At 47.5% G+C, this 218,571-nt stretch overlaps 1 protein-coding gene and 1 pseudogene across 3 annotated transcripts; both read left to right on the top strand.

Moving 5' to 3' along the window:
* Nucleotides 1-14,829: 14,829 nt before the first annotated feature.
* On the top strand, nt 14,830-166,877 carry LOC119955589 (tubulin beta chain-like). Of its 3 annotated transcripts, XM_038781938.1 has the most exons (5): nt 14,830-14,945; nt 117,158-117,260; nt 129,831-129,836; nt 137,789-137,899; nt 165,700-166,877. In XM_038781938.1, exons 1-5 carry the CDS (start codon nt 14,889-14,891, stop codon nt 166,755-166,757), a joined length of 1,335 nt encoding a protein of 444 aa, XP_038637866.1. In that variant the 5' UTR covers nt 14,830-14,888; the 3' UTR covers nt 166,758-166,877. The 3 variants fall into 3 exon arrangements, with proteins under 3 accessions (XP_038637866.1, XP_038637864.1, XP_038637865.1); XM_038781936.1 differs by lacking the exons at nt 117,158-117,260; nt 129,831-129,836; XM_038781937.1 differs by lacking the exons at nt 14,830-14,945; nt 117,158-117,260; nt 129,831-129,836 and adding an exon at nt 50,535-50,741.
* An 18,054-nt stretch (nt 166,878-184,931) lies between these two features.
* Nucleotides 184,932-200,869, top strand: LOC119955657 (annotated as a pseudogene).
* Nucleotides 200,870-218,571: the final 17,702 nt, after the last annotated feature.

Here is a 218,571-nt window from a genome sequence, read left to right as displayed (position 1 = left end):
ATGAAAATCGCTTATTGTCACGAGTAGGCTTCAAATGAAGTTACTGTGAAAAGCCCCTAGTCGCCACATTCCGGCGCCTGTTCGGGGAGGCTGTTACGGGAATCGAACCGTGCTGCTGGCCTGCTTGGTCTGCTTTCAAAGCCAGCGATTTAGCCCTGTGCTAAACAGTAGCCGAGGATAAGATAATAGATCTAGGACGCGATCGAATGACACACCGCCCAAACAGCAGCCTGCCTCAGTGCAGCGTAGCTGTTAGAACCCAAGAGACCCCGCCCTCAGGATCTACCCGGCTTGCAACGCCTCGCAGGATGTTGTGGGCGGGATCACTTTTTTCTCAAATCTGCATACTGTACTAGAACGAGACACCAATCTTTTAAAAAAAAATTTAGAACAAAAGAAAACAAAGAAAATGACAGCACAGGAACAGGCCCTTCGGCCCTCCCAGCCTGCGCCGATTCAGATCCTTTATCTGAACCTCTTGCCTATTTTCCAAGGATCTACTTCCCTCTGTTCCCCGCCCGTTCATATATCTGTCTAGATGCATCTTAAATGATGCTATCGTAGATTACCATAGAATTTACAGTGCAGAAGGAGGCCATTCGGCCCATCGAGTCTGCACCGGCCCTTGGAAAGAGCACCCTACCCAAGGTCAACACCTCCACCCTATCCCCATAACCCAGTAACCCCACCCAACACTAAGGGCAATTTTGGACACTAACGACATCTTTGGACTGTGGGAGGAAACCGGAACACCCGGAGGAAACCCACGCACACACGAGGAGGATGTGCAGACTCCGCACAGACAGGGACCCAAGCTGGGAATCGAACCTGGGACTCTGGAGCTGTGAAGCAATTGTGCTATCCACAATGCTGCCATGCTGCCCACAATCGTGGGCTATCGTGCCCGCCTCTACCACCTCCGCTGGCAAAGGGTTCCAGGCACCCACCACCCTCTGCATAAAAAAACTTTCCACACACATCTCCCTTAAACTTTCCCCCTCTCATCTTGAAATCGTGACCCCTTGTAATTGACACCCCCACTCTTGGAAAAAGCTTGTTGCTATCCACCCTGTCCATACCTCTCATAACTTTGTAGACCTCAATCAGGTCCCCCCTCAACCTCCGTCTTTCCAAAGAAAACAATCCTAATCTACTCAACCTTTCTTCATAGCTAGCACCCTCCATACCAGGCAACATCCTGGTGAACCTCCTCTGCACCCTCTCTAAAGCATCCATGTGCTTCTGGTAATGTGGCGACCAAAACTGCACGCAGTATTCCAAATGTGGCCTAACTAAAGTCCTATACAATTGTAAAATGACCTGCCGACTCTTGTACTCAATACCCCGTCTGATGAAGGCAAGCATGCTGTATGCCTTCTTGCCCACTCTATCGACCTGTGTTGCCACCTTCAGGGTACAATGGACCTGAACGCCCAGATCTCTCTGTGCATCAATTTTCCCCAGGACTCTTCGATTGACCGTATAGTCCGCTCTTAAATTGGATCTTCCAAAATGTATCACTTCGCATTTGCCTGGATTGAACTCCATCTGCCATTTCTCTGCCCAACTCTCCAATCTATCTATATTTTGCTGTATTCTCTGACAGTCCCCCTCGCTATCTGCAAAATCCACCAATCTTAGTATCATCTGCAAACTTGCTAATCAGACCACCTATACCCTTGTCCAGATCATTTATGTATATCACAAACAACAGTGGTCCGAGCACGGATCCCTGTGGAACACCATTAGTCACCTTTTGAGACACTTCCTTCCACCACTTCTCTCTGTCTCCTGTTGCCCAGCCAGTTCTTTATCCATCTAGCTAGTACACCCTGAACCCCATGCGACTTCACTTTTTCCATCAACCTGCCATGGGAAACTTTATCAAACGCCCTACTGAAGTCTACAGACCTTCCCTCATCTTGTCACTTCCTCAAAGAATTCTATTAGCTTTGTAAGACACGACCTTCCCTGCACAAAACCATGCTGCCTATCACTGATAAGTCTATTTTCTTCCAAATGTTAATAGATCCTATCCCTCAGTATCTTCTCCAACAGTTTGCCTACCACTGACGTCAATCTCACAGGTCTATAATTCCCTGGATTATCCCTGCTACCCTTCTTAAACAAAGGGACAATATTAGCAATTCTCCAGTCCTCCGGGACCTCACCCATGCTCAAGGATGCTGTAAAGATATCTGTTAAGGCCCGAGCTATTTCGTCCCTCGCTTCCATCAGTAACCTGGGATAGATCCCATCCGGACCTGGGGACTTATCCACTTTAATGCCTTTTAGAATACCCAAAACTTCCCCCTTCCTTATGCCGACATGACCGAGAGTACATAGAACATAGAACAGTACAGCACAGAACAGGCCCTTCGGCCCTCGATGCTGTGCCGAGCAATGATCACCCTACTTAAACCCACGTAACCCGTATACCCGTAACCCAACAATCCCCCCATTAACCTTACACTACGGGCAATTTAGCATGGCCAATCCACCTAACCCGCACATCTTTGGACTGTGTGAGGAAACCGGAGCACCCGGAGGAAACCCACGCACACACGGGGAGGACGTGCAGACTCCACACAGACAGTGACCCAGCCGGGAATCGAACCTGGGACCCTGGAGCTGTGAAGCATTGATGCTAACCACCATGCTACCGTGAGGTAGCCTTAACCTCCTTAACCATCCTTAACCTCAACATCCGTCATGTCCCTCTCCTTGGTGTATACCGATGCAAAGTACTCATTAAGAATCTCACCCATTTCCTCGGACTCCACGCATAAATTCCCTCTTTTGTCTTTGAGTGGGCCAATCCTTTCTCTAGTTACCCTCTTGCTCCTTATATATGAGTAAGAGGCTTTGGGATTTTCCTTAACCCTGTTAGCCAAATATATTTCATGACCCCTTTTAGCCCTCTTTATGCGTGTTTGAGATTTGTCCTATTTTCCCGATATTCCTCCAAAGCTTCATCAGTTTTAAGTCGCCTAGATCTTGTGTGTGCTTCCTTTTTCATCTTAGCTAGTCTCACAATTCCACCCATCATCCATGGTTCCCTAATCTTGCCATTTCTAGCCTTCATTTTACAGGGACATGTCTGTCCTGCATTCTAATCAACCTTTCGTTAAAAGACTCCCACATTTCAAATGTGGATTTACCCTTAAACAGCTGCTCCCAATCCACATTCCCTAGCTCCTGCCGAATTTTTGTTATACTTGGCCTTTCCCCAATTTAGCATTCTTCCTTTAGCACCACTCTCGTCTTTGTCCAGGAGTATTCTAAAACTTACGGAATTGTGATTGCTATTCCCAAAGTAATCACCGACTGAAACTTCAAACCCCTGGCCGGGATCATTCCCCAATACCAGGTCCAGTATGGCCCCTTCCCAAGTTGGACTATTTACATACTGCGCTAAAAAACTCTCCTGGATGCTCATTACAAATTCTGCTCCATCTACGCCTCCAACACTACATGAGTCCCATTCAATGTTGGAGAAGTTAAAATCTCCCACCACGACCACCCTATTGCTCCTACATTTTTCTATAATCTGTCTACATAGTTATACCTCTACTTCACGCTCGCTTTTGGGAGGCCTGTAGTAAAGTCCCAACAATGTTACTGCACCCTCCCTATTTCTTAGCTCTACCCATATTGCGTCAGTGCTCGAATCCTCCATAGTGCCCTCCTTAATCACAGCTGTGATATCATCTCTGACCAGTAATGCAACTCCTCCATCCCCTTTCTCCCCATCTCCATCCTCCTATCCCTCCTGAAGCATCTACACCCTGGGATATTTAGTTGCCAATCTTGCCCTTCCCTCAACCAAGTCTCGGTAATACCGATAACATCATATTCCCAGGTACTAATCCAAGCCCTAAGTTCATCTGCCTTACCTGCTACACTTCTCGCATTAAAACAAATGCACCTCAGACCACCTGTCCCTTTGCATTCATCATCTCTTCCCTGTCTACTCTTCCCCTTAGTCACAATGAGTTTACTGTCTAGTACCTTACTGGCTTTAGTTGCTGCCTCTTTACTGACCTCTAACTTCCTAATCTTGTTCCCATCCCCCCCCACATTAGTTTAAAACCTCCCCAACAGTGTTAGCATATGCACCCCCGAGGACATTGGTTCCAGTCCTGTCCAGGTGTAGACCATCCGATTTGTAATGGTCCCACCGCCCCCAGAACCGGTTCCAATGTCCCAAAAATCTGAACCCCTCCCTCCTGCACCATCTCTCAAGCCACGTATTCATTCTGACTATTCTTGAATTTCTACTCTGACTGTCTCGTGGCACTGGTAGCAATCCTGAGATTACTACCTTTGAGGTTCTACTTTTTAAATGTATCTCCTAACTCCCCGAATTCTGATTGTAGGACCTCATCCCATTATTTACCTATATCGTTGGTGCCTGTACGCACCACGACAACTAACTGTTCACCCTCCCCCTTCAGTATGTCCTGCAGCCGGCCTGAGACATCCCTGACCCGTGCACCCGGGAGGCAACATACCATTCAGGCGTCTCGTTTCCGACCACAGAAACGCCTGTCTACTCCCCTTATGATTGAATCCCCTCTGACTATAGCCCGACCAGTCTTTTTCCCGCCCTTCTATGCAGCAGAGCCAGCCACGGTGCCATGAGCCTGGCTACTACTGCCTTCCCCTGATGAGTAATCTCCCCCAACAGTATCCAAAACGGTATACCTGTTTTGGAGGGAGATGACCGCAGGGGACACCTGCACTGCCTTCCTGCTCTTTCTCTGCCTTTTGGTCACCCATTCCCTTTCTCCCTCAGCAATCCTAATCTGCGGTGTGACCAACTCACTGAACGTGCTATCCACGACCTCAGCATCGCGGATGCTCCAAAGTGAGTCCATCCGCAGCTCCAGAGCCGTCATGCGGTCTAACAGGAGCTGCAGCTAGAGTACCCAATTCTTTTTTTTCCCCAGTCAAGGAGCAATTTAGCATCGCTAATTCAGCTACCCTGCACAGGTTTTTGGATCTGGGGGTGAGATCCACGTAGGCACGGGGAAAATGTGCAAATGTAACTGGTCTGATTAGTAAGTTTGCGGACGACACAAAGGTTGGTGGAATTGCGGATAGCGATGAGGACTGTCAGAGGATACAGCAGGATTTAGATCGTTTGGAGACTTGGGCGGCGAGATGGCAGATGAAATTTAATCCGGGCAAATGTGAGGTAATGCATTTTGGAAAGTCTAATACAGGCAAGGAATATACAGTGAATGGTAGAACCTCAAGAGTATTGACAGTCAGAGAGATCTTGGTGTACAGGTCCACAGGTCACTGAAAGGGGCAACACAGGTGGAGAAGGTAGTCAAGAAGGCAGATGGCATGCTTGCGTTCATTGGCCGGTGCATTGAGTATAAAAATTGGCAAGTCATGTTGTAGCTGTATAGAACCTTAGTTAGGCCACACATGAGTATAGTGTTCAATTCTGGTCGCCAAACTACCAGGATGTGGAGGCTTTAGAGATTTACCAAGATGTTACCTGTATGGAGGGCATTAGCCATGAGGAGCGGTTGAATAAACTTGGTTTGTTCTCACTGGAACGAAGGAGGCTGAGGGGCGACCTGATAGAGGTCTACAAAATTATGAGGGGCATAGACAGGGTGGAAAGTCACGATAGTCATTTTTCCCAGGGTAGAGGGGCCAATTACTAGGGGGCATAGGTTTAAGGTGCGAGGGGCAAGGTTTAGAGGAGATGTACGAGGTATGTTTTTTACGCAGAGGGTAGTGGGTGCCTGGAACATGCTGCCGGAGGAAGTGGTGGAAGCAGGGACGATAGTGACGTTTAAGAGGCATCTTGACAAATACATGAATAGGATGGGAATAGAGGGATATGAACTCCGGAAGTGTAGAAGATCTTAGTTTAGATGGGCAGCATGGTCGACACGGGCTTGGAGGGCCGAAGGGCCTGTTACTGTGCTGTACTTTTCTTTGTTCTACATGGACAGTGACCTAGGGCTGGGATCACACCCAGGTCCTCGGCACAGTGAGGCAGCAGTGCTAACCACTGCACCACCCTGCTGAGACAGCTCGTTTCAATGTAATATGCAGTTTTCAAAGGTGTTGGGATCTATTCCCTTCGCCTCGGAGACCCCGGCAGGCGCACCGATTGGTATTGATCTCCACAAACAGGGACTAGATAGAACAATCCGAGGGGATCGGAGGCCCCAGGTGCTTGCCCTCTGGGCAGGGTGACACCCTGGCAGTGCCAGCCTGGTACCAGGGCAGTGCCACCTGGGTACCAGCCTGAAACTGTCTATGTGCCCAGGTGGCACTGTTGGCTGGCAGGGGTACTTCCAGGACACCAGGTTGGCACTGCCATGGTGCCAAGCTGGCATTTTCGCGCGGCGGCGATCGGGCCGGGGGCCCTGCACAGGTGTTGGGGGTGTGCATGAGACCCAAGGACTCCCCTTGTAATGATTGGGGGGTGGGGGGTCACGTCAAGGGCTCCAGAGATTGAGATGCCATTTAAAAATGGTGTCCTGATCTCTCGCTACACTGAGGAGTTCCGGCGTGCGGAGCCCCTCAGTACAGAAACGGGGCTTTGTGCAGCCTCGGCCGTGTGTTCCCCGCTGAGACCCCCTATCTAACCCGAGTTTGATAGTGTTGTGTTTCTTGGCGCCGTCGACGCCGGGAAACACGTGGCTAAAGGCGCTTGCTATGGGACTTTGTTCCCATTTAGTTAACTCGTGCCCATAACATATTGGGATTTTCAAAAGGACTTTAATAAGGCACTGCTAGACTCATGACTAAGGTCAGAGATTGGAGACAGGTAGCAGAATGAATAGAAGCTAGCACATACACTCTCCCTGTGTAGTGGAAGTTGTCTGTGGTTCTCGGATGATATTCCTAAGAGGCAAGAACATAGAACATAGAACACTACAGCGCAGTACGGGCCCTTCGGCCCTCGATGTTGCGCCGACCTGTGAAACCATCTGAAGCCTATCTGACCTACACTATTCCATTTTCATCCATATGTCTATCCAGTGACCACTTAAATGCCCTTAGAGTTGGCGAGTCTACTACTGTTGCAGGCAGGGCGTTCCACACCCCTACTACTCTCTGAGTAAAGAAACTGCCTCTGACATCTGTCCTATATCTCTCACCCCTCAATTTAAAGCTATGTCCCCTCGTGTTGGTCATCACCATCCGAGGAAAAAGACTCTCACTGTCCACCCTATCTAACCCTCTGACTATCTTATATGTCTCTATTAAGTCACCTCTCAGCCTTCTCCTCTCTAACGAAAACAACCTCAATTCCCTGAGCCTTTCCTCGTAAGACCTTCCCTCCATACCAGGCAACATCCTAGTAAATCTCCTCTGAACCCTTTCCAAAGCTTCCACATCCTTCCTATAATGTGGTGACCAGAACTGCACGCAGTACTCCAGATGTGGCCGCACCAGAGTTATGTACAGCTGCAGCATGACCCTGTGGTTCCAAAACTCAATCCCCCTGCTTATAAAGGCTAGCACACCATATGCCTTCTTAACAGCCCTATTAACCTGGGTGGCAACTTTCAAGGATTTATGTACCTGGATGCTGAGATCTCTCTGTTCATCTACACTACCAAGAATCTTGCCATTAGCCCAGTACTCTGCATTCCTGTTACTCCTTCCAAAGTGAACCACCTCACACTTTTCCGCATTAAACTCCATCTGCCACCTCTCAGCCCAGCTCTGCAGCTTATCTATGTCCCTCTGTATCCTATAACATCCTTCAGCACTATCCACAACTCCACCGACCTTCGTGTCATCTGCAAATTTACTAACCCATCCTTCTACACCCTCTTCCAGGTCATTTATAAAAATGACAAACAGCAGTGGCCCCAAAACAGATCCTTGCGGTACACCACTAGTAACTGAACTCCAGGATGAACATTTGCCATCAACCACCACCCTCTGTCTTCTTTCAGCTAGCCAATTACTGATCCAAACCGCTAAATCACCTTCAATTCCATACTTCCTTATTTTCTGCAATAGCCTACCGTGGGGAACCTTATCAAACGCTTTACTGAAATCCATATACACCACATCAACAGCTTTACCCTGATCCACCTGTTTGGTCACCTTCTCAAAAAACTCAATAAGGTTTGTGAGACATGACCTACCCTTCACAAAACCGTGTTGAGTATCGCTAATCAACTTGTTCTTTTCAAGATGATTATAAACCCTATCTCTTATAACCTTTTCCAACATTTTACCCACAACCGAAGTAAGGCTCACAGGTCTATAATTACCAGGGTTGTCTCTACTCCCCTTCTTGAACAAGGGGACAACATTTGCTATCCTCCAGTCTTCCGGCACTATTCCTGTCGACAAAGACGACATAAAGATCAAGGACAAAGGCTCAGCAATCTCCTCCCTGGCTTCCCAGAGAATCCTAGGATAAATCCCATCTGGCCCAGGGGACTTATCTATTTTGACATTTTCTAAAATTGCTAACACCTCCTCCTTTTGAACCTCAATTCCATCTAGCCTGGTCGACTGAACCTGAGTGTTCTCCTCGACAACATTGTCTTTCTCCAGTGTAAACACTGACGAAAAATATCCATTTAATGCTTCCCCTATCTCCTCTGATTCCACACACAACTTTCCACTACTATCCTTGATTGGCTCTAATCTTACTCGAGTCATTCTTTTGTTCCTGATATACCTATAGAAAGCCTTAGGGTTTTCCTTGATCCTATCCACCAACGACTTTTCGTGTCCTCTCCTCGCTCTTCTTAACTCTCCCTTTAGGTCCTTCCTGGCTAACTTGTAACTCTCAAGTGCCCTAACTGAGCCTTCATGTCTCATCCTAACATAAGCCTTCTTCTTCCTCTTGACAAGTGCTTCAACTTCCTTAGTAAACCACGGCTCCCTTGCTCGACAACTTCCTCCCTGCCTGACAGGTACATACTTATCAAGGACACGCAGTAGCTGTTCCTTGAAAAAGCTCCACATTTCGATTGTACCCATCCCCTGCAGTTTCCTTCCCCATCCTATACCTCCTAAATCTTGCCGAATAGCATCATAATTGCCTTTCCCCCAGCTATAATTCTTGCCTTGCAGTATATACCTATCCCTGCCCATTGCTAAAGTAAACATAACCGAGTTGTGATCACTATCACCAAAGTGCTCACCTACATCTAAATCTAACACCTGGCCGGGTTCATTACCCAGTACCAAATCCAATGTGGCCTCGCCCCTTGTTGGTCTGTCTACATACTGTGTCAGAAAACCCTCCTGCACACACTGCACAAAAACTGACCCATCTATAGTACTCGAACTATAGTATTTCCAGTCAATATTTGGAAAGTTAAAGTCCCCCATAACAACTACCCTGTTACTCTCGCTCCTGTCAAGAATCATCTTTGCAATCCTTTCCTCGACATCTCTGGGACTATTCGGAGGTCTATAGACAACTCCCAACAGGGTGACCTCTCCTCTACTGTTCCTAACCTCGGCCCATACTGCCTCAGTAGACGAGTCCTCAAGCGTCCTTTCTACCGCCGTAATACTTTCCTTGATTAACAATGCCACACCCCCCCCTCTTTTACCATCTTCTCTGTTCTTACAGAAACATCTAAATCCTGGAACCTGCAACAACCATTCCTGTCCCTGCTCTACCCATGTCTCCGAAATCGCCACAACATCGAGATCCCAGGTACCAACCTATGCTGCAAGCTCACCCACCTTATTCCGGATGCTCCTGGCGTTGAAGTAGACACACTTCAAACCAGCGTCCTGCTTGCCGGTGCCCTCTTTCGAACTTTTAACCCTATCCCTGACCTCACTACTCTCAACATCCTGTACACTGGGACTACAATTTAGGTTCCCATCCCCCTGCTGAATTAGTTTAAAGCCCCCCGAAGAGCACTAGCAAATCTCCCCCCCAGGATATTGGTACCCCTCTGGTTCAGGTGAAGACCATCCTGTTTGTAGAGGTCCCACCTACCCCAGAATGAGCCCCAATTATCCAGGAAACCAAAACCCTCCCTCCTGCACCATCCCTGTAGCCACGTGTTCAACTCCTCTCTCTCCTTATTTCTCACTTCGCTAGCACGTGGCACGGGTAACAACCCAGAGATAACAACTCTGTTTGTTCTAGCTCTCAGCTTCCACCCTAGCTCCCTGAATTTCTGTCTCAAATCCCCATCTCTCTTCCTACCTATGTCGTTGGTACCTATGTGGAACACGACTTGGGGCTGCTCCCCCTCCCCCTTAAGGATCCCAAAAACACGATCAGAGACATCACGAACCCTGGCACCTGGGAGGCAACATACCAACCGTGAGTCTCTTTCGTTCCCACAGAACCTCCTGTCTGTTCCTCTAACTATGGAGTCCCCAATGACAAGTGCTCTGTTCCTCTTCTCCCTTCCCGTCTGAGCAACAGGGACAGACTCTGTGCCAGAGACCTGCGCCCTATTGCTTACCCCTGGTAAGTCGTCCCCCGCAACAGTATCCAAAACGGTATACTTGTTATAGAGGGGAACGACCACAGGGGATCCCTGCACTGCCTGCCGGTTCCCTCTCCCTCCCCTGACGGTAACCCATCTACTTTCTTCTTTTACCTGAGGTGTGACTACCTCCCTATAACTCCTCTCAATAACCTCCTCCGCCTCCCGAATGATCCGAAGTTCATCCAGCTCCAGCTCCAGGTCCCTAATGCGGCTCTCGAGGAGCTGGAGTTGGGTGCACTTCCCGCAGATGTAGTCAGAAGGGATACTAGAGGTGACCCTTTCCTCCCACATTCTGCAGGAGGAACATTCAACTGCCCTAGCCTCCATTCCCACTGGACTATGGACTGGCAAGGAGAGGAAGCAAGTCCCAAGAAATAACTGAACCAATCAGGTAGATTGAACGCACACTATTGGCCTTAATCTACATCATACTCTCACCAGCTAAACAACCTCCATCAAGCTCACTATAAAAGAGCACAGTAAGAACACCAGGTTAAAGTTCAACAGGTTTGTTTCAAATCACTAGCTTTCGTAGCACTGCTCCTTCCTCAGGTGAATCCCTCCCAACAGTCAATCAAACCCCCAACAGTCAATCAAATCTCCCCCAACAGCCAATCAAACTATTGATTGGGCAGCACGGTAGCACAAGTGGATAGCACTGTGGTGTCACAGCGCCAGGGTCCCAGGTTCGATTCCCCGCTGGGTCACTGTCTGTGCAGAGTTTGCACGTTCTCCCTATGTCTGTCTGGGTTTCCTGCAGGTGCTCCGGTTTCCTCCCACAGTCCAAAGACATGCAGGTTAGGTGGATTGGCCATGATTAAAATTGCCCTTAGTGCCCAAAAAGGTTAGGAGGGGTCATTGGGTTACGGGGATAGGTTGGAAGTGATGGCTTAAGTGGGTCCGTGCAGACTTGATGGGCCGAATGGCCTCTTTCTGCACTGTATGTTCTTACTGTGCTCACCCCAGTCTAACGCTGGCATCGCCACATCATGACTATAAAAGAGAAAAGAGAGAGCAGGGGTCAAGGATAAAAATGGGTAAAAAAAATGGGACATGGTTTGACAGGGATTGGTGCTGGCACCAATGTTATTCGCTATTTACATAAATCACTTGGAGCCAGGAATTAGAAGTACAATTTCAAAATTGGTGGATGACAACAAACTGGGGGGAGGAGGGAGCACGGTAGCATTGTGGATAGCACAATCGCTTCACAGCTCCAGGGTCCCAGGTTCGATTCCGGCTTGGGTCACTGTGTGCGGAGTCTGCACATCCTCCCCGTGTGTGCATGGGTTTCCTCCGGGTGCTCCGGTTTCCTCCCACAGTCTAAAGATGTGTAAGTTAGGTGGATTGGACATGATAAATTGCCCTTAGTGTCCAAAATTGCCCTTAGTGTTGGGTGGGGTTACTGGGTTATGGGGATAGGGTCGCGGTGTTAACCTTGGGTAGGGTGCTCTTTCCAGGAGCCAGTGCAGACTCGATGGCCGAATGGCCTCCTTCTGCACTGTAAATTCTATCTATCTATTCTATGAAAGAGTGGTGCAATTAATTCTGAGAAAGCATGGCTGAGTCAATATAGTCAACATCTTTTCCCAAAGATAGAGGAGTCTAGAACTAGAGGGCATAGGTTTAAGGTGAGAGGAGAGATACAAAAGAGGCCAGAGGAGAAATGTTTTCACACAGAGGGTGGTGAGCATCTGGAATGAGCTGCCAGAGAGGCCGGTGTAGAGGCGGGTACAATTTTATCCTTTAAAAAAAAGTTAGACAGTTACATGGTCTGGGTGGGTATAGAGGGATATGGGCCAAATGCCCATACTAGCTTAGTGATAGAAACTGGGCAGCATGGACAAGCCGGGCCAAAGGGCCTGTTTCCATGCTGTAAACATCTATGACTCTGAGTAATTGGTAAATAAATTTCAATAGGTAAATGTGAGCAAAATCATTTTGGTAGGAAGAATAAGGAGGCCACATATCACTTGGAAATAAGTGAGTGAGAGGAACAGCAGGTTCTCGGGGTATAAATGCACAAATCATTAAAATTAGCGACACACGTTATTAAAGTCATAAAAAGGAAACAAAGCATTGGTGTTCATTTCTAAAACAGAACTAAAAAATAGTGAAGTTATGTTAAATTTGTCCAGAACCCAGTTAGTCCACACTTTAAGAGTACTATGCACAAGCCTGGTCTCCAAATTGTAGAGCGAATATAGAAGGTGCAAGAAATATTTACATGGATGATACGAGATGAACTCAGACTTATTCTTGGTTCTCTTCAATCTTTTGAAATTGACATTTTATCCTCCACTGCATTTTGATATTCAGGTGCATCTTCAGCCTAGGCAAGCAGGTTATGGATACAAGAGAATGTTCTTAAATGTTCTCAGTGACTTTCCCCTGTACTAGACAGTACCTTTTGGTACACATATTGCAGTTCTTCTGTTACCACGAAGCCTTACATTCCCTGGTCTAAAACAAACTACCTTTATAATAATCTTTATTGTCACAAGTAGGCATGCATTAACACTGCAATGAAGTTACTGTGAAAAGCCCCTAGTTGCCACATTCCAGTGCCTGTTCGGGTACTTGGAGGGAGAATTCAGAATGTCCAAATTACCTAACAGCACGTCTTTCGGGACTTGTGGGAGGAAACTGGAGCACCTGGATGAAACCCACGCAGGCACGGAGATTCCACACAGACAGTGACCCAAGCCGGAATCGACTTGGGACCCTGGAGATGTGAAACAACAGTGCTACCCACTGTGCTACTGTGCTGCCCATTATCCTGTTTTGCCTCTTGCAACTTGTTAATGAAGGTAGAAGCATGACCTTTTAAGAAGAGTTAGACCATAAGATATAGAAGCAGAATTAGGCCATTCAGCCCATTGAGTCTGCTCTGGCATTCAATCATAGTTGATGTGTTTCTCATCCACATTTGCCTACCTTCACTCCATAACTCCTGATTCCCTCATTAATCAAGAACTTATCTATCTCTCTCTTAAAGGCACTCACTGATTTGGCCTACACAGCCTTCTGCAGCAATGACTTCCACAGATTCACCACCCTGTGGCTAAATAAATTCTACCAAATCTCAGTTTTAAAGGATCGTCCCTTCAGTCTGAGGCTATGCCACCAGGTTCTAGCTTCTCCTGCAAGTGGAACCATCCTCTCGATGTCCGCTCAATCTAGGCCTCTCCGTATTCTGTTAGTTTCAATAAGATTCCCCCTTATCCTTCTTGAGTACGGACCCAGAGTCCTCAATGCTTCCCATATGACTAGTCCCTCATTCAGGGATCATTCTTGTGCCCTTCCTTTGAACCCTCTCCAAGGCCAGCACATCTTACTTTAGATCCGGGGCCCACAACTGCTCACAATATTCCAAATGGGGTCCGATCAGAGTTGCATGAATTCCAAACACCTGCTAGCTCTCACAGCTTTAAAGTGTTGTTTCTGTAAAGAGGACGTGAACTGCTGGGTAGGCAAGATAGTAATTCATATGGTCTAGTCTGCCAGGGTATGAGGCTGGAAGGCAACAACACATATTTCTGATCTCAGGCAGGCATCCAGTTGCCTTGACAACTATGCACTAAACTCTGTGCACCTGAGGAATGGAACTGTCAGTGGAGATGTACTGCATACACCGGACAGTACATTATTTGTGCACAGGTGCCACAGGAATGTGTCCCAGCCACAGAAAATGCTGGAAAATCTCAGCAGGTCTGACAGCGCCTGTGGAGATGGAGCGGAGCTAACGTTTCGAGTCTGGATCACTCTTTGTCAAGTCCTGTAAAACAAAATAAGATGGAAAACATGAAAATAAAATGTTTGATGCAAAGTGGCATGTGTGATCATTGACTCTACCAAGAAATAAACATTGCATCTCCCTTGATCACGTTTTAATGAGTAGCCCTGATTTCATCATCTTCTTGCTCAGTATATTCTCATTTTATGTTTCATCACTGCAGGTAGCCTCTTCACTGCTGACAAGCAGAGAAACGCCAGTGGACCTGGCTGCACCACCACCAAACACATCACATCCGAAACAGTTCCCAGGGTTGTAAACCAAGCAAACTCATGGTCATTTTTAAAAGTATTATTTTGTTTTGAGAATTTGAACACTGGGGCAGTTAAGTTGCAATATGAGATGCTGATGGGGGTATTGTGAAATCACAGCAGTTATTGTGACTGACTGGAGAACTTCTGTTGCCAGGCAACAGCCACTCAAAACTAAGCAATACCGGCAAGGCTCCGCCTCCGTGGAACCTAGCCAATGGGAAGGCGCGGTCATTGATAGACGGCGGTGATTGTCCAATAGGTGATGGCTGCGATGACGTCAGATTATATAAAGAAGGCAGCGGGCGTTGGCGGCTCATTTGAGCGAGCAGTTATCCCGGTTAGAGTAGTTAAGGCGGAGCTTTCGGTATGCGAGAGATCGTGCATCTTCAGGCTGGCCAGTGTGGCAACCAGATCGGGGCCAAGGTCTGTATTGTTAGCCGTATTAGGAGTTTTTTTGAGGGGGGTGCAGGGCATTTGGGGGAGGAGGAATTCGGAGGGGAACCACTCCGAAAGGCCAAGGTCGTGGCGACCTCCAGAGCTGCTCCGGTTGAAGCCTGGTCTGTGGAGGCCCCCGGGCCTCGCTGACCGTTGAGCGCCGTCTCCCGGCCGTTTGAACTGCACGTGCCCGCTGATCACGCATGCGCCATCTCGGCGCGGGAGACGTGTGGCGCATGGGCAGTGCCTCCAGGTGCAAGATTGTCATCCGCTGGTTGAGATTTAATCCCTTGATTTCACACTCCAGAGCCCCGTCCTTCAAGGAGCTCCCTGTCCTTGATCTGACTTGTCAGCTGAAGCATTCTTACATTGAAGGTTCAAAGCTTCTATCTCAAACGTCAGGGTGCAGGGCCGAGGGGGCGCTGCACTTGGAGGGTGCAGGGCCGAGGGGACGCTGCTCTTGGAGGGTGCAGGGCCGAGGGGACGCTGCTCTTGGAGGGTGCAGGGCCGAGGGGGCGCTGCACTTGGAGGGTGCAGGGCCGAGGGGGCGCTGCACTTGGAGGGTGCAGGGCCGAGGGGGCGCTGCACTTGGAGGGTGCAGGGCCGAGGGGGCGCTGCACTTGGAGGGTGCAGGGCCGAGGGGGCGCTGCACTTGGAGGGTGCTGGGCCGAGGGGGCGCTGCACTTGGAGGGTGCAGGGCCGAGGGGGCGCTGCACTTGACGGGTGCTGGGCCGACGGGGCGCTGCACTTGGAGGGTGCTGGGCCGAGGGGGCGCTGCACTTGGAGGGTGCAGGGCCGAGGGGGCGCTGCACTTGACGGGTGCTGGGCCGACGGGGCGCTGCACTTGGCGGGTGCTGGGCCGACGGGGCGCTGCACTTGGAGGGTGCTGGGCCGACGGGGCGCTGCACTTGGAGGATATAGGGCTGAGGTGGCGCTGCCCTGTTGGAGGGTGTAGGGCTGAGGGGGCGTTGCCCTGTTGGAGGGTGTAGGGCTGAGGTGGCGTTGCCCTGTTGGAGGGTGTAGGGCTGAGGTGGCACTGCCCTGTTGGAGGGTGTAGGGCTGAGGTGGCACTGCCCTGTTTGGAGGGTGTAGGGCTGAGGTGGCACTGTCCTGTTTGGAGGGTGGGGGAGCTGCACTGTCGGAGTGCGCAAGGCTGAGGGAGTGTTACCCTGTCGGAGGGTGCAAGGCTGAGGAGGCGCTGCTCTGTCGGAGGGTGCAGAGCTGAGGAGGCGCTGCGCTGTCGGAGGGTGCAGAGCTGTGGAGGTGCTGCTTTGACGGAGGGTGCAGGGCTGAGGAGGTGCTGCTTTGTCGGAGAGTGCAGGGTTGGGGGTGCTGACCTGTCTGGGTGTACAGGTGGGGGGGGGGGAGCTGCACTGTCGGAGTGCGCAAGGCTGAGGGAGTGTTACCCTGTCGGAGGGTTCAGGACTGAGGAGGTGCTGCTTTGTCGGAGGGTGCAGGACTGAGGAGGTGCTGCTCTGTCGGAGGGTGCAAGGCTGAGGAGGTGCTGCTCTGTCGGAGGGTGCAGGACTGAGGAGGTGCTGCTCTGTCGGAGGGTGCAGAGCGGAGGAGGTGCTGCTTTGTCGGAGGGTGCAGGACTGAGGAGGTGCTGCTTTGTTGGAGGGTGCAGGACTGAGGAGGTGCTGCTTTGTCGGAGGGTGCAGGACTGAGGAGGTGCTGCTCTGTCGGAGGATGCAGGACTGAGGAGATGCTGCTCTGTCGGAGGGTGTAAGGCTGAGGAGGTGCTGCTCTGTCGGAGGATGCAGGACTGAGGAGATGCTGCTCTGTCGGAGGGTGTAAGGCTGAGGAGGTGCTGCTCTGTCGGAGGGTGCAGGAGCTGAGGAGGCGCTGCTTTGTCGGAGGGTGCAGAGCTGAGGAGGTGCTGCTTTGACGGAGGGTGCAGGGCTGAGGAGGTGCTGCTTTGTCGGAGAATGCAGGGTTGGGGGTGCTGACCTGTCTGAGTGTACAGGTGTGTTGGGGGGGGGCACTGCTTTGTTGGAGGATGCAGGGCTGAGGGGAGCACTGCCACCCGGAGGGTGGTAGGCCTGAGATGGGGGGTTGTTGCCCTGTCGGAGGGGGCGCTTCCCTTCTGGAGAGTGCAGGGCTGAGGAGAGCATGGCACTTGGAGGGTGCTGTGCTGAGGGGAGTATACAAATTAGGGACAGGAATAGGCCACACTGTTCCTTGAGCCGTCTGCACTATTCAATAACATCATGGTTAGTCTGAATGGAAATCCAACTCCACGTTCCATCCTGCTCTCATAACCTTTCACCCCTTCTTATCAAGAATCAATGTGCTTTCTGACTTCAGAATATTCAAAGCCTCTGCTCCACTGCTTTTTGAGGAGAGGGTTCCAAAGAATAGATGTAAAGTAGAGTTAACCAGAGCGAATCAGTTGATGTGATTTATTTAGACTTTCAGAAAACTTTTGACATGGTCTCACATAACAGATAACTAAGTAAAGTTAAAGCGCATGGGATTACGAGTAGTTTCCTGAGATGGCAGAAAGCTGGTTAGCAGACAGGAAGCAAAATGTTGGAATAAATGGGTCTTTTTCCAATAGGCAGGCAGTGACTAATGGTTTACCACAGGGATCTGTGCTGGGACCCCAACTGTTCACGTATATTTGGATAAGGGAACTAAATATATTATTTCCAAATTTGCATATGTTACAAAATTGGGTGGGAGGCTGAGCTATGAGGAGGGTGAAGGGATGCTTCAGCAGGATTTGGACAGTCTAAGTATGGGCATATGCATGTCAGATGCAATACAATGTGGTAACAAAAATAGGAAGGTAGATTATTACTTGAACGGGTGTAAATAAAGAGACGTGGATACCCAGTGGGACCATGGTGTCTTTGTACATCAGTCGCTGAAAGTAAGTCTGCAGGTACAATCAGGCAGTAAAGAAAGCAACTGGTATGTTGGCCTTCATAGCGATCAGTATTATTATTAATTGAGTATGGGAATAGGGATGTTTTACTGAAATTATATAGGGCATTGGTGAGGCCACACCTGGAGTATTGTGTGCAATTTCAGTGTCCTTATCTGAGGAAAGGTGTTCTTGCTGTGGAGGGAGCGCAGCAAGGGTTTACCAGGCTGATTCCTGGGATGGCGGGACTATCATGTGGAGAGAATAAGGTTGGTTAGGTTATATTCATTGGAGTTTAGAAGGGGATCTCATAGAAACTCATGTAATTCTACAGGATTAGCCAGGGTAGATTCAGAAAGAATGTTCCCGATGGTGGAGGAGTCCAGAGCTAGGGGTCATTAGTTTCAGGATAAACCTTTTAGGACCAAGGTGAGGAGAATTTTTTTCACCCAGAGAGTGATGAATCTAGAATTCACCAGTGTAATTTCAAGAAGGTAGATATAGCTCTTGGGCTAAATGGATCAAGGGATAAAATCCCTACAGTGCAGAAGGAGGCCATTCAGCCCATCGAGTTTGCACCGACCCTCTGAAAGAGCACCTTTCCACAGCCCACTCCGCTATCTCCGTAACCCCAACCTTTGGACGCTTAAGGGGCAATATAGCACGGCTAATCCACCTAATCGGCACATCTTTGGACTGTGGGAAGTGACTGGAGCATCCAGAGTAAACCCACGCGGGGAAAATGTGCAAACTCCACAGAGTCAGCCAAAGCTGGAATTGAACCTGGATCCCTGACGCTGTGAAGCAGCAGTGCTAATCACTGTACCACCATGCTGCCCTGAGGGGAAGGCGGGATCAGGGTATTAAACTTGATGATCAGCCATAATCATAGAATTTACAGTACAGAAGGAGGCGATTCGGCCCATCGAGTCTGCACCGTCCCTTACAAAGAGCACCCTACTGAAGCCCACATATCTACCCTATCCCTGTAACCCAGTAACCCCACTTAACATTTTTTGGACGCTATATTATAATGAATGGTCATAGAATCATAGAGTTTACAGTGCCTAAGGAGGCCATTCAGCCCATCGAGTCTGCACTGGCCCTTGGAAAAAGCACCCTACTTGAGCTCCATGCTTCCACCCTATCCCCGTAACCCCACCAAACCTTTTTGGACACTATAAGGGCAATTTAGAATGGCCAATCCACCTAACCTGCACATCTTGGGCTGTGGGAGGAAACCGGCGCTCCCGGAGGAATCCCATGCAGACATGGGGAGAACGTGTGGACTTCGCACAGACAGTGACCCAAGCTGGGAATCAAACCTGGGATCCTGGAACTGTGCTAACCACTTTGCTACCGTGCTGCCCTGGTGTAGCAGGCTCGAGTGCCGAATGGCCTCCTATTTTCTATGTATGTATAATTCTCTTCTGAACTGCTTCCAATGCATCCCACCTTAAATAAGGAGATCAATATTGCACGCAGTACTCCAGGTCTGGTCCCACCAATGCCCTGTATAACTGAAGCATAATTTCCTTACTCTTGTATTCAGTACCTCTGACAATGAATGACACCATTCTGTTAGCTTTGCTGTACCATACCTGCAAATTAACCTTTTGCAATTTGTGCAGAGAAGCATCTGCTTCTCTTAGCTCTGCAACCTTTCACCATTTAGATAATATGGTGCTTTTTTTTATTCTTCCTGCTAAAGTGAACAATTTGACATTTCCCATATTACACTCCAGTGGCCATATACTTGCCAACCTAAGCTATCCATATCTTTTTGTAGCCATCTTGTGTCCTCTTTGTGCCATCTACAAACTTAGCAACCGTACCACATTTCATCCAAATTATGAATATAAATTGTAAAGAGTTCATGATTCAGCACTGATAACTGGACTATTGGAGAGTCAGTCTTGAAAGAACGCTGCAATGACTGAGGGACAGTACACTTTTTAGGGTCAGTAATGAGGGAGTGGTACACTTCCTGTGTGCCTGTGTTGAGGGAGTGCCTCACTGTCATTGGGGCAGTAACAAGGAAGCACTGTACCATTGGAGGTTAATTACTGAAGGAGTGCTGCACTGTCGGTGGGTCTGTACTGAGCGAGTGCTTCACTGCCCAGGGTTAAGAATGCTGGAAGCACTGTTGGTGGGATGGTAACCCCGGAGTTCCGCACTGTTGGTGGGACCTTGAGAGGGCTGCACTGTCGATGGCTCCGTACCATGGGAGTGCTATACTGTCATACTATACTAGTACTATACTATACTATGGTGACAGTACCTTGGAAGCGGAGCACTGTGGGATGGGCGGTACCGTGGGAGCACAACACTACTGGCGGGACAGTACCATACGAGCGCAGAATTATCGGCAGGGCCCGCTGTAGTGTCGGAAGGTCTCCTGAGTGCTGTGCCCCACTGATGGGCAGTTAGTCTTGAAGATTGCCACAGTTTCGGGGTGCTAACAAAGTGCCTCAATGTCAATACTGTGTGTCAGTACTGGGGGAGTGCTGCACTTTATGGGCTAATAGTGTGGGAGCACCGCGCTTTAGGTCGGGCAATACCCTGGGAGTATGGCATTGGCACGGTAGCTCATTGGTTAGCACTATTGCTTCACAGCGTCAGGGTCCCATGTTTGATTCCTGCTTTGGGTCACTGTCTGTGTGGAGCTGCACATTCTCCCTGTGCGTGGGTTTCCTCCGGGTGCTCCGGTTTCCTCCAAGTCCTCAAAGAAAGTGCTGTTCGGTAATTTGGACATTCTAAATTCTCCCTCCATATACCCGAACAGGTGCCGGAATGTGGTGACTAGGGGCTTTTCACAGTAACTTCATTGCAGTGTTAATGTAAGCTTACTTGTGACAATAAAAATTATTATTATTGTAGGTGATACAGTACTGATGGAGCACTACATTATGTTTTTAAAAAATTCATTTACGGGATGTGAAGGTCGCTGGTTCGGCCAGCACTTGGTGCGCCTCCCTAGTTTCCCTTCAGAGGGTGGTGTTAAGTTGCCTTCTTGAAATCTGCAGTCCATGAGCTATAGGTACACAATGGTGTTCCACGATTATTGACCCAGCGGCAGTGAAGGAATGGTGATATATTTCCAAGTTCGAGTGGTGAGTGAGTTGGAGAGGAACTTCCAGGTGATGGTATTCCCAGGTATCTGCTCCTCTTTTCCCTCTCGATGGTGATGGTCTTGGATTTGGAAGGTGCTGCCGAAGGAACCGTAGCAAGTTCCTGCAGTGCATCTTGTAGAATGGATAACAAGGCTGCCGCTGATCGTTGGTGGTGGAGGAATAGAATGTGGAGAGGTAGCAATCAAGCGGGGTGCTTTGTCTTGTATGTTGTCGAATGTTGTTGGTGCTGCATTCATCCAGGCAGGTGGAGAGTATTCCATAACACTCCTGACTTGTGTCTTGTAGGTTGTGGACAGGCTTTGTGAGGGTCGGGAGATGAGTTACTCGCCGTAGAACTCCAAACCTTTGACCTGCTCTGGTAACCGCAATATTAATGGGGCTAGTCCAGTTCAGTTTCTGATCAATGGTAATCTCCAGGATATTGATTTTGGGGATTCAGCGATGGTAATGCCGATGAATGTCAAGGAGCGGCAAGATTGAGGGAGTGGCCGCACTCTGCGTGGTAGGGTACTGTGGGAGTGACTCGCTGTGGGTGGGACAGTACTGTGGGAGTGATGCACTGTGGTGAGGACAGTATTGTGGAAGCACCACATTGTGGTCGGCTCAGTAATGAGGGATCACAACACTGCTGTGGGAGCGCTACACTGTCAGCGGGTCAGCACTGTCAGATCGCCGCATGTCGGCGGGTCAGCACTATGGGAGCACCGCACAGTCGGCGGGTCAGGACTGTGGGAGCACCGCACAGTCGGTGGGTCAGGACTGTGGGAGCACCGCACAGTCGGCGGGTCAGGACTGTGGGAGCACCGCACTGTCGGCGGGTCAGGACTGTGGGAGCACCGCACAGTCGGCGGGTCAGGACTGTGGGAGCACCGCACAGTCGGCGGGTCAGGACTGTGGGAGCACCGCACAGTCGGCGGGTCAGGACTGTGGGAGCACCGCACAGTCGGCGGGTCAGGACTGTGGGAGCACCGCACAGTCGGCGGGTCAGGACTGTGGGAGCACCGCACAGTCGGCGGGTCAGGACTGTGGGAGCACCGCACAGTCGGCGGGTCAGGACTGTGGGAGCACCGCACAGTCGGCGGGTCAGGACTGTGGGAGCACCGCACAGTCGGCGGGTCAGGACTGTGGGAGCACCGCACAGTCGGCGGGTCAGGACTGTGGGAGCACCGCACAGTCGGCGGGTCAGGACTGTGGGAGCACTGCATTGTGGGCGGGACAGTAATGAGATCACTGAGTACTGTGGGAGCGCAGCACCTTTGAGGAGTGTCTACTGTGGGAGTGCCACACTGTTGGAGGGTCCTTACCATGGGAGCTTTGTATTATCTGTGCCCAAGTACCATGGGAGTGGCTCAATGTGTGTCAGTATCATGGGAGCGCGCTGCACTGTATGTGGGGCAATAGTATGGTGGCAGTGCACTATAGCTGGCTCATTACTGAGGGAGTACCACGCTGCAGAGGGCGCGCTGCACTGTCGGTGGGACAGCGTAGAGGGTGCGCGCACTGTCGGTGGGGCGCTGAAGTGGGCGTGCCGCACTGTCGGTGGGACTGTGCAGAGGGCGTGCCGCACTGTCGGTGGGGTGGTGCAGAGGGCGTGCCACACTGTGGGTGGGGTGGTGCAGGCCTCTGCACTGAGGTGAGGCCTGCGCCACGTTTCGTTAAAATTGCACAATGTTTTGGCGTCAGCTACTTTCTGCAGGAGTGAATTCCACAGATTCACCACTCCAGACGAAGAAATGTCTCCTCACCTTCGTCCTAAAAGGTTTACTCCTTATCCTCAAACTATGACCCTTAGTTCTGGACACCCCCACCATCAGGAACATTCTTTCTGAATCTACACTGTCTAATCCTGTTAGAATTTCATAAATCTTAACTGTCTTCCTCAGATATGGGCACTAAAACTGCACATAATATTCTAGGAGTGGCCTCACCAATGCCCTATTCAATTGCAGTAAAATATCTCTTTCTATACTCAAATCCTCTTGCTATGAAAGCCTACATACCTTTTGCATTCATTACTGCCTGCCATACCTGCGTGCTTACTTTCAGCGACTGCTGCATGAGGACACCAAGGTCTCGCTGAATATCCATCTCTCTCAATTTACACCCATTCAAATAATAATTTGTCTTCCTATTTTTGCTATCGAAGTGGGTAACCTCACAATAATAATCTTTATTGTCACAAGTAGGCTTACATTAACACTGCAATGAAGTTACTGTGAAAATCCCCTAGCCACCACATTCCAGTGCCTGTTCGTGTACACAGAGGGAGAGTTCGGAATGCCCAAATCACCTAACAGCACGTCTTTCTGGACTTGTGGGAGGAAACTGGAGCACCCGGAGGAAACCCATGCAGACACAGTGAGAGCGTGCAGACTCCGCACAGACAGTGACCCAGCTGGGAATTGAACCTGGGACCCTGGCGCTGTGAAGCCACAGTGCTTCCGTAATACTAATTTCCTTCAGCTCCTCGCTAAAACTTGTGGTTCTCAGAATTTCCGGTACGTTATTCATGTCTTCCTTTGTGAAGACAGAAGCAAAGTAAGAATTTAGTTCCTCAGCCATTTCTTTGTTACATAGATACATAGAAGATAGGAGCAGGAGGTGGCCTTTTGGCCCTTCGAGCCTGCTCCGCCATTCATCACGATCATGGCTGATCATCCAACTCAATAGCCTAATCCTGCTTTCTCCCCATAGCCTTTGATACCATTCTCCCCAAGTGCTACATCCAGCCACTTCTTGAATATATTCAAAGTTTTAGCATCAACTACCTCCTGTGGTAATGAATTCCACAGGCTCACCACTCTTTGTGTGAAGAAATGTCTCCTTTATCTCTGTCCGAAATGGTTTACCCTGAATCCTCAGACTGTGACCCCCTGGTTCTGGACGCACCCATGATTGGTTACATATTCCCTACATCTACCCTGTCTAGTCCTGTAAGAATTTTATAAGTCTCTATGCGATCCCCCCCTCATTCTTCTGAACTCCAGTGAGAATAATCCTAACCTAGTCAATCTCTCCTCATATGACAGTCCCGCCATCCCTGGAATCAGTCTGGTAAACCTTCACTGCACTCCCTCGAGAGGTAGAACATATTTCCTCAGAGAAGGAGACCAAAACTGCACACAATACTCCCAAGTGTGGCCTCACCAAGGCCCTGTACAATTGCAGCAACACATCCCTGCTTTTATACTCGAAACCTCTCGCAATGAAGGGCAACATACCATTAGCCTTCTTTACTACCTGCTGCACCTGCATACTTACTTTCAGCGAATGATGCACAAGGACACCTAGGTCCTGCTGCACACCCCTCTCCCAATTTACAACCATTCAGGTAGTAATCTGCCTTCCTGTTTTTGCTTCCAAAGTGAATAACCTCACACTTATCCAAATTATACTGCATATGCCATAGATTTGCCCACTCGTCCAACCTGTCCAGATCTTGCTGTAGGATCCTTGCATCCTCGTCACAATTCACCCTCCCACCTAACTTGGTATCATCTGCAAACTTTGAGATGTTACGTTTTGTTCCCTCATCCAAATCATTAATATATATTGTGAATAGCTGGGGTCCCAGCACCGATCCCTGTGATACCCCACTGGTTACTGACTGCCAATTTGAAAAGGACCCATTAATCCCTACTCTTTGTTTCCTCTCTGCCAATCAGTTTTCTATCCACCTCAATACATTTCCCCCAATCCCATGCACTTTAATTTTGCACAATAATCTCTTTTGCGGGACTTTGTCAAACGCCTTCTGAAAGTCCAAATATACCACATCGACTGGCTCTCCCTTGTCAACTGTACTGGTTACCTCTTCAAAGAATTCCAACAGATTTGTCAAGCATGATTTTCCCTTCATAAATCCATGCTGACTCTGACTGATCCTGCCACTGCTTTCTAAATGTTCCGCTATAAAGTCCTTGATAATGGATTCAAACATTTTCCCCACTACCGAGTTATGAATTCCCCTGTTTCTGACTGTAAGGAGCCTATATTAGTTTTTAATCATTCTTTTTCTCTTTATATACTTTAAGAAACTTTTACAGTCAGTTTTTATGATCCCCGCTAACTTTCTTTCAAATTGTATAATCCCCTTCTTAATCCCTTGGTCTGCCTTTGCTGAATTTTATACTGTTCCCAATCCTCAGGTCTATTGCTTTTTCTTACTAAGTTGTATGCCTCATTTTTTGAATCTAATACTAAATCTAATTTCCCATGTAAACCATGGTTTAGCCACATTTTCCTTTCTACTGTTGCGCCAAATAGGAATAAACAACTTTTGGAGTTCACCTATTTGATCCTTGAATGTCCACTGTCCTTCCTTTCAGTAATGTTTCCCAGTCTGTCAGAGCCAGCTCATGCCTCATTCCAGTATAGTTACCTTTATTGAGGTTCAGGACCCTGGTCTCAGAATCAATGAACTCAGTATCCACCTTGATCAATAATTCTTCATATTATGGTCACTTATCCCCAAGGGTGTTCTCACAACTAGATTGCCAACTAATCCTTTCTCATTGCACAACACCCAATCCAAGATGGCCTGTTCCCTTGTTGTTTTCTCAACGTATTGTTCCAGAAATATAAATAGATTGGAGAGTTGGGCGGAGAAATGGCAAATGGAGTTCAATCCGGGCAAATGCGAGGTGATGCATTTTGGAAGATCCAATTCAAGAGTGAACTATATAGTAAATGTAAAAGCCCTGTGGAAAATTGATGTACAGAGAGATCTGGGTGTTCAGGTCCATTGTACCCTGAAGGTGGCTGCGCAGGTCGATAGAGTGGTCAAGAAGGCATACGGCATGAGTTCCTTCATCGGAAGGGGTATTGAGTACAAGAGTTGGCAGGTTATGTTACAGTTGTATAAGACTTTGGTTCGGCTACATTTGGAATACTGCGTACAGTTCTGGTTGCCACATTGCCAAAAGGATGTGGATGCTTTGGAGAGGGTGCAGAGGAGGTTCACCAGGATGTTGCCTGGTATGGAGGGTACTAGCTATGAAGAGAGGTTGAGTAGATTAGGATTATTTTCATTAGAAAGACTGAGATTGAGGGGGGACCTCATTGAGGTCTACAAAATCATGAGAGGTATAGACAGGGTGGATAGCAAGAAGCTTTTCCCAGAGTGCGGGGCTCATTACTAGGGGTCACGAGTTCAAGATGAGAGGGGAAAAGTTTAAGGGAGGTATGCGTGCAAAGTTCTTTCCACGTGGTGGGTGCCTGGAACGCATTGCTGACAGGTGGTAGAGGAGGGCACGATAGCGTCATTTAAGATGTATCTAGACAGATACATGAATAGGCAGGGAGCAGAGGGATACAGATACTTAGAAAATAGGTGACAGTTTTAGATAGAGGATGTGGATCGGTGCAGGCTTGGAGAGTCGAAGGGCCTGTTCCTGTAATTTTTCCTTGTTCTTCTAAATCAATCCCGTATACATTCCAGAGATTCCTCCTCTTTTGTACTGTGACTAATTTGACTCATCGCACTAAATTGTGGGAGCACCACATTGTTGACGAGTCAGTACTATGGGAGGACAGAACAGGCGGTGGGTCAGTACTGTGGGAGCACAGATATGTCAGTGGGAGCGCAACACCTTGTGTGGGCCAGTTCTGAGGGAGCGATGCTCTGTTGACGTGTCAGTACTGTGGGAGCGACGCACTTTATAAAAAAGTTTTTATTGGCGTTTTTCAATTTTACAGAATGATACTTTTAACGGATGGTGTATCTGGTACTTGCATGTTGTACAGTTTCTTATTTACATACATGTTTCTTAACATACATTCTCCCCGATTTCTCCCCCCCTCCCTTACCCCTCCATGTCCCCTTGTTGGCAGCCCCCTCTTCCGCCCTGCGTGACCAACTGCTGAGCTCCTCTCCTCTTTTCTGTGGCTTTTATTGTTGATCTTGTGGATTCGGAGGGGGGATTTCCTGCCCCCCCCCCCCCCCCACCATTTCCCTCATGTTTCTCTCTGTGGCTCCCTTGGGTTCCCTCCTCATCACCGTCCCACTTCCCACTTTGTTCCTCCTCGTTGTAAGCGTTATTGTCTGCTCTCCCCCGTCTCCCCTTCCTTCCCGAGTCGCTGTTGACCTCGAACAGGTCTTAAAACAGGCCGATAAATGGTCCCCACGCTTTGTGGAAGCCCTTGTTCAACCCTCGGATGGTGAACTTAACCTCTAGGTACAGAAATTCTGCCAGCCAGTCTGCAGCTGATTCTCCGGCGTGAGATTAAGGTAGCAAAAGTAAGGGCATTGGCCCCCTTACCCATGTGTAGCTCTGGTTGTACTAATACCCCGAAGACTGCCACTCTCGGGCATGGCTTCACTCTCACCCCCATAACCTTGGACATCACTTGTCCAGAACCCTACAAGTCTGGGGCAAGCCCAGAACTTGTGGGCGTGGTTGGCTGGGATCTCCCTGGCACCGTTCACATTTATCCTCCACCTCTGGGAAGAACCCGTTCATTTGGGTTCTGGTTAGGTGCACTCTGTTCACCACTTCAAACTGCGTGAGGCTCAGCCTTGCGCCGAAGGAAGTGGAGCTGACCCTTTCTGCTCAGTGCTTTGCTCCAGAGTCCCCAACCCACTTCCGTCCGCAGTTCATCCTCCCATTTTCATCTGGCTTCGTCCAGTGGTAGTCTTGCCCTATCCAGTAACTGTCCATAGACATTCTCACAGTTAAACCCCCCCCCCCCCCCCCCACCGCCCCCTTACTGTCCGTGTTTATCAGTTCCTGTAATAGTGTGTCCCGGGTTCTGGGGTATTGATAATACAACATTTTTCAGTCTGGAGGTAATCAGCAGTCGAACACCAGATAACTTAAAGAACCTTTTATTTACCGCGGGGTTGCAGCACAGCTGTCACTCAGAGTTACAGAAAGTGAAAAGCAAATTTTTCTTAGTCACAGTTGACTATATATTCTTACAAATCCCCTCAAGCCTTTCAATCATTAGAACATAGAACATAGAACGATACAGCGCAGTACAGGCCCTTCGGCCCACGATGTTGCACCGACATGGGAAGTCAAAAACTAAAGGCCATCTAACCTACACTATACCATTATCATCCATATGCTTATCCAATAAACTTTTAAATGCCCTCAATGTTGGCGAGTTCACTACTGTTGCAGGTAGGGCATTCCACGGCCTCACCACTCTTTGCGTAAAAAACCTACCTCTGATGTCTGTCCTATATCTATTACCCCTCAATTTAAGGCTATGTCCCCTCGTGCTAGCCACCTCCATCCGCGGGAGAAGGCTCTCACTGTCCACCCTATCTAACCCTCTGATCATTTTGTATGCCTCTATTAAGTCACCTCTTAACCTTCTTCTCTCTAACGAAAACAACCTCAAGTCCATCAGCCATAAGATTTTCCCTCCATACCAGGCAACATCCTGGTAAATCTCCTCTGCACCCGTTCCAAAGCTTCCACGTCCTTCCTATAATGAGGCGACCAGAACTGTACGCAATACTCCAAATGCGGCCGTACCAGAGTTTTGTACAGCTGCAACATGACCTCATGGCTCCGGAACTCAATCCCTCTACCAATAAAGGCCAAACACACCATAGGCCTTCTTCACAACCCTATCAACCTGGGTGGCAACTTTCAGGGATCTATGTACATGGACACCGATATCCCTCTGCTCATCCACACTGCTAAGAATTTTACCATTAGACAAATATTCCGCATTCCTGTTATTCTTTCCAAAGTGAATCACCTCACACTTCTCTACATTAAACTCCATTTGCCACCTCTCAGCCCAGCTCTGCAGCTTATCTATGTCCCTCTGTAACCTGCAACATCCTTCCACACTGTCTACAACTCCACCGACTTTAGCGTCGTCTGCAAATTTACTCACCCAACCTTCTATGCCCTCCTCTAGGTCATTTATAAAAATGACAAGCAGCAATGGCCCCAGAACAGATCCTTGTGGTACTCCACTCGTAACTGAACTCCATTCTGAACATTGCCATCAACACCACCCTCTGTCTTCTTTCAACTAGCCAATTCTGATCCACATCTCTAAATCACCCTCAATCCCCAGCCTCCGTATTTTCTGCAATAGACGACCGTGGGGAACCTTATCAAACGCTTTACTGAAATCCATATACACCACATCAACTGCTCTACCCTCGTCTACCTGTTCAGTCACCTTCTCAAAGAACTCGATAAGGTTTGTGAGGCATGACCTACCCTTCACAAAACCATGCTGACTATCCCTAATCATATTATTCCTATCTAGATGATTATAAATCGTATCTCTTATAATCCTCTCCAAGACTTTACCCACAACAGACGTGAGGCTCACCGGCCTATAGTTACCGGGGTTATCTCTACTCCCCTTCTTGAACAAAGGGACCACGTTTGCTATCCTCCAGTCCTCTGGCACTATTCCTGTAGCCAATGATGACATAAAAATCAAAGCCAAAGGCTCAGCAATCTCTGCAACAGTAGTGAACTCGCCAACATTGAGGGCATTTAAAAGTTTATTGGATAAGCATATGGATGATAAGGGCATAGTGTAGGTTAGATGGCCTTTAGTTTTTTCCATGTCGGTGCAACATTGAGGGCCGAAGGGCCTGTACTGCGTTGTATCGTTCTATGTTCTATGTTCTTCCCTGGCTTCCCAGAGAATCCTAGGATAAATCCCATCAGGCCCCGGGGACTTATCTATTTTCACCTTGTCCAGAATTGCCAACACTTCTTCCCTACGCACCTCAATGCCATCTATTCTAATAGCCTGGGTCTCAGCATTCTCCTCCACAACATTATCTTTTTCCTGAGTGAATACTGACGAAAAGTATTCATTTAGTATCCCGCGTATCTCCTCAGCCTCCACACACAACTTCCCACCACTGTCCTTGACTGGCCCTACTCTTACCCTAGTCATTCTTTTATTCCTGACATACCTATAGAAAGCTTTTGGGTTTTCCTTGATCCTACCTGCCAAAGACTTCTCATGTCCCCTCCTTGCTCGTCTTAGCTCTCTCTTTAGATCCTTCCTCGCTTCCTTGTAACTATCAAGCGCCCCAACTGAAACTTCACGCCTCATCTTCACATAGGCCTCCTCCTTCCTCTTAACAAGAGATTCCACTTCTTTGGTAAACCACGGTTCCCTCGCTCGACCCCTTCCTCCCTGCCTGACTGGTACGTACTTATCAAGAACATGCAATAGCTGTTCCTTGAACAAGCTCCACATATCCAGTGTGCCCAACCCTTGCAGCCTACTTCTCCAACCTACACATCCTAAGTCATGTCTAATGGCATCATAATTGCCCTTCCCCCAGCTATAACTCTTGCCCTGCGGGGTATACTTCTCCCTTTCCATCACTAACGTAAAGGTCACCGAATTGTGGTCACTGTTTCCAAAGTGCTCACCTACCTCCAGATCTAATACCTGGCCTGGTTCATTATCCAAAACCAAATCCAATGTGGCCTCGCCTCTTGTTGGCCTGTCAACATATTGTGTCAGGAAACCCTCCTGCACACATTGTACAAAGAACGACCCATCTAATGTACTCGAACTATATCTTTTCCAGTCAATAATTGGAAAGTTATTTGCAGGGCAAGAGTTAAAGCTGTCAATTGACAACAGCCCCTCCACAAACCACCTTCAAATTAGGCTGACCGCACTGCACGTATGCAAATTTCCCCAGAACAGCTGATCAGTAGCTCTGCTCTGCTGCCCTCTACTGGATGCTTGCCTTCACTCAAACTCCTTGGGTCTCCTTCGCAGGTACACCTTCAAATTAGGTTTACCGCACTGCACGTATGCAAATTTCCCCAGAACAGCTGATCAGTAGCTCTGCTCTGCTGCCCTCTGCTGGATTAGTCATACAATTAGCTCATTACGCCCCTCTTTCATGTAATTATTTCTTCCCATCATTAGTAATAGTTAGTTCACAGGTTTCATAGTATAGCAAGTCTTTATCGACAGTCCTGAGGAGTGTAGTTCTCACAAACAGTTAGACTCCCACGGATAGTTCACAGACTTTCCAGACAGCCAAGGCCGTGATAACGCCTTCAGAACAGAAGCGATTCATTTTAAAATGCACGTACACATTTTGCACAAACTTGACATTCCATTTCCCATCAAGCTCTGATTCTAACTTGAGCCAAACTCTCATTATCTTGCCATACCCATGTGGAGAAAGTGTTTGATTTAGAGCTGTCTGAGTTCCTGTTCTGTCGGTAGTTCTAGGTCTTCTATCAGTTCGCCTGAGGTCGCTGGTCTATCCCCTATGTAGAAGACCCTGACTGTTAGCGTCCCCCCATCCTGGCTCCATTTTTTTAAAGGTGTGGGAGGTGGGAATTTGTGGTTTCCGCAGATTGGGGACAACTCGGATAGATCGAAATGGTGCCTCATCTGGTTCCATGTCTTTAGTGTGGCTACCACCACTGGGCAGGATGTGTATTTCGTCACACACACACACACAGCTACGATAATTTTGTCTGTTATGGAAGAAGGCCTTTGGGGCGAAGATCAGTATGGATCTGAACAGGAAGAGGAACCTTGACAGTATGTTCATTTTGATTGTCTGCATCCTCCACGCCAGGGAAAGCGAAAGTGCATCCTATCTCTGTAGTCCTTTACAACTTCCTCCGCCAGGCTAGCCAGATTCCACTTGTGGATTCGTGTCCAGTCGTGGGCTATCTGTATCCCCAGGTAACGGAATTTGTTTTGGGCTAGTTTGAATGGACGTCCCTCCAGATCCGCTCACCTCTGGGAATAGGGTTCACCTGGAAACCGTTGCTCTTGCCCAGGTTGGGTTCATAGCCGGAGAAGGCTCCAAACTCGTCCAGAAGCTACATGATTGCTCTCAGACCGTTATGTGACGTAGAGGAGCAGATCATCCGCATAGAGTGAAACTCTGTGCTCCCTGCCTCCACTTTGGATGTCCTTCCATCTTTTTGCATCTTGCAGAGCGATTGCCAGGGGTTCAATTGTTAGGGCGAACAGGATAGGGGACAGTGGGCATCCCTGCAGTGTGCCCTTGGACAGCTGGAAGTATTCAGAGCTGGTGGTGCTGGTCCGAACGCTCGCCTTGGGGGTGTTGTACAGAAGTTTTACCCATGAGGTGTGAACCATGCCCCTAGCCCAAACCTGCTCCAGTACGCCAAAGAGGTAATTCCACTTGATTCTGTCGAAGGCCTTTTCTGCATCCAGGCGATGATAACCTCTGGTGTTCTCTCCCGGGGTAGGGGGTGGTTTTATTATTACATTCAGCAGTTAGTGTGGCTCATTTGACTCATCGCAGAAACATGAGGGAAAAGGTGGGGGGGAGCAGGAAATCCCCCCCCCCCACCGAATCCACAAGATCAACAATAAAAGCCACAGAAAAGAGGAGAGGAGCTCAGCAGTTGATCATGCAGGGCAGAAGAGGGGGCTACCAACAAGGGGACAGGGAGGGGTAAGGGGGGGGAGGGGGGGGAGAAATCGGGGAGAATGTATGTTAAGTTAGCTGAATGTTCAGATGTTCTCCGTTAGCTGCCTTCCCTGGACAAAGCCCGTCTGGTCCTCTGCGACTATCTCTGGTATGCAGTTCTCCAGTCGCTTGGCCAAGACCTTCGCAAGTATCTTCGCATCAACGTTGAGCAGTGAAATGTGTCTGATCAGCATTATGTCGGGTCTTTGTCATTTTTGGGTATCAGGGAGATCGTGGCCTGTGTTAGCGTAGAAGGCAGGGTGCCTATCGCTAGCGAGTCTGCGAACATGTCCCTTGGGTGTGGGGCCAGAGCTGACGCACATTTTTTACAGAGGTCCGCTGGAAACTCGTCAGGTCCCAGCCTTCCCTGCCTGCATGGAGCAGATGGTCTCCATGATCTCTCCCAGACCTATGGTGCTTCCACTTCCCCCTGCCTATTGTCCCCCACGACTGGCATGTCCAGTCCATCGAGGAACCATTTCTTCCTCGTGCCCCTGTCGGGAGGTGGGGAGGGGGAACTCGGAGATGTACAGCCCAGGGTAGAAGATCTCAAACACCTGGTTGACCTCCATTGGCTTCGTCACCAGTCTGCCTCTGCTATTCTCCCTCGTGGCTGCCTGCTTTCTCAGCTGGTGAGCCAGTAGGCAGCCAGCCTTTGCTCTGTGCTCGTAGAAGGTCCCCCGTGTCTGGCAGAGTTGGTGCACTGCTTTCCTGGTGGATAGCAGGTGAAAGTCCATTTGCAGCTTTTCCTCTCCGCCAGAAGCTCGACGGTCGGTTTCTCAAGAGTACTTTCTGTCGACCTCCAGGTCTCTTATAGGCTAGAATTTCTCCCCTAATAACAGCCTTCAGTGCCTCCCAGAACGTGGAAGGTGCGATGAATTCTGTGTCCTTCCCATGTACTCGCTGTAGTTTCTCTTGTCCATTGCAGGATCCTCTCCCGGTCATGATATCGGTGCAGCTTTGTGGTGATCGCTTTCGGCTGCTCCCCCGCCTTGGGCTTCCGTCTGAGTGACCGGTGTGCCCTGTGGAGTTCTTGGGGGTTGGGGAAGCTGTCTCTCTTGACAGGTTGCCCAGCATTTGGGCGATGTAGCCTGTCGGGTCTCTACTCTCTGTATTCTGGGAGGCCCACAATCCAAACATTGTCATCGGGGCCAGTTCTCCTAGTCCTCGACCGTCCTCTTTTTAGCTCCTTTGGGCCATTACCAACCCTTTGACTTCTGCTTCCAGAGCAACAATCCTGTCGCTCTGGTCCTTGGGACTCTCTCCAGGTTGTGAATCATCCCCTCCACTTTCTTCCCCAACCCTTCGATTATTTTTGGAAGGTGACCATTGCCTCCGTCCACACCACCATTTTAAAAATTCTTTATTTAGATTACCCAATTATTTTTTCCAATTAAGGGGCAATTTAGCATGGCCAATCCACCTACTCTGCACATTTTTTGAGTTGTGGGGGCGAAACCCACGCAGACACGGGGAGAATGTGCAAACTCCACACGGACAGTGACCCAGAGCCGGGATTCGAGCCTGGGACCTCAGCGCCGTGAGGCAGCTGTGCTAACCACATGGCCACCGTGCTGCCCTGTCCCCACCACCATGACCACCACCTGAATTTCAATTTTGATTGCCTCTTTTATGGCGGCCAGCTACTTCTTGTGGAAGGTCTTCCATCCATCTCCAGGTGGCGATGGGGGAGGCTGATGCTCGGGTAGATGGTCTCCCTCTCTCTTGGGCGGCCCGGGGCTCCTCACATTGTGGATATGCCGGTTCCTCCTCTTGATGTTCATGGCTCTTTCCGCCACTTCTGTTGTCCCTTCGGCACATCGAACTCCCATTTCCTGGCATTTCTTTTGCGGTAGTTTTCTTTCCTCTATTGAGGTTACTTTGCGGTCCATTTTCTGGCTAAATTCACTTAAAAGTGCCTAGTTGATTCTGGAGGGTAGGAGAGCCACCTGATGTGCGTCTGCTCAACACCAACGTCACCGGACGTCAGAGTGTCAGTTCTGAGAGAGTGCTGCACTGTGGCTAAGACAGTACTGAAGTAGCGCCGCACTGTGTCTGGGGCAGTACTGATGGAGCGCTGTACTGTGGGCGGGACAGTACTGATGGAGCGCCGTACTGTGGGAGGTACAGAACTGAGGGACCGCCGCACTGTGGGTGGGACAGTACTGAGGGAGCGTCGCACTGTGGGTGGGTGATATACCTTCAATTCACAGAGGCAGAGAGAGCGAGTGAACATTAGGCTTTATTAATCATGAACTTGCCTAGCTAGAGTCTGTTGTACAGATGAATGCCGCCCACAGGTAGCTGGTCTATATATGGCCCCTGTGAGGGCGAAGCCAGAGGCGGAGCCCACTGGGGTTACAGTACAGTACCTGGAAGCAGCTCATATCACCACTTCCATGTCATAAGTTACAGTATCATACATGCATTATGTGAATACATTCACCACATTCAACCCCTGTTAAAAAAATCAAGTCCAGCGGGGGTGACGTGGGGTCATTACATATTCAGTCTATCTGGAGGCTGGATCGTTCTCTTTGACATTCTCAGCTCTGGCGGTGCGGCGGGCACGGTTGTTGCAGGTGGTGACTCCAGGGGCGTTGTGTCTGGAGCTTGAGCCTCAGTCCGGCGTGTCAGAGACGGTTGGGGTGTGGGGGTGGCGGCAGTGTCGGCGGGGGACAATACAGGAGACCCAGGGGCGCGTATGGGGTGGTGGCGGGCAGTGGCGAGGGAGGTGCGTTGACAGGGGAATCAGCTGGCTCCAGACTGTATCTTGCCATCTGTCCTGGTGCGCGATATAGGCGTACTGGGGGTTGGCGTGGAGCAGCTGGACCCTCTCGACCAGGGGGTCGGTCTTATGGCGTCTCATGTGCCTCCGGAGAAGTACTGGCCCCGGAGTTGTCAGCCAAGATGGAAGCGAGACCCCGGAGATGGACTTCCTGGGGAAGATAAATAAACGATCGTGAGGGGTCTCGTTGCGTGGTGAGAGTTTGGCATGTCAAGTTAAAATCAGAGCTTGATGGGAAATGGCATGTCAAGTTAAAATCAGAGCTTGATGAGAAATGGAATGTCAAGTTTGTGTAATATGTGAACGTGCCTTGTGAGATTAATTGCTTCTGTGTTCGGCCTTATAACGATCCTGTGAACTGTCTGTGGGAACCTGTGAACTGTTTGTGGGAACGAAACGCAACCGTGGGATGGGATACTCCTTCCTTGATAAAGAATTGCTATGCGATGCAACTAATGAGCTAACTGTGGCTAATGATTGAAAGAAATAATTACATGAAGGAGGGGTCTGAGGGGTTTTTACAAGTACATAGTTAACTGTAACTAAAAGAAAAGTGCCTTCACTTGCTGTAACTGTGAAGTTACACTTGGGTAGCCCCGCGGTAAATAAAAGATTTTTAAGTTATCTGCTGTTCAACTGATAATTGCATCCGGACTGAAGATTTAGAATTCTCAGTGGCTGTGCAGAGGAGCGATCTGATGGAGTGGAGGGCGTCGGGGAGGACCTCCTGCCAGCGGGGGGGTCGGGAGACTTCTAGACATGAGGGCCAGAAGAATGGCCTTCCATACCGCTGTTCTCCCTCTCCACCTGCGGGTGATAGCTCGTAGTCCTGCTCGAGGTGATGCCTTTGCTGAGCAGGTACTGACGTAACTCATCGCTCATGAACGATGTGCCCTGGTCGCTGTGGACGTAGGCAGGGAAAACGAACAGTGTGAAGATGCTGTGCAGTGCCTTTATTACAGTGGCCGAGGTCATGTAGGGGCAGGGGACAGCGAAGGGGAAGCGAGAGTACTCATCGATGACGGTGAGGAAGTATATATTACAGTTGGTGGAGGAGAGGGGCCCTTGAAGTCAATGCTTAAGCGCTCAAAGGACCATAAGGCCTTTACCAGGCGGGTGTATCTGGCCGGTAGAAGTGCGGTTTGCACTCCACGCAGACTTGGCAGTCCTGGTCATTCCTTGACCTCCTCGGTGGAGAAGGGCAGATTGCGGGCCTTAATGAAGTGGGTAAACCGGGTGACAGAGGTCATTGTGGACAGCCAAAAGTCGGTCATCTTGCGCGCTGGCACAGGTGCCGCGGGACAGGGCATCTGGGGGCTCGTTGAGCTTCCCAGGACAATACTTGATATCGTAATTGTAGTTGGAGAGTTCAATCCTCCACCTCAAGATTTTGTAATTTTTTTTATTTTGCCCCGTTGTGCGTTGTCAAACACGAAGGCGACCGAACGCTGGTCGGTGACTAGGGTGAAACTCCTACCGGCTAGGTAGTGCCTCCAGTGCCGCACGGCTTCCACTATGGCTTGTGCTTCCTTCACGACCGAGGGGGTTGAATTTCGGACCGTGGAGGATCTGAGAGAAGAATGCTACTGTCCTGCCCGCCTGGTTGAGTGTGGCGGCCAGTGTGACGTCTGACGCATCGCTCTCTACCTGAAAGGGGATGGACTCGTCCATTGCGTGCATTGCGGCCTTGGTAATGTCGGCCTTGGTGCGGCCGCGCTCGGGCCTCATCCGTCAGGAGCAAAGTGGTGGTTTGAATAAGTGGGCGGGCTGTGGGGAGGGGGGAGTTCTGTGAGGGGGCGCATACGGTTGGGGTCAGGCCCTAGGACTCAGTTCTCCACGACGTAGCCGAGGATGGCTAGTCGGGTAGTATGGAAGACTCGCATTTCTTTGTTGTATGTGAGATTGAGGGATTGGGCGGCCTGGAGGAACCTCTGGAGGTTGGCGTCATGGTCCTGCTGATCATGGTCACAGATGGTCACATTGTCCAAGTACGGGTATGTAGCCAGCAAACCGTACTGGTCCACCATTCGGTCCATCATTCTCTCAAAGACCGAGATCCCATTAGTGACGCCGAAGGGGACTCTGAGGAAGTGGAAGAGTCGGCCGGCTGCTTCAAAGGCAGTGGCCCTCTTCCGGGCGGATTGGGAGCTGGTGGTAGGCAGACTTCAGATCGACCGTTGAGAGCACACGGTACTGTGCGATCTGGTTGACCATCTCCGCTATGCGGGGGAGGGGGTACGCATCCAGTTGCGTGAACCGGTTAATTGTCTGGCTGTAGTCCACAACCATCCGATTCTTTTCCCCGGTCCGGATGACCACCACTTGGCGTCATGGTCCTGCTCTCCAGGGGCTGTTGCTGGCCTTGATGATCCCTTCACTCAACAGTCGCTGGACCTCCGATTTGGTAAACGTCATGTCTAGCGAACTGTACCGCCTGCTCCTGGTGGCGATGAGCTTACAGTCGGGACTAAGGTTTGCAAAGAATGAAAGGGGGGGAGCCTTGAGGGTTGCGAGGCTGCACACCGTGGGGGGGGGGGGGGGGGGGGCGCAAGTGTCCGCTGAACTGTAAGGTCAGGCTTCGGTGGTTACATTGAAAGTCCAATCTGAGCAGAAGGGGGGCGCAGAGGTGGGGGAGGACGTAGAGCTTAAAATGAGCGTACTCTGTGCCCTGCATGATGGAGATGATGGAGATTGTTTGGGAGGCTGGATAGGTGTTGAGGGAGCAGCGCCTTACCGTGTTGGGGTGGACAAAGTTCTCCGTGCTCCCGGAGTCGAAAAGTTTGTGGGTCTCGTGCCTGTTGACCCGGACGGCCGTCATGGAGCTCTTCAGCTGTTTCGGCTGCGACTGGTTGAGAGTGACTGCGCCCAGCTGCGGGTAGCCTGTGTGGTCGGTGGAATCACAAGATGGCAGCCCCCATGAGTCGCACGTGTCAGGTTGGGGCGAAGATGGTGACCAAGATGGCTGCCCCCCATCGGTCGCAAGTGTTGGTCGGTGCTGGAGCCGGCGGCCAAGATGTCTGCCCCCATGAGTCGCACGATGCTGATGATGCATCTGACGGGGGCGTTCCGGGCAGGCACACAGCCACATTGCATGGTCTGTGGGGCTGCGAGTCCATGGGTTGGGCCTGGTGCGGTTTCGATTTCTGAGCCTTGGGTTGGCCCAGTCAGACTCTAGCAAAGTGCCCCTTTTCCCCACAGTCGCTGCACGTCGCCGTGCGGGCTGGGCAACGCTGCAGGGGGCATTGGCCCTGGCCACAGAGGTAGCAGTGCGGTTCCCCGTGCTGGCCTGTCAGACGCGCGGCGCAGGTCTGCGACATAGTCGGGTCCGATGGGGGCCGTGCCGAGGGTGTCCATGAGGGGTTTGCCAGGCCCGCGGGGAACGCACTGAGGTTCTGGTAGGCCGTGTACCGCAGATCAGATGTCCCGTTTTCCAACAGGAGCTGCTGATGTAGTTCGAGCGGACCCCCGCCACATAGGTGTCCCGATCTGTGAGTTCATGTGTTCCTCCGCCGTCACATCTCGAAAGCTGTAGTTCCTCGCGAGTAGAGTCAGGGTTTACAGATACTCGTCCAGCGATTCACCGGCGCGTTGACGGCGAGTAGTGAGAAGGTGTCTGGCGAACACCTCGATTACGGGCTTCACGAAGTGTGCCTTGAGGGTTGCGACTGCCGCCTCGTACGTGGCCGCTTTCTCGATCATTACTGAGATTCAATGGCTCATCCGAGCGTGGAGGAGTCGCAACTTGAGGGTCTCCGTGGGAGGCATTGTGGAGGAGTCGAGGTAGGTCTCTAAGCATCGAAGCCATTGTTTGAATATTTCCTTGGCTTCGGATGCGCAGGCGTCGGGTTCGAGCCTGTCTGGCTTTAGAGCGGCTTCCATACTGCTGTCTATGATGAATAAATTGATATACCTTCAATTCACCGAAAGGCAGAGAGAGCGAGTGATGGAGCGCCGTACTGTGGGAGGTACAGAACTGAGGGACCGCCGCACTATGGGTGGGACAGTACTGAGAGAGCGTCTCACTGTGGGTGGGCGATATACCTTCAATTCACAGAGGCAGAGAGAGCGAGTGAACATTAGGCTTTATTAATCATGAACTTGCCTAGCCAGAGTCGGTTGTACAGATGAATGCCGCCCACAGGTGGCCGGTCTATATATGGCCCCGGTGAGGGCGGAGCCAGAGGCGGAGCCCACCGGGTTACAGGTACAGTACCTGGAAACAGATCGTATCACCACTTCCAGGTTATAGGTTACAGTATCATACATACATTAGGTGAATACATTCACCACAGTGGGACAGTACTGATGGAGCGCCGCACGGTGTGTGGGACTACTGAGGGTGGGACTGTACTGAGGGAGCGCTGCACTGTGGGTGGGACAGGACTGGGAGTGTCACACTGGGTGGGACAATACTGATGGAACTCCACACTGTGTGTGGGACAGTACTGAGGGAGTGCTGCACTGTGGGTGGGACAGTACTGAGGGAGTGCTGCACTGTGGGTAGAACAGTACTGAGGGAGTGCTGCACTGTGGGTGGGACAGTACTGGGGAGCGCCGAACGGTGGGTGGGACAGTACTGAGGGAGCATCACACTGGGTGGGACTGTATTGATGAAGCACCATCCTGTGGGTGGTACAGTATTGAGGGAGAACTACACTTTGGGTGGGAGAGTGCTGAGAAAGCACTGCACTGCACTATGGGAGCACCCCACTGTTGGTGGGACAGTACTGAGGGTGCACCCCACTGTTGGTGGGACAGTACTGAGGGAGCGCCACCCTGTGGGTGGGATAGTACTGAGGGAGCGCCGCACTGTTGGTGGAACAGTTCTGTAGAAGCACCGCGCTGTGGGTGGGACAGTACTGAGGGTGCACCGCACTGTGGGTGGGACAGTACTGAGGGTGCACCGCACTGTGGGTGGACAGTACTGAGGGAGCGCCGCACTGTGGGTGGAACAGTTCTGTAGAAGCACCGTGCTGTGGGAGGGACAGTACTGAGGGTGCACCGCACTGTGGGTGGACAGTACTGAGGGGGTGCTGCATTGTGGTGGGATAGTACTGAGGGAGCACCACACTGGCGGGTCAGTACTGTGGGTGTGCTGTACTGTTAAGTGAGTCAGTAGAGTGGGAGAACCGCACTTTTGGTATGTCAGCACTGTGGGAATGCCGCATTGTCGGTCGATCAGTACGACACCCTGCGCTACTACACGGTAAGTTTAAGCCCACTTGATCTCGAGTCAGAGTATAAGTGAATTAACCAATTATTCTGAGAAAAATACCGAAAGTCTTTAGCCCTTGTCTGCCCAATAATTGCAATCATCAGGTTTGAGATCATATTATCCTTTATGGGAATGTGTACAATTTTTATATTGAACTGCTGGAATAATATACTCCAACGGAATAACCTTGCATTCTGGGTTTTAAACCTCTCTATAAATGCAAGTGGCTTATGGTCTGTATAACAAAGCTTTATTTATTATAATGTCGGACACTATGATCTATGTACTTCAAAATACTGAAGGGCTGATAGTGAGGCTAAGGTTTCCTTTTCAATGGTGAAATACTTTCTTTGGTTCGGACTTGGTTTTTTTCTAAAAATATCCAATTGGCCTCTCTATTCCTGCACCACCGTCTTCACGTGGCAGTACCCCTAGCCCCAGGTCACTAGCATCTGTGACCATTTTAATGGTCTGAAAAGTCCGAGGCAGCCAGTACCAGTTCACCCACTAACATGGCCTTCAGTCTCTCCAACTCTACTCGCTGTTCTGTGAACCACAGTGTTTTTGCTTGTTTCTGCAACATATATAACATGCACTGTATTTCAGTCCCTCACTGAGCAGCACGGTAGCACAATGGTTAGCACACTTGCTTCGCAGCTCCAGGATCCCAGATTGATTTCCAGCTTGGGTCACTGTCTATGTGGAGTCTGCACGTTCTCCCTATGTCTGAATGGGTTCCCTCCGGGTGCTCCGGTTTCCTCCCACAATTCAAATATGTGCAGGTTAGGTGGAATGACCATGATAAATTGCCCTTGGTGTCCAAAAAGGTTAGATGGGCTATGGGGATAGGGTGGAGGTGTAGGCTCAAGTGGGGTGCTCTTTCCAAGGGCCAGTGCAGACTCGATGGGTCGAATGGCCTCCTTTTGCACTGTAAATTCTATGATTCTAGGAGCCAGTCTCCATTGTTTCAGTCGAGATGGATGTGGCTTTATTGGTTCAGAACGGAGTGCCTCCTAGTGTTTCCAGCCAAGTCTGTACCCTTTCAGCTTCATTATTGTATCTTCTCTTCTTCTGTTGATAGGTTTGCATCTTTGTTTCAGAACTCTAAACAGTGTCCTCGTTTTCACTCTCTTCAAATCAACGACAGTGTGCTTCCCTTTGACAGGTTCTTGACTGTCCAAATTAGAGAGGACCCCCTGAATGAGTTTTTTGCATCTCCCATGTAATGCAGCTAGTCTTTTCTAATTGTCCAATGAATGTTTATCCAAATTGCGAGGATCTTCTGCAGCCAATCTACAAGCAATATCGTCAGCTGAAGAGAATATCTGGTTCATTTTTAATCTGCAAACACTCTTCAATCCCTCCAGCTTTACATTCTCTCTTTTCCTTCACAGGGTTACTTTCAGTGACAAGTAAAGCTGAGGGCTCAATCTCCGCAGAGTAGGTTGACTTTATATGCACCATTCTTTGTTTTACAGCTACTACCTCGTCATCGGAGTCTTTGTAATCACAGCCCTTACGTCCATTTATTAATACCGACTGAAATAATTTGCACTTTCCAGATTTGAACTGTTCTTCTTTACTTTCAGAATCGCAGGATGGCACGTTATTGGCTCCATTATCTTTCTGATTTTTGTTAAAAGATGCAGTGGCAGAATCACGTCATGGTTCTCCATCCACTTATCTCTTAATTTTCAAAAGGGATTGATTATTGATTATTTAATTTAATTTAATTTAATTTGCTATTTGCTTCCTTTACCTTTGAATATGCCATGTGGACCTTTAAAAGGATGCGGGTTAAATAGCTGTATGCTTGGTGTCACTTTACAGTCCTTACTGTCTTTGTCCTGAATAACTGATGCTATGCTATCATGTATATTTTCCTTCAAAACAGGCTTGCCCTGGGAAATATTTGCACATGAAGTGAATGGCAATGGGTTTACTGCAAGAGGCTGTAATAAATTACCTTTAGAAAAGTCAAATTCACTTCTGTGGATTTGCTGTCTTATTTCCTAGCTTTGGAAGAATTGCTTGCCATTTGTTCAAGATACATTAGTGAGAGGTTTATTCGATAGCTGTTGTTTATCGTTACTTCATAATTGGAGCCAAAATCCGATTCAGAACTCTTGCCTGACTCATCGTTACTGTTAGATTCATGCTCCTCTTATGGTCACCTTCAGTCTTGGAGTTCTCGGAATCTGGTTCTTAAGACTTTACCTTTGACAAATCTCTGTCAGGAATCTGTTCAGTAGAAATAATTTCATCAGTATCAGCAGAATCCTATTCACTACCATTGTCATTTGATGAAGGTCTTTCAACATTTCTTTCTTTGAGTCATTTAATGCCCAATCAGTTTTCTTAATACCCACATGCCCTACCATTGGCATCTCATGTGCTATCTGCAGTACTTCCCTCGGACTCTCTGTAATCATGGCTGAAGCTGCAACCATTACCCATGCCAAATCATCCCCAAAAATAAGTCTGCATCATCTGCTGGTAACTTCTCAACCACCCTGACCACCACTGGAACTGACACCAAATTACACTCTAATTCTACTTTATACAATGGAACTGGGATATAATAACTTATCGCATTCACCAATACCGTAGCTTTTTTTGCGCTCTCTGGAGGGAAACCGAATCCTTCTCCAGTAAGACATTTGAGTAGCCCCGTGTCCCTTAAGATAGTTGTGGGTTTGGCTGCATCAGTTGATGAAAATGGGGTGAGCTTCCCCTTCGAGAAAAACCCTGCATATCTCTCCTCTACCTCATTCCTCACACCTGCTCTTATAGTGTTTACCTCAGGCCTCCTAAGTCCAGTTAAAGCTACAGTCTGCCCTGTAGTGTTCTCCACTTTTTTGTTTCCTTTTCCAAATCCTCCTTATGAATTGTCATGGTGATGGATTAGCTCATAATCTGCAGCCATTATTGCTGCCTGCCTAGCAGTCTTCACCCTCTGGTCGTCAACATGGGTTCTTATCATAGAAGGGAGGGAATTTTTTAATTTGTCTAAGATAATGACCTCTCTCAGAGCCTCATAGGTAGTTGCAGCTCCCAATGCTCATACCCATCTATCAAAATTGTTCTCAGTTGTTTAAGAAGGGAGGGAGGCAGAAGACGGGAAATTATAGGCCGGTTAGTCAGACTTCGATCACCTTGGTAAGATTTTAGAGTCCATTATTAAAGATGTGATCACGGAGTACTTGGAAGTGCATGATAAAATAGGACTGAGTCAGCACGGCTTTATCAAAGGTAGGTCATGAATGACAAATCTGTTAGAGTTCTTTGAGGAGGTAACAAAGATGTTTGACAAAGGAAAACCAGTGGACGTGATTTATTTAGATTTCCAGAAGGCCTTTGACAAGGTGCTGCATAGGAGACTGTTAAATAAGTTAAGAGCCCATGGTGTTAAGGGTACGATCCTGGCATGGATAAAGGATTGGCTGACTGGCAGAAGGCAGAGTGTGGAGATAAAGGGGTCTTTTTCAGGATGACAGCCGGTGACTAGTGGTGTGTCGCAGGGGTCTGTGCTGGGACCACCATTTTTCACACTATACATTAATGATCTGGAAGAAGGAACTGAAGGCACTGTTGCAATGTTTGCAGATGATACACAGACCTGGAGAGGGACAGGTAGTATTGAGGAAGCAAGGGGCTGCAGAAGGATTTGGACAGGCTAGGAGAATGGGCAAATAAGTGGCAAATCCACTTTGGAAGAAGGAATGTAGGCATAGACTATTTTCTAAATGGGGAAATGCTTAGGAAATCAGAAGCACAAAGGGACTTGGGAGTCCTTGTTCACGATTCTCTTGAGGTTAACATGCACGGCGGCACGTGGCGCAGTTGTTAACACTGAGACTGCGACGCTGAGGACCCGGGTTCGAATCCCGGCCCTGGGTCACTGTCCCTGTGGAGTTTGCACATTCACCCCGTGTCTGCGTGGGTTTCACCTCCACAACCCAAAAATGTGCCGGTTAAGTGGATTGGCCACGCTAAATTGCCTCTTAATTGGAAGGAATAAAAATTGGGTACTCTAAATTTATTTTTAAAAAAGGTTAACGTGAAGGTTCAGTCAGCAGTTAGGAAAGCAAGTGCAATGTTAGCATTCATATCAAGAGGGCTACAAGAGCAGGGATGTACAGCTGAGGCAGGCCCCGTTTGGAGTATTGTGAGCATTTTTGGGCCCTGTATCTAAGGAAGGATGTTCTGGCCTTGGAAAGGGTGCAGAGGAGGTTCACAAGAATGGTCCCTGGAATGAAGAACTTGTCGTATGAGGAACGGTTGAGAACTCGGGGTCTGTACTCGTTGGAGTTTAGAAGGATTTAGAGATCTTATTGAAACTTACACGATAGTGTGAGGCCTGGATAGAGTGGACGTAGAGAAGATGTTTCCACTTGTAGGAAAAAGTAGAAGCTGAGGGCACAATCTCAGACGAAAGGGACGATCCTTTAAAACAGAGATGAGGAGGAATGTCTTCAGCCAGAGGGTGGTGAATCAGTGGAACTCTTTGCCGCAGAAGGCAGTGGAGGCCAAATCACTGAGTGTCTTTAAGACAGAGATAGATAGGTTCTTGATTAATAAGGGGATCAGGGGTTATGGGGAGAAGGCAGCAGAATGGGGATGAGAAAAATATCGGCCATGATTGAATGGCGGAGCAGACTCGATGGGCCGACTGGCCTAATTCTTCTCCTATGTCTTATGGTCTTAACTGTTCCAAAGTCAACATGCGCCTGTCCCGGCTGTCTCCTTAAATTCTGCAACTTTTACCTGTATGCTTCAGGAACCAATCCATATGCACCCAGAATAGCCTTTTCTCTTGATCACTTCATTTGAGTTACTATTTTCTCAAAAGTCCCCAAAAGATTTCTACCTCCTCTTTGAATTTTGGGTGGGCCTGTATAAATTTAAACATTTTGCTTCTGGGTTCTGTTCTGAGATTAAGCCCCTCTAATTTCTGGCAGTTCCCCATAAATTTCCAGTGTCTTAAGCTGTTGTCTCTCTCTCCTGCTTTTTCCTCTCATTTGATTTTTTCCCTCTGTATTTTTCTTTTTCTCTGTCTTTTTCTTTTTTCTCTCTCTTGCTTTTTTTCTCTAATTCCAACCTCCTCATTCCACCTCCATTTCTTTTACCTTCTCTTTATGCTTTATCATTGTTTCTATTTGCTGTCTCTCCACTTCTTTTTACTGCATCTCCCTTTCATGCTCGAACTGCAACCAGAAAATATCCGTGATGCTACATTACTTGTGGGACTCCTGAGCTTTTAGCATCTATTTCAAACTTAAAAGCTGAGCAATCGCATCAGTTATCTCCATCTTCCTAGCTCTAGCTGGTACCTCTATTTTTAATTCCCCTGCCAATTCGACTAGCTTGTCTGTTCAAAGCTCTTTTAAATAAAGTAGAAGAGAAGTTATCTACCCGGAGAAAACCCTTAGCATCTTCCAGAGCCATCGTGTTAAATCACAAAAACCTGGTGTCTGTTTAATTTTTACTGTAACCCAAACTTTGCCGTCTACCATTCCAATGATCCCGGACCTGAGCCCCCAAATTATGTTACGACACCTTGGGCTAGTGTGCGGTCATTCCAGCCGTACTTGACAGGAGTCAAAACACAATTGAAATTAACAAATTAATTCTATAGAGTCCTTGCTCCAACACCTCACTCCTTTTCAAACTGTGCTTTCACTTCAAGGTTTTCCGCACAAATTCATTCAGACCTCTGTGATTTCAAAAATACAGAACTTACAGCCCTTCCTGGAGAGAGAGGGAAAGACCTGTCTTTTTTGCAGACTGCTATGGTTTTCCTGTCGATTCATTCATTAGGTTCTCTGCAGTTTCAGAAATACAACCTTTGTGCTGGCAAGAGTCAAACTGAAACTCCTCTGAAAATCATTCCACTGGGCTAGGATCCAATCACCACACATTACCGGGCAGAGTACAGGCTCTTGGGCCAATTCATTGGCCACCAGCCAATCAATCAAGCCGAGTCCCACCCCATCACTCTTCTCTGGTGCTGACAAGTTTGCAGATCCTGTTCCAAACCAGCAGAGACTAGTAGAGTGCTCTCCTGTAACTTCTGAATGCTGCTGCATTCCATTAATGCATGTCCATTAATCATCCATGATCAAAAATAATAATGGCAAAATAGAAGAAAGGGGAACTAAGGGATAAACAGGAAATACCCTTGTAGGTGGGAGTGCCGCACTGTTGGTTGGTCAGTTCTGTGGGTGTGCTGCACTGTGGGTGGGTCCTTACTGTGAAGGCACTGCTCTGTGGATGGGTCCTTACTATGGAGACACTGCACTGTGGATGGGTCCTTACTGTGGTGGCGCTGCACTGTTGATGGGTTCTTACTGTGGGAGGGTCGCATGGTAAATCCTTACCGAGAGAGCGCTGCATTGTGTATGGGACAGTATTGAGGGAGTGCAGCACATTGGGTGGGTCAGTACTGAAGGACCATTGTGGGTGGGACATTATTGAGGAAGTACTGCACTGGTGAAGGGTCAGTACTGATGGAGCGCCGCACTATCGGACGGTCAGTACTGATAGAGTGGATCAATATTGAGGGAGTGTCACATTGTTGGAGGATCCGTACTGACTTATGACCAGACTGTTCTGAGGAAATGCGGAAAATTATTGGATCAGTAATGAGGTAGTGTCTCACTGTCCGTACAAAGGTAGGGCCATACTGCCGGAGGATCAGTACTGTGGCAGTGCGCACTCTTGATGGGTCAATACTATGGGAGCCGCACTGTCGTAGAGTCAGTACTGATGGAGTGCCGCACTTTGGAATAGTTACGGGAGGGAGGGCCTTACTGTTGGAGGGTCTGTACTGAGGTAGGGCCACACTGTTGGTCTGTATTGACGAATGATGGGACTGCCTCACAGTCAATGGGTCAGCGCTGTGGGTGTGCTGCATAGTTGGTGGGTCCTTACTGTGGGAGCGATGCAAGGTCAGTGGGTCTTCCCGTGAGAGTGCTGCATTGTAGATGAGACAACTGAGGGAGTGCCGCAATTTGGGTGGAACAGTACTGAGGGACTATTGTGGGTGGGACATTATTGAGGGAGCATCGCACTGTCGGAAGGTCCGTACTGATGGAGCGGCGCGCCATCGAAGGGTCAATATTGAGGGAGCACCGCATTGTCGGAGGGTGTATACTGACGTACGGCTAGACTGTCCTGAAGGAACGCGGAAACTCATTGGGTCAGTACTGAGATCGTGTCTCACCTTTGGTGTGTCCGTACAGAGGTAGGGCGGTACTGCCGGAGGGTCCGTACTGAGGTAGGGCTGCACTGTTGGTGGGTCTGTATTCATGTATGGCTGCACTTGTCCTGAGGGAGCGTGTGATGTTGAAGGGTCAGTACTGAGGTCGTGTCTCACTGTCGGAAGGTCCATACAGAGGTAGGGCAGTAGTGTTGGAGGATCAGTACAGTGGGAGCGCTGCACTGTTGGTGAGTCAGTACTGTGGGAATGCCGCACTGTAGGTTTGTCATTACTGTGGTAGCACTGCAGTGTTGAAGGGTCGGTACTGAGGGAGCGACGTACTGTTGGATGATCAGTACTGAGGGAGTGCCATACTGTTGGACGGTCAGTGCCGTAGGAGTACAGCACTGGTGATTGGACTGAGGGTATGCCTCACTCTTCGAGAGTCAGTATTGAGGGAGTGCCAATTGTCGGCGGGTCCATATTGACAAGAGTGCCGCACTTCCTTAGTGTCCGGCCTGTTGGGGAGGGTGGTATTTAGGAAAAGTCGCACCTCTGGGAGGGAAGTGACGTGCTGTCATGGGGACAGCTTTCCTCAGGCGTTGCACCATCCTCCTGGTGGGGTCATGCTTGAGACATTGCGGAAATGTGTCCCCAGATGCTGAGCGCTTGCATTGTTGGAGGGTCAGTACTGGTTGGGCTATACCGTTGGTGAGTCCTTACCGTGGGGAGCTGAACTTATGTGGGGTAACAGTGTGGGAGCGCCACACTGTGGGTGGGACAGTACTGAGGGGTTGCCACAGAGTCATGAGTTCAGTACTGTGGCGAGGGCGCAGCATTGTGGCTAGAAGAGTACTCAAATAGCGCTGAACTGTGGGTAAGACAGAACTGTTGGAGTGCAACACTGTCAGTGAGACAGAACTGTGGGAGCGCAGCAATGTGGGTGGGCTGCGCCATGCTGTCAGAGGGTCTCTCCTGAGGGCATGCCTCACTTGACGCATAGTCAGTCCTGTGGGAGTGCCATGAAGCAGCTGCACTGTCGAAGTGCCACAATGTCTGTGTGGCAGTACTGAGAGAGTGTACTCTTGAAGGGTCAATACTGCGACACTGTTGGAGGGTCAGTTCTGAGGTATGGCATCACTGTCGGAAGGTCAGTACTGAGGTAAAGCCGCACTGTTGGAGGGACTGTAGTGAGGTACAGCCACACTGTTGGAAGATCAGTAATTTGTGAGTGCTGCACTGTAGGTTAGTTAGCACTGTGGGAGTACCACGGTGTTGGTGGGTCAGTACTGAGGGAACACCCCTGGAGGGGTCATACTTGAGGCATTGCGGAAACTGTGGCCCAGGTGCTGAGCGCCACACTGTTGGAGGTTCCGTACTGAGGGAGGGCTGCGCTGTCGGCAGGTTCTTACCATGGGGACGCTGCACTGTATGTAAGGCAATAGTGAGGGAGCACCGCACTGCGCGTGGGACAGTACTGGGGCGTGCTGCATCACACTGGGTGGGACAGTACTGGGGGGTGCTGCATCACACTGGGTGGGTCAGCACTATGGGTGGGTCAATACTGAGGGAGCACCGCACTGTTCTGTGGAAGAAGTGCACTGTAGGCGGGTCAGGACTGTGGAAGCGGGCACTGTCAGTGGGTCAGTACTGTTGGTGCGCTGTACTGTCGGTAGTTAGTACTGTGGGAGTGTCGCACAGTTGGGTCAGTCCCATGGGAGCATTGCATTGTTGGTAGGTCAGTATTGTGGAAGTGCCGCAATGTCGGTGGATCAGTACAGGGGCAGTGCCACACTGTCGGTGGGTCAATACTGTGGGACCACCGCATGGTCAGTACCGTGGAGCGCCACACTGTTGCCCAGGCAGAACTGAGGGAGTGCAGCACCGTCAGCGGGGAGCATGTGCTATTGGAGGGTCTCTCGAGAGGGAATGTGTCACTGATGAACAGTCTGTCTTGAGGGAGCGCTGCAGCTCTGGGGCATCTCCACTATCTGAGCTCCTCAATGCCCATGTGCCAGTACTGTGGGATCACCGCACTATATCATGGGGAAATAGTGTGGAAGTGCCACACTTTAGGTCGAACAATACTGAGAGTGCTACATTGTGGATGTGACAGTACTGAGGGAGCACCGCACTGCGGGTATGACTGTACCATAGAATTCTTACAATGCAGAAGGAAGCCATTCCGTCCATCAAATCTGCACCGTCCTTCTGAAACAGTACCTCACCTCGGCCCACTCCTCTGCCTATCCCCGTAGCCAAGCCTAACGTTTTGGGAACTAAGGGGAAATTTAGAATGACCAACCTGCACATTTTTGTAACTGTGGGAGGAAACCGGAGCACCCGGAAGAAATCCACACGGACACTGGGAAAAAGTGCAAACTCCACAGTCACCCAAGGCCGGAACCGAACCCGGGTCCTTGGTGCTGTGAGACAGCCGTGCTAACCACTGTGCCACCCTGCTGCTCCTGAGTACTGAGGAAGCATTGCACTGTACTATGAGAGTGCCGCATTGTGGGTGGGGACAGTACTGAGGCAGGTCAGTCAGTGGGTCAGCACCCCATAGTACTGACCTACTAACTGACCTGCCTCAGTACTGTGGGGTGCTGCACTGTGCGTGGGTGTAAGGGTCCTTTCAGTGTATTCCCTTATTTCCCCTTTTATTTTTTGCTATTACATTTTTGATCCATGGATGATTAATGGACATGTGTCTTTAAGGCCAACAGCCTATATCTTTAATTCAAGCACAGGAATCCAGAAGAATTACAGGAGAGATCACTTTGCTAGTCTGTGCTGGTTTAAACAGGAGTTGCAGACTTGTCGGCATCAGAGAGAGAGAGAGATGGGGTAGCGACTATGTTTAATTAATTGGCTGGTGGTCAATGAATTGGAATAACAGGCCAACTCTACCCGGTAACAGGTGGTGATTGGATCCTATCCAAGTGGAATGCTTTTCAGAGTCCCAAGGACTATCGGTTTGATCCTGGCAGCACAGAGATAGGTCCTGCTCTTCTCTGCCCTCCATTTTTTTCTCCAGAAAATCAATGAGTGTTGTAAGTCTGGAACTACAGAGGCCTCAATACAAACTGCAAACTGAAAGCAAAGTTTGAAGAGGAGAAAGGCAACAGAGTGCTATTTCTTCCTGCAGGAAAACTGTGAGTACCACAAAATTCAAACTACTAATAATTAACCAGTTGTATTTGCTGCATATTTCATTATATTTCATGTTATAAATTAACAGTAGTTGTGCTTACATTTACAAACCTGGTGACTAATTACTGAGCAGCTAAGGGCCAAAGACTTCAGGTATGTTTCTCTGAATTATAGTTTAATTCACATGTGTTGTGATTTTGGGGCACGTTGGGCTGGAATTGACTGCGTACTAGCCCAGGGTGTCGTAACATAATTTGGGGGCTCGGGTCCGGGATCTTTGGAGTGGTAGATGGCGAAGTTTGGGTTACAGTATAAATTAAAAAGAGACACCAGGTTTGTAGTGATATAACTGGATGGATCTGGAAACTGCTAAGGATTTCCTTCAGCTGGACTACTTGCCTTCTGGTTTATTTAAAAGAGCTTTGAAAAGACAAGCCTGTTGAATTGGGAGGGGAATTCAAAATAGAAGTACCAGCTAGAGCTAGGAAGGCAGAGATACTGACGCAATTGCTCAGCTTTTAAATTTGAAAGAACATAGAACATTAAAGCGCGGTACGGGCCCTTTAGCCCTCGATGTTGCGCCGACCTGTGAAACCATCTGAAGTCTATCTGACCTACACTATTCCATTTTCATCCATATGTCTATCTGTCCTATATCTACCACCCCTCAATTTAAAGCTATGTCCCCTCGTGTTGGTCATCACCATCCGAGGAAAGAGACTCTCACTGTCCACCCTATCTAACCCTCTGACTATCTTATATGTCTCTATTAAGTCACCTCTCAGCCTTCTCCTCTCTAATGAAAACAACCTCAATTCCCTGAGCCTTTCCTCGTAAGACCTTCCCTCCATACCAGGCAACATCCTAGTAAATCTCCTCTGAACCCTTTCCAAAGCTTCCACATCCTTCCTATAATGTGGTGACCAGAACTGCACGCAGTACTCCAGGAGCGGCCGCACCAGAGTTATGTGCAGCTGCAGCATAACCTTGTGGCTCCGAAACTCAATCCCCCTACTGATAAAGGCTAGCACACCATATGCCTTCTTAACAGCCCTATTAACCTGGGTGGCAACTTTCAGGGATTTATGTATCTGGATGCCGTCTTTCCATTAGCCCAGTACTCTGCATTCCTGTTACTCCTTCCAAAGTGAACCACCTCACACTTTTCCACATTAAACTCCATCTGACACCTCTCAGCCCAGCTCTGCAGCTTATCTATGTCCCTCTGTATCCTATAACATCCTTCAGCACTATGCACAACTCCACCGACCTTCGTGTCATCTGCAAATTTACTAACCCATCCTTCTACACCCTCTTCCAGGTCATTTATAAAAATGACAAGCAGCAGTGGCCCCAAAACAGATCCTTGCGGTACACCACTAGTAACTGAACTCCAGGATGAACATTTGCCATCAACCACCACCCTCGGTCTTCTTTCAGCTAGCCAATTACTGATCCAAACCGCTAAATCACCTTCAATCCCATACTTCCTTATTTTCTGCAATAGCCTACCGTGGGGAACCTTATCAAACACCTTACTGAAATCCATATACACCACATCAACCGCTTTACCCTCATCCACCTGTTTGGTCACCTTCTCAAAAAACTCAATAAGGTTTGTGAGGCATGACCTACCCTTCACAAAACCGTGTTGACTATCGCTAATCAACTTGTTCTTTTCAAGATGATTATAAACCCTATCTCTTATAACCTTTTCCAACATTTTACCCACAACCGAAGTAAGGCTCACAGGTCTATAATTACCAGGGTTGTCTCTACTCCACTTCTTGAACAAGTGGACAACATTTGGTATCCTCCAGTCTTCCGGCACTATTCCTGTCGACAAAGACGACATAAAGATCAAGGACAAAGGCTCTGCAATCTCCTCCCTGGCTTCCCAGAGAATCCTAGGATAAATCCCATCTGGCCCAGGGGACTTATCTATTTTTACACTTTCCAAAATTGCTAACACCTCCTCCTTGTGAACCTCAATTCCATCTAGCCTGGTCGACTGAACCTGAGTATTCTCCTTGACAACATTGTCTTTCTCCAGTGTAAACACTGACGAAAAATATCCATTTAACGTTTCCCCTATCTCCTCTGATTCCACACACAACTTTCCACTACTATCCTTGATTGGCCCTAATCTTACTCTAGTCATTCTTTTGTTCCTGATATACCTATAGAAAGTCTTAGGGTTTTCCTTGATCCCATCCGCCAACGACTTTTCGTGTCCTCTCCTCGCTCTTCTTAACTCTCCCTTTAGGTCCTTCCTGGCTAACTTGTAACTCTCAAGTCCCCTAACTGAGCCTTCATGTCTCATCCTAACATAAGCTGTCTTCTTCCTCTTGACAAGTGCTTCAACTTCCTTAGTAAACCACGGTTCCCTTGCTCAACAACTTCCTCCCTGCCTGACAGGTACATACTTATCAAGGACACGCAGTAGCTGTTCCTTGAAAAAGCTCCACATTTCGATTGTACCCATCCCCTGCAGTATCCTTCCCCATCCTATACATCCTAAATCTTGCCGAATAGCATCATAATTGCCTTTCCCCCAGCTATAATTCTTGCCTTGCGGTATATACGTATCCCTGCCCATTGCTAAAGTAAACATAACCGAGTTGTGATCACTATCACCAAAGTGCTCATCTACATCTAAATCTAACACCTGGCCGGGTTCATTACCCAGTACCAAATCCAATGTGGCCTCGCCCCTTGTTGGCCTGTCTACATACTGTGTCAGAAAACCCTCCTGCACACACTGCACAAAAACTGACCCATCTATAGTACTCGAACTATAGTATTTCCAGTCAATATTTGGAAAGTTAAAGTCCCCCATAACAGCTGCCCTGTTACTCTCGCTCCTGTCGAGAATCATCTTTGCAATCCTTTCCTCTACATCTCTGGAACTATTCGGAGGTCTATAGACAACTCCCAACAGGGTGACCTCTCCTCTCCTGTTCCTAACCTCGGCCCATACTACCTCAGTAGACGAGTCCTCAAACGTCCTTTCTACCGCTGTAATACTTTCCTTGATTAACAATGCCACACCCCCCCCTCTTTTACCATCTTCTCTGTTCATAGATTATCATAGAATTTACAGTGCAGAAGGAGGCCATTCGGCCCATCGAGTCTGCACCGGCTCTTGGAAAGAGCACCCTACCCAAGGTCAACACCTCCACCCTATCCCCATAACCCAGTAACCCCACCCAACACTAAGGGTAATTTTGGACACTAAGGGCAATTTATCATGGCCAATCCACCTAACCTGCACATCTTTGGACTGTGGGAGGAAACCGGAGCACCCGGAGGAAACCCACGCACCCACGGGGAGAATGTGCAGACTCCGCACAGACAGTGACCCAAGCCGGGAATCGAACCTGGGACCCTGGAGCTGGGAAGCGATTGTGCTATCCACAATGCTACCGCGCTACCATTTCTTACAGAAACATATAAATCCTGGAACCTGCAAAAACCATTCCTGTCCCTGCTCTACCCATGTCTCCGAAATCGCCACAAGATCGAGATCCCAGGTACCAACCCATGCTGCAAGCTCATCCACCTTATTCCGGATGCTCCTGGCGTTGAAGTAGACACACTTCAAACCAGCGTCCTGCTTGCCGGTGCCCTCTTTCGAACTTTTAACCCTTTCCCTGACCTCACTACTCTCAACATCCTGTACACTGGGATTACAATTTAGGTTCCCATCCCCCTGCTGAATTAGTTTAAAACCCCCCCCCCCCCCCGAAGAGCACTAGCAAATCTCCCCCCCAGGATATTGGTACCCCTCTGGTTCAGGTGAAGACCATCCTGTTTGTAGAGGTCCCACCTACCCCAGAATGAGCCCCAATTATCCAGGAAACCAAAACCCTCCCTCCTGTACCATCCCTGTAGCCACGTGTTCAACTCCTCTCTCTCCTTATTTCTCACTTTGCTAGCACGTAGCACGGGTAACAACCCAGAGATAACAACTCTGTTTGTTCTAGCTCTCAGCTTCCACCCTAGCTCCCTGGATTTCTGTCTCAAATCCCCATCTCTCTTCCTACCTATGTCGTTGGTACCTATGTGGGCCACGACTTGGGCTGCTCCCCCTCCCCCTTAAGGATCCCAAAAACACGATCAGAGACATCACGAACCCTGGCACCTGGGAGGCAACACACCAACAGTGAGTCTCTTTCGTTCCCACAGAACCTCCTGTCTGTTCCTCTAACTATGGTGTTCCCAATGACAAGTGCTCTGTTCCTCTTCTCCCTTCCCTTCTGAGCAACAGGGACAGACTCTGTGCCAGTGACCTGTGCCCCATTGCTTACCCCGGTAAGTCGTTGTCTTCCCCCCCCCCCCCCCAAACAGTATCCAAAACGGTATACTAGAGGGGAACGACCACAGGGGATCCCTGCACTGCCTGCCGGTTCCCTCTCCCTCCCCTGACGGTAACCCATCTACCTTCTTTTACCTGAGGTGTGACTACCTCCCTATAACTCCTCTCAATAACCCCCTCGCCTCCCGAATGATCCGAAGTTCATCCAGCTCCAGGTCCCTTACGCCGTTCTCGAGGAGCTGGAGTTGGGTGCACTTCCCGCAGATGTAGTCAGCAGGGACACTCGAGGTGACCCTTTCCTCTCACATTCTGCAGGAGGAACATTCAACTGCCCTAGCCTCCATTCCCACTGAACTAACTTCCCAACTACTGAAAACTAAAAAAAAAACTTGTCAGTTTAGCAATCCGACTTACAGAACTTTTTTTTGGTTAGAGGAGGAGGATGGGTGGGAGACACTACGTAAGTAGTGTTTCGGGTAAAGCTGTCACTCGAGAACAGCCCCTTCACAAACCACCTTCAACTTACGCTGACCGCACTGCACGTATGCAAATCTCCCCGGAACAGCCAATCAGAAGCTCTGCTCTGCTGCCCTCTGCTGGATGCTTGCCTTCCCTCAAACTCCTCGGGTCACTTGCGCAGGTACACCTTCAATTTACGCTGACCGCACTGCACGTATGCAAATCTCCCTGGAACAGCCAATCAGAAGCTCTGCTCTGCTGCCCTCTGCTGGATGCTTGCCTTCCCTCGAACTCCTCGGGTCACTTGCGCAGGTACACCTTCAACTTACGCTGACCGCACTGCACGCATGCAAATCTCCCCGGAACAGCCAATCAGAAGCTCTGCTGCCCTCTGCTAGATGCTTGCCTTCCCTCGAACTTCTCGGGTCACTTACGCAGGTACACCTTCAACTTACGCTGACCGCACTGCACGTATGCAAATCTCCCCGGACAGAGATACTGGAAACACAGGAGAGCCCACAAAAGTAGTGTAGCATCAACAACATTTTCTGGTACGGAAACTGAGCAGGAAAGAAAGTGGTTGCAGTTCAAACATGAAATTGAAATGTGGCAAACAGAAATTGAGATGCAGCAAGCAGAGAAAGAAATGGATGTGGAACTGAGAAGGTTGGAAAAAGAGAAAGGAAAAAGCAAAAGCGAGGGACTTCCAGCATAAGGTACTGGAAATTAGAGGGGAGCTGCCAGAAACTAAAGGGAAGCTTAACATTAGAATGGAACCCAGTGGCAATATAACCTTAGAACGGAACCTATATGATATGTTTAAATTTATACAGGCCCTCCCAAAAATTGACGAGAAGGGGGTAGAAATGTTTTCCAGGGCCTTTGAGAAGATAGAAACTCGAATGGAGTGGCAAAGAGAAAAGTAGGCTTTACCCATGCAGAGTAAATTGACGGGGTGGGAACAGGAAGTTTAGGCTTCCTTGTCAGAGCGGGTGTCTAAGGATTATGATGAGGTAAAAAAGGCTATTGTAAGTGCATTTGAATTGGTTCCCGAAGAATATTGGCAAAAGTTTTGGAATTTAATGAGACAAACAGGACAGACGTATGCCGAATTCGAAAGGCTTAAGCAGAATAATTTTTGATAGATGTGTACCAGCATTGGGAGTTTCGACTATCGATGAGGCTCTGAGAGAGGTCCTTCTCTTAGATGAATTTAAAAATTCCCTACCTTCTATGATAACCCATGCTGAAGACCAGAGAGTGAAGACTGCTAGGCAGGTAGCAATTATGGCTGATGATGATGAGATAATCCATAAATTTAAACATTTGTTCCCTCGCCCCCATAATTTTGAAAAAGATAGGAAATGGGAAAGTGATTGGAAGGTGGGTGACCAAGAATGGATAGCTGGGAATGGTGGTAGTTCACAAGAAGGATTCTGGAAAAGGAAACAAAGGTGGATAAAACTACAGGACAGACTGCAGCTTTAACTGGACTTGGGAGACCTGAACTAAATGCTGCTGTTGGAGCAGGTGTGAGGAATGAGGTAGAGGAGAAATATGCAGGATTTTTGTATGGGTTAAGATCGCCACATTTTCATCAACTGATGTAGCCAAACCCCAAACTATCTTATGGGACACAGGTGTTACTAAAGCTCTCTTACTGGAGATAGATTTGGCAACCCTCCAGAGAGCTTAATGAAAGCTCGTATTTGTGAATGGGATAAATGGAGATTATATCTCAATTCCAATGTATAAAGTACAATTGAAGTGTGGTTTAGTGCCAGGTCCAGTCGTTGTCAGAATGGTTAGGCAATTCCCAATGGACGCGGTAGACTTACTTTTGGGGACTGATTTGGCAAAGGGAAGGTTATAGCTTCCCCCATGATTATAGAGGGCTGAAGGGAAGCACTACAGATAGCACTTGACATACCAACTGTGGGGGGTGTTGCAATTATGAAAACCCATTCAGCATTAAATGTCTCCCAAGAAAGAAATTGATCACATCAAAAGACAATAGGTAGTGAATCTGATTCTACTGATACTGATGAAATGAAATTAAATGAAAATCGCTTATTGTCACAAGTAGGCTTCAAATGAAGTTACTGCGAAAAGCCCCTAGTCGCCACATTCCGGCGCCTGTTCGGGGAGGCTGGTACGGGAATTGAACCGTGCTGCTGGCCTGCCTTGGTCTGCTTTCAAAGCCAGCGATTTAGCCCTGTGCTAAACAGCAATTGTATCTACGAGAATGATTCCTCACAGAAACTTGTCAACGATAAAATCTAATAGAGAACCAGATTCTGAGAACTCCAAAGACCGAAGGTGACTATAAGAATGAAGGGCCCAAATTTAATGGTAAAGACCGTAACGATGAGTCAGACGAGTGTTCTGAATTCGATTTTGGTTCTGATTGTGAGTTAATGATAAACAACTGTTACCTAATAGACCTGTCACTAACTAATCTTGAATAAATGGCAAGTTATTCTTCCAAAGCCAGGGAAGAAGACAGCAAATTGGAAGAAGAAAATTACTTGCGACTTTTCTAAAATAACTTGTTACAGCCTCTTGCAGCAAACCCATTGCCATTCACTTCAGGTGCAAATATTTCCCCGCACATGCCTGCTTTGAAGGACAAGGACAATATACATAATAGAATGGCATCAGTTATTCAGAACGAGGACAACAAGGATTGTGAAGTGACCCACAGTGTCTCTTCAAGGTAATGGAAGCAAATAGCAAAGGAGTTGAAATAATCAGTAATTCAAATCCTTTTAAAAAAATTAAGGGGAAGGTGGGTGGCGAACATATAGTGATTCCGCCACTGCAACTGTTATCAAAAACCAGAACGTTCACAGAGCCAATAATGTGTTGTCCCGTGATTCTGAAAGTAAAGAAGAAAAGTTGAAATCTGGAAAGCACAAATTGTGTAAGTCTGTATTACTCAATGGTTGTGAGGGCTGTGATTATGAAAACTCCGATGATGAGGTAAAAGCTGTAAAACAAAGAATGGCGCATATAAAGTCAATCAACTCAGAGGATTGAGCCCTCAGTTGTACTTGTCATTGAAAGTAACCATGTTCAGGAAAAGAGCGAATATAAAGCTGGAGGGGTTGATTAAAAATGAAATATTTCCCTCAGCATTGACAATACTACTTGTCGTTTGGTTGGAGGAGATATTCAAAAACTAGATAAACATTTACTGGACAATCAGAAAAGACTGACTGCATTGCACAATAGTCAGAAAGAGACAAATGTAATAAAGATAGTGAAAGAGTACAGACAGAGTTGCAGGGAAACACCAGGGGACATTCCTAGCTAATCGTGATATGGACATAAGAAACTCTGAAGCAGTACAGCCGTAACTGTCTTGAATAAAACCACAGAGACTGGCTCAGTTAGAGACTGAAATACAGGGCATGTTGGACACGTTGCAGGAACTGACAAAACCGCTGTGGTCCAGAGAACGCCAAGTAGAGTTTGAGAGATTGACGGCCATGTTAGTGGGTGAACTGGTACTGACTGCCCCAGACTTTTCCCGACCGTTTAAAATGAGCACTGATGCCTGTGACCTGGGAGTAGGGGCAATGTTACTACAAGGTGACAATGCAAGAATAGAGAGGCAGTGGGGTACTTTTTGAAAAAAAATGAAGTCCATGCCAAAGAAAGTTTCCCACCATTGAAGAGGAAGCCTTGCTATTATCCCTGTGACACTTTGAAGTATATAACCAACATGCCAATCAACAAAACTTACTTTACACAGATCATTATCCACTTGCATTTATAGAGAAGTTTAAAACCCGGAACGCAAGATTATTTTGTTGAAGTTTTTTATTACAGCAATCCAATGTTAAAATTGTACACATTCCTGGAAAGGGTAATGTGATTGTGGATGTTTTGTCATGCGTTTAAGGGCTGATTAGTTATCAATGTAGGGACTAGAAGGGAACTTGTATCATGGGGATGGATTGTGATTTATGTCTTGCATACATCATAATGAAATGTCCATGCCCTGAAGCTTCATCCTTTTAGGGAGGGAGATATGTAAGGGACCTTCATGTATGTTCCTGTTTCTTCTCTTATTTCCCCTTTCTTTTATTTTTTGCCGTTAAATTTTTGATCCATTGATGAATTGTTTCGGGAGTCTTATGTCGGACAATGTAGGCCACCCATCCCACTGATCAAGCGTGACCAATGCCTCAATGCTGGCATCGTCCATGTACTGCAGTTTGATGACGGACTCCAAGGTCCGCAATGACAAGCGGTCACTTGGAGGGCAGAAGACATGCTACATCGACATTCCTAAAGCCTCCCTAAGGAAATGCGACACCCCACTGACGTGGTAATCGCTTGCCCTAGATCGCCGAAACTGAAGAAATGACTGCGAAGGCGCCAACCACCTCGAGCGTCACAGGGTGGAGCAGGCGGATGCCAAGTATAAACAGCAGAAGACTTCCGGTGGCTGTGATGGATCAGTAAGCCACACATTTGGAAGCTCCCGTTTTAAAGAGATTTTTCGGCTCTTTTGAGAGCCCAAAACGGAAATTTTTCGACGTCTCCCGGTGGGGGAAGGTGTGCTGAACGACTTTCCCTGCAGTCCATGACTCGAACTCGGAGTGGAAAGGGGGAAAAAAACAGCAGCAGCTCCTCAGAAAAAACGGGGGAAGGGATCCAAGATGGCCGCCGGAGGAGCCCCAGAGGATTGGAGGCTGTGGGCCCAGGAGCAACAAACTGATCTCCTGCGCTGCTTTAAAGAATTCAAGGATGAAGTACTGAGCTCTCTGCAGGAAACGAACAGAAGGCTGTCAGAGATTCAGTCCACCCAGGGTGCTGCCATCAAGAAGTTGCAGACGCAGGCCATTGAACGAGAGGAGGAGGCCGTGGTCCTCGTGAGTAAGGTGGAGGGGCACGAAGCACTCCACAAGAAGTGGCAGGAACGCTTTGAGGAGCTGGATCACCGCATGAGGCGGAAAAAACCTGCGGATCTTGGGCCTTGCAGAGGGGCTGGAGGGATCGGACCTGACAGCCTATGTGGCTGTAATGCTGAATTCGCTAGTGGGGGCCGGATCTCTCCATCTGCCCTTGGAGCTGGAGGGAGCGCACAGGGTGCTGGCCAGGAGGCCCAAGGAAGATGAACCCCCGCGTGCGGTGCTGGTGAGGTTCCACCGGTTCAGTGATCGGGAGTGCGTGCTGCGCTGGGCCAAGAAGGTGAAGAGCAGCAATTGGGAGAATGGGGTAGTGCGGATCTACCAGGACTGGAGTGCGGAGGTGGCTAAGCGGCGGTCCGGATTTAATCGGACGAAAGAGGTGCTTTATAGAAAAAAGATAAAGTTCGGAATGTTGCCGCCCGCGCGCCTGTGGGTAACTTATTCAGACCGGCATTATTATTTCGATTCCCCGGAGGAGGCGTGGGCCTTCGTGCGGACGGAGAAACTGGACTTGAACTAGGGGTTGGGGGTTGCGAGGTCGGCTGTAAGATATTAGTGCTGGATTCTGCTGTTGCTGTGTTCTCTTTTCTTCTGTTGTTTTCTTCTTGTTTTAGTACTTTTGCAATTTTGATATGGTTATTTACGGAGGGGTTGTTCTGCTATGTTTTTGTTTTTGTGCTGTGGGACATTGTCTGGGCTGTGTATCTTGAGGGGAGGGTCGGGGGGTATGTTGTATTCTATGCCGGAGTGGGGGTATGGAGTGGGGCTGGTATTTGGGAGCTGCGTCAGAAGGGTGTGGTGGGGCAGTGCGAAAGCGCGGGCTTTCCTCTGGTTTCCCGTGCTGCGGGGCTGGGGGGTGGAGATGGTGACGGGGGAGGCGGGGCCTTAACTGGTTCTTCCCCGCGCTGGAGCGGTGCCAGGAGGAGGGATAGATTGGGGGATGATCCCACTTCGGGAGGGGTCGGGCTATTGGCGGGAGTTTCCGGGGTCAGCAGAAGTTAGCTGACCCACGGAAGTACAATGGAGGACGGTTCGCGGCTGGGAGGGTTCCTAGCCTGGGGGGGAAGGGAGGGGGGGAAAGGGGAATACCGGGTTGCTGCTGGTAGGGTCAAGAAGGAGCTGGTGGGGGCTGGGGGGACAGAGGTGAGGGGTTGTCGCTATGGGGACGGGGTCGAGCAGGGGGTGCTGGCCTGGGGCGGGCAGTCGATGGGCTATGGCTAGTCGACGGGGGAGGGGGGCGGGACGCCCTCTGATCCGGTTGGTCACCTGGAATGTGAGAGGGTTGAATGGGCCGGTGAAGCGGTCGAGGGTACTGGCTCACCTGAAGGGGCTAAAGGCGGATGTGGCAATGCTTCAGGAGACCCACCTGAGGGTGGCGGACCAGGTCCGCCTGAGGAAGGGATGGGTGGGGCAGGTTTTCCACTCGGGGTTGGATGTGAGGAACCGGGGAGTGGCGATTCTGGTGGGGAAAAATGTGTTGTTTGAGGCATCGGAGGTGGTGGCGGATAAGGGGGGTAGGTATGTGATGGTTAGGGGCAGGCTACAAGGAGAGCAGGTGGTACTGGCTAGTGTGTATGCCCCAAATTGGGACGATGCGGGCTTTATGAGGCGTATGTTGGGACGGATCCCGGATCTGGAGGCGGGAGGTCTGATCATAGGGGGGGACTTTAATACGGTGTTGGATCCTTCACTGGATCGGTCCAGCTCTAGGACGGGTAGGAGGCCGGCGGCAGCCAAGGTACTGAGAGGGTTTATGGATCAGATGGGTGGAGTGGATCCGTGGAGGTTTGTGAGGCCGAGGGCACGCGAGTACTCTTTCTTCTCCCACGTACATAGGGTCTACTCTCGGATAGATTTCTTCGTGGTGAGTAGGGGACTGATTCCGAGAGTGGAGGAGGCCGAGTATTCGGCCATTGCAATCTCCGACCACGCTCCGCATTGGATAGAGTTGGAGATGGGAGAGGTGCGAGAGCAACGTCCGTTGTGGCGGTTGGATGTGGGGTTGTTGGCGGAGGAGGAGGTGTGTAGGAGGGTCCGGGCAAGTATTGAGGGGTACCTTGAGGTGAATGATACGGGGGAGGTTCAGGTGGGGATGGTCTGGGAAGCCCTGAAGGCAGTAATTCGTGGGGAGCTGATATCCATCCGGGCACACAGGGAGAGGAGCGAGAGGAGTGAGAGGGATAGACTGGTGAGAAAGATGCTGGAGGTGGACAGGAGGTATGCAGAGGCACCAGAGGAGGGACTGTTGGGGGAGAGGCGCAGCCTGCAGGCTAAATTTGATTTGCTGACCACTAGAAAGGCGGAGGCACAGTGGAGGAAGGCACAAGGGGCAGTGTACAAACATGGTGAAAAGGCGAGTAGGATGCTGGCTCATCAGCTGCGTAAGCGGGATGCGGCTAAGGAGATTGCTGGAGTGAGAGACAAGAGTGGGAATGTGGTGCGGAAGGGGGTAGAGGTGAATGAGGTCTTCAAGGACTTTTACGGGGAACTGTACCGGTCGGAGCCAACGGGGGAGAGGAGGGGAATGGAGAGGTTTCTGGACGGGCTTTCTTTCCCGAAGGTGCAGGAGGAGAAGGTGGAGGGGTTGGGTGCGCCGATTGAGCTGGAGGAGCTAGTTAAGGGGATCGGGCAGATGCAGTCAGGGAAGGCACCGGGGCCGGATGGGTTCCCGGTGGAATTTTATAAAAAGTTTGTGGATCTAGTGGGCCCCTTGCTGGTGCGAACACTCAATGAAGCGTGGGAGGGGGGGACTTTGCCCCCGACGATGTCACGGGCGCTGATCTCGTTAATTTTAAAGAAGGACAAGGACCCCCAGCAGTGTGGTTCATACAGGCCCATATCTCTCCTCAACGTGGACGCTAAGGTGCTGGCAAAAATCCTGGCCACCAGGATAGAGGACTGTGTGCCAGGGGTTGTGCACGAGGACCAGACAGGTTTTGTGAAGGGAAGACAGCTGAACACGAATGTGCGGAGATTGCTGAATGTCATTATGATGCCGGCGATTGAGGGGGAGGCAGAGATAGTGGTGGCACTGGATGCGGAGAAGGCCTTCGATAGAGTGGAGTGGGGGTACCTATGGGAGGTGTTGGGGAGGTTTGGATTTGGTGAAGGGTTTATTAGATGGGTGAGGCTGCTATATGAGGCCCCGATGGCGTGCGTGGCCACGAATAGGAGGAGGTCGGAGTACTTCCGGCTTTACCGAGGGACCATGCAGGGTTGCCCCCTGTCCCCCTTGTTGTTTGCACTGGCAATCGAGCCGCTGGCGATGGCATTGAGAGATTCAGAGAGGTGGAGAGGCTTGGTGCGAGGTGGAGAGGAACATAGGGTGTCGTTGTATGCCGACGACCTGTTACTGTATGTGGCGGACCCGGTGGGAGGGATGCCGGGAGTGATGGAGTTACTAGCCGAGTTTGGGACCCTCTCAGGTTATAAATTAAACTTAGGCAAGAGCGAGGTGTTTGTGGTGCACCCTGGAGACCAGGAGGAAGGAATTGGTAGGCTCCCGCTTAGGCGGGCAGGGGAGAGCTTTAGGTACCTGGGGGTGCAAGTGGCCAGGGACTGGGGGACTCTCCACAAGCATAACTTTACCAGGCTGGTAGATCAGATGGAGGAGGAGTTCAGGAGGTGGGACATGCTGCCATTGTCGTTGGCGGGGAGGGTGCAGTCCGTCAAAATGACAGTGCTTCCGAGGTTCTTGTTCCTTTTTCAGTGCCTGCCCATATTTATCCCCAGGGCCTTCTTTAGGAGAGTGACTAGCAGTATTCTGAGTTTTGTGTGGGCACATGGGACTCCGAGAGTGAGGAGGGTGTTCCTGGAGCGAGGAAGGGATGGAGGTGGGCTGGCACTGCCCAACCTTCTGGGGTACTATTGGGCAGCCAATGTGTCAATGGTGCGTAAATGGGTGATGGAGGGGGGAGGGGCGGCGTGGAAAAGAATGGAGATGGCGTCATGTAGAGGTACGAGCCTGGGTGCCATGGTAATGGCACCGTTGCCGCTCTCCCCTAAGAGGTTTACCACGAGCCCGGTGGTGGCGGCGACCCTAAGAATCTGGGAACAATGGAGACGGCATCGGGGGGAAACAGGGGGCTCGATGGAGGCTCCACTGGGTGGCAACCATCGGTTCATCCCGGGGAACACGGATGGGGGATTCAGGGGGTGGCAAAGGGCGGGCATCAGCAAATTGAGGGACCTGTTTATTGGCGGGAGGTTTGCGGGCCTGGGGGAACTGGAAGATAAATTTGGCCTTCCCCAGGGGAACATGTTCAGATACCTGCAGGTAAAGGCGTTTGCTAGGCGACAGGTAGAGGGATTCCCTTTGCTGCCCTCGCAGGGGACGATGGACAGAGTGCTTTCGGGGGTGTGGGTAGGAGAGGGGAAGGTGTCTGACATCTATAAGGTAATGCAGGAGGTGGAGGAATCGTCAGTGGAGGAGCTGAAGGCTAAATGGGAGGAGGAACACGGGGAGCAGATAGAGGACGGGACTTGGGCGGATGCCTTGGAGAGAGTCAACTCTTCCTCCTCATGTGCGAGGCTTAGTCTCATCCAATTTAAGGTGCTGCACCGGGCCCACATGTCCGGGACTAGGATAAGTAGGTTCTTCGGGGGTGCGGACAGGTGCACCAGATGTTCGGGGAGTCCTGCGAACCACGCCCATATGTTCTGGGCATGCCCAGCACTGGAAGAATTCTGGAAGGGGGTGGCGGAGACGGTGTCGAGGGTGTTGGATCCAGGGTCAAACCAGGGTGGGGACTCGCGATTTTTGGAGTTGCGGTAGAGCCGGGAGTGCAGGAGACGAAAGAGGCCGGTGTCCTGGCCTTTGCGTCCCTAGTAGCCCGTCGAAGGATTCTGTTACAATGGAAGGATGCAAGGCCCCAAAGTGTGGAGACCTGGATCAGTGACATGGCGGGATTTATAAAATTGGAAAAGGTCAAATTTGCCCTGAGAGGATCAATACAAGGGTTCTATAAACGATGGCAGCCTTTTCTGGACTTCCTGGCTCTGAGATAGGTAACTGGGTCAATAGCAGCAGCAACCCGGGGGGGGGGGGGGGCATTATTGTAGTGTTTATTCTGTAACTTTATAGTGTTAATTTGCGTTGTTGTTAAAATGCTGGGTTGTTCATGGGGATGGGGCGAATGTATATGATTGTTAATATTATTGTTATTTTCGGTATTTTACTAAGGTGCGTCAATGTTGTATAAAAGCAAAATTTCTCAATAAAAATTATTTTTAAAAAAAAAGTATAAACAGCAGAAAGACTGCAGAATCCAGAGTTTCCAACTCGCCTCATGCCAAAACTGTAGAAGAGTCTCAGACCCAGATTGGACTATTCGGCCACTGCAGAACCCACCTCCGTCCTGGTGTGGAAGTAAGTATTCCACGATGTGATGAACGGTATTAATAACTGCCGTAAACTGTACCTGTCCTTTAATACCTTGCCCCTTTAAGAGGCTTGGAACCCTGGGGGACTCTTCCTCTGGCTACGCCCCCAGGAAACGGTATGATAAGGCTCCATGTGTCGAGCACACTTCTCTCGAATGCTGTCCTGTTCTCTGTAGATTAAAGCCTTTGATTACCGACTTCGCTCTCGCGTCGTAATTGAGGGTGCCTCAATTTAATCTACAGACACATCAAGATGGACAGCGCTCTAAAACCGGAGAAACTCAACCTGGTCGCCGGAAGCCCCTGAAATTTTTTAATATTGGCTCCGGTGTTTCGAGGACTATCTGGACTCCTCAACGACTGAGGTTGACAGCACTCGCAAGCTGCGCTTACTACATGGCCGGGTGGGCCACTGACTCTCCACCGTGATCGAAAACGCTACGACCTATGATGCGGCGGTCGAAATACTGAAGAAACGTTTCATAAAACCTACTAACGAGGTACACGCCAGACATTTGCTCTCAACCTGCAGCCAGCGTTCCGGGGAAACGCTGGACGAGTTCGTGGAAAGACTCAATGCGCTCGCGAGGAACTGCGACCACAAAGCAGTGACGGCAGAAGACCACAGGAACTTACATATTCGCGACGCCCTTGTGTCCGGTATCAGGTCCTCGTACATCCGGCAGCGGCTCCTAGAAGACGGGGCAAAGGATCTCCAGGGCACGGTAACGCTCGCCTCTTCTCTCGAAACGGCCCACCGTAACCTCCGTACGTACTTCGCGGACCTTGCGAACCCCTCTCGATCCCCTCCAGACTCGGCCACGCTACAGGCCTGTGCCGCGCGGCGATCCGCTCACTCCGGGGGTTCCCCATGCTATTTCTGTGGGCAAGGCCAGCACTCACCTCAGCGTTGCCCAGGCCACTCCGCGATCTGCAACGACTGCGGGAAGAAAGGGCACTTCGCTAAAGTCTGCCTGGCTGGGCCCAAAGGCCACAAACGAAACCCTCACCAGGCCCAGAAATCAAGCTCCCGGTCTCACAGACCACGCAATGCGGCCGGGCACGCCCACGTCCGACACATCATCGACCTCGTGCGAGTCATGGGAGCGGCCATCTTGGCGGTGGCCATCTTTGAAACCCTACACGTTCGACCGGCGGTGGCGGCCATCTTGTGACTCCGGGCGGCCATTTTGTGAGTTCGACTCTGACGGCCCGCAACTAGGAGCGATCACACTCGATCAATCGCAGCCGAAACACCTGCGAAACTCAATGATGCGGGTTCAAGTCAATGGCCACGACACTCCAGGATATACCACCATCGGAACCGACCACATCCACGGCACCACCACCGGTGCAGCGGAAGTCGGCACGGACGATCAGACCACCACAAAGACTGAACTTATAATTTAAGTGATGAACGGTATTAATAACTGCCGTAAACGGTACCTGACCTTTAATACCTTGCCCCTTTAAGAGTCTTGGAACCCTGGGGGACTCCGCCTCTGGCTACGCCCCCAGGAAACGGTATATAGGATAAGGCTCCATGTGGCGAGCACACTTCTCTCGAATGCTGTCCTGTTCTCTGTAGATTAAAGCCTTTTGATTACCGACTTCGCTCTCGCGTCGTAATTGAGGGTGCCTCACACGACCCTGAGGCAATGCCCAAGAACTGTGGGAGCACTGTGGGTCAGTGTGTCAGTACTGTGGGAACGCTCGACTGTCGGTAGGTCAGTACTGTGGAAATGCCCCACTCAGTGGTTCAGTACTGTGGGAATGCTGCACTGCCGGAGGGATAGTACTGATGGAGCATTGCATTGTTGAAGGGTCAATACTGAGGGTGACCCGCACTGTTGAAGCGCCAGTACTGAGGTACGGCATCACCGTCGGACGGCCAGTACTGAGGTTGCGCCACACTGTCGGAAGGTCAGTGCTGATGGAGCACGAAGGGTCAATATTGAGGGTACTGTGCACTATTGGAGTGTCGGTACTGAGGGTGGACTGCACTATCGGAGGGTCTGAATTTGCTTATGGCTGGACTGTTGGAGGCTTTGTCTCGAGGGAACGCAGAACGTTGATAGGTCAAGTTTCACTGTCTGAGGGTCTGTCCAGGGCTGCACTGTTGAAGGGTCAATATTGTGGGAGTGCTACACTGTTAGTGGATAAGTAATGTGGGAGCGCTGCCATTTGGTTGGTAAGTACTGTGGGAGCATTGGAGTGTTACAGGGTCAGTAGTGTTGGCGCGTCACACTGTTTATGAGCCAGTTCTGTGGGAGCGCTGCCCTGTCGAACAGTCAGTACTGAGGGTGCGGTGTATGTTTGGAGGATCAGTACTGAGCGTTGCACTGTCAGAGAGTCAGTACTGATGGAAGACAGCACTGTCTGAGGATCTAGGAGGTGCCATGCTGTCGGCGGGTCAGGTCAGAGGGAGCGCTACACTATTCGAGGGTCAGTACTGAGAGAGCACCAAGTGTCAGTAGGTCAGTATTGTGGGAGCACCTCACTGTCGGTAGGTCAGTATTGTGGGAGCAACTCACTGTCGGTGGGTCAGTACTATGGGAGCACCACACTATCGGTAGGTCAGTACTGTGGGAACGCCCCATTGTCGGTGGATCAGTACTATGGGACCGCCACAGTGGGTGGATCAGTACTGTGGGAACGCCCCACTGTCGGTGGATCAGTACTGTGGGAACGAACGCCACTGTCGGTGGATCAGTACCTTGGGGACGCTACTGTCGGTGGATCAGTACTGTGGGAACGCCACTGTCGGTGTTTCAGTACTGTGGGAACGCCACTGTCGGTGGGTCAGTACTGTGGGAATGCCACTGTCGGTGGGTCAGTACTGTGGGAACACCACTGTCAGTGGGTGGGTACTGTGGGAACGCCACTGTTGGTGGGTCAGTACTGTGGGAACGCCACTGTCGGTGGGTCAGTACTGTGGGAACGCCACTGTCGGTGGGTCAGTACTGTGGGAACGCCACTGTCGGTGGGTCAGTACTGTGGGAACGCCACTGTCGGTGGGTCAGTACTGTGGGAACGCCACTGTCGGTGGGTCAGTACTGACATGGCTGCTCTGTTGGAGGGTTTGTCTTGAGGGATCGCAGAATGTCGATCGGGTTTCACTGTTGGAGGGTCAGTACAGCGGTAGGGTTGCACTGTTGAAGGGTCAGTGCTATGGGAGCGCCGGCATATTGGTTAGTCAGTACTATGGGAGCATCACAGTGTTAGTGGGTCAGTAGTGTTGGAACGTTGCACTGTCGATGAACCAGTTCTGTGGGAGCGCTGCCCTGTTGAACAGTCAATAATGAGGGCACGCTGTATTTGTGGAGGTCAGTTCTGATGGTGCACCGTATTTTTGAAGAGTCAGTACTGAGGGCATACCATATTTCTGGAGGGTCAATACCAAGGGAGCGCTGCACAGAGGGTCAGTACTGAGGGAAACACTGTCGGAGGATCAGGAACTAGGGGCACCAAGCTGTCGGTGGGTCAGGAGAAAGGGAGTGCTGCACTGTTCGAGGGTCAGTACTGAGGGAGTGTCAAGTGTCGGTCGGTCCGTATTTACAGAGAGCCGGACTTTGTTAGGGTCTGGACTGTTGGGGAGAGTGGTACTGAGGAAAAACCACACCATATGGGAGGGAGTAATGCCCTGTCATGGGGACCGAGGGAGCACCATCCTGGAGGAGTCATACTTGAGGCATTGAGGAAACTGTGGCTCCAGTTCTGAGCGCTGCACTGTTGGAAGGTCAGCAGTGAGGTTGGGCTGCACCTACTGTTGGTGGCTCCATACCGTACGATTGTGGGATTGCCGCAATTGGGTGGGACAAATTTGAGGGATTGTCGCATTGTGGGTGGGATAGCACTGACGGAGCACTGCATTGTGGGTGGGTCAGCACTGAGGAAGCACCCCACTGTGGGTGGGACAGCACTGACGGAGCACCGCACTGTGGGTGGGACAGCACTGACGGAGCACCGCACTACGGGTGGGACAGTACTAAGGGAGCACCGTACTTTAGGGCAGCTCTGACGGAGCACCGCACTGTGATTGGGACAATATTGTGGGAGCACCGCACTGTACTGTGCGAGCACTGTTCTGTGGCTGGTATGGTACTGTCGGAACTCTGCGCTATGGGTGGGACAGACCTGAGGGAGTTTTGCACTGTTATGTCACCCGAGGCTAGTGCGGTCAATTCCCTCACCAAGTGCCCGGAATCACAACACAAGTGAATCAATAATTCTTCGAAGAAAAGCCAAGGTCTTTGGCCCTTGGCTGTCCAATAATTACAGTTACCAGGTTTATTGTAAACATAATTAGTATTTATTTATAACAAGAACTATAATGGAATATGCAGCAAAAGCAACTGGTTGATGATTATCTAACTCCTAATTTCCCTTTTCACTCGCCCCCATCCTCTCTATACGTATAGATTATATATATATTTTTTAAAATTTAGAGTACCCAATTCATTTTTTCCAATTGAGGGCCAATTTAGCGTGGCCAATCCACCTAGCTTGCACATTTTTTGGGTTGTGGGGGCAAAACCCACGCAAACACGGGGAGAATGCGCAAACTCCACACGGACAGTGACCCAGAGCCGGGATCGAACCTGGGACCTCGGCTTATCCAAATTTTCAATATTTTAACATTTTTACAAAGAATAAACATAAACCCAATACAAACCCTACCCTTGATGGCAACCAGAAGTGTAAGATAAACCCCATCTTATGTGGAACCCCTCTTCTGCCCCCCCTCAGAGCAAATATTACCTCTCCAGGTACAGGAACACCATTAGATCCCCCAGCCACACACACAGGCACAGGGGAGAAGCTGCTCTCCATCCCAACAGGACCCACCTGCGAACGATCAAGGAGGCGAAGGCTAAGACATCTGCCCCTGTCTGCAACTCCGGCAGGTTTGACATCCCGATTATGGCTTTCAGGAGACCAGGCTCCAAGTCTATGTGCCAGACCTCTGACATGGTGCGAAAAATGACCCCCAAAATGTCTCCTACTTTGGACAGAACCAAAACATTTGAACATGAGTAGCTGGGCCCCTCCCTTACCATCCGCAGCTATCCTCGCCCCTGAAGCAGGCCTTTGTTAAGTGCGCCTTGTGCACCACTTTTAATTGAATCAAACCCAGTCTCGTGCAGGAGGTTATTAACCCTCCACAGCACCTCACATCATAATCCCTCCTCCAACGCCTCCTCTCCCCACTTGGCCTTAATCCCTTTCGTAGACACTTTTTATCCTCCTCCAAGATCCTAACTTAAATTGCCGCAATAAACCCACCCTCCAGCCCCAAGGGTGATAGCACCTCCTCCAGCAACAAAGGACGATGCGACTGGAAAGTTCGGGAAGACCTTTCTCGCGAAGTTCCGCACCTGCATGCACCTGAAGCCCCCCTCGCGCTGGAGCCCAAACTTCATCCCCAATCCTCCAAACTTGTGAATCGCCCCTCCAAAAATAAATCCTTCATCTCCTTCACCCCTCTCTCCTCCCATCTCTGGAATCTCGCATCCATCTTCCCTGGCTCTAACTCATGGTTCTCATCGGCATCACTCTCGAGCCTGCCCTAAACTTAAAGTGCTACTGGAATTTCCTCCAAATCTTCTACCACCACAGGACTCCCCAAATACTTCCCTGGGGCAGACAGTAGCGGTGCAGTTGCCAGCCTCCGCAACCCCGACCCCTTGCAGGAACCTGCCTCCATCCGCATCCATAAGACCTCCATCTCCCTACTCCAACCCCGCACCTTCTCTGTATTCGCCGCCCGGTAATAGTATAGCATGTTTGGAAGGGCTGAGTCTCCTGGTTGCCTCCCCACTTTGAAGCACTGCTTTACTTATCCTAGCCACCTTCTCTGTCCACTTAAAAAAATGAGCTTGCAAAATTAAGCTTCCGAAGCTGTGCGCAATCCCACGCCACCTGCTCCCCCAGATACCTAAAATGAACTATCGCCACCTGCCCCTGGAGAAACCACAAAATACTCGATTTTCCCTAAATTCAATTTGTACTCCGAATGCGCCCAGAATCTCCTTAGCAACCCCATTATAACCCATCACCGAAGATAATAATAAACGCTTATGGAACAGCACAGAACAGGCCCTTCGGCCCTCGATGTTGTGCCGAGCAATGATCACCCCACTCAAACCCACGTATCCACCCCACACCCTTAACCCAACAACCCCCCCATTAACCTTACTTTTTAGGACACTACGGGCAATTTAGCATGGCCAATCCACCTAACCCGCACATCTTTGGACTGTGGGAGGAAACCGGAGCACCCGGAGGAAACCCACGCACACACGGGGAGGATGTGCAGACTCTGCACAGACAGTGACCCAGCCGGGAATCGAACCTGGGACCCTGGAGCTGTGAAGCATTTATGCTAACCACTATGCTACCGTGCTGCCCCAGTATGTCACAAGTAGGTTTCAATGAAGTTCCTGTGAAAAGCCCCTAGTTGCCACATTCCGGTGCCTGTTCGGGGAGGCCGCTACGGGAATTCAACCCGCGCTGCTGGCCTTGTTCTGCATTACAAGCTAGCTGTTTAGCCCACTGTGCTAAACCAGCCCCTGATCTAGGATTCGAGATGTACAAAAGCAGATTGTCTGCGTGCAGAGACACCCTATGCTATTTCCACTGCCCCCCCCCCCCCCCACCCTCACTATCCTCTTCCATAACACAAACCTCTTTGTGCAATGGCTATGGACTTTATCGCCAGCACAAACAGAAGGGGGTCATAGGGCCAGCACGGTGGCACAGTTAGCATTGCTGCTTCACGACACCGAGGTCCCAGCTTTGATCCCAGCTCTGGGTCACTGTTTGTGTGGAGTTTGCACATTCTCCAGAACTCAAAGATGTGCAGGGTAGGTTGATTGGCCATGCTAAATTTCCCCTTAATTGGAAAAAATGAGTTGGGTACTCTAATTTATATTTTTTTTTAAAAGAAGGGAAACATGGGGCAACCCATCCTCCTTTCCTGAAATAGTGGAAAGCACCCAAATTCATAATATTCATTCGTACACACATCGGATCCTTCTACAGCAATTCCGCCCATGCCGCAAACTTAGGCTCAATCCCAAATTTCTCCAACACCGCCGATTGCTCCACTCCATCCTGTCAAACGTCTTCTCCACATTTAATGCCACCACCACCTCCCAACTCCCTTCCTTTTGCCGGAGAAATGAAAGCATCTCATTCAACAGCCGCCGCACTTTCAACAACAGCTGCCTGCCCTTAATGAACCCCGTCTAATCCTCCCTGGAGTCACAACACAAGTGAACCAATAATTCTTAGAAAAATACCCAACATCTTTGGCTCTTGGCTACCCAATAATTACAGTCGCCAGGTTTTTAAATGTAAACACAATTGGTGTTTATTTATAACAAGAACTATAATTAATTGTGCTGCAAATACAACTGGCTAATTATTATCTAACTCCTAACTCCCCACTATCACTCGCCCCCACCCTTGCACACACACGACAAACACACACCCATGACAAACACAGAAGTGGGGAACGATGTAAAAATCATAAGTAAAAGGAAAATGAGTCTTTGTTTCAAAAGATAGTGCAGCACGGTAGCATAGTGGTTAGCACAGCATGGTAGCATAGTGGTTAGCACAGTTGCCTCATAGCTCCAGGGTACCAGGTTCGATTCCTGGCTTGGGTCACTGTGCAGGGTCTGCACGTTCTCTCCGTGTCTGCGTGGGTTTCCTCCGGTTTCCTCCCACAGTCCAAAGATGTGCGGTTTAGGTGGATTGGCCATGCTAAATTGCCCTTAGTGTCCAAAAAGGTTAAGTGGTGGGTTACGGGGATAGGGTAGATACGTGGGCTTGAGTAGGGTGCTCTTTGTAAGGGCCGAATAGCCTCCCTCTGCACTGTAAATTCTATGATTCTATGCCCTTCAGAGCAAGCTTGCAGGTTGAAGTCTGTTTGAAGCCTGCAATGGTCACAGCAGGCTTTCTGGAGAGAGAGATATAGTACTCATTGATGCCCTTCTGGAGGGAGAGATAAAACCCACAGCAGACCTTCGCAAGGGAGGGCTAAGTTAGTCTTTGCTTCTATGCTGCCAGAGTCAAAACTGAAACTCCGCGGGACTCTGAAAAGCATTCCACTGGGATAGAATAATAACCACCTGTTACTGAGCAAAGTACAGCCTTTTGGGTCAATTCATTGGCTACCAGCCAATCAATAAAACTGAGTCCTCCTTCATCTCTCTCTTTGGGACAAGTCTGCAGATTCTGTTTGAACAAGCAGAGTCTAGCTAAATGATCTCTCCTGTAACTTCTGGATTCTTCTGCTTGCCTTAAAGAAACATGTTCATTAATCCCGCTTGACTTAAAGATACAGGTCCATTAATCATCCATGGGTTAAAATAATATCAACAAAATAAAAGAAAGGGGAAATAAGGGAATAAACAGGAAGGACCCTTGCGTACCTCCTCCCTAAAATAATTAAACTTCAGAGGAAGTTTCATTGTGAGGTATGCAAGGCAAAAAAACAATTACAACACATGTCCATCCAATCTATCCCCATTATACAAGGTCCTTTCCTCGTCTCTACATTGATAACTAGTCAGCCCGTAAACCAGTGTCAAAACATCTACAATCACGTTACCTTTACAGGTGGGAAAATACTGGAAAATCGCAGCAGGTCTGGCAGCATCTGCAGGGAGAGAAAAGAGTGAACATTTCAAGTCCAGATGACCCTTTGATGCTGCCAGACCTGCTGAGAATTTCCAGCATTTTTTGTTTTGGTTTCAGATTCCAGCATCCGCAGTAATTTGCTTTAACCTTTTCAAAAAATGTGTACAATTTTAACATCAAATTGTTGTAATAACGGAGTTTGCATTCCGGGTTTTAAACTTCTCCATAAACGCAAATGGATTCTGGTCTGTTAAAACTAAGCTTTGCTGATTGTCATGTCGGACATCTAATTCAAAGTGCTGAAGGATTAGTAGCCAGGCTTATTTTTCAATGGTAGCACAGATTTAGCTTTTGAAAAATACTCCACTGACCTCTCCATTCCTGGATCGTCGTCTTGGAGTAACACTGTTCCTGCCCTCAGGTCACTGGTATCTGTGACCATTTTAAATGGTCGGGAAAAATACAGGACAGCCAGCACCTATTCGTTCACTAACATGGCCTTCAGTTTCTAAAACTCTACTTGCCGTTTGGTGGACCACAGAGTATTTGCCTGTTTACGCAACATGCCCAACATGCACTGTATTTTAGTCTCTAACTGAGTCTGTCTCCGTGGTTTTAGTCAAGATGGATGTGGCTTTCGTGGTTCAGAGTTTCCTAAGTTAACATCATGATTAGCTAATGGTGTGCCCGCTGGTGTTTCCCTACAACTCTGTCTATAATCTTTCAGTATCTTTATTATATCTGTCTCTCGTGTAATGCAGTCAGTCTTTTCTGATTGTCCAATGAATGTTGATCCAATTTTTGAGGAACTCCTGCATCCAAACTACAAGTAGTATTGTCAATGCTGAAACAGGGACAGAAACAAAAGGAAGTAAGGGGAAAAGTGCAAGGCAGAGAAGACATAGTCAGAAATCCATAAGGGCGACAGTACAAGGTACAGTGACTGAGGGGAGCACAGTGAATAGGCCCAGTAATAACAAAAGGAATAAAACTGGAGATGTTAAGATTCAAAACAGAGGTAAAAAAAACCAACATAAGTGTACTTTACCTGAATGCTCGTAGTATTCGGAATAAAGTAAATGAGTTGGTGGCACAAATCATCGTAAATGACTATGATTTAGTGGCCATTACTGAAACATGGTTAAAGGATGGTCACGACTGGGAGTTAAATATCCGAGGGTATCAAACTATTCGGAAGGACAGAGTGGATGGTAAGGGAGGTGGTGTTGCTCTGTTATTTAAGGATGACATCCGGGCAATAGTAAGGGATGACATCGGTGCTATGGAGGATAAGGTTGAATCCATTTGGGTGGAAATCAGGAATAGTAAGGCGAAAAAGTCACTGATAGGAGTAGTCTATCGGCCACCAAATAGTAACGAGATGGTGGGGCAGGCAATAAACAAAGAAATAACTGATGCATGTAGAAATGGTACAGCAGTTATCATGGGGGATTTTAATCTACATGTCGATTGGTTTAACCAGGTCGGTCAAGGCAACCGTGAGGAGGAGTTTATAGAATGTATCCGCGATAGTTTCCTAGAACAGTATGTAATGGAACCTACGAGGGAACAAGCGGTCCTAGATCTTGTCCTGTGTAATGAGACAGCATTGATTCATGATCTCATAGTTAGGGATCCTCTCGGAAGGAGCGATCACAATATGGTGGAATTTAAAATACAGATGGAGGGTGAGAAAGTAAAATCAAATACTAGTGTTTTGTGTTTAAACAAAGGAGATTACAAGGGGATGAGAGAAGAACTAGCTAAGGTAGACTGGGAGCTAAGACTTTATGGTGGAACAGTTGAGGAACAGTGGAGAACCTTCCAAGCGATTTTTCACAGTGCTCAGCAAAGGTTTATACCAACAAAAAGGAAGGACGGAAGAAAGAGGGAAAATCGACCGTGGATATCTAAGAAAATAAGGGACTGAAGGAAAAAGCATATAAAGTGGCAAAGATTGCTGGGAGATTAGAGGACTGGGAAATCTTTAGGGGGCAACAGAAAGCTACTAAAAAAGCTATAAAGAAGAGTAAGATAGAGTATGAGAGCAAACTTGCTCAGAATATAAAAACAGACAGTAAAAGTTTTTACAAATATATAAGACAAAAAAGAGTGGCTAAGGTAAATATTGGTCCTTTAGAGGATGAGAAGGGAGTTTTAATAATGGGAAATGAGGAAATGGCTGAGGAACTGAACAGGTTTTTTGGGTCGGTCTTCACAGTGGAAGACACAAATAACATGCCAGCAACTGATAGAAATGAGGCTATGACAGGTGAGGACCTTGAGAGGATTGTTATCACTAAGGAGGGAGTGATGGGCAAGCTAATGGGGCTAAAGGTAGACAAGTCTCCTGGCCCTGATGGAATGCATCCCAGAGTGCTAAAAGAGATGGCTAGGGAAATTGCAGATGCACTAGTGATAATTTACCGAAATTCACTAGACTCTGGGGTGGTCCCGGTGGATTGGAAATTAGCAAACGTGACGCCACTGTTTAAAAAAAGGAGGTAGGCAGAAAGCAGGAAATTATAGGCCAGTGAGTTTAACTTCGGTAATAGGGAAGATGCTGGAATCTATCATCAAGGAAGAAATTGCGAGGCATCTGGATAGAAATTGTCCCATTGGGCAGACGCAGCATGGGTTCGTAAAAGGCAGGTCGTGCCTAACTAATTTAGTGGAATTTTTTGAGGACATTACCAGTGCAGTAGATAACGGGGAGACGATGGATGTGGTATATCTGGATTTCCAGAAAGCCTTTGACAAGGTGCCACACAAAAGGTTGCAGCATAAGATAAAGATGCATGGCATTAAGGTAAAGTAGTAGCATGGATAGAGGATTGGTTAATTAATAGAAAGCAAAGAGTTGGGATAAATGGGTGTTTCTCTGGTTGGCAATCAATAGCTAGTGGTGTCCCTCAGGGATCCGTGTTGGGCCCACAATTGTTCACAATTTACATTGATGATTTGGAGTTGGGGACCAAGGGCAATGTGTCCAAGTTTGCAGATGACACTAAGATGAGTGGTAAAGCGAAAAGTGCAGAGGATACTGGAAGTCTGCAGAGGGATTTGGATAGGTTAAGTGAATGGGCTCGGGTCTGGCAGATGGAATACAATGTTGACAAATGTGAGGTTATCCATTTTGGTAGGAATAACAGCAAACGGGATTATTATTTAAACGATAAAATATTAAAGCATGCCGCTGTTCAGAGAGACTTGGGTGTGCTAGTGCATGAGTCACAGAAAGTTGGTTTACAAGTGCAACAGGTGATTAAGAAGGCAAATGGAATTTTGTCCTTCATTGCTAGAGGGATGGAGTTTAAGACTAGGGAGGTTATGTTGCAATTGTATAAGGTGTTAGTGCGGCCACACCTGGAGTATTGTGTTCAGTTTTGGTCTCCTTACTTGAGAAAGGACGTACTGGTGCTGGAGGGTGTGCAGAGGAGATTCACTAGGTTAATCCCAGAGCTGAAGGGGTTGGATTATGAGGAGAGGTTGAGTAGACTGGGACTGTACTCGTTGGAATTTAGAAGGATGAGGGGGGATCTTATAGAAACATTTAAAATTATGAAGGGAATAGATAGGATAGATGCGGGCAGGTTGTTTCCACTGGCGGGTGACAGCAGAACTAGGGGGCATAGCCTCAAAATAAGGGGAAGTAGATTTAGGACTGAGTTTAGGAGGAACTTCTTCACCCAAAGGGTTGTGAATCTATGGAATTCCTTGCCCAGTGAAGCAGTTGAGGCTCCTTCATTACATGTTTTTAAGGTAAAGATAGATAGTTTTTTGAAGAATAAAGGGATTAAGGGTTATGGTGTTCGGGCCGGAAAGTGGAGCTGAGTCCACAAAAGATCAGCCATGATCTCATTGAATGGCGGAGCAGGCTCGAGGGGCCAGATGGCCTACTCCTGCTCCTAGTTCTTATGTTCTTATGTTTATATTTATAACCATTAAACACTCTTCAACCCCTCAAACTTTACATTCTCTCTTTTCCTGCACATGGTTTCTTTCAGCGACAAGTACCACTCTTTATTTTACAGCTCCTATCTCCTCATCAGAGCCTTCGTAATCACAGCCTTTGACTCCATTTAGTAATAAGGACTTACACAATTTTTTCTTTCCATATTTCAACTTTTCTTCTTTACTTTCGGAATCAGATATAACACAATATTTGCTCCATGAGCTTTCTGTTTGTTAACTCTTGCAGTGGCAGCACTACTTAGTTCTCCCCTTTTTAAAAAGGAAATGGTTACTGATTATTGAATCTCCTTTGCCATTTGCTTCCTTTACCTTGAAGAGGCACTTTTGACTTTTAAACGGATGTGGGTTTGTTAGCTGTTCGCCTGGTGTCACTTCACAATCCTTGTCCTGCCCTCGTCCTGAATATTGTGTATATTGTAAGGGTGTTTCCTGTTTATTCCCTTATTTCCCCATTCTTTTATTTTGCTGTTACATTTTTGATCCATTACATTTTGCCGTATGATTATTGTACATGTCATTTTAAAGCAAAATGCCTGTATCTTTAATTAAATCCGGAAGGCTGTGCAAGCTTAGACTGGTGATTCCGGATTGGCCGCTATCAGTGAGGACTCTGTTTTATTGATTTGCTAGTGTCCAATGAATTGACCCAAAAGGTCATGCTTTGCCCGGTAACGTGGTGATTTTTCAGAGTCTCAGGGCTTGAGTTTGGTTTCAGTTTTTATTCCGATCTTATTCTGGCATTCCGATGAACAGATCTAACTAACTCTCTCAAAAAGGATCCAGCTAATTCTCTCCAGAAGGCCACTGTGAGGGCTGACTCTTGTTACGTTCTGGTGCTTGGCCGGTAGGAATCATGCACAAGAGAACGCCTAGTTCTTCACTTGTTAAATGTTGATTATTAAATAAATACATGGGTTAGATAATTATGAGAAATATATCAAAAAACTAACTATAATAAATTATCCAAGAGCTACTACAAATATGACTATCCGCTATGACGACTATCTCCAGTCTCCTCGAAGTAACAGTCACGTGGCTGTTCTCTACTGCCACCTGTTTGTTGGAGGTTGTATTCAAGGTTGGAGGCTATTTACATTATTGCTTATGCATATTATCACATCCCCTTTCCTTTGGAAATGTAAACTATTTACATACATTATTTCAGTTTGCTATACAATACACATGATATGCATAATGCTTTTGATTATTCACATGTTTACAGTCCATCACAAATCCGATCTCCGGCTTTCTTCTATGTCTTGTCGACCTTCTAAGCATTGGTTGAACTTATGAATTTGCTTGATTTTCATTTGTTGTTGAAGGTGATTCTTTTGTGCTTTTTTTGGGTTTTGGGCATTTTCACCTTGTTCCAGCTCTGTTGCTGAGGTATTTCCTGCTCAACTGTCCTTTGATTACTTACAATATCATCTTGTGGTTCCATAACACAGGGTTGTTGAATCTTCAGCAAAGCTCTCCTGTTTCTCCTTCGAACCGTCCCGCCATCGGTTATGACGATAGATGACCAAGGACCTGACTGTTGCAGTACCTTAGCACACTAACTATCCATTTCCATCAGGATCTTCCACCCTGACTGTGCAATCTTTTAGTAATGGTTGTAGCCTTCTTATGGATTTGTCATAATACCTCCTCTGCTCCTTTTTTAAAAAATGTCAGTTTCCTCACAAGTTTTTGATTATCTGGTTCCTTTTGAATGTATGGCAAGGTTGTTCTGAGGTGGCAATTCATCAACAACTGTGACAGTGAAAGTCCATTAATTAATGGTGCTGCTCTATAATTAAGTAATCCAAAATATGGAACTTCCCGGCTATCCATAGATTTTCTAAGTAGCTGCTTTACATTGTGACCATCTTTTTCAACCTTCCTGTTGGATTGCGGATACAGGGGAGCACGGTAGCATGGTGGTTAGCATAAATGCTTCACAGCTCCAGGGTCCCAGGTTCAATTCCCGGCTGGGTCACTGTCTGTGTGGAGTCTGCACGTCCTCCCCCTGTGTGCGTGGGTTTCCTCCGGGTGCTCCGGTTTCCTCCCACAGTCCAAAGATGTGCGGGTTAGGTGGATTGGCCATGCTAAATTGCCCGTAGTGTCCTAAAAAGTAAGGTTAAGGGGGGGGGGGGGGGTTGTTGGGTTACGGGTATAGAGTGGATACGTGGGTTTGAGTAGGGTGATCATGGCTCGGCACAACATCGAGGGTTGAAGGGCCTGTTCTGTGCTGTACGGTTCTATGTTCTACAGTGGATTGAAGTAATATGTTGGTAATCATACGAACTCCGTCCATTCATGACTGCTAAAACATGGGCCATTGTCACTCATGACAATTTGAGGTATTCAATGGCAAGCATAAATATCCTTGGTATTTTTGATTACACACCTAGCAGATGAGTTTGCTAGTTGTACCATTTCTGGAAAGTTGGAGAAATAGTCGATCACTAACGGGTATTCCTTTCCTGCCAGGTAGAGCAGATCCATTCCCACTTTCTGCCATGGAGTCGTAATTATTTTGCCCATTTGCATTGGTTATTTCCATTGTACTGAAACAAGTTGCACAGTTTTCAATCATGACTTGAATGTCTTTTTTGATGCCTGGCCAATATACTGTTTCCTAGGCTCTTCGCTTACACTTTTCTATGCCTAAGGGTACTTCATGAATCTTTTTTAGAATCATTGACCGTAAAGATTGCGGTATTACAATCCTATTTTGCCTAAACAAATAATCCATTGGCATCACTTAATCCCTACTTTATTTTTATTTTTTATTTTTTTATAAATTTAGTGTACCCAATTCATTTTTCCAATTAAGGGGCAATTTAGCATGGCCAATCCACCTAGCTTGCACATTTTGGGTTGTGGGGGCGAAACCTACGCAAACACGGGGAGAATGTGCAAACTCCACACGGACAGTGACCCAGAGCCGGGATCGAACCTGGAACCTCGGCGACGTGAGGCCGCAGTGCTAATCCACTGCGCCACCGTGCTGCCCCTTAATCCCTACTTTAATGTTATAATATTTGGAACAGAATCCTTTTGGTCATCCCTCGTTGTGATATTTTATTATCTTCTATAAGATTTCATCTCAGATTAGTTTTGACTCGTCATCAGATACTGGAAGGGATTCTTTTACAAGATTCACGTGGACATGCACATCTTCATCCATCTGGTGTACTTTCATGTCTGCAGCATGAGACAGTGTATCACCTACTACAATGGAAAACTTCACTGTATGAACCTTGTTCTTTATGCTGACTTCTAGCTTGTATACTCCCAGAGTATTAACTCTTTTGCTGATGTAATCCTTCAGCAATACTGTTTTATTTAAAACGTGTGGTTGAATTTCATTCCTTTCAGATCTGACAAACTGATAAGATTGGCCTTCGCTCCTGTGTTGAGTTTGACGTTAATTAATGTGTTATTAATTATCAGAGGAAGTGCCCAGTTATCTCTTTGAACACTTGCATTCGCATCACTGTTATTGCAAATTTGCTTTAAAGCTTTGTCTGCTTACATGCCGTGATTATTCTTATCTGTACCAGAAATCATGTGCTGGATTCTCCGTTCCTGAGGCTAAGTGCTGGTGCCAGTGGAGGATCCGTGGTGTTTCATGATGGGAGAATTGGTGCAGAACCCATACCGATTCCAGTACCAGTGAGGGGCTAGCACCCATGCCGCATGAAACAGCTGCGGGTCGCATGGAGAATGGCCAGAGAATTGCCGGGTCCCAGGCCGCGCATGCAGAGGGCTGACGAGCTGCAGGCATGCATGCCTGCCCCCCCCCCCCCCCCCCCCCCCCCCACATCAACCGGTCGGGCCGTAAAACATGGTGCTGGACCGCAAACACGCCCACCCCTACCACAAAACCTACTTCCCCTAGCCCTAGTCTTCCGGTCAGTGACACGAATCCTGGCTGAGTGTGGCAGCGCTGGACACTGTCCACATGCCGACAGGCCAGGCTCACGACCGCTGCGACCACACATGGCCCGCGCTGCGGGAACTCAGCCTATCGGAGGTGCAGTATCGCGGGTGGGTCGGCTGATGACGCGGCAATGATGTTGCGACTGCATGCAGCGCACATCCCGATGTTGCCAATTTGGCATGGGCGAAGCATCCCGAACTGGAGTCAGAAGCAGAAGCCATTCTCAACCCGATCACCATTCCAGATTTCAACGTCAGGCTACGGAGAATTCTGCCCCATATCTATGAAAATTTGTCTTCGAGATTTATCCCATCAACCATGTTGATTGGTTTTGGTAGTTCCGATTTTTTTTTTATTGGTGAAGCAGTGTTTAGCAACGCAATTTTTGCCTTTGCATTTAGAGCAGATTTTTCCAAATGCTGGATATTGCATTTGCAAATGCTTGTTGCCACATCGTTTGCATAAAATGGTGGTTTCGCTCGGTCGCTTAAAATGGCCACCGCTGCTGGGACCACGTTTTGCCTTAATGTGCGTCATAACACTAATGGCGTCGGCTGCCTCTCTGATCTTCGCACCAAAATGCTTTAGGTTTAGAGTGCTAATCTGCTGCGCAGCTAGCGCGCTGGCATGGCAATCATTCTCCCTCAATAATCTCTCCCGAACCTTAACGTTACAAATCCCGAACATGATTTGATTTGATCGCGGATCATCGCACTTTGCGACATCAAGGTCATAGAACGATACAGCGCAGTACAGGCCCTTCGGCCCACGATGTTGCACCGACATGGGAAGTCAAAAACTAAAGGCCATCTAACCTATACTATGCCATTATTATCCATATGCTTATCCAATAAACTTTTAAATGCCCTCAATGTTGGCGAGGTCACTACTGTTGCAGGTAGGGCATTCCATGGCCTCACCACTCTTTGCGTAAAAAAACCTACCTCTGACGTCTGTCCTATATCTATTACCCCTCAATTTAAGGCTATGTCCCCTCGTGCTAGCCACCTCCATCCGCGGGGGAAGGCTCTCACTGTCCACCCTATCTAACCCTCTGATCATTTTGTATGCCTCTATTAAGTCACCTCTTAACCTTCTTCTCTCTAACGAGAACAACCTCAAGTCCATCAGCCTTTCCTCATAAGATTTTCCCTCCATACCAGGCAACATCCTGGTAAATCTCCTCTGCACCCGTTCCAAAGCTTCCACGTCCTTCCTATAATGAGGCGACCAGAACTGTACGCAATACTCCAGATGCGGCCGTACCAGAGTTTTGTACAGCTGCAACATGACCTCATGGCTCCGGAACTCAATCCCTCTACCAATAAAGGCCAACACACCATAGGCCTTCTTCACAACCCTATCAACCTGGGTGGCAACTTTCAGGGATCTATGTACATGGACACCGAGATCCCTCTGCTCATCCACACTGCCAAGAATTTTACCATTAGCCAAATATTCCGCATTCCTGTTTTTCTTTCCAAAGTGATTCACCTCACACTTCTCTACATTAAACTCCATTTCCCACCTCTCAGCCCAGCTCTGCAGCTCTGTTCATAAAATTACATATCTGAGTCTTCAATAGCAAGTTGGTTAAGAAACTGTTGAACCATTCACCTGCCTGCTGTGTACGTGTCAAAAAATGTAGCACTCGATCGTTTCATTTTTTTTTTCGGTGTGCACTGCCGATTCAATTGCTTCACGACTTCATCAAAATTGTTTTTATGTGCTTCATTATCGAAAATGAAGGTGTTGAAGACTTCTATTGCCTGTGGACCTACTGCAATGAGCAGCAATGCTATTCTTTGTTCATCAGGCTGTGACTGCAGACCTAGAGCTGCTACGTAGAGTGAATTGCTGTTTAAAAACGCATCAATTCGCATCTACATTACCAGTGATTAAAACTGGTGTGGTGCCTTCAGACCTTTCATCCTGGACTTCGATGCCTAGTAGTGCGTTGAGTGAGATTTGCTAGTACTTTTATGTGGTTAATAGAAATTTTTATTTTTCTTCTCGGTTATCTGTCTTTTTGGATCTTCACAACCAATCCTGGTATCTTGTTAGATCTTCAATCCTGGTACCACATTACGTTTTGGTGCTTCGCCGGTAGGAATCATGCACAAGAGAACGTCTAGTTCTTGACTAGTTAAATGTTTATTATTAAATAAGTGTGTGGGTTAGATAACTACGAGAAATATATCAAAAAACTACTAACTATAATAAATTATCCAAAAACTACTACAGATATGACTATCCTCTCTGACGACTATCTCCAGACTCCTCACGTGGCTGTGCTCTACTGCCACCTGCTGATTGGAGGTCATATACATTATTAGTTACATGATCGCTAATGCATATCACCACAACTTTCTCCAGCAAGTCTGTGTGCCAGTCTCTTGATACTGCAGAGGCCTGAAGTCACACTATGAGCTGAAAGCAAGGTTTGATGTGAAATAAAGTGTCTCTACAGAAAGATAGAGTGCAGGTTAGGTGGATTAGCCATGATAAATTGCCCTTCGTGTCCAAAAACAAAAGGTTAGGTGGGGATAGGGTGGAGGTATGGGCTTACACTTTCCAAGGACCAGTGCAGACTCGATTGGCCGAAGGACCTCCTTCTGCACTGTAGATTCTATGATTCTATGAATGTGAACCTTGAGCTGAAGACCTAGTTTGATGAGAATTAAAGGACGGGATACTGCGCCGGCGGGATGCTTCGCTTTGCCGGCGCTCGGAGTTTCCCGATGGCATGGGGCTGCCCCACAATGGGAAACCCCATTGACCGGCCGGCGTAACGGAGAATCCCGCCAGCGTGGTGAGGCAGAAATGCGGCGGGGCGGAGAATCTCGCCCAAAGTCTCTCCAGAAAGCCTGCTGCCTGTGAGTACTACACTTTCTCAACTACAAGGATGCTGAATGAATGAAGACCATTACTGGCTGCAAAGCAAACGCTTTGATCAGCAAGCGTGCTGCGAAGGAAGTGTGCTAAAGATCCACCATCTGAAGCAAAGACTTATCTTTTGCTTTTCATCCTTGTTATTTTTTACCCCATTTCACCTCTGTGCTTGTCTGTTTTGTGTGTGTGTGGGTACATGTGCAACAGTTAAAGTGGATAGTAGGTATTAGCTTGGCATTCACCATTTGTATTTACTGCATATTTCATGATAGTCATTGTTATAACAGTAATTGTGTATACACTTACAAACCTGGTGACGGTATTTATTGGACAGCCAAGAACCAAAGAATTATTGGTTAATTCACTTGTGTTGTGACTCTGGGGCACGTGGGGTTGAATTGATCATGCAGTGTCCTAGGATGCCGTAACAATCTTTCCCTTCAAAGCAGGCATGCTCTGGGAAGCATTTGCACCTGGCGTAAATGGCAGTGGCTTTACTGCAAGAGGCTGTGACAAATTACTTCTGGAAAAATCCACGTCACTTTCCTCTTCAGATTTTTTTTGTCTTCTTTCCTAGCTTTGGAAGAATTACTTGCCATTTGTTCAAGATCAGTTAGTGACAGGTCTATTTGGTAACAGCTTTTTATTCATTACCTCATCATCAGAACCAAAACTGGATTCAGAATTCTCATCTTGACTTCATCACTGGCATTACTATTTAGATTTGGAATCCTCTTTCTTATGGTCGCCTTCGGTCTTGGGAGTTTTCAGAATCTGGTTCTCTACTAGATTCTATCTTTGACAACTTTCTCTAAGAAATCATTCTCATAGAGATAATTTCAGCAGAATCAGATTCACTATCATTGTCATTTGATATGTGATCAACGTTTGTCAATATTTCTTTTTAGTCATTTGATACCCAAATGAGTTTTTCTAACTCTCCCATGCCCTACCATTGGCATTTCATGTGCTACCTGCAGTACTTCCCTCGGACTCTCTGTAATCGTGGATGAAGCTACAACCTTCACTCTTCCAAATCAGTCCATAGAAGTCTACTCCATCCACTGTGAATTTTTAAATCACTCCCAACAACTACTGGACCTGACACTAAATCACAATCCAATTGTACTTTATGCAGTGGAATTGGGATATAATCTCTACTTGTCCCATTCACTACTTCCTCAGTTTTCATTGAACTCGCTGAATGGAAAACCAAATGCTTCTCCAGTAAGAAGAGTTTAAATAGCCCCTGTGTCCCTTAAAATAGTTATAAGTTTGGCTCATCAGTCGAGGAAAATGGGGTGATATTCCCTGTAGACAAAAACCCTGCATATATTTCCTCTACCTCATTCCTCACACCTCTCACTGCAGTGTTTACCTCAGGTCTCATATCCAGATAAAGCCACAGTCTGCCCACTAGTACTCTCCACTTGTTCCCTTTTCAGAATCCTCCTCATGAAGCCCCACAAATTCGATCGGCTTTCCTTGAAACTTCCAACATGCTAAACGAACGTATCCCAACTTGTTACAATGGTAACACCTCGGCTTCCGAGTCTCTTTTCACCCTCCGTACCTTCCTTCCTGGTCTGAGGAGATCTTTGATCATTTCCAGATATCTATTCTTTACATTAACTACCTGACTTCCTTTCACTCTCCCACTTCCTATCCTTTTCAAAATTATGGGGGTGATGGAACAAAGGTTTAAATTTATGGCTTCACACATAATCGGCAGCCATAATTGGTGCTTGCCAAGAAGTCTTCAACCTCAGGTCTTCAACTTGGCTTCTCATTAAACAAGATAGCAAATTCTTAAATTCCTCATGAGAATTACCCCTCTCAGAGCCTCATAGGCAGTTGCAGCTCCCAATGCTCGTACCCACCTATTAAAATTGTTCTTAACTCTTTTGAATTCGGCATAAGTCTGTGCTGGCTTAAATTCCTAAACTTTTGCCTATATGCTTCAGGAACCAATTCATTTGCACCCAGAAAAGCCCTTTTCACCTCGTCATAATTCTTGGACACCCGCTCTGACAGGAAAGTCGAAACTTCCACCCCGTCAATTTACTCTGCATTGGCAAGGCCCACATTTCTCTTGGCCACTCAATTTGATTTGCTGTTTTCTCAAAAGGTTTCTACCTGCTTCTCTTTGCATTTTGGAAGTGCTTGTATAAATTTACAGTGCAGATGGAGGCAAACATATCGTCACTGGGTTCTGTTCTAAGGTTAGGCTCCCCTCTAATTTCTAGCAGTTCCCTTCTAATTTCCAGTGCCTTAGGCTGAAAGTCTCTCTCTTTTGCTTTTTCCTCTCTCTCTCTTTTGCTATTTCTTTTCTCTAATTCCACCCTCCTCGTTTCCATCTCCAGTTCTTTTAGATTCATCCCGATTTCTCTTTTCTACATCTCCCTTTGATGTTTGAACTGTAGCCGCAATCTCTCCAGCTTAATTTCCCCACCAGAAAATATCCTTGATGCTACACTACTTTATGGGCTCTCCTCTGCTTCTAGCATCTCTTTACAACTTAAATGCTGAACAATCTTGTCAAATTCTCTACCAGCTCTAGCTGGTACCTCTATTTCTAATTCCACTGCCAATGTGCCTAGCTTGTCTTTTCAAAGCTCCTGTAAATAATCCAGAGACAAGTTACCCACCTGAAGCAACCCCCTATCATTCACCATAGCCATCCTGTTACATCATTACAAAGCTGGTGTATCTTTTTAGTTTATACTGTCACCCAAACCTGGCAGTCTACACTTCCAAAGATCCTGGCCGAGCCCCCAAATTATGTTATGACACCCTGGGCTAGTGTGTGGTAAAGGTCCAGCCCCACCTGCCCTGGGCAATTTAACATGGCCAATTCACCTAACCTGCTCATCTTTGGGTTGGGGGAAGAAACCAGAGCACCTGGAGGAAACCCACACAGACACAGGGAGAAAGGGCAAACCCCACACAGACAGTTACCCAATGCCCTAGTTTAACCCGGGTCCCTGGCACTGTGAGGCAGGAGTGCAAACCACTATGTCACCATGCTTGCCGTAAAGAAACATATCCTTTAATCCTGATTAACTTAAAGATACAGGTCCATTAATCATCCATGGATCAAAATATTAACGGCAAAATAAAAGTATGGGGTTATAAGGGAATTAAGGGGAAGAACCCTCGCACTGTGGGCAGGCCAGTACCGAAGGAGCTCTGTACTGTGAGAGTGCTGCACTGAGGATGGGAGATTATTGAGGGAGCACCGCACTGGGTGGGACAGTACTGATGGAAGCGCCGCATTGTCGGTGGGTCAGTACTGTGGAAGCACTGCACTGTCAGTGGTTCAGTACTGTGGGCGCTCCCCACTGTCGACAGGCAGTGTGTGGGAGCTCTGCACTGGCAGAGGGTCAGTACAGTGGGAGCGCCTCGCTGTCAGTGGTTCAGTACTGTGGGTCAGTATTGTGGGAGCACAACAGTTTTTTAAAAATATATTTTTATTCTCCTTTTTCACAATTTTTCTCCTGAATTTACACCCAACAACAATCAATAACCAACAACAAATATCTCAAACCCCATAACAGTAACAACAATCCCATCCTCCCACCATGCCCAGACATCAGCCCGCATGTTAACATAAATGACAAAGAAAAAAAAAGGAATCGGGGATTACCCATAGCCATCTTCAACATACACAGCCCCCCCCCCCCACCCCCAACTAATGTTTGATGTTATCCAGTTCTTGAAAGTGCGTAATAAATAGTGCCCATGACTTATAGAACCCCTCCGAGTTTTCCCTCAGTTCGAACTTAACCTTCTCAAGGGTCAAGTATTCCAACAGGTCCCCTCGCACTCCAGGGCACAGGGTGGAGAGGCCGCTCTCCATCCCAGCAGGATCCGCCTTCGGGCGATCAACGAGGCGAAGGCTATGATATCTGCCTCCGCACCCGTTTCCAACCCTGGCTGATCCGACACCCCGAATATGGCCTCCCTGGGACCCGGGTCCAGCACCACCTTGGAAATTACCCTAAACACCTCCTTCCAGTATTCCCCAAGCTTTGGACAGGACCAAAACATATGAACGTGATTAGCGGGGCCCCCCCGCAACGTTCACACACATCTTCTACCCCTTCAAAGAATCGTCTCATCCTTGCCCACGTGAGGGTGTGCCCTGTACACCACCTTCAGCTGTATCAGCCCCAACCTCTCACACGAGGTGGAGGCATTCACTCTCCGGAGCACCTCACACCAGACCCCCTCCTCTATAACCTCTCCCAATTCTTCCTCCCACTTCGCTTTGATCCCCTCCAGTGGTGCCTTATCCTTTTCCAACATAGCTCCGTATACCGCTGACACTGTCCCCTTCTCCAGTCCACTTGCCGGCAGCACCTCCTCCAACAACGTGGAGGGCGGTTCCTCCGAGAAACTCTGTATCTCCTTCCGGGCAAAGTCCCGAACCTGCATATACCTAAACACTTCTCCCTGCTCCAGCCCATACTTCGCTTCCAGCTCCCTTAATCCTGCAAATCGACCCCGAGGAAACAAATCTTTTAGAGTCTTAATCCCCTTCTCTTCCCATTTCCGAAAGCTTCCGTCCCACCTCCCTGGCTCAAATCTGTGGTTCTCCCGGATCGGCATTTCCCTCGACCTTGCCCCCAACCTGAAGTGTTGGCGAAACTGCCCCAGATTTGTGGGAGCCCAACACTGTCACTGTGGGTGCTCCCCACTGTCGACGGGCAGTAGCGTGGGAGCTCCGCACTGTCAGTGGTTCAGTACTGTGAGAGTGCTGCCCTGTCGCCGAACAGTACTGCAGGAATGCCACACTGGTGGGAGAGTCAGAATCGTGGGTGCACCTGACTGCCAGTGGTTCAGTATTGTGGGAGTGCTGCACTGTCAATGGAAAGTACTGTGAGAGCTCTGCACTGTCGCTGTACAGTACCGTGGGAGCATCCCACTTCCATTATTGTGGGAGTGCCGCATTGTCGGTTGATCACTATCATGTGAGCGCAGCTTTGCCGGTGGGTCAGTTCGGTGGGCCCACTGCATTGTCGGTGGGTCACTATTGTGCAAGTGCCGCCGCGCTGTCGGTGGGTCAGTACTGTGGGAATGCCAGTGGGTCAGTACTGAAGGTGCACTGCACCGCTGGTAGGTCAGTACCGTGAGAGCGCTGCACTGCCGGTGGGTCAGTACCGTGAGGATGCCGCACTACCGGTGGGTCAGTACTGTGGGAGTGCCGCACCGTCGGTTGGTCAGTATTGTAGGAGCGCCACATTGTCGGTGGGTTAGTACTGCGAGAACGCCACACTGTCGGTGGGTCACTATTGTGGGAGCACCTCACTGTCAGTGGGTCAGTACTGAGGGAGTGCCGCACAGTCCGTGGGTCAATACTGAGGGAGTGCTGCACTGTCAGAGGGTCAGTGTTGTGGGAATGCTGCACTGTTGGTGGGTCAGTACTGTGGGAGTGCCGCACTGTCAGCGGGTCAATACTGAGGGAGCGCTGCACTTTGGTGGGTCAGTACTGTGGGGGAGCCGAACTGTCAGTGGGTCTGTAGTGTGGGTGCGCAGCACTATCAGGTCAGTACTGGGGGAGTACCACACTCCGTGGTTCAGTAATATGGTAGCGCTGCACTGTCGGTGGTTCAGTACTGTGGGAGCGCCGTACTGCTAATAGGGCAGTACATTTTGAAAAAAAGATCCACATTGTCAGATCAGTACTGTGGGAGTGCCGCATTGATGGTTGATCATTATTGTGTGGGCGCAGCTTTGTCAGTGGGTCAGTACTGTGAGAGCACCGCACTGTTGGTGGGTCAGTACTGTGGGAGTGCCACACAGTCGGCAGGTCAATACGGTGGGGGCATCGGATTATTGGTGGGTCAATACTGTGGGAGCGTCGTTCTGCTCGTGGGGCAGTACTTTTTTTTATAAAATATTTTTATTGGTTTTTGCAATTCGTTGTGACAACATTGCAAAAAACAGAAGAATAAAAAATACAGGAAAATAAAACGATGAAAGGGAAAACAAAGTAATCAGCTATGAATACACAGGAAACCTATATACACTGCCACAGGGCATATTAACATTGGGTCCCCAGTAATCGGTTACCACAACTGCATTGTTTGACTATTTACATGTGGCCCCACGGTGTTACAAACTACCAGGGGCGCGTTTGTAGCCACCAAGGCATACTCTGTTGTAGCCACACCCATGGGCTCTCCTTCGGTGCCCTTTGGTTCCTCTGCCCTGCTTCCCCTGTACCCTGGGTGTGTCTTCCTTTCTCCTAACCCCCTCCCCACCTCGCCCTTCTCTTCCTTTGTTTGTTTTGGTCCTCCCTCCTTGCTTCCATTTGCCCCCACTTCCTCCCTTATTGGTTGCTGTTGAGGAACAGGTGATCAGTGAGGGAAAGGTTAGGGGGTCTGCCCCTCTCCCTATGAAGAACTCTGGCTGTTCCGATACCCTGAAGACTGCTACTATTGGGCATGGCTCCATCCTCACTTCCACAACGTTAGACATGGCCTCGAAAAAGGCAATCCAGCGCCTGACAAGTCTGAGACAGGCCCAGAATATGAGGGGATGGTTGATGAGACCCCCCTGGTACCATTCACAATTGTCCTCCACCTCCGGGAAGAACCCACTCATGCATGTTCTGGTCAAGTGTGCCCTGTACACTACCTTTAGCTGTGTTAGGCTCTGCTCTGCGCATGAGTAGGTGGAATTTGCCCTCATGAATGTTTTGATCTAGATCTTTCCCCATATCTCCATATCTAGCTCTTTCTCCCACCTTTTCTGTATCTTGTCTAGCAGTGCCCTTACTTGCTCTAGCAGTTGTCCGTACATGTCGGCACAGCTACCGCCCCTAGTTCATCCGATGTTAGAAATCTGTCTAATAGGGTGTGTCTGGGTCGCTGTGGGGAATGTTGCTCTCTCCTTGTGGAGGAGATTCTTTAGTTGTATGTAGCAGAGCTCGTTCCATTTCGGGAGCTTGTCTGTTAGTTTCCCCCAGAGTCGCCACTCTGCTGTCTACATATAGGTCCCCTACTGTCAGTACCCTTCGCCCTGTCTGAAATCTTTTAAAGGAGGTGGTTATTGTTGCAGGGTTGAATTTATGGATTTTGCAGATGGTGGCCATAGTAAACATTGCACCCAGATGGAAATAGTGCCTGAGTTGATTCCACATCCTCCAAGTGGCCACCACTAGCTTCTTGAGTACTTGTCTAGGGGAAATGGGGATGGGGCTGTGGCAAGTGCTCGGAGGGATGTCCCTGTGCAGGATGTTTTATATATAATTTTTTTTATAACAGTACAGCACAGAACAGGCCCTTCGGCCCTCGATGTTGTGCCGAGCAATGATCACCCTACTTAAACCCACGTAACCCGTATACCCGGTAAACCAACAATCCCCCCATTAACCTTACATTACGGGCAATTTATCATGGCCAATCCACCTAACCCGCACATCTTTGGACTGTGGGAGGAAACCGGAGCACCCGGAGGAAACCCACGCACAAACGGGGAGGACGTGCAGACTCCACACAGACAGTGACCCAGCCGGGAATCGAACCTGGGACCACTGGAGCTGTGAAGCATTGATGCTAACCACCATGCTACCGTGAGGCCCCGAGGATGTCTCCTCGTTCTCACCCATTGTGCCTCCAACTTTATATCCATCCCTGTATCCTTTCTGAGTTGGCCACCCAATGGTAGAATAGGAGGTTCAGAAGGGCCAAGCCCTCCCATATTTGCCCTTCTTTAAAGGACACTTTTACATAAATCAGGGCTCTCTCTCTCTCTCTCTCTCTCTCTCTCTCTCTCTCTCTCTCTCTCTCTCCCCCTCCCCCACACACACACACACATGATTAGTTTGTCTACTTTGATGAAGAAGGCCTTGGGGATGAAGATTGGGAGTGCTCTGAACAGGAATAGAAATCTTGACAACACGTTCATTTTGATTGTCTGCACTCTCCCGGCCAGGGAGAGTGGAAGTGGGTCCCACCTCTGCAAGTCCCTCTTAACTTCTTCCACTAGATTCGATAGGTTCCACTTGTGGATCCATGTCCAGTCGTGGGCTATCTGGACCCCCTAGTATCAGAATTTCGCCAGTTTGAACGGCAGCTTTCCCAATCCCCGCCCTGCAGGTTCAACAGGGAAGATTTCGCTCTTGCTCAAGTTGAGTTTGTAACCTGAGAAGGCTCCAAACTCTCTTCGAGTTCCATTATCTCTTCCATGCTAGCTGAGCTGTTTGTGATGTAGTGGAGCAGGTCAGCTGCATGTAGTCAGACTCTGCTTCCTGAATACGCTCTGGATGCCTCTCCACCCTTTTTCTGCTCAAAGGGCAATAGCCAGTGGCTTGACTTCCAGGGAAATAGCAGCGGGGATAATGGGCATCCTTGCCTCATGCCTCTGTGCAGCCAAAGTTATTCAGAACTGGTAGCGTTTGTCCGTAGGCTCGCCATGAGAACGCTGTACAGTAATTTCATCCATGAGGTGAACCCTGGCCCAAACCCAAACCTTCCAGTACCTCCATGCAGTACCTCCATTAGCATCTGTCAAAAGGCCTTCTCTGCGTCTAGGGAGATGATCAATACTGGAGCGCCATGCTGTCGGACATGCTGCAGTGTTGGAGGGTCTGGACTGTTGGGGAAGGTGGTACTGAGGACAAGCCTCACCATCTAGGAGCGATTGATGTGCTGTTGTGTGGCTAGCAGTATCGAGGGAGCACCATCCTGCTGGACGGTTCATCTTTGAGGCTTGTGGAATCCGTGACTCCTGGTTTTTATGAAGCACTACGTGCAGAAAAACAGGGAAGTTTAATATTTATTCCCCAGCACCATCACTGAAGTATCTGTTTCACATTTGTCTGTAGAATTAAGAGAAATGAGCAGCAATTTCCTTAAAATATGCAGATTTTGTTAGGATGCCAGACCAGAGGTCAAACAATTTACAATTTGTTAATCTGTTGAGGAAAGAATACTTCATTTCAGGAGTGATGACTCTGACCAATAGGTCTCTTTTATGATAAAACCAATTTTAATTTAAACACAGAATTAACTACATTAATGTCAAAGAAATAGCTTTAGAATTAACCGTTAAAAAGGAAAGAACTTTACCTCTATCTACAACTAACATTATATATTTCCCAACAAAGCAACCCAATTCAGTTCAAAATAGACTCAGAAATAAAGTTAGCAATCAGGGTTACTTCCTGTTCTCCGTACAGACCTTTGAAGAGAGACCCTTGAATATCCATCTGTCTCAAATTATCTGCACCCCAGTGAACTTTGTTTCTATAAACAATATTCCATTAGCCATCTACGGTCAGAATCAATGATTATCATTCGTTTTATGACCCCTTAATCACAGCTTTAGCAGACATTCTGCCTGTATGTATTTTAACTCTTGGTGGGGGAGGGGGGGGGGGGGGGGTTTAATAACATTCCTGCAACAAATATAGAACAAATATACCAATTTCTACATTCATCACTATTTAATAAGGGTCTTAATGGTCAGCTGCTGGGCTTTCCCTGGCTGGAGAGTCCAGAACTAGAGGGTAACAGCCCAATGATGGTTTGGCCAGTTAGGATTGAGTTGTGCAGACATATATTCACGCAAAGGTTTGTGGATGTTGTACAATTTTCTTGCCCGGTAAACTCAAGACTGAGGTTATAGATTTTGGACATATGCCATTTGGGGATAGTTTGGGAAGGTGGGTCAAATGGTTGAGCAGGCTTGAATGCTGCCTCCCTTCTGTACTTTTTAATTTTCTTACGTTGTTTGAAGGACTTTGCTGTGCACAATTTGACTACCACATTTCCTATATAACAACACGTTTTTCAATTGGTCATGTATGTCTTGAAGTCCCTATGGATCTTTAATTTTAATATTCTTTAGACAGCAACTTCCAAACCCACAGCCGCTACCATCTAGGAGGACAAGGGCAGCAGATACACGGGAATACTACCACCCGAAAGTTCCCCTCCATGTCACTCCCCATCCTGAAGTGGAAATACATCGCTGTTCCTTCACTGTTACTAGGTCAAATTCCTACAACTCCCTAACGGCACTGTGGATATATCAGCACCAAATGGACAGCAGCAGTACATGAAAATACCTCATCACGGGCAATTAGGAGTGGGCAATCAATGCTGGCCCCGTCAGCAAAGCCCACATCCCATGAATAAATAAAAATAACCCACCAGGTTGTCCATCCCTGCTACAGCACCACATGGCTGTTATCGATGTCCTATGTGAATGTGAGAAAGGTAAACTATCCTCATTCTTTTTCACCTGTCTGCAACTTTCAACAGAGTTAACACCATCTTCTAACACCTCTCTACTGTCATTCCGCAAAGTGAGACTGTACTTGCGTCTTTCCATTCTTATATAGCCAGAGAATTGTCTGCAATGTCTTTTTTCCCACTCTGTTCTGTTATCTCTGGTGTCTCTCAACTTCTCCACTGTGTCTAAATTGTCAAACTGCTTGCCTGGCATCTAGTGCTGGGTGAGCAGAAATTTAGCCCAATTAAATATTGGGAAGACTGAAACCATTCTCTGCAGTCCCTGCCGCAATCAATTTATTTAGTCACTAGGGGTGGCATGGTAGCACATTGGTTAGCACTGTTGCTTCACAACTCCAGGGTCCCAGGTTCGATTCCCGGCTTGGGTGACTGTGCGGAGTCTGCACATTCTCCCAGTGACTGCGTGAGTTTCCTCTGGGTGATCCGGTTTACTCCCACAGTATCAAAAGGGGCCGATTAGGTGGACTGGCCATGCTAAATTGCCCTTAAGTGTCCAAAAAGGTTAGATTTACTGGGTTGCGGGGATGGGGTGAAAGTGTGGGGTTAAATAGGGTGCTCTTTCCAAGGACCGGTGCAGACCCGATGGGCCGAATGGGCTTCTGCACTGTAAATTCTAGGATTCTATGACTCCATCTGCCACACTGACTAAACCTGGCTGTTCACAATCTTGTAGCCGTACTTTGCCCTGACATGAGCTTCTAACCGTGTCTCCACTATCAATAAGACCATCTATTTCCACTTTGAAACATAGCAAACAGGTGCACGAGTAGACCATTCAGCTCTTTGAGCCTGCTCTGCCGTTCAGTATGGTCATGGCTGATCAATCAATCAGTAACCTCTTGCCATTTTCTTCCCAAATTCTTTGATATCTTTCATCTCACGAGCTATTTCTTTTTTTAAATTTTTCCAATTAAGGGGCATGGTCAATCCACTTATCCTGCACGTCTTTAGGTTGTGGGTGTGACACCCACGCAGATACGGGGAGAATGTGCAAACTCCACACGATAGTGACCCGGGGCCAGGTTGAACCCAGGTCCTCGGTGGCGTGAGGCAGCAGGGCTAACCACTGCACTACCTTGCCACCCTCCAAGAGCTATTCCTAACTCCTTGAAAACATACGGTGTGTGATTCTCCGTTGCCCAACCCTGCAACTCGGGAACAGCGATCGAGCGGAGAATAGTTCCCAACGCCGAAATCTCAGCAGGCGCCGGTTTGACACCGAATCGTGATGCTCGGCCCCCTCCAAATCGACGTTATTACGACTGTGTTTACATCTCATTATCGCGTCCTCCCATAATGCTGCGCCTCCGATGGCGAGGTCCCAACGGCGAGGGCCATGTGTGGTCTTAATGGTCATGAGCCTGGCGTAGTGGCCGCGGGGAAATAGTGAGGACATACAGACAGTATCCAGCATCGCCATACGTCGCCGACAGTCATGCCACTGACCGGGCTGCTTCTGGCAGGCGAGGGGAGTAGTAGGGGGTGGTTGGGAGGTGGGCTGTGGGGTCAGGGTGGACGGGTATACGGTCCAGCACAACCGGCGCCATCTGTTTGATTGGTGCGTGTGTGGGGAGTGTAGGTGTCAGCCCTGCGTGTTTCCAGCACGTACCCGGCGTTTCTCCCACTGTTTTTTGCGTGATCCATGGGTGTTTCACATGGCTCCGGTGCTAGCCCCTAACTGATACAGGAATCGGTGCGAGTGTGGTGCTGATTTTTCCATCGTGGAACTCCGCGGATCTTCCATTGGTGTCAGCACTTAGCCACAGGAACAGAGAATCCAGCCCACAATGTTTTGGCCTCAACTGTTTTCTGTGATAGTGAATTCCACAGGTCACCACTCTCTCTAGGTGAAAGGATTTATCCTCATCTCAGTCCTAAATGGTCTACCCCATACCCTTAGACTGTGACCCCTGGTTCTGGACTTCCCTGTCATCAGGCACATCCTTCCTGCATCTACCCTGTCTAGTCCTGTTAGAATTTTAGAGGTTTCTATAAAATCACCCCCCCCTCATTCTTTTAAACTCCAATGCTAACCGACTTAATCTCTCCATGTACATCAGTCCCACCATCCCAGAAAACAGTCGGGTAAACTTTCACTGCACTCCTTCTATAGCAGGAACATTTTTCCTCAGATAAGAAGACCAAAATTTCACATACTATTCCAGGTGTGGCCTCACCAAGGCCCTGTATAATTGCAGCCAGACATTCCTGTTGCTGTATTCAAATCATGTCTTCTGAAGCTTTATCTGACTGCACCTGTCTCAGTTCACTTGCAGAAAGCTTCATCCATATCTTACGAACATATGAATTAGGAGCAGGAGGAGGCCATTCGGCCCCGTGAGCCTGCTCCCCCTTCAATTAAATCATGGCTGATTCGATTGTAACCCCAAACCCACATTCCTGCCTCAATAATCTTTCACCCCCTTGTTGATCAAGAATCAATCAGGCTCTGTCTTAAAAATAGTTAAAGACTCTGTTTCCACTGCGTTTTGAGGAAGAGAGTTCCAGAGAATCACCACCCTCTGGGAGAAAAATATTCTCATCTTTGTCTTAAATAAGTTAATTTATTTTTTAAAGCATGAGCCCCCCCTCCCCCACACCAGTTCTAGATTCTCTGACAAGAGGAAATGTCCTCTCCACATCCTCCCTGTCAATACCCCTCAGGATCTTAAAGGTTTTGATCACGTTGCCTCTGACTCTTCTAAACTCTAGTGGAAATAAACCTAACCTCCAACCTTTCCTCATAAGACATCCCAGCCATTCCTGGTATTAGTCCAAGAGACCTCTGAATTGCTTCTAACATATTTACATTGTTCCTTAAATAAGGAGATCAATACATATAGAATGCTCCAGATGTGGTCTCACCAATGCCCTGTACAATTGAAACATAACCTCTCTACTTTTGTAATCAATTCCTCTCAAAATAAATTATAACATTCTATTATTAGCTTTCCTAATTGCTTGCTGTATTTGTACAATAGCCTTTTGTGATTCATACACAAGGACACCCTCTGCACCTCCGAGCTCTGTAATCAATATTTAGATAATAAGCTTTTTAATTCTTCCTGCTAAATTGGACAATTTCAAATTTGCCCACATTATAATACATTTACCAGATTTTTGCGCACTCACTTAACCTATCTATGTCTCTTTGTAGCCTCCTTATGTCTTCACAAATTACTTTCCTACCTATCTTTGTGTCATCAGCAAATTTAGGAACCATTCACGCAAGTAATTTATATAAATTGTAAAAAGTTGAGGCCCCAGCATTGATCCCTGTGGCACACCACTCCTCACATTCTGTCAACCAGAAAAAGTGCCACTTATGCCAACTCTGTTTCCTGTTCCCATGCCAATATGTTATGCCAACATATATAACATGAGCTTTTATTTTCTGCAATAACCTTTGATATGACACCTTACCAAATGTCTTCTAGAAATCTAAGTATGGTACATCCACCGGTTTCCCTTTATCCACAACACGTGTGACTCTTTCAAATAACTCCAATAAATTGGGCAGCATGGTAGCACAGTGGTTAGCACTGTTGCTTCACAGTGCCAGAGTCCCAGGTTCAATTCCCGGCTTGGGTCACTGTCTGCGGAGTCTGCACATTCCCCCTGCATCTGTGTGGGTTTTCTCCGTGTGCTCCGGTTTCCTCCCACAAGTCCCGAAAGACGTGCTTGTTAGGTGAATTGGACATTCTGAATCTTCCCTCGTGTACCCGAACACGTGCCGGAATGTGGCGACTAGAGGATTTTCGCAGTAACTTCACTGCAGTGTTAATGTAAACCCACTTGTGACATTAATAAAGATTATTATTATAAACCTGATTTACCTTGCACAAAACCATATTAACTCTGATTGCTTTGAATTTTTCTAAGTGCCCTGATATAACATCTTTTAATGGCTTCTAACAATTTCCCTGTGACAGATATTAGGCCAACTAACCTGTAATTACCTGCTTTCCTCTCCCTCCCTTTTTGAATAAAAGAGTTTAATTTGCTATCTTCCAATCTAATGGAACCTTCCCAAAATCTTGGGAAATTTGGAAAATTAAAACCACTACATCAACTATCTCATGGACTACGTCTTTCAACCCTGATTTGCAGCTATTTCTGTGATGTTACTTGCATCCTGAATAGTGAAGACTGATGCAAAATACCTGTTTAATTCATCCACCATAGTCCTACTTTCCATTATCAATTCCCCAGATGCTTTCTCTTGGAGCATCGCTCACTTTGTTAACTCTTATTTAATTATTGAGGACCCGACTCACATACGCCCCTTAGACATATGTTCGTAAATATAGAAACTCTTACTATCTTTGAGACCTCTAAGCTTGACCATTCCAAAACTCTCCTTGTGAGCATCCCACGTTCTACTCAGTAAACTTCAGGCCATCGAAACCTTTGCTACCTATATCCTTACTTTCACCCAGTCCTATTCACCATCAGTCCTGTGATTTGCCTTGTTTTCAAATCCTTCCATAGTCGTCCCCGTTTTCCCCCCCCCCATCCTATATATCTGTGATCTCTTGCAGCCCCACAATCCTGTGGTCATCCAATTCTGACTATTGAAAATTCCTGGTTTTAATCACTCCACCACTGGTAAACTGTGACTTCCAAGGCCCTAATCTCTGGAATTCCCTCTCTCAATCTCACTGTATCTCTTCTCTTGCTACTAAGATTCTCCTTAAAACCTGCCTCTTTCATTCGAGGCAATTCAGAGAAGGGTTCGCTAGGCTGATTCCAGGGATAACTGGGTTGTCTTGTGGGAAAAGATTGAGTAGATTGGGCCTGCACCCATCGGAGGTTAGAAGAATGAGAGGTGAGTGGTGTGCAGGGAAGATGCTGAGTGGACTTTTCCCCAGATATGGAATTTTGGGTCATAGTTTCAGGAAAAAGACTGCCCATTTAATGCGAAATGATAGAGGAATTTCTCTCAGGAAATCATTTAAAAAAAAAATGTATTTTATTCCAAACCGGTGTATAAAAACAGCAACATATACAAAAACACCCCCACAATCTTAGATAGCGTCCCAAACACCGCTTCCCAGTATCTCCACCCTCTCGCAACCCCAGAACATGTGCACATGATTCGCCGGCCCCCATTCACACTCCTCGCATTCATCGGCCACCCCCTGGAAGAACCCACTCATTCTTCCCGGGTCATACTTTTAGAAGATCGTTAATCTTTGTAATTCTCTACTGCAGTGAGTTACGGAGGCTGCGATTTTGTTTATTAATGGGTGTCATAGTTTCTAGGGAACTGGCAGGAAAGTGGAGCTGAGGCCAGGTGGGGTTGTATGGTCTACATCTGCTCCTATTTTTCCCAGTGCTTTTGTTTATGTTCCCATTGAACAAGCTTTTGGTCGTATGCCCTAAAGCCTCCTTATGTGGTTCAGTGTCAGATTATGCTTCATGATGTTTCTCTAAAGTGCCTTTGGATATTTTATTATGTTAAATTTGCTGTATAAATACGTCTTCAGATTTGAATTGGTTATCAGGGAGGTGCAGTTGTACTGTTTTTCTGCCTGAGGTTTTACTGTCATTGGTCCAGAAATTTGTGAAATAGCAGAACAACATCCAGAATCCTATAACACAGGAGACCATTGTTCCTGTGCTATCTGTTTGAAGGGCCTATTCAATTTGGCCCCACTCACCTTTACACCATACTGCTGCAATGTTTTTATTTTTCAACTGTATGAACTACCCAGTATCTCGTTGAAATTTCCTATTCCTAATCTTCTATTGCTTATACCAGCAGTGTGTTCCAGATCACAATTTGCTGCATTTAAAACAAAAAATAAATCTTATCTTCCCTCTGGCTTTTTGCCCATTATGTGTCTACTATTTACTGATTTTTATGCCATTGCAAACCATTCTCCCTACCTACTCTATCAAAATACCACTTCAGTCTCCTTTTCAAGTGCACCAAAGAGAACAATCCCAGCTTCACATCTTACCACACAATTGTGCGTTCGGATGAACCTGTACCTGAGATCACCGTTGCAGACGTCAGAGCAGCGTTCTCGAAGGTCAACCCATGGAAAGCCACTGGCCCGGATTGGGTACCCGGACGGGTTCTCAGGTCTTGCGCGGATCAGCTGGCGGGGGTATTCGCAGACACCTTCAACCTCTCTTTACAACAATCTGAGGTCCCTATCTGCTTCTAGAAGACGACCATCATCCCTGCACCAAAAAAAGCCAAGCAGCGTGCCTTAATGACTACCATCCAGTGGCTCTGACATCCGTCATCATGAAATGCTTCGAAAGGTTAGTCGTGGCACGAATCAATCCAGCCTCCCAGACTGCCTTGATCCACTACAGTTTGCCCACCGCTGCAACAGGCCCACAGCAGACGCCATCTCCATGGTCCTGCACTCTACCCTGGAACACCAAGATAACAAAGACACCAATGTCAGATTCCTATTTATCGAGTACAGCTCAGCCTTCAGCACCACCATTCCTACGAAACTCATTTCCAAACTCCGTGGCCTCGGCCTCGGCTCCTCCCTCTGCGACTGGATCGTGAACTTTCTAACCCACAGGCCACAGTCAGTAACGATAGGCAACAACGCCTCCTCCACGATCATCCTCAACAAGGCTGTGTCCTCGTCCCCCTACTATACTCCTTATGCACCAATGACTGTGCGGCCAAATTCACTCCAACACGATTTTCAAATTTGCTGATGACACCACCGTATCGTGGGTCGGATTTCAAACAATGACGAGACAGAGTATAGGAATGAGATAGCGAATCCGGTGATAAGGTTCCCCATGGTAGGCTTATGCAGAAAGTAAGGAGGCATGGGATAGTGGGAAATTTGGCCAGTTGGATAACAAACTGGCTAACCGATAGAAGACAGAGAGTTGTGGTGGATGGCAAATATTCAGCCTGGAGCCCAGTTATCAATGGCGTACCGCAGGGATCAGTTCTGGGTCCTCTGCTGTTTGTGATTTTCATTAACGACTTGGATGAGGGAGTTGAAGGGTGGGTCAGTAAATTTGCAGATGATACGAAGATTGGTGGAGTTGTGGATAGTGAGGAGGGCTGTTGTCGGCTTCAAAGAGACAGATAGAATGCAGAGCTGGGCTGAGAAGTGGCAGATGGAGTTTAACCCTGACAAGTGTGAGGTTGTCCATTTTGGAAGGACAAATCTGAATGCGGAATACAGGGTTAATGGTAGGGTTCTTGGCAATGTGGAGGAGCAGAGAGATCTTGGGGTCTATGTTCATTGTTCTTTGAAAGTTGCCACTCAAGTGGATAGAGCTGTGAAGAAGGCCTATGGTGTGCTAGCGTTCATTAGCAGAGGGATTGAATTTAAGAGCCGTGAGGTGATGATGCAGCTGTACAAAACCTTGGTCAGGCCACATTTGGAGTACTGTGTGCAGTTCTGGTCACCTCATTTTAGGAAGGATGTGGAAGCTTTGGAAAAGGGTGCAAAGGAGATTTACCAGGATGTTGCCTGGAATGGAGAGTAGGTCATACGAGGAAAGATTGAGGGTGCTAGGCCTTTTCTCATTAGAACGGAGAAGGATGAGGGGCGACTTGATAGAGGTTTATAAGATGATCAGGGGAATAGATAGAGTAGACAGTCAGAGACTTTTTCCCCGGGTGGAACACACCATTACAAGGGGACATAAATTTAAGATAAATGGTGGAAGATATAGAGGGGATGTCAGAGGTAGGTTCTTTACCCAGAGAGTAGTGGGGGCATGGAATGCACTGCCTGTGGTAGTAGTTGAGTCGGAAAATTTATGGACCTTCAAGCGGCTATTGGATAGGTACTTGGATTAGGGTAGAATAAGGGAATGTAGGTTAACTTCTTAAGGGCAGCACGGTAGCATTGTGGATAGCACAATTGCTTCACAGCTCCAGGGTCCCAAGTTCGATTTCGACTTGGGTCACTGTCTGTGTGGAGTCTGCACATCCTCCCCGTGACTGCGTGGGTTTCCTCCGGGTACTCCGGTTTCCTCCCACAGTCCAAAGATGTGCAGGTTGGGTGGATTGGCCATGACAAATTGTCCATAATTCTATGATTAACCTAGGACAAAAGTTCGGCGCAACATCGTGGGCCGAAGGGCCTGTTCTGTGCTGTATTTCTCTATCTCTATCTATCTCTAACTGGTGCAACAACAATAATCTCTCCCTCAATGTCAACAAAACGAAGGAGATTGTCATCGACTTCAGGAAGCGTGGTGGAGAACTCTGCCCCTGTCTACATCAATGGGAACGAAGTAGAAAGGGACGAGAACGTCAAGTTTTTAGGTGTACTGATCAACAATAACCTGTCCTGGTCCCCCCATGCCGACACTATAGTTAAGAAAGCCCACTAACGACTCTTACTTTCTCAGACAACTAAGGAAATTTGGCATGTCAGCTACGACTCTCACAAAGAACAAAGAAAAGTACAGCTCAGGAACAGGCCCTTCGGCCCTTCAAGCCTGCGCCGACCATTCTTCCCGCCCAAACTAAAATCTTCTACACTTCCGGGGTCCGTATCCCTCTATTCCCATCCTATCTATGTATTTGTCAAGATGCCCCTTAAACATCATTATCGTCCCTGCGTCCACCACCTCCTCCGGCAGCATGTTCCAGGCACCCACTACCCTCTGTGTAAAAAAACATACCTCGTACATCTCCTCTAAACCTTGCCCCTCTCTCCTTAAACCTATGCCCCCGAGTAATTGACCCCTCTACCCTGGGAAAAAGTCTCTGACTATCCACTCTGTCTATGCCCCTCTATCAGGTCGCCCCTCAACCTCCATCGTTCCAGTGAGACTTCTACACATGCACCATAGAAAGCATTCTTTCTGGTTGTATCACAGCTTGGTATGGAGCCTGCTCTGCCCAAGACCGCAGGAAACTACAAAAAGTCGTGAATGTAGCTCAATCCATCACGCAAACCAGCCTCCCATCCATTGACTCTATCTACGATTCCCGTTGCCTCGGAAAGGCAGCCAGCATAATTCAGGACTCCATGCACCCCGGACATACACTCTTCCACCTTCTTCTGTCAGGAAAAAGATACCAAAGTTTGAGGTCACGTACCAACCGACTAAAGAACAGCTTCTTCCCGGCTGCCACCAGACTTTTGAATGGACCTACCTCATATTACGTTAATCTTTTCTCTACACCTTGCTATAACTATAACATTATGTACTGCAGTCTCTCCTTCCTTTCTTATGTTTGGTATGCGTTGTTTGTACAGCATGCAAGAAACAATACTTTTGACTGTATACTAAAAGATGTGACAATAAATCAAATCAAAAATCAAATCAAAACAATTGAGATCCCCTGTCTTTTATATTGATCTAACAACAATAAAAAGACAACATCTCAAAGCATCTCACTCGTGGGGAGGCGGTGGCGTCATCTCAATCTCTCAGTCTGTCAGCATTGAGGATAATTTGCTTCCACTCCGGGGAGGTGGGTTCTGCTGTGGCTGGAAATTCTAATCCTGGACTCTCACAGGTTTGGCAGGTGATGCTAAATGAGCTGGATGGGTGGGACCCTCTAGATCAGGGGTGGGCAAACTACGGCCCGCGGGCCGAAGGTCTTTATGCGGCCCACCAAGATCAAGTCATTAAAAAAAAAAAAAAAAATTATTTTTATTTTTTTAATTTTTTTAAAAATTAAGGTTAATGGGGGGGCTGTTGGGTTACTGGTATAGGGTGGATACGTTGACTTGAGTAGGGTGATCATTGCTCGGCACAACATGTGTTTCCTGTGAAGTTTCTACTTTAAAATATTAATTAATAAAAATTAATTGCTTTTTTTTCTTTAAACTGAGTTACTTTGTTTTTCAAATAAATCAAATCAAATGTTTTTCAAATAAAGGGCAGCAGGGTAGCATGGTGGTTAGCATAAATGCTTCACAGCTCCAGGGTCCCAGGTTCGATTCCGGCTGGGTCACTGTCTGTGTGGAGTCTGCACGTCCTCCCCCTGTGTGCATGGGTTTCCTCCGGGTGCTCCGGTTTCCTCCCACAGTCCAAAGATTGTGCGGGTTAGGTGGATTGGCCATGCTAAATTGCCCGTAGTGTCCTAATAAAAGTAAGGTTAAGGGGGGGGGGGGGTTGTTGGGTATAGGGTGGATACGTGGGTTTGAGTAGGGTGATCATGGCTCGGCACAACATTGAGGGCCGAAGGACCTGTTCTGTGCTGTACTGTTCTATGTTCTAAATAAATGTGTTTCATGTAAAGTTTCTACTTTAAAATATTAATTATAAAAATTAATTGCTTTTTTTTCTTTAAAAACCTTTTATTTTGGCTATTTTAAATATTAATTATTTTACTTAATATACTATTTAAAATTGTGAATTTCTGAATGTGGCCCTTGCACAGAAAAGTTTGCCCACCCCTGCTCTAGATTCTGTGCTCTCATTCCGCTGTTTACACATGGCCTCCAGTTGGTTCACTCTATGACACTCGAGGTGATTGGCACCTTTGTGGATGCTTTTTCTCCAGCCTGTGCGTTCTAAGGCAAGCAATTCCCACGTGTCGGTGGGATGTTGCATTTGTTTAGGTAGGCTTTCAGAGTGTCCTTGTAGCGTCTCCTCTGGCCTCCTAGTGATCATGTGCCATTGCGGAGTTCGGAGTAGAGCATTTGTTTTGGGAGTCTTGTGTCAGGCATGCGGGCAATATAAGAACATAAGAACTAGGAGCAGGAGTAGGCTATCTGGCCCCTCGAGCCTGCTCCGCCATTCAATTAGATCATGGCTGATCTTTTGTGGACTCAGCTCCACTTTCCGGCCCGAACACCATAACCCTTAATCCCTTTATTCTTCAAAAAAACTATCTATCTTTACCTTAACAACATGTAATGAAGGAGCCTCAACTGCTTCACTGGGCAAGGAATTCCATAGATTCACAACCCTTTGGGTGAAGAAGTTCCTCCTAAACTCAGTCCTAAATCTACTTCCCCTTATTTTGAGGCTATGTCCCCTAGTTCTGCTGTCACCCGCCAGTGGAAACAACCTGCCCGCATCTATCCTATCTATTCCCTTCATAATTTTAAATGTTTCTATAAGATCCCCCCTCATCCTTCTAAATTCCAACGAGTACAGTCCCAGTCTACTCAACCTCTCCTCATAATACAACCCCTTCAGCTCTGGGATTAACCTAGTGAATCTCCTCTGCACACCCTCCAGCGCCAGTATGTCCTTTCTCAAGTAAGGAGACCAAAACTGAACACAATACTCCAGGTGTGGCCTCACTAACACCTTATACAATTGCAACATAACCTCCCTAGTCTTAAACTCCATCCCTCTAGCAATGAAGGACAAAATTCCATTTGCCTTCTTAATCACCTGTTGCACTTGTAAACCAATATGGCCCACCTAACACAGCTGATCAAGTGTGACCAATGCCTCGATACTGGGGATATTGGACTGGGAAAGGACAGACAGTGACCCAGCCAGGAATCGAACCTGGGACCCTGGAGCTGTGAAGCAATAGTCCTACCGCGCTGCTCATGGTATCCCAGTATCATGAGCTTTAATTTTGCTCACTATTTGGGAAGCACGGTAGCACAAGTGGACAGCACTGTGGCTTCACAGTGGCAGGGTCCCAGGTTTGATTCCCCGCTGGGTCACTATGCGGAGTTTGCACGTTCTCTCCGTGTGTGCGTGGGTTTCCTCCGGTGCTCCGGTTTCCTCCCACAGTTCAAAGACGTGCAGGTTAGGTGGATTGGCCATGATAAATTGCCCTTGGTGACCAAGAAGGTTGGGAGGGATTCTTGGGTTGTGGGGATGGGGTGGAAGTTGGGACTTAAGTGGGTCGGTGCAGACTCAATGGGCCGATAGGCCTCCTTCTGCACTGAATGTTCAATGTTCTATTCATAAGTGGGTGGAACCATCCATTGGTTCACCCTTTTTAAAAAAAATGTATTTTATTACAAAAATGTATCAAAACAGGTTACAGCAAATAAACACTCCAGGAAAAATAATTCACAGCAATCAACTATACAGTCTGTATAAATTTCTTCCCTTTTTCACCCCCTCCCGCGACTAAAAGCTTCTCAAACACAGTCACAAACATCCCGCCCAACTTTTCTCAAACCCCCCTGCGGAGCCCTTTTTTAGTTCACTGGGCTAAATCGCTGGCTTTTAAAGCAGGCCAGCAGCACGGTTCAATTCCCGTATCAGCCTCCCTGGACAGGTGCCGGAATGTGGCGACTAGGGGCTTTTTACAGTAACTTCATTGAAGCCTACTCGTGACAATAAAGCGATTTTCATTTTCATACATTAACGTATCCAAACGCAGGATATCGTACAGGAAACCCGACCAAGCCGCAACCCCCGGTGGCGATGCCGACCCCCATTCCAGTAAAAGTCGCTTCTGTGCAATCAGACAGGCAAATGCGCCACAAAATCGGCCTTCCTCCTTTCCATGAGCTCCGGCTTCTCTGAAACCCCAAATATCGCCACCATCTCCACTATCCTGGCTAAGACCGCGAACACCCCCGCCCAGAATCTTCCCAATTTTTCACAACCCCAAAACATATGCGTGTGATTTGCTGGCCTCCGTCCACACCTCTCGCTCTCATCTGCTATCTCCTGAAAGAACCCACTCATTCTCGCCCGAGTCATATGCAACCTGTGCACCACCTTAAACTGTATCAGGCTCATCCTTGCACAAGAGGGGGTCCCGTTTTCACCCTACGCAGTGCCTCACTCCATACTCCCCAGTTGATCTCCGCTCCCCATTTCTCCTTGATCTTCACCACCCGCTCGCTTCCCTGCACTGGTTCACCCTTGTCCACTCTACTGGTCACATCCTTAAAAAATTTCAGATTTGTCAAGCTTGATTTCCCTTTAGTGAATCCACACTGACTTGGACCGATCTTGTCCCTGCTTTCTAAATGCTCAGTTATTTCGATCTTAATAATTGACTCCGGCATTTTCTCACCACTGATGTCAGGCTAACCAGTCTATAATTTCCCGTTTTCTCTCTCTCCTTTTTTAAAAAGTAGGGTTACATTAGCTACCCTTCAATCCGTTGGAACTCTTCCAGAGTCTATAGAATGCCGGAAAATTATCACTAATGCGTCCATTAAAGGGTGAGCAGCGGGCAGCACTACTACCTCATGACGGCGAGGTCCCAGGTTTGATCCCGTCTCTGGGTCACTGTCCGTATGGAGTTTGCACATTCTCCCCGTGTTTGCGTGGGTTTTGTCCCCACAACCCAAAGATATGCTGGTTAGGTGGATTGGTCACACTAAAATTGCCCCTTAATTGGAAAAAATGAATTGGATACTCTAAATTTATTTTTAAAAAACTAATGCGTCCATTATTTCTAGTGCCACTTCCTTAAGTACTCTGGGATGCAGAGAGCAGGCCCTGGGGATTTATCGGGTTTTAATCCTATCAATTTTCCCAATATAATATCCTGACTAATAAGGATTTCCTTCAGTTCCTCCTTCATGCTAGAGACCCTCTGTCCCCAAGTATTTGTCTCCTCCTTGGTGAAGACAGATCCAAACTATTTGTTCAACTGGTCTGACACCTCCTTGTTGCTCATTATGAATTCACCTGATTCTAACTGTAAGTGACCTACATTTGTCTTCAACAGTCTTTTTCGCTTCACATATGTATAGATGCTTTTGCAGTCAGTTTTTATGTTTTCTGCAAGCTTACTTTCGAAAGTACAGCAGGCAGTAAAGAAGGCAAATGATACGTTGGCCTTCATAGCGAGAGGATTTGACTACAGGGATGTTTTACTATAATTGTGTAGGGCATTGGGGAGGCCGCATCTGGAGTATTGTGTGCAGTTTTGGGGTCCTTATCTGAGGAAGGATGTTCTTGCTGTGGAGGGAGTGCAGCAAAGATTTACCAGGCTGATTCCTGGGATCCAGGACTGTCATATGAGGAGAGACTATATAGACTAAATCGGTTATATAGAAACTTATGAAATTCTAACAGGATTAGACAGTGTAGATTTATGAAATAACAGGATTAGACAGTGTAGATTCAGAAAGAATGTTCCTGTTGGTGAGGGTGTCCAGAACTCGGGATCATTGTGTGAAGATAAGGAGTAAACTTTTATGACTGAGGTGAGGAGAAATTTCTTCACCCAGTGAGTGGTGAATCTGGAATTCGCTACCACAGAAAGTAGTTGAGGTGAAAATGTGTAATGTGAAGAAGGGATTAGATGTAGCTCTTGGGGCTAAAGGGATATAGGGCAAGGCACGAGATCAGGGTACTGAACTTGATGATCAGCCATGAACAGAACGAAAGGCAGAGAAGGCTCCAAGGGTAGAATGGCTTCCTCCTGCTTCTATTTTCTATGTATGTTTATATGTAAACCGGTGTGACTTCCACCTGAGAGGGGTGGAGCATCCCGGAGGCCTGGAACACAGTCAGTCAAATGTGCTAATCATATTTAAACGCATGTAAATGCTGGTTTTGCATGCTGCAGCCGACAGGGGCACAAATCTAATTTGCGGCATTGCGAGATATAGAATTTTGCCCATTGACTTGATCTTCTTACCAAAATTAATCACTTCACATTTCTCTGAATTAAATTTGATATGCCATGTGTTGGTTCATTCATTCCACCAACCTGTTCATGTGTCTTGGAATCTCTCAGTATCTTCCAGTTCACAATGCTTCCAAATTCTGTCACCTGCGAATTTTGTTGTGCCTGCACACATTAATATATATCAAGAAAAAGCAGCCCTACTGTATACCTCCCTCTTGAGTGGAAAACAACCGTTCATCACCACTCTTGTTTCCTGTCACTCAGACAACTTTGTATCCATGCTACCATTGCTGTTTATATTCCAGGGCTTCCACTTTGCTAGTACCTTATCAAACACTTTTCAGAAATTCCACATATTAACAAAGCTTTGTAAAATTTGTTGAAATAAAATTTCCTTTAACAAGTCTATGCTGGCTTTCCTCAGTTAATCCACATTTGACTAAATTGCTGGTTCATTTTGTCCCAGATTATTGTTTCCAAAAATCTTCCCATAACCAAATGATCTACTTGCTGGGCTTATCCTCACCCTTTTTGAACAAAGATGTAACATTTGCAATTTTCCAGTGCTCTGGCACCACTACCCCTGTATCTAAGGAGGATTGAAAGATTTCCCCCTGAATCCTGTGATTCATCCCGCCTAATCCTGGCATCTTCTCAGCTTTTAAGTACTTCAAAGAACAAAGAAAAGTACAGCACAGGAACAGGTCCTTCGGCCCTCCAAGCCTGTGCCGATAACGCTGCCCGTCTAAACTAAAATCTTCTACACTTCCTGTGTCCGTATCCCTCTAAAGATCCCTCTTCAACCCTTTCAAATACTGCCTCTTTATCAATTTTAACCCATGCATACCTTCTCTCACTGATATTGATGGGAAAGGGAGATTGCTTCCATCTCTGACCCCCTTTTCAGATTAGGGGCCCCTCCAAAGGTTTTCTCCACCTCACGTGCTCCCTCCCTGCCTGGCCTTGCCATCACAACCTCCACCCACCCCACTCTCACTCCCTGGCCTGCCAACTTTTTCGGGTGTTGTGATGGGAATCCTCGCTATCTGAAAATCCTGCCCTATGTATTTTGTCAAATTGGCTTACTTAAGTTTTTATACTAAATATTGATCTAGCTTGCTTATATCTGTTCATTAAATTAAATGTTTACCGATTAGATTACCCCCACTATGTGACTGTGATGTCGTTGTGATTTTTTTTTCTCCCCGATGGGCTAACTGACTCTCAGCCTGTCTTTCTCTGATTGTATTGCTCATTAGGAACATTGAGTAGGAGTTGGCTATCTAGTTGCTCAAACCTGCCCCATCGTCATTCAACTAAGTCATGGCTGATCCTCTACCTCAATACCATCTTCCTGTACTATCCCCCATATCCTTTGATATCTTTAATATCTAGAAATCTATCAATCTCTGTCTTGAACATGCTCAATTACAGCCTCCACAGCTCTCTGGGGTAGAGAACCTCAAAGATTCATCACCCTCGTGATATTATTCCACCTCTCTCTTTCTCTGACCTCTCTGTCCTTACTGATCATTCCTTGTATTGTTCCGTTTTGTTCTCTCTGACTGCTCTGTTCCCAGACGCTTCCTTATATTGCTGCATCTGGCTCTCTCTAACTACTCTACTCATGGTCACACCCCTTATACATCCCTGCCTTCCTCTCTCATTGCTCTGCTCCAGGGTCTTCACTCTTCGTAGCTTTAATGAGAAATTATGCCATGAGATGTAACTAGTAACAGACCAATTATGTTATTTGGAAATTTCAACTCGTCAGATATTTACTGGGACAACCTTGCCTCCATTGGTCAGACAGAAAAGTATTTCTAGAGTTAATAAAAGATGTTTTATGACCCTGTTAATAAAAGGCCAACAAGGGAAGAAAATGTTATGGATTTGATTGAGGAATGGAGATGATCAAACCGCTAATATGAATGAGGTTTTAAGTATCCAGGATTATAATGAGTCACAGTGTCTCGTTAAGGTTAGCAGGTCTCTGACGGCACATTCTCGCTTTGGGAGAGGAGTTTGTCAGGGCTGCCCCTTGTCTGTTCAGCTGTATTCTATCTGCATGGAGCCTTTTCTGTGCCTCTTGCTGAGGAGGTAGTTGGGATTGGTTCTGCGAGAGCTAGGCATCAGGGTGGTCCTTTCGGCCTACGCTGATGACGTGCTCCTCATGTTTACAGACCCCGCTGATCTGCGGAGGATGTGCCAGGCTGTGTATCCTGCCACATCCTCTGCCAGGATCAACTGGGTAAATGTTTCTGACTGCTGGTTGGTCTGTGGCGGATAGACCCCCTCCAAGAGGAGCTTAGGCCCTTTAACCTGGAGCATGACCTCCCTCCTGTACTGGGGAGTCCATTTTGCCCAGCTGAGGAATCCTGGTGAATTGGCAGGAGCTGGAGGCCAATGTCACCACTCAGCTGCTCCGCGTGCTGTCTTACAGGCACCGCGTGCTGTCTTACAGGCACCGAGTTCTGGTCATAAGTCAGCTGTGGTACTGGCTGGTCACTTTGACCCTTCCCCTGACTTAGTCACAAAATCCAGAGAATAATCATACAGTTCTTATGGGGAAAAAGACTGCACTGGATCGCTTCTTAGGTTCGGAGTCTCCCACTTAGGGAGGATAGTCAGACGCTGGTGTGCCTTGACACCTAGGTAGTGACCTTCCACCTTCAGACCCAACAGGATTGTTTCAAACAACGTTAACCGTGTAATACAAGATTGGCTTTTGGAGCGCTTCTCCTTCCTTCCAATGGTATAGGTAGACCTCAGCAGCGCTCCAAAAGGTAGTGTTTGAAACAATCCTGTTTGAATTTAACCTGGTGTTGTAAGACTTCTTACTGCGCTCACCCCAGTCCAATGCCGACATCTCTACATCATGACCTTCAGACCCTACAGCGATACCGCTATGTCAATCTCCCTCCCAGATGGTGTTCCCTGGCGATGTATTTCTTCCGGCAGATGCGCGGCCTAAACACCCTTTGGGAGCTTGAGCCCCACAGCCTGAGCCATCTCGTGGGAATGCCCTTTGTGCCCTTTCACACTGCACGGAGGGGTTTCCTGCATGGGCTGCTGCTGCTGCACACCCTTCACTTCCTTGCCCTCGCTCATCGCCCGGACACATCTTGGCATGTCTTGTTGCCATCCAGTGGTTGAGGTCCTTGACGGAGGAATCCTCCCCCTTAACATTGGGGATCTGCGGTGGGGAGGGTGTTACATGCAGCTGTCCCGTAAAACCATCGGATGCATTGGTCAGGAACTCGAAGACGCCTGCCCTTTTTGTGGCCTTGTGGATCATGCTTATCTAGATTCTTTTAAACTGCACCCCCTTTTCAGTTATTTAAAAAACCTTTGTTATGGTTTTGTTTGCACATCAGCCCCATACTCCTGTCGTCTGGTGTGAAGAGTGGCGGGGAAGGAGGAGGACCTCCTCATGAATCTGCTCCTGGGCTTTGCCAGACATGCCATCAACAGGTTCAGGCAGCGAGCAATCGATAGGGTTGTCCGACCCGACTGTCTTCCCCTCTACCGCACGGCTACATTCGCGGCCAGATGTCCCTGGAGAGGGAGCATGCCGTATCCATAGGCACCCTCGGAGCGTTCCGTGCCCGTTGGGCATTGCAGTGGCTGGAGTGCCTTATTGATCCTTTTATTCACATTTTGGTTTGATGTTTTACGTTTCATTTGTGATTTGTTTTTTGTTTAAGGCAGTTTCTCCCTTTAAAGAACTGTCCCTTTAATTTGTTCCTCAGTTTATTTGATTTAATTTACTTAGTTATTTGTGTTAATCAAAATAATAATCTTTATTATTGTCACAAGTAGGCTCACATTAACACTGCAATGGAGTTACTGTGAAAATCCCCTAGTCGCCACATTCTGGCGCCTGTTTGGGTACACTGAGGGAGAATTCCAATTCACCTAACTGGGTCTCTCAGAGGAACCCCACGCAGACACGGGGAGAACACGGAGATCAAAGCCAGGAATTGAACCCGGGTCCTTGGTGCTAACCTCTGTCGTGCTGCCCATCGCATTGTGCACAGGTCATCCAGACAGGATACTGAAGTGTGATACAATTTAGTGACAAGATAGTGCTGAGATCAAAAAAGGATTTCGGTAACTGCTTTTCAGGTTTTGAAATAAAGTTAAGACATTTGAACTGTCTAGGCAGCAAAAATATTTATTGCACTATCTCGCAGACCTTTCACAGGTGTTGCTGTAACTTATCAAAAATATTTTTAAATCCACACACTTAAGAAAAGTATCTTGAATTAAAGGTAACAAACTAAAAGAAAATGCTGAGCAGATTTATGGTCCATGGACTCTCAAGGCTAATAATGGCTCGTCAATAACGTTAACCGTGTAATACAGGATGTAAAAACAGAATATTGTGAAGCAGCTATGACTGATGAATGGATGAGAGAACCAGCAAATCACTGTTCTCGGGTAATGCCTGAATTGCTTTAGGTTTTTAAAGATTAACTTCAAGATTCCTACACAACTGAAAACTACCACAAAAATTATGAGCTCCTTTTGCTGTTATTTTGTACATATTTTAAAGGTAGTTAGAAGGGTTATTAAAATCGAAACAAGATTGAAACCCAGAGATTGTTTCAGAGGTAAGTTGTGATGCTATTCACATTATTACCAGCATGATTTTTAATAACTACAAATTTAAGCTGGATAAAATCTTGAGCTGGATAAAATCCATTTTTGGATCATTAAGGAGGTGAGGGAAATTGCAGAAACTCTGGTACAAATATTCCAGAAATTATTGAATATTGGCAAGTTACCTGGCACTGGGCAAAAATAGTAAAGTGTCTTGGGAAAGTACAAGACCAAAAAGTTTGATGTCCATTGTGCGTAAAATTAAGATATGAAAACACTTATTAAAAATAAAATCATAGAGCATCTGAATAGAAATAAAACCATAAAAGATGTGTTCATGAGGGCTGGCCTTGTCAATCATTATTTTTAAGGGTGTCACAAAGGAGGGTAAGGCTGTGGACACATCTGGTTTTCACTGAGAGCTTCAATACAGTATCTTTGGAAGGAGTGGCATTGAAAATAAAGAACGCAGAAATCAGTGGAAATATTTTGTAATTAATATATAATTTGTTGGCTAATAGAATCCAGATGGTAGTGCTACAGCAATTATCCTGACTCTTGGAAACTCTTACGAGTGGAGTCCCACTGGGACCTGTTCTTGGACCAATTTTACTTACTATCTTATATATGCTCTGGAGCTCAAAGACACAAACACAATGGCTAAATTTGTAAATGATGCAAAGCTAATGAAGGTGATGGACTAGAAAGCTGAACTGGATCAGCTGCGAAAGGTGAAATTTAATGTAAATGAAAGTGTTTCACATAGGGACAAAATTGCTGAAGTCCTGATTGACAAATTGAAGTTACCACAACAGTGAAGGTAAATAAAACAAATCAGATCTTGAGATATATTAAAAGTTCTGTTTTGTGGTGGAGACATTTGTTCTCGGAGGGTAGTGAGTCTTTGACACTCTCTTCCCCAGAGAGCAGTGGAGGCAGGGTCAAGTTGTATTTTTAAGGCAGAGGTAGATAGATTCTTGACTAACAAGGAAGTCAAAGGTTATTGAAGGGTAGGTGGAATGTGGAGTTGAGGCCACAATCAGATCAGCCATCATATTGAATGGCGGAGTAGACTCAAGGGGTCAAATGGCGTACTCCTGTTCCTAATTCATATGTTTGTATGTAATAGTGAGAAAATATTGCACCTAAGATACTTTGTAAAGTCCTTCAGTCGCTGCAGCATCAACAGTATATTGCAGTAATTGAAAGGGACAGAAGAGAACAAGTATAATTCTTGAGGGGGTGAAGGGATTGGATACAAGGAGCAATTATGTAAATTATGCATGATCTCATTGGAAGAGGTTGAAAGGATTGCTGTTTCTCTGATTCTAAAGTGAGATAATGGAGAGCATGACGAGATATTCGCCTTGTAGAGAGCTAGAGGTAAAAACGGAAAGAGCTAGACGGAAAGAGTTATGGAGACAGAAACAGAGTTAAACTTGAGTCTAATTTGATTTCTTTGGAGCAAAGTAGATCCAGAGGACATGGCTCAAATACAAGCCACTCAGTTGTATCAAACTACTAGAAAGAATAACAAGCATTTACTGCTCACCCCTCATTGCCTTTGAGAAGGTGATAAGCTGCCGCCTTGTACTATTGCAATGATATAGGTAGACCCACGGTGCTGTTAGTGAGGGAAACATTCTTGAGTGTTGTAGCTGTACTCACACAGGTCGGTGGAGATATTTACAACATACCTAACTTGTACCTTGTAGGTTGTGGATCAGTTTTGCGGAATCAGAAGCTGAGGCACTCACGCAGAATACCAAGCCTTTGACCTGCTACGTGGCTCGACCAGTTGGGTTTCTGGTTAAAAGTACTAGTCCCCAGGATGTCGATGATGGGGATAGAAATCTCATGGAGAGATAACTTAGACTCTCTTGTTGGAGATGGTTTTTGCCTGGTGCAAATATTACTTTGCCACTTAGCATTCCAAGCTTGGACATTTGCTCAGGTCATGCTGCATGTAGAAACAGACTGCCTTAGTATCTGAGCAATTGCATTTGGGAATGAACACTGTGCAATCATAATTTCTGACCCTGATGATGGTCATTAATGAGCATCTGAAGATAGTGGACCAAGGATGCTGCCCTCAGGAACTCGTGCAGTGATGCCCTGGAGCTGAAATGATCGGCCTTCAACAAACCACAGCTATCTTTCATAATGGTAAATATGACTGCAGCCACTGGAGGATGCTCCACAGTCCTCTTAAATTCGGCTCTTCTGTCCATGGTTATAATGAGGTCTAGAGCTGAGGAGTGGTCCAGATAAACAGTAAACTGAACATCAGCAAGCATGTTATTGTTGAGTAAGTGAGACTATCCAATGTGTGTTGTTATCCAAATATGAAGAATTTTTATTTAATTAGTTCAAGAGGGTGTGAAAAGTTAACCACATTAAAGGAGCCAAAGTGCTCCAGGGATCTGAGATGAGTGTATCCACAAATAATGATAGGTTGGTGCATACTCAATAGAGCTAGTCCTCTTAAATATGCTTAACTGATTTACATATGTTATATTGACTTTATACTCTTTTTAGTTCTGGGAAGTTATCAGTGATGAGCATGGCATCGATCCTACCGGAACCTACCATGGAGACAGTGATCTCCAGCTGGAAGAGAATTATGTCTATATAACTGATGGCTACAGGTATTAATTGCATATTTTACATATTTTAGGTTGAATAATATGGATAAGAATTAGTGATTTATCCCAACATGCCATCCTGTTATCAATACCCCTTTTAAAAATGTCAGCATTTTAGGGAATGTCTATGTAAATTCTGTTGCAACGAGCAAAAAATGCTACTCAAATTGTGTCCAATGGAAACAGGATGGTTGGTGTTGGCTGGAGGGCTGTACAGTACTGAACTGTATCAGCTGAAGTTTAGCGCACAGATGCTGCAGAATAGTACTCCAGGTGCACTGCAAGTTTAAGTGCTTTGAAAGGAGGTTGACGGGTGTTACCTCTTTCCTTATAACCACTCAAACCAAAGAGCTGTTTGAAAGTAGTGTAAACAAGGAATTACTGGTTTGATTTTTGCCTAAGAAGAGGTCTGCTGTATGTCTGAGGCCTCCATTACAAGATTAGTTTGCTCTTAGCCTTTGCCTTCTGCGCCAGTAAATCCAGATCGTGGGACCACCTGCTACCAAAAAGATGTATTTCTGAAATTGACTTACATGAATGTGGAGCTAGGAGGAACAGGAGTGTACTTCCTAAATCCGCATTTAAGGAACCTGGGCTTCTACTCCCTTAGCCCAATTCTCCTTCTTGGCTACTGTTTCCTCTCGCTGGCCGCAGATCTCGTGACTCGAGCGTTATTAACCCAAGTCCTAATTTTTGCTGCCTGGCTGTTTGCACCACATTAGCTTGATGTGAATGAAGCACAAGCCTCCCTATATGGGACACTTTGGTTTTCCTTGTTCAGGAATAAGGATTTACTTTGCACACACCCATTCCCTGCAATCCAAATATGCAAAACCGTGACCCTTTGTTTGACCAGTAGCTCTACTTCTATTTCATGCATGAGTTTCTTCAGATGAGGCTCAGGCTACCTTTAAACTCCAACCCTCTGCAGGGATATACATTCCACAATACAGGCATCCAATTGATACATGTTTGCTAACCAGAGATTTGGGAACTTTAGATATCCTGCGATTTATCCTTCCTTTCACTCCTCTGACAGACATTTGAACATATTTTGTGAACCGATTGCTTTGTATGCTGCATTAAAAAATCTGAATATTCCAATTGGACAAAAACGAAACCAGAAGTGGGTTGTATCATGTGATTACCAGGGTAGTGGGAATTGAACAAGAAGGGTCTTGGTCTGGTGATTCCTATGATCACCGTCTGTGGAGACTCAATATCATAAGCACAGTGCTTTGCAAAGTACCAGTTGTCAGAAACATCTCCAATTGGGAATCTATGTCAGTCGGACTTGAGCTTAAAATGACATACACCAATAATGTTTTTACTAAAGTAAGGCTCTAGCAGGAGGACAGGGAATCGCCAAGTTTGCAAAGTTAGCATTACAAGAGCAGGAGCAGAAAATGAGAGAGGAGGGCGATCCATTTCACACACAGCTGCAGGAAGAACTACCCTAGCTGAGCTAGCCAGTGCAGTGAGTGGCAACTTAATTACCTAGTGCAAAAGCAAGCTCTTCAGAAAGGTGTTTAATTACCTCTCCTTGACTTGGATAAAGGACTGGCTAACCGGCAGAAGGGAGAGAGTCGGGATAAATGGCCTTTTCTGGTTGGCAAGATGAATGTAGTGGCGTGCCACAGGTTCAGTCCTCGGGGCCCAACTATTTACAATCTATATTAATTACTTGGATGTAGGGATAGAAGGTTGGAAGGGCACCCTCCTGGCAATTGCTGGGTCTTTAAAATCTCTAAGTCCCATCTCTTCAAACAAGGAATCTTCTGCTTGGTGGTTAACGCAAAATAGTGTCCCTATTTGCTTCGTACAACAGAAGCTGTTTTTCAGTCTTCCCCTCAACTCTGTCTAACCTGACTGAGAGTCTGCATCCAGCTGCCCTTTTATGTCAAGGAGTGAAAACTGGCACTTGTGTTTTTATGAACTATGCGCAACACGGTGGCACAGTGGTTAGCACTGCTGCCTCACGGCGGCAAGGTCCCAGGTTCGATCCCGGCCCTGGGTCACTGTCCGTGTGGAGTTTGCACATTCTCCTCGTGTTTGCGTAGATTTCGCCCCCCACAACCCAAAGATGTGCAGGCTAGGTGGATTGGCCACGCTAAATTGCCCCTTAATTGGAAAAAATGAATTGGGTCCTCTAAATTTATTTTAAAATACAAAAAGTGTTTTGATGAACTTCAACCTGAGCCTCTGTCTCCATGACAACCATACCACATGGACTTTTCTCTGGGAAGATTTTGGCATGATTGCCATCCCCCATTCCAGACCATTCTGATTTACCTAAAATTAAAAGAGACAGTTTAAAACAGAACCATCTTATAAAGTCTCACATTCATAATAATTCATCATAATATTAAGAAACAATCAAAGACACGAGAATACATCGGAGGCTATGGACCTGAGAGCAATTTTGACTGTAGTACCGAAGACTTGTGTCCCTGGAACTCGCCATGTTCTTGGCCAAGCTGTTCCAGTACAACTACAACATCTGTGGAAAATTGACCAGTTATATCCTGTCTACACAAAACAGGACAAATCCATACTCTCGATCACAAAGTGATGGAAGGTGTCATTGACAGTGTTATCAAGTGGCATTTACTTGAAAAACAACTTGCTCACTGACGCTCAGTTTGGATTCCTTCTGCAGGACCACTCAGACCCTGACCTCATTGGGCCAAAAATAGACAGAAGAGCAAAATTCCAGTGGTGAGGTGGAACGCAACATTTGACTGAGGGTGGCATCACATGGTCCTAGAAAAATTGTCAATGCGAATCAGGAAAAAGCTCTGCTGGTGGAGTCATACACAGTACAAAGGAAGGTGGCTGTGGATGTAGGAGGCTAATCACTTCAACCCCAAGACACTGCTGAAGGAGTTCTTCTCAAGGTAGTGCCCTAGGCCCAGCCATATTTAGTTCGTTCATCAACGACACTCCCTCCATCATAAGGTCAGAAGTGTGGATATTCACAGTGTTCAGTTCTATTCAGATAATGGAGAAGGCCATGTCCACGTGAAGCAAAGCTGAACAAACATTCACTGATAAGTGGCAAGTAATATTCGTGCCACACAAGGGGCAAGAAATGACCATCTCCATCCAAGAAGAGAGAATCTAACCATATCCTCTTGACATTGAATGGCATAACCATCACTGGATCCCCCACTATCATCATCCAAGGGTTACCATTAACCAGAAACGTAACTGGGCCAACCATATAAATACTGTGGCTACTAAAACAGGTCAGAGACTAGGATTACTGTGGTGAGCAACTTGCCTCCTGGCTCCCCAAATCCTGTCCACCATCTTCTTTCTTCGTGTTTCATAGGATGTAGGTGTCTCTGGCAGGTCAGCATTTGTTGTCCATCCCTAATTGCCCTTGGCATGCTTGGCCATTTCAGAGGGTGGTTAGACCCTGAAGTCACATAGAGGCTAGACCACGTAAGGAGGGCAGATTTCTTTCCCTTCAGCGGCATTAGTGAATCAGATGGGGTTTTACGACAATCAATGATAGTTTCATTGTCCCCATTATTAGGATTAACTTTCAATTCCAGAGTTATTAATTTGGTTTAAATTCCACCAGCGTCCATGGTGGAATTTGAACCCGTATCATCAGAGCATCAGCCCGGACCCTCTGGGTCACTGGTACACGCGACATTACCGCTACACCACCATCTCATCCATGAGGCCCAATGCAGGGCTGTAATGGAATATTCTCCACTTACAGGTTCTAACAACACTCAAAAATCTTAACATCATCCAGGACAAAACAGCCTCACTTGATTGTGTTACCCCAGGTGAGGTTCTCCAAATTGTTTACCCAGATGTGATGCTCCAGGTGAGGGGGAATGAACTAGCTCCCTTTCTTTAATACCCTTCTGTTGGTCTCACAGATTGATCTAAAAAAATCCCTTCCTTTGCAGATGCCTTTCCAGTCCCCCATATTTATGTTTTAAAAGATGCCAATTTAATCAGGCTTCTTGAGTTAAAGAGTGAGTTTGTTAACGATCAAACGCAAGAAAATGATAAAGCACATGCATAGCCATTCAACAAAGAATAGAAGTGAAAATTGAGTCCAAAGTAAGTCAATTTTTAAAAAAGTATACAAAATGGTCCTTGACTCGTGAGGACAGATGATTGAGTGTTACGCTGTGACATCTCCAGCACTATAGTTCACACACACCAACACAATCCAGAAACCTGTCTGGGACATTACACAGGACATATCTTGTTGAGAGGATATTCATCTCCCATTGTCTCCACCGGAGATGGCAAATAGTTTTTGTAAGTTTTTGAAGTATCCTTGACTGGAAATGGGTAGAGTTCCATACTATCTGAGTAGCACTCAGCCAGAGACTGACTTTACATTTTCCACAAATCTTTGGCTTGTATGTCCATGGAAATTCCCGTACCAGCCTCCCCGGACAGGCGCCAGAATGTGGCGACTAGGGGCTTTTCACAGTAACTTCATTGAAGCCTACTCGTGACAATAAGCGATTTCATTTCAAAGAAACTCTCAGGTCTTATTTACAGTTTAATGTTCCTGGACGTAATTTGATGTTTTTTCTCCATGATTTAAGACAGTTAGCACTCATCCACCACCTTAAACATTCACTCTCACCGCCACAGCTGTACAGTGGCAGTACAATCTACAACAGGATTTTTCAAAGTGCAGATCGCACCCATTCGGCAGGTGTCAGAAGGTTGCGGAGTGGTGTTCCCATCAGCTGCAAAGACAATTCCCATTGGTAGCATTTTGAAGCCTGCAGGGGAAATCCTGCCTACAATGTCAATTTAGTATATATCTGACACTGGGAGTACACTGCATTTGAATGACATATTTGCACGTTATGAGACAAGCTGAGAGCTGCAGATCTGTCTGCTTTTCCACATGCAGTTAAGAGGAGTTTTCAGAACCCTCCCAGACACTTATTGTGTGATCCTCTGCTGATGTGGGATCTGAGAGGCTGCAGACCCGCAGTGTTCGCAAGGTGGACAGCTTTGGACAGAGCTGTTGTGGAGGAAAAGGATGAGAGCAAGTTAAGAGCTTGCCTTCATCAAAATGTTACTTAGGAATAAATAAAAAGGAGTTGGAAATCGGAAAGAAACGATAGGTGAGTAATATGCTGCTTCCCATAGTATCTGAAAGTATCCTGTGTGCGCGTCTGGAGAACTAAACATTGGGAGAGGCAGTGTGTGTTATTTTTCCAGTTTGTCCACCCATCTTGAGCAAATCTAAGACCTGAGTCAGCAATTCGATTGATATTTTAAAATGCAGTGTTAGTCCGGTAACTTTTTTTCTTGCTTTCACACGAGTACAACTTCGAGCAAAAGTTAGCAGCTGATGTATAAATGCAAGTTGCTGAGTATTATGAATGGGGGAGCTCCTGCAAACATTCACCCTCCCCCAGCATGTGAGAGACATTGGGGGAATTATGATTGGAGAGAATTTGCAGGACAATCAGTGCGGAGTAACCAAACTAACTGGCATGGGAATTAACAGATGCAGAAATGAAATTGGCATGTAAATATCATTGAGATCTCCACTGAGTCTGCCCCCAGATTATTCGAACCATCTTAATTTTAATTCTGCGGCTGCGATGGGGCGGGCGGTCGACTTGCCCGTTATAGGGTTGGGGGCTGATTATGAATCATAGAATTTACAGTCCAGAAGGACGCTATTCGGCCCATCGAGTCTGCACTGGCCCTTGGAAAGAGCACCTACTAAGAACCTCGCCTCCACCCTATCCCCGTAACCCACCTAACCTTTTGGACACTAAGGGGCAATTTATCATGGCCAATCCACCTAACCTGCACACTCTTGGATTGTGGAGAAGAAACTAGAGCACCCGGAGGAAACCCACGCACACATAGGGAGAAAGTGCAAACTCCACACAGACTGTCACCCGAGACGGGAATTGAACCCGCTCCCTGGAGCTGTGATGCAGCAGTGCTAACCACTGTGCCATAGTGCTGCCTCATTATCGGCAGCAGGTATCGAGACCAATCAGGCAGGAGTTGGAGAGCAGCTGTTCAGAAATACAGGGCTTTGGTGCTCTGGCCTGAAGCAGTTCAGATGTTGGTAGGAAATCATGAAGTGACTGCAATGGCTTGCCTTCTAGTTGGGGAAACATGAGCACGTCACGATGCCACAATGGAATATTTGGGAAAATAATTAATATCTGAGAAAACTTTGTTCATGTCTATTCTGTTTGATTAATGACAACCGGAATAGTAAGTGGCCGGTGGCTGTGGGGCAGTTTTAGTGCTGTCAGCATTCATCAATATAAGAACTAGGAGCAGGAATAGGCCATCTGGCCCCTCGAGCCTGCTCCGCCATTCAATTAGATCATGGCTGATCTTTTGTGGACTCAGCTCCACTTTCCGGCCCGAACACCATGACCCTTAATCCCTTTATTCTTCAAAAAACTATCTATCTTTACCTTAAAAACATGTAATGAAGGAGCCTCAACTGCTTCACTGGGCAAGAAATTCCATAGATTCACAACCCTTTGGGTGAAGAAGTTCCTCCTAAACTCAGTCCTAAATCTACTTCCGCTTATTTTGAGGCTATGTCCCCTAGTTCTGCTGTCACCCCGCCAGTGGAAACAACCTGCCCGCATCTATCCTATCTATTCCCTTCATAATTTTAAATGTTTCTATAAGATCCCCCTCATCCTTCTAAATTCCAACGAGTACAGTCCCAGTCTACTCAACCTCTCCTCATAATCCAACCCCTTCAGCTCTGGGATTAATATTGATGAACTTGCTTCTAATAGTGTACTTTGAAGTTGAATAAACTTGAAACAAGTAATTGAAATGCATTTAAGTCAACTATAAATCAAGATTTTAATGTCACTATCTTCAGATTTATGGGCTGTGATATTTACAAGAACCACATATGGCTCTCTCCCAGCGATATCTGTTCTTCGTTCTTGTCTCGTCAGGCTTCTTCCTTCGCTTCTTTGTTTCTTCAAAAGTGTCCAATGGTGATTGCAGTATCACAATTGTTGGCAGCCCTCCAGTAACTCTCACAAATAACTCTTCTTAATGGGAGTCCCTGGACAGTGAATTGTCATAGAAAGGATGCATATCTGATCCTGTCCTCATTCAATGCTGGCAAAAATTAAATTCCTACTGGCTAGTGATTAAGAACGGGAATATTAGATAATTGTTCTTTCCCTCCCCTGCTTGGGGCAAGAAAAATTTAGTATCCCAAACACTGCCTTGACTCAAAATAGACAGGGTAAGTGAACGTGACTTGGGTCCTGAAGGTTGGCAGGTGTGGGTCCCGAAGGTTGGACAGTTGGGAAAAAAGTTTAATAAACACTGATCTACAAGATGCACTGTAACAGCACATCAAGGTAGCAGGGTAGCATGGTGGTTAGCATAAATGCTTCACAGCTCCAGGGTCCCAGGTTCGATTCCCGGCTGGGTCACTGTCTGTGTGGAGTCTGCACGTCCTCCCCCTGTGTGCGTGGGTTTCCTCCGGGTGCTCCGGTTTCCTCCCACAGTCCAAAGATGTGCGGGTTAGGTGGATGGCCATGATAAATTGCCCGTAGTGTCCTAATAAAAGTAAGGTTAAGGGGGGGTTGTTGGGTTACGGGTATAGGGTGGATACGTGGGTTTGAGTAGGGTGATCATGGCTCGGCACAACATTGAGGGCCGAAGGGCCTGTTCTGTGCTGTACTGTTCTATGTTCTAAGGTTCCTTCAAAAGCATCTTGCAAATCTGTGTCCTCTACCCTAGAAGGACAAGGATGGCAGAGACATGGGAACCACCACCAACTGCAAATTCCCCTCCCAAGTCTTCACCATCCTGACTAGGAAATATATCACCGTTCCTTCACTAGGTGAGTCAAAATACTGGAACCTGCTCCCTAACAACACTGTGGGTATACGTACAGCACATGGACTGCAGTGGTTTAAGACATCTAACAGCCCAGCTGATACCATCAAAAGCAGATGGACCATTCCAGTGATGTTAAAAAATACGCTGGTAAAGTGCAAACTTGACACAGGATGAAGAAACCTCCTCAGTTGGGTGATCTGCACGGTTTGTGGGTGACGCCGAAAGTCGTAGCCCGACCAAGGACACTGGTCGACGACAGTGGGGGAATGTGTCCTAGAAGATTGGGTGCACAATAAAAGACATAGCATGCCGTTCTCCATCGTGAGTCCATCATAGGAGCAGATGTGTGTGAGGCACTGACCTTAGTTGAGCGACTGTGTGTCCCAGAAGGTCCCAGAAGACGGGTGACCATCTGAGTTCTACAAATCCCGACAATATATCAGAGTGTGCACGGTTGATAAAGATTCATAAGAAATCCAGGTGGAGGACGATAAATAAGACAAAGAGATGGAACAGCCAGCGAACATTCTGCAATTCTGGTTAAAAGTCTTCAAGAGCGTGCATGTGTTCAGTGGCATGTGTTATGGGAGCGACAGTTTCAGAACCCCAAAATGTATCATGGAGTTCAACCAACTTCTCCCTTTAATGCATTGTTGCTTTTGAAGCACAATAAAAGACATAGCATGCCATTCTCCATCGTGAGTCCATCATAGGAGCAGATGTGTATGAGGCACTGAACTTAGTTGAGCGACTGTGTGTCCCAGAAGATGGGTCTCCAGGTGTGATATTACAATTATGGACACATGGGTTTTTAAACACAAAACAATGTTTATTCCATGAATTCAACTTAACCTTTTTAAATAAACATTGGATCACTTACCACCCCTTACTTGAAAGATAACCCCCAAAATAATACAACACTAAATAATCCCTCAAAATGATCCTTCAAAGCTCCAAAAGACTTAACACCTTTAAACAGAAACACATCAGGTTAAAGACATTACTATTATGAGTTTAAATCACCCAAATAATTCAGAGATAGTCTTTCCTGCCAGAGATCACCGCAGAATCCAGCACTCTGCAAACACAGACACACCCAAGCTCTTTTTCTTCATGCAGCTCACAGCAAACCAGCCAGGCACTTTTCAGCTGCTCTCTCTCAAACTGAAACTAAAAGCAGAAGTGAGCTCAACTCAGCTACCCCCACCCTCTGACATCACTTCAGTAATATGAGCTGCTCCATTTCTTAAAGGTGCATTGCTTAAACATCCATTTCTTAAAGGTACTCTCACACGACACATGATACGGGAGCATGATTAAAGTATTAAAGCATCTACAAGATGTGAATGTTAAACGGTCAGAGCACGAGAAGTTGAGGAGCTTCATTCTGGAGTTTAAGTTTGAGCCCAATGAGTATTTCACAAACGAGGTGATCACGTAAGTATGTCAGATGGATTTGAGGCTGCTTGAATCATTCTTTGATGAACCAGAAATCATGGGATGCAATGGCTGTAAGATCGAGGGAGGGCAAAAATATCACATTGAAGACAATTAAAACTAAACCGAAACGCAAAGGTCGAAGCACCCGCAGATCAGTTATGAAAACTACCAAATGAATCGTTCTTTAATTTCTTCAGTCCTCCTGAAGTTGCACAGCATGGAATGTTTAGCAAAGGTTCGGCAGCCAAACTCCATGCTGACTTCGAATTTGGCAGCCTCCTGTGTGAACACGTAATTCCGTGTGCAATGTTGTATTTTACAGGAGAAATCATTTGAGACTATGCTGAATCCGATGTGCTGATGAGTACCACAAATATATATATATGATGACTTTGAAGATGATGCGGAAAGTAATGGCATGGAAGGTGAGACAGATGAACGCCAGTATGAACTGCTCATAGATTTTTTTGCAAGAGCAAGGACGGGCTTAATGACAAGGCCAAAGAAGCACTACTCTGGTGGTTTGGAAGGAATCACAAGGTGGTCACGGGGGAGGCCCAGTTCGTGCTGGATATGGAGAAGGCCGGGAGCTCTGAGATGGCGCACTCCAAATTAAATGGAGATCGCAGTTGCTCATACCTCGGAGGACCAGCCACTGAACCAGCTAGAAACAGACAACATCGTGCCAATCTTAGAGACGCTTGCTCCAGAGGTACTTGGTGAATCTTTTCAGGTCTGTTTCTAGCTGGTTCAGTGGCTAGTCGACTTCCTGATCCTCGACACTGAGGATGAATAGGAAGACATTGATGATGCATACAATGATAGAAACTCTGATGTTGAAGTGATTGACGACTCCGAGGGTGAAACAGCGGAGGAGCTGATGAAAATCACGCTATGCAGCTCAATGGATCACTCATATTCTCGATAAAGACCATGGATAGTCACAACCAGAGAGTGTCAGCATAATTATTTCCAGCCTTGAGCAATGATCCAGTGAGCCAAGAAGGGGCAACACCTGTTGCCGTAGATCTAACGTCCACCCAGGCACCAGAACGCTAGGTGCTCCAACATTCAATTCAGGCCACAGGACGTGGGTGTGGTCACACAACCCTGTAATGACATGTCGGCGCCTCAGGATCCACCTGAGAATCAGCAGACTCCGAGCACAGGGTGCAGACCAGCATCGAACCAGAGGCAGCCCAGCCTCATCATAACACGAAAGAATTCGTAAACCAATTGTCAGAACAAGAAGGAGGAAGAGTAGAAGACTGGGAGCTAGCGCATCCCACTGACAAAAGTAAAAAAAGGTGAAGTCATGACTGACAACCAGAGATAAAAATAAAAGCAAACACTTTTTTGAAGCAGCAAACAGCGTTGTGGCAAGAAGCGAAAAAGAAGCTGGTGATGCACGTGTAGCAATCACGGATGCAAGGTACAGAGTAAAGAGGAGACGAAGCAAGAGGCTGGCATGTAAACCAGTCTTCGAAAAGGCTGGCAATAGCCCAAGTGACAATATGTGTATTGTAAGAATAATCATAGAATCAACAGTGCAGAAGGAGGCCATTCGGCCCATCGAGTCTGCACCGGCCCATGGAAAGAGCATCCCACCTAAGCCCACACCACCCCATCCCAGTAACCAAGTAACCCCACCTAACCCCCTTGGACACTAAGGGAAATTTAGCATGGCCAATACACGTAACCTGCACATCTTTGGACTGTGGGAGGAAACCGGAGCACCTGGAGGAAACCCACGCAGACACGGGGAGAACATGCAGACTCCACACAGACAGTGACCCAAGCCAGAAATCTAACCTGGGACCCTGGAGCTGTAGAGCAACTGTACTAACCACTGTGCTCCCCCCTCCCCAATAATGAGGGGTTAACAATTTACTGTAACTATATCCAACCACTAGATGGCGATCAAGGGCATTCACGTGGATCATGTGATACTCTTGATTCTGGGGTAGGTTGTTAGGGGAAATGGTGAATAGTCGTGTTATCAGGAGCTCTGTAGTTAGAATTATAGTTTTAGTTAATCTGTATTTTTTATACCTTAGCAAGCAAGTTGAATCTATTTAGTTGTAGTGTAAATAAATTAGCTTTGTTCAAAACATAGCTTGATGTTCTTGGTGAGACACTACACTTCAAAGCCATCCTCATTCAGAAATCAAAGAACATCACAGACGGCACAATGACCTGTGAGAAAGGGACGGACACTGACCAGGCATATCATGTTTATGGACAGCCTAGTTAAACCTATTCACATTGGTTAAACATATCACAAATGTATAAAGTTAAAATAGTAATAATGCTTGTAAACAAACATTAATGTTTTCTGAGGAAGGGGGATGTGGTGATATGCCTGTAAGCAATATTGCAGATAGTTGGTGTTGCGACCTCCAACCAGCAAGTGGCATTACAGATCCACCATGTAATCTCGAGACAGTGGCCATGTGACAAGGCACTAAGATATAAGTGCGGGGACATCTAGTGATCCCAAGATGGTTATAAGACATACATGAGGACAGTCGTGCATAGAGGTAGTTCCAGGGGAGTATAAAGAAACTCCATGATAACTTGCTCTGAATCAAATCACTATCTTATCACGTGTGATTTAATAAAGAACCTGGTTTTGACATGTCACAAGTAGTTTGGTAGATTCCTTGCTAAACAACTAACACCGAACACAACATCCCTCTCTGACTCCCTGAGGAAGAACCCATTATATATAGCCGTTGCAACCCTTCACAATCATTCACATTAAATTTTTTCCCAAGGACCACCTCAGAGATGTGCATTTTGGCAGCTTCACAAATGGAAAGTGAACCAAAGGGGAGAATATGTTGATGTATATAGGAAGAAAGGAACTATAGTGGCTTTGGAGAATGAAATGTTGTTGATCAGAAATTGCGTACTCCCTTGGCAGCTATAGGAACATAACAGATGAAGGCCATTTAGCGGCTCCAACCTTATTTTGACACTCAATGAGATCATGGCTGATCTTTGACATAACTCCACGGGCCTTTAATATCTTTGGGTTAACAATCTCAGTTTTAAGTTCAATAATTGCTCTAGCATCACTTGCAGAAGAGTGTTCCAAACATCTGCTATCTTCTTTATATAGAAGTGTTTCCTAATTTTAGTAATCATCTAATTCTTAAATTTTACCCCTTGCTTTAAACTCCCCAACCAAAAGAAATAGTTTCTATCTAGCCTATTTGTTTTTCTTAAACACTGACTAAATTACCTCAGAATGTGCTCCCTCCCAGCCAATGGTTCGATTTAATGCACAAAAATCAGAGTCCCCATTTTGAATGTGTATAGCGAGGCTGTTTCTGGTGGGACTGTTGGTTTTTCTGTCCACGTTTGGGAATTCCCCACTGAGACCTCACTATCTGCAGGATGAAATCGGAGTGCCATTTTTAAATGCTGCCCTGATCTCTCAGCGCTCCTTGGAATTCCCATCACATGCTAATTTACCTCTTAGGGGATCCTCGATCCCCCACCAAGCTCACCCCACCTCTTAAGGGCAGGGCACCCCGGGCCTGATCCCTGGCATGGGCAGCCTGGCAGTGCCACCTGAGCACCCATTGCCAAGGTGCCAGGCTAGCAGTGCCCAGAGCCCCCCCCCCCCCCCCCCCCCCCGGGCCTCCAAAAGCCTCGGAGACCCCACCCCCCCAGGGCACATTTATGCAGCCCAGTGCTAAACGGCGTCCTGACAATGTCTTGCAGGTGTTCATTCCTGGGCCTCGGGAGAATCAGGTGTAGATATATTTAAATGAGCCTATATCCAGATCATGATGTCTCGCGATATCTTGTTAGATCTTGCGATGTCGTCCTTGAGCCACTAATCTCACGCTTCTTGCGAGAGTTAACAGCCTCAATGCATCGAGATGAGCGCGACAAGGCCGTGGTGCTTGCAGTAACTCCAGGTGCGGTTTAACCAGGGCTTTGAACAGTTAAAGTATGACTTCTATCCCCTTGTATTCCAATCTTCTGGATGTAAAGGCTAGCATTCCATTAGCCTTTATAATTATTTTGTTTACCTATTCAGGATATTTTAATGGTCTATGCACCTGGACTCCTTAACCTCTTTGAACCTTCACTCTTTCAAGATTTCTCACTATGGGTGGCACGGTGGCGCAGTGGTCAGCACTACTGCCTCACAGCTCCAGGGACTCGTGTTCAATTCCGGTCTGGGGTGACAGTGTGGAGCTTCGACTTCCTCCCCGGGTCTGCATGGGTTTCCACCGGGTGCACCGGTTTCCTCCCACAGTACAAAGATGTGCAGATCAGGTGGATTGCCCATGTTAAATTGCCCATTAGTGCCCAAAAGGCTAGGTGGGGTTACGGGGATAGGGTGGAGGCGTGGGCTTAAGTAGGGTGCTCTTTCCAAGGGCCGGTGCAGACTCGATGGGCCAAATAGCCTCCTACACTGTAAATTTTATGATTCTAAACTCTTGTATCATCAAGTTTATGACCTCACATTTGCTCACAGATCTATTTATCAGTTTTGTCCATTCACTTAATCCATCAATATTTCTTCATAACTTCACATTCCATTTACATTGCTTACAGTACTGCTTATTTTTATGTCAGTGGCACATTTGGATATGTGGCTTTCTATTTTGTTATCTGAGCTTAAAGCACAGTGGTTAGCACTGTTGCTTCACAGCACCAGGGACCCGGGTTAGATTCCCGGCTTGGATCACTGTCTGTTTGGAGTCTGCATGTTCTCCCTGTGTCTGCGTGGGGTTTCCTCCGGTGCTCCGGTTTCCCCCCCACAAGTCCCGAAAGATGTGCTTGTTAGCTGAATTGGACATTCTGAATTCTCCCTCAGTGTACCCGAATAGGCAAGTAGGGGATTTTCACAGTAACTTCATGTAAGCCTACTTGTGACACTAATCAAAATTATTATTATTACTTGAGGTCCCAACACAGGTCTTTGAGGGACACCAACATTGGTTGCTACTCAGATACCCGCTTGTAACTGTCAGGCAGTTCCTGTTAATTAACTTGGTTTCTTTTACAATTTTTAAAGTTCTAATTCAGATGTTAAACTAAATTTCAGTTTGAGATATATATTCAGCAATTATGACCATAAGACATAGGACAGAATTAGGCCATTTGGCCTATCAAGACAGCTCCGCCACTCAATCATGGCTGATATTTTTCTCACCCCCATTCTCCTGCTTTTTCCCCATAGCCCCTGATCCCCTTATTAATCAAGAACCTATCTATCTCTGTTCTTAAAGACACTCAGTGATTTGGCCTCCACAGCCTTCTGCGGCAAAGAGTTCCACAGATTCACCACCCTCTGGCTGAAGAAATTCTTCTTCATCTCAGTTTTAAAGGATCTTCCCTGAAGTCTGAGGCTATGCGCTCTGGTTCTCGTTTTTCCTACTAGTGGAAACATCCTCTCCACATCCACTCTATCTAGGACTCTTAGTATCCTGTAAGTTTCAATAAGATCCCCCCTCGTCCTTCTAAACTCCATGAGTATCGACCCAGAGTCCTCAACCGCTCCTCACATGGCAAGTTCCTCATTCCAGGGATCATTCTTATGAACCTCCTCTGGACCCTTTCCAAGGCCAGCACATCCTTCCTTAAGATACGGGACCCAAAACTGCTCATACTACTCCAAATGGGGTCTGACCTGAGCCTTATACAGCCTCAGAAGTACATCCCTGCTCTTGTATTCTAGCTCTCTCGACATGAATGCTAACATTGCATTTGCCTTCTGTTATAACCTGCTCACTGGCTGAGAACTAATGGCAATCTTACAATTCTCAGGGAATATGAGCTTCCCGTATGAGGGGGGTGGAGAAATCATTAGCAGACTCCCTGCATAAATAGAGCTGGCCAATATGGAACCAGCTAGAGAGGGGTGAGCAGCAAGGGAGTACTGCTGCTGTTGTATATACGAAATTGTAAATAAAGTTATTTCTTTCTATTCTACAAACTCGTGCTGGATTCTTCGTGGCCCTCACAAAACTATCTACGCTGCTGAAGCCTCCTCCCTGGATTTTTGTTGGATGCAGGTTGGAAGTTTTTTTTCTGTTACATCAGGCCTCTTTATGGAAGTTTGGATGTTTTTGATGCTGCGCTGGAAAGTTGGAACGAGTACGCACAACGGATGCGTTACTATTTCCGGGCAAGCAACATCACCGAAAACGAGCGCCCGGTGGTCATTTTGCTCACCGCCTGTGTCCCGCATACGTTTGGGGTGATTAGGAGCCTTATGTACCCAGCTGCGCCGGACACCGAGACGTTTGATGAACTTGTGACCTTAGTGGGCCACCATTTTAACCCAACCCCGTCCACGGTAGTGCAGCATTACCGGTTTAATACCGCTGAGAGGACCCCAGGAGAATCCCTTGCAGAGTTTCTGTCCAGGCTACGCAGGATTGCGGACTACTGTGACTATGGTGAGACTTTGTTACAAATGTTACACGACAGTTTGGTTTGCAGTATTAACAACGCGGCCACCCAGAGAAAGTTGTTAACCGAGCCAACATTGACTTTTCAACAGGCCATTCAGATAATATTGTCCCGAAAGAGCGCAGAACGGGGAGTGCAGGAACTACACGGTATGGAGGTGCACACCTTCTGTCCAAAAGCGTCTCCCCGCACCCCCGCCATACCTTGGGCGGGGCGGTATCCAGATTGACGCCAGTGCCCGCCGGACGTTCCTCCCTGAAGGGAGCCTTGTCCAGAACTGATGGATGAAGAGCCATGTCAGTGTCAGACTTGTGGATACCGGCCCTGGGGGTGTCGTTCCGACAGAAACTGGGGCCAGCCCAGGGGTCATACCTTCCATTTGGATGAACCTGTGGGGACTACCCCCGAGGACGTGAAGATGGAAGGCGACTGCCTGTGGCTGCATTGTGTGGCAGCACCCTGTGTGGCCCCCATTAAGATGATTAAGATGACAGTATGGGTCAATGGTCACTAAATTAGATATGAGTCACACCTAACTACAGTTGGAGCTGGACCCTGCCTCCTGGCCATATGTATCTTTTTGTTTTGTTTTTTTAAAATAAATTTAGTGTACCCAATTCACTTTTTTTCCAATTAAGGGGCAATTTAGCATTTTCAATCCACCTACCTTGCACATCTTTGGGTTGTGGGGGCGAAACCCACGCAAACACCGTGAGAACGTGTAAACTCCACACAGACAGTGACCCAGAGCCGGGATCGCACCTGAGACCTCGGCGCCGTGAGACCTGTGCCACCTTGCTGCCCTGTATGTAACTCTTAATACACACAGGGGCTGTATAAATATACATTGTTGCCTTTTGGGGTATCCTCTACCTGTGCTATCTTTCAGCACGTCATGGAGGGCATCTTGAGAGGTTTACCACGTGTTGCTGTCTACTTAGACGACGTTTTGATTACGGGGATGTCGGAGCAGGAACATTTTGAAAATTTGGAGGCTGTCCTTAGATGCTTCTCAGAGGCTGGAGTCCATTTACAGCATACAAAGTGCATCTTTCAGGCGAAGGAAGTGGTCTACCTGGGTTATCGGGTGGACCGCGAAGGTTTGCACCCTGTCGCAGAGAAGATGCGCGCAATTCAACAAGGCCCTGCCCCGACTGAACTTTGCACCTTCATTCGTTTCTCAGCCTTGTAAACTATTACAGAAGTTCCTCCCCAATCTGGCAACTACCCTGGCCCCGTTGCACCTTCTGCTGAAGAAAAATGACACCTGGGTTTCGTGGTTAGCCGCAAGAAACCGCTTTCCGGCAGGGTAAAACAGCAATTGTCGTTGTCTGGGTTACTAATCCACTATGATCCTGGAAAACCTTTGCTCATCACGTGTGATGCGTCCCCATATGGTATTTAGGCCGTCCTGTCTGAGAAGATGGAGAATGGAGCCGAGCGGCCGATAGCTTTCGCCTCCCGCACATTGACAGCAGCAGAAAGAAGAACGTGCAGATCGAGAAGGAGAGCCTGCCAGTGGTCTTTGAGGTGAAACACTTTCACCAGTATGTGTATGGCCGCCACTTCACTATCGTGACTGATCATGCCTCTGCTGGGACTTTTCCGAGAGGATAAGCCAATACTGCCCATTGCTTCTGCAAGGATCCAGCGCTGGGCTTTGTTGCTCGCTGCCTACGAGTATTCTCTGGAGCATAAACCAGGGACCCAGATAATGCGAGGGATAAGAACCCATATTTGACATGTTAATGACAAAGGAAAGCATAATGGACAGAAACATAAACACATTATCTGATTTCTAATTAAAATTGTGCTTGCTCTAGTTTTGTGTACAAAGGTACTATCCTTGTACAAATTTGGAAGCTACTTTCATCTGATGCCATAAACAGGAGTTGTATAGGTTGTTGCACAAAGAAAATGGTCTGAATTTGATGGCCACTTTGGTACAGCTGGGGAAGATATAAACAGAACTATTAATCCAGTGACCAGGATTTGGAAGTCAAGAGTCTTCTGTCTGACAGTTCGATTGGCACATTTGCATTAAGGTGTCTTCCACATCCTCCTCAGGTTCTCCTCTTGCCGTTCGCGTTACAGAGCATTTTTCCTCCACCGTCTCAATGATAAGGCCTATTTATACGGTTATTTACAGGGATGTGTAGAGTGTAGCCTCCAGCCACCATCCTTGACACCCTTTCCAGATGTACTGTAGGTTGTTCAAGATTAAACCAGGCACCTGAATCATGACTTCACCATGTCAGTGGTGTGCTCAACTAATACTCTAATGCAGTACTGGACTTTGTTATCTCAGAAATTAGCTCATGCACTGGATACGAGGCAGGTATCAAGAGCCATGAACACAAAGATAACCCTGATCTCTGCCACATTGAGGATTATCTTCAAAACTATAAACTGCTTGCATAGTACATTCCCTTAAAATGAAAACATCATTGCTGCTTCAGGGAAGAGTGAGGATTAACTTGCAGAACAGTGAAATCCTTTCCTACGGTAGGCAAGACCATAGACAAGGGAGAACATTGGTTCACATGTATGCAAACAATGACTGCTTGGACTGTTGTTTATCTTGAAATTCTAAAATTGCAGTACCTTGTTGCTGACTGTCAATGGGAAAGCAGGTGAGATTGCTTGCTGGATTTTGTAGTTCATCCATGATTTGTTTAATGCACTTTTGCACGGCCAATTGGCTAACGTTAGTGGTCTCCTCAACAACAACCTGGAATGACTTTGTGAATAAAGGTTATGAGTGGATGGGACCTGGTAATGAGGTACTTGTGGAGGTGAGCTGTAGTAGCACTACAGCAATAGCTTTTCTTAGTAAATTGAAACCCTTTCAAGACAATGAACTGGATTTTCAAATGATTTGGGGCCAAGATTTCAAGTGGGCCATTTTGAACTGCCTGCCTCCATGCTGGTTCTGTGTTGCATCCAGACACTGAGACATTTTTAATGAGAGAGGCTTGGGACGGGACCAGTGGGCAGCCAATTCTGGCCAACTGATGTTAATTACAGGTCCCATTCCCATGGCGAGTGAAAGTTTTACTTGGCAATGTGGGTGGCCCTTGTTGGCCTGGACCAATCTCACCTTTTCCATTGATAATCAGCAACAAGGTGAGAGTTTTAGTCCTGTAATTTTAGTTACAGGATAACCAACAGTCCAAGCAGTTATAGTTTGCATGCACATGAATCAATGTCTTTCTAGCCTTACCTACCACAACAGGAAAGGATTCCATTCTTATGTCCAAGCCAGCATGGTGGTCTCGTGGTGGGAGGCGGTGACGTAATGGTATTGTCACTGGACTAGTAATCCAGAGACCCAGGGTAATGATCTAGGGACCCGGGTTTGAATCCCACCACGGCAGACAGTGGAATTTAAACTCAATAAAATTTCTGGAATCAAAAGTCGAATGATGACTGTGAAACCATTGTTGATTGTCGGAAAAATCCATCTGGTTCACTTTAGGGAAGGAAATCTGTCATCCTTACCTGGCCTATATGACTGTCATCCTTACCTGGCCTTACCAGACCCACAGAAATGTGGTTGACTCTTAAATGCCCTCTGAAATGGCCTAGCAAGCCACTCAGTTGTATTCAACCGCTATAAAAACACAATAAAGAAATGAAACCGGACTACCCGACATCCTACCAGGCACCGGAAACGACAACGGCAAACCCTGTTGACCCTGCAAAGTTCTTCTTACTAACATCTGGGCACTTGTGCCAAAGTTGGGAGAACTGTCTCACGGACTAGTTAAGCAACAGCCTGACATAGTCATACTCATAGAATCGTTCCTTATAGACAATATCCCAGACACCTCCATCATCATCCCTGGGTATGCCCTGTTTCACCGGCAGGACAGACCAAGCAGAGGGCAGCACGGTAGCATGGTGGTTAGCATAAATGCTTCACAGCTCCAGGGTCCCAGGTTCGATTCCCGGCTGGGTCACTGTCTGTGTGGAATCTGCACGTCCTCCCCGTGTGTGCGTGGGTTTCCTCCGGGCGTTCCGGTGTCCTCCCACAGTCCAAAGATGTGTGGGTTAGGTGGATTGGCCGTGCTAAATTGCCCGTAGTGTCCTAAAAAGTAAGGTTAAGGGGGGGTTGTTGGGTTACGGGTATAGGGTGGATACGTGGGTTTGAGTAGGGTGAGCATTGCTCGGCACAACATCGAGGGCCGAAGGGCCTGTTCTGTGCTGTACTGTTCTATGTTCTAGGTGGTGGCACAGTGATGTACAGTCGGGAGGGAGTTGCCCTGGGAGTTCACAACATCAACTCTGGATCCCATGAAGTCTCATGGCTTCAGGTTAAACATGGGAAAGGAAACATCCTGCTGATTACCATGTACTGGACACCAGCAGCTGATTAAAACTCCTGGGTCCGCCTCATAAATCTTTGTTTCAAAATTTCGACGTTCTAGGGATTTTGAAATATCTGTTTGTAGTCAGCAAAACCCTTAGAAAATTTCTGTCAAATATACCTAAACTCCCATAAAGTTGTAGCATGATCTGCATGCCATGTTCTAGTTCCATCTGATGCGGTTTAATACTCAGACTGACGCAGTATTATGTCATGACCGACACGGTACGAAGCCATGACCAACAAGTTTCAATGCTCAGACTAATGTGGCTTGATACTTTGACTTATACATCAGGCTGATGCTATGACAGATGTGGTATGATGCTGAGATTAATATGATACTAATGGACATTAATGGTATGAGTGACATGGTATACAAGGTTTGACAAGTTACTTACGTTTAGCCTTTTGATCTAGGTGGCAAGTATGTGCCTCGTGCTGTCCTCATGGATTTGGAGCCTGGTACTATGGATTCGGTTCGCTCTGGCCCCTTTGGGCAGATTTTCAGACCAGATAACTTTGTGTTTGGTAAGTAAAGTTGATAAGTTACAAAAGAGCTTGCACTTACATGTGCTTCTCAGCCACTGAAGTATTGTTCAGGAAAACTCTGCTGTCAAAAACAATACAATCTGTTTTATTGTTCAACCAATATCATTAACACAAGAACACAACATAAGAAATGGGCCACTCGACCCTTCAAGTTGCTCTGCCAGTCTATAAGACTATGGCTGATCTGTTGTGGCCTTAATTCCATTTTTGCTGCTAAGGAAACCACTACCGGCTGTAAATCAGCCAGTATGCTGTGAGGAAAGAGTGCTATAGAACCACCATTTGAAGCAAAGACTCTTAACTTCTAACCCTCATCCTTATTGTTTTTAACTTTATGCCCCCCCCCCGTGTTTGTCTGCCTTATGTGTGTGGGTACAGGGTGAAAAAAGAACAAAGAAAATTACAGCACAGGAACAGGCCCTTCGGCCCTCCCAGCCTGCGCCGATCCAGATCCTTTATCTAAACCTGTTGCCTATTTTCCAAGGTCTACTTCTCTCTGTTCCCCACCCATTCATATATCTGTCCAGATACATCTTAAATGATGCTATCGTGCCCGTCTCTACCACCTCCGCTGGCAAAGCATTCCAGGCACCCACCACCCTCTGCGTAAAAAACTTTCCACACACATCTCCCTTAAACTTTTCCCCTCTCACCTTGAAATCGTGACCCCTTGTAATTGACACCCCCACTCTTGGAAAAAGCCTGTTGCTATCCACCCTGTCCATACCTCTCATAATTTTGTAGACCTCAATCAGGTCTCCCCTCAACCTCCGTCTTTCCAATGAAAACAATCCTAATCTACTCAACCTTTCTTCATAGCTAGCACCCTCCATACTAGGCAACATCCTGGTGAACCTCCTTTGCACCCTCTCTAAAGCATCCACATCCTTCTGGTAATGTGGCGACCAGAACTGCACGCAGTATTCCAAATGTGGCCTAACCAAAGTCCAATACAACTGTAACATGACCTGCCGACTCTTGTACTCAATACCCCGTCCGATGAAGGCAAGCATGCTGTATGCCTTCTTGACCACTCTATCGATCTGCATTGCCACCTTCAGGGTATAATGGACCTGAACTCCCAGATCTCTCTGTACATCAATTTTCCCCAGGACTCTTCCATTGACCATATAGTCTGCTCTTGAGTTAGATCTTCCAAAATGCATCACCTCGCATTTGCCTGGATTGAACTCCATCTGCCATTTCTCTGCCCAACTCTCCAATCTATCTATATTTTGCTGTATTCTCTGACAGTCCGCCTCCCTATCTGCAACTCCACCAATCTTAGTATCATCTGCAAACTTGCTCATCAGACCACTTATACCTTTGTCCAGATCATTTATGTATATCACAAACAACAGTGGTCCGAGCACGGATCCCTGTGGAACACCACTCGTCGCCTTTCTCCATTTTGAGACACTCCCTTCAACCACTACTCTCTGTCTCCTGTTGCCCAGCCAGTTCTTTATCCATCTAGCTAGTACAGCCTGAACCCCATACGACTTCACTTATTCCATCAACCTGCCATGGGAAACTTTATCAAATGCTTTACTGAAGTCCATGTATATGACATCTACAGCCCTTTCCTCATCAATTAACTTTGTCACTTCCTCAAAGAATTCTATTAGGTTTGTAAGACATGACCTTCCCTGCACAAAACCATGCTGCCTATCACTGATAAGTCTATTTTCTTCCAAATGTGAATAGATCCTATCCCTCAGTATCTTCTCCAACAGTTTGCCTACCACTGACCACAAGCTCACAGGCCTATAATTCCCTGGATTATCTCTGCTACCCTTCTTAAACAAAGGGACAACATTAGCAATTCTCCAGTCCTCCGGGACCTCAACCGTGGTCAAGGATGCTGCAAAGATATCTGTTAAGGCCCCAGCCATTTCGTCCCTCACTTCCCTCAGTAACCTGGGATAGTGGGACAGTTAAAGGGGGTAGTAAGTATTAACTTGTGTTATCCAGTTGTATTTACTGCATATTTCATGATGATTCATGGCATAAACAGTAATTGCATTTCAATTTACAAACTTGGTGACTGTAATTATTGGGCAGCCAAGGGCCAGCAGAAATTAACATAGAACGATACAGCGCAGTACAGGCCCTTCGGCCCTCGATGTTGCACCGACATGGCAAAAAACTAAAGGCCATCTAACCTACACTATGCCCTTATCATCCATATGCTTATCCAATAAACTTTTAAATGCCCTCAATGTTGGCGAGTTCACTACTGTTGCAGGTAGGGCATTCCACGGCCTCGCCACTCTTTGCGTAAAAAACCCACCTCTGACCTCTGTCCTATATCTATTACCCCTCAATTTAAGGCTATGTCCCCTCGTGCTAGCCACCTCCATCCGCGGGAGAAGGCTCTCGCTGTCCACCCTATCTAACCCTCTGATCATTTTGTATGCCTCTATTAAGTCACCTCGTAACCTTCTCTCTAACGAAAACAACCTCAAGTCCATCAGCCTTTCCTCATAAGATTTTCCCTCCATACCAGGCAACATCCTGGTAAATCTCCTCTGCACCCGTTCCAAGGCTTCCACGTCCTTCCTATAATGAGGCGACCAGAACTGTACGCAATACCAAATGCGGCCGTACTAGAGTTTTGTACAACTGCAACATGACCTCATGGCTCCGGAACTCAATCCCCCTACCAATAAAGGCCAACACACCATAGGCCTTCTTCACAACCCTATCAACCTGGGTGGCAACTTTCAGGGATCTATGTACATGGACACCGAGATCCCTCTGCTCATCCACACTACCAAGAATTTTACCATTAGCCAAATATTCCGCATTCCTGTTATTCTTTCCAAAGTGAATCACCTCACACTTCTCCACATTAAACTCCATTTGCCACCTCTCAGCCCAGCTCTGCAGCTTATCTATGTCCCTCTGTAACCTGCAACATCCTTCCGCACTGTCTACAACTCCACCGACTTTAGTGTCGTCTGCAAGTTTACTCACCCATCCTTCTGCGCCCTCCTCTAGGTCATTTATAAAAATGACAAACAGCAACGGCCCCAGAACAGATCCTTGTGGTACGCCACTCGTAACTGAACTCCATTCTGAACATTTCCCATCAACTACCACTCTGTCTTCTTTCAACTAGCCAATTTCTGATCCACATCTCTAAATCACCCTCAATCCCCAGCCTCCGTATTTTCTGCAATAGCCGACCGTGGGGAACCTTATCAAACGCTTTACTGAAATCCATATACACCACATCAACTGCTCTACCCTCGTCTACCTGTTCAGTCACCTTCTCAAAGAACTCGATAAGGTTTGTGAGGCATGACCTACCCTTCACAAAACCATGCTGACTATCCCTAATCATATTATTCCTATCTAGATGATTATAAATCGTATCTTTTATAATCCTCTCCAAGACTTTACCCACCACAGACGTTAGGCTCACCGGCCTATAGTTACCGGGGTTATCTCTACTCCCCTTCTTGAACAAAGGGACCACATTTGCTATCCTCCAGTCCTCTGGCACTATTCCTGTAGCCAATGATGACCTAAAAATCAAAGCCAAAGGCTCAGCAATCTCTTCCCTGGCTTCCCAGAGAATCCTAGGATAAATCCCATCAGGCCCCGGGGACTTATCTATTTTCACCTTGTCCAGAATTGCCAACACTTCTTCCCTACGCACCTCAATGCCATCTATTCTAATAGCCTGAGTCTCAGCATTCTCCTCCACAATATTATCTTTTTCTTGATACTGACGAAAAGTATTCATTTAGTATCTCGCTTATCTCCTCAGCCTCCACACACAACTTCCCACCACTGTCCTTGACTGGCCCTACTCTTACCCTAGTCATTCTTTTATTCCTGACATACCTATAGAAAGCTTTTGGGTTTTCCTTGATCCTACCTGCCAAAGACTTCTCATGTCCCCTCCTTGCTCGTCTCAGCTCTCTTTAGATCCTTCCTCGCTTCCTTGTAACTATCAAGCGCCCCAACTGAAACTTCACGCCTCATCTTCACATAGGCCTCCTTCTTCCTCTTAACAAGAGATTCCACTTCTTTGGTAAACCACGGTTCCCTCGCTCGACCCCTTCCTCCCTGCCTGACTGGTACGTACTTATCAAGAACATGCAATAGCTGTTCCTTGAACAAGCTCCACATATCCAGTGTGCCCAACCCTTGCAGCCTACTTCTCCAACCTACACACCCTAAGTCATGTCTAATGGCATCATAATTGCCCTTCCCCCAGCTATAACTCTTGCCCTGCGGGGTATACTTCTCCCTTTCCATCACTAATGTAAAGGTCACCGAATTGTGGTCACTGTTTCCAAAGTGCTCACCTACCTCCAGATCTAACACCTGGCCTGGTTCATTACCCAAAACCAAATCCAATGTGGCCTCGCCTCTTGTTGGCCTGTCAACATATTGTGTCAGGAAACCCTCCTGCACACATTGTACAAAGAACGACCCATCTAATGTACTCGAACTATATATTTTCCAGTCAATATTTGGAAAGTTAAAGTCTCCCATAACAACTACCCTGTTACTTTCGCTCTTTTCCAGAATCATCTTCGCCATCCTTTCCTCTACATCCCTAGAACTATTAGATGGCCTATAGAAAACTCCCAACAGGGTGACCTCCTTTCCTGTTTCTAACCTCAGCCCATACTACCTCAGAAGAAGAGTCCCCATCTAGCATCCTTTCCGCCACCGTAATACTGTCCTTGACTAGCAGCGCCACACCTCCCCCTCTTTTGCCCCCTTCTCTGAGCTTACTAAAACACCTAAACCCCGGAATCTGCAACAACCATTCCTGTCCCTGCTCTATCCATGTCTCTGAAATGGCCACAACATCGAAGTCCCAGGTACCAACCCATGCTGCCAGTTCCCCTACCTTATTTCGTATACTCCTGGCATTGAAGTAGACACACTTCAAACCACCTACCTGAACACTGGCACCCTCCTGCGAAGTCAAATCTGTGCTCCTGACCTCTATACTCTCAATCTCCCGTACCCCAAAACTACAATCCAGGTTCCCATGCCCCCCCAAAGAGCACTAACAAATCTCCCCCCTAGGATATTGGTGCCCCTCAGGTTCAGATGTAGACCATCCTGTCTATAGAGGTCCCACCTTCCCCAGAAAGAGCCCCAGTTATCCAGAAATCTGAATCCCTCCCGCCTGCACCATCCCTGTAGCCACGTGTTTAATTGCTCTCTCTCCCTATTCCTCATCTCACTATCACGTGGCACGGGCAACAACCCAGAGATAACAACTCTGTTTGTTCTCGCTCTGAGCTTCCATCCTAACTCCCTAAAGGCCTGCCTGACATCCTTGTCCCCTTTCCTACCTATGTCGTTAGTGCCAATGTGGACTACGACTTGGGGCTGCTCCCCCTCCCCCTTAAGGACCCGGAAAACACGATCCGAGACATCACGTACCCTTGCACCTGGGAGGCAACATACCAAACGTGAGTCTCTCTCGCTCCCACAAAATCTCCTATCTGTGCCCCTGACTATTGAGTCCCCAATTACTAATGTTCTACTCCTTTCCCCCCTTCCCTTCTGAGCAACAGGGACAGACTCCGTGCCAGAGGCCCGTACCCCATGGCTTACCCCTGGTAAGTCGTCCCCCCCACAAGTATCCAAAACGGTATACTTGTTACTCAGGGGAACGACCGTAGGGGGTCCCTGCACTGACTGCTTCTTTCCAGTCCCTCTTACAGTTACCCATCTATCTCCAGTCTTTGGTGTAACTACTTCCCTGAAGCTCCTATCTATGACCCCCTCTGCCTCCCGAATGATCCGAAGTTCATCCAGCTCAAGCTCCAGGTCCCTAACACGGTTTTTGAGGAGCTGGAGTTGAGTGCATTTCCCACAGATGAAATCAGCAGGGACACTGACGGCGTCCCTCACCTCAAACATTCTGCAGGAGGAGCATTGTACTGCCTTCCCTGACATCACCTCTAGATTTAAAAAAAAACAAGAAAAAGAAAGGAAGAGCTTACCTGATATTACCTCAAGCCCTGCTCCCGCTGAAAGGTAAGCAAATTTAAAGGCACTCACTCACCTTCACGACAGGCCCCTGCTCCCGCTTCCCAACCACCGTGGGGTGGGGCGTTTGGTTAGAGGAGGAGGTAGGGTGGGAAACACTCATGAAGTGTTTCGGGTTTAACTGTCACTTGACAACAGCCCCTCCACAAACCACCTTCAACTTAGGCTGACCGCACTGCACGTATGCAAATTTCCCCAAAACAGCTGATCAGGAGCTCTGCTCTGCTGCCCTCTGCTGGATGCTTGCCTTCACTCAAACTCCTTGGGTCTCCTTCGCAGGTTCACCTTCAACTTAGGCTGACCGCACTGCACGTATGCAAATTTCCCCAGAACAGCTGATCAGGAGCTCTGCTCTGCTGCCCTCTGCTGGATGTTTACAATTATTGGTTAATTCACTTGAGTTGTGACTCTGGGGCACATGGGACTGAAATTGACTGCACACTTGCCAAGATGGTACAACACTTGTGGGAAAATTTACAGCAGAGCAGTGGCTGGATTGGGGGGTGTTCAAAAAGGAAATGAGGAGAGTACAATCCAAATGTTTCTTTCAGGTGAAATGTAAGAGCAACAAGCCCAGAGAACCCTGGATGTCTAGGTATATTCAGGACTGGATAAGAAAGTAGCTTTTAGCAGGTACAAAGGGAGTAAATCAATTTGGGGACAGGGACTGTGAGCTTCTTGAACAGTTTGACATAAGGGCCGGGATTCACCATTAACCTCTGCTCTGATTGGCAATCCTGGATGGGTAGAGAATGGAGCTTTCCCGCTGCTGTGAAAAAGAGATAGTGAAATCACTTAACTTCTTTTGATGTGGTGAGGAGCTGTCAGTCATAACAAGAATGTTTATAAACATTGTGGTTATCATTAAAGGAGGGTAATGGAGATGCATTCAGGTGTGAAGGGAAAAATAAATAAACAATCCACCAAGCACCTGTGTCTGGGCCAATCACTGGTTAATAAAATGCATTGATCTGTGAAATTGAATGGAAAGTTTGCATTTCAAAGGCTGTCGAGGCATTTGAAGTCCTTTCAAGTGTACCTGTTCAAAATGGCAGCCTGATACCCGATTCCAGTGGAATCTGGTGAGCCCTCACCATGCATATATTATCATGGCTAAGGAGAGAATCTTCAGAGAATCATAGAAAAGTTATAACACAGAAGACCATTCGGCCCATCCTGTCCATGCCATCCTGACAACACCCAGCTGTCATTTCTAATCCCACTAAAGTGCAGATCCAGGTACTTTTTAAAAGAGTTTAGCGAAATCCAGACTGTCACTACCCTCTGCACAAAAAAGTTCTTCCTCATGTCTCCTCCTACATCTTCTGCCACTTATCTTCAATCTATGTCCCTTGGTTTTAGAATTCTCCACCAAGGAAAACAATTTTATCCTGTCCACCCTATCTCTTCCCTTCATAATGTTGTACACCTCAATTAAGTCACCCCTCAGCCTTCTTTATTCCAAGGAGAATAACCCCAACCTATCCAATCTCACCTTGTAGCTACACTTTTCTAGCCTTGGCAACATTCTTGTAAACCTCCTTTGCACTCTGTCTGGAGCATTTATGTCCTTTCTGGAATGTGGTTACTAGAACTGCACGCAATATTCCAGTTGTGGCCTCACCAGTGTTTTATAAATTCCAATATTATATCCTTACTTTTATATTGTCATGAGAATGTCACTTCAAAAAATGTTTATCTGCTCATGTTACTGCAGTGATGTCAGAGTGTGGGTTCTGTCTCTGCTTTTTAGTTTCACTTTGAGAAAAGCTTGGGTGTGTGTGTTTTGTTTGGTTTTGTTTCAGTGTTGGAGCTCAAGCCAGATAAAGCAGGTGTACTGTTCTCTCTGCCACGAAAAGACTATTTCATGATCATTTGGTGAATTCAGAATTATAAATGTTCTCAGTAGTGAATTTAAACCTGATGTGCTTCTGTTAAAAGGTATTTCTGGATGTTGTTTGGAAATGTATTAAGGATTACTTAGTGTTGTATTCTTTGGGGGTTGTATTTGAAATAATGGTTGCTAAGATGTTCACTGGATGTTTTAAAAAGGTTAACTTGAGTTCATAGAATAAACATTGTTTGCTTCAAAAAATACTTTTCGATTTCTGCTGTACCACACCTGTTGAGTGGGCTGTGTGCTCCCCATACCACAATCTATTAAAAGTTGTGGGTCAGATGAACTCCATGATACACTTTGGGGTTCTCTAAACTCTGGCCCATAACAAATTGGGGGCTCGAGGGGGATAACTTCTATCTATTGGATTGGCTTATTGAACTTAAAGACAGTGAGGGGTGAGCATATTGTGGTTGCTTATCAGGTGTGGTATTTCAGTTTAAGTGGGGAGTGTGTGGTGGACAATGGCCCTTTCAGAGGCTCTGAAGTTTTTGGGGGTGGAGACAGTCACACGCAGTACCTTACGGACAGAGACTAAAAGTACACTGTTAGATTTGGTAAAAACATTGCAGTTAACATTGCCTAACAAAATGCGAAAAGATGAGGTCATTATGGCAGTGGCTAAGCATTTAAAGTTGCCTGAGATAGAGTCTGACTCATTGGAAATGGCAAAAATTCAGTTACAAATTAAACAAATGGAACACTAGAAAGAATTAAAGCAGCTTGAACACGAAAGAGATAGAGAGGAAAAAGAAAAGGAGAGAGAATAAAGGAGAAAAGAAAGAATAGCCCTAGCAGAACAAAAAGAAATAGAAAGGGAGATAAAGATCAGGGGAAAAGATAAAGAGAGAGAGTTTGAACTTCAGAAAATGGCCATGAAACATGACAGTCAGTTAAAATTGGTGGACGTAAAGAGAAACGTACAATTGAATGATAGTGATGAGGATAGCGAGACAGAGTGTCATAGTCGAAGGCTTGGTGGGGATCTATTTAAATATGTCCAAGCATTGCCAAGGTTTGATGAGAAGGAGGTAGAAGCCTTTTTCATTTCATTTGGGAAGGTAGCTAAACAAATGAAATGGCCACAGGACATGTGGTTATTACTGATTCAAACAAAGCTGGAAGGTAGGGCTAGTGAAGTGTTTGCATCAATACCGGAGGAGGTATCTGGGATGTATGAGGAGGTGAAAAAATCCATCTTAGGTACATATGAACTAGTGCCTGAAGCATACAGACAAAGGTTTAGAAATTTAAGGAAAGAATTTGGTCAAACATACATGGAGTTTGAAAGGCTCAAACAGAGTAATTTTGATTGGTGGATAAGGGCTTTGAAAATAGACCATGAAGCTCTCAGAGAAATTATACTTTTGGAGGAGTTTAAAAATGCAATTCCTGATGTAGTGAGAACTCATGTGGAAGAGCAGAGGGTTAAAGCTGCGAGATTAGCAGCAGAAATGGCAGATGATTATGAATTAGTTCATAAATCAAAGCTTGGTTTCCAACATCAGTTTCAGCCAGTGAAGGATAGAAACTGGGGACATGAGAAATTCTCAAGTGGTAGAGGCAAAGGTGATCTGATGGTAGATAATAAGGAGAGTGTACCACAGATTAAAAAAGAAATCCAGAAGGGTGGAAAAGAAATGAAAAGTTTCAAATGTTTTCATTGTAATAAACTAGGCCATGTAAAGTCACAGTGTTGGTGGTTGAAGAAAAGCACTGGGAAGGCTGATGTCATAAAACAGGATAAGACAATGGGGTTTGTTGAAGTGGTAAAGGGTGATGCCCACTGTGGTTGATAAGCCAGTGGAAAATCAGACAACTGAAGTGTTGAAGGACGAGTATCCTAGGATTTTTACGGATTATGTAGTAACAAGGTCGCAAAGTCACAGGTTAAGACAAGAGGAGAAGTCAAAGAGAGAAGATGAAGTTGAAGTGCAATTATTAGAAACGATTTTTGATCAGATGGTTGAAAAAGAACAAGAAGAGGTGGAGGATGAGGCGGATATTTTTAGTTCAGGAAAATTGGCGGAGTTATAACAGAAAGATATAGAAATAAAACGGATGTATCAGAAAGCATACACGGAAGATGAATCTGCATGTATACCAGAGTATTATTACCGTAAAAGTGATGTCTTGATGAGAAAATGGAGACCTTTACATATGCAGGCGGATGAAAAGTGGGCAGAAGTTCATCAAGTATCAGCCTCCCCGGACAGGCGCCGGAATGTGGCGACTAGGGGCTTTTCACAGTAACTTCATTGAAGCCTACTCGTGACAATAAGCGATTTTCATTTTTCATTTCAAGTAGTATTTCCGGTAGGGTATAGAAGAGGTGTTGCGAGTTGCACATGAGGTACCAGTGGGAGTTCATTTGGGAAAAAGGAAAACTCAAGCTAAAATCTAAAAACATTTTTATTGGCCTGGACTACATAAAGATGTAGTTCAATTTTGTCAATTTTTCATGTCACACATGTCAAGTGATAGGGAAACCTCAAGCGATGATAAAACCAGCACCCTTAATACCCATTCCAGCATTTGAGGAACCTTTTACAAGAGTCCAAATTGATTGCGTAGGACCACTTACTAAAACTATAAGGGATGTGTCCACTAGGTTTGCAGGCAAAACTACGAACTTTGGATTTCTTGTCCGCTACCCGTTTCATCATATGTCTACCATCCTACTTGTGTACCATCCAGAATCGCAGGGAGCGTTAGAAAGGTGGCATCAGACATTAAAGACAATGTTGAGAGCTTATTGTCACGATTATTCAGAGGATTGTGATAAAGGAATTCCATTCGTACTGTTTGCAATTAGGGATGCACCTAATGAGTCAACCAAATTCAGTCCTTTTGAACTAATTTTTGGTTATGAGGTAAGAGGACCACTTAAATTGATTAAGGAAAAATTGGTGAGTGAGAAATCAGAACTTACATTATTGGATTACGTGTCAAATTTTAGGGAACAATTAAATAGAGCAGGTGAATTGGTTAGACAACATTTAAAAGTTCCACAAAATGTGATGAAACGGGTAGCGGACAAGAAATCCAAAGTTCGTAGTTTTGCCAGTGGAGATAACGTTTTAGTATTGTTACCAGTGGTAGGTGAACCTTTCAAAGCAAGGTTTTATGGACCTTATCAGATTGAAAGGAAATTAAATGAGGTGAATTATGTGGTAAAAACACCAGATAGAAGGAAGGCTCACCGAGTGTGTCATGTGAATATGCTTAAAAGGTACTTTGAAAGGGAAGGAGAGAAAAAGGAGGCCGTTTTAATGATTCTAACTCAAAGTGACGAACCAAATCCAGATGACTTTGAATTTGATATACCACATACCTTTGACATACTTTTCGCAGTAGCTTCATTTGAAGCCTACTTGTGACAATAAGCAATTTTCATTTCATTTCTAATTAAATTGGAAAATAAGGATGTTCTTAAAAATTGGGATAAATTGTTGAGTTACCTTCCAGAGGAAAAACGGACTGACCTGAAAGAGTTATTGATATCACGTGGACAAGTTTGTAGAGATAAATTGGGAAGTACTAACATGGCTATACATGAATGAAATTAAACGAATGAAATGAAAATCGCTTATTGTCACATTAGGCTTCAAATGAAGTTATTGTGAAAAGCCCCCAGTCACCACATTCAGCCGCCTGTTCGGAGAGGATGGTACGGAATTGAACCCGCGCTGGCCTTGGTCTGCTTTACAAGCCAGCTATTTAGCCCACTCTGCTAAGCATGATGTAGATGTGGGAAATGCTGTTCCAATCAAACAATATCCATATAGATTTAACCCTTTAAAATTGGCACAGGTTAACAAAGAGAGTGAGAGTATGCTTAAAAATGGCATAATTGAAGTGGGTTGCAGCCAATGGAGTTCACCCATAGTGATGGTACCTAAACCAGACAGTACCCAACGATTGTTGGGTTAATTCAGTTACAAGAATGGACTCTTATCCTATCCCACGTTTGGAGGATTGCATTGAGAAAGTGGGACAATCAGCTTGTATTTCCAAACTGGATTTACTTAAAGGTTACTGGCAGGTACCTTTATCCGAAAGAGCGAAGGAGATTTCAGCTTTTGTGACTCCAGATGGTATATACCAATTCAAAGTTATGCCGTTTGGCATGAAAAACGCCCCATCCACATTTCAACGGTTTCAGTCGTTTCAGGATTACCCAATTGTGCAGTATACATCGACGATCTGGTAATTTTCAGCCAGACATGGAAAGAACATTGAAAACATCTGATGGAGTTATTCGATCGACTTCAGCAGGCGGGTTTGGTGATAAACCTAGCCAGAAGTGAATTTGGAAAAGCCCAAGTCACTTTTCTTGGCCATATAATTGGACAGGGTCGAATGGTCACACGGGATGTGAAAACAAACGTTATTGAGGAGTTTCCGATACCCTTACGACAAAGGGAAATAATGCGATTTCTTGGCATGAGTGGATTTGGTCGAACATTTGTGCAAAAGTTTTGTAGCATGATTGCTCTACTGATGGACTTGCTGAAGAAACGTCAAGAATTTCAGTGGACAACGGACTTTCAACAGGCATTTGACGGCCTGAATGCTGTGATAACCAATGCTCCTGTGTTGGAGAATTACAAGGGACTCTCTGATCAGATAGAACTAAAGAATCTGACTTTAATGAGACATGCCGAGGCGTAGAGAAATGGATGGATTATGCAGAGACCTTCTTGTTCAAAGAGAAGGTTCAGTTAGAGGAAGAAGAACAAAAAAAAAGGACTATATTATTATACCTGTTTGCGTCTGTTTTTTTCTTGAAGGATAGTGAAAAGGTGAAAAATGAAAACATCTTGAAGTTGGTGGTTTATTTTTTTTCCTTGGGTGGAGGTGTCAGGAGAATGTCACTTTAAGAAATGTTTGTCTGCTCATGTTACTGCAGTGATGTCAGAGTGTGGGTGGAGCTGAGCTCTGTCTCTGCTTTTTAGTTTCACTTTGAGAAAAGCTTGGGTGTGTCTGTTTTTTTGGTTTTGTTTCAGTGTCGGAGCTGAAACCAGACAAAGTAGGTGTACTGTTCTCTCTGCCATGAAAAGACTGTCTCTTGATAATTTGGTGAATTCAGAATTATAAATGTTCTTAGTAGTGAATTTAAACCTGATGTGCTACTATTAATAGGTGTTTCTTTTGTCTTATGGATGTTGTTTGGGACTTTATTAAGGATTACTTAGTGTTGTATTCTTTGGGGGTTGTATTTGAAATAATGGTTGCTAAGATGTTCACTGTATGTTTTAAAAAGGTTAACTTGAGTTCATAGAATAAACATTGTTTTGCTTTAAAAAATACTTTTCAATTTCTGCTGTACACCTGTTCAGTGGGCCGTGTGCTCCCCATACCACAATCTATTGAAAGTTGTGGGTCAGGTGAACTCCATGATACACTTTGGGGTTCTCTAAACCCTGCCCCATAACAATATTCTGTGAAGGAGAACATTCCATATTCTTTCTTTACAATCTTGTCTGCTGCCTTTAGGGACCTGTGCACCTGTACACCAAGATCTCTTACTCTACACCTCTTAGTATGTTCCCATTTATTGTGTACTCCCTGTAACTATTTGACCTCCCTAAATGCATGACTTCACACTTCTCTGTGTTAAATTCCATCTGCCACTTTACCACCCTCTCTACCTACCCATCTATATCATTTGAGATTATAGCTAACCTCTACTGTCCACAACCCGGCCGACGTTTGTGTTATGTGCAAATTTCTCAATCATGCTTCCCATGTGCACATCCAAATCGTTAATATATAACACAAACAGTAAGAGTCCCAACACCGAGCCATGTGAAACACCACTTGAAACCACTTTCCAATTGTTTCCTGCTACTAAGCCAACTTATTATGAATCCCATGGGCTTTCACTTTCATGACCAATCTGCCATGTGGTGCTAAAGCAAATGCTTTGCTAAATCCATGTACACCACATCCATTGCACTACCTTCATCAACCCTTCTTGTCGCTCCCTCAAAGAATTCAATCAATTTTTGAGATAAGACCTCAAGTAAGATGTTGCCTGCAATGGAGAGTAGGTCTTACGAGGAAAGGTTGAGGGTGCTAGGCCTTTTCTCATTAAAACGAAGAAGGATGAGGGGCGTCTTGATGGCGTTTTATAAGATGATCAGGGGAATAGATAGAGTAGACAGTCAGAGACCTTTTTCCCGGGTGGAACAAACCATTACAAGGGGACATAAATTTAAGATGAATGGTGGAAGATATAGGGGGGATGCCAGAGGTAGGTTCTTTAGCCAGAGAGTAGTGGGGGCATGTTTTAAAAAGGTTAAAATGGGGGCATTGCCTGTGGAAGTAGTTGAGTCGGAAACATTAGGGACCTTCAAGTGGCTATTGGATAGGTACTTGAATTACGGTAGAATGATGGGGTTAATTTGTTCTTAATCTAGGACAAAAGTTCGGCACAACATCGTGGGCCGAAGGGCCTGTTCTGTGCTGTATTTTTCTATGTTTAACAATCCATGTTGACTATCCCTGACTAGTCCATGACTTTCTATCTGGTAATCTTATCTTTGAGGATTGATTCAACAAATTTTGCCACCACCAACATAAGACTAACTGGCCTACAATTTTTGGCATTTCCTTCAATCCCTTTTTAAACAATGGAACCACCTTTGATTTCTCCAGTCCTCCGGTATCTCCCCTGTATCTAGTGAGGATTGGAAAGTCATCCTCAGAACATCTGCTATCTCCTCCTTGACCTCCTTTTGCAGCCTTGGAAACAATCCATCTGGCTGTGGCAACTTATCAACTTTCAAGGATTTCAACTGTTTTGAGTACTTCCTTTCTCTTTCTGATTAGCCTATCCAATATCTTTCTGTGTTCCTTCTGGACTACTATATCTTCATGATCCATTTCCTTTGTAAACACGGAGACAAAATATTCATTTAGAACCCTTCCCACGGCCTCTTACATCTAAGCACAAGTTCGCTTCTTCAACTCGGGTAGGTCTCACAGTTTCTTTAACTAATCTTTTGCCATTAATATATTGGTAAAACATCATTGGGTTATCGTTAACTTTACTTGCTAATCTTTTTTCATGCCCTTATTTCCTTTTTGACTTTGTCCCGGCACTTTCCATACTAGTCTAGGCTATTTGCAGTGCTTAGTTCTTTGTGCCTATCATATGCTTTCTTTTTCTGTTTGTTTCCTCTGTATCCCCCTGTATTCCTCTAGACAACCAGGGGATCTAGATTTGGCAGTACCATTGGAGGGGACATGTGTACTTTGTCAATTTAGGATCTTGCTTTTTAGTGCTTCCCACTGGCTTTCCACTGATTTATCCTCTAGCAGTGCTGGCCAGTCCACCTCAGCCAAGTTCCTCCTAATTTCTGCAAAATGTACTTTTCCCAAAATTTTTACTCCTGCTTTATCTCTGTTCTTTTCCATGGTAACACTGAGTCTAACTGAATTGTGATCACTATCCCCAACATGGCCGGCAATCGTTACTTCACCCTTTTTCGTTCCCCAAGATTAGGTCTAAAATTGAATCACCTGTTGTTGGATTTGTCACTAATTGCACAATTTTTTCTCCCTCAGTTATTGTTTGGATCCCAGTTGATATTGGGATAGTTAAAGTCTCCTATTATTTCCCTCTTGTTCTTACAAGCAGACATATTTGATCTTCTATCTCCCTTTCGCAATTATACTCCCAGTAGTGTCACTGCTCCTTTTTTATTTCTAAGCTCAACCCATAAAGCCTTGTTAGGGGCCTCACGGTAGCATGGTGGTTAGCATCAATGCTTCACAGCTCCAGGGTCCCAGGTTCGGTTCCCGGCTGGGTCACTGTCTGTGTGGAGTCTGCACGTCCTCCCCGTGTGTGCGTGGGTTTCCTCCGGGTGCTCCGGTTTCCTCCCACAGTCCAAAGATGTGCGGGTTAGGTGGATTGGCCATCTAAACTGCCCGTAGTGTAAGGTTAATGGGGGGATTGTTGGGTTACGTGGGTTTAAGTGGGGTGATCATTGCTCGGCACAACATCGAGGGCCGAAGGGCCTGTTCTGTGCTGTACTGTTCTATGTTTGTTGACCCGCTTAGTATATCATACCTTCTCTCAACTGGAATTGATTGTTTAACCAGTAGTGCTATTCCCCCTCCTTTTTATCTCCCACTCTTATCCTGTCTGAAAGCTCTGTAACCAGGGATATTGAGCTGCCACTGGAGCAATCAGTGCTAGGCCCCTTATTGTTTTTGATATATATGAGAATATTGGGGGGTGGTATTGATAAGTAATGCTGCACAGTAACACATTTGTTAGCACTGTTGCCTCACAGTACCAGGGTCCCGGGTTCGATTCCCACTTGGGTCACTGTCTGTGCAGAGTCTGCATGTTCTCCCCATGTCTGCGTGGGTATCCTCCAGGTGCTCTGGTTTCCTCCCACAATTCCCAAAAGACATGCTTGTTAGATGGATTGGACATTCTGAATTCTCCCCAGGTGTACCCGAACAGGTGCCGGAGTGTGGCAACCAGGAGATTTTCACAATAACCTCATTGCAGTGTTAATATAAGCCTACTTGTGACACTAATAAAGACTGTTAATAGTGAAGAAGACAGTGGGCAGATTAGTAGCCTTGGAATTTAACCCTGAAAAGTACGGGTTGATGCACTTTGGAAGGAGTAACAAGACAAGGGAGTACTCAATGAATGGCAGGACTCTAGGAAGCTCAGAAGAACAGAGGGTTCTGGGGGTGCTTGTCCACATCCTTGGAGGCGGCAGGACAGGTTAATGGGGTAACTAAGAAGGAACACTTATCTTTATCAGTCATGGCATAGATTATAAAAGCAGGGAGGTGATATTGGAGCTGTACAAAACTGTGGTTAGGCCACAGCTGGAGTACTATGTGCAGTTCTGTTCGCCTCACTATAAGAAGGATATGATTGCAGAGGAGATTCACCAGGATGTTGCCTGGGGTGGAGCATTTGAGCAATAAAGAAAGGATGTTTCGGATTGTTTTCTTTAGAGCAGAGAAGGCTGAGGGAGGACCTGATTGAAGTGTACAGGATTATAATGGGTATGGACAGGGGAAGCAGCTGTTCCCCTTAGTTGAAAGGTCAATAATGAGGGGGCATAATTTTAAGGTGAGGGGCAGGAGGTTTCAAGGGGATTTGAAGAAAAGATTTTTCATCCAGAGAGTGGTGGGGGTCTGGAATGCACTGCCTGGGAGGGTAGTAGAGGCGGGAAACCTCACAACCGTTAAAAATGTACGTGGATCAGCACTTAAAATGTCAGAACTTCAAGACTATGGGCTAAGTGCTGGAAAGTGTTATTAGTGTCGGTTTAGTGTAGTTTTGTCAGTACAGACTCAATGGGCCAAAGGACCTCTTCTGGACTGTACAACTCTTATGTATAAGGACACCATGATCCCTTTATACCACAGCATTCTGCATACTCTACATTTAAATAACATCTGCTTTACTATTCTTCCTGCCTTAGTGGACCACTTCAGACTTTTCCCATATTATACTCCAGCTGTCAAATGTTTTCCTCCTCAATCTATCCCTTTTCAGATTCTATCCTCACAACTTTCCTTTCTTCTCCCCCCCACCTACCTCTGTATTATCAACAAATGTGGCAGTACACTCAGTCAGGCAGCACGGTGACATAGTGGTTAGCACTGCGGCCTCACGGCGCCAAGGACCTGGGTTCAATCCTGGCCCCTGCAGCAGGAGGCCATTCGGCCCATCATGTCTGCACCGGCCCTTGGAAAGAGCACCCTACCTAAGCTCACCTCTATTCTATCCCCGTAATCCAGTAACCCCGCCCAACCTTTTTGGACACCTAAAGGCAATTTAGCATGGCCAATCCACCTAACCTGCACATCTTTGGACTGTGGTTGGAAACCGGAGCACCCGGAGGAAACCCATGCAGACACGGAGAGAACGTGCAGACTCCGCACAGACAGTGACCCAAGCTGGGAATCGAACTTGGGACACTGGAGCTGTGAAGCAACTGCGCTAACCACAGTGCTACTGTGCAGCCCCATTTTCATTGCATTCTCCCCGTGTCTGCGTGGGTCTCACCACTAAGATGTGCAGGGTAGGTGGATTGGCCACGCTAAATTGCCAGTTAATTGGAATTTTTTTAAAAAAAGATTTAAAAACAAAAAAAAAATACACTTAGTTCCTTCAGTCATTAAAACAGATTGTAAATATTTGAAGACCCCAGCATTTATTCCTGTAGCACTCCACTGGTTACAGTTTGTCAATCTGAAAATGACCCATTTATCCTGACCCTGTTACCTGTTCATTAATCAATCCTCTATCCATACTAATATATCACCTCCAACACCATCAACTTTTATCTTCTGTCGTAACCTTTTATGTGGCTCCTTCTCAAATCCTTTTGGAAATTAAAATACTTCACATCTACTAGTTGCCCTTAATCCACCCTGCTTGGTACAACCTCAAAGAACTCTGATAAATTTACAATCTCGCTAAATATTGGCCAGGAAAGCAGGGTAAATACTGCTGCTCTTCTTCAGATGATACCAAGAAATCTTACATCTGACTGAACAGGTAGATAGAGTTTTGGTTTAATATCCCTTTTAAAAGATGATGGACAGGACTCTCTAGCCTGGGATGCCTGCAATGCAGGGATGCGATGGAGAATCGAGTATCAGGAAAATCGGGATAAGCGACATGCCAATTGCATCTATTTAGCAGGCCCGGTGCCCTATGCTCTGGCTTTCTGTGATTCTCTGGTCCCTATGACCTGTATACATGTGGGCGTGGATCACTTGTGGTCTCTACCAGCGAGGCCCACCGTGAAGTCCACATGCCATGGTCACGCTGGTAACAACCGAGCCCAACCCCACAACAATGCCCATTGCCTGCCCACGCGTCCTATACCAGACCCAGACCCCCCCTCCCTATCCCCGTGTAATGGGGGATCATTTATGGACCCCTATAATAGGAGGATCTCTCCCAGCCACGGGGACCTATGCCTAAAGCCCCCCCGGAAAATAGACTCCTGCCTGGAAGCTCAAGAGTAGTCTCGACAGGAGCATTGAGAGGAGCTGTGACCTGCGTATGGTTTGCACAGATCCATTACCTGCAAGCCATTTGTTGCTTTCTAGTAACGGAACCCCCCACAACCCCACCTAAAGGCAGCCCCCGTCCCATCCCCATGAGAAGAGATCCCTGTCTGAAAACTAGAAAGAAGTCTAGACAGGGGTAGTGAGAGCAATACAGCTGTAACACTTACCATGCAACAGTGTCCAAGGAGCACAGCTGTGGCAGTGTCTACAAACCATCTGAGCTTTGATTAGTTCATCTCCCTTCATGGTTCAGTGGACTAAATGATGAAACACCAATGTTTACATCAAAGAGAGCTAATGGCAGTGAAATCACATGCTTGAGTGTTTGGAATGCAATGCACTTAGTACTTGGAATGCACTTACCTCTCTTTGAAGTGGTCAATGCTTGTAAACATTGGGGTTTCACCACTTAGGCCACTGAACCATGAAGGGAGATGAATGAATCAAATCTGTAGGTGATTTGTAGAAGCTGTCAATCACAGGCCACTACTAGAAAGCTATGCATAGCTTACAGCTCATGGATCTGTGGGAACCGGAGGCAGGTCACAGCTGTTCTCCTTCATGGAATGGACACCTGGAGCTGCAAGATAAGTGTTACAGCTGTAATTCCTCTCACTTCCCCTGCCTAGACTGCGCTCTCGCTTCCAGACATGGGTTTCTTTTCGTGGGGGAAGGGTTAAGTCCCTTTGGGTGGGTGTCCCCTGTTACTGGGGTCCCTGTGTGTGTCTCCCTATTACTTGGATCCCTGTGGGGGGGTCTCCCCATTACGAAGGTCTCGAGGGGCTGGCAGGTAGAGTCAGCCCCGTATTTAACAGGTGGGTGGGGGGAAACCAGGCAATCTGGGGTTGGGGGGACTGTTGTGTGGGGAGTCCAGAACCTTTGTTCTGGGGGGGGGGTTGGTATGTAGCAGAGGGTGATGGCGGGATGACCAGGGGATGGGCAGTAGTGTCGGGCGCGGTGTCCACGCAAGGACCACCATTGCCGTGCCTGCAGGACAGCCATCTTGCTGTGCACTGTGGCCTATTGGTTGCGCAGAGTGACACTGGCCGTATGGGTGCACCCAACCCCTCCCTTCAACCCCATCCACAACCAGATGCCACCTGTCAGCGGGGCATCACGCAGCCCACCCAAGGGCAATGCCCGCAGTAACCCCTAAAGCAGGGCGCTGGACGAGAGCCACAGACTCTACCACTGGCATGGGTAGTGTCAGCCACCAGTACCCCTGCAGGCAGGGGCGGCTGCTGGGGCCAGCGATCCCTGCGGTGCAGGGCACCGACGGCGCCAGGGGTGTGATGCGGAGAGCAGGTGCCGAGTTGAGACCACTCCGGAATCTTGCAGACCTCTGTGCACAGGTGCATCTGTCCCATAACAGAGGCCGTATATGCCTGCTCGGTACATCGGCCGAGTCCACCAGGATATCCGGGCTACTGGGGCGATGTATGGGGTCTGACCTGGGGACCCCGGCCCATGACCATCTCCACCGTTTTCCCATCTCTTCCCCCCAGCGCCCTTCTGCAGCCCATCCATCACATCCTTTCGAAAGAGCAAGTTAGAACTTTTATGCACGTTTGTATTTCACAAAGAACATGTGAACTAACAGCTTGTGCCACAGGCCCTAACACTATCCTATGTGCTGCACCAGTGCCATCTTAACTTGTGTCTACATTCCTTGCGTTACAGACCCTAATGCTGTGTTTAGAGGGATCCTCAGGGGCACATCAGGAGCGTACACGGCCGACTATGAATCCCATCCTGTGACCTGGGTCCTCTCTGGAAAAATCGGGCCTGGATGGGCCCGACAGTTGATAGGGTGTCCCATGTGGCATGGTGCCACACTGTTCTGCCTGTTGCCCATTGGAAGCGGCAGAGACAGGAGGGAGATGGCTCAGTCTGAGGGGCTGCTGTGTTCCAGAACATCTCCTGCGGGAGTCACTGGCACGGGCTCTATCACCTCTTCCTCTTCCCTTGGGGTGCCCGATGGCCCCCAGACTACCCCGTGGGACGTGGGTGTGACCAGAACGAACTAGTGGGGCTCCCTCGTCACCTGGCGCCACCAATTCTGGAGGCCCACTCTTGTCTCGACATGGGTCTCCATGCTCGCCGTCATGGAGCCCAGCAACTGGGCCAACTCCCTCTGGGACTGTGCCACATTACTCAGTGACTGTGCCATCTCGCTCCGGGACTGGCCAGGTCAGCCAGTGCCCAGGCAATGCCAACAACACCCCCAGCCATAACCTGTTCTGACTAGGCCAAGCTCTGGAGCACTGCTGCAATGTTCAGGCAGCCTGCAAAAACATCATACAGATCCACATTACTTTGCATCCGCCACACGGCTAGTCATTTCTCTAGTTTATGCCCTCCTGTAGTTTGCTACTTTCCTCTAAACCATTTACTATGTTGTCAGTTTTGTAGCATCTACAAACTTCAAAATTGTATTCCTGTACAAACAATGGTTGTAATACCAACCCCTGGGGAACCCCACTCTCTGGCAGTCAGTAGCACATCCATTCACTATTACTTCTGCCATCATTAGTCAGCCAATTATCTATCCAAGTTACCATCATCCCCTGAATTCAATGTCTTAATTCTTAGTTTTGAATACACTCAAAATGTGGGGTTCTGAAAGAATTATCTTGCAGATATTAACCTCCCCCCCGACTTTAGGCTCCTGTATGTTGCAGCTATTTTACTGTAAATAGTGTTTTTCATTGCTGATCGTAACATAACAATAATAATAATAATCTTTATTGTCACAAGTAGGCTTACAATGCAATGAAGTTACTGTGAAAATCCTTTAGTCGCCACATTCCGGCGCCTGTTCGGGTACACAGAGGGAGAATTTAGAATGTCCAAATTACCTAACAGTCCGTCTTTCGGGACTAGTGGGAGGAAACCGGAACACCCGGAGGAAACCCACGCAGACACGGGGAGAACGTGCAGACTCCGCACAGACAGTGACCCAGTCGGGAATCGAACTTGGTGGGACCCTGGTGCTGTGAAGCAATAGTGGGGGTGGGGGAGAATGGTGTAGCGGCATGGAGTTGGGGGAAGATCATAGAGTGGGGAGAGTGAGGAGGTGGAGGAGATTGAGTGGAGGGGATCAGAGCGAGGACAAAATCACAGATAGGTAGGAATAAACTTGAAAGTGGGAGTGATTGGGAGTGTGGGTGATTGTGGAGCAGGAAGCAGATAAGCTCATTTGTCTGGGAGAATACTCAATCCTCCTGACTCACATAATGTGAGCAATCCAACCTTGCTCATTTGTCTCCTTTACCCTGTTGGGTTTCCTGAGCCTGGGAAATATGGTCAAAATGGGTAAAAATGGAAAAATACTTGTAAAAATGGGGCACTCAGGCTCATTAAAAGTTTTGACCAGTACATTGATTTCCTGTTTGGCTTCTGTTAAAAACTGCAAGTGAGTGGATTTGAGCTGGTATGGGAATCATTTTTGAATTTTTTCATATTTTACCGTCTCACCTAAATCCACTTATTCTTGGGGTTAAATAACAAAGTTGTAAGCAAAAGATCACCTGACAATGAGGTTAGAAGTTGTCTTCAGGGAGTTTGGTAACTCCCCTTTGCTCGATATGTGAAGGTTGGAATTATTTTAAAGTAAACAGAGAAAATCCTGAAAATAAATTGTCTCCCTGTGTATTAGTGAGTTAATGCAGGCATAGAACAACATGGTACAGCAGGAAAATCTCAGGTTTCCTGCTTTGTGCTGATCCGTGCTGGAGTAGCAGTCGAGATTAGAACAGTACAGCACAGAACGGGCCCTTCAGCCCTCGATGTTGTGCCGAGCAATGATCACCCTACTCAAGCCCACGTATACCTATACCAGTAACACAACAACCCCCATTAACCTTATTTTTTTAGGACACTAAGGACAATTTAGCCTGGCCAATCCACCTAACCCGCACATCTTTGGACTGTGGGAGGAAACCGGAGCACCCGGAGGAAACCCATGCACACCCGGGGAGGACGTGCAGACTCCACACAGACAGTGACCCAGCCAGGAATCGAACCTGGGACCCTGGAGCTGTGAAGCATTTATGCTAACCACCATGCTACTGTGCTGCCCTAGAGTTTAACTCTGTATCCTGTCATTGTGGAAAGGAAATCACAGCAGGTTTCCATAAGCTTTTGCTATGCAGCAACCCTTGCTGGAAATGTGCATATTTGAACAAAAACTGAAGATCGGTTGGATTCTATTGTGATGCACTCAGGTGTTGAAAAGTTTGTCAACACGCCACAGCAACACTCATTGGCCAGTTGTGACCACTTGGATGACAAAAAGAGCAGGTGTAGAACCAATATTCCAGGAAGGATTCATGGCCTTTATGAATGAGGAGAGGAGTAATCAGTAATGGGGTTGTGTGAGGAGGGTATTGTTGTGTTATTCACCCTGGGGTAACATGGACTGTAACACGGTGCAGATAAACTATAAAGCATACACCAAACGTAGGCATTGGTTCAATACGATTTATTAAATTTCTATAACTATGCACACAGCTGGCTGTGGGTTGATACTCTGCTACTCTAAGTATACTAACTCTAACTAACTAGACAAGGCTAGCTCTGATCCACGTGTAGAAGGTGCTGACTGATATATACACCCTGACTGTCACTACAGTTGTCACCAGTGGAAAGAGGCGGAGTGCTGATGCCTTGTATGTTTTATAGTTGGAAGCCCCCCTCTGGTGTTCTGTCTGGTGATTGGTTGTGTTCTGTCCTGTATGTTGATTGGCTCACCTGGGTGTCTATCACTCCCTGTTTTTACCTCATGATGTGCATGGGTGCATATTATGACAGGTATAAGGTACCAAAGCTGAATTTGAGAAGCATGTTTTTTCAAGTGCAAGTCAGTAATTACAAATCTGACATGCCTCAATCCAAACTGAGATAGAACAGTACAGGCTCTTCAGACCACGATGTTGTGCCGACCATTTATCCTAATCTAAGATCAACCTAACCTACACCCCTTCAATTTACTGCTGTCCATGTGCCTGTCCAAGAGTCGCTTAAATGTTCCGAATGACTCTGACTCCACCACCTCTGCTGGCGGTGCATTCCACGCAGCACCACTCACTGTATAAAGAACCTACCTTTGATATCTCCCCTATACCTTCCTCCAGTCACCTTAAAATTATGTCCCCTTGTGACAGCCATTTCCGCCCTGGGGAAAAGTCTCTGGCGAACCACTCTATCCATGCCTCTCATCACCTTGTACACCTCTATCAAGTCACCTCTCTGCCTTCTTCACTCCAGTGAGAAAAGCCCTAGCTCCCTCAACCTTTCTTCATAAGACATGCCTGCCATTCCAGGCAGCATCCTGATAAATCTCCTCTGCACCCTCTCCAAAGCATCCACATCCTTCCGATAATGAGGCGACCAAAACTGGACACAATATTCCAAGTGTGGTCTAACTAGGGTTTTATAAAGCTGCAGCAAAACCTCACAGCTCTTAACATAGAACATAGAACAGTACAGCACAGAACAGGCCCTTCGGCCCTCGATGTTGTGCCGAACAATGATCACCCTACTTAAACCCACGTAACCTGTATACCCATAACCCAACAATCCCCCCATTAACCTTACACTACGGGCAATTTAGCATGGCCAATCCACCTAACCCGCACATCTTTGGACTGTGGGAGGAAACCGGAGCACCCGGAGGAAACCCACGCACACACGGGGAGGACGTGCAGACTCCACACAGACAGTGACCCAGCCGGGAATCGAACCTGGGACCCTGGAGCTGTGAAGCATTGATGCTAACCACCATGCTACCGTGAGGCCCAATCCCTCTTAAACTCAATCCCTCTGTTAATGAAAGCCAACACACAATATGCCTTCTTAACAACTCTATCAACCTGGGTGGCAACTTTGAGGGATCTATGTACGTGGACCCCAGGATCTCTCTGTTCCTCCACACTTCCAAGAATCCTGCCTTTAACCCTGTTTTCAGCACTCAAATTTGACCTTCCAAAATGAATAACTTCATATTTATCTCGGTTGAAGTCCATCTGCCACTTCTCAGCCCAGCTCTGCATCCTATTAATGTCCTGTTGTAACCTGCAACAGCCCTCAACACTATCTACAACTCCACCAATCTTTGTGTCATCGGCAAACTTACCAATCCACCCTTCCACTTCCTCATCCAAGTCATTAAGACCACAAAGAGCAGAGGTCCCAGAACAGATCCCTGCGGGACACTACTGGTCACCGACCACCAGGCTGAATACTTTCCATTGTCATGTGAGAGTACCTTTAAGAAATGGGTGTTATCAGTGATGTCAGAGTGTGGGTGGAGCTGGGCTGTCTGTCAGCTTTTTACTTTTGTTTTTGAAACGAAAAAGTATATTTACTGTGTGCATTTCTTAAAGGATAGTGAAAAGGTGAAAAAACCATCTTGAAGTTAATGGTTTATTTTATTTTCTTGGGGGAGGTGTCATGTGAGAGTACCTTTAAGGAATGGGTGTTTAAGAAATGTACCTTTAAGAAATGGGTGTTTATCAGTAATGTCAGAGTGGGTGGAGCTGGGCCTCTGTCAGCTTTTTACTTTTGTTTTCGGCTGTTTGCTGCAGGGTATGTTTTAGTTTCATTTTCAGAACTGGATAGCTGCAGTCACAGCCAGAAGGTGTATTAGAGTCTCTCTCTGTAACCTAAAGACAGTAAATCGATCCTGGTGATTTAAAACTAATAACTACTCTCAGTAGTGACATTAACCTGATGTGCTTCTGTTGAAAGGTTTTGTTTTAAGTCTTATGGACTAAAAGGAAAGTAAGAATTAATTACCCCCATTCTTTGGGGGTTGTATTTGAATTAATGGTTGCTAAGATGTTCACTGTATGTTTTAAAAAGGTTAACTTGAGTTCATAGAATAAACATTGTTTTACTTTTAAAAATACTTTTCCATTTTTGCTGTACTACTACTGTAGAATGGGCCGTGCGCTCCCCATACCACAATCTAGTAAAACTTGCGGGTCAGGTGAACTCCATGATACACTTTGGGGTTCTCTAAACCCTGGCCCATAACACCATCCACTACCACTCGCTCTCTTCTTTCGGCCAGCCAATTCTATATCCAGACAGCCAAATTTCCCTGTTTCCCATGCCCCTAACTTTCTGAATGAGCCTACCATGGGGAACCTTATCAAATGCCTTACTGAAATCCATATACACCACATCCACTGCCCGACCTTCATCAATGTGTCTCGTCACATCCTCAAAGAATTCAATGAAGCATGACTTGCCCCTCACAAAGCCATGCTGACTATCTTTAATCAAACTATGTTTTTCTAAATAATCATAAACCCTATCTCTCAGAACCCTTTCCAATATTTTGCTCACCACAGACTTAAGACTGAAGGGTCTGCAATTCTCAGGGATTTCCCTATTCCCTTTCTTGAACAGGGGAAGAACATTCGCCTTCCTCCAATCATTCGGTACTACTCCAGTGGAGAATGAGGACACAAAGATCATCGCCAACGGCGCAGCAATCTCCTCCCTCGCTTTCCGTAGTAACCTTGGGTATATCCTGTCCGGCCCAGGGGACTTATCTATCCGAATGCTTTTCAAAATTTCCAGCACATCCTCCTTCTTAATATCAACCTGTTCGAGTCTATTAACCTGGTTCACACTGTTCTCATGAGCAACAAGGTCCCTCCCTCTAGTGAATACTGAAGCAAAGTATTCATTTAGGGCCTCCCCCATCTCCTCAGACTCCGAGGTACAAGTTCCCTCCACTATCCCTGATCGGCCCTACTCTCACTCTGATCATCCTCTTATTTCTCATATAAGTATAGGACGCCTTGGGGTTTTCCCTAATCCTTCCTGCCAGGGCTCTTTCATGCCCCGTTCTAGCTCTCCTAAGTCCATTTTTGAGTTCCTTCCTGGCTACCTTGTAACCCTAGAGCCATGCCAGATCCTTGCTTCCTCAACCTTGTGTAAGCTTCCTTCTTCCTCTTGACTAGAAGCTCCACTTCTGTTGTCATCCAAGGCTCCTTCACCTTCCCATTCTTTCCTCATCTCAGTGGGACAAAACTATCCAGCACTCGCAGCAAGTGCTCCTTAAACAATCCCCACATTACTGTTGTGCATTTCTCCAAGAACAACTGTTCCCACTTTATGCTCCCCAGCTCCTGTCTAATAGCATAAATAGTATAATTTCCCCTCCCCCAATTAAATATCTTCCCATACTGTCTGTTCCTATCCCTCTCCATGACTATGGTAAAGGTCAAGGAGTTGTGGTCACTGTCACCGAAATGCTCTCCCACCGAGACATCTAACACCTGGCCTGGTTTGCTGCCGAGCACCAAATCCAATCTGGCCTCTCCCCTGGTCAGCCCAATACTGTGGCCCAACTTTACTGTGCATCTAACTATTGTTTACCTGACCTGGGAGCAGTTAATATTGATAATGTGTTCATCTCCCAGCACTAAAATCTCTTATCATTAATCACACAAACAAATCATATAATGCAACTATAAAAACACATAACAGATTGTCCTGAGGTATGTTTAAGATCATTGCTGAAATAGCAACAATTCCCTCCATAATCATGGACTTTATTCCTCTGCACTTGTGCAATTCAAAAAATCTTGGCCATTGATGGCTCTTGTAAATGCTGTTCAAGCAGTTCATGCAGATAAGCACAAGCTTTAAAATAGTGTACAGGTAATGCTGTTGTGGGTTACTGTTCCAAAGAACAAAATCCCGGATAATTTATATATCGCTGAAGAGTTGTAAGAATTTAAACTGTTCTTGTTTGTTGCAGGTCAGAGCGGTGCTGGTAACAACTGGGCCAAAGGACATTACACTGAAGGTGCTGAACTGGTTGACTCTGTTCTGGATGTGGTGAGGAAGGAAGCTGAGAGTTGTGATTGTCTGCAGGGATTTCAGCTCACCCATTCACTGGGTGGTGGCACTGGTGCTGGCATGGGCACACTCCTCATCAGCAAGATCCGTGAAGAATACCCAGACAGAATCATGAACACATTTAGTATTGTACCATCACCAAAAGTGTCAGACACTGTAGTAGAACCTTATAATGCCACTCTGTCTGTCCATCAGCTTGTGGAGAACACTGATGAGACTTACTGTATTGATAATGAGGCTCTTTATGACATCTGTTTCCGTACCCTTAAGCTGACAACTCCCACTTACGGTGACCTGAACCACCTGGTGTCAGCCACCATGAGTGGTGTAACAACCTGTCTGCGTTTCCCTGGTCAGCTCAATGCTGACCTGCGTAAACTAGCAGTGAACATGGTCCCCTTCCCCCGTCTGCACTTTTTTGTGCCAGGTTTTACTCCTCTGACCAGCCGTGGCAGTCAGCAGTACCGTGCCCTCACCGTACCTGAACTTACCCAACAGATGTTTGACGCCAAGAACATGATGGCTGCCTGTGACCCTCGCCATGGCCGCTACCTGACCGTTGCTGCTGTTTTCCGAGGGCGCATGTCCATGAAAGAGGTGGATGAGCAGATGTTGAATGTGCAGAACAAAAACAGCACTTATTTTGTTGAATGGATCCCCAATAACGTTAAGACAGCTGTCTGTGACATCCCACCTAGAGGTCTCAAAATGTCTGCCACATTCATTGGCAATACAACAGCCATTCAGGAGCTGTTTAAACGCATCTCTGAGCAGTTTACTGCCATGTTCCGAAGGAAAGCTTTCTTGCATTGGTACACTGGTGAGGGCATGGAAGAGACTGAGTTCACTGAGGCAGAGAGTAACATGAATGACCTGGTATCTGAGTACCAGCAATACCAGGATGCCACATCTGGAGAGGAGGCTGAAGAGGAAGAATTAGGTGGAGAAGAAAATTAAGCTATATATTGTGTATTATCTACAAAGCTTCAGAAGTGCATGTCCTCTTTTGCCATTCTGCACTTTCTTGTTTTGATATCAAATGCTACTTTGTAAGGGAATAAATTTAAATAATTGCAATGCAGTTTTGTTGGAGTGTTGTTTTCAAATTTTGAATCCAATGTGTTTGTATTATTTAATGAGAGATCTTCAACCCCAGACAGATAGTGATCCATTGCTAAATTGATCTATAAAATGTACAGTAGCTGTGCGAAGATATTTTAATTATATAAAGATTGGTACGACGAAAGAAAAAGACTTTTAATGAGATACGTTCAGATATAAAATAATTCAAAAATTACTATTCTGTATCTTAATAAAAATCTTCAGTTGATCTACTGGTCTACAAAACCTTACTTCCTGCTGTCACATATTGCCATTTTAAATTCCCAGTATCGCTTTTGTTATGGAAGTTGCCTATGTAAACGCATCACCTTGTAATTGCATAATATGGCCACAGGGTTACTTTTCCCACCGGCCTGCTAAATGCTTTCTAAACATTTGCCATGAACATTTTTGATCCACCTTTTTTCCCTCAATAGCTGAAATTTCTATGTCCAAAGTAATGGTTATACTAAATATATATTTTTAATGGCATAATTTGTGATTAAAATGTATCCATTGAATTGTCTTTTGTGTCTTTTAATGTCTTCTTAAAAGTTTTTACTTGAAGCTCTCAACCTTTCCCAAAAACTTAGGTTTGGACTTTATGGGGAAGAAATTTGTTTATGTATTGCTGCCTCCTAATGGTGCTACGTACAGTCTACATGAATTCCTTGGGACCAAGCAATGCCGTGCGTTGCACAGTTCATGGCCACAACAGTTGTCTGCTCCGGGAATTGGTGTTGTCTGCGTATAGCACCATTCGGATGCCGCATCATGCAAACAAGTTTATCTTATATTTTTATCCAGATGTGAGCTGAATTTGGGTTGTACAGTCTGCATGTGCAATGTACCTAATTCTACAGGGTGCATTGGTCTTGCATACTCTTGGAATGTTTTTTATCTTCTCAATTTGCAATCCATCTTTCCAATTTGAAGAAAAACTGAAAGACAAGTTTCAAAAATGTAATTGAAGTAAAGTTTGCATTGAGTTTCTTATGCAGAATGTGTGTGTGAGGAAAATATGGCCACTGGTTACATGCATAGCTAAATTTTGGAAAATGTACTAAAGCAAGAGATGCTGAAATTAAAAAGCTGGAGATTTTCTCAAACTTCAATCTTCAAAAACAGTTAACTTTTGAAGACATTTATTATTTAATCTGTAATTTGCTCATACTCAGGAGAGGTCATTAACACTGGTGAGACAGGAAAGGGCAGACTTAGTTTCAAGCACATAGTCTTTTGAATATAAATGTTTTAAGTTTGATTTTGCAATCTATCTGAAGGAAACATAAAGAAAGTGAGGGGGTGAGCCTCTGGCCTCTAATTGCCCATGGGCAGAGTGAATGGTCAGTTAAGGGTGAACTGAGTGGCAGTGGTTAGGAGACGTAATTGTCTGAGTGGGTATTTCAAAAGGAAAGAGGAGTAGTGATGGCAGTAAATAAAAGTGTTAGGAAGAGAAGTTAATAGGGTAAAGGATGTTGGGAGAGTGACTGAGTGGAGCTATATTTTTCTCCAATCCTACTCCAAATTCATTCCTACCACACCATTCAGCCGCCCACCAAAATCAAACAAGCAAAAAAGAAGTAGAAAAGGAAGGAGTGAGGAAGAAAGTTTGAAGATAAATGAAGAGTAGAAGATGCGTGAATGGAAAAGAAACAGGGAGGGAACAAAAAACATTCTGTGACTTAATATTGGCAATACAACAGGAGATGAACTTCCCTACATTTCTACACAGACATTTTGAGAGTACCTCATTGGCTGTAAAGCACTTAAAAGACATCTTGAGATTATGAAATACAAAATGTAAAATATTAATCAGTAGCAGAGGGTGGAATCCGAACATGACAGTTTGGCACACAGCTTAATTATAAGCCTGTACATTGGAACTTGTAATACTAATATAAAGACAGTATGCGTGACATCTATTTACCACATCCAATTATCAGCCCCCAGTAATCTTGCAACATCTCAAGGCTATATGGCTGGCACCTTAATAAAAAAATATATCTTCATGCAATTGTTGTTTGGCAAACTATGCCCTGTTGATACACTTCACTCATTCTTCCATGATAAATAGTGTCCACATTTAGCATTAAACTGCCCTATATAAACCCTGTAATTGCACAACCTGGCCATGGAGTGGTGATAAAATTATTCAATACATTTCTCACACTGTTTTGCATCCTTTTTTGGTCATGAACTGAAATTGATGGTGTTCAAAATAGGGTTTGAGCAGTTTTGTTCAGAATAAAAAGTCTTATAATAACATTGGGTGCGATCCTCTGGCCACGGTGCAGCATGGCCGGTGAAAGCCGGGAGACACCGCTCCCAGGATCTACCCGGCTCGCAACGCCTTGTGAGATTCAATGCAACCTCGCGAGACGTTGCAAGGGGAATCCTGCCCAAAATGAGCGGAATCACGTTTTAGTAAATCTGCATATCCGAGCGAGGCAGTAAGCCTTACTCTAATGTGCAGATTCCCAAGGTACCTGATGCTTTGGGATTCAATCTCTTTGCCTTGGGGACCATAGGCGAGCACCATTTGATACTGGTGCCCACAAACGGGGACCCTCCCATGTTGCGTTCAGGCTGAGGGAGACGTTGGGGATTCTATTCAGGGTCTCCAAGATCTCTCTCGCTACAATGGGGAGTTACAGCTAGTGGAGCTTCCCATTGTAAAAAAATGGGTCTATGTGCCGCTTCGATCCCGCGTTATCTTTTCAGGCCCCTTATTCAAAGCAAGTTGCGTTGAATAGCCATGTGTTTCTCGGCACTGCAAGGCTAAACGTGCTCACTCGGGAACTTTGTTTGTTTCTGGGAAGTTTGTGCCCATTAGCTTTATTTTATATCTTTTATTGCTTATTACTTATTGAAGTTTCCAGTACTTCTTCCAAAACCATGAACTTGCACTTGATATTTTTTTGTTTATGAATTTGATTGTCAGCATGTGCAGTCTATATAATTTCTGTGTATTTAGCTCAGGGAGAGGCTCTTTCCTCTTTAATTTGAGTTTGCTTTTCAAAAATGTAAATTGTATTTTGAAGAAAATTGATTCTCATTGATCGAGATCATAGAATCCCTACAGTGCAGAAGGATGCCATTCGACCCATTGAGTCTGCATCAATCCTTCATAAAAGCACCCTATCCAATTTTATGATTATTTAGAAAAACACTTTGATTAAAGATAGTCAGCGTGGCTTTGTGAGGGGCAGGTCATGCCTCACAGGCCTCATTGAATTCTTTGAGGATGTGACGAGACACATTGTGAAGGCCAGGCAGTGGATGTGGTGTATATGGATTTCAGTAAGGCATTTGATAAGGTTCCCATGGTAGGCTCATTCAGAAAGTTGGGGGGCATGGGACACAGGGAAATTTGGCTGTCTGGATACAGAATTGGCTGGCCGAAAGAAGACAGCGAGTGATAGTGAATGGAAAGTATTCCGCCTGGAGGTCCATGACCAGTGATGTCCCACAAGGATCTGTTCTGAGACCTCTGCTCTTTGTAGTTTATATAAATGACTTGGATGAGGAAGTGGAAGGGTGGGTTAGTAAATTTGCCGATGACATGAAGGTTGGGGGAGTTGTAGATAGTTTTGAGGGTTGTTGCAGGTTACAACAGGACATTAACAGGATGCAGAGCTGGGCTGAGAAGTGGCAGAAGGACTTCAACCTCAATAAATATGAAGTTATCCATTTTGGAAGGTCGAATTTGAATGCTGACTACAGGGTTAAAGGAAGTGTGGAGGAACAGAGGGATCTTGGGGTCAACGTACATAGATCCCTCAAAGTTGCCACCCAGGTTGATAGGGTTGTTAAGAAGGCGTATGGTATGTTGGCTTTCATCAATAGGGGGATTGGGTTTAAGAGCCGCGAGGTTTTGCTGCAGCTTTATAAAACGCTAGTTAGACCACACTTGGAATATTGTGTCCAGTTCTGGTTGCCTCATTATAGGAAGGATGCTTTGGAGAGGGTACAGGGTTTATCAGGATGCTGCCTGGACAGGAGTGCATGACTTATGAAGAAAGGTTGAAGGAGCTAGAGCTTTTCTCACTGGAGCGAAGAAGGCAGAGAGATGACGATAGAGGTGCACAAGGTGATGAGAGGCATGGATAGAGTGGATAGCCAGAGACTTTTCCCCAGAAATGGCTGTCACGAGGGGACATAATTTTTAAGTGATTGGAGGAAGGTATAGGGGAGATGTCAGAGGTAGGTTCTTTACACAGGGAGTGGTGGATGTGTGGAATGCACTGCTAGCAGTGGTTGCGGAGCCAGAGTCATCAGGGACATTTAAGCGACTCTTGGGCAGACACATGGGCAGCAATAAATTGAAGGGGTGTAGGTTAGGTTGATCTTAGATTAGGATAAATGGCCGTTGATGCAACCATCAATTCACAAAAGACAGAGAGCTGAAGTGAACAGTGGTTTTAATCAGCTAGATCTGTGCCTGCCTGCGACTGCCCTGTGCTGAGAGCCGCCTACAGGCTGCAGATCTATATACCTCCTCTGAGAGGGCGGAGCCAGGGGCGGAGCCCACATGGGCACCAACATGATACAATGTAATGTAATACAATGGTGGTCCATAGGTGGAGTCCACAGGGCATCAACATAATACAATGTAATGTAATACAATGGTGAATGGTCGCAATAATACATTCACCACATTCATCCCCTGTTAAAAATTGAAATCCAGTGGGGGTGAAGTGGGCTCACACGTTGAGTCTGTCCAGTGTCTTGATCGTTCGCTGCGATCGCCTGAGCTCTGGTTTCGCTGCGGGCACGGGTGTTGAACTCGTCGCTGCGATCACGGGTGTTGAACGCGTCGCTGCGGACACGGGTGTTGACTCTGGGTGCGTGTCTTCACTCCTGTAGTCCGGTGGGGGGAAAGGGTGTAGGAGGGGAGGGTGTAAGCCATATAGGGGCGAGGGCGATGTTCGGTGTAGGGTGGGGGGGGGGTTGTATGTGATGGTCGCAGGGGAACCTGCGGGTGCCAGGTCCCGGAGGGAGACTGTATCTTGTCGGCCGTCGTGGTGCTGGCGTGAAGGAGCTGGACCCTCTCGACCAAGGGGTCGGACTTATGGCTCCTCAAGTGCTTTCGGAGGAGGACAGGGCCCGGTGTCGTCAGCCAGGACGGAAGCGAGACCCTGGAGGTGGATTTCCGTGTCTGGGTGTACGAAGCTGTAGTAATCCACGGGAGACAGGAGTTCCATCACCACACCAATATTTATTTACAATAACGATATTACAGGAGCAGCTACAAACAGTGCTGCTAGCAGTCCAGTCAACTTAAGACTGGCTCACAAAGCCTTCATAGGTGCTTATATGGGCCCCCTCAATGAGCTATCATTGAGGGAGCTCATACTCCAATTGGTCAACCAATAAAGCCAATTGGAGGTCATTACACCCCTCCCCCCCCCCCCCCCAAGGTCCGAGGAATTCCTGCCAGCTGGCATTCCTCTGAGCTTCTTCCTGCTCCTCATGTCTGGGTCTGTCGCCTCTGTGTCGTCTGCCAGGTCGTTCTCCAAAGTGGGCGGGGTGTACCTTATAGGTGCCCGTCTTTTCCTTGACGACCTCCTTGGAAGTTGTTCTTCCTCCTCGCGACACCTCCCCAAGAGAGGTGTCGCGGCGGCCTCATCGAACGTGTCCATCTCCGACTCTTGACGAGTGGATGACGGGGTCTGGAGAAATTGCTCGGGGCTGGGGTGTGGGTATCCTTTCCGTCTGGGCTATCCCAGCTTGAGGCGTTCCTGCTTCGCCTGCCTCCAGGTGTGGTTCCGCTGCCCTTATTTGGTCTAGGTGTTTCTTCAGCACCTTACCTCCTATCGAAACCTCATAGGATATGGGCCCTGTTTGGGACTCTACCGTGCCTTTGACCCACGTTGGTCCATTCCCATAATTCTTGACCTAAACCGGTGCCCCCACCTGGAAATGTCTCTGTTGCCGACTATTATCATGCCACCTGCGTTGGGCCTCCTGTTGTTTCTCCACTTTCCCCGTTAAATTTGGGAAAAGGAGACTCAGCCTCATTCGCAGCCGCCTTCCATTAAGAGTTCAGCTGGCGGTATGCCCGTTGTGGAATGCGGTGTGGTCCTGTAATCAAACAGCCAGCGGGAGAGCTTTGTGTCCATTGACACTGCCGGCTACTTCTTGAGTGCCGCTTTAAGTGTCTGGACCGCTCTCTCTGCCAGGCCGTTGGTCGCTGGATGGTAAAGGGCCGTTTTGATGTGACGGAATCCGTTTTCCTTCAGGAATTTTCCAAATTCCCCACTTGTGAATGCCGCTCCGTTGTCCGACACCAATACCTCCGAATACTCCCCGGACAGGTGCCGGAATGTGGCGACTAGGGGCTTTTCACAGTAAATTCATTGAAGCCTACTCGTGACAATAAGCGATTTTCATTTCATTTCAAGTCCATGTGTTGCAAACGAGGCCCTGAGCTTTTCAATTGTCGATGCTGTGCTTGCCGCGTTTACCCATTGGACGTCCAACCATTTGGAGTGGGCGTCCACTATCGCCAAAAACATTGAGCCCATGAAAGGGCCGGCGTGGTCAATATGCAGGTGGGTTCACGGTCTGCCTGGCCATTCCCACGGGTGCAATGGCACCGCTGGTGGCACTCTTTGCCCCTGTTGGCACTTCTGGCACCGACGTACCAAGGCTGCTATGTCTGTGTCCAATCCTGGCCACCAAACGTAGCTTCGAGCTAGCATCTTCATTTTAGACACCCCTAGGTGTCCGTGATGTAACTCGGTTAAGATTGCCTGACGGCCCTGAGCTGGGACTATTACCCGGGCTCCCCATAATAGGATACCGTCTTCTACGGTTATTTGGTCCCTTCTGCTCCAGTATGGGTGCATCTGGGGCTCCACTGGTCTTTCCACTTCCCCTGTTAGCAGTAAATACTTCATCTTGGCTAAAACTGGGTCTTTTTGCGTCCACAACCGAATATGTTGTGCGTCTACTGGTAGAGAGTCCAAAAAAATTCAGAGTCATTACTGTCTCCTCTACTTTTGGTATTTGCGGCGGAGTGTCCGGGAGGGGAAGTCTGCTCAAAGCATCTGCATGTGCTACTCGCGTTCCCAGTCTGTGCTCCAGAATGTATCTATACGCTGTCTACTTTATATCCCATCATCGTCGCCACTGTAGTAATCCACAGGAGGCAGGAGTTCCATCACCACACCAATATTTATTTACAATAACGATATTACAGGAACAGCTACAAACAGTGCTGCTAGCAGTCCAGTCAACTTAAGACTGACTCACAAAGCCTACACAGGTGATTATATGGGCCTCCTCAATGAGCTATCATTGAGGGAGCTCATACTCCAATTGGCCAACCAATAAAGCCAATTGGATTTCATTACAGAAGCTCTCCGTGCTCCCAGAGACAAACAGGCAGGGGGTTTCGTGCCCATTGACTCGGACGGTCATCATCGAGTTCCTGAGGTGCTTGGGCCGTGACTGGTCGAGGGTGACAGCGGCGGGTTGCGGGTAGCCAGCGTGGTCGGACGTGGTGGGGTGTTCCCAAGATGGCTGCCCCCGTCGGTCGCATGTGTCGGGCGGCGATCATGGTGGCAGCCCCCGTCGGTCGCATGTGTCGGGCGGGGATGACGATGGCGACACCCATGAGTTGCACATTGCGGGCCTGTGGTAAATGGCAGCCAAGATGGCGGCCCCCGTGAGTCACAAGTGTTGGGTAGAGTCGAAGATGGCAGCACGAGGCAGATGACGCATCTGAAAGGGGCGTTGCCGGCAGGCATGCAGCCACGCTGTGGGGCCTGTGAGTCTGAAAATCGGGCCTGTGATTTACGAGTTTTGGATTTGGCCAGGCAGACTTTGGCAAAGTGTCCTTTCTTGCCGCAATCGCTACAGGTCGCGTTCCGAGTCGAGCAATGCTGCCTGGGATGCTGGTGCTGGCCTCAGAAATAGCAAGGTTGGGTTGGGCGGCAGCCGTGCAGCACAGGCCTGGGGCACCCTCTGGTCGGGTGTCCACGAGGGGATCGCGTGGTCGGAGGGGAAAGCATTGAGGTTCTGAAAAGCTATTTCTAAGGAGGTGGATAGTTTTACCATCTCTTCTAGGTCGAGGGCGCCCTTTTTGAGCAGGCGCTGTCTGACGTAGTTTGACCGGACTCCAGTCACATAGGCATCCCGGATGGCGAGTTCCATATGTTGTGAGGCCGTGACGTCCTTGTAGTTGCAGTTTCGCACAAGTACTTTCAGGTCGCGTAGGTGTTCCTCCAGCGATTTTCTGGGACGTTGATGACGAGTGGTGAGGAGAGCCGCGTGAACACTTCGTTCACTGGCCTCACGTACTGCCTTTTCAGGATCGCGACCACGTCTGCATACATGGTCGCTTCCTCGATCTGCACGGAGATTCTGTGGCTCACCCGGGCGTGGAGGAGACTCAGTTTTTGTTTCTCAGTGACGGTGGGTGAGGAGGAGTCGGCGAGGTAGGCTTCAAAACAGCGGAGCCAGTGCGAAAAAATCCCTTTGGCTTCAGCGGCCTGCGGGTCGAGTTCCAGTCAATCAGGTTTGAGGGGTGCTTCCATAGCGATGTTGTAGTTGATTAAATTGATGCGACCATCAATTCACACGAGACGGAGAGTTGAAGTGAACAGTGGTTTTAATGAGCTAGATCTGTGACTGCCCTACTGAGGGCCGCCTACAGGCTGCAGATCTATATACCTCCCACGAGGGGGCAGAGCCCACAAGGGCACCAACCTAATACAATGTAATGTAATGTAATACAATGGTGAATGGTCGCAGTAATACATTCACCACAGTTGGCACAACATCGTGGACTGAAGGGCCTGTGCTGTGCTGTACTGTTCTATGTTCTATGTACACTCACCCACCCTATCCCTGTAAACCTAACTTGCACAACCCATGGACACCAAGGGTCAATTTAGAATTGCCAAACCACTTAACTTGCACATCTTTTTAGGACGCTGGGCGGAAACTGGAGTGTCGAGTGGAAACCCACGCAGACACAGGGAGAAAGTGCAAACTGCACAGTCACCCAAAGCCAGAATTAAACCCGGGTCCCTTGTAAAGAAAAGAAAAGATGGGACTTACATTTCCCGAGAGCCTTTCATGACCTCAGGATGATACAATGCATTTTACAGCCAATGAAGTACTTTTAAAGTGTACTTCCCATTGTTAGGTAGAAACATGGCAAGCAATTTGCGCACTTCAAACTCACAGACCAAGTCCCAACCAGGACCATTCAGAAATGCCAATTCCTATTCGGGCTACATAAACGGCCATTGCACATGGTCAATGTGCAGTGGGAGCTGGCCATGCTGGAGGGCGGGCTCAACAAATTTGCTGAAAAAGATTTACGCAGATCGGAATCACGCCTGATGTTAGTTTGGTTTACTCGGAACTGAAAGAAGCATAAGCAAGTTTATCAACGCTCGATAATTGCAACAATGACCTGACACAATTAGTCCTTGTGTATTCCGAGCTTCAAAAATAGTGTTACAGCCTGAGCATCCCTTATCCGAAATGCTTGAGGCCGAGTGTGTATCATTTCAGCTATTTCAACATCAGTCATTGAATGAACAACTGGAACCTCATTATCAATCATAGAATCCCTACAGTGCAGAAGGAGGCCATTCGGTCTATTGAGTCTGCACCAACCCTTGAAAAGAGCACACACTTAAGCCCACGCATCCCACCCCATCCCCATAACCCTCACCTCACCTTTTTGGACACTAAGGGGCAATTTAGCATGGCCAATTCATTTAACCTGCACATCTTTGGACTGTGGGAGGACACCGGAGCACCTGAAGGAAACCCACACAGACACGGGGAGAAAATGCAAACTCCACACAGTCACCCTAGGCCGGAATTGAAACCGGATCACTGACGCTGTGATGCAGTCGTGCTAACCACTGTGCCACCGTGCCATCCACAAAAGGTTAATTCCCACACCATGAGTCGAACCCGGGCCGCCTGGGTGAAAACCAGGAATCCTAACCGCTAGACCACATGGGAAGTCAATATTGAGAATTTCTTCAATGACCATTTCCTCCAGCTTGTTTTTTTAAATATTTCTATTCAAGGCCTCCAAACAGAATCAGAAGAACAACCAAACAACTCAAACAACCAACACCCACTCCGCCCAGTCCCCGACACCAACCACTCCTCCCGCCTTCCCCATTTTAACCCCCTTACATCCCCGCCACCCCTTGCTGACCTCTCAAACCTTCTTGAACCTCAGAAACTTCGCTATGTCGCTCATCCACACCCCCACTTTTGGCAGCTCCAGGTCCCACCCGAGCAGGATCCATCTTCGGGTTAGCATGGAGGCAAAGGCCAAAACATCGCCCACCCCCTGGACTCCTGGGATTCCCCACACACCGAAAATCGCCACCTCTGGACTCGGGACCTCCACCCCCAGAGCCCTGGACTTCACGCCTGCAAACCCCTGCCAGAACCATCTCAATCTTGGACACATGCAGAACATGTGGACGTGATTCACAGGCCCCCCAACCCCCCCATACACTGCCCACCTATCCTCCATCCCTTCAAACACCCTTGCCAATGTCATATGAGCCATATGTATCAATTTGAACTGGATGAGGCTTAGTCTCACACATAACAAAGACGCGTTCACCCTCCGCAAGGCCTCTGCCCACGTCTCGGCCTCCACATCCCACCCCCCCCCCCCCAGCTCCTCCTCCCACTTACACTTAATTTCCCCTACAAGGGCCCCCTCCCACTCTATCAACTCCTTATAGACATCTGCCACTTTCCCCTCCCATATTTTGTCTTCGACAGAACCTTGACCTTAGATTAGATTTGTACTCTCTGTTCCTTCCTGTTATGGTTTATTTATTATTTCCTATATTAGTACCTTTCTTTCTTGCCTTGTTTCTACTCTTTGGTGTACCACACCTTCCCAAATTTGATCCCTCGCCTCCACTATTCAAATCTCTACTTCCTTATTATGTGGCTCGCTGTAACATCATCCCAGCACAGTTCAGTTGTAAACTATCCCAATGGCACAGATCACACTTTCCCCAGTACTAATCCCAATACTCCACAAAGCAGAAACCACTTCTCCCACACCAGTCTTTGAGCCATGCATTAATTTCTTTGATCTTATTTTCCTTATGCCAATTTGCATGTGGCTCAGGCATAATCCAGAAATGATTACCTTTGAGTTTCTGCTTCTTAATTTGGTGCCTAGCTCGTCATACTGACTACGCCCTGCCTGTGTCATTGGTACCTATATGGACCATGACCACAGGATGCTCCCCGTCCCAATGCAAGTTCCTCTCCAGCCCTGAGCAGATGTTCCAAATCTTGGCAGCGGGCAGGCAACATAGCTGTCTGGATCTTGCTAAAGAGAACAGTGTCAATCCCCCTCACTATACTGTCTCCTACTACCACCAGATTCATGTGTGCTCCTCCAACTTGAAAGGCTTCCTGTACCATGGTCAGTTAGCTCATCCACCCTGTAACCCCCACTCTCATCCAAACAAATTGAAAGAACCTCAAACCGGGTGGACAATTGCAGAGGCTGACACTCTGCCCTCTGGGTCCCCTTGCCTGCCTCAGCTGCAGTCACACCCTCCTGTCCTGGACTATTTTCCAAACCAGAAGACCCTATCCTAAGAGATATGACCGCCACCTGACACAAAGCATCCAGGTAAATCTTGCCCTGAAGTGTCACAGTGTTTGCAGCTCAATGGCTCTGAGCCAAAGTTCCTCAAGCTGTAAACACTTACTGCAGTCGTGATTGCCCTGGATCACAATGTTATCCAGGAGCTCTCATATGCTGCAGTCTTGACACATCACCTGTCCTGCCATCCTTAATGTGTTTAAAATAATTACTTAATTAAATTATTTACTTATTTAAGGTGCTTTTTATATATTTTATTAACTTTACCACCAAGTTGTGTAATGTTTTAATCCTTAGGGATAGAGCAGAGTTTACCCACTTACCAGATTCTCACCAAACAGGTTATTCATTTCTCTGTGGTTGAGTAGGAGCCAGTCTTAAAGGGAGAGAGGGAGAGAGTCATAGAAAAGTTAAAGCACAGGAGGCCATTCGGCCCATCTTGACCATGCCAGCCCGAGGACACCCAGATGCTCTTTCTAATCCCACCTTCCTGCACCCGGTCCATAACCCTGTAGCTTACAACAGATAAGGTGCACGTCCTGTTAGAAAGATAGACAAAGGGAAACAAACACCTCCTTCCTCCCTTCACCAAATTCCCCCATTTACCAAACTCCAAGTTTACATTCAGTTTCTTGCTGCACTCTAGAGATTGGATGTGTGTGGTGAAGAGGAGGTGTTTAGGGCCAGGAAACTAGGTATTGGAGGAGCCATGGATGTAGGCTGTGATGTGGCATCGCATTCGTTTGATAATCTCCTCTGTGAAGTGCCTTGAGATATTTTACCAGATTAAAGATGGTATATAAATAGAAACAATTGTTGTTGTTCAGCTCTTTATTTAACCTGTGTTTAATCTGCATGAGGGTTTAGGATCTGGTGGGAGAGGGGAGTGAGGTTTAGAATTTAGAACAGTACAGCACAGAACAGGCCCTTCGGCCCTCGATGTTGTGCCGAGCAATGATCACCCTACTCAAGCCCACGTATCCACCCTATACCAGTAACCCAACAACCCCCATTAACCTTATTTTTTTGGACACTAAGGGCAATTTAGCCTGGCCAATCCACCTAACCTGCACATTTTTGGACTGTGGGAGGAAACCGGAGCACCCGAAGGAAACCCACGCACACACGGGGAGGACGTGCAGACTCCGCACAGACAGTGACCCAGCTGGGAATCGAACCTGGGACCCTGGAGCTGTGAAGCATTTATGCTAACCACCATGCTACCGTGCTGCCCCTAAGCCAATGAAATTGACAGCACATTGGGAAGCTGACTCCAACCTGTCAAATACCACATTTAATTGTAACACACTGGCTATATGCTAGCAACTCCTTCAGGAGAGGCGTGCTGTCTCTTAACACATGTTAATCGCTCAATTGGAGCAATATTAGCATTGGATTGGATTTGTTTATTGTCACGTGTACCGAGGTACAATGAAAAGTATTTTTCTGTGAGCAGCTCAACAGATCATTAAGTACATGGGAAGAAAAGGGAATAAAAGAAAATACATAACAGAGCAACACATGTAACTACATAAGCACCGGCATCAGATGAAGCATACAGGGTGTAGTGTTAATGAGGTCAGTCCATAAGAGGGTCATTTGGGAGTCTGTGACAGTGGAGAAGAAGCTGTTTTTGAGTCTGTTTGTGCGTGTTCTCAGACTTCTGTATCTCCTGCCCGATGGAAGAAATTGGAAGAGTGAGTAAGCCGGGTGGGAGGGATCTTTGATTATGCTGCCCGTTTTTCCCAGGCAGCGGGAGGTGTAGATGAAGTCAATGGATGGGAGGCAGGTTCGTGTGATGGACTGGGCGGTGTTCACGACTCTCTGAAGTTTCTTGCGGTCCTTGGCCGAGCAGTTGCCATACCAGGCTGTGATGCAGCCCGATAGGATGCTTTCTGTTCGCATCTGTAAAAGTTGGTAAGGGTTAATGTGGACATGCTGAATTTCCTTAGTTTCCTGAGGAAGTATAGGCGCTGTTGTGCTTTCTTGGTGGTAGCGTTGACGTGGATGGACCAGGACAGATTTTTGGAGATGTGCACCCCTAGGAATTTGAAACTGCTAACCATCTCCACCTCGGCCCCATTTATGCTGACAGGGGTGTGTACAGTACTTTGCTTCCTGAAGTCAATGACCAGCTCTTTAGTTTTGCTGGCATTGAGGGAGAGATTGTTGTCTCTACACCACTCCACTAGGTTCTCTATCTCCCTCCTGTATTCTGACTCGTTGTTATTCGAGATCCGGCGCACTATGGTCATATCATCAGCAAACCTTCAGATGGAGTTGGAACCAAGTTTTGCCACATAGTCGTGTGTGTACAGGGAGTAGAGTAGGGGGCTAAGTACGCAGCCTTGCGGGGCCCCGGTGTTGAGGACTATTGTGGAGGAGGTGTTGTTGTTCATTCTTACTGATTGTGGTCTGTTGGTCAGAAAATCGAGGATCCAGTTGCAGAGAGGGGAACCAAGTCCTAAGTTTTGGAGCTTTGATATGAGCTTGGCTGGGATTATGGTGTTGAAGGCGGAGTTGTAGTCAATAAATAGGAGTCTGATGTAGGAGTCCTTGTTTTCAATATGCTCTAGGGATGAGTGTAGGGCCAGGGAAATGGCGTCTGATGTGGACCGGTTGCAACGGTATGCGAATTACAGTGGATCAAGGCATTCTGGAAGTATGGAGGTGATGCGCTTCATGATCAACCTCTCTAAACACTTTATTACGACTGAGGTCAGGGCCACCGGACGGTAGTCATTGAGGCACGTTGCCTGGTTCTTCTTTGGTACCGGTATGATGGTGGTCTTCTTGAAGCAGGTGGGGACCTCGGAGTGGAGTAGGGACAGGTTAAATATGAGTTTTCATTGTTAATTAAAGTGGAAGAAAGATGCAGTCACAACTGAGGGAGGCTGAAGCCATGCCAAAGAAATAAGACTTTGTACTTACAGCTGTGTTCTTGCCTGCTTGTTATGCAACGAGGTTACCTTTCATACTTTGAAGGTCTGAGCTACATTTGGAGCTCTGCTTTATCCAATCAGCATGGTTGTCACTTAGATTGCCTTAGATTGGATATCAGATGAGCAGGAAGATGACCAGCAACAGCACCAAAAGTCCAGCAGCAGTAGCAACCTTCTGCTCACAGACCTGTAGCTGCATAGGAGAGGGGATGAGCACAGAGGTTCAAGTCACTGGAGGCCATACCAGATACACAGAGTTACAGGTAGAGATGAAGCTTCATCATTATGTTGGAAGAAGATAGAGAAGGAAGTGTTAGCGGGTTGGTGTGCACACGTATCATGTGTGTACACATATTTCGGGGGCCTGTTTAGCTCTCAGTTGGCTGGACAGCTGGTTCCTGATGCAGAGTGAGGCCAGTATTGTTGGTTTAATCCCCGTATCGGCTGAGGTTATTCATGAAGGCCTCGCCTTCTCAACCTTGCTCCACGGCTGAGATGTGGTAATCCTCAGGTCAAATCTTCACCAGTCTGTTTCCATGCTGTAAACCTCAATGACTAGGGTAACTTTACTTTTTACACATATCAGGATGTAGTTGAATATATCATTGCTCTCAGTTTTCTTGCCTGGTTTAGGTCTTTGAACAGTTTCAGGTATTTGATCCAAGAATTTGGGGGCCTGACCCCGAAAGCATGCAACTCTCCCTCCCCCACTGCCCAAGGTCCTGAAAATGTGCTTGGGGTTCTTCTCCTACTACGCCTGGTTGGTCCCCAACTACGCGGACAAAGCCCGCCCACTCATTGAGTCCACCACTTTTCCCCTGACGGCTGAGGCCCGGCTGGCATTCAACCGCATCAGATCCGAAATTGCCAAAGGCCACAATACACGCCGTGGACGAATCCATCCCGTTCCAGGAGGAAAGCGATGCGTCTGACTTTGCCTGGCAGCCACTTTTAACCAGGCAAGGGAGGGCTGTCGCCTTTTTTTCCCATATCCTCCATGCCTCCGAAATTCGACACTCCTCTGTTGAAAAGGAGGCGCAAGCCATTGTGGAAGCTGTGCGGCACTGGAGGCATCACCTGACCTGCAGGAGATTCACTCTCCTCACAGACCAACGGTCGGTTGCCTTCATGTTCAACAACACGCAGCGGGGCAAAATTAAGAACGACAAGATTTTGCGATGGAGGATCGAGCTCTCCACCTATAACTACGACATCTTGTATCGTCCTGGGAAGCTCAATGAGCCTCCAGATGCCCTGTCCCGTGGCACCTGCGCCAACGCGCAGGCTGACCGGTTACGGACTATCCACAACGACCTCTGTCACCCGGGGGTCACCCGGCTTCTCCACTTTGTCAAGGCCCGCAACCTGCCCTACTCCACAGAGGAGGTCAAAGCCATGACCAGGGACTGCCAAGTCCGTGCGGAGTGCAAGCCGCAGTTCTATTGCCCAGACAAGGCCCACCTGGTGAAGGCCTCCCGCCCTTTTGAACGCCTCAGTATGGATTTCAAAGGGCCACTCTCCTCCACTGATCGTAATGCGTACTTTCTCAACATTGTTGATGAGTACTCACATTATCCTTTCGCCATCTCATGCCCTGACGTGACCTCTGCCACAGTCATCAAGGCCCTGCACAGCATCTTCACCCTGTTCGGTTTCTCCACTTATATTCACAGTGATCGGGGATCCTCATTCATGAGCGATGAGCTGCGTCAGTATCTGCTCAGTAAGGGCATCGCCTCGAGCAGGACTACCAGCTACAACCCCAGGGGAAACGGGCAGATGGAGAGGGAGAATGCTACGGTCTGGAAGGCCGTTCTTCTGGCCCTACGGTCTAGAGGTCTCCCAGTCGCCCGCTGGCAGGAGGTCCTCCCTGACGCGCTCCACTCCATCCGGTTGTGTACTGCCACTAACGAGACCCCTCACGACTGTCTATTTGTCTTTCCCAGGACGTCGATCTCCGGGGTCTCGCTTCCTACCTGGCTCACGACTCCTGGGCCAGTACTCCTCCGGAAGCACATGAGGAGCCATAAGGCCGATCCCTTGGTCCAGAGGGTTCACCTCCTCCATGCGAACCATCAGTACGCATACGTTACACACCGCGACGGGCGGCAGAACACAGTCTCCCTCAGGGACCTGGCCTCCGCAGGTACCCCTGCACCCACCATCACCTCACCGCTTCCTTCTACCTCCCCATCTACACCATCAACTGGTACCCCTGTGCCTACCATCACCTCACCGCTTCCTTCTACCTCCCCATCAACTCATCCGGGGTCCATTAGCACCAACCCTGCACCGTCACCCTGTCCGGGACCCTGTTGTGAGGACGGCGTGCTCCCGGAGTCGAAGGTCTCGACGCCAGCGCCTACACTGCGACGTTCACAGCGGACAATACATCCTCCTGTGAGACTGAACCTGTGAGTCCACTTCAGCCCATCGGACTTTTTTTTAACAGGGGGTGAATGTGGTGAGCCACGTATGGCTGTTGTATATATTATTGTAATTACTCACAGCTGTTGTATATATTATTGTATTTACTGTTACTGTTGTGTTGATGTTGTTGTTGGCTCCGCCTGTGGCTCCGCCCCTCTGAGAAGGTATATAACCCATCGATCCGGGACAGCCTCTCAGTGCAGGAGAAACTACTGGTGGGCACATTCTAGCTGATTAAAACCACAGTTCTTGTTAACTACTGTTTTGACTGGATTGATTGGTATCAAGGTGTTATGGGAATGCAAATCTTTATTTCTTAACTCCATTCCAACATTTCTTTCCCTCGTGACACCATTTCCAACCGCTACAAGTTGCACGTTAGGAGGGTTCCTTTAATCCCTGGAATTGAGATTGTGTCTTGCAGGTCACTGCTACGTGCTAGAATGTTAATTGGCTAGGAAGTGTGGCAATCAGATGCTAATGAAATGGCTCTGCTAAAATAAACAGAAGGTACACTTCACAGGATGGGGCCAAATGGCCTCTTTCTGTGAAGGTGAACTCTACCACTTTACATGTTTCTGGGTTTCCTTCGACCCCTGTCGGCTCCTCAGAGCTTCGAACCTCAGCTCCTTAACTTGACTGAGTGCTACAGGAGCTGAGCTGCTATTTCTTGCATTCTGTTGTTTTTAATTTCAGATTTGCAGCACCGGCAGTATTTGACCTTTGCCTGGAAGATAAAGACCTGCCGCACATCCCGCCACACAGGTGGCCTCTCCTCAACAGCCCCTGGCCACCCGCTCGCCCACGTGCCACCGCCTCGCGCCTCCTGCCGCACCCACTTTACTACGTGATCCGCCCATCGGCCCGGAGCGAGCCAATCACAAGTGGGCATCGCGGTGAACCTATGGGATCAATGCCCGCCATGTGGCGAGCGGGCGCTTTGTTTTGATTGACATCGCGCTGCACCAATGGAAACCTCGGCTCGAAAGAGCGGGCTGTGACGCAGGGCTATATAAGGCGCTGCGCAAGCGCTTGCGCGTCAGTTTCTGCCGTTTGTTCCTCTGCAGACGCTCAGGGTCAGTGAAGGTGCAGTCGGGAAGATGAGAGAGATCGTGCATCTTCAGGCAGGCCAGTGTGGCAACCAGATTGGAGCCAAGGTCTGTACTGCAGTCACTCTAAGGGCAGTGAGTGTGGAAATCGGGCCCGGATGACCAGGCGGCCAGAGAGTCTCGGAAGGATTCTGGGCCGAAGTTTGTCGTTCCCGAGGCGGAGAGCCGGACCACCTGCTTTGCTTTCTTGCGGTGCCCCGGCTGAGATGTGAGGGAGGGAGGACGGTGGTTGTTGGGGATCAGGGCGGACGGGTTGGTCGGTTAGGCGAGGCCGGTTCGCGCCTCGGGAGACGGTTGGAGTTTGGATCAGCCAATCAAAAGCGCTGATTGGGTCAAGCGACGGTTGGAAAAGCGCGCGAGGGCGAAGGCGTTGTGCGCAGGCGTAGAGGGCTGAGGACAACGCATGCGCGCCGGAGTCATGAAAAGCGCGCGATCATGGACCGTGGCTTCCGCACCTCTGCGAGAAGCGGCAAAATAACTCAAAAAACCTGTGGTGTCACCTTGCTGGAAATTTTAAATTTGGACAAATAACCTTAAAAGGCGCATTGTGTAGATCTGTTCTAAAGTACATAGATCCACATCCATTTTATTCCAAGTCCTTCTATTTGGAACAAGTCCGTGATCAAAGAATTTTTGATCCCATCGAGTCACCAGCTCTTGGAAAGAGCATCCTACTTAAGCCCACACCTCCACCGTATCCCAGTAACCAACCCCACCTAACCTTTTGTGAACACTTTAGGGCAATTTAGCAAGGGCAATCCACCTAACCACACCTTTGGACTGTGGGAGGAAACCGGAGCGCCCGGAGAAAACCCACGCAGACGAGGGTTGAACGTGCAGACATCACACACAAGTCACCCAAGCTAACCGGGACCCTGGAGCTGTGAAGCAACAGTGCTAACCTCTGTGCCTCCGTGCCGCTATGCAGTACTTTTTCGAATTCCAAATGCTTGGGATTCCTATAGTGCAAAAGAGGTAATTTGGCTCAACGGGTCTGAGCTGCTCATCCGAAGGAGTACCCCATCTTTGGACTGTGGGAGGAAACTGCATGCACGGAGAGAAGTAGAATCTTCACACACTCCAAGGCAGACAGTTAACCCAAATTCCCCAAAAAGCAACAATTGTGTCTGAACCATGTGACCGAAAGCAGCTGGTTTTAAACTGTCCTAAAGCAGGATTGCAAGATCAACCAACATCTCTCAAGGCAAGGTGTTAGCTATAACCCTTTGGACAGAAGTTGCCTCGGGGAATTGTAGCTCTACACCAAGTCTCAGTACCTCGGTCCTCGTCGGGATCTTTCAGTAACTGAAGGTCGTACTTAAAAGCCAACATTTAAAAAAAAACAAATTTAGAGTACCCAATTATTTTTTTTACAATTAAGGGACAATAGAATTTTAAAAAGAATTTACAGTGCAGTGCAGAAGGAGGCCATTCAGCCTATTGAGTCTGCACCGGCTCTCGGAAAGAGCACCCTACCCAAACACACACTTCCACCATAACCCAGTAACCCCACCTAACACTAAGGGCAATTTAGCCTGGCCAATCCACAACCCGGAGGAACCCCACGCACACACAGGGAGAACGTGCAGACTCCACATAGACAGTGACCCAAGCTGAGATTCGAACCTGTGGCCCTGGAGCTGTGAAGCATTTGTGCTAACCACTATGCTACCGTGCTGGTAGCGTAGTGTGGCCAATCACCTGCCCTGCACATCTTTGGGTTGTCGGGGTGAGACCCTTGCAGATACAGGGAGAAAGTGCAAACTCCACACGGAAAGTGACCCGGGTTCGAACCCGGGTCCTCAGTGCTGTAGGCAGCAGTGCTAACTACTGGGCCACATTGCCATTCTCCGAGCCAACATGATTGCAAATACACCAAAACATTTTTAATGCCTTATGAGAAGTTGTAGAAAAAGTCTTGTTCTTTGTGTTTTCATTCAGAAATGAAATTATCCTGGCAGCAATTAGCTGAATAGATTTATTTTCCCCAATGGTGTGTATATTAAAGTGTGAACTAAACCTGACCAAACTTCTACTGTTTACACCCTTATTGCTCTTCATTTGGCATATTCCCTATGTGGAAAGGATATTATCATTTTTTGTACATTAATGTGTACGTTAATGCTGGACAGCAGATGAAGGGTAAACCAAAACGGAGTAATAAAAAGGATGATTAAAAGCATAGCAATATATAGAACATAGAACGATACAGCACAGTACAGGCCCTTCGGCCCTCGATGTTGCACCGACATGGAAAAAAAAAACTAAAGGCCATCTAACCTACACTATGCCCTTATCATCCATATGCTTATCCAATAAACTTTTAAATGCCCTCAATGTTGGCGAGTTCACTACTGTTCCACGGCCTCACCACTCTTTGCGTAAAAAACCCACCTCTGACCTCTGTCCTATATCTATTACCCCTCAATTTAAGGCTATGTCCCCTCGTGCTAGCCACCTCCATCCGCGGGAGAAGGCTCTCGCTGTCCACCCTATCTAACCCTCTGATCATTTTGTATGCCTCTATTAAGTCACCTCTTAACCTTCTTCTCTCTAACGAAAACAACCTCAAGTCCATCAGCCTTTCCTCATAAGATTTTCCCTCCATACCAGGCAACATCCTGGTAAATCTCCTCTGCACCCGTTCCAAAGCTTCCACGTCCTTCCTATAATGAGGCGACCAGAACTGTACGCAATACTCCAAATGCGGCCGTACTAGAGTTTTGTACAACTGCAACATGACCTCATGGCTCCGGAACTCAATCCCTCTACCAATAAAGGCCAACACACCATAGGCCTTCTTCACAACCCTATCAACCTGGGTGGCAACTTTCAGGGATCTATGTACATGGACACCGAGATCCCTCTGCTCATCCACACTACCAAGAATTTTACCATTAGCCAAATATTCTGCATTCCTGTTATTCTTTCCAAAGTGAATCACCTCACACTTCTCCACATTAAACTTCATTTGCCACCTCTCAGCCCAGCTCTGCAGCTTATCTATGTCCCTCTGTAACCTGCAACATCCTTCCGCACTGTCTACAACTCCACCGACTTTAGTGTCGTCTGCAAATTTACTCACCCATCCTCTAGGTCATTTATAAAAATGACAAACAGCAATGGCCCCAGAACAGATCCTTGTGGTACGCCACTCGTAACTGAACTCCATTCTGAACATTTCCCATCAACTACCACTCTGTCTTCTTTCAACTAGCCAATTTCTGATCCACATCTCTAAATCACCCTCAATCCCCAGCCTCCGTATTTTCTGCAATAGCCGACCGTGGGGAACGTTATCAAACGCTTTACTGAAATCCATATACACCACATCAACTGCTCTACCCTCGTCTACCTGTTCAGTCACCTTCTCAAAGAACTCGATAAGGTTTGTGAGGCATGACCTACCCTTCACAAAACCATGCTGACTATCCCTAATCATATTATTCCTATCTAGATGATTATAAATCGTATCTTTTATAATCCTCTCCAAGACTTTACCCACCACAGACGTTAGGCTCACCGGCCTATAGTTACCGGGGTTATCTCTACTCCCCTTCTTGAACAAAGGGACCACATTTGCTATCCTCCAGTCCTCTGGCACTATTCCTGTCGCCAATGATGACCTAAAAATCAAAGCCAAAGGCTCAGCAATCTCTTCTCTGGCTTCCCAGAGAATCCTAGGATAAATCCCATCAGGCCCCGGGGACTTATCTATTTTCACCTTGTCCAGAATTGCCAACACTTCTTCCCTACGCACCTCAATGCCATCTATTCTAATAGCCTGAGTCTCAGCATTCTCCTCCACAATATTATCTTTTTCTTGAGTGAATACTGACGAAAAGTATTCATTTAGTATCTCGCTTATCTCCTCAGCCTCCACACACAACTTCCCACCACTGTCCTTGACTGGCCCTACTCTTACCCTAGTCATTCTTTTATTCCTGACATACCTATAGAAAGCTTTTGGGTTTTCTTTGATCCTACCTGCCAAAGACTTCTCATGTCCCCTCCTTGCTCGTCTCAGCTCTCTCTTTAGATCCTTCCTCGCTTCCTTGTAACTATCAAGCGCCCCAACTGAAACTTCACGCCTCATCTTCACATAGGCCTCCTTCTTCCTCTTAACAAGAGATTCCACTTCTTTGGTAAACCACGGTTCCCTCACTCGACCCCTTCCTCCCTGCCTGACTGGTACGTACTTATCAAGAACATGCAATAGCTGTTCCTTGAACAAGCTCCACATATCCAGTGTGCCCAACCCTTGCAGCCTACTTCTCCAACCTACACATCCTAAGTCATGTCTAATGGCATCATAATTGCCCAATATATGTGTATATATATATATATATATATATATAAACATTACAAGTATGGGGGGGGGGAAGAGTAGCTGAAGTAAGCACTGGTTGACTTCCAGTTGCGGCTATGCCTAGGTAGGTCACACGGTCGGCAGCTCCTGCCGAAAACGGACTTTTGGGCCCTTTTAAGGAGTTCCAGCGGCACTTTGACGGCAATTCCCGGTGTGGGGAGGAAACATTTGAGGGCCCTGTATGGAGTGGACCAGGAGTGGGGCATCAAAAAAGCAGCTTTGGAGAAGAGAGGAGAACAGGTGCGAAAAAGCAAGATGGCAGCAGGCGGCGATCAGGCAGCATGGGCCCAGTGGTCACGGGAGCAGCAGGAGTTTTTAAGAACCTGCTTTGCGGATTTAAAGGTGGAGATGCTGGCTTCTATGAAGGCGGAGATTGAAAGGCTGGTGGAGACCCAGAAGATGCAGGGGACGGCGATCAAGGAGGTGCCGCAGAAGGCCTTTGATAATGAGGACGAGATTCTGGGCTTGGCGGTTAGAGTGGAGACGCTGCACAAAAAATGGCAGGAGAAGTTGGAGGACCTGGAGAATAGGTCAAGGAGGCAGAACCTGTGGATTCTGGGTCTCCCTGAAGGCGTGGAAGGGTCGGATCCTGGGCCGTATGTGACCACGATGCTGGGTATGTTGATGGGCGCAGGGGCTTTCCCGCGGCCCTTGGAGCTGGATGGGGCGCACAGAGTCCTGGCAATGAGGCCGAGGGCGAGTGAGCCGCTGAGAGCTATGATGGTAAGGTTCCACCGCTTCACCGACAAGGAGTGTGTCCTGCAATGGGCGAAGAAGGAGCGAAAAGCAGCAGGTGGCAGAACAGAGATTCGTATTTATCAGGACTGGAGTGCAGAGCTGGCCAAGAAACGTGTGAGATTCAACCGGGCCAAGGTGGTCCTCCACGGAAAGAGGGTGAAGTTCGGGCTGTTACAACTGGCGAGGATCTGGGTTATATATCAGGACCGGCACCAGTATTTCGACACGCTGGACGAGGCGTGGACTTTCACCAAGAATGAGAAGCTGGACTCTAGTTAATGGACTGCAGTATGTTGCTGGGGGGGGGGGGGGGGGGGGCGCGATGTTATGTTCGGGTTGTCCTTGTGTTTTTGTGGCCCCTGCGCCCTGGAGGCTTTGGACGAGGTTGCAGTTAGGAAGAGCTGCGTCACAGGAGGTGGGATCGGCCCAGATAGGGAACGCGGTTTACCCACGAAATGGTGGGGGTGCCACCTGAGGCTGGAGGTTTGAGTATACGGTACTTTTTCTTGTTTTTCTCTCTCTGTTCACATGGGGGGGGGGCTCTCTATACCCCACTTAGGTGTTGGGGGGGGGGGGGGGGGTTTGAGATTTGTAAGGGGAATCCACAGGGGGATTGGATGTGGAGGCGGGAGCGGCCTGAGTCAGCTGACTTATGGGAGTGCAATGGGGAAGGGGGTAGGGGGATTAAGCGGATGCTTGACTGGGGCTGGGATGCTGCTGTTATGACTGAGGGGAATCGATGTTAAAGGGGAGAGTCGGGACGGGGAGCCTCCGCCTGGGGGGGCTGGAGGGTGCGGGAGGCGCGGGCACGTGGCTGGCCTAAAAGAGGAGATGGCTAGTCGGTAAGGAGGGGGATAGCCCCTCGAACAGGCTGATCATGTGGAACATGAGAGGCCTGAATGGGCCGGACAAGAGGGTCCGTGTGTTTTTGCACTTAAAGGGACTAACGACAGATGTAGTCATGCTACAAGAAACATACCTGAAGATCGCGGATCAAACCAGACTGAGGAAAGGATGGGTGGGGCAGGTTTTCCACTCAGGGCTGGATGCGAAGAACAGTGGGGTCGCAGTTTTGGTGAGCAAGCGGGTGGTATTTGAGGCAGCGGGTATTGTGGCGGATAAAGGGGGTCGATATGTTATGGTGAGTTGCAGGGGGCCCGGGTGGTGCTAGTGAATGTGTATGCTCCGAACTGGGACGATGCACGGTTCATGAAGCGGATATTGAGTAGGATTCCGGATCTGGAATCATGCAGTCTGGTAATGGGGGGACTTTAACACGGTCCTGGACCCGGCACTGGATCGGTCTAGGTCGAGATCGGGTAAGAGGCCGGCAGCGGCCCCCTGAAGGGGTTCATGGACCAAATGGGGTAGTGGATCCGTGGAGATTTGGCAGGCCAAGGGGAAAGGGTTTTCCTTCACAAGGGTACTCGCGGATTGATTTTTTCATGGTAAGTAGGGCGCTAATCCCGAGAGTGGAGGGAGTGGAGTATTCGGCCGTTGCGATCTCGGACCATGCGCTGCACTAGGTGGAGTTGGGGCTGAGGGAGGAGAGAGGCCAATGCCCTCTGTGGATAATGGACGTGGGACTACTGGCAGACGAGGAGGTCTGTGGGCGGGTTCGGAGGTGTATCCAAAGCTATGTGGAGACCAATATCAATGGGGAGGTTTCGGGTGTGGTCTGGGAGGCGCATTATTGAAGAGGTTGTCTGCGGACATTTAGAAAATATGTCTATTTTCTCGGGGCTGGTTTAGCACAGCTGGCTTGTAAAGCAGAACAAGGCCAGCAGCGCTTTCAATAAAGCATCCACAACTCTGCCGCTCTGATGTCTTCAAGCTTTATGTCCATGCATATCTGTTAACATGCGCCTAGTCTTAATAAATGAACCAATATGTTGACCCAATCCCTTTAATATTCTCATCTGAAAGTACTACCTTATTCTTAGCTATTGGTGTTCCTGGGCACCAAATGGGCCAGCAACAGTTGTGTTACAAAATTGTGGAATGGTACAGCACAAAAGGAGGCCATTGTGCCAGTGCGTTGAAAGAGCTATCTCACTAAAACCTCTGCCCATTGGCTGCAGGCATACACATTTTTTCCCTTCAGGTTCTTTCCAATTTCCTTTGGAAGGCATTATTGATTTGCTTTCATCGTTTTAGCAGCCAAGTTATAACACCTGCCATAAAATGCTAATCGTTATTAGTTACTCTATCAAAACCTTCTTACAATTTTGACACCTACTAAATCTCCACATAATTGAAATCATGCATCCCTGTTATCTTTCTAGTAAATCAATGCACCAACACAAAAGAAAGAGACCAATTTACCAAAACCCTGCTAACAATATGGTGCAGTGATTCACCTTTTCCTGAAAAACACCATTGTCAGGCTATCATCAGAGTGAGGTGTGAGACTCCCAAGTGCTACGACATGTGAGCACAAACATTGCGCATCCCTTTTTGACTCTTTGTAGAACAATCTTGGTACGATCCAACATCAAGACTTAACTTTGCAGTAAATGCAGACTTCTGATGGTGGCCATGGAGTGAGCATTCACACATAATCTTTATTATTGTCACAAGTAGGCTTACATTAACACTGCAATGATGTTACTATGAAAATCCCCTAGTCGCCACACTCCGGGGCTTGTACAGGTACACTGAGGGAGAATTTAGAATGTCCAAACTATCTAACCACGTCTTTTTTTGGGACTTGTGGGAAGAAACCCACACAGACACGGGGAGAATGTACAGACTCTGCACAGACAGTGATCCAAGTTGGGAATGAAACCTTGGACCCTGGTGCTATGAAGAATGGTGCTAACCACTGTGCTACTGTGCTGCCCATTTGGTGGCTTCTGCTCAAGCTGGTATTTTTTGATCAAAGAGGTGTAGGAGCGCCTGTGGAATGTTTTACTCATCGTGGGCAGAGAAATGGCAAATGGAGTTTAATCTGGACAAATGTGAATTCATGCATTTTGGTAGGTCTAACATAGAGTGGAAATATACCGTAAATGGTGAAACTCTTGGGAAAGTAGAAAGTCAGATCTGGACGTGTAGGTCAATAGATCTCTGAAGGTGGCAACACAAGTGAACAACGTAGTCAAGAAAGCATATGGAATGCTTGCCTTCATTGGACGGGGCATCGAGTATAAAAACTGGCAGGTCATGCTACAGTTGTATAGAAACTTGGTACGGCTGCACTTCCACCAGAAGGATGTGGAGGCTTTGGAGAGGGTGTAGAGGAGGTTTACCAGGATGTTGCCTGGTCTGGAGGGGGTTAGCTTTGTGGAGAGGCTGAATAGACTCTGACTCTTTTCATTAGACAGACGGAGGTTGAACAAAACTATCGAACATAGAACATACAGTGCAGAAGGAGGCCATTCGGCTCATCGAGTCTGCACCGACCCACTTAAGCACTCACTTCCACCCTATCCCCGTAACCCAATAACCCCATCTAACCTTTTTGGTCACTAAGGGCAATTTATCATGGCCGATCCACCTAACCTGCGTGTCTTTGGACTGTGGGAGGAAACCGGAGCACCTGGAGGAAACCGACGCACACACGGAGAGAATGTGCAGACTCCGCACAGACAGTGACCCAGCAGGGAATCGGACCTGGGACCCTGGTGCTGTGAAGCCACAGTGCTATCCACTTGTGCTTCTGTGCTGCCCACCATCACCATTGAGGGGTGACCTGATAGACGTCTACAAGATTATGAGGGACATGAATAGAGTGGATGGGCAGGCACTCTTTTCCCAGGGTTCAGTCACTAGAGGGCATAGGTTTAAGGTCTGCAGGGCAACGGTTAGAGGAAATGTGCGAGGTAGGTTTTTACGCAGAGGGTGGTGAGTGCCTGGAACGCGTTGCCAGGTGAGGTTGTGGAAGCAGATACATTAACGGTGTTCAAAAGGCACCTTGACAAACACATGGATAGGATGGGTATAGAGGGATACAGCACAAGGAAGCGCTGAAGGTTTTGGAAACGGTTGGTATCATGGCCGCACAGGCTTGTTCCTGTGCTGTATCGGTCTTTGGTGTGGCTGGTGGATGGATGCCTGAACTAGAAGTGTAGCAAGAGAAAAGAGCTGCTAGAACAGGAGAGTCTTAATGGTGCGCCAAAGATTAAGATGGTGAAGGGCAAGGGAGCTGCCCTGACCGCTCAGTGGTCAACGGAGCAGCTAATAGAATTCCTAAATAGAAAGTTCTGGCAGCAGAGGAAGGAGGCCCTGGAAGACCTGGCCAAGATGGTGGAAGTAGGAGATCGAGAGAATGGAGGAGAGGCTGGTGTCCCAGGGCCGGGAGACCCAGAAAGTGGAGAAGGCAGTCGGGGAGCACGAGGAGCAGTTGGTGGCTGAGGTGGGGTGATCTGGAAGACCAAAAAGAGGCTGAATGAGAATTGGAGGATCTGGAGAAGCACTTCAGAAGACAAAACCTAAGGATCATGGGGATGTCGAAGGTGTGGTAGCCGGCACGTACATGGCCAAAATGCTGGAGAAGCTGATGGGGGAGGGGTCTTTGGCCGGCCTCTGGAGGGCGACTGAGTACACGGCGTTAATGCGGAAGCCGCAGGCACCCAAGCTGCCAAGGGGGTTGGTGGTGCGGTTGCACTGCTTTCTGGATAAGGAGAAGACCCTCCGATGGGCATGCAGACTAGGTAGTGCACCTGGGAAAGGAACGAGCTGAGGGTGTACCAGGATCTGGGAGCAGAACTGGTGAAGAGGAGGGTTGGGTTTAACCGGGTCAAGGCTGCCCTCTTTAAAAAGGTGGTGAAGGTCTGTACCAGGCCCGCCTATGGGTGACTCTCAAAGCGTGAGTACTATTTTAGCACGCCAGAAGAGGTGTGAGGGACTGGGAGGAGAATGAGGACATTGAACTTTGGTGGAATTAGTGCATATGTTCATTTTTTAAAGTTTTTCTGTGAAGGTTTTTGGAGGACATAGAGGGCGAGTGTATGTTTTGCTGCTCTATAAGGGGGTATGGACTGGGGGGGGGTGGATTGGGATGAGGCAGGGAAGTTAGAGGCCTTGGGCGTGGGCCACCATGCTAGCTGGGCAGGCTAGTAACGTGAGTGAAGGGGGGGGGGAAACTGATGTTTAAATGGGGGGGGGGGAATGGTTGCTGACAAGTGTGGCTGATGTAGCACAGTTGGAAAAGGATCGATGACTATGGACATCAGAGGGTGAGCCATCGGGGTACGAGGCAGGGGTGATTCACTGTTGCCATTTGCTTTGGCGATAAAGCTGCTGGGGTTGGCACATAGGGCGTTGGGGGACTGGGGAGGGATTGTGGGGTGGGGGGGCGCGGAGGGTGCCACCGAGCATAGGGTCTAGCTTCATGCGGACTAACTAGCTGCTGCTATACATCCGGGTACAAGTTGAATATGGGACAGAGCGAGGTGTTCCCGATTGAGATTAGAGGGCAGGAGAGGAGATTAGCGGAACTGCCGTTCAAAGTAGTGGGGCGAGTTTTAGACACTTGGGCATCTAGGCGACATGGGGCTGGGTGCAGCTGCACAAGCTGAACCTGACTAAGCTTGTGGAGTAGATGAGGGACTTAGAGGTGGGAGGTGCCACTGCTGTTGGGGCGGGTGCAGACAGTAAAAATGACGGTGCTGCCAAATGTTCTGTTGGTGTTTCAGAACTACCGAATCTTCGTCCCAAAGATGTTCATCAAAAAGTTTAATGCACCTCCGGGTTTGTGAGGGTGGGATAACTCCGTGGGTTAGGAGGGTTTTCCTAGAGTGGAGACAAGAAGGGTGTTGCCGAACACATGATGAATTACTACTGGGCGGTGAACATCGGCATGGTTAGGAAATGAGTCGTGTGGGGGGGGGGGGGGGTCGGACCGAGGCGACATCTTGTAGGGAACGAGTTTAGGAGCTTTGTTGTCAGGTACTCCGTGAGCCCAATGATGGTGTCGGACCTAAGGATGTGGGGGCAGTGGAGGCAGAATTTGGGGCTGGAAAGTGCCTTGGTGTGGGCATCGTTCTGCAATAACCATAGATTTGCGCCAAGGGTGGTTGGATGCGCAGTTTCGGGGTTAATGGCAGGCAGGGATTGGATGATATGTTCGTGGGGGGAAATTTGTGAAGTTGGAGGACCTGGAGGAAAAGTACAAGTTATCAGGGGAGCGGTTTCGGGTACCTGCTGGTCCTGGATTTTGTAATGGGAGAGGTGCTGTCCTTTCATAAGAACTAGGAGTAGGCCATCTGGCCCCTTGAGCCTGCTCCGCCATTCAATGAGATCATGGCTGATCTTTTGTGGACTCAGCTCCACTTTCTGGCCCGAACACCATAACCCTTAATCCCTTTATGGCGTTGCAGGATAAGGTACTGTCGGAGGATGAGATAGAGGGGTTGGGAGGTGTCCGAGGTTTACAAGGAATATATAGACTGGGATGGGTCCCTGGTGGGGAATATAAAGTGTAAGTGGGAGGATGAGCTCGGAGGCCAGGATGTGGGCTGAGGCCCTGTGGAGGATGAATGCGCCCTTGTGTAGGAGGTTAAGCCTCATTGAGTTTAAATCCATAGGGCACATATGACGGTAGCACGGACGAGTAGGTTTTTTTGACTGGCTAGAGGATAGGTGTGGATAATGTGCGCGGGGGGGGGGGGGGGGGGGGGGGGGCGGTGGGTGGAGGTTGCGAATCCCGTCCACATGTTCTGGGTATGTTCGAAGCTGAAGAGGTTCTGGCAGGGTGTGATGTCCGAGGTGCTGGGGTGAAGGTAGCCCCGAGTCCAGGGGTGGCGGAAGACACGGTAGTTCAAGGGGCGAGAAAGGCACTTGTTTTGACCTTTGCCTCCCTGATGGCCCGGAGACAGAATTTGCTCGGGTGGAGGGACTCGGAGCTGCCGAATGCGGGGATGTGGATGAGTGACTTGCTGTAACTCCTGAGGCTGGAGAAGGTCAAGTTCATCTTGAGAGGTCGGTTAATGGGTTCACTCGGAGTTGGATGCCGTTTCATGATCTCTTTCAGGAGGTTTGAGGGATCAGCAAATGTATATGGGGGGTTAAAATGGGGAAGGCAGGATGGGATATGTTGGGGGAGCGGAGGAGAGTAGGTGTTGGTTGTTTATAATGTATGGTTGTTCTGCTTTTGTTTATATGAAAATGCCTTGGAGAAAATATTTTTTTAAATTCTCAGTAAATGCAATATAGTACATAATTAGTTGGTTGAATTTTTGTTTCCATTGTAGTTTTGGTTAAACTTTCAGCATTACCAGATAACTTTATGCCAAGAGACAGACGGTCTCCTCTTCCAAAATAAATGTTCTTGCTACCGAGGCTGTTAATGACCTGAATTGTCCTGGCGTTCATGGGGAAGGTACCCCAACATTGCTCACAGCCTGTTGTGAGTGGTTAGATTATATCAATGTGTCTTTTGGGTGACGGTCCCCATTGCTGCCGTATTTTATCAGGGACATAGCCCTCTACGTTTTGGTATTCTCCATAAGAATTAAAAAATTGAAGTTGATGATGTTGGCTTGGGGTTTTCAGGTTTCGTTAGGACTGGAGATACAACTTTTCATTATTTACTTGATGGGATTAAATGGACATTTTCTGCAGACAAATGGGAGAGCTACAATCTACTAATGATACCTCCAAGCTCTCCCAGGACAGTTATTCATCAAGATTTTGGCAGATATATGTGGTTTTGTGTGGGATGCAAGATGGTGTGAAAACCTTATCCAGGCTAGGTTGGCATACCATAGGCACACGTTAACGGAGAAGATCATAAAATATGTTTAGATCCAGATTATCAGTTCCTATCAGCATCCCATAATTATTCAGCCATTTCATCTAATTTGAGTAACCCTAAATTTGTTCTAACAAATTGTTACTTGTAATCTGCTGCAACAGATTGGTGAAACAACCCTTTTGTGGTCTGCAAAACATCTGGTAATTTCGTCTCCTGTTTGATCTCAGAATATTAGCAGGTTTCTCCAAAGAGAAAAATTCACACTGCTAGCACAAGGCCACCATTTTAGAACATTGTCTTTCGTAGCTCTGTTAAGACATTTCTTCATAAGTATCTCAAATTCAGTGTTAAGTGACTAGGAGAGGGTACTGCACTTTGTCATAAGGTAATGTTTTTGATCTTTTGGGGGAACAGACTCAATAGAGTGATTAGCCTACTACTATTCCTTTACTCTTATGAGTTGTTGAACATATTATTAATAAGACTTTTTGTTTTAGTTCTGGGAAGTCATCAGCGATGAGCATGGCATTGACCCCACAGGAGCCTACCATGGAGACAGTGATCTTCAGCTGGAAAGGATTAATGTCTATTACAATGAGGCTACAGGTATTAACTAATTTAAAATATTGATTAAATGTTTGTTTACATTATGAGCATCGCAATGCCTTACATTTTATTATTTTTAAACAGGTGGCAAAATATGTACCCCGTGCCATTCTCATGGATTTGGAGCCTGGTACTATGGATTCTGTTCGCTCTGGGCCCTTTGGACAGATTTTCAGACCAGATAACTTTGTGTTTGGTAGGTAGGATAATTGAAACTGGTTGGCACTAATTGTTATAGATCAATTCATTTTGAGATGTTATTTATTCAGACTGTTAATCTATGGTTTCTTGATGGAGAGGTAATTAGTAGACCTCACAGAAACTACTGAAATATGCCAGGTAAAGCAACAATTACCGTTGCTGTCCAGATTGCCTCCTACTAATTCTTAAAGGAAATGGCATGTAAGTGGGACCATGATCAGTTTTTTTTTGAAAATAACATGGCCCTTCGATTTCTTTTTTATTATATTTGCTTCTCCGCCTAACAAGTAAATATTTGTGGAGATTGCAACAAGGCTTCTTTGTTTTGATAATTTCACTTGAAAGTCTCTGGAATTAACTAGTATTTTCCCAAAGTTGTGCATCATTTTCTTTCTCATATGCCACTTTAGAGCATACAGTGCAGAAAGAGGCCATTCAGCACATCGAGTCTGCACCGACTCACTTAAGCCCTCACTTCCACCCTATCCCCGTAACCCAATAACTCCTAACCTTTTTGGTCACGAAGGGCAATTTTTATCATGGCCAATCCACCTAACCTGCCAGTCTTTGGACTGTGGGAGGAAACCGGTTCATCCGGAGGAAACCCGCGCAGACATGGGGAGAACGTGCAGACTCCGCACAGACAGTGACCCAGCGGGGAATCGAACCTAGGACCCTGGTGCTGTGAAGACACTGCTATCCACTAGTGCTACCATGCTGCCCAAAAGATTCATCTTTCTCTAGTTTACATCTGAGGAGGTTCTGCTTGACTGTTCTAGCTTTTTATATATTTCTAATTAAAGAGAATCTGTGAAGGGAAAATCCTTCTATTAAAAATATCAATTTCCCATGTAGGTATTTAGAATAACTAATCAATTATAGTAATAGCCTGAAACTGGTGCATTTTAAACATATGTGGGGATGGGACCAATTTTGAGCTTTGTGATATCTTACCATGTAAGATTGTTTGGATGTGTTGCTTGCAGAGACAACAATTTATCTTGCTCTCATTTCTTTTGCAGGACAAAGTGGTGCTGGTAACAATTGGGCCAAAGGGCATTATACTGATGGTGCTGAATTAATTGACTCTGTTCTGGATGTGGTGAGAAAAGAGGCTGAGGGATGTGATTGCCTGCAGGGATTCCAGCTCACTCATTCACTGGGTGGTGGTACTGGCTCTGGCATGGGAACACTCCTTATTAGTAAAATCCGTGAAGAATACCCTGACAGAATCATGAATACCTTTAGCGTTGTACCTTCACCAAAAGTATCAGACACTGTCGTAGAACCTTATAATGCAACTCTGTCTGTCCATCAGCTTGTGGAGAACACTGACGAGACCTTCTGTATTGATAATGAGGCTCTTTATGACATCTGTTTCCATACACTTAAACTGACAACTCCCACTTATGGTGATTTAAACCACCTAATGTCGGCCACCATGAGTGGTGTAACAACCTGTCTGCGTTTCCCTGGTCAGCTCAATGCTGACCTGCGAAAACTAGCAGTGAACATGGTCCCCTTTCCCCGTCTGCATTTCTTCATGACAGGCTTTGCTCCTCTGACCAGCCGTGGCAGTCAGCAGTACCGTGCCCTCACCGTACCTGAACTTACGCAACAGATGTTTGATGCCAAGAACATGATGGCTGCCTGTGACCCTCGACATGGCCGCTACCTGACCGTTGCTGCCATTTTCCGAGGGCGCATGTCCATGAAAGAGGTGGATGAGCAGATGTTGAATGTACAGAACAAAAATAGCACTTATTTTGTTGAATGGATTCCCAATAACGTTAAGACAGCTGTCTGTGACATCCCACCTAGAGGTCTCAAGATGTCTGCCACCTTTATTGGTAACAGTACGGCAATTCAGGAACTGTTTAAACGCATCTCTGAACAGTTTACTGCCATGTTCCGGAGGAAAGCTTTCTTGCATTGGTACACTGGTGAGGGCATGGATGAAATGGAGTTCACTGAGGCTGAGAGCAACATGAATGACCTGGTATCTGAGTATCAGCAATACCAGGATGCTACGGTTGGAGATGAAGGTGAATTTGAAGAGGAGGGTGAGGAAGAGGCTGCATAAGTAAATAGAATTGTATATTGTGAACTTCTAAACATGTTTTCTCTGTTACATATAAGACCTGTTTCTGAAGTTTGTCTTTTTTCTCGTTCTGTCGTTTCATGTTTTCTAAAATTAACTGTTGGTTTTCATTTAAATAAAGATTGTTGATAGTAATTTAATTTACATGTTTTTCCTCCGTGTTTTCAATTTAGAGCATGCAAATTGATAAAAGATCCTTGAGCTTGAGTAGGACATTGTGAAAGGCAAAATGATATAGCTAAAAGTAGCCCAAACTAGTCTGATTGCTGTGTTTAAATTGTAATGTTTAATTTAAATCACATTACATTTAATTAATCCACAGCCATGAATAAATGAGTGTTTTGATTTCAGACCATCAAGGGCTCAACAAGAAATCAGTTGGCTAAATGCTGTTCAGCTGTTCTTGTCGCTAATACACTTAATAGTCCAACCAATGGATACTTTCATTTATTTTGCAAAATCTAGGTGAAGGATTACATAGTTAACCCACCAGGATTGAAAAGATCAGGGGCTAAGACTAAGTCAAATGAAGGAGTAATGGTGAATTGACACTAGGCTGATAACATGTATGCTACAGGAAGACTTGGAAGGGAGGAGGTCTTGGGAAAGACTGATTTGATTCTAGTACCAGATAATGAAGTTTTCTTTTCAAAGGAAGAAGGATTGAAGTTTAGGAACATTTGAGTAAGAGTGATCTTTTGTTATTAGATTTAAATTTCTAATGGAGAAGTGAAAACAATATTCTAAATTAGAACTTGAAACTGAAAGAGGTAAAACTGCAACCCTAGGGTAAAATGGAACAAAAGACTGACAGAAAAAATCTATTGGAAAAATGGCTAGAGGTGATGTTTCGGGTACAAGCTAGATATATAACGAGGATGGTAAGAGAACCAAAGCCAGAGCTCCTTGGATGATGGGGAAGATAGAGAATGTAATGAAATAAAGGATGTGTGATGGATGTCAGCTGAATTTTTAAAGTGAGTACCAAGCCAAGTACAAAATATTCAAGAGGAGAAGTGAGGAAAAAAACCAAGCAAAGATTATGAGAATAGACTTGCATTCTACCCAAATAGAGACACACTGGGTGCTTTGAGATGGAGGATGAGGATAGAATACTTGATGTGTACCTTGCATTGGTGCTTGCTTGCTATGGAAGAGAGGATTCTGAAAAAAATAATGGTCGAATTGGAGATGGTCGAGGTAATGGGACAAAAAGTGCTGGGCAGGTTGTACTTGAATGGCTGGCTAAATCACCTGGTTGTATCCCAGCTTGCAATGGGAACTGGAGATGGAAGGGTTTGCCATAACATTCTGAACTACCATTGATAGCAGGGAGGTGCCAGAGGATTGGAAAGTGTCAGACGGGATATCCTTGTTCAAGGAAAGCTGCAAGGACATTCCTAGTATAGCTACAAGCTGTTCAGTTTGGAAACATTAATCGAGTTTGGAAACATTAATCGAGTAGGAATTAATATGTATTGGAGAGGTTTGAATTAGAAAGGAGTGCCTGCACAAATTTGTTAAAATCAGATTGTGTTTGACTAATTAAATTTTTTTGATAACATAATAAAGGTGCTGAGTGGAATGTGATGGATGCTGTCTATTTGGAAATTAAGAAACGTTTGACCAAGTATCTCACAAAAAAGACAGGTTTAAAAGTACTCATGTAGCAGGGTTTAGTGATGCTCCAAAGAAAAGTTCTTTTTTGATCTATATGACTGGAATATTGTAATTCATAAAAAAATTCAATGTTTGCTGATGGTAAACTTGGAGGTGTGACGAACAGGATGATACCAAACAACTGCATCAGTGTGCAAATAAGCTAACACAGGGGTGGGCAAAGCTTGGGTCACAGCTGGGTATGGAAATTGTATGGAGATTTAAAAGAGATGGTACCAAGTGCATCCAATTTGCTCCACGTATGTTGGGGAGCAAGTTCCTAATATTTTTTAGAAAACACAAATGCCTAAACCACACAGTCATTCTTTTTAAAAATCTACATTTTAGCTGCACTTCTGGTAGGAACAAGACACTTTTTCAACTCTAATTTTAAGGGCACGAACAACTCACTGAGATGGGGAGACAGCTGATAAAGGAGGTCTGGCGGCATATGGAGAGAGGAATGTTTTAACGTTTTGAGTTCTTATGATCCTACAGAATGAGGGGTAGAAATGTAATGACTTGTAGAGTTGGAAGAGGTGGGACAGAATAGAAGGACAAGGATATGTCGGAGCAAATGAAAGATTTTAAAAGGTGTCACGGATGTGAGGCAACAGTGCCAATAAGGACTGAAAGAGTTGATAGTGGCAAAAGATAGCAGAATGTTAATAGGAGCAAAATCAGTGCTGAGTGGGAGCAAAACAAGGGAGAGGTGGCCATATGGGGGAAGGTTGTGTTGGGCAAGTTAAGGGAACTAAATGGGGAGGTCAAGATGGAGGGGAAAGTTCACAGTCTAAAGTTAAATTCAGATATTGAATCCAGAGGGCTGGAACCTGCCGAATCGGAAGATGAGGGTGCATTTAATGGCCACATTGCACTTGAGCAAGAACGTGACATGACTGATTGCAGGTGGGCCAAAATCAAGAACTGTCGGGCACCAATCGGTTTGTGATCTAACCAGCCCACTCCCAATGGTGAAATAAGGTTCGTGCTGTAGCGTGGTGAGAAATCAATAATCATTTCAGGCCAATCTCCATACAATTAACAAGTGAGCCCCGATCTAATGGCCTCCAGCGATATAACTGTCTCCCCAGCAAGTGATCACGCGGGTGCAGATTAGTACTTAAAAAAAATATAAAGCTGGCGGAATGGCTGCAAGTGGTCATGTGGGTGCCAATTAGTACCTTTTTAAAAAGAAATAACAAACAATACAGCACAGGAATAGGCCCTTCGGCCCTCCAAACCTGCACTGATCATGTGTCCTATTTAGATCAACTGCCTGTATCCTATAACCCGTCTGTTAATGTGCCTATCCAGATAAGTTAAAAGGTCTCTAATGTATCTGGATCAACCGCTTCACTTAGCAGTGCATTCTAGGCCACCACCACCCTCTTTAAAAAAAAAACTTCCCCTGCACATAGAACATAGAAAAAACAGAACATAGAAAAATATAGCACAGAACAGATGTTTGCTGAACTTTTGTCCTAGATTAAGAACAAATTAATCTACACCCCATCATTCTACCGTAATCCATGTACCTAACCAATAGCCGCTTGAAGGTCCCTAATGTTTCCGACTCAACTACTTCCGCAGGCAGTGCATTCCATGCCCCCACTACTCTCTGGGTAAAGAACCTACCTCTGACATCCCCCCTATATCTTCCACCATTCACCTTAAATTTATGTCTCCTTGTAATGGTTTGTTCCATCAGGGGAAAAAGTCTCTGAATGTCTACTCTTATCTATTCCCCTAATCATCTTATAAACCTCTATCAAGTCGCCCCTCATCCTTCTCCATTCTAATGAGAAAAGGCCTAGCACCCTTGACCTTTCCTCGTAAGACCTACTCTCCATTCCAGGCAACATCCTTGCAAATCTCCTTTGAACCTTTTCAAAAGCTTTCACATCCTTCCTAAAATGAGGCAACCGGAACTGCACACAGTACTCCAAATGTGGCTTTACGAAGGTTCTGTACAGCTGCATCATCACCTCACGGCTCTTAAAGACAATTCCCCTGCTAATGAACGCTAGCACACCATAGGCCTTCAGAGCTCTATCCACTTGAGTGGCCACTTTCAAAGATTTATGAACATAGACCCCAAGATCTCTGCTCCTCCACATACCCGAGAACCCTATTGTTAGTGGGGTGAGATGGCCGAGTGGTTAAGGTGATGGACTGCTAATCTAGTGTGCGTTCGAATCCCATCCTCGTCGATTTTTACAAATGTGAGGTTAGCCATTTTGGTACGAATAACAGCAAAAGAGATTATTACTTAAATGATAAAATATTAAAACATGCTGCTGTGCAGAGAGATCTGAATGTGCCGCAAAATGAGTCGCAAAAAATTGGTTTACAGGTGCAACAGGTGATTAAGAAGGCGAATGGAATTTTGTCCTTCGTTGCTAGAGGGATAGACATAGACATAGACATAGTGTTTAAGACTAGAGATGTTATGCCGCAATTGTATAAGGTGTTGGTGAGGCCACACCTGGAATATTGTGTTCAGTTTTGGTCTCTTTACCTGGTCTCTTTACCTGAGAAAGGATGTACTGGTGCTGGAGAGTATGCAGAGGAGATTCACTAGGTTAATCCCAGAGCTGAAGGGGTTGGATTACGAGGAGAGGTTGAGTAGACTGGGACTGTACTCTTTGGAATTTAGAAGGATGAGGGGGGATCTTATAGAAACATATAAAATTATGAAGGGAATAGATAGGATAGATGCGGGAAGGTTGTTTCCACTGGTGGGTGAACGTAGAACTATGGAACGTAGCCTCAAAATAAGGGGAAGTAGATTTAGGACTGGGTTTAGGAAGAACTTCACCCAAAGGGTTGTATGGAATCTATGGAATTCCTTGCCCAGTGAAGCAGTAGAGGCTCCTTCATTAAATGTTTTTAAGATAAAGATAGATAGTTTTTTGAAGAATAAAGGGATTAAGGGTTATGGTGTTCAGACCGGAAAGTGGAGGTGAACATAGAACAGTACAGCACAGAACAGGCCCTTCGGCCCTCGATGTTGTGCCGAGCAATGATCACCCTACTTAAACCCACATACCCGTAACCCAACAATCCCCCCATTAACCTTACACTACAGGCAATTTAGCATGGCCAATCCACCTAACCCGCACATCTTTGGACTGTGGGAGGAAACCGGAGCACCCGGAGGAAACCCACGCACACACAGGGAGGACGTGCAGACTCCACACAGTGACCCAGCCGGGAATCGAACCTGGGACCCTGGAGCTGTGAAGCATTGATGCTAACCACCATGCTACCGTGAGGCATGGTGAGTCCACAAAAGATCAGCCATGATCTCATTGAATGGCGGAGCAGGCTCGAGGGGCCAGATGGCCTACTCCTGCTCCTAGTTCTTATGTTCTTATGTTAACCCTGTATTCCGCATTCATATTTGTCCTTCCAAAATGGACAACCTCACACTTTGCAGTGTTAAACTCCGTCTGCCACTTCTCAGCCCAGCTCTGCATCCTATCTGTCCCTTTGCAGCCGACAACAGCCCTCCTCACTATCTACAACCCCGCTAATCTTTGTATCGTCTGCAAATTTACTGACCCACCCTTCAACTCCCTCATCCAAGTCATTAATGAAAATCACAAACAGCAGAGGACCCAGAACTGATCCCTGCAGTACGCCACTGGGGTACCTGGGTAACTGGGCTCCAGGCTGAATATTTGCCATCCACCACCACTCTCTGACTTCTATCGGTTTGCCAGTTCGTTATCCAACTGGCCAAATTTCCCATTATCCCATTCCTCCTTACTTTCTGCATAAGCCTACCATGGGGAACCTTATCAAATGCCTTACTAAAATCCATGTACACCACATCCACTGCTTTGCCTTCATCCACGTGCTTGGTCACCTCCTCAAAGAATTCAATAAGACTTGTGAGGCAAGACCTATCCCTCACAAATCTGTGCTGACTATCCCTAATCAAGCAGCGTCTTTCCAGATGCACATCTCCACTGAACCTATCCCCCACCCCCCCTCACCTTGAACTTGTGCCCCTTAATTTTCAATTCCTCTCTGGGGGAAAAGCCTCCAACTGTTCACCCTATCTATACCCCTAAGAATTTTAGAAGCTTCTATCAGGTTGCCCCTCAGCCTCTGCTCTCTGGAGAGAAAAATCTCAGTTTATTCAATCTCTCATAGCTAATACCCTCCATACCAGGCAATATCCTGGTAAACCTTTTCTGTACTCTCCAAAGCCTCCACTTCCTTCTGGTAGTGTGCTGACCAGAATTAGACACAGTATTCCAAATGTTGCCTAACCAATCTCTATATAACTTAACATAATTTTTGAGTTTTTATACTCAGTACCCCGTCCTATGAAGGCAAGCATTTCCTTACCACCATTTCCACCTGTGCTGGCACTTCTAAGGATCTGTGGACCTGCACGCCCAGATCTCTGTGTATCTATGCTGATAGTCACCATTTATTTTATAGCTCCCACCTGAATTGTATCTATCAAAATGCATCACCTCGCATTGGTCTGAGTTAAATTCCATCTGCTATTTCTCCGCCCAATTTTGCAGCCTATCTATATCCTGTTGTATTCTCTGACAATCTGCATCACTATCCGCATTCCTGCAATCTTAGTATCATCCGCAAACTTGCTAATCGGACTGTCATTTGTATATCTTACAAAGAGCAGAGGTCCCAGTACTGATCCCTGCGGAACACCATTAGTTACAGAACACCATTCGGAAAAACATCCACCCCACAACTCTCCAAGCAACCCCTAACCCTCCCTCCAACAGCCACTTCCCCTTCAACACTTCCTTCACGCAGCCTTCTCTCATCACTGTGAACCACGTGTGTGACTAATGATGCCCTCTCTGTGTCTCCTCAGTAAAAGCTCTCCCACAATCGCTGGGAGAAGGCCCAGACTGGTGGTGGTGTGCCAGAAGTAAGAATCCTCACCACCTTCGAGAAGCATGCCTTGGAGGTGACTCGGGTGGCCAAGGACAGATCGGTCAATGACGCAGAGACTGGCCGAAGCCGAAGAGGTGAGGAACCACCAGGCTTCACCCAGAGAACTGATGCTCTGTCCGGTGGGGGGCTAGCAGCCACGCCATTTAAAACCCCCGGCTTTACCTGCAGATGCGGCCGGACAATTGCCGGGTCCGTGGCCGCGCATGCGCATGCCGGCAACCTGCAGCGGTTGCACCATGCAACATGGCGTCAGCCTTCGCGTGGACCCAGCCTGCCAGATAGTGCTCCCCTGTAACCCCCCCTCGTCACCCCTGGACCACTCCCCACCAGTCCCCCATCCGCCGCTGAAGCCCCCCCCCCCCCCAGCTGCAGAACGGCTCTTCCCCCCCCCCCCCAACTGGGTATCGCTGGACACAGTCCGCAGCCGTCTCACGAGGTTGATGAAACCTCAGACCACAAGTGATCCACACCATCGGGAACTCGGCCTATCAGGGGCAGAGCATCGAGGGGGCTTTCAGGTGACATCCGAGGCCGCCCCAATGGCGTGCGGTGTACTCACCGATGATGCCGTTTTGGAGGGGTCGGAGCATCCGAAAATAGGCACACACCCAATTTTGGCGTCAAAAGGGATTCTTCGCCCAATCACCAAATGCGATTTTGGCAAACGGAGAATCCCGCCCTAAGTGTTGACACCAAAGCAGAATTTGTGGACTTTCACTGTTGCAGGTTGTGTTTGTTGATTGCTCCTGCTGGTAGCTGCAAGTGCCGAAGGCCATGTTTTTTGATTCTGTGACCTTGAGTAAGGAAAGGGAGGACGTAAGATGACCTGCCGCCAGTGCTGGAGAGGAGATGGGGCTGCTCTACCTTCTGGCGAGCTCTGCGTCAGTGTGACTTTCCGATGTGTTGATTGTCTGCTACTGGGAGCTGCAGGAGGGGGAGAGTGAGGCAGATTGATCTGAATGCAGTTGCGGTTGCATGGAGGCTGTGTGCTTGTCTGCTGCTGCCCCTTTGCTTTTGTGGCCTGGGGTAAGGAAAGGGGGATGTAAGATGACCTGCTGCCAGCGCTGGAGAAGGCTAGGGGAAGCTCTTTCCCTCTTCTGGTGTATTCTGTGTCGGTGTGACTTTCTGGTGTTAGTGACGTGACCTCTGAGAAACTTTCTACTGTTGAGAGTCTACTGCTGGGAGCCATGAGAGGGGCAGGGAGAGGCATATTGATCCGAATGAGGAATTTGATGAAGGTGTTGGGGAAATGGTTTTGCAGATTGATGGTGACTTTATTGTATTGTTGATGGTTTGATGTTTACATGAACTGCAGTATCTTTGTGTTTGCACCGATATTCTGTAACAAAAAGGTGCTTGCTGTGTGTGGCTGTGGCACGGTTGTTTTCCCTGCAGGTTAATAGTAATAATAATCGCTTATTGTCACAAGTAGTCTTCAATTAAGTTACTGGACGACTTCCGGTTGCGGCTATGACCAGCTAAGTCGCACGTTTGGCGGCTCCTGCTACAAAGGTGTTTTCGGGCCGACTGGAGGGCCCCAACGGCGCTGTAAGGACAAATCCCGGTGGAGGAAGGCTCCCTGAGGAGAACCAGACCAACTTTATGGTCGGTACCCGGAGTGGGGTGGTAAAGAAAGCAACAGCAGCTCCTCAAAAAAAGCGGGGGAAGAAGACCAAAATGGCGGCCGGTGGCGCACCCGAGGAATGGAGGAAATGGGCGGAGGAGCAGCAGGCCGCTCTCCTGCGCTTCTTTACGGAGCTGAAAATGGAGCTCTTGGAGTCAATGAATGCGACGACCACCAGGCTGATGGGAGCCCAGGCGACCCAAGAGGCGTCGATTCGGGAGCTGCAGCAGGAGATGACTGAGGGAGGAGGAGGCCACGGTCCTCGTGGGAAAGGTAGAGGTGCACGAGGCACTCCACCTGAAATGGCAGAGCCGTTTTGAGGAGCTGGATACCCGAATGAGGCGGAAGAACCTGAGGATCTTGGGCCTGGCAGAAGGCCTGGAGGGGTCAGACCTCCCGGGATACGTAGCAGAAATGCTGAGCTCCCTGATGGGGGCAGGGGCCGTCCCTTCGCCCCTGGAGCTGGAAGAGGCCTACAGGGTCATGGCTAGGAAGCCAAGAGCAAATGAGCCCCCGAGGGCGGTGCTGGTGCGGTTCCAGCGACTCAGCGATCGTGAGAGATTGCTGGAGTGGGCCAAGAGGGAAAGGAGCAGCAAGTGGGAGAATTCGACGGTGAGGGTCTACCAGGACTGGAGTGCGGAGGTGGCTAAGCGGCGGGCCCGGTACAACCGGACGAAGGCGGTGCTACATGCAAAACGGATCAGGTTCGGAATGCTGCAGCCAGCGCGCTTGTGGGTCACCTACAGGAACCGACACCACTATTTTGAGTCCCCAGAGGAGGCGTGGGCCTTTGTACAGGAAGAGAAACTGGACTCGAATTAGACCCAGGGGATACTTGGCGGCCGTAGCCGCTCGGGTACTTTCAGCTGAACAAGCGGTTTTTTTTTCGGCTGGGTCGGAACTGGGCAACTCTTATTGGAACGGTTTCCTTTTTTTTTTCTTCTTTCCTTGTTTGGATCTTGAACTCTTGCTTTGGGTTTTTCTTCTGATGTTTTTTCCCCCCTTTGCCAACTTCCCTTAGTTATTGTTATTGTGGTTATTCATGGTTATTTATGGTTATTTATACTGTTTGGTAGAGGGCGACTGTTAAGTACATTGTTATTTGTTATCTATCTGTTATTTATAATGTTAAGCTGGGGAGGCGGGACGGGGGGGAGAGCAGATCGGGGATATGGGCTCCTAGGGGGGGTTCTTTACAGGCATGGACGGGGACGGGGGTGGAACTGAAGATGGCGGGGTGGGGTGTGGCAGGGCGAAAGCGCGGGCTTTCCTCTGTTTTCCCGCGCGCGGGGCAGAGGAGGGGGGAGGAGGGGGGAGGGGAGGAGTGCGGGGCGTGGCTAGCAATGGCGACCTTTCCCGCGTTGGAGCGGGGCCAGGGAGGAGTGGCAAGGGGGGGGAGGCCCCCCCCCCGAGCCGGGGGGAGTCGGAGTGTGGCAGGAGCAGCCGGGTCAGCGTAAACCAGCTGACTTACGGGAGTACGATGGAGGGTACATCGCGGCTAGGAGGGGTCCTAGACGGGGGGGGGGGGGGGGGGGGGGGGGGGGGGGGTTAGGGAGGGACACCGGGTTGCTGCTGGAAAGACCAGAAACGGGAAGTGGAGGACTGGAGAGGTGGGGGGAGGGGGCCATCGCCATGGGGAGCGGGTCAGAAGGGGAGGGTCGACCCGGGGCGAGCAGGGAACAGGACATGGCTAATCGGCAGGGGAAGGGGGCGGGTCGTCCCGCGACCCGGCTGATCACTTGGAACGTGAGGGGGCTGAATGGGCCGGTCAAGAGATCAAGGGTATTCTCACACCTGAAGGGACTGAAGGCTGATGTAGCAATGTTACAGGAGACCCATTTGAAGGTAGTGGACCAGGTTCGCCTGAGAAGGGGGTGGGTGGGACAGGTGTTCCACTCTGGATTGGACGCAAAGAACCGGGGGGGTGGCGATTCTGGTGGGAAAGAGGGTGTCGTTCGTGGCGGAGGAGGTGGTGGCGGACAAGGAGGGTAGGTATGTGATGGTGAAGGGTAAGCTGCAGGGGGAGAAAGTGGTGATGGTCAACGTATATGCCCCGAACTGGGATGACGAGGGTTTTATGAGGCGCCTATTGGGCCTCATTCCGGGACTGGAGGCAGGGGGCTTGATCATGGGGGGGGACTTTAACACAGTGCTGGACCCCGGGCTAGACAGATCGAGCTCAAGGACCAATAGGAGGCCGGCAGCGGCAGAAGTGCTGAGGGGGTACATGGAGCAGATGGGAGGAGTAGACCCATGGAGGTTTGGTAGGCCGAGGGCGAGGGAGTATTCCTTTTTCTCCCACGTCCATAGAGTGTACTCCAGAATCGATTTTTTCGTGTTGAGCAGGGGGCTGATCCCGAGGGTACGGGAAGCTGAGTACTCGGCCATTGCGATCTCTGATCATGCACCACATTGGGTGGATGTGGAAATGGGGGAGGCGCGGGACCAGCGCCCGCTGTGGCGGCTGGATGTGGGGCTGTTAGCGGACGACGAGGTGTGTAAAAGGGTCCGGAAGAGCATTGAGAGCTATCTGGACTTGAATGACACGGGTGAGGTGCAGGTGGGGATGGTCTGGGAGGCCCTGAAGGCAGTGATCAGGGGAGAGCTGATCTCCATAAGGGCACACAGAGAAAGAAAGGAGAGGCAGGAGAGGGAGAGGCTGGTGGGGGAGCTTTTGGAAGTGGATAGGAGATATGCGGAGGCACCAGAGGAGGGGCTGCTGGGAGAACGGCGCAGCCTGCAGGTCAAGTTCGACCTGCTGACCACCAGGAAGGCAGAGACGCAGTAGAGAAGGGCACAGGGCGCGGTCTATGAGTATGGGGAAAAGGCGAGCAGGATGCTGGCACACCAGCTTCGCAAACGAGATGCGGCTAGGGAGATTGGGGGAGTGAAGGAGAGGGGCGGGAAGGTAGTGCAGAAGGGGCAAGAAGTGAATGGGGTCTTCAGGGATTTTTACAAGGAGTTGTATCGGTCTGAGCCGCCGACGAGGAGAGGGGGAATGGAGGACTTCCTAAACAAATTGAGGTTCCCAAGGGTCCAGGAGGGGCTGGTAGAAGGGCTGGGGGCGCCAATAGGGCTAGAGGAGCTAGTCAAGGGAATAGGTCAGATGCAAGCGGGGAAGGCGCCGGGGCCAGATGGGTTCCCGGTGGAATTCTACAAGAAAAATGTGGACTTGGTGGGACCGGTACTGGTACGAGCCTTTAATGAGGCGCGAGAGGGGGGGGTTCTGCCCCCGACAATGTCGCAGGCTCTGATCTCCCTGATATTGAAGCGGGATAAAGACCCCGTGCAGTGCGGGTCCTACAGGCCTATCTCGCTTCTGAACGTGGATGCCAAGTTGCTGGCAAAGATCCTGGCAGCTAGAATAGAGGATTGTGTGCCAGGGGTAATCCATGAGGACCAGACGGGGTTCGTGAAGGGGCGGCAGCTCAACACGAACGTGCGGAGATTGCTGAATGTAATTATGATGCCGGCAGTGGAGGGGGAGGCTGAGATAGTGGTAGCGCTGGATGCGGAGAAGGCATTCGATAGGGTGGAGTGGGAGTACCTGTGGGAGACGTTGGAACGGTTTGGGTTTGGGGAAGGGTTTATTAAGTGGGTGAAGTTGCTCTACTCGGCCCCGACGGCGAGTGTAGTGACAAACGGGAGGAGGTCGGAGTATTTCGGGCTCCACCGAGGGACCAGGCAGGGATGTCCCCTATCCCCCCTACTTTACGCACTGGCGATTGAACCGTTGGCGATGGCACTGAGGGGTTCAGGGGGTGGAGAGGACTGACTAGGGGAGGGGAGGAACATCGAGTATCGCTGTATGCGGATGATCTACTGCTGTACATGGCAGACCCAGAAGGGGGAATGCCGGAGATAATGGAACTATTAGCAGAGTTTGGGGACTTTTCGGGGTACAAACTAAATTTGGGCAAAAGCGAGGTTTTTGTGATACACCCGGGGGACCAGGGAGAGGGTATTGGGAGACTCCCCTTCAAGCGAGCAGGAAAGAGCTTTAGGTACTTAGGGGTGCAGGTGGCAAGGAACTGGCGGACCCTCCACAAGTTGAACTTTTCCAGGCTGGTGGAACAGATGGAGGAGGAATTTAAGAGGTGGGACATGGTACCGCTGTCGCTGGCGGGGAGGGTGCAGTCAATCAAAATGACGGTCCTCCCAAGGTTCCTGTTTTTATTTCAGTGCTTGCCCATCTTCCTCCCTAGGGCCTTCTTCAAAAAGGTGACGAGTAGCATTATGAGCTACGTGTGGGCGCACGGCACCCCAAGGGTGAGGAGGGTCTTTTTGGAGCGGAGTAGGGACAGTGGAGGGCTGGCACTACCCAATCTCTCGGGGTATTACTGGGCGGCAAATGTGTCAATGGTGCGCAAGTGGATGATGGAAGGGGAGGGGGCAGCTTGGAAACGAATGGAGAGGGCGTCCTGTGGCAACACAAGCCTGGGGGCCCTAGTAACGGCACCATGGCCGCTCCCCCCCACGAGGTACACCACGAGCCCGGTGGTGGCGGCCACCCTCAAGATATGGGGGCAGTGGAGGCGACACAGGGGGGAAAGGGGAGGTCTGTTGGCGGCGCCAATAAGAGGGAACCATAGATTCATCCCGGGGAACATCGACGGGGGATTTCAGAGCTGGTACAGGGTGGGCATACGGCAGCTGAAGGACCTGTTTATAGAGGGGAGGTTTGCGAGCCTGGGAGGGCTGGAGGAGAAGTTTGAGCTCCCCCCGGGAAACATGTTCAGATATTTACAAGTGAAGGCATTTGCTAGGCGGCAGGTGGAGGGGTTCCCCCTGCTCCCCAGTAAGGGGGCGAGTGATAGGGTGCTCTCGGGGGTCTGGGTCGGAGGGGGGAAGATATCAGACATCTACAAGATAATGCAGGAGGCGGAAGAAGCATCAGGGGAGGAGCTGAAAGCCAAGTGGGAAGGGGAGCTGGGAGAGCAGATAGAAGACGGGACGTGGGCGGATGCACTGGAGAAGGTCAATTCTTCCTCCTCGTGTGCGAGGCTGAGCCTCATTCAATTTAAGGTGCTGCATAGAGCTCACATGACGGGGACAAGGATGAGCCGGTTCTTTGGGGGTGAGGACAGGTGTGTCAGATGTCTGGGAAGCCCAGCGAACCATGTGCATATGTTCTGGACATGCCCGGTGCTGGAAGGGTTCTGGAAGGGGGTGGCAAGGACGGTGTCGAAGGTGGTGGGGTCCAGGGTCAAACCAGGATGGGGGCTTGCGATCTTTGGGGTCGGGGTAGAACCGGGGGTACAGGAGGCTAGGGAGGCCGGAATACTGGCCTTTGCGTCCCTAGTGGCTCGACGAAGGATATTAATTCAATGGAAGGACGCGAGGCCTCCAAGCGTTGAAACTTGGATTAACGATATGGCTAGCTATATTCAGCTAGAAAGGATCAAATTTGCCCTGAGAGGGTCGGTACAGGGATTCTCCAGGCGGTGGCAACCTTTCCTTGACTTTTTGGATCAGAGATAGACGTTCGGGGTCGTGGCAGCAGCAACCCGGAGGGGGGGGGGGAGGGAGGGGAGGGGGGGGAGGGAGGGGAGGGGGGGAGGGAGGGGAGGGGGGGGGAGGGGGGAGGGGGGAGGAGAGGGGGGAGAGGGGGGAGAGGGGGAGGAGGGGGGAGGGGGGGGAGGGGGGGAGGGGGGGAGGGGGGGGAGGAGGAGGGGGGTGGGGAGGAGGGGGGAGGGGGGGGAGGGGGGGAGGGGGGGAGGGGGGGGAGGAGGAGGGGGGTGAGGAGGAGGGGAGGGGGGGAGGGGGAGGGGGGAGGGGGGGGGGAGGGGGGGCAGGGGGGGGAGGGGTGAGGGGTGAGGGGGGGGGAGGAGGAGGAGGGGGGGAGGGGGGAGGGGGGGAGGGGGGGGAGGAGGAGGGGGGGAGGGGGAGGGGGAGGAGGAGGGGGGAGGGAGGGGGGGGAGGGGGGGGGAGGAGGGGGGAGGGGGAGGAGGAGGAGGGGGGGGGAGGGGGGGGGAGGGGGGGGAGGAGGAGGGGGGAGGGGGAGGAGGAGGGGGGGAGGGGGGGGGAGGGGAGGGGGGGGAAGGGAGGGGGGGAGGAGGGGGGGGAAGGGAGGGGGGAGGAGGGGGGGGAGGAGCGGGGGGGAGGAGGGGGGGGAGGAGGGGGGGGGAGGAGCGGGGGGGGGGTGGGGGGGAGAGAGGGGGGGAGGGGGGGAGGGGGAGGTGGGGAGGGGGGGGAAGGGAGGGGGGGAGGAGGGGGAGAGGGGGAGGGGGGGGAGAGGGGGGGGAGGGGGAGAGAGGGGGGGGGAGGGGGGAGGGGAGGGGGGGGAGGGGGGGAGGGAGGGGAGGGGGGGAGGAGGGGGAGGAGGGGAGGGGGGGAGGGGGAGGGGGGGGGAGGGGGAGGGGGGGAGAGGGAGGGGGGGGGAGGAGGGGGGGGGGGGAGGGGGGGGGGGAGGGGGGGGACATGCACGACTGTAACGCGGGCAAGTCTGCTCGCTGCTCATGTCTGAAACTGTAGGCTGCCTTGTTTGTTAAGTTGTTGCTTGGGGGGGGGGGGGGGGGGAGGACTGGTGCGCGCGATGAGGGCGGGCGAGGGAGGGATATTTGCCTAGAGGGATTGTGTTGTAAATAATTAAAAAAATTAGTAGGGGTAAATGTTTGTATGGAAAAACTCTTTCAATAAAAATTATTTAAAAAAAAAAATTAAGTTACTGTGAAAAGCCCCTAGTCGTCACATTCCGGCACCTGTTCGGGGAGGCCGGTACGGTAGGTTAATGGTTAGTGTGATGTGTGGACTGTTAAGTAGTTTGTTTTTATCTTTTTATGTAATTGTACAAAATATTCTCAAGTGGAGTACACATGCCATGTCTCAGACGATGACTATAGCATCGCATTTCAATCAAACTTTGAAGCCTGAACACTTTGCCTGAACTCTAGAAGCGTCAGCACCATAGAGGCAGCAGCCACCAATCAAACACTCAAGAGTTGGGCTTCAGCACTGGGGATATCCTTGCGAACCAAGGGTAAGTGTGCCGATCAGGGGAGGGCACCTGAGTCTGCACCGGCTCTTGGAAAGAGCACCCCACTCAATGCCCACACCTCCACCCTGTCTCTGTAACCTCACCTATCCTTTTTGGACACTAAGGGAAATTTAGCATGGTCAATCCACCTAACCTGCACATCTTCGGACTGTGGGAGGAGACCAGAGCACCCGGAGGAAACCCACGCAGACACGGGGAGAACATGCAGACTCCGCACAGACAGTGATTCAAGCTGGGAATCAAACCTGGGACCCTGGAGCTGTGAAGCAACAGTGATAACCACCGTGCTGCCCTGATTTTATTGTACTGTTGATGGTTTGATGTTTACGTGAAGTGCTGTATCTTTGTGTTTATACCGATTGGTCCTGCAGAGGCTGCCCTCGCGTTGCTGGTGGTAGCCCAGGCAGCCTGATGCCGAAGAAGGCAGCAGCGTCGACACAGGCTGGAGACGGCACCCCATGTTCAAGGGGCTGCTGCACACCCTGAAGACCTGGATGCCCATGGGGGATCCCAGCGATGGCCCAAGGTTTACAGGTTTCCGAGGAGATGACAGACAGCATGTGTCACAGGAGACTCCATCTCAACAAAGAGATGGTGCGGCACATTCTCGCAGATGTGGCACACCATGGAGGAAGATACCTGCTCCCGGTGGCCATGAAGGTCACCGCAGTTCTGAACTTATATTCAACCAGATCATTCCAGTGCTCAAGCAGGTACCCGCTGAGGTCCTGGCTGATTGCGCTGGTGTAGAGACTGAGGCTGAGACCCAATATAACGAAGCCCATGTTGCCGCCTGCGTTGTCATTGAGTGGTGCACGGACTAATAAAAATGTGGTTCTGATGCCTGGACCGCTTTGGTGGTGAACTGCAGAACACCCCCCCAGAGGAGGATGCGCCCTCCACAACCTGGCACAGCAGTGAGGCTACATGCTGGAGGAGTAGTGGGGGGGGAGGGGGGGGGGGGGCGGTGGGAGTACATGCAGCCAGTCCTAAGAGGAGGATCAGGAGGGGATGGACAACGAGCCTGGGGAGGACCGCAGGAGGAAGCGGAGGATGGAGGACAAGGAGCGACAAGGGTCGGGCATGCCCGGAGGACAAGGGAGGCCCTCATCCTCACCCGATTCTCATAGGATGAGGCTTTATCCATCAGCTCACTCCTCTACCTCCCCACAATCCTTACTTCTCCCTAATCCACCCTCACATTCCCCTCTTTCCCACCCATTTGCCTCCCTGCCACCCATTCCCCGCTCCTCCCACACCCCTCAGGCAAATCAGATGGTGAGACAGCCAGAAATAGTGAGAAGCCCACTCAGTGCCGTTAAATATGGGCTGAAGTCTCACCAATGTGGTCATTGAGAAACACCCTGCCAATCGCATCCAAAATGACACTTCAAAATGTTCCATTAAATCGCCCCCATAGTCTCAAAATGGGAGAATTCCACCTGTTGCCTGGAATTTATGTGGCATGAACATTACCTGGCTCTTTCAGCCAAAGGCTGGATGTTATGTTGTTCAGTTCTTGCTGCAGGTGGGTATGGACTGCTTCTTCAAATAAATAGTGAATAACCAAATGGAATAGTATTGCGAAAAGAGTTTGAAAATTGAAGCAATAAACTAAAAATAGGGCTGAATTCTCCAGCCATTGGGATTCTCTTTTCCGCTGATAGGTCACCCCCACTCGTGGGATTCCCAACGGTGTGGGGGGGGGGGGGGGGCTTCAATGGGAAATCCTATTGTCAAGGGGCGGGAGTAGGGAAACCCACCGCCAGCCAACAGCATGCTGCCGAGAAATACGGGGCTGGGACCCCAGAGTAAAAATCAGGTTACTTCTAATTCCATGCAATGTAGGAAATCGTGGCCAGTGCTTACTGAGGCTCATATTAAAGAAAGCTGTCAAAGGGAAGGAGAAGGAACATTACCATTGATCAAATTTTAAAATATTGTGATCAACGTGAAGCAAAATAAAATATTCTGAAAGCAGATGAGAAGTAAACAGATAGATTTATTCATTCTTGGTATATAAGTGTTGCTGGCAAGGTCCATAGGTACTGCCTATTGTTGACCGTGAGAAGGTATTGATGGACCTACGTGAGCAGTGGTTTCAACATTTTGACTCAGAATTAGAATTTGTACAAAGTACTGTTCGGAACATAGGAACAGGAATAGGCTATTGCACAGCCCAAGGCTGTTATGTCATTCAATTAAATCATTGCTGATCTGTAATCTTACTCAATACCCCTTAATACCTTTAGATTTTTAAAAAGCCTACCAATCACAGATTTAAACCTTACAATTGATCAAACAGTGTGTGTGTAGGAGTGTTTCTTAATTTCACTTCTAAAAGACTGTGCTAAATGTTTATACTATGCTTCCTAATTCCAGTCTTCCGATCAGTGGAAATAGATTCAATCTGCACCATTTGTTCTCTGTAATATCTTGAAAGTTTATCATATCACTACTGGGACTACTAAATTCCAGGGTGTACAATTCTGGTTTGTGCAATAAAAACAGGAAGTGCGAGAAAAACTCAGCCGGCCAGGCAGCTTCTGTGGAGAGAGAAAAACAGATAATGAGCTGGATTCTCCGATCTCTCAGCCACTGGGCGGCATTCTCCCCTAC

Source organism: Scyliorhinus canicula, chromosome 21 (assembly GCF_902713615.1).
Source record: "Scyliorhinus canicula chromosome 21, sScyCan1.1, whole genome shotgun sequence".
In the NCBI taxonomy this organism is placed as follows: domain Eukaryota; kingdom Metazoa; phylum Chordata; class Chondrichthyes; order Carcharhiniformes; family Scyliorhinidae; genus Scyliorhinus; species Scyliorhinus canicula.
Note: the sequence above shows the minus strand (reverse complement) of the source record. Positions and strands in the feature narration are given on the sequence as shown.

Bases quoted from the DNA above. Each gene is read 5' to 3' on its own strand.
- LOC119955589 (XM_038781938.1), top strand. From the start codon at position 14,889: ATGCGAGAGATCGTGCATCTTCAGGCTGGCCAGTGTGGCAACCAGATC. The intron at 14,946-117,157 runs GTCTGTATTGTT...TACTCTTTTTAG, and splicing joins GCAACCAGATCGGGGCCAAG to TTCTGGGAAGTTATCAGTGA. The intron at 137,900-165,699 runs GTAAGTAAAGTT...TGTTTGTTGCAG, and splicing joins ACCAGATAACTTTGTGTTTG to GTCAGAGCGGTGCTGGTAAC.